Source organism: Mobula hypostoma, chromosome 2 (genome assembly GCF_963921235.1).
Source record: "Mobula hypostoma chromosome 2, sMobHyp1.1, whole genome shotgun sequence".
In the NCBI taxonomy this organism is placed as follows: Eukaryota; Metazoa; Chordata; class Chondrichthyes; order Myliobatiformes; family Myliobatidae; genus Mobula; species Mobula hypostoma.
The window spans coordinates 143,993,477-144,281,834 of NC_086098.1; the positions used below are offsets into that span (position 1 = coordinate 143,993,477).

Below are 288,358 nucleotides of genomic sequence, written 5' to 3' on the forward strand. Positions count from 1 at the left end.
TCTGACCTAATGCAAATTACAGGTTCTGTGATGTAATGTTATCTTGCCAGGCTATTTTAATCTTTACAACTGGGATGGTAACTCCAGCCTAGTTTTAAGCGATGCACTGCTGTATCTTTATATCTGTGCAATTTACAAATACATTTGAGCATTCTTGCCAACATTATGTGGAAATGCCATCTAAATGGCAGTTCAAAGGACCGACCTCCATCCCAATCCCATTAACTATTACGAGATGCTAAGGTCATATTAGGTCCTGACCTCAGTTTGTTGCACATTCATGCCCTCTTTGCACAGAAATACATCTAATGATATTAGTGGCTTGATTAATAGTGGGAAGTGAAAAGTGAACTTTTAAACAAAGCTCTACATTTAGCATAACTAAGAAAGGATTGAAAAGGACCACGTACATTTGTATAATTTCCTTTCAACAAAACTGATTGAACTTGCATAGTGAAGTCAATGAATTTCTAATGCCCTCAGCTATGGTGACTCCAGTGAGTCCAGTCAGCAACTTAATAAAAAGTTACAAGTGTACTCCCAGTCTCATTTACTTTCCCTTTTGTAAAGTACCAGCAAGTTGCCTACTGGAAGAATTAACTGCCGGGTGCAATACATATTGCTCATTGAAGGGCCAGCAAAATTTCAGATAACATCTGCCTGATATTAATGACAGGCACAATTCAAATACAGGATCAAAAATGGGGTAATCATTGCATTACACGTAAATAAGAGCTGGTGAGGGGAAAATTCATAACAGAATGGATTATTTTTTTCAACTCAATGGTCCTGAATCTAAGAAGCTACTTTTTTTTATTCATTTATTTAAGGGATGTGGGCGTCGACAACTAAGCCAGCATTTCTTGCCCATCCCTAATTGTTGAGCCTTTTCTGTTTGTTGGTAATTATAGTAATAGATAACAGCCCTGGAACTCTTTCCCTAACTTTTGTAGCTTTGATGCACCCTTAAAATCCATATTTTGAAGGTGCTTCCTTCTAGCATTCCTGGATACGTAGGTTTAGTTATCTTCAACATGGGATTTTTAAGTACATTCAAGACACAATGCAGCCGTCTCACCTTTGGGAAGTCTATTTGTAGGGCTGTGGGGAAACAGCTCAGGAGTTCCACAGGTTGGGCAAATGTTTCAAAGCTATCAATATGCGTGGTGATCCAAATAGGTTTTTTGTAAGACTCTATGGTTTCAAAACACTATTTGATATGTAGGCTTAATTAAGTTGTAAACATCCCTTCTAAGTAAGTGCAAGTGTTTCATGTTTTGTTCGGTACATATCTCAAATCGAATCAAACAACTTCAGACACAATAGCATCTTCCAGTTAAAATACAGTTAAAAGGTGAAGAGATTAATTAACTATAATGGAATTTCCTATAAAGCAATTCTGAATCAAAGTCATGCTTAATATCATGACTTTGCAAGATCATCTGTGTTGCCTCTGTTTTTCCACCAGAGACCAGTCCGCTCATGCAGAGCAGCCAATAGCTGAACATCCTAAATCAAAAAAAGACTTTATATCGTCCACAGGATGGGATCTCCATCGATCTGCATCAAGGGATAGAAAACCTAGTTAAAGCTTCATGAAGTTTCCAGAGCAAGAACTTCCAAATAGGATTTCTTGTGCGACTTTTTCCCCCCAGTAACATTTAAGATTTAAAGAACTTCTCAATAGTTTAATTTCAGATTACCATTGGTATTAAAAGGAATGATTTCCACATAGGCAAGTTCTTTGTCGACCTCTCTGGGCTTCTTCCTTTTCAGAGAATACATTGATGAAATGCACTGACCACATTTCCCTTACATTCTCCAATTCTAAGTCTGGTTTAATTACTGAAATACAAGAGGGTGATGCATATTTCATGGACTGCAGGAGGGGGTATATCATGTCATGATTTAAGGACATGTCTAAACCTCACTTGAAAGTATTCACTATAAACTTTGGTAACTGGGTACCTGAAAACAACCCATGACAGTCAGGTTAAAATTTTTCCCAGATCTTAGGCAAAATCCCTGCCTTTGCACCTGTGGCCGTATTTTCATTTGAGCGTTAACTTTGTGCAGGATGACTTCCAAATTAAATTTCAAATCATTGTATTGACTGCGGATGAAGCAACTTACTGACCCTGGAAGTATCTGACCTTAGGTGAACCTTTTCTTTTGATGCACAGAATTTAACACTGCATCTCTTGTACCTGGGCTTAGAAACAACATCAACTGCTGCTGAGGTGTTTACTGCAGAACATCAGCAGAAATGGCATGACATTCAAATCTTAAGGACTCTATTTTTAATCTTTTTTATATGTAGAGCTATATATATCTGTACATTATATATATTTATTTGAAAGTATACCTCAGTGTTCACAGATTTGAGTTTAAGACACAATTAACAAAAAAAAAACAAAAAGCACTTGCAACATAAAGACACAAACACATTCACATTATCTGTAGTTTCAACTCCCCAATGTTAAGGTCCACGGCAGAGGCATGTACCTCAGTAGTGGTCTTGCTTACAGAAGTAAGATGCACTGTTGTGTTATTTATTATATATAATTAGCAGACATCTAGCCAGATACTTGCTGATTTCCCTGGTACCCCAACTCTGGTAGCATCCACATCTTGGTTTCCTTTGGTATTCAATGTGTATAAACAGCTTTGCTTCGAATCAGACGGAGCCTCTGCAGTAAAGCTCCAGCGTTGATCAGAGTGTCGTGTATTGCTCTGCAGTCTCCGGGAGGACACCTAATGGATTGTGAACAGTATTCATTATAAAAGGTTAGAAAAGTCAAGGAAAGAAAACACGGCATTAGACAATGAAACACGTGGGCCATGTTTCATTGGGAAGTTTCTGCATATTTAGGTAAAAGTAGGGCACACTGGATGTGCACTAATTTAATCCAAAGATAACACTTTGCAAAGATTGAATTAACCAGTTGAAAATCTCAGTTGATTCAATAGATCCTTTGTTTTCAAAGAAAGGAGCAGCAGTATGTGAGTTTACTTCCCCTTTACTTTTGCAAGTATGAGGTAGTTGAAGATCCTGTTTGTTTCTTCAAAAAAAAACACTTCAAACGTGGTTATTTGCTTTCTGTTTTTTTCCTTTTCTGAACGGAAGAGCCCTTTCTTCTTTGTTCTTCTGGGCATGCAGAACTCTCGTGAGATGATTTGCCAGAGTTCTCCATCTCAGGCTTTTCCTCCTGGAGGTGAGCTGGAGCTGGGTGGCCTTGAGCCCCTCCCACTTCCCTAGGGAAAGCAGCATACGAGGAGGTGGAAGGTTGAGGATCTGCTTCGTATTTTCCCTGAGGAATAAAGGACTGTGGTGGGACATTTTTGAGAGGACAGTTGGCTACCATGTGCATGATGCTCTGGCAGTAATGGCACTTCTTTGGCTGAGGAGGTAGATTACATTCCTTAGCATGGTGATCAAGGCCTCCACAGTTGTAACATCTGCAGAAAAACAAAATGAGAGTCATAACAATAGCTGCAGCAACACTTAGAGGTAGCTGAATATAAAATCAGTGGTCCTCTGCCTGTTGCAATACTGAATATTGAGGAATTCACAAGGGCTTTTAATGCTGTAATCATGACAACATAGGAAAAGATATCAATGGACAGTACTGCTCATGAATGTATTCACTGTAATCCAAATATTATCGCTGGAAATATCTGTGAGAGCAACTATGGGGAAAAAAAGAATCACTGCAAGCTTAGATAGCCTTCCTCGCTGTCCGCTCTACCCCCAATCCTGGCTTCATTGCAAATTTTCTACATTATCATCGAAAGCGTTGATCCAGATGATGGACCCAGGACCGATTCCTGCAGCACACCATTAGCCACAGACCTCCAGCCCAACAACCAGCTACGACCAATCTCTGTCTTCCCCCACTAAACCAATACTGAATCCAAGTGACTTAACCTTCTGGACCAGTGTCCCATGAATCACACGGTCAAAGTCCAGGTAGATGAAATCCATTGCAGCCACGTCTCACTAATGACCACAACATCATAATTCCAAGTGATTATCCATGCTCTGAGTTTACCTGCCTTACCTACACTTGAAATATACAATCAGTGGCCACTTTATTCGGCACCTCCTGTACCTACTGAGTGGCAACTGACTGTAATGTTCGTGGTCTTCTGCTGCTGTAGCCCATCCACTTCAGGGTTCAATGTGATGTGCATTCAGAGATGCTCTTCTGCACACCAGTGCTGTAACGCCTGGTTATCTGACTTACTGTTGTTTTCCTGTCACCTTGAACAAGTCTTCCCATTCTCCTCTGACCTCTCTCATTAACAAGGTGCTTTTGCCCCCAGAACTGCTGCTCATTTATCGTTACTTTTTTTTTCCTCACACCATCCTCTGTAAACTCTAGAGACTGTTGTGCATGAAAATCCCAGGAGTTCAGCAGTTTCTGAGACACTCAAACCACCCTGTCTGGCACCCACAATCATTCCATGGTCAAAGTCACTTAGATCACATTTCTCCCCCATTCTGATGTTTGGTTTGAACAATGACTGAACCTCTTGACCATTAGATGCTTTTATGCATTGTGATGCTGCCACATAATTAGCTAATTAGATATTTGCATTAACAAGCAGGTGTACAGGTTTTCCTAATAAAGTGGTCAGTGACTGTATGTTCTGGAACACCAGAATACATTTAAAAGGAGCATGGAGAGGTTACTCGACCTCTCAGGCCTGTCCTGGTATTCAATATGATCATGGCTGATCTGCCCCAGGTCTCATGGCATTTTCTGTTCCATTATCGCATGGTCCTCAATTCCCTGACCAATGAAAAATGTATCTTCTTCCACTTTCAATACCTCAAGCTATCCAACCTTCAACTCACTTGAGGTGGAAAACAGCACATAATAAGCATCCTCCTCACTCATGGCTGGCCCAGAGCTGCAGCCTCATAGCTTCAGAGACGTGGGTTCGGTCCTGACTTTGGCTGCTGTTAGCATGGTGTTTGCACAATGAGGTGATGGTCTCGTATGCATGCCTTTATTCCTTCTACCAAAGTGCATAACCAAAGCTTTCCATATACAGGCTGACCACCAATTAACTTGAATGAAATTACAAGGTGTGGTTTACTGGGTGGCCACCAGATGGCACCAAGTGTGGCGAGACTCTTTCTGACAAAAGCACGCTATTTTTTACTATTTACATTGCACTTGGTGGTAGTCCCAATTATTTTGTGCTTGTTTTTGCTTATTTTATGTAAATTTATCTCAGAAGCCATAGCTAGGGTTAAGTGCAAGTACCAGTGGTGGTGCCAAACACAAATGTCAGACCATATCAATCCAAGAAAAGGTAGAAATGTTGAAAAAACTGGACCATGGTGTTTCTGTGCATAAGCTGTGTGACTTATATGGCACTGGTTCATTAACTGTGTATGATATAAAGCATCAAAGAGAAAACATTTTGCAATTCTATGCAAACAGTGATTCGCTAAAGCAAATGTGCATTAGAAATAGTATGAAAATTTGTAAGAACACTGGGGGTGATCAAGTGATGATTGAATAGTTTTGCCAGCATCGGAGTGATAGAGTTCAATTGTCAGGCAGTATGATAATGGACTGGCCAGCTCGTGGTGTTGTGGCATCAGCACTGGACATCAAGGCAGATGGTCCTGAGTTCAAACCCAGCTGGGTCCCAACCTGGGCAGCAGCGGTATCTGTGTGGAAGAAAGTCCTGGCAATCTACTTCCATATCTTGCCATGAAAACCCTATGGTCACCCATGAGGTCACAAGGAGTTGGACTAGACCAAACGACAAATGATAATGAACCAAGCTAAGTTGTTCCATGATGGCTTCAAAGCTTTAAGAAGCATAAAGTGTGTACAGAAAAATGGTCTGCAAACCATGGAGGAACTACCGAGTACATTACGTGGACAAATTTGAGAAACTCATAGCTGATAAAAATCTCAGTCCTAAGCTGGGTGTATAATGCAGTTTCATCTAGGAATGCACACCTAGGAAAACAAAGAAGATCCCACAGGATTCAAACAATCTAAGGACAGCGTTACCATTTTATGGTGCTCCAATGCAGCAGGTACTCACAGATGTAAACCACTGGTGATTAGAATAAGTATATGCCCTAGGACCTTGAAAGATGTTAAAATTTACCCAGTAACATATTGTGCAAATAAAAAATGTCTAGGTTACCATCGATGGAGAAAAATATTTTGAGCCCAAGGCCAGCACATATTGCACATCTGTAGGGCTGCCCAAAGGTTGCAAAGTCCTTCTCACTTTGGATAACTGTTCAGCTCACCCCAAAGCTCAACTCCTGTGTAACAATAATGTTTTGACAGTGAATTTATCACCAAACTGTACAGCGTTTATCCAACCCCAAGACCAAGGAATACAGTGCTCTCTAAAGGTCAAGTATCACTCACTTTTTGTGAAACGTCTGTTAAATGAGGTGAATGCTGGAAACTCTGTACAGACATTTATTAAAGAATTATAACATGAAGGATGTTCTTTGGTTCATTGCTCGAGGGTGGGAAAAGGTAGAACCCTCAGCACCAGAGAACGGCTGGCATAAATTGTGGCCTGCCTTGATTCCATCTGCCAATTCTTTGCCCATTCTCGCAATTTGTCCAAGTCCTTCTTAAACTCTCCACTTCCTCAAAGCCACCTGCCTCTCCAACAATCTTTATATCATCCGCAACTATGGCCACAAAGCCATCAATTCCATTATCCAAATCATTGACATATAATGTAAAAATCTCCTTTCAGTAAGATGGAGGCACACTCATATGCATCAGCCTTTCAGGGGCAACCAAAGCTAATCTTGTCCTTTCTAAAACTCTTATTTCTGATTGCGTGGCATTACAGGACATTAAGAACTCCAAGTAGTGTCGGTCTACCCCATCAGCCAGCTGCTCACTTGTGGAGGAGTGGAACTTGGTGTGAACTGTGTTGCCCCCTGCTACAGAAGGGTGTTGAGTTAATGTGTCAACACAGTATGCACTCCAACTGTGAGTGATGTTCTTGGACGTTTTCTTTGTGATCTCAAGACCCTGTTGGACACTGGTAATGTAAAACACTGCAGGTCCGGTTCACTGGTTTATTGGTGAGACTGACAGTGGGGGCGCTGCGTGGACTAGGCTGTAGCGAGGACCAGGCCTCATGTCTTGTGTTGCAGCCATCCAGGGTGGGAAACGCCGGAGCTGGTGTGGCGCAAAGTACATCCTGGATTGGGCGTTGGCCCCTCCCATTGGTGCAGCTCTCCAGTGTTCGCTCGATGGAAAAACAAGGTGGATTGTGTGCATGCATACGTACATTTGTCTGCGGGCTGCTTTTTCTTGCTGACAACACCCATGCACCATCAATTTACAGGACAGTCACTGAGGAACTTGGGCTACATTTTTTTTGTGTGTGACTGCATGCTTACTGCTACCATATATGTGCTCTATGTGCCTTGTGCTGTGTAAGACTGTTGGTACTGTGTCTAGTACCTTGGCCCTGGAGGAATGCTGTTTTGTTTGACTGTATTCATGGATATCAATAGGTTGAATAGGGTGAATAGGTACATTTAATATCAGAGAAATGTATACAATATACTTCCTGAAATTCTTTTTCATGTAAACTTGAATGACAATTAAACTTGGACTTGAAAAGAAATGATCCCAACACCAACCCCTGCGGAACACCACCAGTCACAGGCAGCCAAACGGTAAAAGCCCCCTTTATTCCCACTCCTTGCCTCCTGCCAATCAGACAAACTTCTATCCATGCTAATATTTTTCCTGCAATATCACAGACTCTTGTTTAGCAGCATCATGTGTGGCACCTTGTCAAAGGCCTTCTGAAAACCCAAATAAACAACATCCACTGATGTTCTTTTGTCTATCCTGCCTGTTATTTCCTCAAAGAATTCCGACAGATTTCCTTTAAGGAAATTCTCCTGACTTTGGCCTACTTTATCATGTGCCTCCAAGTACCCCAAAACCACATCCTTAATAATGGACTCCAACATCTTCCCTACCACTGAAATCAGGCTCACTGACTATAATTTCCCTTCTTCAGCCTCCATCCCTTCTTAAAGTGTGGAATGACATTTGCAATTTTTCCTTAGTAATAACAATTACACTCTCTCATCTGGCCCCTGACACTCTCGAATTTCCGACACACTGCTATTGTCTTCCACAGTGAATACTGATGCAAAATACTTGTTAACTTTGTCCATCATTTCTTTGTCCCCAAATACCACCTCTCCAGCATCATTTTCTAGTGGACTGATATCCACTATTGTCTCTCTTTTACTCTTTATATATCTGAAGACGTTTTTTGTAGTCTCTTATTTTACAGGCTGGTTTTCCTTCATCTTTCATCATTTCTCTCGAATAGCTTTTTTACTTGCCTTCTGGTGGTTTTTAAAAACTTTCCAATCCTCTAACTACCCAATAATTTTTGCTATATTTTATGCCCTCTCTTTTGCTTTTGCACTGTCCTTGACTTCCCTCGTCAGCCATGGTCGCCTCATCCTCCCTTTGGAATACTTCTTCATCTTTGGAATGTATCTATCCTGTGCCTTCCGAAATGCCCCCCAAAAACTCCAGACATTGCTATTCTTTGATTTGATTTCATTTTTTTTACCAAAAAAGCCACCCCACCCCCACCATCTGCTTGTATATCATCAACTGGCCTCTCCTCAACTCCGGCACTCTGGTTCCCATCCTCCTGCCAAATTAGTTCAAACCATTCCCCTACGGCTCCAGCAAGCGTGTCCACAAGGACGTTGGTCCCCCCTCAGGTTCAGGTGCAGCCCGCCCTTTTTGTACAAGTCACACCGTCCCCAGAAGAGGTCCCAATGATCGGGAAATCTGAAACCCTAACCTGCTCTCTGCACCGACTTCGCAGACACACATTCATCTGCTGTATTATCCTATTCTTGCCCTCGGTGGCACGTGGCACAAGCAGCATTCCGGAGAAATCCTGGAGATCCTGCTCTTCAGCCTTCTGTCATGCTCCCTCTATTCTCTCTTCAGGACCAATTTCGTCCCACAACCCAAATATGTACTAGTTAGCAGGCTGATTGTCCATTGTAAATTGTCGCGTGATTAGGTTAGGGTTAACTCAAGGTTGTGGAGGTTGCTGGACAAAGTGGCTCAAAGGACCATTTGCCAGAATGTATCTCTAAATATGTAAAAACTTAAAAAGTAAATGACTGAAATCCAGCAGACACACCCAAAAGGTGTGCACGTATTAGATAAAGCTGATAATGTGCAGTGGGTTAGAACACGGGCGGCTAATGGAAATGAGGAGAGCTATCGGAACTTTGAGGAAGAGGTTGAGGCAGTGACTCGGAGTAGGTGAGATAATGTCAGTTGATCAAAGACTGACGAGCCCACCATGCAGAGTGAAAATACGGTTCTATGGGGAATACTCAGGGCTGGGGTGTCCAAAACTCAAGGAAGGGCTGTGTTCAGACCACCCGGAGGTTTCAGATTGGGGAAAGCAGTAGGACTGACTTACCTTGCAGTAGTATCCTGGGCCAGGGAGACAGACCAAAGGAAGGGGAAGGAAGTCATAAAGTGGCTGTCTGGATACAAGGACACAGAAGACCTGTTTGGTACCCTGGTTTCAGGCACGTTGCCAGAACAGACATAGAGGGTAAAGGAGATGGTCTGCTTCAGCTTTGGCCTCTCAGGCTATGCTCAGAGGCGTGTAGCAAGAAGGAAAGAAGATGAGAGAGTCACACCTCAAGGCAGGCAGAAATCATAGCAGAATCTTCTCTACCCACACTGACCACTGACCGGATAACAGAACTAGTAAAGGCAGCATGCAGGTCAGACAAACAACTATCGGCAGCAGCCTTTGCTAGTACTGGTCACCCACAAATCTACACAAGAGCTTTAACAGGGGCCAGCAACGCAATAGGAGGAGGATAATAAGGATAATAAGGCACAGGAGCTTCAGCGTCCAGCACTGACCTACCCTTGTTTGTGTCAAGATATTACAAGTCTGTGTGTGTGTGGTGGGGGGGGGGGGACAATGAAGGCAGATAAAAGGTGAACCTCAGGTATCTGGGTTTGTAGGAGTGTGCTTCTCAATGGATTTCTGGATATGCCCCAACAATGAGGGCACAGTCCTGGGGTGGATGCGCTTAGTAAGGCTGGGGCTGTCGTAGACTCAGAGAAGCAAAATATTCCACGGGGGCAGGATCAGCAAACAAGTACATTCACAGAGTCAACAACATGGCCATAGCTTCAATCAGCAGCGACTGCAGCTAGGATGGTGTATATACTGTAGATTATGTCAAGGGATCCCAGATACACAGCATTAACATGAAGGGGATTGTGAACCAGTCAGAAAAGACCAAATAGAGGAACCATACAAACCCATGTATACATACCCCAGACACAATTGGAAGCAAAGGTCTACACTAAAAGATGGCCCTAGACAGACAGGTTATTCTAAATTAGGATACATTGTCCAAAATTGTAAGACAAGTAAGTCATATATAGTTCAGAGACTAGAATGTGAGAAAACTCAGAAAATGTTGGAATTTTGGTTGATTTGGGGATACTGGAATTTTTACTTCTCCAAGAACAATAATTTTCACCATTCTTTGTTCCAAAGCCTTAAAGTCTAAAAGATTATGTAAGGGGGTTGTGAATGTGTTTTAAGATATGTTGTTCAATGCTTACCCTTTGAGAGTAATTGGTGAGTAGTGTTACTCGAATTAGGAATTTGAAATTTGTTCTTGGAGTGAGATTAGAAAACTTGGGGAGTGAATGGGAACATTGTTTTTCTCAGTGATAATGTTCCAAAAGATTAAAGAAACATATTGGGAATTGTCAATGCACTGATTGAATTTTAGTTCTTTTGTTAAGTTTGTTGTAATGTAGGCCAGCCGGTGGTGTAGTGGCATCAGCACTGGACTCCAAGGCGGATGGTTCTGAGTTCGAATCTGGCCCAGTCCCGGCCTGGGCAGCAGCAGTATCTGTGTGGAAGAGAGGCTGGCAATCTATTTCCATATCTTGCCATAAGGACTAAACTTCCTTAGATATACTATCGCCATGGGTCAACACCAACAAGAACTCACAGAGCGTGTCTCATAAAATGCAAATGAGTAGCCAGGATTCAAGTCACGTACGGTCTCCGAGAATGCAAATATAGTCCACATGTGTCTGGCCAAGAGTTCAGCTAAGATCAGAGACTGAATCAGAATCAGGTTTAATATCACTGACATATGCCTTGAAATGTGTTGTTTTACAGCAGCGGTACACTGCAATACATAATAATAAAACTAGAATTTACAATTCGAAGTATATAGAAACGGCAACTCATTGCTGACCATAGCGGACAGCGTGAGAAGGCAGTCCAAGTGAATCAGCCTACTCGCAGTCTCATTACAGAGAATTATTGGAAAAACAGAGGGGAAGGGATCCGAGTTATGGCATAGAAACCGAATTCCACAACCTTGGGAGCCAGGCAGACAAGCCGAGAGAGGAGAACTGAGCACAGAATGTCAGAAGGCTGTCCATTCAGCCTGGATGGGGGTGAGCACAAAATGAGCTAGGTCCTTTTAGTGACGGGGCCAGCTCATAAAAAGACATGCCAGGAGGGCTGTGGGGTAAGTTCCCTACAGCCAATTGAACATAGACTGCCTCAAACCCTTTTGTACACGATCAAAGCAACCTGCCAAGAGCCTTGTGATTGCTGTGCAAGCAAACAGTACTATCTACAGAGTACAGGCTGCACGCCCGCAGCAGAGGCTGGCTGCCAAAAAAAGAGTTTGCAGAGTCAAGTGACCATGAAGTGATATTCTTGTATGAACCAGCCGAATGTAAGTCAATGACGGGATGGGGTGTTATGTTAATTGGCACCTATAGACCCCAGGCAATAATGGGGTAAGTTATTTTGCACCCATCTCCCAGGGATCAAGGAGGCCTACCAGATCAGACTAAATCTTATCACTTCTGAAACATGGTCAATAGGTTATTGGCATGGGATATTTACGTATTCAGGGAGTCAGCACTCACAACACTTCAGTTAGTCCTGACGAAGGGTCTCGGCCTGAAACGTCGACTGCGCTTCTTCCTATAGATGCTGCCTGGCCTGCTGTGTTCACCAGCAACTTTGATGTATGTTGCTTGAATTTCCAGCATCTGCAGAATTCCTGTTGTTTACTCACAACACTATAACGTCCTCAGAAGCTTTTATAACATCTGTATGAATTAGTGTGTCCCATTGAAGGTGTTTCAATCCCCGGAGGTTTCTTATCAATTACAACATGCTTTCACTGTAAATATATACTTCAAAGCAACCATTCGTCAGGCACAAAATATTGAAGTATGCAAAAGCCTTGTAGCCCCCAGTTGCTGCAGAAACAGCAATATCTGTCTCTCCCTTGTCAGTGAGAGAGCGAGCCTGCGGGAAGTCAAAAATGTTGGAGCGAAGAGTTAGCTTTTCATGTGCTAAAGACCACGGTCTCTCTTTGGGGGCTTTGCTGTTGCTGCCGCTTCTGTGTGACAGGATGCAGGGGGCTTCGGGGCTCTTATGTCATTTTTCAGTAATCTACTGTTTGGGCTTTCTTTTCTTGTTTCAAGGATGTCTGTGAAGAGTAAGAATTTCAGCTCGTATATTGCATACGTTCTCTGATATTAAATGGAGCCACTGAACTATTGCATTGAATCACCTGTTACAATTGTCCTCAAGAGGATAAATCTTGATGACCTTTGAATTTGGATGTCTCTACCAAGGGGGGTTTTCAAGAGGATGTCTATTGTGATGAATAAAGGCTTTCATATCCACCCTCTTCAGTTTCTCCAATGACTTAGTCAAAGTCATAACATCCCTATCTCTCTTCTTGATTGAATATTGGAATAGCATTAGCTACATGCTAGTCTTCTAGGACCTTGCCTGTGGTTAGAGATGACACAATATCAAAGCCTCAGCAAACTCATCTCTTGCCCTTTTCAATTACCTTGGGTACCCCCGAGGATTTACCCATCTTAATTTTCTTTTAAGATACTCATTACTACCTCTGCTACCTCTTTATCTCGAAATGCTCTCGGAAATTAGCAAGCTCCACAAGCTCCATACTAATGTCTACACACTCCACATCTTTCTTCCTGGTAAACGCTAATGAAAGGTATTAATTTGGGACCTCGCCCACATCCGCAGTCTCCAAGGACATGTTCCTTCTTTATCCATGAGTGGTCCTACCAGCTCCCTAGTTATCCTCTTGCTTTTGATGTATGTGTAGAATGCCTTGCGACTCTCTTTAATCCTACTTCAACGTCAAAGTAAATTTATTTCCAAAGTACTCTATGTCACATATATCAATTCATATACTGATCACCTTATTCAGATTGAGATTCATTTTCATGCTGGCATTTACAGTAAAATAAAGAAATATAAAAGAATTTATGAAAAACATACATAAACAAAGATTGACAAAAATGTGGAAAAAAGACAAATCATGTAAATAATAACAACAAAGCAAGTAAATACAGTTGAGAACATTTATACTACTGAGAACATGTGATGCAGCGTCCTTGAAAGTGATTCTATAGGTTGTGGATTCAGTTCAGCATGGAGGTGAGAAGTTATCCACACTGGTTCAGAAGCCTGATGGTTGAAGGGTAATAACTGCGGCTGAACCTGGTGGTGTGGGACTTAAGGCCCCCCACCCCCGTACCTCCTGCCTGTTGGTTGAAGGGTAATAACTGTGGCTGAACCTGGTGGTGTGGGACTTAAGGCCCCCCCCTGCCCCCCCGTACCTCCTGCCTGATGGTTGAAGGGTAATACCTGTGGCTGAACCTGGTGGCGTGGGACTTAAGGCCCCACCCTGCCCCCCCCCATACCTCCTGCCTGATGGTTGAAGAGTAATAACTGTGGCTGAACCTGGTGGCGTGGGACTTAAGGCCCCACCCTGCCCCCCCCCCATACCTCCTGCCTGATGGTTGAAGAGTAATAACTGTGGCTGAACCTGGTGGTGTGGGACTTAAGGCCCTACCCTGCCCCCCCCGTACCTCCTGCCTGATGGTTGAAGAGTAATAACTGTGGCTGAACCTGGTGGTGTGGGACTTAAGGCCCTACCCTGCCCCCCCCGTACCTCCTGCCTGATGGTGGCAGCACAAAGAGAGCATGGCCTGGATGATGGCAGTCCTTAACGATGGACGCTGCTTTCTTGTGGCAGCTTTGTTTGCTAAGGACTTTTCATGGACCCTCCTGGCTTTCCGAATTTCCTTCTTGAGTTCTTTACTGGCTTCTTAACATCCTCAAAGGCTCGGATTGATCAAAGCTTACATACATTTCCTTTTACTTTTTGATACAATTCACTACTTTTCTCAACACCCAAGGTTTCCTTACCCTACCATCCTTGTCCTTCCTTCTGACTGGAACGTAACCATCCAGTACACTGTGCAAGTAAAATGTGGACTTGCCCAAAAACAACTCTTCCTAATTAACTCTCCATAGTTCATATCTGATACTCTTGCCAGAAGGTCCCAGTCTATATTAGGGAAGTGGAAGTTACCCACTACAACATAACCTTCTCTAATCTTCCTGTATATCTATCCACCAGTGTCCAGGTGGCTACTGAGGGGTGGTCTGTATATAATCCAATCAGACTGATTACAACTTTCTTGAATTCTATCCATATAGACATGATAGGCGAGCATTACATATGTCCCCTCTGGGTCGCTCTCCCTGATTAATAACACAACGCCACACTCCCCCACAACATTTTTAAGCCTACTCTATCATTCCTAAAGCATTCAAACCCTAGAACATCAAGCATCCTTTCCAGTTCCCCTCTCAAACAAGTATCTGTAATATCAAAGTTACTGACTTATGATGGCGAATGTGCCAGAAGCTCTCTATGACCCTATCTACCTGAGACACCAATTCTAAGGAACTATGGATTGCATTCCCAGATCCCCCTGTTCTACTGCGCTCCTCAATGCCCTACGGTTCAATATGTAAGTCCGACCCTCGTTTGCCCTCCCAAAGGAGCAACACTTCACACTTGTCTGCATTAAATTCCATCTGCCACTTTCCAGTCCATTTTTCCAGCTGTTCTATATCCGTCCTTCTTTGCCAACCCAATCTTGGTGTCATCCACAAATTTACTGATCTAGTTTACCACATTACCGTCCAGAGCGTTGATATAGAAGAGAATCAACCACTGACCCAGTGCCGATTCCTGCCTCTAAGTTACAGGCCCCCAAGGTCAAGTTCAACTGTACACAGGCATACAGCTAATCGAAACAATGCTCTCCGGCACCAAGGCACAAAACACAATACATATGTCACATTTGGCATATATAAAAAACATTACCACAGTAAGGTATTCTGTAGATACTAGTTGGGGAGATGAAGTGAGAATCTGGGAGGTGAAAGGTCAAAAAGGTAAAGGGCTGGAGAAGAAGGAATCTGATAGAAGGGAGAGTGGATGATGGGAGAAAGGGAAGGAGGAGGGGCAGCAGGGGAAGGTGAGAAGAAGAGGTAAGAGGTCAGAGTGGGGAACTGAAGAAGAGAGAAGGAGGGGAGAAAATTAGCAAAAGTCGGAGAAGTCAGGTTGTAGCCTACCTAGATGGAATATAAGGTGTTGCTACTCCAATCTGAGAGTGGCTTCATGGTGGCAGAAAGGGAGGCCAAGGACCAACATGTCCGAATGGGAATGGGGATGGGATTTAAAATGGTTGGCCACCATAAAATCCTGCTTCTTGTGGATGGAACAGAGGTCCTCAACAAAGAAGTCTCCCAGTCTAAGTTGGGTCTCACCAATGTAGGGGAGGCTGCATCGGGAGCACCAGATATAGTGGGCAACTCCAACAGAGTCGCAGGTGAAGTGTTGTCCCACCTGGAAGGGCTATTTTAGATGAGGTCTTCTGTGATGAGGGGGGATAAGTAGGAGACATTGCACTTAAAAGATCCTCTAGGGAACGGCTCCCCAACCATTTTTATGCCATGGACCACTGCCATTAACCGAGGGGATTTGTGAACCCAAGTTGGAAAGCCCTATTCTATGGGTAGTGATCGCAATAGTATAGAATCCCAAATGCAGCCTGCAGGTAACACCATGTCTTCAATTTAAATAAGGGCAATTATAAAGGTTGGAGGGAGGAGTTGTCCAGGGCTGGTAGATCAGTAGATGAACAGTGGCAGGTACTCAGATAGCTGGCCTTTAATGTTCAGCAAGAGTTTACCCTGTTTATTCAAAACAAAGAGAAAGGCAGCGATGGGGTGGAGGGAGGGGGGATCAACAGGCCAGATATTATTAGCAAGATGCTTAAGTCATTAAACAATAGCTAATCATTTAGGAAAGCTGTACATACCTTAAACCTAGTCAATGTTCTTTTATGAAAGGTAAACCACTAGGCTAATTCTTGGGGTGAGAAGGCTGTCTAAATGAGAGACACTAAACAGTTTGTGCCCATATTCCTTGGAATTTGGAAGAATGAGGAGTGAGCTAATTCAAACATGTGAGATCCGAAGGAGGTTAAAAAGAGTAGGCATTGGGATGTTTACACGAGCGAAAAATTATCAAACAAGATGACACAACTACAAGATGAGAGGCCAGTCATTTAAAACTGCAGTACATAGAAATTTCTCCTTTCCTGACCTCAATCACTCCGCCCACAGCTTTTGAATTTTGCCATCTATCAGAGTTTGCAGCTGATCACTGCATCAGGAAGTTATTGAAATCCTCTGATCCAAAAGATCAGACCTTATCTTCTTTTCCATTAGCCCTCACCAGCAGGTTGACCTGCAAAGGGCATTTTCTGCTGTTGCTAACTTCCATAAAGTGCAGACAGTCCTGGGAGAGACCTTGTCGACAGCTTCTGACGGGAATATTTGCATCCCCATTGAACCCGAACCTTTTCTGCAGGTGATGTGATCCGTGCCGCCTTCTCACTGCTGCCATCAAGAAGGAGGTAGAGGATGTAGGAGCCTTTGGTCCCACACCAGCCAGGTTCAGGTACAGTTATTCCCTTTCAACCATCAAGCTCCTGAACCAGTACAGATGAGCTCACTCACCTCATCTCTGAACTGATTCCACAACCTGTGAGTTCACTTTCAACACTCTACAATTCATGTTCTCAATATTATTTACTTACTTAATCATTTTTTTATTTGCACAGTTGGTCTTCTTTTGCACATTGTTTGACAGTCTTTCTGTGTTTAGTTTTTCACTGATTCTATTGTTATAGAGTCACAGAAAAGTACAACACAGACAGGCCCCCTGGCCTATCTAGTCTGTGCCGAACCATTTAAGTTGCCTACTCCCATCAATCTGCACCTGGTCCATAGCTCTCCATATCCCTACCATTCAGGTACCTATCCAAACTTTACTTAAACGTCGTAATCAAGCTCACACGTACCAGTTGTGCTGGCAGCTCGTTCCACACTCTCGTGGCCCTCTGAGTGAAGAAGATTCCCCTCATGCTCTCCTTAAACTTTTCATCTTTCACCTTTCACACATAACCCCTAGCTATAGTCCCACCCAACCTCAGTGAAGAGAGGCTGCTTGCATTTACCCTATCTATACCCCTTATTATGTTTCTTTGTTGTATTTTGAATGCCTGCAAGAAAATGAATCTCAAGGTAGTGAATGATGACATATTTTGATAATACATTTACTTTTAGCTTGGATAGAGCTGCAAACTCTTTTTAACCTCAGGAATGTTTGAAGCAGACATGGAAAGGAAACACCATTTACCAGTAGCTGGGAGAGTGTTGGTGGAATTGTGCACATGCCTATAAGGTTGGCTGATGAATGTTCAGCTGCATGTCTAAATGCTGGCAGTTATGAGAAATTTGTTGAGAAAAGTGCTCTTTAGTAATGTAGACCGTTTCTGAAACAGCGAACATCATGATGTTACATGAAGGAGTATGATATCACTGTCACGTTTTGCAATTTTAAAAGTTCTTGAATCACATAATGTACCCTCAACCTTCAGGCTCTTAAGTCAAAGACGATAACTTCATTTGCCCCATCGTTGAAATGTTCCCACAGCCTATGGACTCACTTTCAAGCACTCTTCATCTCATGTCCTTGATATATATTACTTATTTATTGAAATCAAAATCAGGCTTAATATCACTGGCATATATTGTGGAATTAGTTAACTTTGTGGCAGCAATACAATGCAATACATGATTTAGAAAAATAACTGAATTACACTAAGTATATATGCATATTAAATAGTGAAGTTAAACTAAGTAGTGCAAAAAAAAAGGAATACGTTTTTAAAAAGTAGTGAGGTAGTGTTCATGGGTTCAATGTCCATTTAGGAGTCGGATGGCAAGGGGAAGAACTGTCCCTGAATTGCAAGTGTGTGCCTTCAGGCTTCTGTACCTCTTTCCTGGCAGCAACAATGAGAAGAGGGCATGTCCTGGGTGATGGAGGTCCTTAATGATGGGCACTGCCATTCTGAGGCACCGCTCCTTGAAGATGTCTTGGACACTACAGAGGCTAGTACCTATGATGGAGCTGATTAATTTTACAACTTCCTGCAACTTACTCCGATCCTGTACAGTTGCCCCTCCCCGACCATACCAGACAGTGATGCAGCCAGTCAGAGTGCTCAGAACGCTCTCCATGGTACATCTACAGAAGTTCTGAGTGTTTCAGGTGACAAACCAAATCTCCTCAGTCTCCTAATGAAATATAGCCATTGTCTTGCCTTCTTTATAGCTGCAACCAGGTTTCTTTTTGTATTTGCAGTTTGTTCTCTTTTGCACACTGTGGCGTGGTCTTTCGTTCATCCTGTTATTGTTATTATTCTATTACGGATTTATTGAGTATGTCTGTAAGAAAGTGGATCTCAGGGTTGTATATGGTGACATACACGCACCTTGATAATAAATTTACTTTGAACTTTAGATGTAGTGGCAGAGGAACAGAGCAGAGAATTTTCTACGCCAACATGTTTTCTTTTTGTACCCATCACTAATCCATTATTATTTTAAAATAGCAATTAAATCAAATGTTTAAGAAATATTCATTTAGTCATGATCCATTTTTAATCATTTTACAGTGATGCTATGGTGCGAAAAATGAAAATGTAATACTCTGTTACGTTGTAATGTTGCAAAATTAACTATGAACAGCAAAAATAATAAATGTATTTTGACGAATTTCAGTTTATTCAACAGTTTGTGTTTTTAACCATAATTTATAATTATATTATGAAAATTGCTTTTAAAATTGCAGCTTTTAAAAGTGGCACATGGCCAAGTGGTTAGGGCGTTCGACTAGTGATCTGAAGGTCGCGAGGTCAAGCCTCAGCTGAGGCAGCGTGTTGTGTCTTTGAGCAAGGCACTTAACCACACATTGCTCCTGCACGTTCATAGCCCAGCGGCAGTGGTTGGTGCAGTATGGACAGGACAGGACAGCGTTGAACTAAGATAAGAAATTGCTCCTGAAGACTATAAAAGTCTGGTGTACAAGTTTGCCTGAGAAAGGGTTTGACAGGTATGTATGCATATAAATAGTTGTTTGTAATCAATTTATGATGTAAATTAATGAAATAAGAGTTGTTTTATTCACTGCATGCTCATGGCTTCTTGCCATTCACCTTCAGGTTTCTGAACAGTCCATGTATCTATGAACACTACCTTGTTATTCCACTTTTATGCACTATTTATTTATTTTGGTAATTTATGCCTTTGTGCCTTTGCACTGTACTGCTGGTATGACATAATCTCACGTAATTCAGGTCAGTGATTGTGTTCAAATTTTATTCTGATTCTGAAGAAATTTGTGTTCCATCACAGTTATGCAACTTTTACAATGTTTGGAACAACTGCAGAAAGCACCAAGCTCTTGAAAAATCATAACAACAGAAAGACAAAAAGTCAACAGCTAACAATTGAGCAGTGGGTGATTCCTGTACTTCTTTGACTAGCAGTGGGTACTTCCTACTGCTTAACACATGCTTAGCCACAGGAGGGCGCCAATTGCAGTACTGAGCTCCAAAGTAGCAGAGCTCAGGTCAAGCCAGAAAGCGGATTGGTCTTACGATCCATCTATTCAGCAAGCACTCATGTTGCTCATTTGGAGCTTTAACAGCATTAGCAGCAAGCAAAAAAAAATGGTAACAGCCTGAGTTTTGCGACTGCAGTACTCTGTTAATAGAAGAACTAAAAGTTCACAGATACTATTAAATTTTCCTTTCAAAAAAGGTGTCTGGTACGAGCACTCACTTCAAATTGCCACTATGATCAGTACTGGTGCCCCCAGGGATGTGTGCTCTCCCCACTGCTCTTCTCCCTTTACACTAATGATCGCACCTCACAGGATCCATCTGTTAAACCCCTGAAGTTTGCAGACGACACAACTGTCATTGGCCTTATCCGAGACGGTGATGAGTCTGCATACAGACGGGTGGTGAAATGGCTGGCCCTCTGGTGTGGTCAGAACAATCTGGAGCTAAATACGCTCAAGACTGTGGATCTGACAGTGGACTTCAGGAGGAGCCCCCCAATACTCCCCCGACTCACTATACTCAACAGTATTGTGTCTGCTGTGGAGACCTTTAGGTTTCTGTGTGTCACAATCTCCCAGGACCTGAAGTGGACACCCAACATGGACAGTCTTATCAAAAAGGCTCAGCAGAGGTTGTATCTCCTACGTCAACTCAGAAAGTACAACCTGCCTCAGGAGCTGCTGATTCAATTCTATTCAGGAATAATCCAGTCTGTTCTCTGATCGTCCATCACTGTCTGGTTTGGATCAGCTACCAAACAAGACAAGACTAGACTCCAAAGAACCGTCAGGGCTGCGGAAAGGATTATTGGCGTGAAGCTGCCCTCGATCCAGGACTTATATACATCTAGAGTCAGGAAGTGAGCAAGCAGCATCACTGTAGACCCATCACACCCTGGACATCACCTGTTCCAACTCCTTCCTTCTGGTAGGCGCTTTAGATCACTGTATGCCAGGAAAAATAGGTACAAGAACAGTTTCTTTCCGTATGCCATCAGTCTTATGAACATTTGAATTTTAGTCTATTATAAACCAAATCCACCTGTACATACACAGGTATACCTCATTGTATATAGTTCACAATTATTTGCACTATTGTTTTGTTTGCTTTTTGATTCCGTACAGCCAGAGCTCAGGGAAACCGGCATCAAATTCCCTGTATGTGTCCCCATACTTGGTGATAATAAAGGATTCTGATTCTGATAGGCATATTAAGTTAACACACCAATAATAAGTAATAATAAAGGAACTCCCTACACCCACTGGCTTTACTGGTGCTGTTACTGTCAGTAAAGTCTAATTCTGGGATGGCAAGGTTATATTGGCCATTTCTATTAGGTGGAATATTTTGTTAGGGAATCATTGGGACAAAATCAGTGTCTGAATTGGGGGTTGAACAGTGTCACAGAACAAAGAAACAGGCCTCGAAGCCCAGTATGTCCATGCAGCCTGCTGTATCCATCTACACTAATTCCATTTGTACATATTACATTCATAGTCTTACATACAGTGGCAACCTAAGTGCTGGTATTGATTAATGGCACTGGCTTCACCTCCAAATATTTACAGAATTACAAAGATGCCCAGTACAGAAACAGATTCCAAGGACCCTAGGGGTACATGGACCTAATACTGCTCAGCTTTCATCCATCCCTATTGACCAACCATTCTATTCCCTTTTCCCTGAAGTGTTTGCCTAGATTCTACTTTGGTACATTTACGGTGTTGCATTTAGATTCTAAACACTCCCTGGGTAAAAAAGTTCGTGCAGCCTTCGCAGGTAGATTTACTAGGCACAGGAGAATCTTACAGTACAAAATTAATGACTGAATGTGGGAAAACCATCCTATCTATGGATATTATATCAAAACTTTTCATGAATTCAACTTCCTTGCATAAGCTCATAAGACCATAAGACATTGGAGCAGAATTAGGCCTTTCGGCCTATCGAGTCTGCTCCGACATTTCATCATGGCCAATCCATTTCCCTCTCAACCCCATTCTCTTGCCTTCGCCTGGTAAACTTTCACACCCTGACTTATCAAAGATCTATCAAACTCCACTTTAAATATACTCAAAGACCTGGCTTATCAATAGGTTTCAATAGGTACATTTAATGTCAGAGAAATGAACACAATATACATCTTGAAATTCTTTTTCTTCACAAACATCCATAAAAACAAAGGAGTCCCCAAAGAATGAATGACAGTTGAACGTTAGAACCCCAAAGCACCCACCCCAACTGCCCCCCCAACACATAAGCAGCAGCAAAGCAACGACCCCCCCCCCACCGGCAAAAAAAAAGCATCGGCACCCACCACCGAGCACCCAAGCGTGCAGCAAAGCATCAGCAAAGACACAGGCTTGTAGTACCCCAAAGACTACTCGTTCACCCGGTATTCGACACACCACAGGCTCTCTCTCTCCCTAATAATGGAAAAAGAGGTGTCCCTGTTTCACAGTGAGAGGGGAGACATAACAAAACAACTTGTTGATTTACGGTATTAAAAGTCTGTTGCGTTGCTCTTTCCGAGCTCTGTGCCCAAAGAACTCGGGGTCCCCGGGTACACAGCCAGCTCGCTGCTTTCGATCTTCCATGTACTCCCACGACACATCACAAGTCTTTGACATGGATGTACTTACTACTGGGCAGTTATGATTTTCGTTAATGGTTTTGCATCAAACTCCTGTTTGCTTTGGTAGTACTAGCCTCAATGATGTAGTACCAGTCTCTGGCCAATAGGTGCTGCTGCACAGCAAGTTTCTGAAGTTTCCATAGTAAACTCAAATTTTGATAATTTCACTATCAGGAATTGGCATTTCCCTAATTAAATATTACAGTATTTTGCTTAGTATTAAACAGCAAGTGTGGGATTACCACACATGCATAGTTAAAACACAGAAGTCGAGGATGTAATTGTTGGGGTTCTTGGAAACAAGACTGCCCTTGCTGTTTTCCAGTGGTGCAAGAGTTTGCTGGGAAACACAAAATACTCTGCAGGTGCTGGTGTCAAAGCATCACTCACAACACGCTGGAGGACCTCAGCAGGTCGGGCAGCATCCGTGGAAACGATCAGTCAACATTTTGGGCCGGAACCCTTCATCAGGACTGAAGAGGGAAGGGGCAGAGGCCCTATAAAGAAGGTGGGGGGAGGGTGGGAAGGAGAAGGCTGGTAGGTTCCAGGTAAAAAACCAGTAAGGGGAAAGATAAAGGGGTGGGGGAGGGGAAGCAGGGAGGTGATAGGCAGGAAAGGTGAAGAAGGAATAAGGGAAAGCACAATGGGTAGTAGAAGGAGGCATGAGGGAGGTGATAGGCAGCTGGTGGAGGGGGGCAGTGTGAAACTGGGATAGGGGAAGGGAAGGGGAGGGAATTACTGGAAGTTGGAGAATTCTATGTTCATACCAAGGGGCTGGAGACTACCTAGACGGTATATGAGGTGTTGCTCCTCCAACCTGAGTTTAGCCTCATCATGGCAGTAGAGGAGGCCACGTATGGACATATCCAAATAGGAATGTGAAGCACAGTTGAAGTGGGTGGCAACCGGGAGATCCTGTCTGTTGTGGCGGACGGAGCGGAGGTGCTCAACGAAGCGGTCCCCCAATCTGCGTCCGGTTTCACTGATGTAGAGGAGGCCACACCGGGAGCACCGGATGCAATAGGTGACCCCAACAGACTCACAAGTGAAGTGTTGCCTCACCTGGAAGGACTGTTTTTCCAGTTCTTTTGAAGGTCCCAGCCCGAAACATCGACTGTACTCTTTTCCATAGATGCTGCCTAGCCTGCTGAGTTTCTCCAGCATTTTGGGTGTGTTGTCTACAATTTTTTCAATGCCTGAAGGAATTATACGAGTTTAGGGAACTGGTTCAGGGGAAATGGGGTTTCCAAGTGTTTGAATAGTATTATTTGTTTTTATTACTGCTGTTGTAGAGCCGTAGAATCATAAAGTCTACAGAATGGAAACGGGCCTTTCAAAACGCCCATCTAAGCTCATCCCAGTGCCTGTATTTGACCCATATCTCTGTAAATATTTCCTATTCTGTACTTATCTAAGTACCTCTGAAAGACTGTTGTTATTAAAAGTTATTGTGACAAGGGTTAAGATAAGCAGTGTTTGATGGCTCTGGGCCCGTACTCACTGAGGTTTAGAAGAACGAGGGGGGAAATTTCAATGAAACCTATTGAATATTGAAAGGCTTGGATAGAGTGGACGTGCAGAGGATTTTTCCTATAGTGGTGGGAGTCTAGGACCTGAGGGCACAGCCTCAGAATAGAGGGACGTCCATTTAGAACAGAGATGAGGAGGAATTTCTCTTGCCAGAGAATGGTGAATCTGTGATGAATCATTGCCACAGACAGCTGTGGTGGCCAAGTCGTTGAGTGTTTTTAAAGCAGAGGTTGAAGGTTCTTGATTAGTCGGGGCATTAAAGGTTTCCAGAAGAAGGCAGGAGATAGGAGTTGAGAGGGATAATAAATCAGAAATGATAAAATGGCACAGCACGCTCAATGGCCAAGTGGTCTAATTCTGTTCCTATGTCTTATGGTTATATTTATCATAATGATCTATGATTCATTATAACTACCTCTTATACGGACAGTAACCAACTTATTTTAAGTTGCTTGTTAGCCTTGTAACATCAAAGCATCCAGGGATTCACCACAAAGTATTGCAGTACACTCACACAAAAAGGTCCTGTAGGAACTCAGCAACACTCACAACACGCTGGAGGAACTCAGCAGGTCGGGCAGCATCCGTGGAAACGATCAGTCAATGTTTCAGGCCGGAACCCTTCATCAGGACTGAAGAGGGAAGGGGCAGAGGCCCTATAAAGAAGGTGGGGGGAGGGTGGGAAGGAGAAGGCTGGTAGGTTCCAGGTGAAAAACCAGTAAGGGGAAAGATAAAGGGGTGGGGGAGGGGAAGCAGGGAGGTGATAGGCAGGAAAGGTGAAGAAGGAATAGGGGAAAACATAGTGGGTAGTAGAAGGAGGCGGAACCATGAGGGAGCTGATAGGCAGCTGGGGCAGGGAGCAGGGTGACATAGGGGTAGGGTAAGGGAGCGGGAGGGAATTACTGGAAGTTGGAGAATTCTATGTTCATACCAAGGGGCTGGAGACTACCTAGACGGTATATGAGGTGTTCTCTTCCAACCTGAGTTTAGCCTCATCATGGCAGTATGAGAGGCCATGTATGAACATATCCGAATGGGAATGTGAAGCAGAGTTGAAGTAGGTGGCAACCAGGAAATCCTGTCTGTTGTGGCGGACGGAGCGGAGGTGCTTGACGAAGCGGTCCCCCAATCTGCGTCAGGCAGCATCTATGGAGGCGAACAGTTAACATTTCAGGCCAAGGTTCTTCATCAGGCCTCCATCCCAGCAAATTGAGAGGGGGAACAGTACTGTCAGGTGACATGTTGGGGAGGGAACGACCAGCAGCAGCCCTGCATGGATGCTGGAGAGACACTTCTGCTTCTCAACAAGAACTAGAGTTTCTATTAGTTTGATTGCACAACAAATGAAAATGATTGTATTATATGCCTTTATATTTTGTTGAACAACTACAGATTTGAAATTTAAAAAACACTCTGGATCAGATCAGGAGATTAAATAAATACAGTTCAGTTCAAGTAGGCAAAGGTATATTAAAAGCATCAGTTCTAGCTGCTTTTATCTGATTTGACAAGCTGGTGATTCTACAACCAGTTTATGACTTTAATTTTCATGTTAATGGATTGTCATATTTATCCTGGATGATTACTCTGGCTGTTTAAAAGTTGCCCAAGGCATCACTTTGTCAGTTGTACATCAGATCACTGTAAATTTTGGTGTAGAGTGTGCCATGGAACTAAAAGCCAACTTAATTTAACACTATCATTCAAAATAAATCACTCCTATTCCCCAGAATAGGAATGTCTGCAGTATATTCGTCTGTCTCTTTCTATACTGACTGTTTGGCTAAATCTTAGAAACATAGAAAACCTACAGCACAATACAGGCCCTGTGCCAAACATGTCCTTACCTTAGAAATTATCTCAGGTTACCAGGGTCCTCTACAGCTGCAACATTACCTCTCGGTTCCTAAACTCAATCCCATGATTGATGAAGGCCAATGCACCATATGCCTTCTTAACCACAGAGTCAACCTGCGTAGCAGCTTTGTGTGTCCTATGGACTCAGTCCCCAAGATCCCTCTGATCCTCCACACGGCCAAGAGTCTTACCATTAATACTATTTTCTGCCATCATATTTGACCTACCAAAATGAACCACCTCACACTTATCTGGATTGAACTCCATCTGCCACTTCTCAGCCCAGTCTTGCATCCTATCAATGTTCCGCTGTAACCTTTGACAGCCCTCCACACTATCCACAACACCCCCAACATTTGTGTCATCAGCAAATTTACTAACCCATCCCTCCACTTCCTCATCCAGGTCATTTATAAAAATCACAAAGAGTAGGGGTCCCAGAACAGATCCCTGAGGCACACAATTGGTCACCAACCTCCATGCAGAAAATGACCCATCTACAACCACTTGCCTTCTGTGGGCAAGCCAGTTCTGAATCCACAAAGCAATGTCCCCTTGGATCCCATGCCTCCTTACTTTCTCAATAAGCCTTGCATGGGGTATCTTATCAAATGCCTTGCTGAAATCCATATACACTACATCTACTGCTCTACCTTCATCAATCTGTTTAGTCACATCCTCAAAAAATTCAATCAGGCTCGTAAGGCACGACCTGCCTTTCACAAAGCCATGCTGACTATTCCTAATCATATCATGCCTCTCCAAATGTTCATAAATCCTGCCTCTCAGGATCGGCTTCATCAACTTACCAACCACTAAAGTAAGACTGACTGGTCTACAATTTCCTGTGCTATCTCTACTCCCTTTCTTGAATAATGGAACAACACCTGCAACCCTTCAGTCCTCTGGAACCTCCCCCATCCCCATTGATGATGGAAAGATCATCGCCAGAGGCTCAGCAATCTCCTCCCTCGCCTCCCACAGTAGCCTGGGTACATCTCATGGGTCCTGGTGACTTATCCCACTTGATGTTTTCCAAAAGCTCCAGCACATCCTCCTCCTTAATAACTACATGTTCAAGCTTTTCAGTCCTCTGTAAGTCATCCCTACATTTCCAAGATCCTATTCCATAGTGAATACTGAAGCAAAGTATTCATTAACACAACACACATCAAAGTTGCTGGTGAACGCAGCAGGCCAGGCAGCATCTCTCGGAAGAGGTACAGTCGATGTTTCAGGCTGAGACCCTTCGTCTGGACTAACTGAAGGAAGAGTTAGTAAGAGATTTGAAAATGGGAGGGGGAGGGGGAGATCCAAAATGATAGGAGAAGACAGGAGGGGGAGGGATGGAGCCAAGAGCTGGACAGGTGATTGGCAAAGGGGATATGAGAGGATCATGGGACAGGAGGTCCATAAGTACCACTGCTATCTTCTCCAGTTCCATACACACTTTTCCACTGTCACAATTGATTGGTCCTATTCACTCACATCTCATCCTTTTGCTCTTCACATAATTGTAGAATGCCTTGGGGTTTTCCTTAATTCTGTCCACCAAGGCGTTCTCATGGCCCCCTCTGGCTCTCCTGATTTCTTTCTTAAGTTCCTTCCTGCAAGCCTTATAACCATATAACAATTACAGCATGGAAACAGGCCATTTCGGCCCTTCTAGTCCGTGCCGAACTCTTACTCTCACCTAGTCCCACCGACCTGCACTCAGCCCATAACCCTCCATTCCTTTCCTGTCCATATAGCTGTCCAATTTAACTTTAAATGACAACATTAAACCTACCTCAACCACTTCTGCTGGAAGCTCGTTCCACACAGCTACCACTCTCTGAGTAAAGAAGTTCCCCCTCATGTTACCCCTAAACTTTTGCCCTTTAACTCTCAACTCATGTCCTCTTGTTTGAATCTCCTCCACTCTCAATGGAATAAGCCAATCCATGTCAACTCTATCTATCCCCCTCATAATTTTAAATACCTCTATCAAGTCCCCCCTCAACATTCTACGTTCCAAAGAATAAAGACCCAACTTGTTCAACCTTTTTCAGTAACTTAGGTGATGAAACCCAGGTAACATTAATCTTCAAGATCTCTATCATTACCTACCTTTTTAAACTTTCTGTAAGCTCTTCTTTTCTTCTTGACTAGATTTACAACAGCTTCTGTACACCATGTTTCCTGTACCCTACCATCCTTTCCCTGTCTCATTGGAACATACCTATGCAGAACTCCACACAAATGTCTTCTGAACAATTGTCACATCTCTTCCGTACGTTTCCCTGAGAACATCTGTTTCCAATTTATGCTTCCAAGTTCCTGCCTGATAGCATCATATTTCCCCTTACTCCAATTAAACACTTTCCTAATTGTCTGTTCCTTTCCCTCTCCAATGCTATGGTAAAGGAGATAGAATTGTGATCACTATCCCCAAAATGCTCTCCCACTGAGAAACCTGACACCTGACCCCAGGTTCATTTCCCAATACCAGATCAAGTACAGCCTCTCTTCTTGTAGGCTTATCTATATATTGTGTCAAGAAACCTTCCTTAACACACCCAACAAACTCCACCCCATCTAAACCTCTTGCTCTAGGGACATGCCAATCGATATTTGGGAAATTAAAATCTTGCACCACAACAACCCTGTCTCCCTGTCTGCTCTTCTATGTCCCTGTTACTATGCAAAAGCTTGGTGGAACTCCGTTTTGCAGAGCTCTGTGTTGTTCAGCCTTAAGAAATAATGTTTGATTCCTGGGATTTTTTACATTAGGAAATATTAAAATGAATGAATTTTCTGATAGGATCCTGATTCTGACACTGCACCTGCCTTTAATCTTTATCCCTTCCCCTTGCACCTGCCCTCGCTCGACATGTTGGCACTTATCTCTTTCTTTGCTTCTATTGGCAAACATGTTGCATTCCTTTAACTTACTGTATTGCCTATCTCACCCAGCCTGCTCAAAGTATCCCCCGCCTCTGTTTGCTTGCCCTTCTGGCCGCTTGTCAGGCAGGCTGTGTTTCTTGCAGCAGGAGAGAACAGGGTCAGTATTGAGAGGAGGGTTATCCCGGCTCCCACAGCATTTGTAAAAGGTATCTTTTATATACCAGCCCACTTTGGAAAGCTCCACCCAGCTGTCCTGGCAAACAGGAAAGCAGATGTATGAAGTGGTCAAGACTACCTGCCCGCTCTGACACCTCATCTTTTTCTTCCTGATGAAGGTTCTCGGGCTGAAACATCAACTGTACTCCTTTCCATAGATACTGCCTGGCCTGCTGAGTTCTTGTGTGTGTTGCTTGGATTTCCAGCACCTGCAGATTCTCTCTTGCTTGTGATTAGACTACCTGCCCTGTCAGCCATGTGCTTCAAAAGCATTCATGTGCTGACAAAGACTAACTGGCTCTTGCCAGCATAATGTCCATTTAAGTCGAAGAACAATAAAATTAGATGTGATGCATAAGATAAAGATTAATGGTCTCCTGTAACTATAGCAACCATATAATTTCCACCACACCCCTTACTGATTACACGACAATCTTCTCACACACGTCGTCCAGCTTCTACCTACAATTTGCTCCACACATTGACTATCTAAGTCCAGAAGAGAGGTGCATTAAACAAGGAAAGCATGGTGACTTTTACTAGAAGGATTACCTCCCAGTGATGAGGTCAACTGGTACAAAGGGAAGAGTGAGCAGCAGAAGAGCCCGAAAACAAGAAAATATGCATTTCTACATTTACGAATTTCATGATATTTCACAATAACTGGCGGAATTTTTGCATACATCAATATGGCACATGGATAAATGTGGCATATGCATCAGCTGTAAATTAAATTTTACACTTGTTCAGTGAAGATCCAACTTTTGACACAATCTGAGTGACTCATTTATTCTAGGAAAGACATAAAACTTCCGCCATGCACAATTTAGTCAGTATATGTTAAAATTGTACTGGGCATCAAATCTTTTTTAGCAAGTCAGCGGCTACTACCATTTGCTTCTTATCGTCTCCTTGTTGGTGACTAACATTCTTTCAATGATTGTGACTCCGAGATGTCTGAACCTTGTGAAACCTACCTTTGTGACAAGGATTTGCTGATCGTACTCACAGACAATACCATTTTGGTGAGCAGCAATTGAATGCAGAGCCTCTGATCAGCAATATTCACGTACAAGAGACTAGTGTAGCAGCACCGTATGCCTGCCTGCACTGATATTAAACATACGCATTTATTAACTTATTTTAAATGGGGTGCTTCTATCAATGCACAGAGTTCAGTACAAATATGTTGTGCTCATTACAGACTTTGGCAAATTAGGATTTCTACCTTCACCTCTGCAAATATTTTAACTTCAGATTTTGATTTGGATCATATTGGAAGCAAAAATATTACTACAGAATAATGGGGCTTTGAGTAAACAACCTGGTCTTATGAACATGCAAGTTATGAAAGCAAATAGGATGCAAAAATGTTACCACCACAGCAAGGTCACGATTATTTGTTTTTTTTTTAAATTAAATTAACAGACAAAGATCCATAAAATATTAAGGCAGAGGTTCTGTGATCTGTTCTTGGAAAATTAATTGGAAAATTTGAAATCACAGAATCTCCTTCACGGTTTTGGGATCAAAGAAAAATCAATCTCAAAATATTTTTGGTTAGCAAATAATTGCTCTTTTGCACTCTTATGATATAGTCATTAGAAGGTATTCCTTCGACAAATATAAAGCAATGGCGTAACCCCTCGTACACACCTAAATTCCATACTGTTGTGTCTGACATTTTTGAAATGAGGTGAAAGTAAAAGCCACATGAGTACTTGTGCTATCATTCATAACAGCAAAGCTGCCGTCTCCCCTGTAGATACATTTGTGTGTATTTTTTAAGATACAACAAAAAAGTGAAAGAAACCTCTTTGGAATGCACACTGATCTTTCACCACCATCCATCTGCTGCCGAATTCACTTCGGTTGACATGACTTGATGAAGTGTCCTATGAGCAGCAGCAAAACTGTGGCAGACCGACTATAATTGGACCATCAGCAACACTTCAATCGATAGAACCGTGCCTCATAAACGTCACAAACTCCGCATTACCCCCCAACTTAACCTCCATGAAGACAAATTTTAAAAATGGAATGTCGTCATCACGAGCAATATTATTTTTTGTACTAAACGAGAGCATGCTCATATTAATCAAAGTAATGTTTTAAATGGGTGGAAATTAAAAGGGGAAATGGAATTGAATTCTCTATGGCATTAAGTGAACTGACACAATCCTGACCTCAGCCTGTTTGCCCTGAGAAAAATAAAACCTTAACAAATAAAAGCAGTAACTGGGATTAAACGGGTCAGCTTGTTGGGTGAAGAACTCTGGAAAGCAAAAACCGAGGAAATGATGGGAATTTTTGAAAGAGAGTGGAATGTTATATTTTTTAGTGATGTAGTGACTGTTTATTATGCCATGGGTGAGTATTTGCAATCAAATCCCACAGTATAGAATTGTCAAAAGAAAATACTCAGGCTATTGTTTTAGCCCAGTATTGGTTGAATACAGGATTTCAATTTGTAGAAACAAACTGTCTCGTTCAATAGAAAGTACCCTCTTTTTGTATTTTATCACCTTACATATTCCTTCACTTTTGCAATATTTTGAAGGAAGCACAGTGGATTGAAATAGTATTGTTTTCAGCAAAATACCACTTTTAAACCAACTCTCATCTGAATGTGGAGCAAGCTACCCCTGATGCTCATGAATGTTTAAAAGCTCGCTCACAAAGTTGGAAGTTATTTATTTCTAATTGGCCTTAAATCCACAAAAAGCTGTATTTTTTTTAAGAGTTCAGAAGCAGGTTAAAGAGCCTCACTATCAGTGTGGCCACAGACAGATCAATTTAATCAGTCACTCTGGTATGCAGAGTGTTATTGGATTCACTCAACCATTTCACCTCACCAATTGACCATCAACCTGCTGTCAAAGCTCCCACTTCCATACGGTATCATTCACATACCACTGTATACATTTGACTTGTGCTTTAAATTAGTATCGCTGATATACCTAGTTTCACTGTCTGGGAATGCTAAACCCATAAATCACCAACAATGGGAAGTAAGAATCTTCAAGATAAACTTTTCACCAACATTCTGATCTCTGCATTTTTCACATAATATGCACATTAGGTATAAATGGCAAATAAAAACTTCAGTGCAAATAGTTTCAATGGAGAATTAATCTTTTGCTCGAGTATAACTCATATCTCGCCTACATAAGTTTAATGTTCAAACCAGATCTGTTTACTAAAGCGTCTGTTTCTCCAGAGGAAGCATTTAACAATGCAAGTAATTGAACAATCCTGAAGACTGAGTGATTTGCTTTAGACTGAATGTGCCGTTTACTGCATTTCCAATTAATCCTGAATCCAAAATTATCCAAAAGGATTGTCAACAAAATTTCAGAAATAAAAAATCCACCTTACTGAAATTAATGTTAATCAAGAGTGATGCTTATCGACAGACAATGCTAGTGTGCCTGCCTTAGAAAGGGATTTATTTTTGTTTTGGGGTTAATTTGCAATGGATGTCAGTGTGTCACTATAAATCTGCACATCAAATTTTCTGTTTGTGCCAGTTGCTAAAAATGAATGACTATGGTGCATTTATTGGAAGTCTTAACAGGATATTCAGGGTATTCGGGCCACAGGTTATCCAGGTAATGTTTACATTAAGGAAAACTCTCCTCCAAACACAGATTATCAATAATCTGTATATAGATGGCAGTTTTTACAGTGCAGAACGTCTGTCCCAAACCTTTCAAACAAACGTGATGCCAAGCCACAGGGGTAGATAAGAGAATTGATAACCAAAAGCTTAATCAAAGGGGTATGTTGAAAAGAGTGTATGAAAAGGAGAAGGAGTTGTTGAGGGGGAGAGTTCTTAAGCTTACAGCCTTATTATCCGAAGACATGGTCATCTATGCGGGATGAAATTCAGAGTTTCATTAAAGGCCAGCTTTGAAACAAGAAATGTCAAGAGCATGGTAGAATGTGAAAGCAAGGTTGGAAATTTTGGGTGATAATTTTTAGCATATGACAAACTAGGAATCTGATTCCTTTAAATTAAGAGAAGCAGAGAAAATCAGATTTGCTATTAATGGTTCTTGAACTTACCTCAATAGGTACATTTAATGTCAGAGAAATGTATACAATATACATCCTGAAATTCTTTTTCTTTGCAAACATCCACGAAAACAGAGGAGTACCCCAAAGAGCATCTTATATGAAAATAGTTCAAAGAATTATGTGGTGATTAGCTGTAAAGCTGCAAAGACAATTACATAAGTGCAGTAATAAAGATTTGAGCTTCGAAATCCTGCTTGTAATTGAAATCTTTTCAGAGTTCTTTCAAATTTTCAGAACTACTTTTTACAAGTTCACTTTGCGTGACACTGACACGCCAAGGAATTTAAATCTGGATTGGAACATTGTTATAATATAAAAATTGCCACAAAAGATAACAGAAAAGTCATGGAAGAAATGAAAAACCTGAAATCAGATACCATAATTTATTTGCTATGACAACATAAAAATATTGCTTCCTATCACACCTCACAGTGATATGAGCCTCTTGTACTGCTTTAAAATTAAATGGTTGATTAAATCAATATTTAATATTCATCCATGGACTGAGAATAAATGCATGTCTCACCTCAGCAGCAAGCTTCCATTATTTTTGATACTTCTTTAATTCAGTGCCAGTTCATTGCACCAAACTGAATAAAATATAACTTTAATTTAAAAAAAGTAAAAAAGTAGGAAGCAACAACTTTGTGAATTGCACAATTCATCTGCGGGGCTCATGATTACAGCTTCAAATTTTATTTGATGCACATGCTCTGGATTCCATTCTCGAGAGGTGACTGAGGAGAAATTCCAAAAATGTTGTGTGCATCCACCTGGGCTAACTTTTCCAAGATTCAAGATTCAAGATTATTTAATGTCATTTTCCTGAACAGAATTAAGTAATTGCTACTCTGAATCTGATGCAGCACAAAGAAAAACACAAAAGATAGAGAATAAAATGACAATAATAAAAAGATAAATATAAATACATAAGATACCTCAGATACATATAGAATCTATGTCCATAAAATGATGCTTGGCTCAGGAGAGTCTATACATAAGGTGACTGACAGGAAATGATGAAGTAGTGGTGGTTGGGGGTGTGGAGGGGTGGAGGAGTTGATTAGCCTTATTGCTTGGGGAAGGTAACTGTTCTTGAGTCTGGTGGTGCTGGCAGGGATGCTACGTAGCCTCCTCCTTGACAGAAGGGGGACAAGCAGTCCTGAGCAGGGTGGGTGGGATCCTTTATGATATCGCTGGCATTTTCCTGGCACCTTTCTGTATATATGTCCTTGATAGCAGGTAGGCAGGTACCAGTGATGCATTGACTACCCATTGTAGATCATGCCTATCTTACCTGCTGCAGTGCAGTTTCCGTACCAAGCAGTATTGCAACATGTTAGGATGCTCTCTATCGCTCGTATGGAGAAGCATGTTGAGTGTAGATGCGCATTGTCCAGCTGTCTTCTGCCTCCTCAGTAAGTAGAGGTATCCTGATTGTGTAGGATGTGATCTGGGACCATGACAGGTTGTGTGAGATGCGCACTCCCAGGAGTCTGAAACTGCTGTTTCCACTGATGTGCCGCTGATATAAAGAGGGATGTGACAGAGCGAGTTCTCCTGAAGTCAAAAACCATAAGAACAGAAGAAGTAGGAGCAGGAGTAGGCCATTTGGCTCATCGAGCCTGCTCTGCCATTCAATAAGATCATGTCTGATCTGACCATGGACTCATCTCCATCTACCTGCCTTTTCCCCGCAACCTTTAATTCCTCTACTATACAAAAATCTATCCAACCTTGTCTTAAATATATTTACTGAGGTATCCTCCACTGCTTCATTGGGCAGAGAATTCCACAGATTCACCACTCTCTGGGAAAAGCTGTTCTTCCTCACCTCTGTTCTAAATCTACTCCCCCGAATCTTGAGACCATGTCCCTTAGTTCTAGTCTAACCTACCAGTGGTAACAACTTTCCTGCCTCTATCTTATCTGTCCCTTTCATAATTTTATATGTTTCTATAAGATCTCCTCTCATTCTTCTAAATTCCAGCGACTTAATCTCTCCTCATAGTCTAACCCCATTATCCCTGGAATCAGCCGGGTGAACCTCTTCTGCATCGCTTCCAAAGCCAGTTTATCCTTCCTTGAGTATAGAAACCAGAACTGCGCACAGTACTCCAGGTGTGGCCTCACCAGCACCCTGTACAGTTGCAGCATAACCTCCCTGCTCTTAAATTCAATCCCTCTAGCAATGAAGGCCAGCATTCCATTTGTCTTCTTGATGGCCTGCTGCACCGGCAAACCAACCTTTTGTGATTCATGCACAAGCCCTCCCAAGTCCCTCTGCACAGCAGTGTGCTGCAATTCTTTACCATTTAAATATTAATGACCTTGCATTTACCAACATTGTACTCCATCTACCACACCCTTGCCCGCTCACTTAACCTATCTATAGCTCTCTGTAGACACTCCATATCTTCTACACAATTAGCTTTTCCACTCAATTTAGTATCATCAGCAAACTTAGATAAACTACACTCGGTCCCCTCTTCCAGATCGTTAATGTACATCGTGAACAGTTGCTCCAACCCCTGCAGCACACTGCTCACCACTGATTGCCAACCAGAGTAACATCCACGTATCCCAACTCACTGCTTTCGATTAGTTAACCAATTCTCTATCTATGCTAATACGTCACCTCCAACTCTATGCATCCTAATCGTATGGATAAGTCTTTTACGTGGCACCTTATTGAACGCCTTCTGGAAATCCAAGTAAATAACATCCATCTGTTCCCCTCTATCCACTGCACTTGTTATATGCTCAAAGAACTCCAGTAAGTTTGTCAAACAGGACCTGCCTTTGCTGAATCCATGCTGCGTCTGCCTGATGGATCCATTTCTTTCCAGATGCTTTGTTGTTTCTTCTTTAATGTAGCTTCAAGCATTTTCCCAACTACAGATGTTAAACTAACTGGCTTGTAGTTACCTGCCTTTTGCCTACATCCTTTTTTGAACAGTGCCGTGACATTCGCCATCTTCCAATCTGCTGGGACCTGCCCAGAGCCCAGAGAATTTTGGTAAATTATCACCAAAGCATCTGCTATAACTTCTGCCATTTCTTTCAGTACCCTGGGATGTAGGATCAGGACCAGGGGATTTATCTATCTTCAGGTGCCCAAGTTTGCTCAGCACTACCTCTTTAGTGAAAGAGATTGTATTGAGGTCCTCACCTCCTATTGCATCCATAACATCTCTCTTTGGCATGTTAGATGTGTCCTCCTCCATGAAGACTGACAAAAAATAGTCATTCCAAGCCTCAGCCATCTACTCAGTACCCGATATCAGTTTCCCCTTCTCGTCCTTCAAGGGACCTATATTCACTTTAGCTACCCTTTTCCGCTTTATATAATTATAAATACTTTTACTATCCATTTTTATATCTTGCGCTAGCTTATTTTCACAATCTAGCTTCCCTTTCTTTATTGTTCACTTAGTGGTTCTTTGTTGCTTTTTAAAGTTTCCTAGTCTTCCAGTTCCCCAGTACTCTTGGCAAATTTATATGTACTAACTTTTAGGTTGATGCCTTCTTTTATTTCCTTAGTTATCCAAGGCTGGCTCTCTCCACCCTTACTGTCCTTGCTTTTAACTGAGATATACTTTTGTTGAGCACCGAGAAAAATCTCTTTGAAATTCTTCCACTGTTTCTCAACTGTCTCACCATATAGACTGTGTTCCCAGTCTATAGTCAAATCCTCTCTCATCCCACTGCAGTCTCCATTCTGCATTGGTTTCAGATCAAACTATTGCACCCTCCAATTGCATGAGAAATTCAGTCATACCGTGATCATTCTTTCCAAGAGGATCTCCAATTACAAGATCACTAATTTTACCTGTCTCATTGCACAGGACCAGGTCTAAGATAGTGTGTTCCCTTGTAGGTTCAGTGACATGCTGTAACCATCTCCTTTGTCTTGTTGACATTAAGGAGGAGATTATTTGCCTCAAGCTCTTCCACCTCCTCTTCTCTGAGCTGTCTCATCGGTGTTGGTGATGAGCCCCACCACTGTTGTGTCTTTGGTGAACTTGACAATGTGATTAATATCAGTGAAAAAAAAATTAGATTTGCACCATTTTCACTGGAGACTCTTTGATAGAGTTTTAACTTCGTGAAAGTATACAAAGTTTCAAAACTCCTCAGTGTTGAGCATTTACAGTGAAAAATATGCCCATCAAATAAGGTAAAGCAGGTGTTCTGGGCGTGACATGGTTGGTAAGGCACCATACATTTCATGTTGTTTAAAGAAGGCTTGTCCATTTTCCAATGCAGAGCCAATTATTCAAATCACAGGGACAAATCTAAACCTGTACTCTTCATATCCTGGATGTCTTCATAGCTGAGAGTCAATTATCACATCCTTTTTTGGCAGGATTTTAAATTTAGCATTCAGTTTTAAATGAAAACTGCATAAGGTCTAAACCCTTCTCGGGCTTCAAGCCAGGTACAGGTATCAATTAGGAATAGATCAATAGATACTTTATTGATCCCAAAGGAAATCACAGTGTCACAGTAGCATTACAAGTGCACAGATATAAATATTAGAAGGGAAGTAGAAAGAATAAAAATAAGTTACCACAAAGAATCTAACAGGAGGGGGTCATCACTTCCCTGGCTCATTATAGAGCTTAATGGCCGAGGGCAAGCATAACCTCAAATAGCGCTCTTTGGAGCAGCACAGTTGTCTTAGTCTATTACTAAAAGTGCTCCTCTGTTCAGTCAAGGTGACAAGCAGAGAATGAGAGACATTGTCCAGAATTCCTATGATTTTCCATTGGATCCTTTTCTGGTTGGCTGCCGGTGACTAGCGGTCTTCCACAGAGGTCAGTGTTGGGACTGCTTCTTTTTATGCTGTATATAAATGATTTAGATTATGGAATAGATGGCTTTGTTGTCAAGTTTGCAGATGATATGAATATTGGTGGAGGGGCAGGTAGTGTTAAGGAAACAGGTAGGATGCAGAAGGACTTGGACAGATTAGGAGAATGGGCAAGAAAGTGGCAAATGAAATACAATGTTGGAAGACGTATGGTCATGCACTTTGGTAGTAGAAGTGAATGTGCGGACTATTTTCTAAACGGGGTGAAATTCCAGGAATCTGAGATGCAGAGGGACTTTGGAGTCCTTGTGCAGAACACCCTGAAGGTTAACTTGCAGGTTGAGTCAGTGGTGAGGAAGGCAAATGCCACGTTAGCATTCATTTCAGGAGGTCTAGAATGCAAGAGCAGGGATGTGATGCTGAGGCTTTATAAGGCACTGGTGAGGCCTCACCTTGAGTATTGTGAACAGTTTTGGGCCCCTCATCTTAGAAAAGATTTGTGGGCATTGGAGAGGGTCCAGAGGAGGTTCACAAGGATGATTCCAGGAATGAAAGGTTTATCATACGAGAATTTAGAAGGATGGGGCGGGGGGATCTCATTGAAACCTTTCAAATGTTGAAAGTCCTAGACAGAGTAGATGTGGAAAGGATGTTTCCCATGGTGGGGGAGTCTAGGACAAGAGAGCACATCCTTAGGATGGAGAGGCATCTATTTAAAACAGAGATACGGAGAAATTTCTTTAGCCAAAGGGTGGTGAATTTGTGGAATTTGTTGCCACATGCAGCTGAGGAGGCCAGGTCATCAGGTGTATTTAAGGCAGTAATTGATAGGTTTTTAACTGGACATGGCATCAAAGGTTACAGGGAGAAGGCTAGGAACTGGAGTTGAGGAGGGAAAAAGAAAGAGATCAGCCATGATTGAATGGCGGAGCAGACTCGATGGGCCAGATGGCCTAATTCTGCTCCTATGTCCTATGGCCTTATGACCTTTGGTCTACCACAGCCTCCAGTGGGTCCAGTTTGACTCCTATAACAGAGTCAGCCTTTCTAATCAGCTTATTGAGCTTTTTTGGCATCATTCGTGTTTTTGCCATTGGCCCACACATCACCTCATGGAAGGTTGTACTGGCGACAAAAGACTGCTACAACATGTGAATAAGAGGCCTGCATACTCCAAAGGACCTCAGTCTCCTCAGGAAGTAGAAGTGACTCTGGCCCTTCTTATAACCAACATTTCAATGACAATTATCGAAACATTGGTTATAATTGATAATTGTACCTGGCTTGAAGCCTAAGAAGACTTTATTCGTCATCTACGCCAGGAAAGCACTAGATCCTTTTTTCAACATAAGATCTGTTTGCATTTGATATTAATTTTCTCATCTGTTGTAAAATGTGTATAACAATACTTTTGCCAAATATTGAAATAAATATGCAACACCATTTCACTCTCTTCCCCATGTCTCCCTAATGTCGACACAACCACACCTTTCATGTCTTGCAACATGAATCACAACAGACTGAAGCTAAAAATCTAAAGGCTAGCAAGTAGTCAAATCAAAGTATTGTCAGAACCAAAAGCATAAAAGCTATTCACCAATTACATCCCTAAATTTCTAAGTATGGAGAACTAAAACCACAAAACTAAATTGATTCCTATGTGTTTTTTCCTCTCTGTGATGTTTGCTTGTAACTTCAATACTCAACTTGATTACTCAGTCTGTGAAATGAGATCCTGCAAATTATTATGTAAAGGCTAAAAATCCCTACCAAGATATTGTCATTACAGTTAATGGTGTGGTCTAGTACCTCAACAACAAAAAACAAGCAATCTTTGTTTCCATGCATTTTAAAAATGAAGTAACCACAAGTACCTGAAAGTATAACATTGTAAGGAAAAGAAAGAGAGTTCTATTTGGCAGTGTTTGAAATTGTTCTAGGGTTCTTAATGCTTCAAGAAAGACTTCACCACAGATCAGTACAAAGGTTTTCCCAAGACTGTTAAAGAGGAGCCCATGCAACATTCAGCCAGATAGGCAAAGTGAGCAAAGTCAATTCAGTGAAACAGGATGGGGAAAGCAATGCCGGATTCCAGGGAAATAAAAGGTAGACACCACGACAAGCAATTTACAAAATCAGAGAAGTGGGTTGGTGACTGTGAGATCAGTGAACTGAACACAATGAAGGAAATGGGGATGGCACTCACATGTTACCAATAGCTAGAGTCCATACTCAATTGATATTGGGGAGATTCACCACTGATTTGTGCTTTCTGTTTCCATCTCGTGTTGGAATAGCTCTTCATCAAGTGTCATTTATTCCGCTTGACAGCAAGTAAGGCAGATTTTCAACCCAGTCCTGGCCCTGAGGCAACTGATCCTCTCACTGTAGATTTGCTTCATGCAAAGCAACCCCTGAGTACATTAGACTGTCGGACACTGATCAGAAGTGGAGACCATGGCTAATTTTTCACACAGAAGACTAAAACAGCAGGAGCCTTACCACTTTCCAAATTCAATTAACAGAGACTCCCAAAATTGGAATGGTGGGTTGAATTGGGAATGATGTCAAATTCCCCAAGTGAAGGTCAAAACAGCTCCCCCAAATGTAATACTGTAAAATCCTCCAATATACCCATGGGAAACTTATTGGAAGACAGACACTTCTGGCAATTGATTCAAAGGAATGTTTGTATGAATTTTGGATTTTTGAATAATGTTATGAATTTTAAACAGTTATGGTACAGAAAAGACCACCTGGCCTTTTGTTCTAAGATGGCTGGATCATGATGATGATGGAATATTTGCAAACCTCCCTCAAAGATTCAACCACAGAACCATGAAACCTCCTGGGACAGATATAAATAACAGTAACCAGAGAGAACAATGATGCCACTTGAAAAGAGTAGAAAAAGAAACTGGAAAATTTCCTTCTGAACTCATTGTGCAATCAAATTATCATGCCAAGAATTTCTCACTACTATGTTTCTCAAGAATTTTATATAAGCTGCAGTTTTTGGTTACAGCATCTGGTTGGAATTGCAAGCACCACAGAATGCCACTGACATCTCCACTGACCAGCTGGACAAGTTCCCTTGTGCTGATGGCTTGAGATGGTGGACTCAATCTGCAGAAGTTCTCTTGATTCACAAATTCATATCCCTGCTTTGGTAGTTAATGTACATTCTTTCAAGACTGGCTGTCGTTGTTCAGGGAATCATGTCAGTAAGTTCACAGAGGACTTGAGCCCATAATTTAGGCTGACACTTCAGTGCAGTGCTATAGGAATGCCGGCCTTAAAACATGGAGGAGCCATCACGAACCCCCACAGCCCCCCGATGATTCTGTCATTTCAAGACATGCAAGCAGCCTTCAGGAGGATGAACCCACCAGAAGCATCTGGCCCAGATGGGGTCCCTGGCCAAGTACTGAACACCTGTGCTAATCAACGAGCTGAAGTGTTCACTGAGATCCTTAAATTCTCACTTCATCTGAGGTCCCTACCTGCTTCAAGCAGGATTCCAATTACATCGATGCCTAAAAACCATGGCAACCTGCCTCAATAACTATCATCTAGCAGCACTTACATCCACTGTGATGAAGTGCTTGGAGATGCTGGTGATGAAACATTCAACTCCTGCCCGAGAAATAACTTGGATCCACCCCAATTTGCCTACTGTCACAACAAGTCAACAATATGTTTTATTTCATTGGCTCTTCACTCAACCCTGGAACATCTGGACAGCAAAGATTCACACACCAGGATGCTCTTCATTGGCCACAGTTTGGCATTCAATACTCTCGTCCCCCCAAAAGAAATCAATAAGCTCCAAGACCTTGACCTCAATATCTCCTTTTGCAATTGGATGCTCAATTTCCTCACTTGCAGCCCCCAGTCAGTTCAGATTGGCAACAACATCTCTTCCATGACCTCCATCAGTACAGGGGTACCACAAGTCTGTGTGCTTAACACCCTGCTCTACTCACTTTATACTTATAACTGTGTTGCTAAGCACAGCTCCAGTACATATTCAAGTTTATTGACAACACCACTGTTGCAGTCTGAATCAAAGTTAGGAATCAGCGGATAGGAAGGAGATTTAAAATTTGGCTGAGTGGTGTCATAACAACAACACTTCTCATTCAATGTCAATTTTAATAACACCAAGGCACATTAACTTTCTTAATGTTATTATTTCGGAGGAGCAAAGTGAAGTGATGATGGCGCTAAATGGCCACTTCTTTGCTCGCATCTTCAGAAACAGCTCTATTTCTATCTTTCGTATCTTTTTTTTCCCTTTTCAAGGTTCTTTTGAAGACCCTGACCTGGAGTTACACGCTGGCTTCGGTTCTTTGCAGGAATGAGACCCGCTCTCAGGACCTCACAACTGGCCGCTTTACGATATCTCAAGGACAAGGCTTGGAAAACTAGCACACCTTTAGGGTGCTGGATTTTTGTGGCTTTGGAGACGGGCTGATTCAATGCTGGTGCCCCAGACTGAGTCATCGAGGGAGAACACGCAACATCGGGAGCAGTAGGTTAGCTGCCGTGGGCTGTGTGTCCAGAGACCTGAGCTCTCCGGGTGCAGAGCTCGGAAAAAGCGATGCAACAGACTTTAAACATCATAAGTCAGCGAGTTGTTCATTGTGTCTCCCCTCTTGCTGTGAAACAGGGACACACCCCTTTTTCTGTTATCTGGAGAGAAGAAGCCTGTTGTATGTAGAATTACCAGATGAAAGAGTAGCCTTTGAGGTACTGCAAGTCTATGTCCTATTGATGCTTTGCTGCATGCTTGAGTGCTCGGTGGGGGGTGCCAATGCTTTTTTGATGGTGGGGGAGAGGGGTCGTTGTCTTACTGCTGCTTCTGCGTGGGAGGGGGGAGCTGGGGAGGGCTTTGGGGTTCTAATGTTTAACTGTCATTCATTCTTTGTGGCACTCCTCTGTTTTCATGGATGTTTGCGAAGAAAAAGAATTTCAGGATGTATATTGTATACGTTTCTCTGACACTAAATGTACCTATTGAGCTGTAAGTGCAATTATGAACATAGCACGACAGCACCTCTACTTCATTTGGATTTTGCAAAGCTTTGGCATGACATCTAAAACTTTGACTAACTTCTATAGATGTGTGATAGAGAGTATATTGACTGGCTGCATCAAGTCTGGTAAGGAAACACCAATGTCCTTGAATGGAAAATCCTACAAAAAGTAGTGCCTAGTCCATTCCGGGCAAAGCCCTCCACACCATCGACATGAAACACTGTTGCAGGAAAGCAGCATCCATCATCAGAGACCTCCACCATCCAGTCCATACTCTCTTCTCGCTGCTGCCATCTGGAGGAAGGTGTAGGAGCCTCAGAACGCAGACCATCAGGTTCAGGAACAGTTCTCCCCCTCAACCATCAGGCTCTTAGTTACCCCTTTGGGGGGGGGGGGTAACTTCATTGAACTTTACTTGCCCCAACATTGAAATGTTCCTACAACCTATGGCCTCTTCATCTCTTGTTCTCAATATTTATTGCATATTTATTTACTAATATTATTTCTTTCTGTTTGTATTGGCACAGTTTGTTGTCTTTTGCACACTGGTGCGGTGTTTCATTTACTCTGTTATGGGTTATTATTCTGTGAATTTACTGAGTATACCAGCAAGTAAAGGAATCTCAGAGTTGTATATGGTGACGTATATGTACTTTGATATTAAAGTTACTTTGAACTTCAGCTAACTTACTGTTCCCTAAGACTGCTTGAGTGTGTTATAGTTGTTGAAAAGCAATGTGACGCTTCTGTATTTGACCTATCATGAGAAACCTGGACTGAAGAAATCATGTTGTTTCTGGGGCCAGCCAGCGCATTATTGCCATTCACTACTGTAGTACAGCATTAGCTGAAGTTCAAAGTAACTTTAATATCAAAGTACATATACATCACCATATACAACTCTGAGATTCCTTTTCTTGCTGGTATACTCAGTAAATTCACAGAATAATAACCCATAACAGAGTAAATAAAACACCGCACCAGTGTGCAAAAGACAACGAACTGTGCCAATACAAACAGAAAGAAATAATATTAGTAAATAAAGATGCAATAAATATTGAGAACAAGAGATGAAGAGGCCATAGGTTGTAGGAACATTTCAATGGCAAGTAAAGTTCAATGAAGTTACCCCCCCCCCACAAAGGGGTAACTAAGAGCCTGATAGTTGAGGAACAAATGCTTATAATAAGTAAATCATTTCTTAAATTAAGTCCTTGTGAGCACTATGCCAAATTATTCACAAGGTAATAATTCAACTTTAATTCAGTTTGACTGATCTAGCATGTAAATAAAAGACAGATTCAAGGAGTGGAGCCTTAGGAAGGAGGCACCCATCATTCAGGACCGCCAGCATCCAGGACATACCCTCTTCTCCTTGTTATCATCGGGAAGGAGGTTTAGGAGCCCGAAGGCAAACACTCAGCGATGCAGTAGTAGCTTCTTCCAATCTGCCACCCAATTCCCAAATGGACATTGAACCCATGAACACTACCTCACTACTTTGTTTTTGCACTACTTTTATAACTTAACTATTATATATATTTACTGTAATTCAGTTTTTTCTCTGTATTTATTTATCATGTATTTCATGGTACTGCTGCCATAAAATTAAAGACTTTCATGACGTATGCAGGAGATATTAAACTTGATTCTGATTGTTTTGAATGTCTACCACACACATTAATTAGGATGGTAGCACAGCGGTTAATGCATTGCTTTACAGAACTAGAATCTGCCAATCAGGGTCCAACGCCCATCTTTGCGTGTAAGGATATTTTACATTCTCACTGTGACCGCATGGGTTTCCTCTGGGTGCTTCAGGCTCCTCCTACGTTACAAAGAGTACGGTTAGTGTTGTTGAGTTGTGGGAATGCTATGTTGGCACCTGAAGCATGGCAACACTTGCAGGCTGCCTAACACCATCCACACTGATTTGATACAATCAATGTATTTCACTGTATGTTTCAATAGCCATCTGTTAGTCTCGTGAGACGATGGATTTGCGCCTTGGAAGGTTTCCAGGGCGCAGGCCTGGGCAAGGTTGTATGGAAGACCGGCAGTTGCCCATGCTGCAAGTCTCCCCTCTCCACGCCACCAATGTTGTCCAAGGGAAGGGCACTAGGGCCGATACAGCTTGGCACCGGTGTCGTCGCAGAGCGATCTGTGGTTAAGTGCCTTGCTCAAGGACACAACACGCTGCCTCAGCTGAGGCTCGAATTAGCAACCTTCAGATCACTAGACCAATGCCTTAACCACTTGGACACGCGTCAACATGTGTGTTTCAATGTACATGAGAAAAAATAAGGATAATCTTTCATCTTTTAAATTCCTTTCTCTCTATCTCTAGGTGCTGATGTCTAATCCTATTTACAATTTATAATCCAGTATAATGTGCAAGAAGGCAGATGCACCTACAGATAAACAGAATTATCAGCAGGAACAATTTGCGCAGATGAAGCATTTGCGGCAGCTCACCTACAAACTGAAGAAATTTCTTCAGCTGCCATCAGGGAGAAGAAGGTATGGGAGCCTCCAAGATCCACACCACCAGGTTCTGGAACACCTATTACTCCGCAACCATCATGCTCTTGAACAGAGGGGACAACTTCAATCAACTTCACTCGCCCCATCACTGAACTGTTCCCACCACATTTGGACTCATTTTCAAGGATTATTCATCTCATGTTCTCGAATATTTATCACTTATCTATCCATATATCTATTTATTTGTTTGTCATTGTCATTATTTACTTATTTCCTTTCTTTTTGCATTTACACAATTTGTTGTCTTTTCCACATTGGTTGACTGCCCATCCAGTTAAGTGCAACCTTTCATTGATTCTGTTGTGATTCATGTATTTACTGTTTGCCTGCAAGCAAATGAATGTCATGGTTGTATATGGTGATATATATGTACCTTGATAATAACTTTAAACTTTGAACTGTTTTAATGTATCCCAGAGTCATGACATAAACACATCTTTCTTTCACAGTAGAGAGTAAATCACATTTTCCTCTTCTGCATACATTCTTCCAATTCACTTACTTTTCCCAGGTGCTCCATTAGGCTAAAGAAAGCCCAATTTACCTTGGTATTGGTTGTCCCTCAAAGGGAGGCAGGCAATGGGACAGAGGTAAGTTAACTGAAGAAGCAAGGACGACACAAATAGAGTTTAATGTGGGAAAGTGCCAGGTTGTGCACCTTGGAAAGAAGTACCTCAAGACAGGCTGTTATCTGAATGGAGGTGGTCTACAGATGAGATCACACTATCCAGGTATTCAAATCACAGAAAATTAGCAGGTAGCCAGGAAGGCACATTGGCCTTTTTGGTGAGAGGGTTAGAGTTGAGGTACTGGGAAGTATTATTATACAGGTGAGGGCATAATCAGAGTACTGTGCACAGTACTCCCCTGGCATTGGAGGTAGTTCAAAAGAGATTCACCATGGGAAAAGGAGGAAGAAGGTGGAGGCAGAGTGGAGTGATGATGGCGCTCTACGGCGACTCCTTTCCTTGCATCTTCGGAAACAGCTCTATTTCCATCTTTAATATCTCTATTTTTCCCTTTCAGGGTTCTTTTGAAGACCCTGACCTGGAGTTACATGCTGACTATGGTTCTTTGTGGGAACGGGACCCGCTCTTGGGGTTTCATAACTGGCCATTGTTCAGCATGCCAAGGGCTCGGCCAAAGAGTCCAGCTCAGTTTTGGAGGCCGAGGATCTCGTGGCTCTGGAGATGGGCGGATCGAGGATCAGTGTCACAGCAGGAGACCCGTGTATCATCGGGGGAGTTGGATTATCTATGGCTGTGCAGCTCAGAGACTCGAGATCTTTGGGCACAGAGCTCGAAAAAAGCGACATAACGGACTTACAACATCATAAACCAGCAGGTTGTTCGTTATGTCTCCCTGCTCGCTGTGAAAATGGAGGCATCTCTTTCTCCTTTATTAGGGAGAGAGAGAGCCTGTGGTATGTCGAGTGCTGAGTGAACAATGTAACCTTTGGGGTAACTGCAAATCTGTGTCTTTACTGTTGCTTGAGTGCTCGGTGGCGGGAGCCAATGCTTTTTTTTGCTGGAGGGGGAAGGGGGGATCGTTGCTTTGCTGCTGCTTACGCGTGGGAGGGAGGGGAGTTGGGGGGGACTTTGGGGTTCTAACATTTAACTGTTGTTCATTCTTTGGGGGCACTCCTCTGTTTTCATGGATGGTTGCGAAGAAAAAGCATTTCAGGATGTATATTGTCTACATTTCTCAACATTAAATGTACCTTTGAAACCTTTGGTGTTAGGGTACATTTCTGATTGGAAATCTGAATACACTGGTGGTGTATTGCAGGGATGGGTGCTGTTGTCTCTAACTTATATTGACAACTTGGATATGAATGCAGGAGATATGATTAATACATTACAGGTGACACAAAAAATTGGTGGCATTACGAACAGCTAGACATACATCAGACAAAAAATTGGGCAGGTTGATTGTCAATGGAATGTAGTTTCATAAATGTGAGGACGTCTGACAGGGATAGGACACATACGATAGTGGAAGGGCATTGCAGCAATGAGGAATAAGGTGGTGAAGGAAGCATATGTCATGCTTGCATTCATAAGTTGGGGAATATAAGTACAGGGACATTATGTTTGCAACCTTAAAAAGCATTTGCTTGACTACACTTGGAGTACTGCTTGCAGTTCTCATGACCACACTATAGGAAGGAGAGGGCAGAGGAGATTCACCAGAATATTGCTTGAGCTTATAGGGATGGACTGGATAGACTGGACTCAATTTCTCTGATATTCTCTAACCTGATATATGTACACACAAACACAGGAGACATGGATAGGGCAGATAGATTCTATTTTCCCCTGTGTACAGGAATCAAAAGCAACAGGGCATAAGTTTAAGGTGACGGAAAGGAACTTGAAGAAGATTTAAGAATTTTTTTTACACAGAGTGTGATTAGTACCTGGAATGCGCTGTCAGAGGAGATGATCATGACATGGCTTCTTCTATAATGGTGAAAACAACGGTATATTTCATACCTATGCTCTGTCTACAACAGTCAACTTAATTTCTGACTGTTGTTCTAATTCTCTTCCCCACACCAACTTGAATGTCAGAGCACTATAGCACAGAACCAGACCCTTTGGCCCATCTTGTCTGTGTCAGCTTGGTTTTCTGCTAGTTCCACCTCCCTATACCTGGACCATAGCTCTCGGTAACCCAGTTGTCGATGTACTTTTATTCACCATTGTTATGAAAAAGCCAATGCAAGCTGGAAGAATGTCATCTCATATTCTGCTTGGCTAGTGGTTCAAAGTTCAAAGTAAATTTATTATCGAAGTATGTATATGTCACTATATACTATCCTGAGATTTGTTTTCTTGCAGACGTTCATAGGAAAAATCAAGAAATACAATAGAACTTGTGACAATCCATAGATAACTATGAGTGACAAACAACCAATGTGCAAAGGAAGTCAAATAGCACAAATAATAGAAAATAAATAAATAATAGTGAGAACATGAGTTTGAGTCCTTCCAAGTGAGTTTATAGGTTGTGGAGTCAGTTTAGTGCTGAGGTGAGTGATCTATCCATTCTGGTTCAGGAGCCTGATGGTTGTTGGGTAGTAACTGTTCCTGAATCTGATGGTGCGGAACCTAAGGCTCCTGTACCTTCTGCCTGATGGTAGTAGCATGAAGAGAGCAAGGCCTGCTTGATGACGATGGATGCTGCTTTCTTGTGGCAGCTCCCCTTGTGATGTGCCCAATGATGGGGAGGACTTTGTCTTTGATGGACTGGGCGGTATCCAGCACGTTTTGGAGACCTTTCCATTCCTGGGCATTGGTGTTTCCATTTTAGGCTGTGACGTAACCAGTCAGGATGCTCTTCACTGACTGTCTATAGAAATCTATGAAATGTTAGATTACGTGACACATCTACACAAACTTGACAGATCCTCTGATCTGGCAGCACCAAGGAGTTTAAAGTTACTGATTCTTTGCCTTGTTTTCTTGACCCCTTGATCAATAGGATCAATTCTATCTACCTACTCTGCCTCAGCCCCTCATGATTTTAAACACCACCATCAGACCTTCTTCAATCTGTTCCAAGAATGTTTCTGCTTTTCCAGCAGTTTGAACGGATCTTTGATTATTCTGCTGGCAGGAAACCCTCATATTAACTGGACAAATATTCCCTTACCTCAGCAAATGCAAATTTCAGCTGGTCCAGCATTCCAACACAAACCACAATACTTTCATGTAAGCCTCTGAAATCAGTAATATCAAGCAACAAAGCATATAATTAATAGCCATTAAACTGCAGGAAAACGTATTGTAGATCAGCTATCTTTTCAACACACACAAAATGCTGGAGGAACTCAGCAGGCCAGACAGCATCTATGGAAAAGAGTACAGTCGACATTTCAGGCCGAGACCCTTCACCACCCAGTTAGTTTAAAGCTGGCATGTTATATCAGCACGCTTAGTTCCACATAAATCAGGTCTTTTACCAAAATAGACCAGTTCCATTTTATATATATTTTCCATGTAGAAGCACCTGTTTGGATCTGTGTGTATATGAGGTGCAAGGGGGTGGTGGTAACATGGTGGTCTGCAACACAAGCCCTCCTGGTTTTAATGTCCCATTGCAGACAAGCCCAAAATTGTTAGGTCTGATATAATAGACTACAAATATAATTTTTTTCTCTTCTTCTCTGTGATCTCAATCCATCACGGAAAGTGGGAATCCCATAAAGGAATTCTATAAAGTTGCACAAGTAGAGGGTGGGACAAGGACAATCGGAACATCCAGAATTGTGGTGAGAGGAACAAAAGGATACAAAATGTCAAAAAACAATGGCGGGGGGGCACATAAAGGAAATATTTGACAGGGGTAGGGCAGGGATAGAGGGTGCAGGGAGCTGATAGGAATTTGTGGAGTGCGAGTTCATTGGTAAGTCAAGATTATTAATGGATCAGAGAGAAATGGAGTCAACGCGATTAATATCAATGGGAAGGGTAAGTGGACACTGGCAAAAATAATAGGTATTCAAAACAAAAATTCAAGGACAGCAGGTCATCTTGTGTTCTGATTATGGTTAGAAAAGTTTAAGGCTTCACAGTTGTGGTCTGTGTTGTCAGCTAAATTTCTCAATGAGGTCATTACATTCTTAATCAGTCCCAGATTTCTATTATTCTTGCAGTATTTAGGAGACATCAGATACGATGCTATTGAACTGGCAATTATTTTTCAATAACCATCAGTAATGACTTCCTAATAGTTGATGCCTTGATGATAACCTCTGCAACATTGTTGGTACATGTTGAAGCTGCACTGGCAGTGGGACTTGCTACCATCTGAATCCTGTAGTGAAGACCCGAAATCTCAAACTGAACAGAGACAAACAACTTCTATTTATGCGGTGTCCTTAAAACTTCCAAATGTTCCAAGGAGCTTTATCAATGACTTTAAAATATGATAGCACACTTACAGCACTAAGGGGTACCATTTAACCCTTCGAATGCACGCTGAATCATAATCCAGAACCTAACAATCCCATTCCTCCACTTTTAAGTCAAGTGGAGTTTATAGTCATAGTCATAGTCATACTTTATTGATCCCGGGGGAAATTGGTTTTTGTTACAGAAAACCAGTTTATGGCCACTTGCACGAGTAGAAGTGGAATAAAAACCTTGCTTGCAGCAGCATCACAGGCAAGAAGATTCAGACATTTCACAGACTATAAATCCGGAGAAATCATTTCTTCTCTAGTGCTTATTCAATTCCCTTTGCAACGCACTGATTACTTCTGTTTCCATTAAATTCTTTACACATTTTCCCCACACTTCCCCTTATACCTTTTATATTTTAAATTTGTAAACAATCTGTTAATGAGATTGCCTTCTTACTGTGATGGTGTGGGATTCTTTTCTACGTTCTACGGACAATTGAGTGGGTGATCAATTAGCCACTGTAAACTGCCCCTAGAATGTAGGTGAATGTGGAATCTGGGGCTGGGTGTGGGTCTGGGAATGAGGAAAGAGGGTCAAATAAAATGGGATTACTGTATGAGAAGTCAATGTTGGCATTTATTTGTCTATTGAATGGTCTATTTCCCTACTATAGGATTCAGAAAAAGAGCAGACAGCAGTGGAAACATTAAAGGACTGACTGTAAGAGGCTTGATGTTATGAAAGATCAAAACAGTAAAAGCAGTTTTAGCACAAGAGAAGTGGTAGTAGGACACGTCAACAAACAGGTCAGTATGACAGAGACATAAACAAGAGATGCAGGATCATTATCGGAAGGAAAGTACTGTAGATGATAGAAAGCAGAAATAAAAGATGAAAATGCAGGAAATGCTAATTTCCTGAAATTGGTCAACAACATTGAATCCAGAGGACGAGATGGTTTCTCTTTCTGGAGCTGGGATTCATTAGAATGATGTAAGTGATCAAGGGTTCGGAAAGATCAAGTTGGGAGCAAGATAGAGAATCAAAGTGACAGGAAACTGAAACTTCTGAGTCACCCTTGCTGACTAATGAAGATGTCCCACTAAGTGGTCACCCACTACTGAGGTGAGCTCAGGCAGAACACCTATACAGCACATTACACTGGAAAGAAATATAAATACTTGGGACCCTGGTCACCTGGAAAGAAGGGGCTAAAAAAGCATGGGAAGACAATGTGGGAAGTGAATCAGTGGGGGAGTGAACTTGATGAAATAGTGAGAAGGCTGAGAGAAGAAGATGCATTTAGAGGTATCGGGAACTGCAGAGATCGATCAATGGGATGTGGATGCTGGTAGAGCGGGAAGCAGGAGCAAAGGGGATGTTAACCTGGTTTTGGGAAGAGGAGCACATGGTAACAGGAGGGGTGCAGGAAAAGTTATAGATATATTCAAGCAATTTCTCAATAATGGTAGATGGAATTCTCTGTTGATGAAACATCCAGACATCATAAACACTAAATGATAGACAAATTAAGGTCTTATTAATCAAGGAACTTATTGATTCACATTTCCTTTGGCTCCTGAGTCCTACTCTTACGGAATTATCTTGCTTCACACCTGTAAAGTAGAAAATCAAGTTCAATTTTAGTTAACCTTCACAATCTTAAGTTTTGCAAAAGCAAGATATAAAACCATCACTTTGGCTAACTAAATGCTCTGTGGTTTACTGAAGAAATTTAAAGTATGCATGCAATTAAGGGAAAAAGTTTTGAATAAGGGATGATTCATCCCTTGTGCAGACTGTGTATAATTCACTGGAACCACAGAGAATGCTTCATGAAATCAGAGGTCTGCTGACATTCCTGGTCATTTCACATAATCCTGCAAATACTGTGCTGGTTATCTATACTCTGATAATATAATATTAAGTTCTCCATCCAAAGATCTTAAGTATATAATATTATAGTCTGATAATATAATATTAAGTTCTCCATCCAAAGATCTTAAATATATATCATACTCTGATAATATATTAAGTTCTCCATCCAAAGATCTTAAGTAGTTAGCACATAGTCTAAAGGCAAGATTGCTGAAGAAAAATGCAAAAAACTTCTCTTTGGTCATGTATGCAGAACAAATTTCTTCTTAGGCAATGTTTTGGGGCTGATAATGATGTTTCCACTCAGGTTTTCTGGGTTGAGAGATGACTGTGGGAACTGCAGACTACTGGATCATTCAGCTGTTGATTCCCTTAATATCCAAAACCCTATCAATCTCTTCTTGGATACACTCAGCACCTAATTCCAAAGATTCACTGACCTCTGGATGAGACAATTTCTTCTTAAGAACGCCAACATTTGCAGAATCCTTTCTGTCCACACTCAATGCGTTCCCACCTTGAAGCAAACTCAGCCAGAAATTCAGCACAAAATGACATGCTAAAAGCAATCGGCATTTCAAACAAGTGATCTACATCAGCATTCTGTTCATTGATTACAGCTCAGTGTTCGACACCATCATACCCCCAACACTAATCAGCAAACTTTAAAACCTGGGCCTCGGTACCTCCCCCTGCAAGTGGATCCTTGACTTCCTCACCGAGAGACCATAATGAGTCCAGATCAGAAATAATATCCCCTCTTCTCTGACAGTCAATACTGATGCACCTCAATGGATGTATCCTTAGCCCAGTGTTATACCCTTTACACCCTCAAGACTGTATAGCTAGGCACACCTCAAATGTCAGCTATAAATTCACCAATGATGCAACTATTGTTGGCAGAATCTCAGATGGCAAAGAGGAGGTACACGACAGTGAGACAGATCAGCTGGTTGAGTGGTGCCACAACAACAACCTTGCACTCAACGTCAGCAAGACCCAAAGAACTCTTGGTGGTCTTCAGGAAGGGGGAGTCTGGTGAAAACATGCCAGTCCACATTAAGGGGTCAGCAAGGGAAAGTGTGAGAAGCTTCAAGTTCTAGGACGTCAACATCTCTGAAGATCTATCCTCTGAAGATGCAATTATTTCATTAGGAGCTTGAAATTTGGTATGTCACCAAAGATGCTAGCAAATTCCTACACATGTACCATGGAGAACATTCTGACTGGTTGCATCACCGTCTGGGTACAGAGCGGCCAGTGCACATGATTGATAAAAGCTGAAAAGGGTTGTAAATGCAGCCGACTCCGTCATGGGAACTAGCCTCCCTGCTATTGAGGACATCTTCAAAAGGCAATGCCTCAAGAAGGCGGCACCAATAAATAAGGACCCTCACTATCCAAAACATGCCCTCTTCTCATTACTACCACCAGGGATGAGGTAAAATACACTCAATGTTTTAGAAACAGCTTCTTCCACTCCACCATCACGTATCTGAATGGATCATGAAAACCCACTTCACTATTCTTTTTCTTTAGCTCTTTTTTGCACTATTTATTTAATTTAACTATATTTATGTATATAGTTCTTTTTGTAATTTATAGGTTTTTTATCATGTATTGCAATGTACTGATGTAAGGGGTTTCTTCTTTTATGTTACTGCGTAGGCTAATCAAAATGGCTCCTTTGTTATGTTAACGGCTGAGAAAGTTCTCTCTCTAGCAGCTTGTTTGGGTTATAAAGAGAGTTGTATTCATTTGCTAACCAATTGGGATAGATGTTATTCTTTCCTGTGTGTCTGTAAGCTATTGTGATGTGCGGGCTTTGGCGCAGAAGGCGAAGGGGGACAGAGAGAGGAGACACAATGCTGTGAAGCTGGCTGATGGGACGGACCCCGGGCGGGAGTCCAAGGCCCAGGGTCTTCGGCGAGGAGAGGAGACGAAGACAGACTCGTGTGGAGTGCCTGGTCGACCACCATGGTTGGTCACAAGTGGCGAGTTGAGGAGGTCGGAGGGGATCGAATGGTGGAAAGAGGACCCCGTTACTTGAGCTCCAACTGTTGTGAACGAAGTGGTTGAACTTTGATAAGTTTGGCACCTTTTACTTTCCTTTTATATCTATTAATTACATAATTCCAGTAATATCTGTAAATTGTAATCATTTAATCGCAGATGGTGTATTGTCTGTTATTTGGCGGGGTGCGGTACATCACAGCATCCACACAAACTTGATTACCCAGTTTGGTGGGGCAGAAGGCTGCTTCCCCTAGACAATAGCGAGTTGAGTGAGCCTGAGGCTTACCAGGGGGCTACACTGATATACCAAGTCTCCTCAAACTCGTAATGACACATAGCTGCTCTGATGCTTTCTTTGTAATTGCATCAGTAGATCTTCAGATAGATCTCCAGAGATGTTGACACACAGGAACTTGAAACTGCTCACCCTTTCCACTGCCAATCCCTTCATGAGGACTAGTGTGTGTTCCCTCGACTTCCCCTTCCTGAAGTCCACAATCAATTCCTTGGTCTTACTGACAATGAACGACAGGTAGCTGCTGCAACGCCACTCAACCAGCTGATCTATCTCACTCCTGTACGCCTTCTCGTCATCATCTGAAATTCAGCCAACAACAGTTGTGTCATTGGCAAATTTATAGATGGAGTTTATGATGTGCCTAGCCACACAGTCACCGAGTGCAGAGAGAGTACAGCAGTGTGCTAAACACATGTCCTTGAAGCGCACCGATGTTGATTGTCAGCGAGGAAGAGATGTATTTCTGATCTTCACTGATTGTGGTCTTCTAATGAGGAAGTTATGGATCCAGTTGCAAAGGGAGGTACAGAGGCCCAAGTTTTGGAGCTTGTTGATTAGTAATGTGTGTATGATAATGTTGAACTCTCAGCAGTAATCAGTAAGTGTTGAAATATCTTTAAACTATCCCTAATGATCTAGCCCTTACAACCCTCCAGGCTATCTGAAATTTATCACACTGTTCAACATGAAATTTTGATGCACCTTAGTTTTAAGCAACTGTCCCCTTATCTTGTAGGTACAGTATGTCCTGTTGTTTGAGACTCCCACTTGTGAAAACATCTCAGATCTTTCATGTTCTCTTAAAATTATATGTATTTCAGTAAAACAATCCCTTGTCCTATTAAACTCCGAAGAATACAAATCCAGCTGTTTTTGCCATTCATAATTGCACAGTTGTCTTGCCCCAGTAATTAGCCAAGTGAATCCCTTTTAGACAGGCTCCAAAATTACTCTAAACATGATCTACCAAAACCATGTACTGTTTCCAAGTTAACCAATACTGCTCCTAAGCTCCCCATCCTTTGCGAAAATGCTAATATACTATGCATCACACTGCCTGCTATTGATTCATGCAAGAGAATAGCTTTATATTACATTCACTTGCATTTTCTACTAATTTGGACAGCGGTTCACCTTGTGAGTACCTTTACAATAGTACATGGCTGCATTAAACTCTTTTTCCAAGTTTTCATTCAAATATTCTCATCCAACGTACCTTCCCTCCTATTTTTATATTATTGACAAACTTAACTTCCTGCTCCTTCTTCAATTTCTCATCATCCTGAAGCACTGGGAAAAAATTAGCTCTATTCCTTTACTTTTCAAGCCTAATACCAACTATATACGCAATTGTCAAAAACTGAAGGCTTTCATGACAAGCAGCCCTTCCCTTTTATAAACCTCACGCTCCTTCGGAAGGGCCCACTGAAGAATACTTGCAGTCAAGTGCAATGATCAATATTAGGAATCAGAAGAATGCAAAGGACCGGGGCTTCTCAGTGAAGTCAAGATATCACTTCATAGTCCTGATTCAACAGAATACAGGCACTAGCTCAAGATTGACATTTTTCACTTGATTAAGAAATAATACCCAACGAACTATGTGCCTCCAGCGTTGCAGTTCACTTGGCATAACAGTCTGTACAACTTTAATCCAAACACTACGCACTTTGACAGCTGCACTAGGGTCTCACTGATCCTACAAGGAAAAAACCACAGCATGCTTTAGCCAGATATGCCCATCCCTGTCCTTCTCCGACCATCCAATTATATTTACTCCACAAAGGGGAGGACCTGAAACATGGGTTGCTCTTCTGTCATTCAGCATCTTGCAGTGCCATTGCAACATCCATAAACTGACAGATTCAACCATTGATCTGATGGGAGGAACTCAGTGGCTCAAGCAACATCTGTAGGAGGTAAGGAATTGTTGATGCTTTGTGTTGAAACCCTGCATCGGAACTGATGTGTACCACCTTTCCTCCACAGACGCTGCTTGGCCATCTGAGATCCCCCTGCTAATTGTTTGTTGTTCCAGATTCCAGAATCTGCACTCTATCGCGTCGCTTCTGGTCACTGGCTTCTACCTCTGCCTCTGAGAGTGGACTCACTGTGATATAGCCCTGCACTATTGCAGAGTTTCTGCAGAATTTCATCTGTGTTATAAGTCAGCAATAACAATCTATTCACAGATTCATGGACACATACAGCAGAGAAATTCACCCTCGTCAATGCCATCCATGATTTCATAATTTTGTACACCTCTATCAAGTCCTGTCTTTACCTTCCCTGCTCCACAGAAAATACACCCAGCCCAGTTCAATCTGTACTCTTAGCAGAAATGCTGAAGCAAAAAGAAGATAACTTATAAAAGTCACATCCACCAATCCTGGAATGTAGTGAAACCCTTTGGGACACTGACCACAACTGTGAGCAATGGTGTATATCTTGGCAAACAATCTGATCCTTCCAGTGTGCTAACCCACAGAAAGGCTCCGTAGCTCCCAAGTGCAATTAATCACCCTACTATAAATGTTATGTTTCATGAACCTCTCCAGTTGTCTCTTAGTGAACCTGTGAGCACACTCCTGTTCCTGAGGAATGACTAGACCAGCCATTTGCCAAGATATGGCATACTTCAGTCATGGACAATTTTGCGAGCGTGCCTTTGTGGACTGTCTGATATTCTCAGTCATATGGCTAAGTACAGGCAACAATGAGATTTACAACAGTACTGTCTATGTCTCTCACTTTACATCTGAAAATGACTGAGCAGCAGGCTATTTAGGGTCCCTGTTAGCTCGCAGGGGGAGCAAACCCCTTACCTCCATTCACACTCTCCTTATTTCCCAGTACCTTTGCAACTTATTCTCTCTCACACATGCCCATCAACTCCGCTGGTGATGTGATGTAAATAACAGAGTTGCTTAAGCAGCATAACTTAATTCTGAAATTCTTTACAGCAGGCGTTCCCAACCTGGGATACAAGGCCTCCTCAGCTAATGGTAGGGGGTCCATGGCATAAAAAGGTTGGGAACCTCTGCTTTAGAGGTTTTAAATAAACAGCATTAGAAAGGGATTCACATAGTATCCATTGCTCCCATAAGCGATGTGTTTCATAAACCTCTGTAGTTACTTTTTAATACACCTGTGAGCACTGGGAGAACACATTTGAGAACTCCTAGTGGAAGTCATAAGAATGGTGCATTTCACCAAACACCAATCCAATATTGGAGTAACAATTCCACCACCTTCAGCTGTATGCCCTGCTCACCTACACAACAGACTGAGCTGTGAAGGCAAGTTCAGAGGAGGTAAGTCACAATGACCATTTTAACTACTGACCAGGTCTATTCAACCATAAAGAATGTCCACGTCTTCTGCTAATTCCACTTTCTTTGAACAACACAGCAAAATGATTGTTTCTTTAGACCTCATTCAAGTTATACTCTAACAGCACTCTGTCATAATACTTTCTCATTTAGCAGATTCACATCATTATTATGGAAGGCTAATTTCTATGGAAAAAAACAGGTTATCTACTGAAGCCGAAGTAATTCCAAAACTGCCAAACGTAACTGAAACAAAAAAACTGAAGGCACAAAGACAAGTTAAGAGGGTGATGGGGTTATGACAGATTTGGAAACGGAGATACAAAGGTAATGAGTATGAAAGTTATGAACAAGGTGGCAGAGTGACGAGATAAAGTGCCAATCATTTAAAAATCTGATCCTTAGGAATTGCTTTTTGCAGGGAGTGGAAGTGAGTCTCTGAATCTGTCGGTCCTGAAGAGTCAAAGAGGCTAGATTATTATGGGTGCTGTACCTTCGCTGAGCACCTATGCTCCGTCCACCAGAAAAAAAACGGGATCTCCCAGCGGCCACCCATTTTAACTCTACTTCCTATTCCCATTCCTAGCCTCCAACCTGTTGGTATGAACATTGATTTCTTGAATTTCTGGTAACTGACCACCACTGCCCCCTTCACCATTCCCCATTCTCATTTCCCTCTCTCACCCTATCTCCTTACCTGCCCATCACCTCACCCTGGTGCTCCTCCCCACTTTTCTTTCTTTCATGGTCTTCCGTCCTCTCTTATCAGAGTCCCCTTTCTCTAGCCCTTGATCTCTTTCACTAATCGACTTTCCAGCTCTTTACTTCACTCCTCCCGCCCCCCCCCGCCGGTTTCATCTATCATCTTGTATTTCTTCCTCCCCACTCCCCCCACCTTCTCACTCAGATTCTTTGTGGATATGAGTCTACTTCTAACCACTTCAGATAAAATTTGAAATCATCCTCATAAACACCATGTAATTATATGGGTACAGTGGTTTTATCATGAGGTCTATCACATTGCTAACCCAACAATCCTGTGGGTCTTTCTACTTCATTCTTCACTTCATGACACCATCTTAATCTGATGCTCTTGTTTCTGTTTGCTAGTCCCTCTTCCTGTAGTGGTTGACCTCAAAGTGTATCATTTCTCAGAGAGTACCACCCAGAGGATACAGTACAGGGAGTCAGGCCTTTCTCTGACAGGTCTTATCCCTGGAGAAGTAATAGAACATACAACATAGAAATCTACAGCACATTACAGGCCCTTTGGCCTACAATGTTGTGCTGACCATGTAAACTACTCTAGAAAATGCCTAGAGTTACCCTACTGCATAGCCCTCTATTTTTCGAAGCTCCATGTACCTATCTAAGAGTCTCCTAAAAGACCCTATTGTATCTGCTTCCGCCACCGTCACCAGCAGTGCATTCCATGCCCCCACCACTTTCTGTGTGAAAAACTTACCTCTGACATCCCCTCGGTACCTATTTCCAAGCACCTTAAAACTATGCCCCCTTGTGTTAGCCATTTCAGCCCTGGGAGAAAGCCTCTGGCTATCCACACCATCAACGCCTCTCATCATCAAGTACACCTAAGATGATGAGGGGCATTGATCGTGTGGATAGTCATAACTCTGTGCACATTTCAGCTATTTTACCCCAACAGTGACAAGGTTCCAGATGCAGTCTCAACATGGACCCTAATATTTGGAGCAAAGCATATCTGTGTGTCAACTCAGATCCACTTGCAGTAAAAGCCAGTGTGCAGGCTGTTTTTTTAAACACTTACTAGACCTGAGTACTGTGTTAGCTTTCAGCAATCTGTGGTGTGGTAGAACAATGCTCCCTGTGCCAAAAACACCTTTCAGTCTCTCTTCATTTAAAAAAAAAACACCCTGCTATTCTATTTCTACTACCAAGGTAAATGACTTCACACTATATTTCACCTGCCTGTTCATTCACTTAACCTGTCAATACACCCTCCTGCCCCCTCCAAAGCCTCTCTGTATTTGTTTTACAGTCCATACTGCTGTGTATTATCAGTAAAGTACATTGCATATTGATCACCTCATCCAAATCATTGATATGGAATAAATGGTGCATCAGTGCTGATTTTAATGAATATTACACGCTAATTATTGAATCATTAATTATTGTGTGGGCATGCGGCCAAGTGGTTAAGGCCTTGGACTAGCGATCTGAAGGTCGTGAGTTCGAGCCCCAGCCGAAGCAGCGTGTTGTGTCCTTGAGCAAGGCACTTAACCACACAGTGCTCTGCGACGACACTGGTGCCAAGCTGTATCGGCTCTAGTGCCCTTCCCTTGGACAACACTGGTGTCGTGGGGAGGGGAGACTTGCAGCAAGAGCAACTGCCGGTCTTCCATACAACCTTGCCCAGGCCTGCACCCTGGAGAGTGAAGACTTTCCAGGCCCAGATCCATGGTCTCGCAAGACTAACGGATGCCTTATATTTTATAATTATTGAATCTCTTTCTGCCTTCATATTCTCCCCATCCTAATTGCTTACCCTCTCCTGAACCTCTTTCTTCCATGAATTGAGCTTCATTTTGAGGCGGCACGGTAGCGTAGTGGTTAGCACAACGCTTTACAGTACCAGTGACGCGGGTTCAATTCCCGCCGCTGCCTGCAAGGAGTACATCCTCCCTGTGATCGTGTGAGTTTCCTCCGGGTGCTCTGGTTTCCTCCCACAGTCCAAAGACCCACGGGCTGGTAGGCTAATTGGTCATTGTAAACTGCCCTGTGATTAGGCTAGGGTTAAATCGGGGGTTGCTGAGTGGTGAGGCTCCAAGGGCCAGAAGGGCCTATTCCGTGGTCTATCTCAATAAAAATAAAATTCATTTTGGAGCAAGGTTAATTAGAGCCATTGAGTCTTAGAGTGGTACAGCAGATAAAAAGCCCCATCAGTCTACCATGTTGCTACCAACCATCATGCCTATCCATACTAATCCCACTTGCCTGCATTAGTACAACATCCCTCTGTGTTTTAGTCATTCAATTACCTGTCAAATTGCTGATTAAATGTTGCTGGTGTTCCTGCCTCCAGCAACTCCTGTCACACCTAATTCCATAGATCAGCTACTCTTAGTGTGGAAGATTTATCTCTCACCTGAAACCTAACTTTAACTAGACACACATGACATGGGGAACAGACTCTGATCATCTATCCTCTCCGTGCCTCTCATAGTTTTATATGTATAGCTTTACCATGTCACTTCTTAACCTCACTTACTCCAGAAAAGGAAGGATCCAGCCAATCCAATCTCTCCTAATAACTCAAGCCCCCCAGTCCAGCGTTCCAGATACTGTATATCAAGCCCTCCAATCCATTTGCCTTGATTCAAGTTGATTTGATTCTCAGTGTCCTCACAGGAGAACAGTGATTTGCCCCTGTATTCCTGTTCAACACAATCCCTTTGTACTTCCCACTGACCGGTGTGAAATCTATCACTTTTCCCCTACCTGCTTTTTGTCTCTAAATGGGGAACTTCATTCTCAAATTCTTGTGATAGCAATCTCTCTTCCCTGCCCCAATTTATCTGAATAGCTTCATGCCCACCTCCACTTGCAAATGCTTGAGCTCAAGTTAGCTCCGTCAGTCACTTCCTGCGCATGCTTGTCTTGGTTTAACATCTGTGCTTCAATCCATCGTATGCTGTTGAGCTGCACATCACCATCCCTTCTCGCTTTCAGTCCTTACTTTAAATGGTGGATGCGTTTATCTCTCTGTCAATTTGAATGGCATTGAAACCATTTCCTCATTCACCCACTGCCCTGAATTTCTCTACCTCTTGCTTTTGCCTCAGTTCTAATCTCACTACCACACTCACTCAGTGGAGTGGATAGCTCCAGGGAGGGGTAGCTCCTCTGGTGAAAGGGCTTGTCGTGTCCATTCTGGGACAGCTCACTCACCTTTGGGCCCCAGCAGACACACAGCTCTCACCTGTGCCTCCAAGCAGCTGTTTGCAAGCGACCGCTTCGACGGGTGGGCTGAACCAGGTGAGGGGAGCTGGCAAGCAAGATACCCCGGTGAGACAGGGATGTGCCCGCCCTAGCACGTGATCCAGCTCCAGCGGTTTGGGTGGATGAGATCCACAGTGAGAAGCAACGGCCAGGAAGGCAATTCTGCAACGCTTTGTGCAGAGTGAAGGGAATGCAAGGGACAGAAGAAGTCATGATCATCCACTGCAACGAAAGAAGGCCCCAGTTGTAACAACTACCGTACCACCAGGCCTGGATCTGCAAGGTCGAGAGAGTGGAACTGTCCCATTGCAATGGCTCCTCCACTTTAAAAACCTACCAGCACACGTCTCCTGTCTTTGTTGGATATATCAGCCAACCAACACTTACTCAATGTATGTGCTAGGAAAGCCAAAACCACATGGATGATCAGAAGAGACTTCATAGGTTTAACGGCACTGTTTTCATGAGGAATCTGATAGTACATGTGCATAAATCACTCAATGTTTGAGACAGAGAAGAGTAAAGTATGCAGGATTCAGAACGGGGATATAAACTACAAAAGCAGAACAAAGACAACAGAAATACTGCGGCCAGTTCTGATCTTTACACTTTTAGGAAGAATAGTAGTGAGGTAATGGAAGAACATGCTGGAGGAACTCAGAAGGCCTGCAGCATCCACTGCTGTGGAAGCGATTCACTGGAATGGCTCTGAAGGTGAGGGAGTTCAGCTCCAAGATTCGACTGGGAATCTGGCATTTCTTCCCTTGAAGCAAAGGGACGTTGGGATAACCAAGACCATGAATGATTTTGATTGGTGATATTTCAGTAAGCTGTTCCAACTAGTAGAAGCTTCAGATTGCAGATTTGAACAGGCAGAATTTAAAAATTTTAGAAATTATGACATGGGAGGAGCAACATTTGGATCAACATATTACTGCCAGCCAAAAATATTAACATCTATTCCTAGATCTCATTCCATAGCTCTGCATTTTATGGTTTATCCAGACACTTTTTAAATAGGCTGAGGGTTTCCAACAACAAGCTCCAGGCCCTCAGTAGCTGCTGAGTGAAATAACTTTTTTCTAAACTTTGCTCTAATCCTTCTACTACTCATCTTAGTTCCATGATCCCTACTACAAACCTCTCTTAACTGAAATAAAACCTTTCTGTTTAATCTGCCAAGGTTTGTACATATGGTGTCAAAATGGTTGTTGTAATGCATCTAGTGTGGCAGTGTAGTGGGTAGTGCTTGTCGCTCTCACTTTTAGCTTCCACGACTGGCTAGCAGTCTTGCAAAAACAAGAGCTGAATGTGCAAGTCTCTCCCTGCCAGTACATAGCCTCTCCAGCAGCAAGCCTTATGTCGTGCCTCCTCGCTGGCGACACACCGTAACTGAACTTTTGTCGGACTCAGGCTGAACTACAGAAGACGCGGAGGAGGTCTGACCCCTGCACACATAACATGCAGGCCCGCCAGTGTGTGGACACACCCTGGTGCTCACGAACCAGATCCCCAGCTATGGGTAAATAGTCCCACTGCCTCGTGGGCAGCCTCGGGAGAGACAAAGTCTACGGGAGCAAACCCAGACAGCAAATCCAGAGTGGAGTCCCTAAGGTAGCTGGACATCATCGAACATCCTTCCGGCAACTCCTGCAAGCCAAGCTGGTCTGAAACATATTGCTTCATAAGCTTTCCTTTGGACTAAGCTGGTGAGGCTGAGAAGGGGATCTTGACAACTGGGCATCTCAAAATCGAAGAGAAGTGAGGTTATGTCTTAACTATTAAAGGAGTAGTTAGGTCACAGCTAGATGTTAGACTATCTTGGTCGTTACAAAACAGCAAAGATGTGATAGCATTGAAGAGGGTGCAGAGTCGCCCAAAGAGGAGAAATTCTGCAGATGCTGGAAATCCAAACAACACAGACAAAATGCTGGAGGAACTCAGCAGGCCAGACAGCATCTATGGAAGAGAGTAAACAGTGGACGTTTCAGGCTGAGACCCTGCATCAAGACACAGTAGATCCATGTGGACATTGCCACATTTCTGACAAGAGGTTTTCAGGTATCTATATATATGGTAGGTGGCATCCATCTGTCTCAAAGAACAATGGATGATGGAAACCAACAGAGAGCAAGACGTCATCTGAGAAAAAAAAATTGTGATCACTGTGGGTGACAGCACCGACCAAAAAACTGTCCAGCGTATCGGAATATGTGCAATAACTGCAGTAAGCATAATCATCTTTCACGCTGTTGCAGAAGTGGAAAGGAAATAAAACTCGTAAATGCAGTGCTTGAAAATGAACGTGAGGAGTGTTATATAGATGTGCTTTGTGAAAACAAAGCAAGTAAGAATGACTGGATTATTCCATTGCAAGTGAATCAAAACAATATTCTGTTCAAACTTGATACTGGAGCACAAGTAAATGTTCTTGCAGTATCTGAGTTTAATGCATTAAAGCTAAAACCAAAGTTACATAAGATAAATATAAAAGTGACTGGGTATTTAGGTGCAGACATTCCAGTTAAAGGAACTTGTGTGGCAAAAGTATCACACAAAAATATTGTGCACACGCTTTCATTTGTGGTCGTGCCAAAGAATGTACAGTCAATACTGGGTTTATCTGCCTGTGAGAGACTGAATTTGGTAAAAAGAGTCTTAGTCCTGGACAGTGATACAGTGGACAGAGGCCAAACTTGCCGGTACAGTACAATACAGATCTGAAGCCAAAGAGTGACAAGAATCAGGATCCAATTGAAGAAGTGAAAGCACAAGTGAAGGAATTGAGAAGTTTTATTGAAATGATGAAGTCCCAGCATAAAAAATGATAACAGTTAATGAATGAATTGTGATTTATTCTCAAAGACCTCAAGAAAGAGCCACCTTCAGAGTTTCAGTTAACTGACACAGACCAGATGAAACATGAAAATAACAACGAAACACAAGAACTGTGTGAACCACTTAGAAGGTCTACTCGTGTTCGTAAACCCCCAGAGAGACTGAAAGAGACATGTTAAATTATGCATTTGTTCTGGTTAATGTTGCTAATTGTTTTTCTTTTTAAGGAAAGGATGATGTGGTGATATCACGTGGCACATGTAAGAACATGATTGGACAGAGTTCGGAGCATGCGCAGAAATGACAGAATGATCGAGAAACTTGTGTGTTAAAAACATGGTTGCTGTCGCTGTTATAAATAAAAGTTCTAGTTTTAATGCTTCCAGAATATAGTTTGTTCTTAGTAACCCACGGTACATACAAAGAACACAACAGTGGCTGCCTATAAGGAGGTGAATATCAAGGTTGTATATAGTATACATACTTTGATAATAAATGTACTTTGAAGTTTTTGTTCAGTTTAGGAAGATAACAACCAGGGGATAAGCAATAAATATTGAATTTGCCCGCGATACTGATGCAATATCCAAATTCCAAGTTTCCCTTAAATATTTCATTTTAAAGAGATACCTTAATATAAGGCAGTCAAGTGACTGATAGGCAATCTTAGTGATAAGAGAACTCACTTTTATATGTTAACATTTTTAAGATGTGAGCGAATTACAACAACTTTGCTACAGTCTTCAGTGCATATTGCAACTCTTCACTGTATGCTTTTGCAAACGGACAGAATTTTTTTTTGTTCCTGTGGTTCTTACCGCCTGTGGCTTGGAAGACAGTGTCCTGACTCTACACATGCAGGCAGCACACTCTGCACGTGTGCGTCTATTGTGTCCTTCTGGCTATTATTTTGTTTCTGTGCATGCTCGGCCATTATGTGGTTTAGTGCATGCGTAGCATTGCCATGGTGACAGCAACGTATGAGGGCAGCACTGCCTGTCAGCAGTGATCATTACAGAGCCGAAGGACAGCTGCAAGCTGCCCATCCATCTGTGGGACTCAGCGGACTTGCCCCTCTATGGGTGTTCACTCATGACCTGCTGGGCGAGGGCAGCCTCAATTAGAAACCAATATTAACCTCAAGATTAATTGTAACTCATTTTCTTAAAGTCTTGCCCGCCCCAGGAAACAATCAAGTTAATTGTGTCTCCATAATGAATTGTATGTGCATTTTGCTCTGAGAAACTTATTTTTCTCATGCTTTCTTACAATGCAGGCAAGGGTTGTTCTGCCAATCAGCCCTGACAGCCGGCTGAACAATCCTATTCCCTACCAATTTTCCTCCAAAAAACACTCTGTCCTCTCACTCACCTACGTTGAGGACAGCTCATAAAGACTATCTGGGAGGTGGGAGGAAAGTGGAGCACCAGGAGGAACCCAGGACAATCAGCGGTATGGAAGCAGGCACTTGGGCTCAATTCCTCCATGCCGACCAAAATGCCTAAAAGAGCTAACCCAATTCACTTGTGTTTGGCCCACATCCCTCTAAAATTTAGAGAGATACCTGGTTTAAAGTCTAAACTTTTCCCATCAGCATACCTGTCCAAATTTCTTTTAAATGTTGTAATTGTACCTACCTATACCATTTCCTCTGACACCTTGCTCCAAATATTTATCACCCACTCTGTTAAAAGTTGCCCCTCAGGAACCTTTCAAAATATTGCCTCTCTCACAGTAAATCCATTCCCTCTAATCTTGGCCTCCCCTGCCCAAGGGAACTCTGGCAATTCACCTTGTCTATGCCCCTCATGAATTTTTAAACCTCTGTAAAGTCAACCTTCCTCATACTACGCTGCAAGGCAAAATGTTTTAGCCTATCTAGCCTCCCCTACAGCTTCCCAGTAACTGCTCATAAATTTTATTTGCACCCTCTCCAGTTCAAACACATCCTTCCCATGGTATTGTGACCAAAATTGTATGCAGTACTCCAAATGTAGTCTTACCACCATCAAGTGCACAGGCAGAACATGTGAAATCCACATATTCTTGAGTGCCAGCGGACAAAAGCATCTCTAATATTTGCACCAATGTGCCTCAGAAAGAAAAGATGACAAGTGAACAGCATTGCTATAGTTTATACTTTTACGTATAACATTATAAGATTTGAAATAAAATCAATGGCAAATCTCATGGCTGATATTGTCAATCCTTTTAGTTTGTGATAATTAAATTAATAGACTGATATTTTAATCTGGTTATTGGTTTGCCTTCTCAGCAAAGTGAGACTAAACAGCAGTCTTGGAATCATAGACATGGGAACAGGCCCTTCAGCCCACAATGTTGTGCTGAGCCAAATAAATTAGAAATCAAGTGCAGTGGTCCCCAACCACCGGGCCACGGATCGGTACCAGGCTGCAAAGCATGTGCTACCGGGCCGTGATGAAACAATATGGTTTGGTGATATGAAATGATACGGTCAGCTGCACATTTCCTCATTCTCTGTCACACCCACTGTTGAACTTGAATGCACGCGAGGTCATCAGTTGGTCATTAACCTACAACTATTCGAAGAGTAATAAACAAGCGTCGCTTGAGAGTTTCTTTGGAAGAGGTGGTAGGGGACCTAAAAGTCCTAACGATGATGATAACGCAGACACAGCTGAGGCCGAGACTGCAAAAAATAAGAAAGCTTCCTTCAACAGAAAATACGAGTCGTACATAAAATATGGCTTTATTGCAACCGGTGACTCACACGCTCCTAGCCCCCTGTGTGTGATATGTGGAGACAAGTTGTCTAATGAGGCAATGAATATATCACTATATTCATGTGAGGAAAATGTGTGCTGTGTTTAATATTAAATTTGTTAGATAAACCCTTTTAGAAACGAAATTGAGTGTATTAGCCACTTATAAGTGACTTATAGTTGACTTATCACCTATATTCTGGTCGTGATTAACACCCCCCCGCCCCCCCACCGTCGGCCAGTCTGCAAGCATATTGTCAATATTAAACCGGTGCATGGTGCGAAAAAGGTTGGGGACCCCTGATCAAGTGGATAACTGAACTAATCACCAATAGATATCCGTCCCTGAACTCACTATTATGTCCTTCCAGTTGGTGAATACAAATGAAAAGTAATTTGTTGAGGCTCCCATTTCCTCTGGCTCTACAAGGGAACTTACTACTCCCTGGTCAAGCTATTGCTCCTAATAGGATGTCTTAGAATTCTCCTTAATCTTACTTATTAAGGATATATCATGGCCATATTTTGCCCTAATTCATTTGCTAAGTTCTTTTCCACACCCTCTATATTCCTCGAGAGACTCACTTGATTCCAGTTGCCTATTTCCTGATCACACCTTCAATATACTAAGAACTAATATACTTGTCATCTTTACCTTTCACTCTAGTGGAACATGCTAGCCCTGAGCATTTACTAACACACACAAAATGCTGGAGAAAATCAACAAGTCAAGCAACATCTATAGTGGGGAATAAACAGTGGATGTTTCGGGCCAAAACCCTTCATCAGGTCCTAATAGAACTGGGAATGTGTTACAGGGAGCCAAAAGAACCAACACCTTATTGGACAGCTGACAACCAATCCCAGGCTGATTTGATTAGGTCGTTGTACCAATCAAAATTTCAAATGTTCCTGAGTTTTGAGATTTTTGTAGTTGCATGGTTTTACTGAAGAAAGTTTTATTTTGAATTCTGGCTTTGTTTTATCTCCTGCCTTCAGGAATCATCAGTAGTTATAGACGAGAGATGACAACAACCTGACGATGGGGTGTTATGTCAACATGGCAATTTCAGCAGAAGACTTATGCACAACTCTGCAACAGCAGCAAGTTCAACTTAAGTGGCCCAGCTTAAGTTAATTGAAACTTTGATAAGCAGGGTATCAGTGAGTCTAACGACATCAGTATCAAACACTGAACAGATTTCACGTGAATCAGTTGTTGCTTACATTACCATCTTCCAGTTTGAAGCTACTTTCAGAGTTATGTTTGAATCCTGGTTTGACGACTACAAAAATATCTTCCAGGTCAAGTTCACCAGTAAAGACAACTCATGAAAGACATAATTTGCTCTGAAAATTGAGTTCTGCTGAACATAAACAACAGCATTACTTCAACCTCATTCTGCCTAAGAACCCACGTGACCTATCGTTTGACAAAACTGTCTGACAGCTAACAAGCATCTTTGGAGAACAATCATCTTGCTTTGGTGTTTGCTACCATTGCCTAAAACATGTTAAACACAACGCCAATGACTTCCATCACATATGCCGCTGACCCCAGTCTTGAATAACAGAAGTTCAAGCTAGTTAACACGACAGAATCACAGTTTAAATGTTCGTTTTTATTTGCGGATTTCAGGCCCTGCCAATGCAGACATTTGCAAATGGCACCTGGCCAGACTGCAACAAGATCCTGATATGACTCTACAAGCTTTCATTCAAGAACGGCGGCGTCTGATGAACTTGAAGTATGATTCCAACCCAGTCTGACAGAACCTTTGGCAATGGCACAGATACCATCACTCAGCAGGTCTCAAAATGGCCAAACACAGATTGTTGGATCTGTGGTGCTTGGCATTATGCAAGAAACACATTTGCAGCAAATGCTAACACTGTGGCCACAAAGAAGGATTTTGATGTCCCTCACTGACTTCTAGGCCAGTGAAACACAAGGCCATCAAAAGCCATCAAAATCTACAAGGAGTTTAATGGTCACATACAAAGTCAACTTTGCCCCCAGGAGATGGTACGTCAACATATTTATGGACAATCAGTTGGTCAGGCTACACCTCGATAAGGTGCCAAATATCAGCATTATCTCCAAACGCATGTGGTGGGCACTTGATTGCCCACCAGTCTAATCAACTCATCACTCCATCTGTAGTGAATGGTAACCAAGCCAAAGGTGTGTTACCTAACAGACCAGTCAGATCTGAATGTCCTTGGCAATGACTGGATGGGCAAGCTTGATCTCTAGAGCATCCCTCTGGATGACATCTGTATGAAGACACTGGCCATTCAAATCATGTCAGTCGACGCCATACCATCATCTGTATGTGAGTGAGGATCACTAGCAGACTCAAAGTGCAGGAATCACAGAGACTTTGGCAATTCAAACAAAACTAAAGATTTATTACAAAAACTAACCTGGAAAACTAACAAGAGCTCAGGCAAATAATACAGAATCGTGACAAACTAAAATTACTCATGATACACAGAAGAGCTCGCTCTGAGTTTCAACCAACAAGGAACCACAATGACCCAACCAAGAGGGGTGGGCATGTCCCCCTGAAATACACGCTGGAGCACATAGGAATCCCAGACATTGACATTATTGTGCGAATTAAATTATCCCAAATTGAATACAAGTGATAAAAACAAAGTTTAACAATGCCCATGCTCCCGAATGAGATATCTGCAAAGCAGTGAAAAACCAGAGTGAGTGTAAAGACCATCAATTGGACATAAAAGGGAAACAATCCAAGGAAAAGCACATGCACGAGGTGACACTGAGAAAGAGAAAAAATGCAGTCCACATACTAACTGACAAAAAAAAAACTCTTTCTAAAAACGACCCCTGGTTGTGACAACGTGAGACCATACGACAACTGCAACAATGCCACACAGCAGTGTTTCAAAAGGCTTAGATTGCTGCAGCAAGCTGCAAGCAGAAATCCATCACCAACCGGATGCAAAGACAGTCTTCTATTCCAAAAGACTAGTACCATGTGCAGTCTTACCAATCGCAGAGCAAGAGCAAGATCCCTACAACAAGCTGGTGAGATCTACACTGTCAACTACACACATTGAGCAGCTCCAGTAGTCAATATCAAAAAAGCCAATGGTACGGAGAGGTTGTGTGTAGACTTCTTCGCTAGTCTCATTGCAGATCTGGAAACATACTAGTATCCATTACTGGTACCAGCAGATCTCTTTGGAAAATTGAACAGTGGGCGCTTCTTTGTGAAGTTAGACTTGGCTGAAGCTTAACTCCAGGTAGAAGTGGCAGAAAATTCACAGGAGCTTCTCACTATTACAATACATACGGGGTTATTTTCCTTCCTCTGTCTGCCTTCGGGGTAAAGGCGGCTTCTTCAATTTTCCAACAGTATTTGGACACAATGATGAGTGGTATTGATGGTGTTGCCATTTACCTTGGCAACATCACTGTGATGGGCATGGATCAGACAGAATGCCTGGACCACATTTAGAACAAACTATAACACTTTGGGCAGAAAAGTGCAGCCTCTGATGTCTTCAATCAAGTATCTGAGATTTGTCATAGATGAGTACGGTCATTGCCCAGATCCTGGAAACATCACTGCTGTCTTAAAGATGCCTCCACCATCAGATGATTAGTCATTACTCAACATTCCTCCCAGCAATGCACCAGCTGAGGGGCCACTCGATTCCCTGCTCAACACGGGTGCCACATGGAAATGGTCCAAACGATGCCAAGGGGCTTTTGATCAGGTTTAAGAACATGCTGTCGTCTGACATTCTCTTGACACTTTTCAATGCAGCATCCAAATATGGGGTGGGTTCTGTTGTACCCCATATATTCCATTTTGGAACTTCATGGTTCCAAAATAGCTGTCATACATGTAGCCAGATCACTGATTGTAGCAGAAAGGATCTATGGACAAATTGAGAAGGAGGCCTTGGGAACCATCTTTGCTGTAAAGAAATTCCCCAAGATGCTTCTGGCAGATGCTTCGCTCTCCTTACTGATCACAAGCCACTGTTTTCCAACTTTGAGTCTAAGAAAGGCATCCTGGTGAATAAAGCAAAACATCTACAAAGGTGGACAACCATGTTATTAGCCAAGGATTTTGAAATCACGTCCTTATCAACCCAGGAATGAGGTCAGGCAGATGTCCTCACCAGACTTGTGAGTCAGCAGGTCACTGAGAACAAAAACACCATTCCAATTGATGGCGAATTCCTTCAGTTTGGAACAGGTACTGCTGAAGGTCTTCCAGTCACAATCAACAAGATCAGACAGAAATGGCTACAGATCCTCTTCTTCAGCAGATCTCCAGATACAAGGTTGAGGAAGATGTCATATCCTCCTACAGACGTCATAGATCGCTCTCAACTGTGGACTCATGCCTAATATTTGGAGTCAGAATAGTGATTCCACGAACATTTCAACCAAAAGTATCGGCAAGAAGCTTTGTGTACTGGCTGGGTATAAATGAAAATAGCACATTTGTGTGCAAGTAGTGTACTCAGTGGTCTATGGTGGCAAAGAATCCAAGTGGAGCAGATCCACAGCCATGGTCTGGGCTACCAGACCTTGGAGTCAAATCCATATTGAGTTGGGTGGCCCAATGAACAGATGTTCTTGCCTTGTCCTGGTTGACACCTATTCCAAATGGCCAGAAGTATTATCTGTGAAGTCAACAATGACAGAGTTTACCACTGAACAGCTGCTGCAGATCTTCAGCTTCTTAGTGATGCCAGAAATGCTCGTTCCTGACAATGGGACTCAATCCAGTTCACAGCAGCTTGCTGTGAAGGGTGGAATTATCCACATCCGCTCACCCCCATTTCATCCACAGTCCAACGGCCAAGCAGAGAGGTTTGTGGATACATTCAAACAGTTGCATCCGAAATCAAGAGGGGGAGGAGCGTCGGCAGAGGCTCCAAACGCACTTTTGCTGACACGTCAGATTACACCGCATCCAGGCCTGGAGGGGAAGTCTCCAGCATTAGCGCTTTTGGGAAGTTGGTCAGCCATACAGACCTTGGTTGACAGGTGAAGTCATTCAAGCCTGGAGCTGTAGTGTGGACCAGACAGTATTGAAATGGGCAAGAACGCTGGGTACCAGATCAGATTGTCAAACGAATGTGGAAAGTTTTCTACAAACTTATCGGAGACAGACATCGCTGACGCCGCCATATCCACCAGCTGCGGCCACGTACTCCCGAAGGCAAACACTTTTGTTGGGTCATCAAACACGGAGCTGAACTTTCACCTCCTCCTGGAAGGTTTGATTAAACCTGACCAAAAAAATCCATCGGCAAGCAATCTTGTGAGCAGAAAATAACAGTCTGTAACCACTAAGAAGAACTGATCAGCAGCCTAAGCCGGCTAATCCAATCCAAATCAACCCTCAGCACAAATCCTACAGGTAATCATCTTCAAGGAGGTGTTAAGTCAAGTCGAAACAACCAATGCCCATTGGTCAGCTGACAACAAATCCCAGGCTGACTTTCACTGATCATTGTTCCTCTCAGCATCTCGAATGTTCTTGGGCAAGCCATTTAAATAGCTATGCTTTGGGGTGTAATTTTGAGTTTTGAGATTTTTGTAGTTGCGTGATTTTAAGGAACAAAAGTTTATTCTGAGTTCCAGCTTAAGGCTGATTTATACTTGTGCATACGGGCTACGCCATGGGCCTGATTTATACTTTTGCGTAGCCCTACGCCATAGCGAGCATGCGTAGTTGTGTCTGTGTCGCTCTGCAATTCACCGCCAAAATGCTAGTTGGCGGTGGGGTTTCCATGCCACTGTGTTGAGTTTCTTCATGAGAGACATGGATGAGGAAATGCATTTCAAACATTTTCGGATGTCGGCAGGTAGATTTGACGATTTTGTTCATCATCTCCAACCATTTATTTCACATCAGTGTACAGACATGGCGGAGAAAAGCAACCAGAAATGCGTAGGAGGAAATGCGATGCTACCAGGCGGACCAATCACAATTGTTGCGGTCTGCGTCACCGTGACGCGAGTTACATTTTTGGGGAGGTTCACTTCACCCTATGGCGTAGGGTACGCAGTACCTATGGCGTATATTTGACGCACAAGTATAAATCAGCCTTTAGTTCTGACACCTGGGTTTGGGTATCATCAGTAGTTATAGGGTGGACAAACAGAACAGAATGTATACAAGTTAACCCCTATCAATTGCAGGAAGGTTCAAGATATTCCTAGTCATTCGTGCTTGGCAACCTCAAGTACATGCAAAATTCATCATGCTACTTCGTCAAGTAGTCCAATTTGATGACTTTCCTGACTGCTATTTTGATTGGTGGGTCATATTTAATAGCTTGTTAACTTCCAGTATGCTTTCTGCATCATCCCATGATTTTTAGAACTTGGGTGTTAGTAATTCTACTTTAACATGAAGAAGCATTTTATACCTTCCTCATGTCAATGTGGGAGCTCTGGGAGATCTCCAGTCTCCCTGACAACTACATCTGCATGAAGTGCATCCTGCTTGTTAGGGAACATGTGCCAGTGAGGGTAAGAATAGGATGATCTAGCAGGTGAATTTGCAGCTGAGGAATTGATGCAGGGAGCAGCGTTCCAGATTTCTGGGTCATTGGGGTCTCTTCTGGGGAATGACCTGTACAAAAAGGACAGGTTACGCCTGAACTTGAGGGGGACCAATATCCTTAGGGGCAGGTTTACTGGAACTCTTTGGTCAGGTTGAACTAGTCAGGGGGATGGAAACCAGAGTGATGAGTCTAAGAAAGGGGCAGTTGGTATACAGTTAGATTCCCCATATTGAGGGAGTGTGAGGAAGGATAGGCAGTTGAAAGGGCAGGTTTTGGAAAGGTGCAACTATAACAGGGTTGTTGTCATGGGTGACTTCAACTTCCCTAACATCGACTGGCATCTCCTTAGTGCAAATTGTTTAAATAGAGTGGAATTTGTTAGGTGTCTCCAAAAGGATTCCCGACACAACTTGCAGAAGCTGACAAGAGGAGAGGCCATACTGGATCTCATGAAAGGCAATGATCCAGGTCAGGGGTCCGATCACTTGGTGGGTGAGGATTGTGGAGACACTTAACCACAACTACCTGACATTTGCCTCAGAGACAGACAGCAGCAGACAGTATGGGAAAGTATTTAATTGGAGGAGAGGAATTATGATGGTCTTAGGCAGGAACTTGGAGCACAAGTTCAGAACAAAAATATGCAGATTGCTTAGGAAGCACTTGCATGCGGTTCTAGATAGATTTGTCCCATCGAGGCTGGGAAAGGATGGTTGGCTGATGGAACCATGGTTGACAAGAAATGCTGAACATACAGTCAAGAAAAAAAAAGGCATACTTAAAGTTTTGCAAGCAAGGATCAGACAAGGCTCCAGAGAATTACAAGGGGTCAGGAAGGGTCCTAAGAATGGACCCTTAGTTAAGCTGGAAGAGGGCATGAGAAGGCTTTGGTGAGTAGGATTAAGGAAAACTGCAAGGCATTCTACACTTACGTTAAGGACAACAGGATGACTAGAGTGAGGGTAGGACAGATCAGGGATAGAAGGAACATGTGCTTGGAGTTGGAAGGAGGTCCTTAATGAATATTTTGCTTCAGTATTCACTGGTGAGAGAGGCCTTGGCATTAGTAAAGATTCAAAAGATTCGAAGGTTAATTTATTACCAAAGTATACAACTCTGAAATAATTCTTCTCTGGGTAGCCATGAAACCAAGAAAGAAAAGAAAAGCAGCACGATCGTCAACCCCAAATCCCCCCTCCCCACACAAAAAACAAACAAAAATGGAAAAGGCACATTGACCCCCAAATCCCCTCTCCCCACACAAAAAACAAACAAAAATGGAAAAGGCACATTGACCCCCAAATCCCCCCCTCCCCACACAAAAAACAAACAAAAATGGAAAAGGCACATTGACCCCCAAATCCCCCCTCCCCACACAAAAAACAAACAAAAATGGAAAAGGCACATTGACCCCCAAATCCCCCCCTCCCCACACAAAAAACAAACAAAAATGGAAAAGGCACATTGACCCCCAAATCCCCCCCTCCCCACACAAAAAACAAACAAAAATGGAAAAGGCACATTGATCCCCAAATCCCCCTCTCCCCACACAAAAAACAAACAAAAATGGAAAAGGCACATTGATCCCCAAATCACCTCTCCCCACAAAAAAAACAAACAAAAATGGAAAAGGCACATTGACCCCCAAATCCCCCCCTCCCCACACAAAAAACAAACAAAAATGGAAAAGGCACATTGACCCCCAAATCCCCCCTCCCCACACAAAAAACAAACAAAAATGGAAAAGGCACATTGATCCCCAAATCCCCCTCTCCCCACACAAAAAACAAACAAAAATGGAAAAGGCACATTGATCCCCAAATCACCTCTCCCCACAAAAAAAACAAACAAAAATGGAAAAGGCACATTGACCCCCAAATCCCCCCCTCCCCACACAAAAAACAAACAAAAATGGAAAAGGCACATTGACCCCCAAATCCCCCCTCCCCACACAAAAAACAAACAAAAATGGAAAAGGCACATTGACCCCCAAATCCCCCCTCCCCACACAAAAAACAAACAAAAATGGAAAAGGCACATTGATCCCCAAATCACCTCTCCCCACAAAAAAAAACAAAAACAGAACTGGCACACCGAGCTCGAAACCCCTTTCCTCGCACAAAAAAAACCGAACAAAACGGATCAGGCACATCGACCCACAAATCCTCCTCCCCCCGCACAAAAAAAACCGAGAAAGCTCGGGTGAAAAACACAGAATATAAAAAACTGTAAGACAGGAAAGAAAACTCTATAGTCCAAGTCCATAGGTAAAATGCAGAAAACCTGGGTAGCATTCTGCAGACACACAGCCATCAAAAGACAGGCAGCCAGCGCTCACCTTCCACATTCGCCCCGATGTTTCCAATCTCCTTCGTTGCTGTAATCGGGGCACAATGGAGATTTAATTGGTGAAATAGAGTCAAGCACCACAGCCTGCTCACCACGAGGTTTGCGCACACTGCCTCTGTCCCCCAGAATCCCTTCAGAGCATTGAAGTACCCAATCAACCTCCAAATTTCTGCCTTCGCCTCGATATTTCAGCCTCCCTTGTTGCTTTAATTGGCAAACAACGGAAGGTTTAATCAGTGAAATGGAGTCCAACATCAGCTCGGACCCTGCCCTGCAGTCTGCCCGCCACAAGGTTCGCTCACACTCGCTCTGTCTCCTGAATCCCCTCGGAGACTCCGGACCGCTGGAATACCCAAACAATCTCCAAGCAGCAAATCACAGGCTCCAACAATTTCAGAACCACATCCAAGATGAAAAACAAACATAACAGACATAAAAGAAGTGAAATATATGGTTTCACCGTCTACCAGAAGATGTCGGCCAAAGGAGTTTTGTACGCAGGTGCCATCTTGACTGGAAGAGCAGTGTTAAACAGGCTGGTATGCTAGAACATATCAGTTTTGAAAGAGGATGTGCTGGAACTTTAAAAACATTGGGGTTGCTAAATCCCTGGGGCTAGGCATTATAGATAGATAGACAGACATACTTTATTGAACCCGAGGGAAATGATGTACCCCAGGTTGCTACAGCAAGTGAGGAAAGGGATTGCTGCATTTTTGGTGATGTTCCTTGCATTCACACTGGCCATGAAATTAGCATCAGATGATTAGAGGGCAGTAAATGATATTCCTTCGTTCAAGAACAGGACTGGAATACCCCTGGGAGTTATAGACCAGTGAGTCTTACTTCACTGATGCACAAATTATTGGAACGTTCTTAGAGGCAGAATTTACAAGCCTTTGGAGAGTGATAGTCTGATAAGAGATAGTCAACATGGCTTTGTGGGGTTCAGGTCATACCTCGTGACCCTGACAAATTTTCTGAGGATGTGACAAATTACACTGGTGAATTTATGCTGTTGCAGTTGTAATGGTGTGTTATCAATTTTATTAAGGTATTTTATAAAGTTCCCGTTGGTAGGCTCACTCAGAAAGCAGGAAGCATGAGATCTAGGGAAACATGACTAGATGGAGATTCAGAATTAGTTTGTTCATAGAAGACAGAAGGTGATTGAAAACGGATTATATTCTGCTGGAGGTCGGTGACCAGTGGTGTTCAACGAGGATCTGTTCTGGGAGCTCTGCTTTTTGTGATTTTTATAAATGACTTGGAAGGGTGGGTTAGTAGGTTGGCAGATGATCCAAAGGTTGGTGGTTTTGTGGATAGTGTAGAAGGTTGTCGTAGGATAGAATATGACACAGACAGGATGCAGAGCTGGGCTGAAGAGTAGCAGATGCAGTTCAACCTGGAAAAGTGTGAAGTAATTCACTTTGAAGGTCGAATCTGAAGGGAGTGTACAGAGTTAAGGCAGGATTCTTAGCAGTGTGGAGGCATGGAGAGATCTAGGGGAACACATCCATAGATTGCTCAAAGTTGCTGTACAAGTTTGAGATGTTTGTCGAGAACACCTAGTTTGTTGGCCTTCATTAGCCAGGGGATTGAGTTCAAGAACCCCAAGGTAATGTGGCAGCTCTATAAAAGCCTGGTTAAACCTCTTTTGGAATATTGTGTTCATTTCCGGTTGCTTCGTTATTAGAATGATGTACCATCTTTAGAGAAGGTGCAGAAGAGATTTACCAGGAAGCTGCCTGGATCAAGGAGCCCATAATTGACTCCATTGTTTCTCCCCAAATGAGGTTTTGAGGGCTTGAGCCCATTATCGACTCCACTGCTTCTCTCCGATTGAGACGTCGGGCAAGTTGACGAGGACGAAAGCAGCAATCGAGCGGGTGTGTTCAGCGCAGTCTGCCTGCATTTCACAGGCCTTCCACTCCCTGTCAGTAACTGTGGCTGGAGGAAAGCGTAGGAGTCTTAGATTCCACATTGCAAGGATTGATCGGTGACGTTGGACTCGTTTTGAGAGACTTTGAGGCTCATGTTGCATGTGTTCCTGGATTCTGGTCACTCTTTTTTTTGCTGTTTTTGAGCGGTTTGATCAGGGCAATTGATGTGGGCTTCGGCGCTTTGGCGAAGATCGGCCCTGCGGTCTGCAGTGGGCTAGCGGCGCGGTGCTGGACTGAACTAAACTGAATACTCCTGGGCTCCTGGTTTGATGTTTGACATTCTACGTGTATCTGATAAGAGGCATGCATCGAGTGGAAAGCCAGACTTTTCTTCCCCCAGAGCAGAAGTAGCTGAAACGAAGGGGAATAATTTCAAAGTGATTGGAGGAAAGTATAGGGGGTGATGTCAGAAGTGATTTAGTTATTTATTTGTTTGTTTGTTTATTTATTTACACAGAGAATAGTGAGTGCAAGGGACACACTGCCTGGGTGGTGGTAGAGGCAGACACATTAGGGACATTTATGAAACTGTTAGGTAGGCACATGGATGAGAGAAAAGTGAAGGACTATGTAGGAGGGAAGTTTTGGGCTGATCGTAGTGTAATTAAAATGGTCAGCACATCTATGTACTATGCTGTAATATTCTATGTACACCGCCTGCATTACTTTTTGTTCAATCTACCTACATATATTGTCTAACATCCATCTATTATTACAGTATAGGGTGCATCTTATTTTTGCACAAGCTCTGCTATTTTGCTGTCTTTCTGAGGTCCCTCTGCCAGGAATGCTATGGTTTCCATTTTCAGTATTTTCTGTGTTTTTTTACAATTATATGAGAATTTGGAGAGGGTTTAGTGGAGGTTCACGAGATTGATTCCGGGAATGAAAGGGTTACCGTATGAGGACTGATTGATGATTCTGGACCAGTACTCACTGGAACTCAGAGGAATGGGACGGGGGTTGGGGAGGGGGAATCTCATTGGAACCTATCGAACATTGAAAGGCCTAGATAGAGTGGACGTGGAGAGTCGAGGACCAGGGGACACAGCCTTAGAACAGCAAAATGTCCTTTTAAAACAGAGATGAGGAGGAATTTCTTTAGCCAGAGAGTGGTAAATCTGTGGAATTCCTTGCATCAGGCATCTGTGGAGGCCAAGTCATTTGGTATATTTAAGGCAGAGGTTGATAGATTCTTGATTAATCAGGGCATGAAGTGATATGGGTAGAAGGCAGGACATTAGGGCTGAGAGGGAAATGCATCAGGCATGATGAAATGGCAAAGCACACTCGATGGGCCAGATGGCCTAATTCTGCCCCTATATCTCGGTCTTCTGTGGCATCCTCGGCTCTCCTAGTCAAGGAACTACCATGAACCTTCTGACACTATACCACTTGGGATTTGCCATGTAGTATTATTTTCACTGAAATCTCTCCTTAAAATAATCACAGTGTTTTCTTATCTCCTCTTTGATTGCTGGTGTCTTTCTTATAGAAGCAATATTCATCTGTGTTAAGATAGGATTTATTCAGTATTAAACATACAGGCAGAGTAATTCACTGGGGCAACCTGCCAATCAGATCAAGTATTCATAAATATTATATTCAGAATATTTATTGTTAGTTTAAGCACTTGAACTCCTAAGAATTACTTTCCGTTATCCTCTACATTTATATTGTCATATCCAGTTCCATTTATGGCATGTGACTGCGAACCTTTCCAGCTTTACTGTAAATTCACCCTCTCTTATGCGAGAGAAATGAGAAGGCCGCTGAGGTAGAGAAGAGGTGAGAATGACCATTGACTAGGTCTTATACGATGTTTCTTTATCATCATGGATTCTATTTCTTTTATATTATATGCAGTGGATTCTGGTTCATTGGGACACATTGGGAGCAGTACATTTTGGTTCAATTACGTGGCTGTTCCAATTAACCAAAGATTCAGGGAAATAGTTTCTAAAAAGTAGAAAAAAGACAAACTATCATTTAACTGAGCAACAAATCATCCCGTTAAATGAAATACCAAACAAATTAGAATTCTAACTATATTACTAAAGTACTATAAAACTCTTGTATTGGTTCCTAATAGTTATCGACGCAGGAATTCATTCAGTGTACGCTGTGTTCCTTTGATTAACTGTAAAAAAAATCAGTACAGACACCAAGCGCAAACAATGTACACTACCTTCAACAACTGCAACTTCCAAATATTTACTTTCATTGTGACATTCAAGATGATCGTCGATACCTTCAAATTCTTTGCAGTTCCTAAATCATTGAAGTAGTGAAATCACTTCATTTTCACTCCTGGCAGTTTCTAACATCTCCAAGCCTAAATCTTTAAAACTGCAGTTGTCCCAATTAAGTGGTATAGTGTCCCAAATAAATGAAGGGAATCCCAGGTTTTCTGGAATTAGTTTTTGTTCTTTTTTTTGCTCAGCATAACAAAACTTTCAATTTCTAGGTATACTTGCATTTCTTCCCCTCAAGGATATCAACTATCAGTACACTTCCATCAAAGTATAGACATCATCACCACATCCTATACAAAGCAGACAGGTTTACATCTACATATTGTAGAAAAGGTTGCCATGTTTTATGAAAACTGTTTTTGAGTACCATACATGTTAAAAAGTTCAAAGGAATGTATTCCATGATTAATTTACGCCAACCAGAAAGTCCAGGGGCCTTATCGGATATCCAACAAAGTAAAATGTTCTTCCTTGTACAAAAAGTAAGGATATTAAAAAGTTTTTTTTTGATGTGCATTAATAATACGACTGTTGGGTAGGCCTAAGAGAAAAGACACTGGGTCCAGTTCAAGCTCCATCTTCAGAATCTTTTCCATTTCACCCAAAATATCACTCCAGTATGCCTGAAGTTTGGGGCAAGTCCAAAAACAATGGGTGAGAGTTCCAGTATTTCCTTTACATTTAGAACACATTGGAGAAACGCCAGTCTTAAATTTCGAGAGATGATCTGGAGTCAGATGGGCTCTATGTAGAATTTTGAGTTGCAATGCTTTAGTTCTATTACAAACTGAAATTTTCTTTGCATTATCACAGATGTCTTCCCATGTTTCAGCTGTAATATCTACTCCCAGACCCTTCCCAGCTGCTCAGCCTCTCCACAAGAACACTCCCTCAGGATGCAGTAAAAAGTACGAATGGAGACATCACCCTTAGAACAAAACACCCTCTTTTCTATGTCAGAACTATAGAAATCAGTTAACAATGATGTTTCTTTCTGAATATAATCTCTTATCTGAAGGAAATGAGAAAGATCCTTGCTGGGTATGTTGAATTTCTGTACTATTTGACTAAAACACATCATTGTTCCTTCATCAAACAAGTTTCCTAGATGAAAAATATTCTTAGAAATCCAAAGTTTAAATCCAGAATCCATTATGCCAGGCTGAAAATCTGGACTGCCGGTTGTTGGTGTGAAGGGTGATATTTTCGCTGCGTTGCCCTCAATTTGTCGCACTGCCCTCCAAGTCCTGACTGTATTAATTGTTATTAGATTGCGACAATATTCCTTAACTAATTTCATCTTATTGAGGAAAAGCAAATTAATAAGAGGGCAACACACATCAAAGTTGCTGGTGAACGCAGCAGGCCAGGCAGCATCTCTAGGAAAAGGTAGAGTCGACGTTTCAGGCCGAGACCCTTCGTCAGGACTAACACGAAGGGTCTCGGCCTGAAACGTCGACTCTACCTCTTCCTAGAGATGCTGCCTGACCTGCTGCGTTCACCAGCAACTTTGATGTGTGTTGCTTGAATTTCCAGCATCTGCAGAATTCCTGTTGTTTGCGTTAATAAGAGGGCATTTTGTTTGTGAAGCTTCAATGTCCAGCCAGATTGAGGAGGGATCCCTGCAAACCCAGTCAACCACATAAGATAAAATGGAACTTAATTGATATTTTTTGATGTCTGGAAAATCCAGACCCCCTGGACTACTGGGAAGCTGTAACTTAAGACATTTTAATACAGGGTCTTTTTTTGTTCCAAATGAAAGAACCAAACCAGCCATTTATTTTTTTTTTAAGTGTTTGTTGGGTAAAAATGACTGGAATCATTCGTATTGGGTAGAGGAGATGAGGAAGAATGTTCATTTTGAGCAAGGATATTTTGAGCCTAGGTAAACAAAACATGTCTGAGCACTTAAAGGGGAAACAGTATTTGTTCTCTAAGAGTTGTCCCAAAAGGGCAGCTGCTCCGAGTAACTGAAGGTCCAATTAACAGGAACCCACTGTATATGAAATATTCCTTCTTTCTTTTAAGACTCTTGAATGACAAAAACGAACTCTTGGTTTCTCATTCTGCCTCATTATGGGCCTTGCACTTTATCTATCACACCGCACTTTCTCTGTAACTGTAACACCAAATTCTGCATTCCCTTTTTGTACAACCTCAGAATATTTAAGTATGGAATAAATCTACTTGGGTGGCATAACAACACAAAGCATTTTACTGTTTTTTGGCATATGGTGATAAGAAGAAAAAAACTACAATTACAATGAGTCCCTGTTAAGAGTACATAAACCTGAGTCTTCAGCCACTAAAGCATACTTCAAAAGAATCACTGTAAAGTATTTTAATTTTTGAGTCCTGTTTCTGAAGAAATACTTTTTGGCTTACAATTTTGGTTCAATGTATACCCTTCATTGTTGGGCTCCTGGTAGGTGAACTCTCCCTGATTACACAAAACTAAAAAATATTGTCCAGATCCTTTTCCCCCAATTTCCTCTTTGAAACTTGTGAGATGGGGAATTGAAAACACAGCCATGCTCCCTGAAGCCACGTGAAGTGTGCTCCTCTGTTTGGTTGCCACATTTGGGGGGTGGGCGTAATGATGATGAGAACTGTATGAATTCTAATTGTTTCAGAAGAGGTGCACTTGTAAGCCTGGGAGTGAAAAGCTCAGGGGAGAAGGCAGGAGAATGGACTTAAGAGGGAAACGGATTAGCCATCATCAAATGGCTCTGTAGACTCAACAGCTCAAATGCTCCCATGTCTTATAGTCTTATGATGAAAGTATATTGTCCAGAAATAGCAAAAAAGAAGTCTTGCTTCACATGATAGATAGATAGATAGATAGATAGATAGATAGATATATGTACCTGACTAGACAGCAAGCTTGGATTCCACATGCAGGAAATGCTGCAACATTCCTCATATTGATGTCTCTCACTTTGACGGACGCAAGTAAATCAATAAAATTTCAATCAGAGTAGCCGAACAGTCTTTTTAATGATGTATTGTCAAGCAATCGATCTTCTTCAAGCAAATTAAAAAATCCTCAGGAAAGGTCACACAATCAATGTGTTACACAACTGAAAACCCATTCTGAATGGGCAGCTGATATCACAACATTCTACTTTATTGCAGCATTCAGACCACCTTCCGTGTGATCTTGCTGAACCTGCTCACGGGCAAAGTGCGCATCAGAACTCAATAAACTAATACAAAGAGCAAAGCTGTGCTTGTAAACAAACTGAACAATTACGCTGCTGATGTTTCTTGTAAGGTACTATTTTTAGCACTTCCAGGAATTATCTGATTAATAAGTTTTGCAATGAAATGCCCTTTTGATGATGCTTATAATAAGAAGACTAGATATTAAAGCTAGACGTTAACTCTGTATAGTGAAAGGGAGAATTCTTGTATTGCTGGTGAACTTCCAAATTGTTCTTTAAACATAAGCAGATCCATTACACCACTGAATCTATCAAGGTATGATTAACACAAATAATTATCACTTTAGGGATAACTAAATTCAGAGTTAAAAGTTGGACTTTAATGGGTTGACTTTCAAACACAAATATTGTTGTTGGAGGCATCTTATCAGATGGATTTCTCTACAGGAGAAGGAAGTGAGATAGTTCATTGAGAAAACAACAGAACAGGTTAGAAGGCACATGAAAACTCGTCAGTACTCTGGAAATGACTACACAGACCAGGATGAGAAATGCCACAGCACATTGCACTGGTCACAACCAGTTCCCAAGTAAACTCAAACATTATCTGAGGACTCAAGTCCAACAGCCTTTTTCATCTCTTGAGTTTTGCTTCAAATCACCGTTTGTCAGTTTCACCTTCTCTTATTTGCTCAGACTGACAAAGCTCATTCATCCTTTTTATTTTATGCATATAACCTATCACACCATTTTTCTGACAAATGGAAGAAATGTGAGACATTAGATAAAACCTTAACCCAGGTTTTTTCCCCTATGATAAGGGCAGTTCAATATATATTCATAAACAAAAAGGAAGAATGTTCTATTTCTGTACCAATGATCAAATAGACTAAACCCATATGCCAAGATCACAATACCTGCTTGAGTTTAAGCAGTGCAAATTCTTTAAAGTCTAGAGGTTGAAATAAGCTTGGAGAAAACCAGCTCCAGCTCCCATGTGGTTTGAAGGCATCCTTCATAAATTAGGACACCTAGGGAATGTTCCGTCATTATCATCAAAGCCAGAGGCAACAACATGAACTGATGTCCAACAGTTTCTTATAGGAGTTACTTGCAGATCTTGTCCAATAGGGTAAAGTAATGATAGCTGACATTGACAGTGACCTGTATTTTACAAACATACTTTCAGAGCAGTTTAAAAGCAACAGCATTACCATCTAACTATTAATGCTGAGGTTGAAATAAAATTCTGGCAATGTCAAAAAGTGGAAGTCTTTGGGTTAAGACTTGATCCTTGTTGGGAGTGTACAAATAACTATGCCTCTAAAAGTTGTGAATGAAGACAAATTTCTATCCCTTCCCCTCTGCCGTGGGAGTCCCTTATTGCACCAGGCAATCGAAGGGAAATTGTGTTTTGCTTAACGAGAACAAAACTTTGCTTCAGTGCAAGTCTGCAGATTCACAGAGTTCTATGTGAAGTGCACAGAAGTGCATTCTATGAATAAAATTGGTAGCATAAGTATTGAACTTGACCGCTAAATTAAAAAGGAGCAGAACCACTGTGTGACCATTACAACTCTATGTTGTCAATAACGCTTTAGAAATTGTAACCTAATTTGAGGTTAGAGCAGAATACAGTACAGTTCAACATTTGAGGTGAAATTCATTCCATCACAAAATGAAGGGTAGGTTCAGTATATTGCTGCCATTTCTAGATATTTCCCTTTGCCAACAACGGACAGAAATTCATCTTGTGATGGGTTGTTTAATTGTGGTGCCAGTTATTTGTAAGTGGACCTTTGTCAAATCTCTGAAGTATTTGAACAGGAGTCTATAATGTTTGGTGATATTGGAGATTCTTAAGTGGCATTCAAAAGCACACGGAAACTTGTCAGTACTCTAGAAACTACTGCACAGACCAGGATGAGAATTGCCACAGAATGTTGCAGCTTATTGGTTACAACCAGTTCCCAAATTTCAAAAATTCATTGACCTAATCAATGGCCACTGTATTTGTTGATCCCAGGTTTCCATGTTCAACAAATTGTATTTAATTTTAAATAATATTGCATATTCACATTTTCCCAAATACCTCCTACCTTGTGGATATTTCCAAGGCCAGCTCTCCATTACTTCTTTTCAAAGCTGAAAAGTTTGGGTTTCAGCAGCCTTTCACTGAAGAGTCAATCCTGGCTCTTACACTGGATCATCGCCACAATAGCCCAGAAATAAACACCGTCGTCTGACTACAGTATTGGTTTAATCACATATTTCTCTGACTTGAACTCAGATTGTTTAAGGTACATAGAATAGCAATTTATTTGCTTTTCTGATTGCTGCTCTTTGGCGATGATTGGAGATGGTGACTTTTGATTTCGGTTTACTTTCATATTGATTACTACAACCTCATTCAAGCAGTTTCATGACACCTATTTGTTTCTTTCAATCAGTGATGCTCTTACATTTGGGGAAAAAAGGATCAGCCATGATTGAATGGTGGAGCAGACTCAACGGACTAAATGGCCTGATTTTGTTCGTATGTCTTATGGTCTTGCAAATTTAACTGATTTTATAATTTTCAGTCCAAACTATAGGTCAACTACCCCTCAAATACTGCTTCTGAAATCTTCCCTGCAAAAGAAAATTCTCTATTCAGCATCAGGCTGCCTGTGAGTGTTAAGTCAGCGGTGGTAAGTTCTTGGGAAAAACTCAGTTGGGATTCATCTTCAACTGAAAAGTCAAAGACTGAAATATGGTTTTGTTGCAGTGGAGGAGGGGGATCCTGTCTAAACAATTTCAGATTTTTTTTTGATGAGATAACAAATTGTATTGATAATGGCAATGCAGTTAATGTAATCTCCATGAACTTCAATAAAGCTTTTGACAAAGTCGTCCCAATGGGAGACTGATCCAAAAGAATAGAAGCAAGAAGTTTCAGGGTAAATTGGCAAACTGGATCCAGAATTGGCGTTTTGGGTCATGACCCTGTATCAGGACAGTTCCAAAAACCCAAATGACAGTCCAATAGCAGCACAGTAGCAAATTTACAGACACAAACTAGTCTGCAAACTCGGATGATAAAGTGCTCCATAACAATCAAACTCAGATTCAATCCTAAGGGCAGACACTGCCATTAAACAATTGCACGTTGGTCAGAATTGGGCACCAGGTGGATTCCCAGTGACCAAACCCAGACAACAGCCCAATGCCCAATCAATAATCCTAAATACCAGACCAATCCTCAGTGACTGTCACCTGTCCGGTATGCCATCAACAGACCTTGACATCATAACAACACACATTGACTAAACTCAGACAATAAACAGTCCACAATGATTAAACCCAGATACCAAACCAACCCTTAGATCCAAACCGAGATACCAGTTCAGTAGTTGATGGAAAAATCTGACCACTTTTCAATCGATAGACCATGACTTCAGACCAAACCCCAATGGGAAGACCCTGATGTTGGACTGATCCCTAATACTGAGTGATCCTAACATCAGTCAGATCCCCAATAGTCAGACAAGAACATCACATCAATTTCCAACGAGCAGACTCTGACATCAGACAAATCCACAATGAGCAGACCCTAACATTAGGCCCTTTCCTAATGGGCAGATGCAGATACTAGGCTGATTTGGAGTCCCAGTGCAAGATAGTGCAGTGGGATAGAGATAAATTGCTACCAAAGGAGATGAAAGGTGATCTTTCCCTCCATAACCTGCAAGTCACCCTTGGGCAAGGTGGAACACCTGCTTAGCCCCCTGATCAGGGTCACGTGAAACCATGGGAGCTGGTGATGGATATCACAAGTCCTGGTTACGTGACCACTGATGACAGGCAGACAATCACTGAAGAGAATTGATAATGGCCGGGTCACCCATCTTGTAAAGACATTGCTCTGGAGAAGGCAATGACAAACCACTTCTGTAGAAAAAATTGCCAAGAAGAATCCTGGTCATAGACCAGGATCATCCACCCCTTATGGCACGGTATATAATGATGATGATGATGATGATGATGATGATGATGAGTGCAGGGTTCTCTGTCTAAAAGTTAACATACAGGTTGAGTCTGCAGTGAGGAAAGCAAATGCAATGTTAGCATTGCAAAGACTAGAATGTAAAAGCAAGGGTATAATGCTGAGGACTTTATAAGACATTGGTCACACTGGATCTGGAGTACTGTGAGCAGCTTTAGCACCCGTAGGAGGTGTGTGGTGGCACTAGAGAGGGTCCACAGGAATGATCCCAATAATGAAAGGGTTAACATATGAGGAGTGTTTGACGGTTCCGGGCCTGTACTCGCTGGAGTTTAGAAGAATCTCATTGAAACCTATCAAATATTGAAAGGCCTCCATGGAGTGGATGTGGAAAGATGTTTCCTATAGTGGAGGAGTCTAGGGCCAGCGGGACTTCCCTTTAGAACAGAGATGAGCAGGAACTTCTTTAGCAAGAGGGTGGTCAATCTGTGCAATTCATTGCCACAGATGACTATGGTGGGGGGTGGGCCAAGTCATTGGGTATATTTGAAGCTAAAACTGATAGGTTCTTTGATTGGGAAGGCCATCAATGTTTATAGGTAAAAAGAGGGATACCTTATCAGCCATAACTGAATGGTGGAGCAGATTCGCTTTATCTATTTGTTTTTATTTACTGAGACAGCATGGAGTAGGCACCTCACCTTCAAACTATGTTGCCCCAGCAACCCCACAACCCTGATTGTCAAGGGACAATTTACAATGACCAATAACCTATGCAGTACATCTTTGGACTGTGGGAGGAAACTGGAACACCCGGAGAAAACCCATGCATTCCACAGGGAGATGTACAGAGACTCCTTACAGAGCAGTGTCAGAATTAACTCTGAACTCTGAAAAGCTCTGGGTTGTAATAACATCGTGCCAACCACTACACTACCATGGTGAATGTGCCAAATGATCTAATTCTACTCCTTTGTTTTATGGTTTATCAACAATGAGAAAGTCCTGATGTCAGATTAATCCACAATGGACAAACCTTGACTTTTGACTCATCCCCAATGGATTTGTTCTCCTACAAGCAGATCCTAACATCAGATTAAGACCATAAGGTATAGGAGCAGAATTAGGCCATTTTGGCCCATCGAGTCTGTTCCGCCATTTCATCATGGTTGATCCATTTTTCCTCTCAGCCCAAATCTCCTGCCTTCATGCCCTGTCCAATCAAGAATCTTTCAACCTTTACATAAAGACTTGGCCTCCACAGCTTCCTGTGGCAAGTAATTCTATAATTGACCTCAATTGGCAGACCCCTACAGTGGAATCATCTCTAGTGGGGAGATCCTAACATTACTCCGATCATTAGAAGCTCAGACAAGGCCAATAGTAAATGGCTGTGCATTAACAAGTACGACCAAAATCCAACTCAAATTCACAAGAAAATACAGGGATCATTCATAAGAGTGAAGCAAATGTGCTTGGTATCACTTAAGTTAAAATCTTCCATATTCCCATGTAATTAGGTACTGGACTCTTAAAATATTCTTTCGTTAGTGAGACTTAAGGTAGGTCAATGGCATGGATCAAACAGTGCAATTACACTGCTGTAAAACAAGATCTAATTATTCCAGTGGAAATATATTCCCATTAAGAATATTTCATTCTTCTTATAAAACAATTTGAGGACAAAATTTATTTTGCCATAAAATGTGCAAAGAGCATGCAGTTAAACAGCTCTTTATGCTAACGGGTCCTGGAGACTGATCCAGACAAGTAGATATTGAGAGTTTAAACTCAGTTTCAGTTCAATTCCAGTGAACTTGCTCTGGAATGCAGTCACCATTCTGCAGGCACACCTTGCAGTCAGGTCACATGAGTTGAAACTCTTGCAAATTGTCTAAAAGAGCTTGGTGTCAAGCTGTGATTCAGCTGAAAGCACTCCTTGTCTTAGTCATAAGACTTTAGTTCCCAGAAAACAGAAAAGGCTGGCAACATGAGCAGCAGAGACAAGGCTGAAGCATTTGCAATTACGTTTCGCCAGATGTACCAAACAGATAATTCAATTCAGCTTCCTCCTGACATTCCCCATCATCACAGGTCGGTCTTCAGCCAGTTCAATCCACTCCATTTGATGTCAAGAAATGGCTGAGAGCACAGGCTTCCGCAAATGTTTTTTTTTGTGCAGACGACATCTTACCTGTAGTCATGAAGACCTATATATGGGAATCTTGATCTGGGCTTCTTACTGGCCTGCCAAATAATGTAACTCCAGTGCTATCAATGCCATTAATACTGTATTATGCAACATTTCAGGCATAGCTATTCATTTAAACAGTAGAAGTGCCATTTTAAAAGACTCTCTAATAAAGCAACAGATGATAGAATTGTAGGGCTGCACAGCACCGAAAGAGGCCCTTTGGCCCATCATGCCCATACTAACCATTTACATTACTCCCATTTACCAGGGCCTAGTCCAAGGCATTCATTACCTTTGTGGTTCCAGTGCTCCCCCAGATATCCCCTGAAAGCTGAGAGTTCAACTGGGGTAACTGACACTATTGCTCAGTGAAACTAAAGTAAACAGGTGCAGTTTTTTTTTAGGACAGATAAACAATTAGAAATATCATACGTGAACGCTGTGAGGAAGGATGATCTGAAAAGCATAAATACATTATTATTTTTCATTCAGGACCTTGGTTGTCAGCTGATTATCTATCGAATTCTGGGACAATTGCTGACATTTAAAAGTCATTATCTATTCCACCAAAGGGTCACCTTCTGATATGCTAATCTTGCCTGAGTTAGCAGCGCCACCACCTCAAAAGCCAAGTAGCATTAGCAGTTAACTTAAATACAAAAGTAAAAAAGGGGAAAATCATACCAGGATAATTGTGAATTCTAAATTAAGTTCATTAAAGATAAGACAAAAAATGTATACAGTCGGCCCTCCTTATCCACGGGTTCCACATGCGCGGATTCAACCAACTGCAGATTGGGAAAACCCAGAAGTTCTCTCTCCAGCACTCGTTGTTTGAGCATTTTTTCTTGTCATTATTCCCTAAATAACACAGTATAACAACTATTTACATAGCATTTACAATGTATTAGGTATTATAAGTAATCTAGAGATGAATTAAAGTATATAGGAGGATGTGTGTAGGTTATATGCAAATACTACTCCATTTTATATAACGGACTTGAGCATCCACGTTTTCTTGGTATCCGCAGGGGGTCCCGGAACCAATCCCCCACGGATAAGAAGGGCCGACTGTATTTAGAAATTATGCAATGGCGCAGAGCAATCTAGAGTTGCACAATGGAATACAGGAACTAGGAGAAGGAGTAGGTTGTTTAACCCCTCGCACTTACTCCATCGTTTGGTAGGATGGTGTTGATGTCAATCTTGGTTGTTGCTCCATGTTCCTGCTTGTTAATTTACTTCTTTCCACTTACCAGTAAATTTAAGAATCTCTTAGCTAATCATTACAATTAACAGAGATTAAGTACACAGAGCTGGGTACCCGTGACTGGAAAATAAAAGGTTATTGTTGGAACTCTTTGCATTTGCTGCCTGTGTTGCCCAGCTTTTTTCTTTAGATGTACAAATTCTCTGAACAATCAAGTTATTTGTCCACCATAAAACACTACCATGTCTCTAATTGCATAAATAAACCATGAAACATTTACTAATGTGGAATAATTATCTTTGCTGAAATGTTAGCAAGCAGGTGTCTGCACTGGCAGAGTCTTAATCATCCTGTTCCAGTTGCGGCACAGTGGTACAGATAGTAAAGCTGCTGCCTCACGGCGTCAGAGAATCGAGTTCAACCCTGACCTCTGTCTGCCTGGATTCTGCACACTCCCCCCGTGACGAGGTGCATTTCCTCCGGGTGCTCCAGTCTCCTTCCACATTCCAAAGGTCTGCAGGCTGGCCCCTGTAAATTGCACCACATGCGGATGCGAGTCTGGGGGAAGTTGATGGGAACATGGGAGAATAAAATATAGGATTAGTGCCAATCAGGGGTTCCCAACCTTTTTTATGCCACGGACCCCCACCATTAACCAAGGAGTCCCTAGAACCCAGGCTGGGAACCCCTGGTGTAAATTGCGATGGTCAGCACAGATTCAATGGGCAGAAGGGCCTGTTTTGGTACTATATCTCAATATGACTCCATATCCTTCGGAAAGTTTCCTGAATGTGTTTGGAGCAAGAAAGCAACACAATCTGAGGTAATTAGTAATAATTAGTAGTTTGTTTCTTTTTGTTATTGATACTGAGATACAATGGAAAACTTTGTTTTGCATGCCACCTGTGTAGGTCAATTCATCAGATCAGTACAAGGAAAAAGGAATAACAGAATGCAGAATAAAGTGTTGCAGTTAAAGAAATTACAATGCAGGCAGACAACAAAGTGCAAGGCCATAATGAGGTAGAATGTGAGGTCAGTCTTAAGACATAATATACTGTGTTGCATTTTACGACTATGAAAGCTGGGTTACGTACTTAAATTAAGAGTGGAGGTTTGCAAGTTAAGTCTTTGCCATCACAGGAGGTTCGGGGGTAACATGAGAGCAATTTATCATCAACACACAAACGGTGAATCACTGTCCTACAGATTCAGTGTTCAGTAGAGTGGTTTCAGTGGTTGGGGCACGCTAGGCAGATGCCTCAAACTGTGCTCTAAAGGAACAGCCTTGGCTTGACAGAAGGTCAAAGCTTTGCTCCAATGAAAAGACCTACAGATGTTCAATATCCCTCTTGATGGCCAGGATAAATTTAACCAGAGCATCTGGACTTAAGAAGCAGGGGAAGAGTCAAACCTGGTGCACTCAGTGTGGAGAACGAGCAGAAGACACAGGTTCACCTGGAAGCATCCTGCGTTCCCATTCTGCTTCAGCCAAAGGCCATTCCAAGCCAGAGCCTGGTGTCCACGTAGGATTATTACTGTGCCCCACGTACATGTCAAGACGCAGTGCAGCAGTGAGCCACTTGGCCTCTCAGGTCTGCTTTGCAATTCTGTTGGAACATGATTGACCAAACTGAAGATTCAACTCCTCGCTACCCTTAAAACCTTTCACCCCCTTGCTGATCAAAAATCTGCCCTCCACCTTAGAATCTCTTCAGACTCTGCTTCCACCATTCCTGAGAGAGAGAGAAAAAAATCATCTTGTCCCTGACTTCTATTTTAAAACAGTGACTCCTTCCTCTACATCAGCTGCTGGGTTTTCTCCAGGTGCTCCGGTTTCCTCCCACAGTCCAAAGATGTGCTGATTGGTAGGTTAAGTGGTCATTGTAACTTCTCCTGTGATTAGGCTAGGGTTAAAGGGGGGTTGCTGCGCAATGTGGCTCAAAGGGCTGGAAATGCCTACTCCATGCTGTACTTCAACAAAATAAAATAAAAAGTATGTCAAATTCCTCCTTTATGTTTCTACGGGATGAGATTTCGTGGTAGCGTCGTGGTTAGCACAACACTTTACAGTTCCAGCGACCCAGGTTCAATTCCCGTTGCAGCCCGTAAAGGGTTTGTACGTTCTCCCCGTGACCACATGGGCTTCCTGCCACAGTGCAAGGACGTACCAATTGGTAGGTTAATTGTTCATTGCAAATTGTCCTGTGGTTAGGCTAGGGTTAAATCGGGGGATTGCTGGGCGGTGTGGCTCGAAGGGAGAGAAGGGCCCATTCCATGCTTTATCGCCAAATAAGTAAATAAATAAATAAATAAAATTCCTTTGTATACAAGACCAACCCTTCCTTATAAAAACAATCTCCCTGAAGAAAGAAGACCAATACAATATACAATACTCCTGCTATGATCTCACCACTTCCAAACAAAGAATAGCATCCTACTGTAACATTTCGTTAACTTTCCTATTGCCGGCTGACAATGAACATCTCAGTGGATCGCCAGACGGAGGATCCAGGTACAAGAAGTGTGAAAGGAAATCAAATGCAAAAGATGATGGAACAACAGCTGTCGTACAAGGAGGATGAAGTTAATGGGGTTGAATTTTGTCCATAAGCATTTGATCAAAATCTACTATATTGTTGCAGGTTCATGACTTGCGTAAAATGTCAGAAGCTACAGCAACTTCTCCAACTGAAATCAAGGTAATTTTTTCAGAAAAATGTCATTTGCGGTAGCTGGTCAGATATACACTACAGTTGTAAAATAGATCTGTCACTGTCAGGTGAGGGGTGAGGGGTGAGGGGGGAGGTGGGTGTGTGGAGGAGCTGAGATGAATAAGAAGCTGTGAGCTGATAAGCAGAAGTAGTAGAAGGTTGAAGGAGAAGGACTCTAATCAGAGAGAACAGTGGACTATGGAAGGAAAGGGGGAAGGATAGCAAAGGGAAGTGATGGGTGGATAGGTGAGGTGAAGAGAAGAAGAGAGGCATAATTGGAATAGGGAATGGAAAAAGTGAAAAAAATCATAATGTAGTAGCAACTACCAGAAATTAGATAAACCAATCTTCGCACCATCAGGTTGGTGGTTACGCAGATATAAAATGAGATGTTGATTGGCCTCATTGTGGCAGGCATGTTGGAATGGGAATGGAAAGTCAAATTGAAAAAGGCAGCCACTGGGAGGCCCTGCCTTTTGCGGACAGAGTGAAGGCTTGCAACAAAGTGCTCCCCCCATCTGCATCGGGTCTCCCTGATGTACAGAAGGCCACACCAGGCGCACATTAGATGATCATAACAGACTCACGGGTGAAGCGTCGCCTCATCTGGAAGGACTGTTTCATTCGATGTTTTAGGAGACTTGCTATGACCTCCTTGGGTGGCGGGGTGGAGATATGTCTCTACCCATAGGAGGTGTAAGGTGCTCCTTCCCTCCGCTAGGCTGCAGGTCACCCTTGGGCAAGGAGTAGCACCTGCTTAGCCACCCGCCCTGGATCAGGGTCACATGGAGCCATGGGAACATGCTCATATGAGTGGCCGGTACATATCACAGCTCCTGGTTATGCGACTACTGACGCCAGGCAGATATTCTCTGAAATGTACTGATAGAGGCTGGGGTCACGTGCCTTGTAAAGACACTGCCCAGAAGGTGGCAATGGGAAACTACTTCTGTAGAAAAATTTGCCAGGAACATAGACCACGATCGTCCACCCCTTATGACATGGCACATAATGATAATGATGATAAGTGCAAGATTCCCTGAAGGTTGCGTTGGTACTAAGGAAAGCAAATGCAGTGTTAGCATTCATTTCAAGAAAGGGCCATCCATTATAAGGACCCTCACCATCCAGAACATGACCTCTTCTATTGCTACCATCAGGGAGGAGCTACAGGACATTGAAGACTCGCATTCAATGTTTTATGAACATCTTCATCCTTTCACATCAGATTTCTGAATATTCTATGATCACTATCTTGCTATTCCTCCTTTGCACTATTTGTTTGCTTTTTCAATGTGACTTACAGTACATTTTTAATGTCTTGCACTGTTCTGCTGCCAGAAAACAATAACTTTCACACGGTGATCATAAACTTGGCCTTGGTATTCTGGATTCTAATATCTCTGCAGCGGAGGTAAACGCTTACCTGACCACGATTGTACGTCTCCAACTTAATCAAGGAATAGGGGGGAAATCAAAGCACATGCAAACAATACAAATTATTGCTTTACCGGTCTCCCTTTGGCTTCCGTTTTTGCACTATCTTCCCTTTTGGACGCCTCTCGCTGCCTGAACACGGTGTCCCTCCAGGGCCTGTTACCCGTATCGATTCCAGGCCTTTGCAAGATTTTTTGAAGGTGAATTCCACAGGCTCTCCTTCTTTCAAACTCCTGAATCCATCCATGTAAAGTTTGCTCTGAAGAATGAAATTAAAAAGAAAGAGGAAATACTCAATGGGAATATCTTCAGATTGTCACAATATGCATAAGTAACTTTTGGTAATAGTTTAACAAAGCAAAGCATTAATTGATTTTTAAAGTTGAGCATTTCTTTTGGGATTTAAAGCCATATAGACATTGAGCAGCACAGTACAGAAATCGGCCCTTCAGCTCATCTAAGTTCTGGTCTTATGCCTACCCATGCAGCTCCCTCACTGTCCACCAATAAATCAGTGAATCAGACTTGCAGCATCCCACATTAACAAAGTTCAACAGGGTCTTGCAATCACAAGAAAAACAACTAAGATGATCACTCACTGTTAGACTACACACTGCTTTACACAACTTCAACATTACATCCCTACTCCTGTAGTTAGTGTCCTGATTTATGAAGGCCAATTTGCAAAAATCTCTCTTCATGACATATCTATCTCTGATGCCACTTTCAAGGAATTAATGATCTGTATTTTCAGGTTGGTTTGTTTTATCTCAGTTCTATCATTCACTGTGTACGTCTTACCCTGGTTTGTCCTCCGAAATTGCAACACCTCACATTTCACAGGCATGTTAAAGCATATAAATTAACATCCCAGAAGGATCCAACAATAAAACAAAACACCACAACATCAGAGACTACCCTTTGGTGTTAAGTATCAGATGCAACCCAGTTGGTAGTACAGTTGCTTGAGACAAAATGTTGTTGGTTCAAGTCTTACTGCAGACACACTTCTTCTTAAATAGTCCATCAGATGCGGGAACACTTACTTCTACTCTGGTTTTGTAGGTGATAGAGGCGCCAAAATAGGAAATGGAGACTGGTCCACAGATAGGGCAGGAGGTGCCTGATAGGGCGTATGGAGAGTATTTTGGAATATTACCACTTACACTTGGCTTCCATGTGCACCTGATGCATGTACCTGAGGTTCTCAGTGCCTTCTCCACTTTGATTGGTCATGGGCCAACATTTCCTGTTGAAGTGTTACATGTTTCAAAGTATTTTGAGATTGTACTTGAAATCTTTTCCTATCAAGCTCTCTCTGTGGTAGTGCTTTCAACAGGATCTCTGCTTCACAGGTTTGGTGGAGGGGGGAGAGATCAGGATCTCTTCAGTGCAACACAAAGGGGGCTGTCTTTCCGATAAGACTTTAAGAGATTTTTAACATCAAAGGTACATTAAACAATCCTTAACACATTTCTACATGCTCGTGAGCTGCTTTATTTCCTACATTACAAAGCTAACCAAAAGAACACATGAAGAGGAAGAGGCATTGGCCAAATGGCTTCTAATCCCATTCCACCATTCTGGTTTCTTGCCTGATCTACAAGTTCACCATCTGCCAAAATTCAAAGATTTACGAATATGTACACCCAAGTCCTTCTGTTCCAACATACACTTCAGAGTGTAAGTTCATCTATAATCTCTCCCATAATTATTTCTGACAAATTCTATCACTTCATACTTCTGTGTTAAATTTAATCTGGTAGCCTTTCTAGTCCTGTGTCCTTATGAATCATCATCCCCTGCATTACCTCTACCACCCTGCCTTCCGCTGACATTTTAGCAGCACCCATCCTTTTGGGAAACCCCAATACAAAATACTCAATTAATATTCCAGTTTGTCAACCACCTCTGGGACAGGTTAGCTTTATTACTTCTAAATGGCTTCATCCCTTTACATCCAAGGTCTATATTTCCTGCCATTCTCTTCTCGCGCTCGGTCATCAGGCCATTCAGCCCATCCATATCCCAACTTATTCCTCTTTTCAATTGAATAATAGCTCAGCTCAATCTTAGCACTGTCTTTCTGCGTTGCTAACAGATTTCTATTAGACTGTAATTAATGGTGATGAAAGTAAGCACTTGCACATCCAGTTAGTCTGGCCTTATGAATTTTTGAAAGAGTAATTTCCAGATTAATGCTTTTTTATGTGAAAGTTGCTGCTTGGCATCATCACAGAAGGGCTCTGCTTTGGCTTGGAAGTCATCACTGAAGAACATAAGCCAGGAAGTCCGCTTCACGTACACTGTACTCTGGATAACCTCCCGAAATCTAAAGATTGAGCACTGAAAGCGCACCAGGTGATCATTGAATCTCACTGCATTATGAAATTCAGGCAAAGTCCAAGAAATCTAGGTGCTTTTATGTTAGAGGAAGTCTCACTCAAAGTGGATATCTTTGTGTCTGCACGCAGAAGATGGATGACAGACTTGAGTGGAGCGCCAACACAGAGGCTGGCTACAAGAAGTGCTCTTGTAATGTTACTGTGACACTGTAATTTCCTTTGGGATCAATAAAGTATCTGTCCATCTATTGAAGGGATGTGACAATGTGGACTAAGGAAAGGGAGTCATCAATCCAAATATACAACTGACACTTGGGAAGCACAAATTAATTCTATGGATTGCAAAGGCCGAGGATCCGAATATACTCATTTCATTCTGTGGATAAGTGTATTTTCAATCATGTAGCTTTGAAATACGCAGCGTTTGTGATTTAAGTTTTAGCTGAGAACACCGAACATGCCAGATAAATACACAGAAGAGTCTAGCAAACTCAGCTTGAAAAGGCATGACCTCTAATTGGATTTCCAAGTCAGAAACAAATTAAAGGGGAGAGGCAATGACCTCAGCAATTATCTGGAGGAAGAAAGCGGATGGGGTTTATTGAATGGAAAGAAACAAAAGGCAGCAACCTTTAAAAGGATGGTGATATAAGAAATCAGCAGTGCTTCAGATGTAAAACATCATTAACAAATTGTCATAGTATTTGACAATAAGAGCTTAATCAAATACCAAGCAAAATCATATATGATGTAAAAAGAATTGTAAGAGAGGGCAAGCAGAAGATAATGAAAATTCTGAATGAGTATTTCCTTCAAGTAATCACAACGGGAAATACAAGTACTATGCCTTTCCCAAAGGGAGTCATTTTAGACAAAATTAATGACTTTGATAAAAATGAGATAGAAATGCTTGAGGCTAAAAGGGCTCAAAAAATAATATATCGCTAAAGAATTGACATAAAAGAACAGGAAAAGTCCTAATGGGCACCTGGGAGGGACCAGAAGATTGGAAGGGAGTCAAAATATTGCCGATGTTTGAATAAAGGCTACAAATCAGATGCAGGAATATCCGATCTATTTTTACTTCAGTTCTTTGTAAAATAATGGAATTGAACCTCAAATGGAAAATTGAAGATATCATTGCACTGTAGGAAATTCACTGATAATCCATCGGGAGATTGAGGATCCACCTGGAATGGATCCTGAAATAGTCTGTCAGAGGGAGGGATTGAGGAGAGGAGCTTTGATGCATTTAAGGACAAGTTAGATAAAGAACATAAGGAGAGAGAAGGACAGAGACGGATGTAATGGCAGGGACAGACGCTTTTGTGTTGAATCCCATTAGGCCAAGTGATTTGTTTCTGAGTAGTAAATACTTTGTGACAGACTAAGCTTGCAATGAGTTCCATCGTTCCATCATTTGGGAGAATACATGTAAATTCACACAGTTAAAAGGGTATATTTTATACTCAGTGGCCACTTTATTAGGTACCTCCTGTATGTTCATGGTCTTCTACTACTGTAGCCCATCCACTTCAAAGTTCAACATGTTGTGCATTCAGAGATGCTCTTCTGCGCACTACTTTGTAAAGCATGGTTATTTGAGTTACTGACTCCTTCCTGTCAGCTTGAACCAGTCTGGTCATTCTCCTCTGACCTCTCTCATTAACAGGGCATTACCACTTATTAGATGTGTTTTTCTTTTGTTTCTCACACCATTCTCTGTAAACTCTAGAGACTATTGCGCATTAAAATCCCAGGAGATCGGCAGTTTCTGAAATACTCAAACCACCCTGTCTGGCACCAACAATCTGTCATGGTCAAAGTCACTTAGAGCACATTTCTTCTCCATTCTTATGTTTGGTATGAATGACAAGTGAACCTCTTGACCATGTCTGTATGTTTCTATGCATTCACTTGCTGCCACATGTTTGGCTGATCAGCTATTCACATTAACCTGCAGGTGTACCGGTGGCCAGTGAGTGCAGATTTATTTATAACAGGTAAAGTAGGCAGCTAACACTGCTGCTCAAGGAAATAATATAAACTTTCTTTTCACTCTTGTGGAAACAGCTTATCGAATAAATTGGATAAGAACACAGGTGATGGTATTAGGACGTTTGCAGGTGGTACCAAAACTTTGAAGAAGGGCTCCAGTCAACAAGGAAATTGACCAAAGAATGGCAGATGGTATTTAACTTAGACAACTTTGTAGTGATGCACATTAGAAATTAAACCAGGGCAGGTCACGCATGGGGATGACATGAGCACGTGTGGTGTAGCAAAATACAGGTACTTAGGGGTACAAGTGCACAGTTCCCTGAAAATGGTGACACGGGTGGATAAGTTATGAAGAAAGCATACAGCTTGCTCACCTTCAATGGACCAGGCACTGAACACCAGAGCTGGTATGTCATGTTACGACTTGGTGAAACCACAACTGGAACATTGTGAGCAATTCTGGTTGCTATACCAAAGAAAGGATGGAATTAAGCTGGAGAGGATACAGCAAAGGTTCCCAAGGATATTAACATAGAATTTAGAACATAGAACACTACAGCATTGCACAGAACCTTCAGCTCACAATGTTGTTCCAACCTTTTAACCTACTCTAAGATCAATCTAACCCTTCCCTCCCACATAGCCCTGCATCTTCCCATCATCCATGTGCCTATCCAAGAGTTTCTTAAATGTCCATAATGTATGTGCCTCTGCCAGCCTCCTGGCAGGGTGCTGCATGCACCCCCCACTCTCCATGTAAAAAACTTACCTCTGGCATCGCTCTGTAATTTCTGCCAATCAACTTAAAATAATGCTTCCTCATATTGGCCATTTCCACCCTGGGAAAAAGTCTCAGGCTATCCACTCGATCCCTAAAGCTTCCACATTCTTCCAATAGTCAGATGCTCAGAACTGAACACAATATTCCATGTGTGGTCAAACCAAGGTTTTATACACCTGCAACATTACCTCACAACTCTTGAACTCAATCTCTTGGCAAATGAAGGCCAAGTCACCATACACCTTCTTACCAATCCAATGACTTTCATGACAACTTTGAATGATTTATGAATGTGGACCTCAAGATCCCTCTGTCCCACCACACCACTAAGAATTCTATCACTAACCTTGTACTCTGTCTTCAAGTTTGATCTTCCAAACTGAATCGCTCCACACTTTTCCGGGTTGAACTCCATCTGCCACTTCCCAGCCCAGGTCTGCATCTTGTCAATGGCCAGTTGTAACCTACGACAACCTTCTACACCATCCACAACACCACCAACCGTTATGTCATCTGCAAGTTTACTAACCTATCCTTCTGAGTCATTTATAAAAAATCACAAAGAGCAGGGGTCTATGGAATTAAGGGAAACAAGTAGTGAGATCATGGAAACTGTACAGATCGAAAAGGAGGAGGTCCTTGCTGTCTTGAGGAAAATTAAAGTGGATAAATCCCCGGGACCTGACAGGGTGTTCCCTCGGACCTTGAAGGAGACTAGTGTTGAAATTGCAGGGGCCCTGGCAGAAATATTTAAAATGTTGCTGTCTGCAGGTGAGGTGCCGGAGGATTGGAGAGTGGCTCATGTTGTTCCATTGTTTAAAAAAGGATCGAAAAGCAATCCGGGAAATTATAGGCCAGTAAGTTTAATGTCGATAGTAGGTAAGTTATTGGAGGGAGTACTAAGAGACAGAATCTACAAGCATTTGGATAGACAGGGACTTATTAGGGAGAGTCAACATGGCTTTGTGCGTGGTAGGTCATGTTTGACCAATCTATTGGAGTTTTTTGAGGAGGTTACCAGGAAAGTGGATGAAGGGAAGGCAGTGGATATTGTCTACATGGACTTCAGTAAGGCCTTTGACAAGGTCCTGCATGGGAGGTTAGTTAGGAAAATTCAGTTGCTAGGTATACATGGAGAGGTGGTAAATTGGATTAGACACTGGCTCAATGGAAGAAGCCAAAGAGTGGTAGTAGAGAATTGTTTCTCCGAGTGGAGGCCTGTGACTAGTGGTGTGCCACAAGGATCAGTGCTGGGTCCATTGTTATTTTTCATCTATATCAATGATCTGGATGATAATGTGGTAAATTGGATCAGCAAATTTGCTGATGATACAAAGATTGGAGGTGTAGTAGACAGTGAGAAAGGTTTTCAGAGCCTGCAGAGGGACTTGGACCAGCTGGAAAAATGGGCTGAAAAATGGCAGATGGAGTTTAATACAGACAAGTGTGAGGTATTGCACGTTGGAAGGACAAACCAAGGTAGAACATACAGGGTTAATGGTAAGGCACTGAGGAGTGCAGTGGAACAGAGTGATCTGGGATTGCAGATACAAAATTCCCTACAAGTGGCGTCACAGGTAGATAGGGTCGTAAAGAGAGCTTTTGGTACATTGGCCTTTATTAATCAAAGTATTGAGTATAAGAGCTGGAATGTTATGATGAGGTTGTATAAGGCATTGGTGAGGCCGAATCTGGAGTATTTTGTTCAGTTTTGGTCACCAAATTACAGGAAGGATATAAATAAGGTTGAAAGAGTGCAGAGAAGGTTTACAAGGATGTTGCCAGGACTTGAGAAACTCGGTTACAGAGAAAGGTTGAATAGGTTAGGACTTTATTCCCTGGAGCATAGAAGAATGAGGGGAGATTTGATAGAGGTATATAAAATTATGATGGGTATTGATGGAGTGAATGCAAGCAGGCTTTATCCACTGAGGCAAGGGGAGAAAAAAAAACAGAGGACATGGGTTACGAGTGAGGGGGGAAAAGTTTAAAGGGAACATTAGTGGGGGCTTCTGCACACAGAGAGTGGTGGGAGTGTGGAATGAGCTGCCAGGCGAGGTGGTAAATGCGGGTTCTTTTTTAACATTTAAGAATAAATTGGACAGATACATGGATGGGAGGTGTATGGAGGGATATGGTCCGTGTGCAGGTCAGTGGGACCGGGCAGAAAATGGTTCGGCACAGCCAAGAAGGGCCAAAAAGCCTGTTTCTGTGCTGTAGTTTCTATGGTTTCTATGGTTCTATGGGTCACAGAATAAATCCTTGTGGAACACTACTGGTTATTGACCTGCGGGTTGAAAATGTTCCAGCCACAATCACGATCTGATCCCTAAGCCTTAGCAAGCTTCTTTCTTCCCCTAGACTAGATGTTCCAAATCTCTCATCAACCATGGTTCCTCTACCCTACCATATTTTACCTGCCTCATTGGGACAAACCTACCCAGAACCCCATAATAGGCTGGACGGCTTGAGTTAAAGTCTGGATCGGCAGGGACTGTGTCTTATGGAGCAAAAGAGGCTAAGGGGTGACATTTTGGAGGATCATATAATCATGTGGGGCATAGATAAGATGTATTGTTACAGTTGTTTACCCAAAAGAGGAGTCCAAAGCTGGAGGGTATAGATTTATGGTAAGAGGAGAAAGGTTGAAAGAGGTTGGTTGCTATAGGAACAAGCTGCCAAAAGGAGGTAATGGAGATGGATACAATTACAATGTGTAGAAAACATGGGAAAATTTCAGACGGGCCAAATGCAGGCATTTGGCATTGGCTCAGGAGTACACCTTGGTTAGCATGGATGTCTTTCAAGAGGGCGAAACCCTCACAAGGCGACAGGCCCCAATGTTGTACCAGGCAGGGTTCTGAAAATCTGTGCCAAGCAACTTCAGGGTGTCTTCAAAGACATTTTCAATCTCTCATTGCTACAGTCAGATGTTCCTGTCTGTTTCAAAACAGCAACAATGATACCAGTGCCCAAGGAGAGCAGCGTGAGCTGCTTAACGACTATTGTTCAGTAGGACTCACATCTTCGATGATGAAGTGCTTTGAGAGGTTGGTTATGGCTAGGATCAACTCCTGTCTAAGTAAGGACCTGGACCCACTGCAATTTGCCTATTGTCACAATAGGACTACAGCGGATGCAATCTCATGTGGCTTTGGATCACTTGGACAATACTAATACTTACATCGGGCTTCTATTTATTAACCACAGCTCAGCACTTAACACAATCACTCCTGCAGTTCTCATCAAAAAGCTCCAAAACCTGGGCCTTTGGACCTCCCTCTGCAGCTTCCTCACCGGAAGACCACAGTCTGTGCAGATTGGAAACAACATCTCCACCTCACTGATAATCAACAAGGATGCGTACTTAGCCTATTGTTCAACTCACTCTACACCCATGACTGTGTGGCTCAAATGTCATCTAAAAATTTGCTGATGACACAACTACTGTTGGCAGAATTTCAGATGGTGACGAGAAGGCATACAGGAGCCAGACAGATGGGTTGGTTGTGTGGTGTCACAGCAACAACCTCACAATCAACATCAGTAAGACCAACACACCAGTTCTCATCGAGGGATCAGCAGTGGAATGGGTAAGCAATTTCAATTTTCTGGGTATCAACATCTCTGAGGATCTCTCCTGGGCCCAATATATCGATGAAGTTACAAAGAAGGCACGAGAGTGGCTATAGTTCATTAAGAGTTTGAGGAGATATTGTATGTCAACAAAGTCACTTGCAAATTTCTACAGATAGACCATAGAAAACACTCGAACTGGCTGCATCACCGTCTGGTATGTGGGAGAAACTGCACAGATTGAAATTAGCTGCAGAAAGTTGTGAATTCAGTCAGCTCCATCATGGACACCAGCCTCCCCAGCATCCTGGACATCGTCACAGAGCAATGCCTCAAAAAGGTGGCGTCCATTGTTAAGAACCCCCATCACCCAGGACATGTTCTCTTTGCATGACTACCATCAGGAAGGAGGTACAAGAGCCTGAAGGCACACACTCAAAGATGCAAGAATAGATTCTTCTCCTTTCCCATCTGATTTCTGAACAGACATTGAACACTACCTCACTATTTTTTCTACTTATTTAATTTAACTTTTCATATATAAACATGCATGCTTCTTACAGTAATTTAACGTTTTTATTATTACGTATTGCAAGGTATTGCTGCCGCACAACAAATTTCACAACATATTAAACCTGATTCTGATGCATCTCTTTCCATGCTATGTAACTCTATGTTGGGAAGACCATAGTTAAAGCAATGTATTTGAATTGGGAAGAATAAAATTCAAACGGAAAAGAAAGCGCTCATGGATCACATCATCTCTAGCTTAATCATAAAGAGGAAGGGTGTGTTCTCCTTAGCACAGAGGGCAATGATTAGGGAACAAAAAAATTAATAGAAGGATTGGGCAGCCCTGAAGGGTTGTTTTCAACAAGGTTTGGTAACATCAGCCAAGAAGTGGATTATGTATTAAATATGCTGAAATAACAGAGCATGACTGAGATCTAGCAGGCCTGATGTTAGATCATTTAAACTTGTTCCTGCCAATCTAATGACAGACAATGTAGAGTAAAGATAACATTTTGAAAGATGTGCAGGAACAGAGATACTGGCACGTGTAGAGCCAATGAGAAACAGACCCTTCAGTCCATCGAGTCCCATTTAAACTAACCATACACAAATCCCATTTCTAATTCTCTCCATGTATGTACATATCATTGATAGTGGAAGTTCATGTCAAAAGATTGCTTGGTAAACCTATGGGATTCTGGGCTTCGTGCACAGAGAGATAAAGAACAAGCATACAGTGGATTTGTTGGACCTGTACAAATGACTAATTAGGTCACAACTGGAGTACTCTATCCATTCAACTCTAAGAAGGCTGTAAAGACCCTGAAGAGGTAAGAAAGGATTTAGCAGAATGGTTCCAGAGAAGAAGCTATTTTACTAGACAGGGACAACTGCTGTTGTACTCCTTGAGAAAAAAAAATCAATCAGAAATCAGATTCAGATTTATTGTCACCAACTTATATCACATGAAAATTGTTGTTTGCTGGAGGAGATTTGACAGGAGTGTTTATGATCATGACTAGTTTAGATAGTTAGTAGAGAGGAAGATAAGGAGAGGTAGAAAGTTTGGCCTAAATATATGTGGGGAAAAATGAGCAAAAAAAAAAATTAATCGGAAAGTAGAGATGATCCAGAATTCACTGTCTGTAGGAATGATGGAAACATGATTCAACAGGCATAATAGAATAATTTGCAGGGCTAGTGATGTGCTCGCTCCACTAAAAGGCAGTATGTTATGGGAATGATTTTCTACCAATAATTCCAAGTAACAGTTCAATAATTTCTTTCCTTAAAAGAGAGCATTGGTGGGATTGAACACTGTGCAAAAGGGGCTTATGGAACAACGTATCATGGCATCTTGTATTCCTGCTAGTAATCTGGACAGAGTAAAAAGTAAAGCATGTCTTGCTGAATCTCTCCTTCTCCAGCTCCTGCAAGCTAATGTGAATACATTTCACAACTGCTTCCAACTTGAACAAGAATTATGCGGCCAAAGTAAATGTGGAACTGTAATACAGCATGATTCACTGACAAACAGATGTCTTTATTACCTTAGTCATTTACTGGTGACAATTACTTACAGCTTTGAAAGAACACATTTTGCGCAGAGTTGTGGTGTGTTGACTAGAGCTGAGGATGGAAAACAAGGCAGATATCCATTATCACACCCAGAGTATGGCCTTCAGACAGCAGATGGGTGACCACCAGAAGAGGCAAGGGGATTCTGAGGTCAGTGCAAAGTTCCCTGTGGCCATTCCCCTCAGCAACAAGTACATGTCTTTGGATACTGGCGGTGGGAAGGATTGATAGATCAGATCATGGAAGGCTGGTGGCACTGTGGCTGGCTCTGAGCCTCGTCAGGGAAGGGTGAAGTCAGGCAGTGCAGTAGTTATAGGGGACCCAGTCGTTAGAGGGACAGAAAGGAGATTCTATGGCCACAAAAGAGACACCAGGCTGATGTGTTACCTCCTGGGTGCTGGGGTCCAGGGTGTATCAGAGCAGCTGCAGGATATTCTCAAGGGGGAGCGTGAACAGTCAAGAGGTCGTGGTGCATATTGGCACCAATGACACAGGCAGAAAAAGGGAAGAGGTCCTTAACAGTGAGTTTATAGAGTTAGGGAAGAGGCTGAAGAAATGGATATCCAAGGCAATAATCTCCAGATTTCTCCCAGTACCATGGGCTTAGTGTGAGTGGGAATGAGGAGATAGCATGGATGAATGAGTGGCTGAGGAGATGGTGCAGTGGAGAGGGCCTCAAGTTCTTAGGTCACTGGAACCTTTTCTGGGGAAGGGGTGACCTGGACAAGAGGGGTGGGTTGCACCTGAACTGGAGGGGAATCAATATCCAGGCTGGGAGGTTTGCTGATACCATTCAGGAGAGTTTAAACTAGTTTTGCAGGGAGCTCAGAATCAGAGCCCCAGGTCAGAAAGGGAAGAAGCAGACCAAAAAGTAGATGACAGGGGAAGTACTGAAAGGCAAAAATCGAAATAACAGGTATGATGGCTCAGATAGTTTGAAGTGTGTATATTTTAATGCCGTGGGTATTATGGGCAAAGGTGATGAACCTAGAGCTTGGATCAGTACATGGAACTCTGATGTTGTAGCCATTACTGAAACTTGGTTGAGAGAGGGGTAGGAATGGGTGATTATTACACCAGGTTTTCGATGTTTTAGAAAAGATAGAGAGGGAGGTAAGGGGAGGGGGAGTTGCCCTATTAATCAGGGACAATATCACAGCTGCACTCAAGGGAGACACAATGGAGGGGTATTTGGGTAGAACTCAGGAATAGGCAGTGTGCAATGTCACTGATGGGATTGTACTACAGACAGAGCCCCCCCCCCCCACAATTGCCACAGGGACACTGAGTTTCAGATATGTAATCAGATTAGGGAAATATGTAAAAATACTAGGGCTGTTGTCATGGGAGATTTCAACTTCCCTAATATAAACTGGGATCTTCTCAGTGTAAGGAGTTTAAATGGGGCATGATTTGTTAAGTATATCAAGGAAGGTTTCTTAAATCAGTATGTGGGTGGCCTAACAAGAGGAGGGGCCATACTGGACCTGGTAACGAGTAATGAATCTGGTCAGGTGAATGGTCTTTCAGTGGGTGAACAGTTTAGGAACCGTAACCACAACTCCTTAAATTTCAGGATAGCTATAGATAAGGATAGGTATGTTCCTTGTGGGAGAGTTTTAAATTGGAGTAGTGTAAATTATGAGGTTATTAGACAGGAATTAAGAAGCATTTATTGGGAACACATATTTTCTGGGAAGTCCACATTAGACATGAGGAGAGTGTTCAATGATCAATTGTATAAAGTTCGTGTGAGGAGGGGGAACAGGGATGGAAAGATAAGAGAACATTGAATGTCCCAAGAGGTGATGAATATAGTCAAGAAGAGAAAGGAAAACTATGTAAAACTTTGGAAGTTAGGATCAAACAAAGCACATGAGGAGTATAAAAAAGCCAGAAAAGAACTAAAGAGAATTCAGAAAGCAAGGAGGAGCCATGAAAAGTCCTAGACAAATAGGATTAAGGTGAATCCAACACATTCTATACATACACCAAGAGCAAGAGGATAACTCCGGAAATGGTGAGACCACTTAAGGATAAATGGGGGGACATTTGCTTGGATGCAGAGAATGTGAGTGAGGTACTTGATGAATACCTTGCTTCAGTATTTACCAAGGAAAAGGATATGGAGGACCAGGCGATCAGTACTGAGTGTATAAATACATTATGGCATTTCGAGGTCAAGGTGGAGGAAGTGCTGGGCCTCCTAAGGAGTATTAAACTGGATAAGTCCCCAGACCCTGGTGGGATTTACTCCAGGTTATTGAAGTAGGCAAGAGACAAGATTGCTGGGCTCTTGGCCAGTATCTCTGTGTCCTCTCTAGCCATAGGCAAGGACCTGCAGGACTGGAAAGTGGCTAATGTTGTACCTCTATTTAAGAAGGGAACAAGAGAAAATCCTGGGAACTACAGACCGGCGAGTCTCACGTCAGTTGTCGGGAAATTGCTGGAGAAAATTCGTAGGGATAGGATATATCAGCTTTTGGATATCCATGGCCTGATTAAGGAGAGCCTGGGTTTGTGCGTGTCTGGTCATGTCTTACAAAGTTGATTGAATTTTTTGACAAGGTGATGAGAGAGATTGATGAGTATAGGGCAGTGGATGTTGACTACATGAATTTTAGTAAGGTTTTTGACAAAGTCCCTCATGGGAGGCTAATCCAGTAGATTAAGAAGCATGGGGTCCGTGGCGAATTGGCTGTTTGGATTCCGAACTGGCTTGCACATAGAAGACAGAGGGTAGTGGTTGAAGGGACATATTCGAGCTGAAGGTCTGTATTTAGGGGAGTTCCTTAGGGATCTGTGCTGGGACCTCTGCTGTTTGTGATGTACATAAAAGACCTGGATGCAAACGTCGATGGATGGGTTAGTAAGTTTCTGGATGATATCAAGATTGGTGGAGTTGTGGATAGTGTTGAAAGCTGGCAGAGAATACAGAACAATGTAGATCAGTTGCAGATATGGGGCAGAGAAATGGCAGATGGAGTTTAACCCAGAAAAATGTGGGGTGTTGCCCCTTAGTAGGGCAAATACAAGGAGACAGTACACTGTTGCGGGCAAGATCCTCAACAGTGTTGCTGAACAGAGAGATCTTGGGATCCAAGTTCATAGCTTCTTCAAAATGGCTACGCAGGTTGTTAAGGTGGTTAAGAAGGCTTATGGAATGCTTGCTTTTATTTGTCGAGGCATTGAGTTCAGAAGTCCAGAGGTGATATTGCAACTTTATAAAGCTCTGGTGGGGCCACATCTGGAGTATTGTGTACAGTTCTGGTCCGCCACACTATAGGGAGGATGTTGACGGTTTGGAGAGGCTGTTGAAGAGATTTAACAGGATGCTGCCTGGTTTAGAAGGCATGTGCTATCACGAGAGGCTAGTTTTCTCTGGAGAGCCAGAAGCTGAGGGGAGATCTGATAGAGATCTACAAGATTATGAGAGGCATAGATAGAGTGGACATAGTATCTGTTTCCCAGGGTTGAAATGCCTCACACCAGAGGGAATGCATGGAAGGTGAGAAGAGGTAGGTTCAAAGGGGATGTGACGGGCAAGTTCTTAACTCAGAGAATGGTGGATGCTTGGAATGTGCTGCCTGGTATAGTGGTAGAGGCAAATACATTATAGGCTTTTAAGAGACATTTAGATAGGCATGAGGATGTAAAGAAGATGAAGGGATATGGACATGGTGTAGGTAGGAGGAATTAGTGTCTAGGTGTTTTTGATTACATTTTTAGCTCGTTCAGCACAACATTGTGGGCTGAATGGCCTATTCCTGTGCTTGTACTGTTCTATTACAAACATTGCCTCAGTAGTAGAAAATCATATAGCCTTGTCATCCAATGAATCCATATTAGGAAGGAATATGTTATTAATGGATAACACAATGAATGAGCATTAATTCAGCTAGCAGAAAACACCCATGATTTCATTGTGGATTTAAGAATTACTGTTTGATAAAGTGGTCTGAATCAGAGGCAACTATCGGGACCTATTGCCATAATTGCCAGGGTGGGTAACGCTTACCCTTTCTTACATATTGAATGGTATTCGTGACCAATCTTGGTCTGTGGTGAAAGGATACTCAAATCTTCCAAACTTCAAAGTACTGATGACCATTTGTGGATTGTTATGAGCTTGAATTGTGTCCCCAGCTTCACGGTCATCAAACTAGTTATAAACTTAAGTCTTGTTTATAGAGGCAGCCTTGTACCATGAACCAAAGACAAGAACAGAAATACTGCTTTATTGGAGTAAACTATCATTAGGTTAAACAATGACCTAGTGTGACGTATCCTTTAAAAATTAATCAACTGTGAACGACTAGTTACTATCAGTTTCACTACTTACGGTTATCAATCACTAGTAGTGCCACAAACTGAAAGTATTGGATTCAATATTCATTACATTTTGTGGATGTTTGTTTATATCTAAGATCCAGTGATTGATATTGCAATGCGACATTACACATGAAAAAGGCTTTATTTAGAATTTACAGTTTAAAAAACAAACAAGAGAAAGTATTACAACACCACATCAGGAGAAAGAGCACTGTTTCTTCCTGCCAGTTGGGAGTGTCCTGGTATAATATTTCTCTCATGTAGTCCTAGAATCAGTTTTAAATCCACATTAATAATGTCCCAAATGTAAGCATCTGGGACTTTTGTACTCCACCCCTGTCAGAATCCTGTTCAGATATTTAGATACAGTAGCAGTTGGTACCAGCTCACAAATCTCAGTCCTGCTCCATCTCAGTCAATACTTCTTGTTCTGTCAAAATACTAACATCTAGTTCTCTCTACTTGTAAACCAGCTTCACTTGCATTTTAATTGATGGGTGATTGGAGTGTGGAACACGTAAACAAGTGGAGAGAATGCATGTGTTTCAGCATTTCTAAGTTCAAATGTCCAACTTCCCTGACAACAGAAAATGAGGTTGTTCAACCCACTGGATCTACACCATTCCCCTACAACTTTTCCACAGTCATAGAACACACACAGACACAGGCTCTTTGGCCCAATCTAGTCTGTGTCGAATCATTAATCTGCCTTGACCCATCAACCTGCAGCCAAACCCTTTAGTCTTCAATACCACTCTCTTCTATATAACTATCCAAATTTCTCTTAAATGTCTGTCCTCAGAGCACTGCCATGACATTTTCCCTGACTATTAATGCCACTTCTCCTCCTTTAATCCCTCCCACTCTGTCTCGTCAAAAACAACGGAACCCTGCAATATTGAGCTGCCAGTCCAGCTCCTCCTGAAACCAAATCTCACTGATGGCTACAACATCATCATTCCAGGTGTTGATCCGTGATTACTGTAATTGTGTGAATTATCTTCCTATTAAAAAGGAAACGGCTTAGTTTTTGTACATCAGAAATTATTGCCAATACTCAGCAAGTCAGGCAGCATCTGTGAAGAGAAGACATATTACCACTTCTGATTGACAGCCACTGCCTTTTCACTCCTCATCAGTATACATCCAATGACGTACAGCTCCAAAGCTAAGCACAGCAATTCTTTAATTATATGGTGATCCCGCTTTCAAAACAGATAGGGAGATACGGGTAGTGCTAAGCATTGCATAGGTGCATTGAAGGGCTATGTGCTTAGAACCCTACTCGACTCACTTTATACGTATGATTGTGTGACTAAGCGTAGCTCCAGTGCTGTATTTAAGTTTGCTGATGAGACCACTGTGTTGGCCGAATCAAAGATGATGATGAATTGGCAGAGAGTGGGGAGACTGAAAAATCTGGTTGAGTGGTACAACAACAACAACCTCACACTCAACATCAGCAAAACTAAAGAGCTGATTATCGACTACGGGAGAAATAAACAGAAACCCATGAGCCAGTCCTCAGGGGAATTAAGGTAGAGCTTAGGACCACAAAACATAGGAGCAGAATTAGCCTTTTTGGTCCATCGGGTCTGCTCTATCACTCAATCCTGGCTCATTTATTTTCTGTCAACTCCATTTGCCGCCCTTCTCCCAGTAAGCTATTGACATCCTTACTGATCAAGAAGCTATCAACCTCCACAGCCATCTGAGGCAATGTGTTCCATAGATTCACCACCTGCTAGCTAAAGAAATTCCTCCTCATCTCTGTTCGAAGGGTATACCCTTCTATTCGGAGGCTGTGCCCTCTCGTCCTAGACTCTTCCACTGTTGGAAGCAACCTCTCTATGCTCACACTGTCTGAGCTTTTCGCTACTCTATAGGCTTCAATGTGAACAGCTCCCCACCCCACCTTCTTCTAAACTCTAGTGAGTTCAGGCCCAGAACAATCAATCACTCATGTGTTTATCCTTTCGTTCTGGTTTAAGATGGTGCTGCCAAACGTGTGAGATGTCACTAAAACACCCTTTCTGAGGTAAATTGTGTTAAATTATCACTGCAAACAGTGAACGGGTAAGTTCTGGGGATGAGCCAAGACGGTGTGTTGCAGATGGAGTTCCGATGTGCGTGCAGCTGGTCCAGGAGTGAGGTTTCATTGCTCTATGCACCAAAAGGGGAAGTCAGGGGCTGGGCGGAGAAGTTCTGATGCTTGTTCAACCGGCCCTGGTGCAAAGTTGGATCGTTCTGTGGTCCGAAAGTAGAAGTTGGAGCCCAGACAGAGAGGTTCCGATGCTTGCTCGACTGGCCTGGGGCATGAGGTTGTATCACTCTGGGTGCCAAGCTGATTTGAAGATCCTGAGAGCAGCTTCGGGCCTGGCAATGAAATCTGGGCCTGGAGCAAGTCGCTGGGTGTGGCCTAGGCCAGGAGCCTTTCACAGCAGCAGTGCCTGGGTCCTAGTGTGAGGTATGATACGCTGTGTAGACCATTTAAAAGCCAGCCTAGATTGGAGGCATGAGTTGATTTCACTCGCTCTCCAGGATCTTCACTCCTCTCTCCAGGGGACTGGAACCTTTCACTTTTCTGTTGTTTGGTCAATTTTAATGCAGGCCCAGATAGACTGAAAAGACAGCGTGTTTTTCAGAGTGTTTTCCTGTAAATGCTTGCAAGAAAATGACATAAAATGATATAAAAAGAAAATGGTAACATATACCTAGATAATAAACGTACACTGAATTTTGAAAAACAAGCCTGCACCCATGAAAATGTCATTTGCAGGTTGAAAGACTGAAACAGAGAATCGACAATCTGCTCCTCCAGTCAGCCATTGTTAGCCCTTATTGTACCAACCATCTCACACACACAGACACACAAGCAAGCAAAGGCACACATACTCACACATACACAGGCATACACACACACACACACACACACACACACACACACACACACACACGCGCACACACGCGCGCACACGCACACACACACACACGCGTACACACACACACACACACACGCGCACACGCGCACACACACGCGCACACACACACACACGCGTGCACACACACACACGCGCACACACGCGCGCACACGCACACGCACACACACGCGTACACACACACACACACACGCGCGCACACACACCCGCACACACACACACACGCGTGCACACACACACACGCGTGCACACACACACACACGTTAATCTGCCTTTTCTGTTTCTGTTTCTCACTTCAATTGCCGAACAAGGTGAGGAGGCTGAATAGTGGTAAATATGCAACTCCGACAATTGAAAAAAAGTTTTTATTGAGCAAGATCACCTGCCTCCTCTGCCATTCATGTTTTCAGTTTTACTCATCAGGGAAATTATAATCATATTTATTGGTGTCCTGAGCTTGAGATCTACTTAATACAGAGGAGAGGAGTCAGCCAAAGCATTTTTGATAGCCTAACTAAATGAAACATGTCTTCTGAGAATTCAATCCGAATCCAGATGATACCAAAAGTTAAAACCAATAGCAACCTGCTCAAGATCAGACTGATTTCTTTGATCTACCTGCTCGAGCTCAGTCTGATTTCTTTGTAACCATTGAAATAACACATACCTGCTTTAGCACAGTACACAGCAGTCTGAATTCTCCCTCTCCTTACCTTTCCCAATTTATTTGCACAAATATAATGTGCATAATATTTTGGCAAATACAGTTTTAACTCCAGGCTTTGTGAAAGCAGGGAATACTGCACTAAATTTTTTAAAGAAACATAGCAAGAATCAGTACAAGGTGCAGATTTTCATTTTAAAAAGAGCTTATTGTCTCTGCGCCCTAGGCACTTCACGGCTTTGTAGAAAAGCCAATTCCTTCGAGATGTCCTTCAAGATGTGAACCCTTCCCCCAGCTTTAAATTCCACGGGCCATGTGGCACTGGCCTGCTAATGAAAATTTTCACCCCAAGACCTTTTTTTAAACAGGCGACTTGACAGGAAGTAATCTGCACAGCTATAACTAAATCGAGGTCTATATGCATGAATAAATATACAGATAGGTAATTGGCAGCATACTGCAAACTTAATAAGCAACTCCAGAATCATACTGCAGATTCTATTGATTTTTCAGCAGATTCAGTGTTTGCAATGTCTTGATGTGTATTTTCCTCATTGAATTTACTTGTGCCCTTATCTGTTTAGTGTGAGAGAGCTACATGATCTTTCATCATTCACTGTTCAAATACTTCTCTATAATTGGCACTGCCTGAGCTTCGCAACCCTGCTTTGCCTTTATTGCTAAAGTTGTTTTAAACCTCCTGGTAATGATTACTTGTATGTTACAGTTTCCTGCTTTCATTTGCAGGAATTCAGTGAATCTACCAGGTGATATGCAAAAAATTGTTGCACTGTCTCCTCCGGTCTCATGAGATTGTTATTTATTGATTTATTGATTGATTGAGATACACAGACATCCCACCTCTCCTGGAACTTCCGGGAGTCTCCCGCATATTAATAGTGGCTCCCTGATGCCCGCAAATTATATACAATATCACGGAAATCAAATTTTTTTGAGAGCGAGTGAGAGAAAAGCAAGAGAGAGCGCAAGAGCGACCACGAGAGACAGTGTGCGCGCTAGAGAGAGCGAGAGAGAAAACGAGAGCGCTTGAGAGCGCGCGTGCGACCACGAGAGAGAGAGAGAGAGAGTGCACGAGTGAGAGCGTGCCATTGCAGAGTGTTCCAAAAAAAATATAAATCGTACGTCACCCCAGACTACACTAAAGTATACCCCTGCCTACTAGGGGTCAAAATAATGACAGTGTTGCTCGCTGCACTGTTTGCAACAGTGACTTTTCTATTGCCCATGGTGGGTTAAGACTGTAAAGGACATGTTGAGGTGAGTTTAACAGGTGTCATTCGTTCATTAGCATGGCTAACGTTATTTAAACTAGCTGGCCAGCTGCTAAGGATTTACTCTATTGCAGACATCCGACCTCTCTCGGAAGTCTCCCGCAAATTGATGGTGCTACCTCCCTGAAGTGAGTTTTTGCAGGGGGGGATGTCTGGATACAGCATGGCTCTTCAAGCCACACCACCCAGCAATCCCCCGATTCAATCCTAGCCCCTAATCACAGAATAATTTACAATGACCAATTAACTTACCAACCAGTCCATCGTTGGGCTGAGAGAGGAAACTGGAGCACCCAGAGGAAACCCAAATGGTCACGGAGAGAATGCACAAACTCCTTAGTGAGAGCGGCGGGAATTGAACCTGGGTCACCTGTACTGTAAGGTGTTGTGCTAACCACTGCACTACCGTGTTGCTTCACTATGCTACTATGCTGTCTGAATGAAGCAAATCTCTGTCAACCTCTTTTCAGATCCTGAACCTATTTCCATACACCCAAACCTTGTCAAGCCAAGGAACATTTTGTATTTTTCTAGTCTCGGGAGAGTACAAAGCTAGTCAGTTCAATCTCTCCTCACACGATAACCCACCATCACAGGTATCCCTCTGGTCAATCTTTATTGCACTCTCCCTGTCACAAGTACACCCTTCCTTAGGTAGGAAGACCAGACCTGTACTTATATTCCAGGGCTCTAAACAACTTCAGCCAAAGTGTCACAGATAGCTAGGTTTGTAAAGAGAGCTTCTAGCCTTCATAAATCAAAGTATTGAGTACAGGAGTTGGGAGAACGAGGTAGAACAATAGCTTGGCATGGATAGATGTACCGAAGGGCATGTTTATGTTCTGTAGTTCTTGATGAATCTCTAATAAAGGATTCTGCTCAACAAACAGTGCAGAGCATGAGGACATTCAGATGTGGATACACAGATCGATCACTGAAAGTGGTAAACAGTACAAGGGATTGGGCTAGCCTCAGTTCACTTTTAGTTGTCTCATTATAGGAAGGGTGTGGATGGAGGCAGTGGTGAGGGTCCAGAGGTTTGAAACAATGACTCCAGAGGTAAGGGCTAACTAACAGTTAAAGGGATAGATTGGAAAGGCTGGCACTGTTTACTCTGGAGAAAGTTAAGGATGAAGGCATGTTTGACAGAATTCTATAAAATGATGACTCTATACTATAGCACATTGTTGTGTGTGTGTGTGTGGGAGAGGGAGAGGGAGAGAGGGAGAGGGAGAGGGGGAGAGGGAGAGGGGGAGAGGGAGAGGGGGAGAGGGAGAGGGGGAGAGGGAGAGGGGGAGAGGGAGGGGGGAGAGGGAGGGGGGAGAGGGAGGGGGGAGAGGGAGGGGGGAGAGAGAGAGAGGGGGGAGAGAGAGAGAGAGAGAGAGTTTGAACTTGGAATGCATTGCCTGCACAAGTGGTAATATATGGTCAAAGTAAATTTGCAAGGCTACAAAGAGGAGGCCAGGATGCTGAGGGAAGAAGACTATTTTCTAACTACTTGCTGTACCCAAATTCTATCCTTTTGTGCTTCATGTATTGGGAGCCCCAGATCTTTTACTAAACTAACATTTTGTAAACTCATTCCATTTACATAACAATTATTTTTTTCATTCTTCTTTCCACCCGTCACTTATTTCTTTATTACTCCAACTCTTTGTTCTACTCAGTTATCCAGTCTTCATCATATCGCAGGCTCTCTGTATTTTCTCCTCACCCTGGCAATCCATTTATTCTTGTACCATCAGGAATTAAGTTTACAAAATCCTTCATCCCAGTAGTTGATGTAGATTATAAATAGTTAATCTCTCTAGCCTGAGCAGATTCGATGGGTGAAATAGCCCAATTCTGCTGTTACACCATATTCTTTTGCCTATATTCTTTCAGTTAACTGCTTCCATTCACTCACGGATATACATAACAAAATTCGGGTGATATTTTTGCCTCCTATCACTACAGGTCACTACAGGCAAGTCTATTGTTCTTGCATGTGGCCACCCACAGGGCTCATTACCCCTGCAACTGGCCAAAGTGCTACACCTGCCGACTCGCCTCCAGTCATGGCCCCCCACACACCTTCAAGGTGAGGCAACACTTCACCTGCGAGTCTGCTGGGGCCACCTATGGCGTCTCGGTGCTCCTGATGCGGCCTCCTCTCCCCCAGACCCCTCGGAAACTGGGGGACTGCTTCGCCGACCACCTCCACTCCATCCCTCAAAAGGGGAACTTTGCGGTGGCCAAACATTTTAATGTCGATTCTCATTCCCGTTCTGACATGTCAGTCCGTGGCCTCCTCCTGTGCCAAGATGAGGCCAACCTCGGGATGGAGGAGCAACACCTTATATTCCGTCTGGGTAGCCTCCAACCTGATGACATGAGTATCCATTTCTCCTGCTAGTAAAAACAAATTCCCTCCCCCTCCCCTCTTCTTCCATTCCCCACTCTGGCCTCTTAGCCTCTTCTCATTTGCCTATCACTTTCCCCATGGATCCCTTCCGCATTCCCTTTCTCCTATGGTCCACTCTCCTCTCCTTTCAGATTCCTTCCTTTCCCGCCCTTTATCAATCCTACCTACCTGGCTTCACCCATCAGCTCTAGCTATCCTCCTCCCCCTCCCCCCACCCTTTTTATTCTAGTGTCTTCCCCCACTCCTTTCCAGTCCTGAAGAAGGGCCTCAGGCTGAAATTTCGACTATTTAAGGATGTTACCTCACTTGCTGAGTTCCTCCAGCATTTTGTGTGTGTTTTATTGATCTTGGTGTTATTTCAGGCATTGAAGGCTACTTTTTTACCATGTGATGTGTCGCGTGGTTAGGGAAACTGAGAAAAATACTTTTACTCATGCTAGGGAGAAAAATCACAGCATGAAGGATGTAATCAACACTAAAGCAGAAGAATTGTCTTGATTCAGGGTTCTGACCTGAAACTTTAACAATTCTTTTCCCCCCAACCAATGCTAGTCTATCTCCTGAGTTCCTCCAGCATTCTTCATTGCAGATTCCAGGATTGTGTCTCCCAACAACCTTTGATGTTTAGCAAAGGTAATGACCTGAAGGAGAAAGGGCAAGACGAGGGAACACACACCAGATCAGAAGTGGAAAGGGTGAGCAATTTCTATTTCTTGAGTGTCAACATCTCTGAGGATCTACTCTGGGCCCAACATATTGATGTAGGTACAAAGAAGGCATGATAGTGGCTACGTTTCATTCGGAGTTTGTTAAGATTTGGTATGTCACCAAAGACACTCAGAACTTTCCACAGATGTAGCATTCTATTTGGCTGCATCACTGTCTGGTATGGGGGAGCTACTGCACAGCATTGAAAGAAGCTACAGAGAGTTGTAAGTTCAGCCAGCTCCATCATGGGCAGTAGCCTCTGTGGTACCCAGGACATCTTCATGGAGCGGTGCCTCAAAAAGGCGATATTCATCGGTAATGACCCCCATCACCCAGGGCAGACCCTCTTCGCAATGCTACCATCAGGAAGGAAGTACAGGAGCCTGAAGGCACACACTCAATGATTCAGAACCAGCTTCTTCCCCTCTGCCATCCAATTTCTGAATGGACATTGAACCCATGAACACTACCTCACTACTTAGTAATTTTTATTTTTGCACTAGTTTAATTTAACTATTGCAATTTACATTTTGTCTCTATTGTTATGTATTGCAAAGTACTACTGCTATGAAGACAACAAATTTCACAACTCATGCCAGTGATATTAAACCTGATTTTGATTCTGATCCTAAAGGACTTGAAAGGCCTGCCAGATGTGACCAGTCAAGAATGATATTGTTTCCACGGCAAGTGAGCCAGGCGCCAACAGTGCTAATATTGAAGGGCTCTGACGTTTTTATGCAAACTGAGGATATTCAAGAACTAATGAATGGCGGGCTGAGGCAGAGGAAAGTCAGGAGCTTTCAATGATTCTTAATGCAAAGGTGCTAAAAGTTTACATCTCTAAAATTAGAAGTCTATCATTTACAAGAAAAAAAATTTCAAACTGGACTGTAATATAACGACGGAGCAAAGCATTCATTGTTATATGTATGAAGAGTGGTGAAAAATTTGACAGTCTTTTCTTGACTCTTTCCTTTAACTGTCAGTATCTGACTCCAGCCTGACACATTATTACAGCCTGCTGCCTCACTGTTCAACTCATTTGCCCCCAGTCCCCAGTCCCACCACCGCAAGGTTCAAAGGTTCAATTATCAAAGTATACGACTCTGAAATTCTTCTTCTCCAGATAGCCACGAAACCAAGAAAAGAACTGCAGCACGATTCATCAACCCCCCTCCAAATCCCCCTTCCTGCACAAAACAATGAACAAAAACAGAATAGATGCATCAACCCCCTCCCCGACACAAAAAAAGAGATCCTGTTTGTGCAGAAAGTTGTTCTGTTGCCTTCTGAATGCAGTGTTTTATTTCAATAAAATCGACATTTTTATGTTGATATGGTTAAATATATTTTTAGCTTCAGCTTGCCAAAAATATTTGTGGTAGTCAAACTGAGCTCCTTTTCTTAATTCTGAATTTTCTTATGACACAGAAAGAGGACATTCAGCCCAATGAGTTACTGGCCAGGCCACCATGTAGTTCCATTCTTCACTTTCCCTGTAACCTATTTTCCCAATTTTCCCATCAATTCCCTCCAGATTCAATTACACATGCATCTACTAGGGCAATTTAAAGTGGCCTATTAGTTTATCGGCCTGTGTGTCTTTGGGACATGGGAGGAAACTGGAATAACTAGAAGAAATCAGCATGTATACAGGAAGAAGATGCAAATTCTACACAGACAGCCCCCAAGGACAGGATTGACCTCGGGTTGTTGGAGTGGGAGGCAGCAGCTTTATTAGCTGTACCACTCCGATGCCCATTGGAAATGATAGAAAACTGCCTCCTGCTTAATATAACAAAAGGGTTCCTTAGGAACACAGCCCTTTTATTAATAGTGGAAACTTTCAGTCCCAGCTCTCCGAGATTCAAAATTCTACAGATTTATACTTCTCTGAGGGAATAAAACTCTCCGTATTTCAGTCCTCAGTTTACATAAGTTTCCTTGTCTTAGACATAGCAGCAATGGGAAAGAACATCTTATTATCTGCCCTGTTAGCCTCCCCCAGCTGAATTTTTCCTGAAAAACTAGTGCACACTTTGCAGGAATTCATGAAGTACCCTTTGTTGCATCTATTTATAAAATATTACGTAGTACAGCAAAAAAAAACATACTTCCTTGAGTAAGGAGAATGCTCCAGGAGTATTCCCACTAAATAAACTGTGCGGCCGTAGCAAAGTCTTCTTATTCCTAAAATGCAACTATTTAAAATAATGCCTGGGGTGCCACTGCCTCCTGTGATTCACGTGCCTAAACTTCTCCTAATCCCAAAATTTCCAGTCTCAGAATATTTTTCCAATCTACAGTAAGTGAATAACTAGGCGTCTCACTGCATGATTCTCCATCTGCATCTTATTATCCAAACACAATCTATATGCCTTTAGAATCCCTTTGCAGCTTTATCCTTCTCAGTGGTTTTGTACCATGAGCATCAAATGATCCCCTGAATGTACACAGATGTCTCCATTCTAAAGACTCCCACCTTGAAAACAAACAGCTGACCTCTACTCTGTTCAACTACCTATGGAAGTCAAAGCCACATTTATTTAATGACTCTCTCTTGCCTAGGGGATATCACAATTTAGGAGTCAGTTAAGTGATTTTTGAGTCATTGGCATCTTTACTATAGGAAACGCAACAGGTAAGGACCCCCCCCCACCCCCACAATACGCTCTCGTAACCACCCAGGCTCACCTTTATTACGTGTCTTCCATTTTCCAATCTACACTTTATCTAACAGTATGATTACTGTAAAGAAATACCAGTGGTTCCTGCCCTTGGCTACTCATTCTAATTTTATGACCTAATCTTCTGGGCTGAGAATCTTTCCTGATCCTGACTTCTTCTTATTTTTAATTAGTATTCCACATCTCCTTTCACTTCTGCCTATCATTTCTAAAAGTCAAATGTGTTTAATTTTTTATGGTTATTAAAACAGAATATGGTGAAAACCTTAGCAAGTCAGCAGCATCTGTGGAAAGAGGGACCGGCAATGTTTTTGGCCCACAGTCCTTAGCCTGACTCTCACTGTTTTTTGTTCTACAAATGCTGCCTTGGCAGCTGAGTTTTTCCACCATTTTTCTTTGTATTTCAAATTTCTGGCACCTCCAGTTTTCATTTGCTGGAAATTTAGTTTGTAACTTTGACAATCGTGATAACTTGAATTAGTTAAGGCTATAATTCCTTGTTTTAGTCATGCTAACCATGGGAAAGGGCATCTCATTATCTGCCCTTATAAGCCTCTAGGCAAAATGTCTCTAAAATTCATTCCAATGAAGTCACTGAGATTCAGCAGCACTGACTGGAGTCGAATGTTTTTGGAATGCCTATTGGGAACTTCAAGGTAAAGAAGTGACGCACCAGTGAGAATAGGATGGAATGTATTGTAGATGTAGCTTGCATGCAAGCTGATGCATTTTAAATTGAATAACATACACACAAGGTGGGGTGCAGAAAATTACCTTACTGGAAATTAACACTGAAACAGTTATCAATCATTAAAGTGCCTACTAACAGAGTTCACAAGACCTGAGGGATAATTTTTGACCAAGTCAAAGTTTGAAAGAAAAATTTGAGGCTCCATATAGCAGAAATGGAGAACATTGGTAAGAATTGCAGGGTGGTAGAATGGTTCAAGATTATAATTAAAGATTTGTGTATGATTTATTAATGCGAAGGGACTTGATGCAGGTATTAGAATGCTAAATATGGGAAAGTTGTAAAATCATTCAGCTCCGTCATCAGCTTGAGCTTCCATAATATCTAAGGCATCTTTAAGAGCGGCACCTCAGGAAGGCACCGTCCATTATCAAGGATCCCCCATCACCCAGGACATGCCCTCTTCTCACTGTTACCATCAGGGAGGAGGAACAGAAGCCTGAAAGCACACACTCAGCGATTCAGGAACAGTTTCTTTCCCTCTGCCATCCGATTCCTAAATAGACATTGAACCCTTGAACACTACCTCACTTTGCCTTTATGCACCATGCAAAAAATGCTGGAGGAACTCAGCAGGGTAGGAAGCATCTATGGAAAAGAGTACAGTTGATGTTTTGGGCCAAGACCCTTCAGCAGTACTGGAGAAAAAAAGATGAGGATTCAGAGTTAGGAGGTGGGGAGAGGGAAGGGAGAAACACAAGGTGATAGGTGAAACCTGGGAGGGGAGGGTCGGAGGGGTGAAGTAAAGAGCCGGGAAGTTGATTGGTGAAAGAGATACAGGGCTGGAGAAGGGGGGATCTAATAGAAGAGGACAGAAGGCCATGGAAGAAAGAAAAGAGGGAGGAGCAACAGAGGTAGGCAATGGGCAGGCAAGGAGATAAGGTGAGAGAGGAAAATGGGAAAGGGGAAAGGTTAAGGGAGGGGGGCATTACCAGAAGTTCGAGAAATCGATGTTCATGCCATCAGGTTGGAGGCTACCCAGACAGAATATAAAGTGCTGCTCCCCCAACCTGAGTGTGGCCTCAACGCAACAGTAGAGGCGGCCATTGATTGACATGTCAGAATGGGAAGTGGAATTAAAATGGGTGGCCACTGGGAGATCCAACTTTTTCTGGCAGACAGAGTGTAGGCATTTACATTTTTATATTTATTTTTGCACTACTTATTTAATTTAACTACTTCTAAAAATTTATCAGGAAGTATATGTATTGTATTATTCTGGGGGCTTCTTAGGCATTGCATTATCTGCATAGGGGCTACCCTATAAGATAACTCTTATCTATAAAATTTAAATGGAATGTCTGTTATCTATGGAAATTCAGTGGAATTTGAAATAAGAAGAGCAGAGCACTTAGGCTTGGGCCCTGTTACTTTGTTCTTTCCTGCTGACACTTTTAAGCTTTTGCTCCTGTCCGTTCCTAATTCCTTTGTTCTCATAGTGCTTACTAAACAATCATGAGCAACAAGTTTTCTGCCTCATTCTTGACTTTTTAAGAATCTCGGATCAAGAGCATCAGAAATCGACAGATGGCGATTCATCTCATCAGGGTAAGTGGCCATTTCACTTCTACCCATTTTTAAAAAAACTTTGTCAAAGGCGAATTTCATTCTTGAAAAGTTAGAATTTGAAGGAATAGTTTGCATTGTAGAAGCAAGCATGGGATAAAGGACAAGTGTAATTTTGGGTGCTCTGGTTTATAGAGACTTGGAAGCCAGCTGTGAAAACACAGCAGAGTAATTGAATCTGGTAGACACAAAAGACTGAGCAGAATTTAAGCACAGGGGTTGAAAGTAGAAGCACAGGCCAGTGAGAATGAAATGAATGGTCTTTGTGGTGGACAGGAAATGGGGTCAAAGCTCAGCTCAGGGTCAAACAGGATGCCAAGGCACTGAACTGCCTGATACTGCGGTTGGTTGGGGAAGGGAAATTGCTTGAGAGAGAGAACATTTTGTAGCAAGGTCTAAAGGTGTGAGTTTTGCTCTCACGGCATTTAAATGGAAGAAGTTAACCTAAACCAGGCCTGAGAAAGGGGTGGGGTTGAGGGGAAAGGGTATAGCAGATCATCTTCAATCCTTGCATTGAATCTGAACTCCGTGCCTGCAGGTGCTGTCACTGACTAGGGGTGTGGGTAGGCAAGGGAGCAGAAAAGGCGGTAAGATGAAGGCACATTAATGAGGAAGCAGCAACACTGAGAATTTTGAATTCTGATCAGGAGGAGAACTTACTGCTGTTCTCTGTAATTAAGTGTGCAAGAATTAAACAACCATATGACTAGGACTAGACTGTAAAGGGGTACATTTGAGGAGGTTCAATGTGTGAATTTCTCGTAAGAGGTCAAGGGGAAACGATGCAGGAATCTTGGTTACAGTTTTTCTTTAACGTTGTAGGCGACTGTGAACACCTCACTGAAGATCACTATACAAACATACCCAACAAATTAGAGGCAGCCATTAAGACTAATCTGCAGTGATTCCATTTAATAGCTTGACTTCCCTCCACTTGATTCTGATGGCAGGACTCTGAGATCCGGTAAAGATTTATCACAGACAAGGAGCCTTTGAGCTTTCTGCTAAATTTTCATGATCACAGAGAAGGAATGTCCACACTTCGTGCTGCCTTGGAAAGGCAGCTAACTGAAACCTAACCTGAGCATTCTCTCTTCTTCCCCCTTCCATAGGGCAGAAGATACAAAAGCTTGAAAACATGTGCCAACAAGGACAGCTTCTATCCCACTGTTATAAGACCCCAGAATGGACCATTTTGACATTAAAAGTGAACTCTCAACCTCAGATCTGATCTCGTTATGGCGCTTGCACCTTCTTGTCTACCAGCACTGCACTTTCACTGCGACTGTAACTCTAAATTCTGGACTCCATCATTGCTTTTCCCTTGAACTGCCTCGATGTTTTCAATGGATCTCTATGGATGCCTTGGCACTGCGTCTTGGTAATGTGACAATAATACACCAACTGCAAAGTCAGAAACATTCAAGCATACCTAATTCAAGACATCTGTTGCTCAGTAGCCACTAAGATGGTGTGACAGATATGGCGCCAGTTTATTGGAAGCTGCAGGAAAAACGAGGTTGCAGTAGTGTGCATGTGACATTAGAATCCCCGATATTGTGACTTTCTTAATATTGGAAGATAAGATGATGTCAGAATCGTTGTTGCGATGTGCGTAGTGTGGTAGTGTAGTGGGCAGTGCTTGTCACTCGCACTTTCAGCTTCCACCGCTGGCTAGCAGTCTCGGGAAAAGGACAGATGAATGTATACGTCTCTTCCTGCCAGTACGTAGCCTCTCTAACAGCAAGCCTCATGCTGGCGACACGTGGAAACTGAACTCCTTTCGGACTCGGGCTGAACTACAGAGAATGGGGAGGAGGTCTGGCCCCTGATCACGTAGCACACAGCCCCACCGGTGTGTGGATATGCCCTGGTGCTCGTGAACTACACATCCCCAGCTATGGGTAAACAGCCCCACTGCATTGTTGGGCAGCCTCGGAAGAGATGAGGGCTACCCAGACAGCAGATCCAGAGTGGAGCCCCTGAGGAGGCTGGATGTTATTGAAAATACTTACAGCAGCTCCTGAAGCCAAGCTGGTGCCAGATATATTGCTTCATAAACTTCCCTTTGGAATACACTGGTGAGGCCGAGAGGGAGATCTTGATGACTGGGCATCTCAGGACCTCCATACCATCCACCTAGGCTTGTGACAATGATCACCGTCATCCATTGTCCTTCGAAAGACCAGATGGGGCAGGATTTCTTCAGTGTGTGCAAAGGGGTTCATTAAATATTATGTAGAAAATTCAACCAGAAGACATAATAGGACTGGTTTTGGGAGATGAGCCTGGCTGCATTACACACCTAATAGTAAGTGAACATATTGGGAATAGGGACCATATTCATTATATTTTAAACTAGTTATGAGTTGAGATAAAATCCAATCTTGAAGGTAATTGCAAAGTTGGGAAGGGCAATCTACGACAGGATAAGGCAGGAGCTAAGGGGCAATGAATGGGAGTAACAGCTGTCTAGCATGTGGGAGATCTTTAAAGACCAATTGATCAGAATTCAGGATCACTATCTTCTGGGAAGGAGTAAGGACAAGACTGGTACGGTAAGGAAATCTTGGATGACTCGAGGGATCCTAAATTTATTCAGGAAAAAAAATTCAGCATACACAAGCTTTCAGAAACTAAAATCAGACTGGGCCCTTCTAGAATATAAAGGTATCAGGAAAGTGCACAAGCAGAAGATTTGGAAGGCCAATGGAGGCCATGAAAAGCTCTAGAATCCCAGGGCACTTTATATTTACATTAAGAGAAAGAAGATAACTATGGAGAGGGTAGATCCACCAAAGGACAAAGGAGGGAAACGGTGCTTAGAGTGAGAACAGGTGGCTGAGGTATTAAGTAAGTGTGCTGTCATTAACTGAGAAAGGTTTTGAAGGAGAGTGAAGGCAGAGTAGGGCACACTGATCTGCTGGGACATTTTGAGATCAAGGATGAAGTCTCTCTTCCCACCATTACAGACATTTACACCACACGCTGCACCCGTAAAGCCAACAGCATTGTGAAGGACCCCACGCACCCCTCATACAAACTCTTCTCCCTCCTGCCATCTGGCAAAAGGTACCAAAGCATTCGGGCACTCACGACCAGACTGTGCAGCATTTCTTCCCCCAAGCCATTAGATTCCTTAATACCCAGAGTCTAGACTGATATCTACATCATTTATTATTATATTGTAATTTGTCCTCCACTGTGCCTATTGTCCTGTTTATTATTTATTGTACTGCCCTGCACTGTTTTGTGCACTTTATGTAGTCCTGTGTAGGTCTGTAGTCCAGTGTAGTTTTTGTGTTGACTTACATAGTTACTGTAGCCTTGTGTTGTCTCACTTAGTCTAGTGTAGTTTTGTGTTGTTTCATGTAGCACCATGGTCCCGGAGGAACATTGTCTCATTTTTACAGTGTACTGTACCAGCAGTTTATGGTCGAAATCACAATAAAAAGAGACTTGACTTGAAGTCCTGGCTCTTCTGAAAAGTATTAGTAGGGATGTAGCCAGTACAGATGGCATAGACTATATCACAAAATATTGAAAGAAGCAAGTGAGGAGATTGCTGGGGCTTTAAGAAGGATAATTGTGGCCTCACTTGCAGGAGAGTTGGAGACAACTGGAGAGTAGCAAATGCTGTGCCTTTGTTGAAGAAAGAAAATAAAGCCAAACCAGCAAGTCTCACATCAGTGTTTGGGAAGCTATTGGACAGAATCATTTCCTGTCTTTTGTCTCCCTCCCTTATTAAAGAGTGGAACGACATTTGCAATTTTCTAGTCCTCCAGAATCAAGTGATTCCTGAAAGATCATTACTAATGCCTCCACAATCTCTTCAGTTATCTCTATCAGAATCCTGGAGTGTGATCTATCTGCTCCAGGTGACTTTATCCACCTTCAGACCTTTTAACTTCCCAAGCACCTTATGCTTATTAACAGCAGCTACACTCACTTCTCCCTCTAACACTCTCGAATTTCTGGCATACTACTGGTGTCTTCTACAGTGAAGACTGATGCAAAATACCTTGTGTGCTGTTTCTTTGTTCACACCCACCACCACCCCCCACCCTTCACTACCGATCCAGCATTATTTTCCAGTGGTCTCAAATCCACTCTCACTTCTCTTTTACTATTTATCTACTTAAAATAATTAACTTGATGGTGGGGAGATTAGAGTCCCTGATGGAGCTGGAGAGTCAACGACCCTGTGTGGCTTTTGTTTTCAATCCTGTACATTGGAGCCTTCATAAAAGGTGGTGATGCAACCAGTGAGAATGCTCTCCACAGTACATCTGTAAAAATTTGCTGGAGTCTTTGGTGACGTACCAAATCTCCTCAGACTCCTCATGAAGTGTGCCTTCTTTGTGATTGCATCAATATGTTTCACCCAGGATAGATTCTCTTACTGAGAGATTTGGGCAGAGAACATATAGTACCTCTTCGGAATCATCTTGGCCACTGATTTATGAGTCAGAGGGCTAATCATCAGTGTAGCTATGGGTTTGGTTGTAGTATACTTTGATAGGAAAAGATGATTTGGCACTAAGACCCTGAATCACTATCTAATTTTATCTGTCATCTGGTAGATTGAGAAACAGCAAGGACCGGGAGAAGAAATTGAATAACTTAATTGCTTGATAGGCAACAGCAACAAAGTGACAATCTATCTCTGCAGTCAGTTCAAATTGCCTACAGCTTCACCGCACAAGTTTAATTCTGCCATCTATTACCAAAATGTCTGTTGACCTCTGAAACTACTCCCACCAACTCCTGGAAATATGACGCTGTGGCCATAAGTGAGACATGGTTGCAGGAGGGGCAGGACTGGAAGCTCAATATTCCAGTGTTTTATATGCGACAGAGTGGGAGGGATTAAACGAAGAGGGGTGGTGCTACTAATCAGGGAAAATGTCACAGTAATGCTTTGTCAGGTCGGACTGGGGAACTTGACTAGTGAGGCATTATGGATGGAACTGAGAAATAAGAAAGTTATGGCTATATGAATGGGGCTATATTACAGACCACCCAACAGTCCGAGGGATTTAGAGGAACAAATTTTTCGTGAGATCGCAGACTGTTGCAAGAAACATAAGGCTGTTAAAGTAGGTGATTTTAACTTTCCACATATTGACTGAGACTCCCATACTGTAAAAGGACTAGTTTGTCAAATGTGTTCGGGAAAGTTTCCTTCATCAGTACACAGAAGCTCCAACAAGAGAGTGTGCAATACTGGATCTGCAATTAGCAAATGAGACAGGACAGAACTGAAATTTGTGTAGGGGAACTCTTTGCATCCAGCGACCACAATGCTATTAGTTTCAAAGTAAATATGGAAAGAGATACATAGGTTTGGTCTGCGGTTTGAGATTCTAAATTGGAGAAGGTCCAGTTTTAATATTATCATAAATGATCTGGCAAATATGGATTGGGACAGACTGTTTTCTGGCAAAGATGTACTTAGAAAGTGGGAGGCCTTCAAAAATGAAAGTTTGAGAGTACAAAGGTTGTATGCGCCTGTCCGAATAAAAGGTAAAGATAACAAGTGTAGGGAACGTTGGTTTTTAAGCGATATTGAGGCCCTGATTAAGAGAAAAAAAAGGAGGTGCATAGCACATATAGGCAAGTAAGAACAATTGAAGTGCTTATAGAGTACAAGAAATGCAAGACAATACTTAAGAAAGAGATAAAGAAGGCTAAAAGAAGGTATGAATTTGCTCTAGCAGACAAGGTGAAGGAGAATCCTAAGGAGAGGTACCAGAAGATTGGAGGATAGCCAAAGTTGCTCCGCTGTTTAAAAAAGGCTCTAAACAGAAACCAGGAAATTGTAGGCTGGTGTGTCTGACATCAGTTGTATAAAACTTATTGGAAGGATGTTCTAAGAGACTAGATATGTAAGTATTTAGCTAGCCATCCACTGATTAAGGATAGTCAACATGGCTTTGTGCATACAACAGGAATAGTGCAGATGCTGGAAATTCAAGCAACACACATCAAAGTTGCTGGTGAACGCAGCAGGCCAGGCAGCATCTCTAGGAAGAGGTACAGTCGACGTTTCAGGCCGAAACCCTTCATCAGGACTAACTCTTACAGGACAAATCTCTTACTAACTCTTCCTTCAGTTAGTCCTGACGAAGTGTCTCGGCCTGAAACATCGAATGTACCTCTTCCTAGAGATGCTGCCTGGCCTGCTGCGTTCACCAGCAACTTTGATGTGTGTGGCTTTTTGCATGGTAGGTTACATCTAACTAACCTTATAGAGTTTTTTGAGGAAACTACCAGGAAAGTACATGAAGGCAAGGTGGTGAATGGCGTCTATATGGACTTTGGTAATGCATTTGACAAGGTCCCACATGGGCAGCTGGCCAAGAAGGTTCAGTCACTTGGTATCCAGTCACTGGATGAGGTAGTAAACTGGATCTTCTTTCAGTTAGTCCTGACGAAGGGTCGCGGCCCGAAATGTCGACTGTACCTCTTCCTAGAGATGCTGCCTAGCCTTCTGTGTTCACCAGCAACTTTTATGTGCGTTGCTTGAAACTGTATTAGACATTGGCTTTGTGGGAGAAGCCAGAGAATGGTAGTAGATGCTTGCTTCTCTGACTGGAGGCCTGTGACTAGTGGTGTGCCGCAGGGATCAGTGTTGGGTCCCTTACTGTTTGTCATCTCTATCAATGATCTGGATGATAATGTGGTCGACTGGATTTGCAAGTTTGCAGATGACACCAAGACTGGGGGTGTAGTGGGCAGTGAGGATTGCTATCATGGGTTGCAGAGTGATCTGCATCACCTGGAAAAATGGGCTGAAAAATAGCAGATGGAATGTAATGTAGACAAGTGTGAGATTTTGCACTTCAGTCGGACCAATCAGGGTAGGTCTTACTCAGTGAACAGTAGGGCCCTGAGGAGTGCGGTAGAACAAAGGGACAAGAATGCAGGTACATAATTCATTGGGAGTGGTGTCATTAAAAAAAGCTTTTGGCACATTGGCCTTCATAAATCAATGTATTGAGGACAGGAGATGAGATGTTATTTTGAAGTTGTTCAAGACATTTGTGAGGTCATAATTTGGAATATTGTGTGCAGTTTTAGTCATGTACCGACAGGAAAGATGTAAACAAGGTTGAAAGAGTGTAGAGAAAATTTACAAGGGACTTTAGGTGGGACTACAAGCAAAGGTCATGGCTTTAGGGTGAAAGATGAGAAATTTAAGGAGAACATGAGGGGAAACTTCTTCACTCAGAGGGTCATGAGAGTGTGGAATGAGCTACTAGCACAAGTGGTCCATGGGAGCTTAATTTCAACATTTCAGAGAAGTTTGGATAGATACATGGATGGTAGGATTATGGAGGGCTAAGGTCCTGGTGCAGGTCAATGGAAGTTGGCAGTTTAAATGGCGTTGGCATGGACTAGATGGGCCGAAAGGCTTGTTTCTGTGCTGTACTTCTCTCTTACTCAATTGTTATCACTGAGTTTATTTTGCGCAAGTGCTCCGCTTATTGCTTCAGGGCCAGAGAGCCATGAAGGCTATCTGTTTATATTACGGAAGAGTTTTTGCAGCAATCTAGACATACACATATGTTAAAAAGTTCAAAGTTCAAATAAAAATTTATGAGCAGAGTACACACGTCACCACATACAATCCTGAGATGCTTTTTCCTGTGGGCATACTTAGTAAATCCATGAAACAAACAGTCACTGTAAACAAACTGTGCAAATGCAAATATAAATAAATAATGAGAGCATGACATTACAAGATAAGGAGTCCTTAAAGTGAGACCATTTGTTGTGCGATCACCAGAAATAGAAAGAGCGTAGTTATCCCATTTTATGCAAGAGCTTGATGGTTGAGGGGTAGTAACTATTCTTGAACCCGGTAGTGCGAGTTCTGAGCCACCTGTACCTTCTACCTGATGGCAGCAGTGAGAAAAGAGCATGGCTTGGGTGGTGAGGATCTTTGATGATGGATGCTGCTTTTCTACAGCATCATTTCATTAGATGTGCTCAATGGTTAGGAGGGTTTTACCTGAGATACACTGGGTGGAATCCACTACCTTTTGCAATATTTTCTGCTCAAGGGCACTGGTGTTCCCATACCAGGCCTTAATGCAGTCAGTCAGAACACTTTCCACTACACATCTATAGAAGTTTCCCAAGGATTTTGAAGACATGCCAAATCTCCACAGACTCCAGAGGAAGTAGAGGCACTGTCGTGTTTTCTTTCCAATTATATTTATATGATGGGTCCAGGACAGGTACTCTAAGAGACGGTGATACCCAGGAATTTAGCTACTGACCCTCTCTGACTCTGATCCCCCAATGAGTACTGGCTTATGAACCTGTGGTTTCCCTCTCCTGAAGTCTACAATCAGTTCCTCAATCTTATTGTAACAATCATGGAACAGTACAGCACTGGAGAGTCCATTTGACCCATACGTTATGCTGATCTGGATGCCAGTTTATACTAAATGTCCTCAATATCACTCCATTCCATTCACACCTATGTGTCTATCTGAAAGCCTTTTAAATTCCTCCAAACTGCCTGCTTCCACTCCTACCCGAGTAACAAATTCCAGGCACCTGTCACTGCATTAAAAAACTTGCCCCTTTCATCACCTTCTAACTCCCCCTCTTTAAACATAAAAGAGTGTCCTGTGGTGTTTAACATTTATACCCTGGGGGAAAAATTCTACCTACTTATCCAGACGTCTATGCCTCGCATAATTTTAAAAAACCTCTTGCAGGTCTCCCCTCTGACATTTTAGAGACAGCAACCCAACTTTGTCCTTATAGCTCATGCCTTCTAACCGTCTGCCGTACAGTCTCCATGGTCTCAACATCCTTCCAATCACAGAGTGATTAGAATTGCATTTTAGTCAATAGTTAGATTTCAGGAAACATATGCAATATGCATAATATTTAAATATTAACAACAGAAATCACATGCTGTAATTATTTTACAAAAGACATCTTTTTGGGGCAGTATTCTCCAGTGAGAGGGCCATTGATGAATGTGAGGACAGCACAAAACGTGCTAATATGCTTGAACATGTCAACATTATGAAAGAGGGTGTGCTGGAACTTTTGAGAAACATTCAAATTGGTAACTCCTTGGGGCCAGCCTGGATATATATCCCAGGTTACTGCAGGAGGCAAAGGAAGAGATTGCTGCTCTTTCAGCAATGACCTTTGCGTCCTCAGTGGCGACAGGAGTAGTACTATGTGATTGGAGGGTGGTAATTGTTATTTCTTTGTGTGAAATGAGGAACTGCTGCAGGTTGTACTTGCGGAAGCATGGCTCCAGAACAACATCCATGTTCCAACATAACACTCTGGGACTTGGGCTATACTATTATGATTTTTAATATATTTTTGTAACTGTATGCTTTTCTGCTATCATAATTTTATGTGCTACAGTATATGTGCTGTGTGTGACTGTTGGTAATGTGTTTTACACCTTGGCCCCAGAGGACCACTGTTTCATTTAGCTGTGTTCATGTGTATGGTTGATTGACAATTAAACTTGAACATGAAGTTGATAGTCTTAAGGTGATTAGAGGAAAGTATAGACCAGATGCAGACATCCCATCTCTCCCGGAAGTTCCGGGAGTCTCACGCATATTAATAGTGGCTCCCTGATGCCCGCAAATTATATACAATGTCCTGGAAATCAATTTCTTTTGAGAGCGAGCGAGCGCGAGAGAGTGCAAGCACGAGAGCGACCGAGAGAGAGAGAGCGCGAGAGAGCACGCCATAGCAGAGTGTTCCAAAAAAATATATAAAACATACGTCACCCCAGACTACCCTAAAGTGTACCCCTGCCTAATAGGGGTAAAAAATAATGACAGTGTTGCTCGCTGCACTGTTTGCAACAGTGACTTTTCAATTGCCCAAATGACTGTAAAAGACATGTTTAGGTGAGTTTAACAGGTGTCATTCGTTCATTAGCATAGCTAACGTGATTTAAACTAGCTGGCTAGCTGCTAAGGAGCTACTCTATTGCAGACATCCCACCTCTCCCGGAAGTTCCGGGAGTCTCCCGCAAATTGATGGTGCTACCTCCCTGAAATGAGTTTATGCAGGGTGGGATGTCTGCAGATGAATGATTAGGATTTTTAAACAGAGAGTAGTGCCTGCGTGGAGCATGCTGCCAGTGGCAGTGTTGATAAAGGCAGATAAATTAAGGACATTTAAGGAACTCTTAGATAGGAACATGGATGAAAGAAAAAGTATTTGCTGTGTGGGAGGGAAGCACTATATGACCTTGGAGTAGGTTAAACAGTTGGCACAGCATCATGAGCTGAGGGGCCTGTTCTGTGCTGTACTCTATATTCTACATTTACATGAGCAGCCATTCTATATTGATATTCTTTCTTCATATTTCTATATCGATACTCTTCCTATTTTTCCTCTCAACTTATTAAATTTAGCTTGGTCCGTACATGAAGAATTCATCTGACATAAATCATACATTCAAATGAACAATTTAGGAGCAGAAGGAGCCTCTCATCCTCTCAGGTCGGCTTTAGTATTTAATAAAATTGGGGCTGATTTGATTTTAACCTCAACTTTGTATGCACAAAAATTCACAGCAATCATTCGATTTTTTAAATCCAGTATCTTTCTAACTCTCTTTACACTTCTTTTTGTAGAAGAGTGCTACTTTCTGAGAGGTAAGAATTCACATCATCCCTGTCCTAAATAGGCCACCCTTTATTTTTTAAATGACCTCATTTCAATACTTTTTCATACGAGGAAACATCTTCTCCACATCCATTCCATTAAAGCCCCCTCATGATCTTTCAATTTAGCTGACATGTCCAAACATTCATCACAAGACGACGAGCCTATTTCAGTTGCTCCTTTTCTATTCCCCACTCTGGCCTCTTACCTCATCTCACCTGCTTATCACTCCCCCCCCCACCCCCCGCCGGGTCCCTTCCTCTTCCCTTTCTCCTGTGGTCACTCTCCTCCTACCGATTTCTTCCCCTCCAGCCCTTTACCTTTCCCACCCACCTGGCTTCACCTATCACTTTCTAGCTATCCTCTTTCTTTACCCCCAACCTTCTTATTCTGGCATCTTCCCCCTTCCTTTCCGGTCCTGAAGAAGGATCTCAGCCCGAAACATCGACAGTTTATTCATTTCCATGGATGCTGCCTGATTTGCTAAGTTCCTCCGGCAATTTTTGTGTGTTGCTTTTTATTTCAGTTACCAGTCTAGTAAGTTCTCTCTCATTTGCTTCCAATGCACCAATATTCTTCCTTAAATAAGGACGCCACTACAGTACCCAAGCTGTGGTCTCACCAATGCCCTGTATGAATGAAGCATGATATATATTATTTACACTTAGTTCACCTGGCTGTAAAATTACAACATTCTGTTAGCTTTCCTAATTACTTGCAGTTTTTCAAAAAGAGCCCTTGGTGAATCAACCCAAATTCCGCTGTACTTCAGAGCTCTACAACTTGTCACCACTTGGATAATGTGCTTCCTATTTACATCTCCTGTCAAATGGACAATTTCACATTTGCTTACTCATTTAGCCTATCTCTATCCCTTGGGATCTCCATACGTCCTCCTCACAGTTTTATTTCCTGCCTCTCTTTGTGTCATCAACAAATTTAGAGATGACATTTTCAGTGTCTTCATCCCTGAACTTCCTATAAATTGCAAAAAATATTGTTACAGCGTGTTGTTGAGGCTGCACTTGGATCACCATGTGGAATTCTGACCTCTTAATCAAGAAAAGAAAGACCAGTACTGGAGGCAGTCCAACAGAGAGTCACTCAGCTATTCTCTGGGAAGAGTGTGTTATCTATCATGAACTGCTAAAGAGGTTTGGTATGTTTTTTTTGGAATTTAGAAGAATGAGCAGTGATCATTTGACAGGGTAGGTGTTTCAATTTTGGCAGTAGTGGGAGAGTCTTCAAAAGGCAACATTTTTACAAAATAGGAAGATGGTGCACAGAGATGCATTGAAGATTCTTTTCACGGTGTGGTGAATATCTGGAATTCTCCATCATAGGGGGTTGAGGAGGCTAGAATCTGACAACAGAACATAGAACTCTATAGCCCATGATGTGTGCCAACTCTTTAACCTTCTGCAGGATCAATCTAACCTTTCCCTCCCACAAACACCTTCATTTTTATTTCATCCATATGCCAATCTAAGAACGTCCCTAATATCTACCTGTCACCATCTCTGGCAGTGTTTCATGCAATCATGACTCTCCGTGTTAAAAAGTTACCTCTGACATCTCCCCTAATACTTTTCTCCAATCATCTTAAAATTATGTCCCCTCCTATTAGCTGTTTCTGCCCTGGGAAAGAGTTTCTTGCTATTTACTCAACCTGTGCATCGATCAAGTCACCTCTCCTCTTCCAATCTCTCCAAAGAAAACAAGCACTGAATCATTCAACCTTTCCTCATTAGACATTTTCTCTAATCCAGGCAGCATCCTGGTAAATTTCCTCTGCACCCTCTCTAAAGCTTCCAAATCCTTTCTATATCCACTCGTCTTGCGAGACCATGGATCTTCGCCTGGAAAGTCTTCACTCTCCAGGGCGCAGGCCTGGGCAAGGTTGTATGGAAGACCAGCAGTTGCCCATGCTGCAAGTCTCCACTCTCCACGACACCGATGTTGTCCAAGGGAAGGGCATTAGGACCCATACAGCTTGGCACCAGTGTCGTCGCAGAACAATGTGTGATTAAGTGCCTTGCTCAAGGACACAACACGTTCCCTCAGCTGGAGCTCGAACTCATGACCTTCAGGTCGCTAGTCCAATGCCTTAACCACTTGGCCACCTGCCCATACTTTTCTATATCAAGTGACCAGAAATGAACACAATATTCCAAGTGTCTTATAACCAGGACTTTTTTAGCATTGCAACATGGCTCTTGAGCTCATTCCCCTGACTGATGAAAACCATACACCATGTGCCTTCTTAATAACATCCCTATTAACTTTGAGGGCTCTGTGGAAATGGAACCCAAGATCCCCTGTTCCTCTACAATGCTACAGATGATGCATTTAACACAGCATTTTGACTTCAAACTCGACCTTCCAAAGGGAATCACTTCACAATTTTCCGGTTGAACTGCATCTGCCACTTCTCAGCCCAATTCTGCAACCTGTCAATCTCCCACTGTAACTTTCGTCAACCTTCTACACTACTCATTTGACAAACTAACTAACCCACTATTCCATTTCTTCATCCAAGTCATTTATAAAACTCACAAAGAGCAGGTGTCCCTGCAGAAAGCCACTGGTCATTGACCTCCCGGCAGAATACATCAGTGAACAGGATCCAATTGGAGAGGATACTACAGGATAGGATTTATGTGCTTTTGGATAGGCACAGGCTGCTTAACAAGTCAGCAGATCACATCTTACAAACTTTATTTTATTTAGAGATGGAACATGATTAACGAGCCCGCACCACTCAATTTCATCCATGTGACCAATTGTCTTTGGGATGTGGCAGGAGACCAGAGCACTTGGAGGAAACCATCACAGTCACGGGAAGAATGCACAAACTCCTTACAGACTGCAGAAGGAATTGAACCGGGATTGCTGGCACTGTGAAGTTTTACACTAAACACTATGTTACCATGCTGCCCCTAAGCTTGATCGAGATTTTTGAGGAGGTGACAAAGGAGTTTTATTAGTTTAAGACAGTTGATGTTATTTACATGGACTTTAGAAAGGCACTTGATAAGGTCCTTCATAGTACGTTGATCCAGAAGATAATTATACATGGGATCAAGAGTGATTTACAAGACTGGATTCAGAACTGACTTGCCCATAGAAGACAGAGATTAGTGGTGGAAGACTGTTTTTCTGGCTAATGGTCTGTGAATAGTTGCGATCTGCAAGGATTGGTGCCAAGATCTCTGTTGTTTCTGATGTATATCACTGATTTGGATGAAAATAATGATGTGTGGATTAGCAAATTTGCAGATGGCATGAAGATTGGTGGAGTTGTGGATGGTGAAAACGACCATCAAAAATACAGTGGGATAGAGATCAGTTACAGATATGGACAGAAAAGTTGTAGTTGGAGTTTAGTCCATGTAAATGTGAGGTTTTGCAATTTGATAAGGCAAATGAAAAGAGAAAGTAAACAGTTTATGGTGGACCTCTTTAATGGCACTGAGGGATCTCAAGAGAGGTACAGTTTACTGAAAGTGGCAGCACAGTGATAACATGGTAAAGAAGACGCAAAGCTTACCTTCATTGGTAAGTGTGTTGGGTATAAGAATAAGGAGATCATGCTTCAGCCATTTGAAACCTTAGTCCAGTGTCACTTGGAGTTTTCCGTGCTGTTCACATAACCCAATTGTAGGAAAGGTGTGAAGACAGTGAAGAGGGTGCAGAAGAGGTTTACTAGATGCCGCCAATATCAGGGGGTATGAGGTAGAATGAATGGATGATCAGGCAGTCAGAATCTTTTCCCTAGGGTAGCAATGTCAAACACCAGAGGACATGCTTTTTAGGTTACAGTGGGGGAAGTTTATAGGCAATGTGAGGGGTAACACTTTTAACGTAGAGTGTGGTAGATGTGTGCAGTAGGTTGGTAAAAGTAGGCTCTTTGCTGGAGTTGAAGAGGTTTTTAGGTGGAACGTGAATATTAAGTGAATGGAAGGATATGGATGATACACAGGAGGAGGAGATTCAGTATAAATTGTCATCAAGATTGTCACCACATTGTGTGTTGAATAGAATGTGTTTTGCTGTACTATGTTCCATGATACCTGTCTCATGCCACCTCTTTGAGTTAACATTGGCTATAAATCCATCCTCTGTCTGTAACCTTACACTCCCCTTCATTCTTTAAGTTATCATTATCATTTACCACTGATCAAATCTGAGCACATCCTAAGTTTTCTTATGTTAATATTGGCCCTTTCCATTATTTCTGCGTTAATATTTGCCAGGTATCCACACCAGAACACACCTTCGCTCTGAATCTGAATCAGAATCAGGCTTATTATCACCGGCATGTGACGTGAAACTTGTTAATTTAGCAGCAGCAGTTCAATGCAATACATAACCTAGCAGAGAGAAAAAAAAAGGTAATTTTTCAACATGACTCCTAACTCAGTGCTTTGTATAATGATTGGCTTTGAATCAAACTTCATTACTTCTAGTCATTTCTTTAGTGAATATCAGCTGCAAATTCCAGGACAGTATTTTGCTTCATTCCTTGACACTGACCATGAATCTAATTATGCCTCGCCCAAAACTCTAAGAAGTAAAATCTGCTGTGAAACTAACGCCAGCAAAACCTCCCATTCCCTGAGTCAATACTGGCCATTTATCAGGTCTCAGCACATCACTTCATAAGTCAGGACTGCAATAGCTGGAAATCTAACTTCAGAATTTGTTGCATTTCCATCAATCCAACTCAAAATTTTCCATCATTTCTTGCCATGAGCCACAAATTCCCAGATCAGAACTAGCCACCATTCCCTGTGCTAATGGCAGCCATCTATCTGACCTCACCATCCTTAGATTCATATTGGCCATAATCCCAGGTGCGCCACTCTGCAGACTCCAATTGCATCCAATTTCAACACATCCTATTATTCTCAAATTTAACACTGACCACAACTTCAACATCAATGTTTCCCAACATGTTTTGTATTAACATTGGCTATGATTGCTGTTTTACTTGGTGTGGGTATCTTTATTCTTCTCTTCATCTCACAATAGCCTTAAACGCTACCTTATAAATATAAATTACTCATTTCATTAATGTCTGTCCTGAACCCAATTTGGTAACTGTTAGTTAAGAATCAAACTTTTAGCACTTCCGAACTTTCCATGAGATCACATTGGCAATGAATGTGGTCTCACTATTCCCTTGACTCTTACAGATAACATTGGCCATGAATTCAACTTCAGAACATCACATCATTCCTTTATTAAAACAGGGTCAAGAATACATCTTCAGCACTTTGGACCATTTTCAAGGTAATACTGACCATGTATGGTGGCCCAACACTTCCTACCATTCTGCAAATAAATATTAGCCATGAATTAACCTTCTAGATTTTTTGTCATTCCTGGAGTCAAGATCTTGGATGAATCAAACAGAGCTACTTCCTGTCATTGTTCAAAATAATGTTATCCAAATTCACCACTTCCATTATTCTCTTCGATAAAATTGACCAAGCATCCTGACTCGGGATTCCTGCCATTCCTTGAGTTAACACTGGTAATGGGTCCGAATACCACAGTTCCCGTCATTCACTGTCATCATTGGCCAGGAATCCAACCTCAGGACTTAGTTCTGTTAACAATAAATCTATAAATCCAACGTCAAGAAGAGTCCTGGGGTTATAGGGCATTATAGCACAGAAACAGGCTCATTGACCCATCTAGTCTGTGCCCGCCAGCTTTTCTGCCTAGTTCCATATATCCACACCTGTATCATAGCCCTCCATGCTTCTCCCACCCATGTACTTATCCAAACTTCTCTTAAACACTAATTGAATCTGCATCCATCACTTGTGCTGGCAGCACAGTCTGACAACCCTCTGAGTGAAGAAATTCGCCCTCAGTTTCCCCTGAAATATTCCACCTTTCTAGGGAAAAGCCTGCACGTTTTTACCCTATCTGTAGCTCTCATAATTTTGTTTTACCTCTATCTCCTACACTCTGGGGAATAAAGTCCTACTCTATTCAATTTTTCCCTATATTTCAGGTCCTCAAGTCCAGGCAACATCCTTCTAAATTTTCTCAGCACTATTTTAACCTTATTGACATCTTTCCTGTAGGTAGGTAACCAAAACTGCACACAGTACTCCAAATTAGGCCTCACCAACATCTTATGCAATTTCAACATAGCATCCTAACTCCTGTACTTAATGCTCTGAAGGCTAATATCTAAAAGCTCTCTTTAAGATCCTATCTTCCTGTGATGCCACTTCCAAGGAATTATTGATCTGTATTCCCAGATCCCTCTGTTCTACTGTACTCCCTGGCGCACTACATGTCTTCCCACCATGTCTTGAATTAACATCAAATGTGAATCCAATTTCAACTCTTCAATTACAAACAAGAGAGAATCTGCAGATGCTGGAAATCCAAGCAACACACACAAGATGCTGGAGGAACTCAGCAGGCCAGGCAGCATCTATGGAAAAAGGTATAGTCGATGTTTCGGGCCGAGACCCTTCAGTAGGACTGGAGAAAAAAGGATGAGGAGTAGATTTAAAAGGTGGGAGGAGGGGAGGAAGAAAAACACAAGGTGATAGGTGAAGCCAGGAGAGGGAAGGATGAAATGAAGGGCTGGGAAGTTGATTGGTGAAAGAGATACAGGGCTGGAGAAAGGGGACTCTCAGAAGAGGACAGAAGGCCATGGAAGAAAGAAAAGAGGGAGCCAATGGGCAGGCAAGGAGATAAAGTGAGAGAGGGAAAAAGGGAAAAAGGGGATGGGAAACAAGTGCTACACCTGCCCCTAGACCTCCTTACTGTGTTCAGCCTCCTGTATATCAATGAGACCCAGCATAGATTGGGAGACTGTTTCGCCAGGCACCTATGCTCTATCCGCCAGGAGAAGCGGGATCTCCCGGTGGCCAACCATTTTAACTCCATTTCCCATTCTGATATGTCAATCCATGGCCTCCTCTACTGCTGTGATGAGGCCACACTCAGTCTAGGGGAAGAACACCTTCTTTTCCATCTGGGTAGCCTCCAACCTGATGCCACGAACATCAATTTCTCAAACATCCAGTAATGTACCCCCCCCACCCCTTCACCATTCCCCGTCCCCTTTTCCCTCTCTCACCTTATCTCCTTGCCTGCACATCACCTCCCTCTGGTTCCCCTCCCCACCCTTCCTTTTTTCCATGGCATTCTGTCCTCCCCCTTCTCCAGCCCTGTATCTCTTTCACCAATCAACTTCCCAGCTCTTCATTTCATCCATCCCTCTCCCAGTTTCACCTATCATCTTGTGTTTCTCTCTCCCCTCCCCTCCCCACATTTTAACTCTACTCTTCATCTTATTTTCTCCAGTCCTGCCGAAGGGTCTCGGCCCGAAAGGTCAACTGTACTTTTTTTCCGTAGATTCTGTCTGGCCTGCTAAGTTCCTCCAGCACCTTGTGTGTGTTGCTCAACTCTTCAATTTGTTCCTTTTTTAAAAAAAATCACTATGCTTTTCATTTCTTGAGTTGCTAATTCAAACATATTACCAAATGTGGCTGATGTATAGACTGTAACACAGTTCCAAGAGTTACAGTCAGCTATCAATGTATCTTCAACAGCTCCCAACATTCCTATACTTAACATCAGTCAGGAATCCAACCACACAACATTCTTTCATTGCAAGAGATAAATATGGTCAACAAATCCCACCTCAGCACTCAGCTTCATTCCTTCAATTAACATAGACCATAAATCCTCAGTACACATTGCCATTTCTTGAGTGAAGTTCACCATTTAATCCGACATCAGCACTTCTTGACATTTTCTTGAGCTAACATTAACCATGAGTCCAACCACATCTCTTTGCCATATTCCTCGAATTATTCTCAGCCATGAATAATATATCAGTTCTAACCATCATTCCTTGAGCGTCAGCCATAAAATTAACCTCAGTACTTCCGCAGTACATTAGTCATGAGTCAAATCTCAGTGTTAACCACCTTTGTTAGTTGACATCAGTATTGTCTTTCATTTTCTGAGCCACTATCAGCCAGGAATCAAATCACAGTATGTCAATCATTCTTTAAGTGTATATCAGCCACATCTGGTTATTGCTGAGCAAACTCAAAATAAGAATCAAACCTGAACCTTCTGTCATTCCCTGAGTTAACATAAGCCAAGAATCCACTCACACCACTAAATATCATTCCGAGAGAGCATGATTCCAAGTTCTCCAAATTCTGTCATTACTTGAGAAAGACTGGCTATGAAACTTATACTCATTCCTTGAGTTTATGTCACTTATGAATCTAACTTCAGCACTTCTTGTTATTCCCAGGAGTCAATATCAGCCTTTAAACCAACGTTATTTCACTTCATTCCTTCAGTTGTGAATTTAATCCCTGTGCTTTCCATCATTCAGTGGCCACAATTCCCAAGTTGTCTTTTCCCGTCATTCCTTGAATTGGCCATTGATCCAACTTAAGCATTTCCCTTCATATCCTGAGTTTGCATCCATCATTATTCAAGCACCATCCCCTCAGTTCATACCATGTACAAGCATTGGCCATGAATCCAGCTTCAGTATTTCCTATCATTCCTTCATTTTACAACTCCCATGAGTTGAGCCTCGGCACTCCTGCCATCCCTGGAGTAATGATTGGCTTTGAATCCAACTGCAACACATTGGATCTTTAACTAAGTTAATACTGTCCATAAGATATGGCTTAACACTTCCCACATTCCTTAAACTAACACTGGTCATGAATCCAACCTCATCATTTCCAGTCAATCTTAGAAGTAAATCAACTAACAATCAACCCTTGGTACTTCCTGTCATTTCTTGAGTTAATGTCTATGAATCTGACCATACCACTGTCCCAAAACATATCATCAGCAATGAGTCCAAATTCATCAATTGCTGTCATTCCTTGAGTAAGATTAACTATGGACCTTATTTCAGTATGACTGTTCATTCCTTGAAAATAGTGGCCAGGAATCCCAACACTTCACATCATTCCTGGAATTAACACTAAGCATAACTTGTAATTTTGCATTTTCTTCACTGTGTGGCTTAATTTTGAATAAACATCCGATGACAGCACTTCCCTTCATTCATTTAGCTAATATTAGTCATGGTAGCGCAACGGCTATTGCAGCCCTATTACAGCTTGGGGAGTTCGGAGTTCACTTCCAGTGCCGTCAGTAAGGAGTTTGTATGTTCTCCCTGTGAACGGTGTGGGTTTCCTCGGGGTGCTCCGGTTTCCAAAGACATACTGGATAGTAGGTTAATTGTTCATTTTAAATTTTCCTATGATCAGACTAGTGCTAAATAGCTGGGTTGCTGGGTGCTGTGTCTCATTGGGTCGGAAGGACCTGCTCCGTGTTGTATCTCTAAATAATTGAATAAATAAATAAGCCAAGAGATCTGTTGCATCAGCATCGGTATTCCTGTTATTCCTTGTGTTAATTTCAGCCAAGAATTCAGCCTCATTACTGACTATTATTCCTGGAATTAACATTGGCTGCAAACACTGCGCTTCCCATCAACAATTTTTTTTGTATTGGTCATGATTCCAATCACAACACAGTGCACCTTTCCCCAAATTAACATCAGCCACGAATACTGCTCATCAACCCTCCCTTCATTCCCTGAGCTACCACAGATCATGAATCTGATCACTCTACTCTTCCTTATTCCAAGAGAGAATGTTGCCATAAATCCGTTTCCTACTGGTCCTGGAGATCATATTGGCTTCCAGTCTAATGGCACTAGTTTGCATTGTTCCTCAAGTTAACAACACATATGAACATAACCTCAGCAAGCCACAGTAGTCCTGCCCAAGTTCTCCTACTCATTCCTTGAGTTAACAATATCCATGAGCCTGCCTCAACACCTTCGGGCACTGCCTGCATTAACATTTGCGTGAATCCAATCACCGGACCACCAGTTAGTCCTTGAGTTATCATTGCTGCTGGGTTCTAGATCAGCATTGCAGTTATGCCTTGTGTTGCCATCAGTTTCTCCTCTTTGTGACCTTCTCATCCTTCCCAGTTTTAACAGTGGCTTTCAGCACTTCTTCAGCACTTCCTGTCATTTCTCGAGTTAACCAAAGACACGACTCCTGCCTTAGAAACTTATTTCACTTCCTCAGCTAACACCAGCGTGAATTTGATCTCAGTAGTTACTGCTATTCTCGGATATAATGTAAGCCCCAAATCCATATTCATCAAAGTTGCCGGTGAACGCAGCAGGCCAGGCAGCATCTCTAGGAAGAGGTACAGTCGATGTTTCAGGCCGAGACCCTTCGTCAGGACTAACTGAAGGAAGAACTACTAAGAGATTTGAAAGCGCTGCGTTCACCAGCAACTTTGATGTGTGTTGCTTGAATTTCCAGCATCTGCAGAATTCCTCGTGAGTCCATATTCAGTGCTTTCTGTCAATCCTAGAGTAAATATCGGCCCTGGATCCAACCTCAGCACTCTCCTTCACTCCTGGGGCCAGTGTCAGCTATGAACCTTGACAGGAACTTCCTTGAGTTAAGATAGGGCAAGAATCTAAGCTCAGCACTGCCCTTCATTTCTTAAAATAATATCAGCTAATGAATATCAACTATGAAATCAATCTTAGCACAGCTAGATAATTTTTGGGACAACAGACAAAAAGCTGGAGAAACATATCGGGTTGGGCAGCATCTATGGAGGGAAATAGATTTTAGAAAAATAGAGAACCTGATTCTGATTCTGACTATGTGGAAGGAGAGGCCTATACTGATCTTAGAGTAGGTTAATAGATCGGCACAACATCATGGACCAAAGGCCTGTACTGTACTGTAACGTTCTATGTTCTATCACCGTATCAGCCTTGGTCACACCCAATCAGATATTCCTTTTGTCCTTTCTATTCCTCCTCATGCTCTCTGCAATTTAAAATTGACATTTTCTCTCTTTTTCAGCCCTGAAGAAATATCATCAACTGAAGCTTTAACTTTATTCTACTGATGCTGCTTGACATGCTGAGTGTTTTCACATTTTCTATTTATATATGCAGTTTATATTAAAAAAATCTTTATTCCTGGGATAATTTCAGCCATGTACCCTAACTGACCATTTCCATGAATCCTTGACCAAACATCTGTCACAGATCAATTCTCAACTCATTCTGTCATTTTTACTACTGGATGTCAAAACTGAATACAATTTCAGAGTTTCCCATTACTACTTGAGTTAACATCATATACCCATCCATCGACAACACTCCCTATTATATCTTCAATTAACTTTGGTAATTAATCCAACTTCTGCGTTTTTTATCATTCGTAAAGTCATAGGACACTATAGCTCGGAAACAGGCCCTTTGGCCCATCTAGTTCTGCAACTATTAATCTGCCTAGTCCCACCGATCTGCACATGGACCATAGCCCTCCATACCCCTCCCATCCATGTACCTATCCCTGGACAGCAAAGATGCATACAACAGGATGCTCTTTATCAACTACAGCTCAGCATTCAATACCATCATCCTCTCAAAACTAATCGATAAGCTCCAGTACCTTGACCTCAATACCTCCTTGTGCAATTGGATACATCTCCTCCACAATCTCCATCAGCACAGGTGCACCTACTGCTTTACACCTATGGCTGTATGGTTAAACACAGCTCCAAAACCATATTCATGTTTTCTGATGACACCACTGTCATAGGGGGTCATCAAAGGTGGTGATGAATCAGCATTTCAGAGGGGGGTTGAAAATATGGCTAAGTGGTGTCATGACAACAACCTCTTACTCAACATCAGCAAGACCAAGAGCTGATTATGGACTTTGGAGAAGAAAACCAGAAGTCTGTGAGCCAGTTCTCACCGGAGGATCAGAGGTAGAGAGGGTCAGCAACTTTAAATTCCTCGGTGTTATTATTTCAAAGGATCTGTCCTGGGCCCAGAATGTAAGTGCAATTACAAAGAAAGCACAGCAGCACCTCTGCCTCCTTAGGAGTTTGCAGAGATTTGGCATAACATCTAAAACTGTGACAAACTTCTATAGATGTGTAGTAGAGAATATATTGACTGGCTGCATCACAGCCTGGAATGGAAACACCCTTGAACAGAAAATCCCGTGAAAAGTAGTGGATACAGTCCAGTCCATCCTGGGTAAAGCCCTCCCAACTATTGAGCACATCTATGTGAAACACTACTGCAGGAAAGCAGCATCAATCGTTAGGGATTCCCACCATCCAGGACATGTTCTCCTCTCACTGCTGCCATCAGGAACAGGAACCTCAGGACTCACACCACTAGGTTTAGGAACAGTTACTACCCCTCAACCATCCAGGCTTTTGAGGCAAAGGGAATAACTTCACTCACCTTCACTTGATCTGTTATTGGAATGTTCTCACAATCAGTAGACTCACTTTCATCGTCTCTTCACCTCACATTCTCAATATTTATTACTATTACTTTGTTCTTTTTGTAGTTGCACAGTTTCTGCACTGTGGTTGAACACCAATGTTGGGTTGTCTTTCATTGATTCTGTTATGGTCATTATTCTATAGATTTATTGAGTAACCCTACAAGTAAACAAATCTTAGGGTTGTATAGAGTGACATATATGTACTTTGATAATAAACTTACTTTGAACATTGAACTTTCAACCCATCCAAATTTCTCTTAAATGGTGAAACTGAACCCAAATTAAACACTTCCACACCCTTTTCACCCTCTGTGAAGAAGTCCCCTCATGTTGTCCTTAAATATTTCACGTTGCATCCTTAACCAGTTACCTCTAGTTCTAGTCTCACCCAACCGCAGCAGCAAAAGCCTAATTACATTTACCCTTATAATTTTGTATACCTCCATCAAATCTCCCCTCATTCTCCTACACTCTAGGGAATAAAGTGCTATCCTTTTCAACCTTTTCCTATAGCTCAGGTATTCAAGTCCAGGCTACATCCTTGCACATGTTTTCCTGCACTCTTTCAATCTTATTGATATCTTTCCTATAGGAAGGTGACCTAAACTGCACACAGTACTCCAAATTAGGACTCACCAACATCTTGTACACCTTCAATATGACATTGCAACTCCTGTAATCAGTGCTCTAATATATGAAGGTCCATCTTCCAAAAGCTTTCTTTGCAATCGGATCTACAAGGAATTGTGGATCTTTATTCCCAGAGCCCTCTGTTCCACCGCACTTCTTCTACCACTCACCATTTAAGTCCAGCTGTGGTTTGTCCTCCCAATAAGCAACACCTCACACTTGCCTGTCATTTTTCAGCCCATTTTTCCAGCTAGTCCAGATCCCACCGCAAGCTTTGATGGTCTTCCTCACTGTCCACTTCACTCCCAACCATGGTGTCATCTGCAAATTTGCTGATCCGGTCTACCACATTATTATCTAGAACACTGATAGAGATGACAAAAAAAATGGGCCCAGCACCGATGTCCCTGTGGCACATCACTAATCATAGGCTCCAGTCAGAGAGGCAACCATTTCTGGCTTCTCTCTTGAAGTGAATATCTAATCGAATTTGCTACCTCATCTTGAACGCCCAGCAACTGACCCTACTTGTCCAACCTCCAATGGAGGACCTTGTAAAATCCCTTGCTAAAGTCCACGTAGACAACATCCGCTGCCTTGCCTTCATCAACTTTCTTGGTAACTTCCTTGAAAACCTCTACAACATTATTTAGTCACCATCTAGCAAACACAAACCCATGTTGACTATCTGTAACCAGTCCCTATCAATCCAAATACTTACATATATGGTCCCTTAAAATACCTTCAAATAACTTCCCCACTTCTGATATCAGGCTCACTGGCCTATATTCTCCTGGCATACTCGTAGATCTTTTCTTAAACAATGGAACAATATTAGCTATCCTCCAATCCTCTGGCACCTTAAACACAGCAAAGGATATTTTCAATATCTCTGTTAGGGCCCCTGCAATTCCTGCACTAGCCTACCACAGGGTCCAGAGAAACAACTTGTCAGGCCCTGGGGATTTATCCACCTTAATTTACCTCAAGACAGCAAACACCTCCTCCTCTGTAATCTCTGCATGGTCTGTAACCTCAATGCTGATTTGTCTGACTTCTATAGACCCTGTGTCCATCTCCTGAGTAAATATAGATGCAAAAAATCCATTCCAAGGTCTCCACACATTTCTTTTAACTCCATGCTCAGATGACCACTCTGATCTTCCAGGGGACAATGTTGTCCTTTGCTATCCTTTTGCTCTTAATATATCTGTAGAAACCTTTAGGATTCTCCTTCACCCTTGTCTGCTAGGCCTTCTTTGAGCCCTCCTGATTTCCTTCTCAAATGTTCTCTTACACTTCTTATACTGCTCAAGTACCTCATATGATCCATCTTGCCTATACCTGCTCTGCACCTCTTTCTTCTACTTAACCAGCGCCTCAATATCTCTCGAAAACCAGGTTCCCTACGCCTGTAATCCATACCTTTTATTCTGACATGAACATACAAACTCTCTACTCTCAAAACTCCACTTTTGAAGGTCTCTCAATTATCAAATACACTTTGCCAGAAGACAAGCTGGCCCAAACCACACTTGCTAGATCCTTTCTGATACCATCAAAATTGGCCTTTCTTCAATTTAGAATTTAATCCGAGGACAAGACATATACTTCTCCATAATTATCATGAAACAAGTGGCATTATGATTCCTAGCTTAAAATCAGTCATGAATCCAGTCTCAGGATTTCACATCATTCTCTGAGATAACATTGACTAAGATTCCAAACTCAATACCTCCTGTCATTCCTTTTGTTACGATAGATTAATAATCCAACCTTAGTATTCGCATATCAGCATACTCTGTTATTGCTTCTGTTAATATTGGCCATGCAGCATTTCTATCATCTCTCGAGTTGATTTGGCATTTGTCAGATAGCTAACTTGAAAACGGATAGTCGTGCTTCATGCTAATATCTGCCATTAACCTTAATCCTTGATTTGACATCAGTTTAACAGTTTTTGACAATCCATGACTGAAAATCAACCATGAATTTTGCCACAACACTATTATTCTTTGAATTAATAAAATATGTCCAAGATACTTTTCTAGAACAATATTTCAGATCTAATGAAAATAGGCATTACTGATACAGATTCTGACAACTAAGATTGGCCAAGTTGCAACTGGGGTACATCCTGAATCAAGTTTCAAGTTTAATTATTGTAATGCCCTGGTTCATATTTTTTATTGTTATGCTGTATGTGTTTCATTTTGGCAGTTCTGTAAGAGCTGCTTGTTTTCAGCTTATTTGGGTTACTGCTGAAGATAAGGGATGATGTGGAATGTGTGCCATCCAATTAACAGAAGGTTTTCCTTGGTGACGGACAATAAGGTTGATGTTGGGTTTTTATTTTGGTTAGGTGGGGCATAAAGAGAAAAGATGCTCGGGAGGAACAGTCATAGCATACGATCTGGTGGGAGACCCGTTTGTTCGAGGTGGATTGCGAGCGACGTTCGGAAGGTGGTGCGGACATTCACGTTGATGAGGGCCCAGCTCGTGAGTGACAGAAGTTCAAGATGAGCTCCAACTTGTGCACCTTTGACTGTTTAATTAGAATAGGTCCTTTTCCTTTTGTTATTCTTTACTAACCCTTGAGGTAAGTTAAGATTCATAAATATAATTCCTTTAATCGTACACAGTCTGTTATTTTGTGGCGTTAATTTATAACAGAGTAGCGAATTACACAGCATCCACACAAACAGGGAAGTGCCTCAATCTTAGAAGTTTGGCGGGGCTGAAGGTTGTCTTCCCTAGACTTATGAAGCTGAGGAAACTATACATGAACAGAGCCAAACAAAACAGCATTCATCTGGGGCCAAGGTGCAAAATACATTACCAACAGCACACAGCACACTGCAAATTGCACATAGCATGAATAGCACATTTGGTTACAACTTTAGAAACAGAAAAAGAAAAATAGCCCAGACCCCTGAGTGACCTGCAAATTGTCGTGGTCCAGCTTGTTCTTCCACTGAGCAAACACTGAAGAACAGCACCGAGTGAACACCAGAGGGCAGCACCGAGTGAATACAAGTGTGCAGCACTGAGCAAACTACCGACAGAAGGGACCAATCGCCAACCCAACCCAGCACAGTTCTAGTGCGCCCAGCAGAGGCCCCTGTTCTCTCCCCTGGGTGGCTGCAACAGACTGCTGTGTCATTGTTAATAGGCCAACCAGAGTTGTGACATCAGAGAACCTGATGATTAATGTTTTAATTGGATCTGGCAGTGCAGTCATGCACAAGCAATGTGGCGAGCATCGGGCTCAGTGCACAACCCTGAGGACCGCCGGTGCTTAGCGTGATGGAGCTGGAGATGTTGATGCCCATACAAAGATCCAGTTACAGGGACAGGTATTGTGGTCTAATGAGGACAGTTAACCCACCGGCTTCTGAGGGATGAATATATTAAATGCAAAGCTGAAGTCGATAAACAGCATCCTGGAGTATGAGGCAGCATTTCCTGGAGGGACACAATGGAGTGGAATGCAGAGTTGTGGCCTCACCAGTGGACTGATCTGAGTGATAAGCAAACTGCGAAGAGTCCAATGTAGCAGGAAGATGGGATTGAATGTGATCCATAACCAGCCACTCAAAGCACGTCATTATTGTTAAGGTTAGTGCCACTGGACGGTAGTCATTAAGGCAGATTACTGTCACTCTTTTGGGTACCAGAATGATGGTGTCTGCCTTGAAGCCTGGGGGAGAGAGTGGACTGTTTCAGATATATGCTGAGATGCCTATTATAACCTCTGTTAACTGGGTTGCACAGTCACCCAACACCTGACCAGGTATATTATCAGGCTCTGCATCCTTACATAGGTTTGACCCTAGCTAGGGTCTTCCTCACATTAACTGCAGCTAGACAAAGTGCCAGCTCCTTCAGGGAGCAAAGAGAGAGCCCTTCCTCACCAGCACATCATCAATCTGTGCATCAAACCACGTGTAAGAGACATTCAGCCTATCAGGAAGAGAGGCGTCACTGTCATTGATGTGCAAGGTGGACTTGTAGTCCACTATGGTCTAAATGCCCTGCCACATGTACCTCGTGTCCCCTGTGTTACGGAAATGGCTGTATATTTTCTGTGAATAATCCTGCTTTGCCGTCCTGACGGGGAGGTAAAACGCAACTCTTGCTGACCTGAGCGTTGTTTTATCCCCCGGTCTGAAGACAACATCCCAACTTCTCTATCCACTTCAAGTTAACATGGATCCACACTTGCCATCCTTTTTGAGCTATTGCCTGCTGTAATTCCACCTTCGGAGTATCCTGTCACTCCTGGAGAAAGAATCAGTTACAAATCTAACCTCAGTATTTCCCATTATTTCTTGAGTAAACACAAGTCATGAATCTAATCTCAGCAATTCACTCTATTCCTTGAGAAAATATTGGGCATGAATCTATTCTCTGCATTTCTCAACATTGCCGGTGTTAATCTCAAACATGAAGCTAGATCTGACACTCCACAACTTACCAGCCACTGATGTAACTTTAACACTTTTTGTCATTCCTGGACTTAAATTTAGCTACGGATCCAACCTCTGCCCTATCCATCATTCGCTGAATTAACACCTGACATGAATCAACTAAAATAACTGATCAATCTTTAAACAACATTGAACTCTGAATCAAACCTCTGAAGACCTTGCTATACCTTTAGCCGAGATTTGCCACAAACCCTTCAATTCTCCAAATAGCATTAAACACAATCCAAACTTCACAATTCTTATTACTACAGCTAATGTTGCTAATGAATCCAATCTCTACACTTATCATCCTTGAGCTAATATCCACCATGAATCTAGCCTCTGCTCTTCCTTCCATTAACATGAGCCATGAAGCCAGGCCTTAGCATTTCCATCGAAAAGAGGGAGGATATTAATTATAGACTAATTAATTCACTTGGTTATTTCTTGATCAATCATTGACTTTATATCAATTGCAGCAAAGACCTTCAATCTTTCAGTTAACACTTCTCATTACTCGATGTGTTTGCAACATCCATTATTCAACTTAAGCACTTTCCTTCAAGCCTGGAGATGACTTCAGCCCTGAAACTAACAGGAGCACTTTCCAATACTGGTTGAATCCAAACTCAGTACTTTCTGTCATACTGTCAACCAACAGAGGCCATATATCCAATCTTAGTATACTGTGCTATTCCTGGTAATTGTACTTCCCTCAATCGTAGGACTCTACAGAGAGTGGTGCAGACACCCAGTAGACGTGAACTTCCCACTATTCAGGATATTTACAAAGACAGGTGTGTAAAAAGGGCACGAAGGATCATTGGAGACCCAAGTCACCCCAACCACAAGCTATTCCAGCTGCTAGCATCTGGGAAACAGTACCGCAACATAAAAACCAGGACCAACAGGCTCTGGGACAGCTTCTTCCACCTGGCATCAAGCTACTTAATTCATGCGGACACAACTGTATTTCTATGCTATCCTGTTGTATGTAATATTTATTATAAATTACTATAATTGTACATTGCACATTTGAATGGAGCCGTATCGTAAAGATTTTTACTCCTCATATCTCTGAAGGATGTAAGTAATAAAGTCAATTCAATTCAATTCATTCCATGAGCTAATCTAAGCTAAGACGTCCTGAAATAATATTGTCAGCAAAACCCATTGAAGGATCCTTCAGCTGGTATTAGTCATGAATCCAGGCTCAGCATTTCCTGGCATCAGTAAGGATTACAACAGAACTGAATCCAACTGCAGCAATTTTCCATAAATCCATTAGACTATGAACTTAACCGCAGCACTTCCCCTCATACATTCAGTTAACACTGGCTATGTATCCACCCTCAAAGCTTCCTTACATTACTTGAGGCAACATTGCCCATGAATCTAATCTTAGGAATTCACATCATTCAAATCCTCTAATTTATTGATTTAACTCAGTGTTAGCCCAATGACCCCTTAAAGCACCTTCATACTTGCCCACACCCCTCCTAGGCGCAATATGCTTTCCAGCACCCCCCATATTGTAAAAACATACCTACCATATATTAACATGAAAAAAATTAGGCCGCTTTAAATTTTCATTTGTCTTTAAACCTAGCTTATACAGTATCCATGCACTGTACAGCAGCTTTGATATCAATGTGATCCTTGAGCTTGATGGTCTTTAGCAAGAGTTGAAATATCTTGTTCAACCTGTGACAGTAAAAGCCTTACATCCCCACGTGTAACAATGTCCAAGCAGTTTTCTGTGAGTATGTGGTTGACTACACTGAAGCCTCTTTCAAGGTAGGTGGATTGAAATGCAATGATGAGCATTTTGGTTCTTCTCCAAAGACAGAAAACTTCATATGACAGTGTAGCCAGATACCACAAAAGCCAACATTTTCAAAAACCATTTTTTCTTATCATTCTGAATTTTGATCATTTCTTTCTGCAAGCTCTTTTCCTGTTCTTCCACTTTGCAAAGAAATGGGTGGACTAGCCAGTCTGGAATTTCCAGATTGTTCAAATCCTTGAATTGATTATGAAAATCCTTCTTCAGTGACTGCAGTAAGCAGTACTCTTGCAAATCACTGTCTGTGAAAGAGAGTGCCCTACCTTCCATTCAGGGAAACTGTGAGAACATTCTTCTCCCAATGTTTTGCTTACATTTGCAATTTTCCGATAAAAGTGAACACTGCGCTTTTTGACTAGATTAAATTGAAATTCTCACCCTGCAGTTTCATATTTAGAATGTTGATTTTGTCATACAGATGCCACATCTCCATGTAGAAGTTCAATCTTATTTCCCAAGCTCTTGTCGACTTTGAACACAAATTCATCTACAGTGTCAAAAAGATCAAAGAAACGTTTTAAGCAGCAGACTTTTAATAGCCAATGCACTTCAGTGTGAAGAAGCATGCGTTCAAACGCTTCATCATTATCTTAGCATTTCTGGTGAAATAGTCTGCTATTTAATGAATGGGAATCAATTTGTTGATAGCAGATAATAGAAGAGTCATGCTTGAAGAAAGTCACTGGCTGAGGTTACTGGCTGTGAGATGTTGATGATGAATTACACAACGGATTGCAGACAGACTTGGTATTTCTTTTTCCATAAGTGCCATTAAACCAGCATAGTGACCTGTCATATATGTTGCTCCATCTGTTGCACAAGAAATCATGTCCCTAATTGGAATACTTTTATCCTCAAAGTACTTTGAGCTCCTCATAATTTGATTTCTCCATTGATATTTGTTTTTAAACTTTTTTACAAAAGATAATCTCTTCATAAAATTTTTAATTTTTGGTAAATCATACATACGCCACTAGCAATGCCCCATTGTCTCGCTCAGTTGTATCCCAAATTCTTTATTTTATAGCTCTGTGCGTAGTTGATACTCAAAGTCTTCACTCATTTCGTCAATACAACAAGCTACCGAGTTATTACTCAGAGGAATTGATTTTAAAATACTGGTATCCATTTTGAGAACAGTGGTGAGCGCTTCTGATACAGCAGACCATTATTAATCTTTCACCAATTGTATATTTTCCACACTTTGCTATCATTCTGGAAATGTTATAAGAAGCAATGAGACCACTATCAAGGTCATTTTTAGCTTTCTTGGCAAATGACTTGAGTATGCAATGCTTTTCAAATACTTCGTCCATCTCCTGGAGCTGAGTAAAACCATAAGTAACCTATTCAGGTTGTCTTTGATGGGAGTGTTCCTGCAACCTTGATGGTTTCACGACTTTATTAGGCAGTACAGTATTACAATTAAAACACATGGGGCATCGCTGATTTGACGGGAATGGAATAAAACCATATTCCAGGTTCGTAACATTGTATTGATGCACTTTCTGTTTCTTAGCAGGATTAGAATTCAAGGCTTCACCACCCTCAGCCTCATAAAGATTGCACCATACATATTTATCCATTTTATTTCCCTGTAACTTATTTATTTATTCATTCATTCATTCACTCTCTCTCTCTCTCTCTCTCTCTCTAACACATGCTACCATTACTTTCTGATTCTCTTGCCACCAACCTACACTGAATATCGCAATCAGATTCAGAATCAGGTTTAATATTTTTGGCATACATTGTGAAGTTTATTGTCGGGGACAGCAGTACATTGCAATACATAATAATATAAAATATAAATTACCTAGCCGGAAGACCACAACTTGTGCGGATTGGTGATAATCTCTCTTCCTCGCTGACGATCGACACTGGTGCACCTCAGGGGTGTGTGCTTAGCCCACTGCTCTACTCTCTCTATACCCATGACTGTGTGGCTAGGCTTAGCTCAAATACCATCTATAAATTTGCTGATGATACAACCATTGTTGGTAGAATCTCAGGTGGTGATGAGAGGGCGTACAGGAGTGAGATATGCCAACTAGTGGAATGGTGCCACAACAACAACCTGGCACTCAACATCAGTGAGAAGAAAGAGCTGGTTGTGGACTTCAGGAAGGGTAAACCAAAGGAACACATACCAATGCTCACAGAGAGATCCCAAGTGGAGAGAGTGAGCAGTTTCAAGTTCCTGGGTGTCACGAACTCTGAGGACATAACCTGGTCCCAACATATCGATGCAGTTATAAAGAAGGCAAGACGGCAACTATACTTCATTAGGAGTTTGAAGAGATTTGGTATGTGAAAAAATCCACTCAAAAACATCTATAGATGTACCGTTGAGAGCATTCTAACAGGCTGCATCACTGACTGGTATGGAGGGGCTATTGCATGGGACCGAAACAGGCTGCAGAGGGTTGTAAATTTAGTCCGCTTCACCTTGAATACTAGCCTACAAAGTAACCAGGACATCTTTAGGGAGTGGTGTCTCAGAAAGGCAGCCTCCATTATTAAGGATGTCCAGCACCCAGGGCATGCCCTTTTCTCACTGTTATCATCAAGTAGGCGGTACAGAAGCCTGAAGGCGCACACTCAGCGATTCAGGAACAGCTTCTTTCCCTCAGCCATCCAATTCCTAAATGGACATTGAACCCTTAACACTACCTTACTTTTTTTAATATGCAGTATTTCTGTTTTTTTGCATGTTTTTTAATCTATTCAATATACGTATACTCTAATCGATTTACCGATTTTTTTTTCTTCTTCTGTATTAGGTATTGCATTGAACTGCTGCTGCTAAGTTAACAAATTTCACGACACATGCCAGTGATAATAAACCTGATTCTGATTCTGAATATGCTGAGTTGCTGGTGTTTCTCTCTGGGAGTGCTTGCATTTATATAGTCCCCGTTTACCTGCCTCCGTCCATATTGGCTACCACTTCAGTTGACCTATGAATTCTATTGCCTCATGTTTCCTTGGCTCTTAGGGGTCATTAATCTTTGTGAATAATTCTGGCAAATAAGCAATGTCATGCTGAATATTCTTGAGTTGGTTACTGAAAGAAGCATTTGAGTCTTCAGATAATTTTATCACAGATTCAAAAAGTGCACAGAAGAGTCTTAGGCAGTATTACTTTGAGAGCCATCTGATTTCTGTATGCAAAAGCAAGCGTTCAAACTGTTCATCATTCTCAATTCAAAGCTCTTGAAACAGTCAAGAATTCAGAACATGGGACTTGATTTTATTTACCACTGTGATAGCAGTATTTAATGATCTGTGCAGCCAATCATTTGTTTTTTTTTTGCAACAAGGTGTCTGTGAATTACACAACGAATAGTAAATATGATAAGATACAGATTTTTTCAAGAAAGTAATAACCCTATGGTGGTGTCCTATCATTGATGGTGCCCCATCTATTGTACAAGCAAGAATGTTGGTGAGTGGAATGTTTGAAAAATTGATCAACAACCCAGAATATTGACTGCCCCTTCCTATTAGTTTCTAGTCCCCTCACAAATAACAACAGCCTTTTATGAAGTGAACACTACCAAGAAGCAAAGATTCATTGCCTGGCAAAGTTGACTCATCCAACTGCAGAGAAAATTCTATTGCCCTAAGTATGCTGCATTTTGTGTCTTCCACATTCTAAGAGATTTCATCTATTCATCTTTGAACGGAGTTGCCCCTGAGCAGAATCGCTTTTATTATTTGGTCTGGTGACATTTGCAATCCATATTCAACATCACTTACTTCTGGTAGAATCAGTTCTTCTCCAATTGTATGGGGCTTTCCAGATTTAACAATGAGCAACGAAATGTTATATGAAGCACACAAACCACTACTGTTTTGTTGTGAAGGGCTGGCAAACATGTTTTGAAATGTTTTACATTTCTTAAAATTTACATGAATTGACTAAAGATGAGCCAAGGTCTTCATTGCTTTATCAGAGTATATTCTCTTCAAATGCAGTCAAGACCATTTGAAAGGGCAGTTTCTGAACTTTACCCCATTGAATGCCTTACCCTAATTCACAGGAATTGTGGCACTGTATCACTGAGTATGAGAATCGTGCTAGATGACACTGTACTACAGTAGTGAATGAAAATTATGTACGGGTCAGGCCTAGAAATAACGTGATTCCTTCAATCCAGATTTCTCATGATATGCCAAATAGAAAAGTGTCACATTGCTTTGTAATAACTAAAACCCACTTTGAGTAAAGTCTAAGAGAATGGTGGGCTAGTGGTAATTATGTGATCATTGTAATCAATTATGAGGATCAACACAGCTGGGCAATGGAGTTAATACAGAAATGTTGACATAGATGGTTCACCCTCAGCATTCCCCTTCATTCCTGCAGCTAGCATCAGGTATGTTCTTGTGCTAACATCAACACTTCTTGTTTTCTATGAGTTATCACAAGCCATGGATTTAACAATATTTTTCATCAAACCATGGGTTGACATCATTTAGCCCTTCCCACAGTTCATCATATCAGACAAGAATCCAAGGCCAGCACCTCCGACATTTCTGGAATTAACATTGGTCAACAAGGTAACTGTAGCAGTATTCCACTCGATTTAATATCTAACTTCAGTCCATCATTGCCACCACCACCATTCCCAGAGTTAACACCAGACATCTATTCACTATAAAATAAATTATTTCCTTGCTAGCGTCAGCCATAAATCCTACCACTGTTGTGGTCATTTCAAGAGACAACATAGGTCACAAATCTGTTCTCAGCACATTCTGTCATTCCTTGAGGTCAAATTAACTTTGGCCATGAACCCCATTATTCCTTGAGTTAATGTTGCCTATCCACCCACAAAGACTGCAACCCATTTCATTTCTTCAGTTAACACTGGACATGAATCTAATCTCTGCTCTACCTTCAAGTTATTTCCTTTCATTGGCCAGGGAACTAACCTCAAAACATCCTGTCATATATGAATTACTATCAGCCGTGTACCACAATGTAATACTTACCATCATTGCTAGACTTAACATTAGACATAAATCCATCTTGAACACTTCCTGTCATTTCTTGAGGTAACTATCACCCATGATTCCAACCTCAGCATCCAATGTTATTACATTAATAAACATCAGCCATGAATCCAACCTCTGAAATTCCCTTCATTCTTGATGACAGCATTAGCATTGGATCCAACCTCAACTTTTCTTGACATTCTTTTAATATCAGACATGAAATGAGAGTCAGCACTCACATCATTTCCTGACTTAACATTGAACAGGAACCATGAAGAATCATAGTTATACAGCACAGATATAGGCACTTTGGCCCACCATGTTCATGCCAACCATCAAATACCAATCCCATTTCCCAGTTCTTAACCCTAAGCCTTCTAAGCCACTGTGATTCAAGTGGTCAGCTAAATATTATGAGAGTATCTTTCTCCCCAGACACCCCCCGCCCGCCTCTAGACGTGCACCCTCTGATTAAAACAATTCTACCTCAAAATCTATTTACATCTCCTAATACTTCCTTAAACCAATGCCACTTGGTCACACATATCTCTGGTAAAGAGGAAAGATTTCTCACTATATATCCAGGCCTCTCATTATGTTATGAATGTCAAGAAGGAACTTCAGTCTTCCAAAGGAAACATAAATAACCTGCCTAAACTCCCCTCATAAAATAAGCCTTAAAATCCTTAAGTAAGTCAAAAGAAACTGCAGATGCTGGAAATGTAAAACAGAAGAGAAAATACTGAGATTACTTCGCAGTTCATGCCACAGCTGAAGAGAGAGAAACAGGGTTAACTAAAATAATCCCTTCCCGCAGATACAGTTTGACCTGTTGAGTATTTCCAACATTATCTGATTTTATTTTAAATGTCCAGATGAATCTTCTCTGCATTTTCTCATGTGGAATCACATCCTTTTGACAGCATGGTGACATAAATGCAAATAGTATTCCAGCTGTGGCTAAACAATGTTCTATAAAGTTTTATTGTAACCTCTTTGTGCTTATATTCCAAAGTTCCAGCTAATGAAGGCACGTATCCGTTATCTACCTCTGCTGCTGCCTTCAGAGATCCTCAGATATACACACCAAGATAATGTTGTTCCTATTCCTTGGGTCCCGCAATTTACTATGCATCTGCTTGCAATATGAGTACTTCAAAACAGTTCCTCTTTTTCAGAATTGAATTCCATGTGCCATTTCTATGTTGACCTTCGCAACAGAAATTATTGCTTCACATCCTCTTCACTATGTGTATCACCACTCTTCATGTTACCTGCAAAACTTACTAATCAGAGCTCCTACATTGACATCTAAAAGGAGGGGAAGAGAAGATGGCGACACGACGCAGCACGCGCAGCTGCTCTGAAACGATATCGTATTTGTTAAATAGTGCATAATCCTGATTTGATGGAGACAGAGGTGAGAAGCACGGAGGAACATCTGGAGAAACTTCTGAAATGCCTGCTTCGCTGCCGCTGCTACTGTGCGATCGAGAATCTCCGGAGGGGAAGGCCCTAAATCCTCGGGCTTTGCCTATTGCCTGGTGCCGGGGCCGGGGTCGAAGCCCTCGGCAGAGATGGTGCTCGGTGCTCAGTGTTGGAGGGCTGGTCAGAGGCTCAAAGTTTTAGGATGGACTCAGACGTCAGACTGTGGTCGGGTGCTTCCAGGATGCTGCATCGGCAAGTTTGCGGCGCTGGAGGCTCATGGCAGGCAGAGTTTTCTTCCTTCTACCGACTGCGTGAGATGATGGGATTTTCGAGAAACTTTGAGACTTTTTTTTTTACCATCCCCATGGTCTGTTCTTCATCAAATTCAGGTATTGCTTTGCACTGTTGTAACTATATGTTATAATTATGTTTTTTGTCAGGTTTTTTTAGTCTTGGTTTGTCTTGTGTTTCTGTGATATCATTCTGGAGGAACAAACTGTATCATTTCTTAATGCAGGCATTACTAAATGACAATAAAAGAGGACTGTGTGTCCTCATAATCTAATCTAATCTAAGATTGTTCATGTATAACTGCAAAGCTCCCTGTACCAGACACTGGTTGCAGGCCTCGATTACAAAATTACCTTCTTCCTCTTGCCACCAAGGCAATTTTGCCACATTGCTCTGGAGCCCTTGAGTTCTTACTCTTTTGAGCAGGCTCCCCAAGGGGACGTTGTCATAGAGATCCACATAGATTTAAACACTGCCCTACCCTCATCATCACACTCAATTTTTTTTTCAAGGAATTAACTATCAAATTAGTCATAAAGGCATCTTTAACAAAGTCACGCTGACTATTCTTTTTCAAACTCTGCATCCCCAATTGCAGATTAATCCTGCCCCTCAGAAATGTTTCCAATAGTTTCTCAACAAGTAATTTAGAGTCGCTGGCCTATAATTACTTTGCTTATCCCAACTTTCCTTCGTTCACCGTGATAACAATAACTATGGAAGTAAAATGAACATCTCATGACATTGTCTTAGCTAACAATCCAACTTCAATGCTGCCCAACATTTGAATAGGTAAGAATGACTATAAAACTAAACTTTGTAAGATTTTTTTCCTGAGTTAACATTGACCAGGAATCCAAGCAAAATTCCTTGCATTAATATTCAAGCTGCATGGTCCCAGAACACATCTGACACAGTCAGCAAAGCTCATCAATGCCTCTGCTTTCTGAGGAGGTGGAGGAGCACTGGACTGTCTACATCTATACTCATGTCTTTCTACAGATGTGGAGTAGAGAGCATCCTAACAAGCTGCATCACTGCTCGGTGCAGAAACTGCACTGTGCTGAACAGAACAGGTAGTCAAAACTGCTCAACACATCACCAGCACCAGCCTATCCACCATCAAGGACATCTATTCAGTAAAGAGCCAATAACATCATGAATGATCCCACGCACCCTGCCTGTGGACCATTTGTCCCACTCCCATCAGGGAGGAGGCTACGTAGCATCCATGCTATAATCACTAGACTTAAAAACAGTTACTTTCCCCAAGCAGTAAGGCTGATCAACACCTCCACCCACTAATCCACCCCTCCAACCACCGCTGCTTTATTATTTCTTGTCAGAGTCACCTTATGTACAGACACTCCTGTGCCCATCATCACTTTATGGACATATAATAAATCTATGTTTATAAGCTATCATGTATTTATATTAATTGCTTTTTAAATTATTGTGTTCTTTATCTTGAGTCTGGTATTTTTCCATTCTCCTTTACACTTCTGTAAGGAAATGACATTAAACAATCTTCAATCTTAAATTCTTTGAATTGGCATCTTGCAGGATTTTAACAACACACTTCCAGTCATTTTGTGAGTTAACATCGGCTGCGAATCCAGCTGCAGTATTTTGCGTTATGCTGTGAGTGAACATCCGTGGTGAATCCGTCTTTACACTTCCCATCATTCTTTCAGTTAACACAGAATGCGAATCTCACCTTTCCTCTTCCCTTTGTCTTTCACACATGTTGCTCAGGAAACTAAGTCTCACACTTCTCAATATTGTATGAATCAAGAATCCCGCCTCAGAACTTCTAGCCTTATATGAATTAATTCAGTCATCAATCACTGATTTAGCACAAGCCATTACAATATTACAATCTCAACACTTTGTGTCAATACTTGAGATAACATCAGTTTGAGTTCAGTTTCAACCCTTCCCAACACACTTCAAGCTCACCCTGGTGATGACCCCAACCTCAGCATATCCCCGACAACTTCAATCATAAACACAAATTCATTACTTCTCATCACACCTGATTCAACATTGGTGATGAATCTCCTCTTTCATTCAAAACTTCACCTAACATTGACCATAAAACAAACATTAGCTCTCCTCTGAATTCAGAATCATATTTATCATCACTGATTTAGATGACGGGCAACTTGTTCTTTTGCAGCAGTAAATTCCCTGATTTAGCACCGACAACAATTCCAGCCTGAGCATTTCTTATCGTTCCTTGAATTATCATCAGCCATGAAACTATTATCAGCACTTCCTTATGTTCCTTGGGTTAACTACCCAAGGGGTAGTCAGCATGGCTTTGTTAGGGGAAGCTCATGACTCACAAGCTTGGCTGTAGTCTTTAAGGATGCACAAAATAAAGGTAGAGTAGTAGATGTGGTGTATATGGATTTTAGAAAGACATTTGACTTAGAGAAAGACACCTCCATGGTAAGCTCAAAGTCAGGAAGCATGGGATCCAGGGAAACTTGGCTTTCCGGATTCAGAATAACTGGCCCATAAAAGGCAGAAAATGGTTATAGATGGAACACAATTCGGGCTGGAGGTCAGTGACCAGTGTTGTTCTGCAGGGAATCCATTATCAACACTAACTCTCATTCCCCAAGTTAGCATCAGCCATTTTGAGGCATCCCTCAATTTAATAATATTCCTGAATGAAGTATCTCAATTTCCCATCATGCTCCAGATTTCCTACTATTGATTGTATAATTGTCAGCCATGACTCTAAACTCAGCACTTACGTCATTCCTTGAGTTAAGGTTGGCTGCAAATCCAATCTGAGCAAGGGGCATCATTCCTTCAGATAACATCAGGTAGGAAAGTTACATCACCTGCGGCCACCATTCCTTGGCTCATCAGAGGCTATGAATTCACCCTGAACATGACCAATCATTTGTTGAGTTTAAATCAACCTTGAAACCTACCCCAGCACTTCCTGTCATTCCTTGGGTTAACACTGGACATACCTAATCATGCTTGAGCTAACATCAGACATTGCTCACAGAACTTCCCTTTAGGGGTAACATCAGCCAGGATAAATGACACTGGCACTCCCTGACATTCTTTCAATTAGCATTCGAAATGAATCAGTCCTCAAACTTCTGTCATTCCTGAGTTCAAAGTTCAAAATAGATGTACTATATCTCACCAGATTCATTTTCTTGCAGGTGTACTCAATAAATCTGTATTAGAATCAATGAAAGACTGCACCAACTTGGGCACTCAACCAGTGTGCAAAAAACACAAATTGTGCAAATACAATAAGAAATCACAATAATTAATAAATAAATAAACAAACAAACAAACAAACAAACAAGCAAGCAAGCAATAAATATCGAGAACCTGAGATGAAGAGGCCTTGAAAGCTGGTTGTGGGAACACTTCAATGATGAAGTGAAGTTGATTCAAGTTATCCCCTTTTGACTCAAAAGCCTGATGGTCAAGGGGTACATTACATGATTCAAGAAATTTTATAAGTCCAAAACTTGACAGCGATTATCATACTCCTTCACATAACATCATGATGTCTGCTAGTTCAGAAACAGTCGACATTAATGAAAAGCACTCAACAAATTTCTCCTGGTTGGTGTCTGATGGTTGAGAGGTGATAATTCTACTGAACCTGGTGGTGTGAATCCTGAGGCTCCTGTATCTCCTTCCTGATAGCAGCAGTGAAATGAGAGCAAGACCTGGGTGGCGGGGAACCCTGATGGCCAATGCCTCTTTTCTGTGACAACATTTCTTGTAGATGTGTTCAACGATGCGGAGGACTTTACCCATGATGGACTGGGCAGTAGCCACTCATCTAACATCATTGTTTGAATTAACTCTGGCTATGAATTAAATCTCAGTACTTACTGTCTTCATTTAAGTTACCTCGTGCCAACAATGGGTATGAAACCAACACTAAAACCTTGAGTTTATATAGGTCATAAATCATTCCTCCACAGTTCCATCATTTGAGTTAACATAAACTTCAGAACTTACAATCTTTCACTGGGATAACACAGGCTATTATTCTAATGTCAACACTTCCCATCAATTCTTGAGTGATTATCGGCCATAAGATCCCCATCAGCAATCCATACTATTTCTTCAGTTAACATCACATAATAATAGAACCTCAGTATCTGCTGTTAACCTCTGAGATAATATCAGCCATGAACCCAATGTCAAGACTACTCTTTATACGTTGAGTTAACTTCAGACGCTAACCCATAATTAGCTCTTTCCCTCCTTACTTCGTTTAACTTTGGTTTGAATCTAAGCCCAGCATTTCACATCATTCCTCAAGTTAACATCAGCCACATCTTAAATCTCAACTCGTTCGGCTAATTCTTTCACTCCAACCTCCGAATTTCCCACAAAATTCCTTGGGTTAACCAGCTTTAAATATGACATCAGCAGTTGCTTTTACTGTTGTGTTAACATTGACCATGAATTCAAACCTAGTACTTGCCAATGAACTTGGAGTTAACATCCTACTTCAGATATTATTCTGGAGACATCTGATCTGCATATTTTGTCTTTTATTTCTCTTATAGCTAGGAGGACGCTATTGCTTAAATGGAAGGATGTCATCCCACCTACTCACGTTCAATGGTTACGTGATGTTATGTCATGTTTAAATTTAGAAGAGATCCGTTGTTCAATTTCTGAACTTAGCCAAGACTTTCACACATTGTGGGGACCACTTCTGAACTATTTTCAAAATCTTTGATTTGTTGTTAAAGTACAAATTTTGGTTTATAACATATCTCACTATATGATAAGAATTTTTTTCCCTTCTTCCTTTCTTTACCAAGCAGCTTCGATCTTGGTAGTGGGTTTAGATTTTTTGCTATATAATAATAAAATTATCATATTTCAATATTATGATTTAATTTAATTTACATGAATATAGAGTAATGAGGTTGCAAGTGTGATTCAAATATGTATTGGTATTATTTTATCTTCTTTTTACTTATATACTTCTAGTACTCAGTATTCTTTATGGAGAAATTAATAAAAATATTTCAAAAGATATTACTGCCATTTCTTGAGGTGACAATAGCAGTACTCTAACTTCAGCACTTCCCTTCTTTCCTCTAGTTAACATTCGCTATGACATAAACCTCTGTATTTTCATCATTCATTGAGTCAATATTGACTGAGTCTCCCACCTCGGAACTTCTCTTTGCTCCTTGAGTTTAAATTGGTTATAAACTAACCACTATTTGCACCACAGATTGCGAGAAGCCATTGGATTGTGTGTTGTGGGAATGAAATTTGAGAAAGCTAGCAGGGACAGTAGGGACAGTCTGCGCAGCATAGATCAAGGGTTAAATAGGAACTTGGCATGGGCCAATCAAAAGAAGTTAGGTTTAAGTGAAGTGGCCATTGTTGGGGTGGGACAGTGTAAGAGTGGGGAGCCTGCAGCTTTACCTCAGAAATTTTTGATGAAAAGAGGCAGATACTGTAGGTCGATTTTCGGGTAACTTTCTTTATTCTTTCCTTCTCTCTTATTGCACAGTTAGACAAGTGGGGATGCCAAGCAGGATTGCACAATGCTCCTCTAGCGGTATGTGGGAAGGCAGGGATACCGCCAGTGTTCCCGAGGACGACACCTGCAGGAAATGCATCCAGCTGCAGTTTCTAGCAGGCCGTGAAACGGACGCTGGAGCTGGATGAACTCCGGATCATTTGGAGGCTTAGGGGTTAATTGATAGGCAATGCAAGGAGGAAGTGACACCCAAGATGCAGAACACAAGCAACTTGGTAACAGTCAAGAAGGGAAAAGGGGATTGGCAGCCAGTGCAGGCGCCCCTGTGGCCATCCTCCTCAATAACAAGTACACCACTTTGGATACTGCCAGAGGGGATAACCTAGCAGAGAAATCAGAATCAGATTTAATATCGCTGGCATATTTCATTGTTTGTTTCGTGGCAGCAGTACATTGCAATGAATAATAATGAAAAACCATAAATTACAATAAGAAATATATATTTAAAACTTAAGTTAAAGAAGTAGTGCAAAAGAGAAAAAAAGAGCGAGGTAGTATGCATAGGTTCATTGTCCATTCAGAAATCTGATGGTGGAGGGGAAGAAGCTGTTGCAGAAATGTTGAGTGTGTGCCTTCAGGCTCCTATAACTCTTCCTGGATGGTAGAAATGAGAAGAAGGCATGTCCTGAGTGATGGGGTCATTAATGATGAATGCCACCTTTTTGAAGCATCACCTTTTTGAAGGTGTCCTGGCTGAGCCTGCAGCTTTCTGTAGCTTTTTTCCAATCTTGTGCAGTGCCCCCCACCCCATACCAGACAGAATGCATCTGTAGACATTTGAGAGTCTTTAGTAACATACCAAGTCTCATCAAACTCTTAATGAAAAATGGCACCTGTCATTCTTTCTTTGTAATTGCATCAAAATGTTGGGTCCAAGATAAGTCTTTGAAGATGTTAACACCCAGGAATTTGGAAAGTTCACCCTTTCCACTTCTGACTGTCAACGATGACTGGTATGTGATCTCTCGACTTTCCTTTCCTGAAGTCCGCAACCAATTCCTTGGTCTTACTGATGTTCAGTGCAAAGTTGTTGTTGCCACACCACTCAACCAGCTGATCTATCTCACTCCTGTACGTCTACTCATCCTTATCTGAAATTCTGCCACAATAGTTGTGACCATGGCAAATTTATAGATGCCATTTGAGCAATGGGCTAAGCACACATCCTCGAGTTAGGCCAATGTTGATTGTCAGCGAGGGGGAGATGTAATATCCAATGCATGCTGAGTGTGGTCTTCTAGTGAGGAAGCCAAGGATCCATTTGAAGTGGGAGGTACAGAGGCCCAGGTATAATAGAATCATGCAACACTACAGCACAGAAACAGGCCCTTTGGCCCATTTAGTCCATGCCGTACCATTAACCTGCCTAGTCCCACTGACTTGCACCTGGACCATAGCCCTCCATAACACTCTCATTCATGTACTGACCCAAGTATCTCAGAAATATTGAAATCGAACCGGCATCCACCACTTGCACTGTCAGCTCATTGCACCCTCTCACCACCCTCTGATTGAAGAAGTTCCCCTCATGTTCCTCTTAAACTTTTCACCTTTCATTTTAACCCATGAACTCCAGTTGTAGTCTCACCCAACCTCAGTGGAAAAAGCCTGCTTCATTTACCTTATCTATATGGAAACAATAGGGTCTTTTAACAGACACCTGGATGGCTACATGCAGCTTAGAAAAATAGAGGGCTCTAGGTAATGCCTAGGTAGTTCTGAGGTAGAGACATGTTCAGCACAGCTTTGTGAGCTGAAGGGCCTGTATTGTATTGTGTTGTAGGTTTTCTGTGTTTCTCTACCCCTCATAATGTTATATACCTCTATCTCCCCTCAATCTTCTAAGTTCTAAGGAATGCAGTCCTAATCTACACAGAACATAGAAAACCCACAGCACAATACAGGCCCTTCGGCCTACAATGCTGTGCCAGACATGTACTTACTAATGGAACATGTACTAATCTATTCAGTCTTTCCCCATAACTCAGTTCTTCAAGTCCCGGCAACATCCTTGTAAATTTTCTCTGTATTTCTTTCAACCTCATTTACATTTTCCCGTTAGGTAGGTGACCAAGACTGCACACAATACTGCAAATCAAGTCTCACCAACATCTTACACAACATCCCAACTCCTGTACTCAGTACATTGATTTATGAAGGCCAACAGGCCAAAAGCTTTCTTAATGATGCTAGCTACCTGTGATGCCACTTTCAAGGAATTACAGATCTATATCCCTATATTCTACCACACTCCCCAGTGCTCCACCAGTCACCATATAAGACTGGGATGCTGGTCCTCCCAAAGTGCAACCCCATACACTTGTCTTCATTAAATTCCTTCTGCTATTTTTCAGCCCATTTTTTCAGCTGCTCCAGATCTCGCTGCAAGCTTTGCTAGTCTTCCTCACTGTCCATTACATCCCCAATCTTCTAGTCACCCACAAATTTGCTGATCCAGCTTACCACATTATCATCCAGATGGTTGATATAGATGACAAACAACAATGGACCCAGCACTGATCCCCGTGGCACACCACTAGTCACAGGCCTCCAGTTAGAGAAACAACAATCTACTACCACACTCTGGCTTCTCCTGTGAAGACAACGTCTAATCCAATTTACTACCTCATCTTGAATGTTGAGCGACTGAACCTTCTTGACCAATCTTTTATGCGAGGCTTTGTCAAATACCTTGCTAAAGTCCATGTAGACAACATCCACTGCCTCGCCTTCATCTTATTTTCCTGGAAACTTCCTCGGAAAAATTCTACAGGATTGCTTAGACACGACCTACCTCGCACACAAAGCCATGTTCACTATTCTTAATCAGTCCCTGTCTATCCAAATACTTATAAATCCAGTCCTTTAGAATACCTTCCAATAACTTTCCCACTACTTATGTCAGGCTCACTGGCCTGTAATTTCTTGACTTATTCTTAGAGCCTAAGAATTTTAACTATCCTCCCACTATCCCGGATTTTAACTATCCAGCGGCCACTCCGGTGGTAATGTCTGTTATCTGTCAAGTAGGGTGCCGTGCACAATTCTGATTTGATGGAGACAGACGTGAGAGCACGGAGGAACATCTGGTGAAACTTCTGAAATGCCTGCTTCACTGCTGCTGTTACTGTGTGATACAGAATCTCCAGAGGGGAAGGCCCCAAATCCTCGGCTTTGCTTGTTGCTCGGCGGCCGGGGCGGGGTCAAAGTGCTCGGCAGAGATGGTGCTCGGTGTTGGAGGGCTAGTCGGAGGCTCGAAGTTTTCGGACGGACTGAGAGTCGGCTGAGGTCGGGTGCTTCCAATGCATTGGCAAGTTTGCGGCACTTGGAGTTCATGGCAGGGAGAGTTTCTCCCTTCTACCTTCTGCGTGAGATGATAGGGCTATCGAGACTTGAGACTTTTTTTTTACCGTGCCCATGGTCTGCTCTTTATCAAATTACGGTATTGATTTGCACTGTTGTAACTGTATGTTATAATTATGTGGTTTTTGTCAGTTTTAGTCTTGGTTTGTCCTGTGTTTCTGTGATATCATTCTGGAGGAACATTGTATCATTTTTTAATGCATGTATTTCTAAATGACAATAAACACGGACTGAGTGTCCTCATAAGCTAATCTAATCCTCCAGCATCTCATCCATGGGTAAGGAAGTTTTAAATACCTCTGTAAGGGCCCCTGCAATTTCCGCACTTGCCTCTCACGAGGTCTGAAGAACACTTTGTCAGTCCCTGGGGATTTGTCTACCCTAATTTGCCTCAAGACGCAAACACCTTCTCCTCTGCCATGACCTTGCTACTGCTTTGCCTCACTTCTATAGGATCTGTGTCCGTCTCCTGAGTAAATACAGATGCAAAAATATCATTTAGGATCTCTCCCATCTCTTTCAGCTCCACGCATCTGATCTTTTGGAGCTTGCTGATTATTACTGAGAGTGTGACGGCATTGAACACTGAGCTGTAATCAAAGAAATGACTGCCGTGGGTCTTGTTATTATCCAGATGATTTATGGCCAAGTGGAGAGCCAGTGAGGTTGCATCCACTGTGGACCTATTGTGGTAATAGGCAAACTGCAGTGGGTCAATGTCCTTGAAGACACAAGAGTTGATTCTGGCTATGACCAATTTCTCAAAGCACTTCATCATAGTAGATGTGAGTGCAACTGGACGACAGTCATTGGGGAAGTTCACAGTTCTCTTCTTGGGCACTAGCATGATTGTTGCCCTTTTGAAACTGGTGGGGATCTCCAGCTGCAGCAGAGAGAGATTGAAGATGTCCATGAACACTCCCGCCAGTGACCACAGTGGTCAGGTCTTTAGCACTAACTCGGGTGCTGTGGCTCAAAAGGGAAGGGGACGAAAAGAAGCAGGCTGCAGTGACGGGGGATTCACTGGTTAGAGGAACAGACAGGAGGTTCTGTGGATGAGAACGAGATTTTCAGCTAGTATGTTGTTTCCCAGGCACCAGAGTCGGAGACAACTCGGACTGGGTCTAGCGTTCCGACGTGCGAGGGCTAGCAGCCAGACGTTATGGTCCACGTCGGCACCAACCACATAGAAAAGAAGGGTGAAGAGGTCTTGCAAAGTGAGTTAAGGGAGTTGGGTACTATGTTAAAGGACAGGACCTCCAGGTTTGTGATCTCAGGATTGCTACCCGTGCCACACGTTAGTGAGGCCAGAAGTAGGATAATCCAGTTTACCTCATGGCTACGGAGATGGTGCAGGAGAGAGAACTACAGATTTTGAATCATTGGCCCTCTTCCAGGGAAGGTGAAACTGTATAGATGAGACAGTTTGCACCTGAACTGGAAGGAGAACAATATCTTTGAGGGAAGGTTGGCTCGTGATGCACAGTGGGGTGGGAACCAGAGTGTCAGGGCAGATAGTGACAAGGTTCTGAGGAACGGTGTTGTTGAGCGTACATACACAGATGGGAGTCTAAACACTGAGCGTGGTGGGAATTATGTTCTGAGCTGCGTCTATTTCAGAGTGAGCAGTATTGCAGGTAAGGCAGGTGAGCTTACAGCATGGATCAGCATGCTGAATTATTCACTGTAGTCATTATTTACTAGAGATTCCGTGGCCTTTCCGGTCCCAGCAACACTCGATTCAATCCTAGCATGGGACAATTTACATTAACCAATTAACCTACCAACCAGTGCACTTTTGGACTGTGGGAGGAAACCAGCGAACCCAGCGGAAAACCCACACATTCCACAAGGAGAACATGCAGACTCCCTATGGATGACATCGGAATTGAACTCCAAACTCCAACGCCCCCGCTGCAATAGCCTCATGCATACTGCTTGGCTTCTGCGGTGGGCATTAGTGAAACTTGGTTGCAGGAGGGGCAGGACTGGCAGCTGAATGCTCCGAGGTTCCGGTTGTTTTAGACGGGATAGGAGTGGGTGGGATCGAAGGGGAAGAGGGGGCATGGAAACATCACAGCTGTGCTCAGAGAGGACAGACTGGAGAGCTCATCTGCTGAGGCAATGTGGGTGGAACTGATAACCACCCAAAAGCTGTTGGATTATAGTGTAGACCACCCAATAGGTTTAAAGGAGTAAATACAAAGACAGATTGCATACAGTTGTAAGAAAAATAAGGCTGTGATTTTTAAACTTTCCACGTGTTGACTGGGACTCCCATACTGCAAACAGGCTGGATGATGTCAAATGTACTTAGGAAGATTACTTTAATCAATATTGACTGCCATAGCAGCGTAGTGGTTAGGGTGACGCTGTTATGGCTCAGGCTGTTCCGGACTTCAGGGTTCAATCCCAGCACCATTCCGTAAGGAGTCTCTGCATGTTCTCCCTGTGGCAGGGTTTAAGGATCAGCACAACATTGTGGACCGAAGGGCCTGTACTGTTCTATGCTCTAATGCGTGGGTTTTCCCCAAATGCTCTGGTTACCTCCCACAATCCAAAGACATACCAGGTAGGTTACATGAATAGGTTAGGAGCATAGAACAATGAAAAGAAATGTGGAAGATGTATACAAAATTATGAGGGATATAGATAGGGTAACAGATGAGACTACAACTAGAAGTCGTGGTTTAAAGGTGAAAGGGGAAATGTTTAAGGGGAACGTGAGAAAGATCCCCTTCACTCAGAGGGCAGTAAGAGTCTGGAACAAGCTGCCAGTGGAAATGGTGGATGCGAGTGCAATTTGATCATTTAATAGAAGTTGGATAAACACCATGGATGGGAGCGGTATGGAGGGATATGGTCCAGATAGGACTGTACAGAATAATAATTAGGTATCTACTAAATGGGTGAAAGGACCTGCTTCTGTATTGTACTGCTCTATGACTCTATGCCTCACCATACCTTCAATCCTTAAGATAATTTCACTCAGCACTTCAGCTTCCTCCTTGATTTTACAACTGCAATGTAATTAACATCACTGTATTTCTAAGCTATATTGATTGTTCTGTTGTATGTCACTGTATATACTATTTATTACAAATTACTATAATTTGCACATTGCACATTCAGACAGAGACAACGTAACGATTTTTACTCCTCATGTGTGTGAAGGATGTGAGAAATAAAGTCAGTTCAATTTAGTTAATATGAATGGTAACTCCTACATCACCTGTTAAAACCATAAATGCAGTAAATACACAGAGGGTCAATCAGCTATTGTGGGAAGAGAAACCAATAATGTTTCAGGTTGAAGACCTTCTATAAACTGGTTTAGCATCTGCTTCTATCCATGGATGTAGACTGACCTGCAGAATGTTTCCAGCATCTGCTGTGTTTTTATTTTAAATTCTAGCTCAATGTCTCATTATCCTTTGAGTTACCACCAGCCATGAACCTATTCTCAACATTTCCTCTCACTACTTGAGTTCACATCAGCCTTGAATACAAATTCCCTAACGTCCCTGCATTGCTTTAGTTAACATCGACCAAGACTTCTGTCCTTCCTATCATTCACTGAGTTAAATCCACCAAAAGTCACAACCTCTGGACTTCTCGTCAGTCCTTGAGTTAATACAGGCCAATGAGCTTCAGTTCAGCATTCATAATGTTAACCTCAGCACTTGTCTTGATTTTTTGAGCTTATGTGGCCATGAATACAACCTCCATACTTTATTGAATCTAATTCTACAGTTAGAAAGTAAGGCCAAAAAAATCATATTTTAACACATCTGTGAATTTAGAAACCTCTGTGTAAAAGAAGATGACATTCCATTTTGATTTGATTAATAGGAGCTTTTGCGTCAAGGCAAAAGCACAGGAAGTAATTAACTTTCTGGTTGCATAGGCTAACCTACTATTCATCTTTGTTTAACTTTTCAAACCATAATTCTATTCCCCAGCACAGAAGAATAAACACAGGCTCGTTGACAATAAATCCAGCAATGCTTTCTCTACGTCAAATTAACTGCAATTTCTAACGTTTACAGGAACTATTTTTGACATTCACAGTGTCAGATACGAGAGGATATGCATTTAAGGTGAGACGGGGGAAATTGAAAGGAATTTTATTGTAAGCCAAGATTTTTACATGGAGATTAAAAAGGATTTTAGACTGGCACATGAATATGTAAGGGATGGTAGAATAATTGGCCATGTGCAAGCAGAAGAAATTTAGTTTAATTTAGCATAATGTTCAGCGTGGGCATTTTTGGATCTCAAAACAATGGTGTCAGCCAACAAAGTTCTACCTTTTGCAAGATTACAAAGTTAGATACATACCACTATGAAGTTATATTAATGTATTTATATTGGACAGATAATTTGACCTGGATATAAGGTTAGGATTAAGTCTAACATTGACATAATTACTTGCCACCCTCAAAACCCGTTTCACCCAAGGCCTAGAACTGTGAGGACATTTCCTATTGCTTGTACGAGTTCAAAACCCCCTTCTGACACTTGACATGACATTTATTTATGTGTAACTAAAAGCTTGTGTATAATATTGCACAGGATTGGGAACAGTTAACATGATTTTTTTAATCAGGATTTGTTTTTTAACAGTGGTTGGTGCACGGAATACAATGCCTGCGATGGTGGTAGAGGCGGATACAATAGGATCTTTTAAGAGACTTAGATAGGGCTATGCAGTAGGGAAATTCTAGGCAGATTCTAGAGTAGGTTGCATAGTCAGCACAACATTGTGGGCTGAAAGGCCTGTAATGTGCTGCAGATTTCTATGTTTCTATGATCACTATATACAGTATATTTGCTGAAATAGGAATTGGAAAAAGACTATCAAAAAACGTTATTGGTTTACAATACAATAATTTTACACATTCTGGTCAATTTCATTCCTTTCTCAATTTTTTGAAAATTGCTTTGCATTTTTGACTCTACTAAATAAACAGTTATCATAATGAGCAATTAATTCTAAATATTAGCATACCTGTGAACTGTACAAGTGAATATTAGTTCTGAATAAGAAAATAAGGATTGGGAATAGCAGTTTTCACCCTGCTCCAATGGAAGTCCTTATATGAATTCTGCACTCACTTTGCTCCACCATGTTTCAACCAGCCAAAAGCCGTACAAGCAAAGATGCAGAGACTTAGCTTTAAGCAAAAATAAATACGATGGGGTCATTAGCTAAGGGTGTAAGTACAATGAAGGGAGTACAGTGCTTGTACCTTTAAAATCCAATGTGGAAAATGCTACAAAAGCAAAAATGTAAATGATAGATCATCAGCACAATGAAAAAGAAATTAAGTGTTTCTTCAACAAAGGTGGATAAAACATGAGAAATCTGCCTGAGGACTTGCACCTTCTTACATGAGTGAATGTATGCAATTTTTTTCTATAGTTGATTCTGTGATTGTAGTGCTTTAGGCTAACCTGCAGGGCACAAAGTCTTGACTTACACATTAACATTGCGACCGATGATTTATCTACAGGTCCTCCCTGGGTTATGGCAGGGTTATGTTCCTGTGAACTGTTCCTAATCCAGACGGAAATCCAGTTGCGGACTGAGTTCCCAATGGCAGAAAAGCCCTTCAGCCCTACATCAGATGACAAGTTCATCCCTGCGGTCTCTCAAATGATTATTTCTATGTAAGGGCTGTACATAAGTCAGGAGTTTGATAGCTGGAGAGACCATAAGATCATACGACATAGGAGCAGAATTAGGCCATTCAGCCCATCGAGTCCAGCCTGCCATTCGATCATGGCTGATTTATTTTTCTTCTCAAACCCATTCTCCTGCCTTCCCCCATAACCTTTGATTCCTTTGCTAATCAGGAACCTAGCGACCTCTACTTTAAAGATACTTAATGATCTGGCCTCCACTGCAATCTGTGGCAACACATTCCAGACATTCAGATTCGCCACCCTCCGGCTAAAAAAATTCATCCTCTTCTCTGATCTAAAGTGACATCTTTGTATTCTGAGGCATTGTCCTCTGGTCTTCGATTTTCCCATCATTTGAAACATCCTCTCCACATCTACTCTGTCTAGGCCTTTCAGTATTCGAAAGGTTTCAATGAGATCACCTCGTTCTTCTAAACCCCAGTGAGTACAGGCCCAGAGCCAAAAGATGCACCTCATGTGTTAACCCTTTTATTCCCAGGATCACTCTCGTGAACCTCCTCTGGACCCTACCCAGTGTAGCCCATCCGTTCTTAGATAACGATGTTCAACTGCAGATCACTGCAAATGCATGAACTCAGTGTCTTGTTCTGTATTTTTGTGTGCCTGTATGCTTACTGTTATCTTATATGTGCTATATTTGCCTTGTGTTATGTGTGACTGTTGGTACTGTGTTATGCACCCTGGCCCCGGAATAATGCTGTTTCATTTGGCTGTAATCATAGGCTATGGTTGAATGACAATTAAACTGAAATTTGAACTTGAATTTGGCAAGGGGCCCAAAACTGCTCATAATACTCAGAATATTCCCCAATCCAGGAGTTCCCAATCTTTTTAATGCTATCCAATACCATTAAACAAGGGTCCGTGGACCCAAGGTTGGGAACCCCTGATCTAATCAGTGCCTTCAGCATTACAGCCCTGCTTTTATATTCCAGTCCCCTCAAAATAAATGCTAGCATTGCATTTGCTTTCCTTACTACCAGGTAAGCCTGCAAGTGGACCGTTAGGGAATCCTGCACTAGGACTCCCAAGTCCATTTGCACCTCTGCGTTTCCTCCCCTGTTAGAAAATGGTTTTTGCCTTTATTCCTTCTACCACGGCACATGAAAATACACATGCCTACACTGTATTCCATGTGCCACTTCTTTGCTCAGTTTCGTAATCCGTGCAAGACTTTCTGCAGACTTCCTGCTCCCTCAACACTACCTGCCCCTCCACCTATTTTTGTACTGCTTGCAAAGCCATCAATTCCAACACACGGATCACTAACATATAACTTGAAAAGCAGCGAACACAACACTAAACACCAACAGTCACCAGCAGCCATCCAGAAAAGACCCCTTTTATTCCCACTCTCTGCCTATGCCAAACCAGCATCCTTCTGTCCATGCAAGTATCTTTCCTATAATAGAAGTTAATAGCATCCACTGATTCTTCTTTCCCTAACATCTTGCCAACTACTGAAGTTATCCTAACTGGCCAATAATATCCTATATTTTGCCTCCCTCTATTCTTAAAGAGTGGAGTCTCATCTGCAGTTTTCCAGTCCTCTGAAAGGAAGTATCTGCCCAAATATCTACATCAATTTATATGTCTCATAACTTCATTTTCTTCCTTGCCCATTCAAAACATACATTTCAACATCAATTTAATGCAAGAAGCCACATACAAAACACAAGTCTCCTTAAACTGCCTAATTTTTAATGCTTTTTGTCAAAACGTTTGTGGTAGCCGATCATCTGATTATAATGAACTCTTTTCCTAAATATTATCCATAAATTCAGTTAATGCAATGAAATTAACACAATCTTAGAAGGGCAGCTGATTAGCTGATTGCTCTGCCTCCACTCTGGAGGGCATGTCCACTTCTTTGCAAAGGCTCGGCAAAATTCCTGTCACACAGTACTTACTGGCCGAGATTGGGCCTTTATGATGTCTCTCTGCTTCCACACAGCCTCACTCTGGTCCAGCTGGCGGTCTGATTTCCCGAGGGCACATCGTCACCTCCCTCCACAGTCTCTTGTGTTCTCATTCACGGCTCTGCTAGCTCCTCAACTGCTGTTGCTTTGGCTCACGAATCTCCAAAATAACCAGTGGTACTTTCTCAAAGGACCATTAAATGCATTGAAGCAATTTGTTGCCCTGGAGATCAGCGTATTAAAGAAATGACTCAATTGATCTGTGATATACCTGTTCAATGCTAGCTCCGGAGTGAAATATCTTTCAAAACCTCAGGCTAAGATTCAGCCTCAAGTTATTTACTGAGTTATTCCTAAATAGTGCATCCTTTCGATTAGAAGCAATACATTGTTTTTATACTTTCTGGAAATTACATTTCAATTAATTCTTCTGAAAATTAACAATAATTTTATGCAGTGAGCTCAACAGATAATCACTTTATTCATAACAATTGCTGGGGTCACAATTTTTACAGATTACCTGATGAATGATAACTTTACTGCTTTATAAATGTTTTTGCTGCTACTTCAAAAATCTGCCTTAATACCTTTTCGATCTCAACCTATCAGAGAGTTAGGGCCTCACATTAACTTTTAGTCAAAATGGTGTTAAACCACATAATTCGACCATTGATCTGTTTTCTAAAATGCTTGACAAAAGAATAACACTCACTCTAATAGTTAAAACTGCATGTCCAAACCAGCTACAAAGCCAACCCATAGGCAAAAACTTTATTAACAAATACTACAATGGGCCTAAGTCCACTTGACATTTCTAATTAGCATTCCTCACAATTGCAACTTAGAATGGTTAAATTAGACAAATCAAATTTATACAAAGATTATTACTGCTCTCTCAGTGCCATCTCCTATAGGGACATGTTCCAGAACTATTGCAAATAAAAAGTTATGTTTTCATATGACCTTCCTTCTCACTGTTACAATTAAATTTTACACATTCTGCTGAAAATAAGATTGCAGTCTCTTCTATATTATGACCTTGGGCGATATGCCACTATATGAAAGGTGAAAATGAAATAGAAAAGTACTTTGTGTTTTACCTCTGTAAAGACATTGATAGAAAAAGGAATATTACAGATGGATGTATTTATAAAAGTCATTCCTTTCAAAATTATATTTTCTGACTTGATCATTCCATTTGTCAGAAAACAGAAATGTCAGAAGGCAATTTTCAGGACATGCTTTGGGGGAGTACAGTGTCATGTCAGTTAGTGCTGTGGCCTGACAGGACCTGCATTCCATCCTAACCTGCAGTGTTTGCTGAATTTTCACATTCTCTCCATGGCCATGCGGCATTCCTACAGCTTCTCTGGTTTGCTCTCAACTCAACTGATGTATAACAGAATAATTAGCCAGACAAAATTACCCCTTTGTATTGGTTATTAGCAAAAGGACTCAAAGGAGATTTGCTGTGCCTGTGTGAGAGAGTAAATTGCTGGATCCAGAGAAATAAGCAAAGTGGGAATGCGATAAATGAGATTTCTCCCCTGAAAGCCAGCACAGAACTGAAGGACCAAATATTTATTTATTTAGTGATAAAACGTAGAGTGGGCCCTTCGAGCCACACTGCCCCAGTAACCCATGACAACCCAATTAACCCTAACCTAATCACGGGACCAATTAACCTACCTGATACGTCTTTGGATTGTGGGAGGAACCCAGGGCACCCAGGGAAAATCTGTACATTCGCAGGGAGAACATATAGAGAGTGCTTACAGAGGGCACCGGACTTGAACTCCAAACTCTGACGCCCCAAGCTGCAACAGCGTCCCGCTGACTGTTGTGCTACAATAGCTATAGAATAGCCTCATTCTATAAGGTAAAATAATATAGTCAACAGAAGAATGTTAAAAATATCATGGACCACACACACATCAAATGAAGAAGTTCTCAGAAGAGCCCAAGCAGTTCGATCACTCATATCAACAATAAGAGAAAGACAACTCAGATTCCTAGGACACATCATGCAGAAAGGTGAACTAGAAAAACTCATACTCTCTGGACAGATCGAGGGGAGCAAACCTAGAGGAAGTCCTTTGCTTATGTACATCAAACCCTAGACAGGTGGCTACACATCGAGGAAATGGAAGTCATCCAAAGAACGAAGGATAGATCTATGTGAAAGCAACACTCACAACGCACTGGAGGAACTCAGCAGGTCGGGCAGCATCCGTGGAAAAGATCGGTCGACGTTTCAGGCCGGAATCCTTCGTCAGGACTGTAGGGGGAAGGGGCAGAGGCCCTATAAAGAAGGTGGGGGGAGGGTGGGAAGGAGAAGGTTGGTAGATTCCAGGTGAAAAACCAGCAAGGGGAAAGATAAAGCGATCCCAGATCTATATGGAAAACCATGGTCACCAACTTCCACATCGGATATGGTACCTAGACAAGACATAGTCAACTATTTTAAGTTGTGGGTGTTATACAAAAGTAAATTGAGCAAGTCTTTCCAAGTGTTTCAACCAAAGTAAGAGTAAAACTTCCACCACTATAACAACACTTGACACACAGGAAGATTTGTGGAAATGAAGAGAAATCAAGGAATATGAATTTATTTACGATTGTGCTACTAGAAATATTAGCAGAGATAAAATTAATATCATGCTAACTGTTTCCAGTCTAGACATGAAGATGATTGAGCAGTGATGCTGACCCTATTCTTATCCAAAAGTTTGCTCTTTAAGTTTGAACGGAACACAAGTTAAGCTGCACAGGACAACAGGAAAAGAACCAGTTGAAAATGATCTAGATATCTGTGTGTTGAGCAGCCGGAAGTGCAGAAATCAGAACCAGAATCAGGTTTATTATCACGGACATGTCACGAAATTCGTTGTTATGTGGCAGCCGTAGAGTGCAATACATAAAAAGTTTCCTATGTTACATTAAATATAATAAATAAATAAGTCATGCTGAAACAGAGCAAAGTAGTGTGATAGTGTTCATGGATTCAGAATCAGGTTTAATTTCACCGGCATATGTTGTGAAATGTATTGTTAAGCGGCAGCAGTACACTGCAATACATATAATAATCTGTCAGTTACAGCAAGTATAGGTATATTTTTGTGGCTCTGAAGACATGCTGATTCTAGGCCAGTGCCATTGACTGAGTCGTCTCGGGAGAACACGGAATATTGGGAACAGCGGGTTAGCTGCCGTGTGTTGTGAGTCCAGAGACCCGAGCCTCTCTGGGGCCGACCCTCTGGGCACAGAGCTCAGAAAAAGTGACGCAACAGACTTTTAACATCGTAAATCAGCGAGTTGTTTGTTATGTCGCCCCTCTTGCTGTGAAATAGGGACACCTCTTTTTCCCTTATTATGGAGAGAGAGAGAGCCCGTGGTATGTCGAATATGTGAACAAGTAGTCTTTGGGGTACTGCAATTCTGTGTCCATATTGATGCTTTGCTGCACGCTTGAGTGCTCGGTGGAGGGCACTGATGCTTTTTGCTGGTGCGGGTGGAAGAGGGTTGTTGCCTTGCTGTTGCTTCTGCATGGGTGGGGGGAGCTTTGGGGTTCTAACGTTTAACTGTCATTCATTCTTTGGGGAACTGCTCTGGTTTCATGGATGTTTGCGAAGAAAACGAATTTCAGGATGTATATTGTATACGTTTCTCTGACATTTAATATACTTATTGAACCTGTTGATTTAAATAGTTAAAGTAGTGCAAAAAGTGAAAAGGGTAGTGAGGTAATGTTCATGGGTTCAATGTCCATTCAGAAAACGAATGGCAGAGGAAAAGAAGCTATTCCTGAATGGTTGAGGGTGCATCTTCGTGGGAGTGTGTGAGAGTTGGTGGAGCATTCAGGATCTGATGGTGGGGGTGGGGGGGGGGGGGAGTGCTGGTTACTAAAGTGCTGAGTATGCATCTTCAGTCTCCTGTACCCCCTCCCTGATAGAAATAATGAGAATAGGGCTTGCACTGGATGGCGAGGGTCCTTAATGATGGATGCTGTCTTTTATGAGCTGTCACCTTTTGAAGGTGTGGGGGAGGCTGGTGCCCATGATGAAGCTGGCTGAGTCTGCAACACTCTGCGGCTTTCTTTGATCCTGTGCACTGACGCGGAGCAACATTACATAATGTCAGTGAGAAGCACCAGACGTTTTTGTAAAATATACAGAAAATACAGCTATAGTTCTTAATGTACCCTCTCCTAGAATGGAAACAATATGCTCTATACTGTCAAATGGCAATGCTGTTCAGAGACTGATTACTGGGGAGGGGGTTAGAGTGCTGAGGGGAGGACAATTTTCTCTTTCCAATATTTTTATTAGTTTCTACATAGAAGAATACACAGTACAAGAAAGTATATATAAAGGGTCAAAAAAGATTTTTTTAAAACTACCAATTACATTATATCTATCCATAATAACAATCTCATTACCCCATATTCATGTAAGTTAATCAAAAGTTATATTGAAATATATTAATTTATTACAAAAGAAGAATCTAACCCCTACCAAGACCGAAGCTGTTTACTAAGAAGAAAAAAGGTAAAATACCTTCTCATATAATAAAAAATAATAATAGCCAACATCTGAATTTAAACAATGAATTGAAGATTTTGAAAATAGTTCAGAAAAGGTCCCCGCAATGTTTGTAAGTCTTGACGAGATTCAGAAATTGAACAACGAATCTTCTCCAAATCTAAGCATGACATAATGTCGTATAACCATTGAGCATGATTAGGAGGAAAAACATCTTTTCCTTTAAACAAAAGTGCCCTCCTATCTAAAAGAGAGCTAAAGGCCAAAATATGTAAATCAGATATCTTCAGCTTGATATCTTGTCCAGCAACAATACCAAATAGGGCCGTCAGAGGATTAGGCTTAAAATTGACTTTGAAAAGTAAACAAAAAGTTTGAAAAACTTCCTTCCAATATTTTTCAAGACTCGGACAAGTCCAGAACGTATGAATTAATGAAGCATCTCCATTATTACATCTGTCACAATAGGGAGATATATCCGAATAAAAACAAGATAGCTTATCCTTAGTTATATGAGCTCTATGTACCACCTTAAATTGTATGAGGGAATGGCGAGCACACAACAATGAAGTATTAACCAGTTTAAAAATTTCATTCCAAGTTTCCTCAGATATTGATGTCTGTAAATCTTGTTCCCAGAGATTCTTAATTTTATCTAAAGGAACATTCCTCGTCTCCAGTAACATGCCATAAATATTAGATATTGAACCATTATGAAAATGTGTCAAATTGAAAACTACGTCTCGTAAGTTCGTATCTGAGCTTATAGGAAATGTGCATAATTGAGATCTTAGAAAGTCTCTGATTTGTAAGTATCTATAAAAGTGAGTTTTGGGTCAGCTATATTTAGCTGAAAATTGCTCAAATGAAAAAAGATTTCCTCCAACAAACAGATCCCAAAGACATTTAATACCCAACCTGTCCCATTCTTTAAAAACTAAATCAGTCATGGAGGGTTTAAAAAAAAAAATTAGAATAAGTGGGACTTGAAAAGGAAAATCTCAATAAACCAAAGTGTTTTCTAAATTCTATCCAGGTCCTCAGAGTGTGTTTAACTATTAAATTATCAGTTAGTTTACTTACATATAAAGGAAGTAAGGATCCAAGAAGAGAAATAATTGAAAATTTATGAACAGAGTTAGCTTCTAAAGAAACCCATACCAGATGTCTACACGATTAATATAATATAGCCAAAACGTAAGATATCGTATATTAACTGCCCAGTAATAAAACCTAAAATTAGGTAAGGCTAAATCTCCAGACTTTTTAGATTTTTGAAGATGAACTTTATTTAATTGAGGACTTTTATTTTTCCATATATAAGAGTACAAAATAGAATCAAGAGAGTCAAAAATGGATTTAGGAATAAAAATGGGTAAAGCCTGAAAAAGATATATAAATTTAGGTCGAATATTCATTTTAATAGAATTAATTTGTCCAATCAACGATACTGAAAGAGGTGACAAATTTAATGATATCCTTTTTTACATGATTCAATAAAGTAAGAAAGTTTTCTTTAAACAGGTGTTTGTAATTCTTAGTGACTGTTACACCCAAATAAGTAAATTGATTCCTTACAATTTTAAAAGGGAGATTAGTATTAATTGATACCAAATTATTTAAAGGAAATAATTCACTCTTATGTAGGTTCAATTTATATCCTGAAAACTGGCTAAAACGGGAGAGCAAAGAAAGTTCGCAAGGTAACGAGGTCTCAACGTTAGAGATAAAAAGCAATATATCATCAGCGTAAAGCGAGATTTTGTGAGTAATACCTCTCCTCAAAATACCACAGATATCATTAGATTCTTGAAAAGCAATGGCTAGGGGTTTTAAAGCTAAATCAAAGAGCAAAGGACTCAACGGACAACCTTATCTAGTTCCGCGGTGAAGTTTAAATGGTTTAGAATTTTGAAAATTAGTAAGAACCTGAGCATAAGGAGATAGATAAAGTAATTTAATCCATTGAATAAAATCTGGTCCAAACTTAAATTTTTCTAAGGTTTTAAGTAAATAATTCCATTCAACCTGATCAAAGGCCTTCTCAGCATCTAAGGATATCACACATTCTGATATCTCATGAGAAGGAGAGTAAATAACATTTAATACACGGCGTATATTAAAATGGGAATGGCGGTTTTTAATAAATCCAGTCTGGTCGTCGGAGATAATAGAAGGTAAGATATTTTAAATCCTACGAGCCAGAACTTTAGAAAGGATTTTAGTATCAACACTGAGTAATGAAATTGATCTATATGAAGAGCATTCAATTGGGTTTTTTTCTCAGAAGCTATTTTCGAATTTTTAGCCAACTTGCTGCTTGGTTACCATTTCTCAAGGTTTATGGGTTGGTTTTAACTTAGATTTTAACTCTTCCTTTAAATAATATTAAAAATGGACCAAACTATTAATTTACTCAGTTTTAACGTGAAAGGGTTAAATCACCCTGTTAAACGTAATAAGATTTTTGCTTATATTAAGAAATTTAAGGGCCCTAGTATTTTCTTACAAGATACTCACAAATGTGATAATTTATGTTTTTTTAGCCGTTGGAATGGATTTTGTTTTCATTCTTCTTTTCAGAGCAAATCTAGAGGAGTTTCCATTCTTATAGATAACACACTTCCCTTTGTCTAACATAAAGTAGTGTCAGATACCAATTGACATTTTGTTATTGTTATTGTTTCAGCAAAATTTAGATAATAAATTAATAGTAATTGCCAATGTATATGCTCCAAACGTAGATGATCCAAGATTCTTTGAGCATTCTTTTTCGTTTTTACCAGATCTGTGTCTTTATTCTCTGGTGATGGGAGGAGATTTTAACTGTTGGCTAGACCCAATTTTAGACCGATCATCTTCTAAACCAGTGTCTCTTAATAAATCAGCTTTGTTTATTCAGTCTTTTTTATTAAATTGTGGTATTGTTGATGTTTGGCATTTTTTACATCCTTTAGATAGGGAGTACTCGTTTTTATCCCCCATGTCCATCATTCACATTCCAGGATTGATTTTTTTTTAAATCGATAGTCAAATGATTTCATCAGTTCATTCCTGTGAATAAAAAGAGATTGCTGTCTCAGATCATGCTCCTGTATTTCTATCTTTAAATCTTCCTGGTCTTCCTCAAACAAACAAATTTTGGCGTTTTAATATGACTTTGTTATCTGGTAAGGAATTTTTAAAATTTCTAGAGAAGCATATTATTTTGTTTCTTGAAGAGAATAAGAAGGAAGAGACTTCTAATCTCATTGTATGGGATACTTTCAAGGCCTATATTAGAGGACAAATTATTTCTTATACTGCAAGTGTTAAGAGTAAAGCTAATAAAGAAAGAACTGAATTAGCCAATCAATTTAAACAATTAGATCAAAAATATGCTATAGCTCCAGATCCTATTTTATATAAAAGACGTGTGAAGTTAAAACTCAATATGATCTTCTGTTAACATATCCAATTGAAACTTAACTTCTTAAAGATAAAATTCAATTTTACATTCATGGAGATAAATCAGGCAAAGTATTGGCCAACCAGTTAAAAACTGCTGTAGTTAAATGACAAACTAAAGAAATTTGTAAAACTAATGGTGATAGGACAACTGATCACTCTGAAATAAATGATACCTTTCTTTTCTTTCTTTCTTTTTAAATCTTTTTATTGAGTAAGTATACAAAAAAGGTAAGCCATATAAACATTAATACAATGTTAAAGTATAATAAAATTCCAAAAGATAACAATACCAAAAAGAAAATACTACAAACAATGTAATTTAAGCATAAGAAACCAAGATAACATAATAGTATACTAGATTTTATATATATCAATGGAAAAAAAGAGAAAAAAAACCCCCCAAAAAAAAACCCACCGTGCAACTAACTAAAAGCAAAGCAAAGCAATGGGCTAACTTGAAACCAAACAGAGTTAAACTTAAAATCACGTCCTCAATCCCGACCTCCATTAAAACAGTGAAGAAAAAACAAGAAGGGTAAATATTACATTAAATGAAAATATCGAATAAAAGGTCCCCAAATCTGTTCAAATTTAAATGAAGAATCATAAAGGTTACTTCTAATTTTCTCCAGATTCAAACATAAAATCGTCTGAGAAAACCAAAAAAAGGTAGTTGGAGCATTAAGCTCTTTCCAATGTTGTAAAATACATCTTTTCGCCATTAAAGTAAGAAATGCAATCATTCTACGGGCTGAAGGGGAAAGATTACTAGAAATTTTAGGTAGTCCAAAGATAGCAGTAATAGGGTGAGGAGAGATATCTATATTTAATACCTTAGAAATAATATTGAAAATATCTCTCCAAAAAGTTTCCAAAGTAGGGCAAGACCAAAACATATGAGTTAAAGAGGCTATCTGCCCCGAACATCTATCACAGAAAGGATTAATATGCAAGTAAAAACGCGCTAACTTATCTTTGGACATATGTGCTCTATGAACCACTTTAAATTGAATTAGGGAATGTTTAGCACAAATAGAGGAAGTATTAACTAATTGTAAAATCTGCCCCCAATCATCCACAGAAATGGTAAGCCCCAATTCCTGTTCCCAATCTACCCTAATCTTATCAAATGGAGCTTTCCTAAGTTTCATAATAATATTATAAATCATAGCCGATGCACCTTTCTGACATGGATTAAGGTTAATTATCGAATCTAAAATATATATAGGAGGAAGCATTGGAAAGGAAGAAAGTATAGTACTTAGGAAATTTCTAACTTGTAAATATCTAAAAAAATGTATTCTTGATAAGTTATATTTATTAGATAATTGTTCAAAAGACATAAGGGAACCATCTAAAAATAAATCCAAAAACCGTAAAATACCCTTAGTCTTCCAAGTTTGAAAAGCGCGATCCGTAAAAGAGGGAGGAAAAAATATGTTACCTAAAATAGGAATCGCTAACCCGAATTGATTAAGATCAAAAAATTTTCTGAATTGAAACCAAATGCGCAAAGCATATTTAACTATCGGGTTAGAGACCTGCTTAAGGCGTTTCGAATCAAAAGGAAGAGAGGAACCTAAAATAGAACCAAGTGTATAACCCTGAACAGATTGTAATTCCAATGCTACCCATTTAGGAATAGATAGTATGTCCCGGTCAAGTAACCAAAATTTCATATGTCGAATATTAATAGCCCAATAATAAAATCTAAAGTTAGGTAATGCTAAACCTCCATCTCTCTTAGCTTTCTGTAAATGTATTTTACCCAGTCTCGGATTCTTATTCTGCCAAATAAATGAAGAAATTTTAGAGTCAACTTTATCAAAAAAAGATTTAGGAACGAAAATTGGTAATGCCTGAAACACATATAAAAATTTTGGCAAAAAAAACATCTTAACTGCATTAATACGACCAATCAAAGTTAAATATAAGGGAAACCATTTAGATGAAAGTTGAGTAATATGGTCTATTAATGGTAAAAAGTTAGTCTTAAATAAATCTTTATGTTTACAAGTAATTTTAATCCCAAGATATGAAAAGTAATTATTAATCAATTTAAATGGAAATTTATAATATAAGGGAAGATGTTTATTAATCGGAAAAAGTTCACTCTTACTAAGATTTAATTTATAACCTGAGAAAAGACCAAATTGTGCTAATAACTCTAAAACAGCAGGAATGGATCTCTCAGGATTAGAAATATATAAAAGTAAATCATCAGCATAGAGTGATAATTTATGGGACTTTAATCCCCGAGTTATCCCAGTAATATTTGAAGATTCTCGAATAGCAATTGCAAGAGGTTCTAATGCAATATCAAATAATAGGGGACTAAGAGGACAGCCTTGTCGAGTACCACGAAAGAGAGGAAAAAAAGGTGAGTTTAAGGAGTTAGTACGAACCGAGGCTACAGGGGAGTGATATAACAGTTTAATCCAGGATATAAATTTCAAGCTAAAATTAAACATTTCAAGCACCTTAAATAAATAAGGCCATTCTACTCTATCAAAAGCTTTCTCGGCATCTAAAGAAATAACACACTCAGGAACATTTTGTGAGGGAGTATAAACGATATTTAACAATGTACGAATATTATAAAAAGAGTAACGACCTTTAATAAAACCCGTTTGGTCTTCCGAAATAATAGAAGGAAGTACTTTTTCTAGTCTATTTGCTAATAACTTAGAAAAAACTTTAGAATCAACATTTAATAAAGATATTGGTCTATAAGATGCACATTGAGCAGGGTCTTTATCCTTCTTTAGTATTAAAGAAATTGATGCTCTATTAAAAGATTCCGGAAGTTTACCAAGTTTCAAAGAAGCCTCAAAAACCTTATAGAGCCAAGGAATCAATAAAGAAGCAAAACATTTATAAAATTCAACGGTAAACCCATCAGGGCCAGGAGCTTTCCCCAGATTCATAGAAAAAATAACATTCTTAATCTCATCCATTGTAATGGAAGTATCTAATAAAGAAGACATATCCTGTGAAATCTGAGGGAAGTCTAACTTATCTAAAAAATCATTCATATATTTAGAATCTCGAGGAGACTCTGATTGATATAAAGAAGAATAAAAATCACAAAAGGTTTGATTAATCCCCACATGATCTAATATCAATCGATCATTTTGGTTATAAATCTGATTGATTTGAGATTTAACATAATTAGATTTCAATTGATTAGCCAGCAGCTTGCCAATTTTATCACTGTGAACATAAAAATCACTTCTTGTTTTCTTTAATTGGTTTACAATCGAGGACGAGAGTAGTAAACTGTGTTCCATTTGAAGTTCAGTTCTTTGTTTGTATAGCTCCTCAGAAGGAGCCATAACATATTTCTCATCAATTTCTTTAATCTTGTCCACAATTGCCATCTCCTCCTGCTTCTGTTTCTTCCTCAAAGCAACGGAATACGAAATAATCTGACCCCGAATATAGGCTTTAAAAGTGTCCCAAAGAGTGTTAACCGAAATATCTTCTGTATGGTTAATTGTAAAAAAAAGCTCAATCTGTTCATTCATAAAATTAACAAAGTCCGAGTCCTGAAGCAACAGCGAATTAAAACGCCATTGTCTATTGTCTGGTATATTGGCCATAATTTTAATAGAAAGCTTAAGTGGAGCATGATCCGAAATGGTTATAGAATCATAATCACATTTAATCACTGAAGGAATGAGACGAGAATCAATGAAAAAATAATCAATTCTTGAATAGGAATGATGAACATGTGAAAAGAAGGAAAAATCTTTTTCCTGAGGATGCAGAAAACGCCAAATGTCCGTCGACCCAGAATCAGAAAGGAAAAAATTAATCAAATTTGCAGATTTATTAGGTAAAGTCCGTAAAGGAGCCGAACGGTCCAAAGCTGGAGATAAACAGGTATTAAGATCTCCGCCCCAAATCAATGAAAACTCGTTCAAATTCGGAAACTGATCAAACAATGATTTATAAAATTCCGGACAATCCATATTAGGAGCATAAACATTAACCAAAACTACTTTTTTATTAAATAGTAAACCACTAACCAATAAAAATCTACCATTCGGATCAGAGATAATATCCTGTTGTATAAAAGTAACTGAGGAGTCTATAAAAATAGAGACGCCTCGAATCTTAGCATTGGAGTTCGAATGAAATTGTTGTCCCTTCCAGAATTTGAAAAAACGTAGTCTGTCCCCCCTCCGTACATGGGTCTCTTGTAAAAATAAAATTTGTGCTTTAAGTCTCCGGAACACTTTAAAAACTTTTTTCCTTTTAATAGGATGATTAAGACCATTAGTATTCCAGGAGACAAAATTAATAATAGACTCCATAAATCCTAAAGTCAACCCATAACAAGGAGGATTGACAATAGGCGCGACCCACAAACCCGGAGAGGAAACAGAACATACAAAAGATACCGGGGAAAAGGACGCAACCAATACTTCAATAATGTATATAGCCCAAAGAGAAACAAACTAAAACGTGAAGCCCCTCCCACCACCCCCCACCCCAAGACCCCAAGGCGAAATCTAAAGCAGACCCGCCAGAAAGAAGCAAGCGCTAAAACTACCCCCATGACTTCCGGTATACGCTCCCTAAAAAAAAGGTATAAATATGAAAAGGATCAGCTAATTGTAAAACAGTAAAAAAATAAGTAAAAAAAAGTTAGCTCAATTAAAATACACACAGAACAGAACAAAAGCCGGAAAGTATATATTAAAAAAAAACCACAATAAACCTCAAACTCATGAATAGACACAGCAACAAAAAAAATAGGATTATTAACATAAAATGATTATAAAAAGCAAAACAGAATAAAATTTAAAAAAAACTACAAAATTTAAGGCCGCACAGGAAATACGTAAGATGACAAAAGGGAAGTAACCACCCAGAATCCCCTGGGAAAAGAAAGAAATGACGCAGTTAAAAAGAAAGTTTAGCAGCCATATTAAGAAATCGAAAGTAAACTTTTCTGCCCAAATAGGGCACAGAAAAGTTAAAACCAACCAATTCACAGCCTCCGATCAACGGAGAAAATTAAAAAAAGGCAATTAAGATGTTGAAGATGAAAGTTGATCCAGATAACTCTGGGCATCCGATGGAGAATCAAAAAAACGAAGGGCTCCATCTAACATGCGAATCCTTAGACGTGCAGGGTACAGCAGCGCTGGTCTTAAATCCATCTTATAGAATTCCGACATCACGGATCTGTAACGGACCCGTTGGTCCCAGATTGGTTTACTGAAATCTTCCACGAATCGGAACTTAAGATCCGAAAAATCAATGAAACCTTTAGATCGAGCGAATCGAAACAGTCTCTCCTTGTCTTGAAAGTAATGAAAACGTAAGATAACATGCCTAGGTCTATCTGACCTAGACGAGTATGATGGGATTCTGTGAACACGATCCAGTAGCGGTGGTTGGTCAGGAAATACAGTAGGGAATGCATCTTTTAAAAGTTGGGAGAAATATTTCATAGGGTTGTTAGCTTCCACGGCTTCCCTGACGCCAATCATTCGTAAATTCTGCCGTCGCATTCTAGATTCCAAGTCAGAGTTTTTAAAAGTCAAAAAGTCAAGTTTCTTCTTCATTACATTAATTGTTTCTTCGACTTTCCCCATCTTAAGCTCACTTTGTTGCGCGGATTTTTGAAGATCAGATATAGCCGACTGATGTTCCGCAATACATGTTTGCATCTTATCAATTAAATCGGCAATTTTCTGGAACTTAGTTGAGATTTCCGTATGAATCAGGTCTTTAACAAAGCCCATAATTTCTGTACGAATCATCTCCCTAACAGAGGTTGAAATTTCCCTCTGAATTAACTCCGATATCGCTTTCAAAGTCACCGGTGATTCAGTCGGAGGGAGATCCGTAGCTTTCGGTTTAACCGGAGGTTTACCATCCTTGCCGTCTTTCCCGTTCTTAGACATAGCCGATCTCAGTATCATCCAATTGTCAGAGAATTCAGTTTAATTCAAAGTATTGTAAAAATTGATGCCTTAATAGTTAATTAAAGTATAGCTGACCATAGAGAGAAAAAACTCAGAGGTAATGGAGCGAGTCAAGAACGCGACTTCACTCCATGAGCGCTACCGGAAGTCCCCGATACCTTTCGAGAATTCTATTCTAAACTTTATAGTTCTGATTCCCCTAAAGATAGTACTGTAATGAATAATTTTCTAGATCAACTAAATATCCCTGCACTTTCTGCAGATAATTGCAAACAGATGGATCAACTTATTTCTTATGAGGAAATTGCCGAGCCTATACGTTCATTACACTCAGGGAAGGCTCCAGGTCCAGATGGATTTTCTGGAGAATTTTGTAAGGCTTTTTCCTCATTAATTATACCGCAGCTACACTTAGTCTTTTTGGATTCTTTCAAATTGGGTAGCTTGCCTCAGTCTTTCTATGAAGCTTCTATTTCGTTTATCCTAAAAAAGAACAAGGAGAGGATGATTTTAATCCACAGGTTAAAGTGTGGGATACCTAAAGACAAATTTTGGTCTTAACCCAAACTGAGAAGCTGTAAACTTGATTTATCCCATGACACAAGTAAAGAATACGAAGGGCTCAGAAATCCGATACTTCTCGGTATGGAAACTTTTGTCACAATTACATTTATTAGATTACCATGACTGACCTATCTACTGACAATGAAGATCTCCATAACTACAAAGATATAACCATGGTCATCATGGTGGCCAAATGGCTCACTTGACTAATTCTAAATTAGCTTTATCAACATATTGGTGTTTCATAAATAAAGGTATGCTTGGCCCAATCAGGAACTCCTTTTTTTGATCTGGAGATTTTATTTCTCCATCACTGTTGGGAAGGGAGTTCAAGGATTTCAAAACAGGACATGAATATACAAGAACAGATGAGTCCGGAGCAGGGATAGGCCAGTCATTCCATCAAGCTCACACTTCCATTTAAAAAAGATCCTGGTTGATGTGGTTGAAACCTCAGCTCACCTCTACACAGCAATCTCCACCTCCCTGCTTATTAAGGACCTACATTCTAAGGCTCTGCATCCACCACCCTTTAAGAAAGTGAATTCCAAGGACTCACAACTCTCTGAGCGAAAATTTCCCTCACCTTAAGTGGATAATGCTTTTTTTTAAAAATAGTGACACTTGGTTCTGGATTCTGCAAGAGAAATGTTTCTCTCCACATTCATCCTGTCAAGGGCATCCAGGAGCCTAAAAGAAGGTGTCACTTAATTCTATCTTATTCCTACAGAAACAAACCTTCTAAGAAACCCACCCATGCCACATACTGTTACAGTGAACCTCTGAACAGATTCCAGTATAGTTGTATCTTTCCTCAAGTAGGAGACCAATGCTGTACATAAACAATAATATTCATGAGCCCTTCTAGTTACTTGTTATATCTGCATGTTTTCATGAATCTGTTCAGGGAACCAAATCCTATAGAACTCTGCAACCTCTCATCAATTAGATATTGTGCATTTTTTTTTGCCAAAATGGACAATTTTACATTGTCACAAACAAGAGAAAATCTGCAGTTGCTTGAAATCCAAGTAACACACACAAAATGCTGGAGGAACATAGCAGGCCATGCAGCATGTATGGAAAAGAGTACAGTCGATATTTCCGGCCACGATCCTTCAGCAGGACTGGAGAAAAAGACAAGAAGTCAGAGTTAGAACATGGAGGGAGGGGAGGGAGAAACACAAGGTGATAGGTGAAACTGGGAGGGGAGGGGTGAAGTAAAGAGTTGGAAGTTGATTGGCGAAAGAGATACAGGGTTGGAGAAGAGGGACTCTAATAGGAGAGGACAGAAGACCATGGAAGCAAGAAAAAGGGGGAGGAGCACCAGAGGGAGGCAAGGAGATAAGGTGACAGAGGGAAAAGGGGTTGAGGATTAGAGAAGAGAGGAGGAGGCACTACAGGAAGTTCGAGAAATCGATGTTCATGCCATCAGTTTGGAGGCTACACAGAGGCTACACAGATGGAATATCAGGTGTTGCTCTTCCAATCTGCGGGTGGCCTCATCGCAACAGTAGAGAAGGCCAGGGATCGACATGTTGGAATGGGAAGTGGAATTAAAATGTGTGGCCAGTGGGAGATCCCACTTTTTCTAGCGGACAGAGCGTAGGTGCTCAGTGAAGCCGTCCTCCAATCTACTTCGGGTCTTGCAGGGAACACCGGATACAACAGATGCACAAGCGAGGTGTCGCCTCACCTGGAATGATTGTTTGGGGCTCTGAGTGGTAGTGAAGGAGGAGGTGTAGGGGCAGGTGTAGCACTTGTTCCACCTGTAAGGATAAGTACCAGGAGGGAGATCAATGAGGAGGGATGAACAGACAAGTGAGCTGTGTAGGGATCGATCCCTGCAGAAAGCAGGAAGTGGCAGTGGGGGGGGGGGGGAGAAGAGAAAGATGTACTTGGTGGTGGGAATCAGTTGGAGATGCCATTTTACATTATCCTGCATTACACTCTATTGGTCACTAACTTATTAGGTTCTTATTCCTTTGTGGCCTCCATTATGTCAACTTCACAATTTATCTTCCAACGCATCCTGCGTACCAGAGGACATTCTGGGTGTTTCCAAACCCAACACCATGGATGAAAGGGGAGATCCACTTCCTTCTGAAACCTTAGGTCTACAGCATTCCTGACCTTTATAAGAAATCAAGATATGAATTCCATAGAACTGTCAGAGATGCTGAGAGACAGTACCAGTCCTAAATCGACTCTCAGCCTATCAGTCAGCTGTGGCAAGGTTTATATCTTATAATGGCTAACAAAGCAAAGCTGGGCAGCAAAGAGACAACAGCTTATCTCTTCCCAATTAGCTTAATACATTCAGTGCACACTTAGGACAGAAGGGAATGGATAAGTCACCATCCTCCCTGACAGGTCCCCATGCACCTGAATCTACAGTCACCATCATAGTCGTAAGGAGGGCGAACCCACGGAATGCATCAGGCGTGGATGGTGCCCTGTGCAAGGCAGCTGCCAATGAATCAGTCATTGCAGGAAACCCAGCCTCTAACATGTATAGCCAGAATAGTACTATAAATGGTCTAGTTGAATCTCTGCTCAATTGTTCCCCCCCCCCCCCAGTAGAGATCTAGAAAACTAAGTCAGGCATTTTATGTTTCTTGTCACTTATCGGCACATGCCTGAGTTTTTATTGGGTCTTAACGTATGCATGAAGTTCCATTGCTGAGGAGCTCCAACTAGAATCGAACACTCTTATTCCACATAGACAATAATGCATGTTTTGATTGGGAAAAGGAGGAAAAACTTGCCATAACATGTTTTCTGCAGAAAGTGCTTGATATGTAGCTTTATGAGTAATCACCAACAAGGCAATGGCTAATGCTCTGCATTCAGAGGTTGGATGGCATTGACATTCAAAAGGATCCTGTATCAATGTGCACATGTCATTAAGAGCCATATCCTCATTAAAAGCAGTGAACGATTAGAAAGGCATATGGGATTCTGGCTTTTAGTATATAAAGGATTTGAGTGATGCTTTAAAGATACCGTAACAAAATGGAAGAGGGATATGGTGGAACCATATTTAGAATATTATGTCCTGATGAAGAGTTTGAGCATGAAACATCAACTGTGCTCTTTTCCACAGATGCTGCCTGGCCAATGAGTTCCTCCAGCATTTTGTGCGTGTTGCTTGGATTTCCAGCATCTGCAGATTTTCTCCTTTTTGTGTTGAACCCTCCCTTTGTTCAATATTTAGTTGAACTACTTCTCGCAGCTGTTACAGCCAGAAGTCTTTTCGGATAAGTCTCTATTAGCTTTGCACAGCGCAATGGAGCAAGATTTTCTCAATCCACCCTGCAAAAATTGGTCAAGCTGTGCCAGGTTAGTTGGGAGGTGGCAGCAGACAGCAATCTTGAGGTCTTGCCAGAGATGTACGATTGGGTTAAAATCAAGATTCTGACTGGGCCACTTGAGGACATCAATGTTCTTCATTTGAAACCATTCCACGGTTGCTCTGGCAGTGTGCTTTCAGTCACTGTTCGATGTTTTGCAAAGTCTTTACAGGAAAGGATATGCTTTCTTTTAGCCAGGCTTCTACCTCGCCACTCTTCCATAAACGTACCCTTTTGTGCACGACCTTAGAGATTGTGGAACTATGAACTTCATCTCCATTTGCAGCCACTGACTTCAGCAGCTCACTCAGAGTGACTGTTGGTGTCACACAGCCTCTCATACAAGTACCATTCTTCTTCTGTGACTAAGTTTAGGGGTGTGGCCTGACCTAGGCAGTGTGGCTGCGTTTCTTCCATTTTTTCATGATGGACTGCACTGAGCACCAAGGTATTTTCAATGCTTTTGAGATGTTCTTGTACCCTTCCCCAGATCTGCGCTTCTCTATTATCATTTCCCTGACTTGCCTTGAATGCTCTTTTGTCTTCATTTTGATTTGGTCTGTTGAAAACCTACCATACTGTTGGACCTCTCAGAGAGAGGAAATATTTATTCATATGAATTCATTGAAAACAGGTGATCCTCCAATTTCCTACATCATCAAACTGGGTGAGTTGATATGTTAATATTGCACCTGAGGAAAGTTAGTGTAGTAATTACAAAGAGGATTAAAACTTGTTCAGCCTCACAATTTTGGCTTTTAATTTTTGGGAAATTATTGACAGGTTTTGGAATTTTTCTTTTGATTTGACATGATGCACAATGTTTTGTATATTAGCTCAAATAAATCCTACTTCAATATATTTTAAATTTAGAAAATGAAGCAATAAAATACGAAAATAGTTGTGGGGGCTGATACTTATTCAAGGCCTCTATCTCTGGAGCCCTGCTCTTTAGCCTCTGCCCATATGCAGGTAGGAGGAGGGCAGTCAAGTGATCAGATTTCCTGAAATGCAGTCTAGGCATGGAATGGTAGGCATTCCTAATCATCGTATAGCGGTGGTCAAGTTTGTTGGGACCCCTGGTGCTGCAGTTGACATGTTGATAATAATTAGTCAGAAATCTCTTCAAACAAGCCTGATTGAGCTCCCTGACGATGATTTCAAAGGTGACAGGGTGTGCTGTTTCTTGTTTGCTGTTGGTGGCACTCAGAACCTCTGCTTTTGGAAGCATGTAAGCTGTGGTCAGGATCACAGAGAAGAACCTGCTTGGCAAGTGGAACAGTTGGCACTAGCACTTAATCATTAGATGTTTAGGATCGAGGGGGGATCAACAGCACATCAAGACCGCTGTGTCCCAGCACCACAAAGAATGTCTTGAACAGGGTAGCATGATTATAATCACACCCAGTGGTTCTGAACAAAATGAAATCTGGTGCATTTTCCTCTGAGTCTTCATCACTTCTATTTCATTGGCCAACTGCTGTAATGGTTTAAAATGAACCTCACCTGGGAGTTACATAAGGGATTCCACTCCACTGAAAGAGTGAGTGTGCATTTCACTGCAAGTCCTTCAAACAATAAATCGTACGCGACGCTCAGCGGACTTAACTACAAGGATTAACATCCGCTATTGATAAGGAACCAATAAGGAGTCAACCACCTGCAGAGAGATTTACTCAGAAGTAAATTTATTTTAGTGGGCATGCCAGAGTTCATTAAGTGAGGTGCTGTACTTCAGGAAATAGAGTGGTTGTATCAAGTCTACTGTTGGAGAATGTCACTGTCTGGCATTTTTGTGGCGTGAATGTTACTTGACACATATAAGCACATGCCTGAATGGTGTTTATATCTGGCTGCATATAGACATGGACGACTTCATTTACTAAAGAGTTGCGAATAGAATGGGATATCGTGTAATCATTGGTAAACATCGCTGTTGTTGATAGAAAAATGGAGGCAATGCGGGAGGAAGGGTTAAATTGATTTTGAGTAGGTTAAATGGGCTAAAGGCCAGATACAGTGTTGTAACATTCTATGTTTTATTCCTGAACTTTTAATGGCAGGAAGTTCATTGATGAAATGGTTGAGGATGGTAGGGCCTAAGGCACACTCTGCCCTGAGGAGCCCACGCACTGATGTTTTGGGTCTGGGATAACTGACCCTCAGCATATAAAATCATCTTTCTTTTCCCAAGGTATGACCACAGACAGTGGAGGGTTTCATTTGATGGTGCCCTGAGCCTGATGCCACACTCAGTTTCCATTCTGTTGGTCAAACACACACTCTCTCTCCTCAGTCTGCTTTGTATAGGTAAAGGTACCAAAAGTGTGCACAGCGTTCCAGCAGTGGCCTCATCAACACACTGGTCAACTTAACAAGGCTCTAGAAGTTCAACCCCTTTGCAATAAAGCCAACATGCCTTATGCCTTCTAGACTAGTAGGTGGACCTGCCTGCCTGCTACCTTCTTGTGATTCACACACTAGAACACCTCGATCCCTCTGACTTCATTCATTTACAGTCCCTCTCCATTTAGATATTAATCTGCCTGTTGCTTCCTCAGATCTTCTTTTTGACCTCTCGCTTCCCACATTAAACTCCATTTGCCAGCTTTTCAACCAATCAGTCAATCCATATCTTGACACAGAATCACAATGCCTTCATCAAAACATGCTCTTCATCTTATCGTCGTATCATCAGAAAACTTGAAAATGTTACATTTCATTTCTCATTCAGTCATTTACGTATGCAATTAACAACTAATAGCTAAGAACTTTTTTGTGAGGTACTCCACCAGTTACATCATTCCTGCCTGCAAAAGACCCATGTATTCCAACTCTGACAACAGGAACTCTGCAGATGCTGGAAATTCAAGCAACACACATCAAAGTTGCTGGTGAACACAGCAGGCCAGGCAGCATCTCTAGGAAGAGGTGCAGTCGACGTTTCAGGCCGAGACCCTTTGTCAGGACTAACTGAAGGAAGAGTTAGTAAGAGATTTGAAAGTTGGAGGGGGAGGGGGAGATCAAAAATGATAGGAGAAGACAGGAGGGGGAGGGATGGAGCCAAGAGCTGGACAGGTGATAGGCAAAAGGGATATGAGAGGATCATGGGACAGGAGGTCTGGGAAGAAAGACGGGGGGGGGGGGCACCCAGAGGATTCCAACTCTGTGTGACTTCCCCTTTTCAATCCATGCCAATACATTTTATTCGATACCCAGTGCGACCAATTTATGCACCAGCCTCTTATGTGGCGCTGTGTTAAGTGTCTACTGGAAATATAAATACACTACATCTACAGGTTCCGCTCTATCAACTCTTCTTGTCACTTCCTTAAAGGGGGGAGGGGACTTCGACTCAGACCATTATCCATGCATCCGGCATTTTCATGCCTTACAAGGTGCAGACTGGAAGTCTGTGTGGGGCGCCATTCCTCACACAGACACTAGAGCAATGTGTGATTAAGTGCCTTGCTCAAGGGCACAAACACGCTGCCACAGCTGAGGCTCGAACTAGTGACCTTGAGATAACTAGACGAACGCCTTAACCACTTGGCCACGTGCCCAACACACTTCCTCAAAGAATTTGAGCAAATTTGGCAAACATGCCTAACCTTTAATACAACCATGTAGACCAGGTTTAATTATATTCAGCTTTCCTAAGGGATTAGTTATTTCCTCAATTATTGACTCTGTCTGGAACTTTACCAACAATATTGGGGCAACACTGTAGTGTAATGGTAAACACAATGCTCTACAGTACCAGAGACCCGGGTTCAATTTCCACCACTGCCTGTAAAGAGCTTGTACATTCTCCCCATGACCGTGTGGGTTTCCTCCGGGTGCTTCAATCTCCTCCCACAGTCCAAAGACGTACTGGTTGGTAAATTAATTGGCCATTGTAAATCGTCCCATAGGATTAAATTGGGAGAATGCTGGGTGGTGTAGGTTGAAGAGACAAAAGGGCCTATTCTGCACTGTATCTAAATAAATAAATAATGTTAATCTAACTGGCCTAGAGTTCCCCAAATTTTGTCTTCCTCCACTTTTGGAAAAAGGGGATCTCATTGGCTGTTTTCAAATCATCTGGTGCCATCACAGAAATTAGTAATTTTTGTAAAATTTAACTTTGATATTACTATATGCAGCAAGATACAGAGAAAAACTTTTTTTGCATGATATCCATACATATCATTTCACTACAGGAATGCTTTGAGGTAGTATGATCAAAAACAATAACAGAATGTTGAATAAAGTATTATAGTTACAGAGAAAGTGCAGAGCAGGCAGACAAGGTGCAAGATCATAATGAGGTAGATCACGAGATCAAGAATCCATTTTTTTGTACTAAGAGACCAATCAATTGTGTCATAATAGCAGTATAGAAACTGTGCTTGAGCAACACACACACACACACACAAAATCCTGGAGGAACTCAACTGGTCGGGTAGCATCTATGGAGGAAAATAAACAGTCAACGTTTCGGCCAAGACCCTTCATCAGGACATCATCAGCCCGCTTTGGATCTTTTCATCTAACTGCTTACCAGACATTAACCATCTTGACTTTTTAGACCTCAGCTGTCTTTAAGCGTGGTGGTAAGTGATTTCAGGTCTTTGCACCTTTTGCTGATGGCAGGAGAGAGAAGAGAGAATTCCGGGATCCTCTATCTCTGTAGCCATTTCCTTTACAATCCTGAGATGCAGAGTCTTGTGTACTTGTGAATTGTCCATAAATTTCTTTAATAATTTATCCCTTCTGATTGGGATTTTTACAAGTTCCTCCATATTAATTTGAAATTATCCCATCTGTTATCTTAGGAATATTTGCAGTGTCCTTCACAATGAATACTGATGCAAAACTTGATTTAACATATTTGTCATTTTTGTTTCCTATAATGACTTCACTCGCTCTCTAAAGGCTCCCTATCTGCTTTAGTCATTTTCTTCCTATTTGTAGACTGTGTGTGCAGTTATTAGTTGGACTACATTATCCTGGTTTTATGAGCAGGAAATACCTGGACAACCTTTCATCTTGACAAATAGAGACTTGGTGAAATCGCTATTGGAGTATTACCAAGTGAGGACACACAGAGCAGTCTGTACTCTTTATAGTATCAGAGACTGACCAATATCGCTTTGGTGCTTGTGCTGAAAATATTGAATTTATTGAAGACGCAGAAGGACCAGGAATTCTAGGGCTGAGGTCATAGTTTGAGAATAAGGGATAGACTAATTGATTTGGGAATAAGGTGAGAAAAAAATTCCTGTATAGTACAGGTGCTGAACCTTTAGGGCTCTTTACCTGTGCAGGCTCAGTCACTTTGTTCACTCAAATCGAGACATTTCTATATTCCGGGAAATCGAGAAAAATAAATATAGTGCAGGAAAATGGATCTGAGATAAGTGACCAGCATTACCCTGAGGAAATAGGGACCTGTTAAGGAAAATGAGGGGGCATCTCACTGACAGGCCTGGATTTTTTAAACAATATTTTTATTGAATTTTACATATGTTTCATATATATAATTAAACAATAATAATTAAACTAAATAGTGAAACATGTCCTCATGTTTTTCACAATCATCAAAGGAAAAGAAATACAGTATAACATTTCACATACTTCACATATTTAACAAAGAAATTTAAAAAAAACACATCAGAAAAAAAAACCATGGAAGCACTCAACAACACACAGCTATTTCAAAATGACTGTGCACCTTGACGTCTTCAGATCGTATAAATCTTTCGCCTTGAGAGGCCTAGGTAGTGGGGGATGCCAGGACCACAGAGTACAGCCTCAGAATACAAGGACATCCATTTTACACAGAAGAATTTCTTTAGCCAAAGGGTAGTGAATCTGTGGAATTCATTGTCACAAACAGCTGTGGAGGCCAAGTCATTGGTTATATTTAAAGTGGAGGTTGTCTATGTTAGGAAATATTTTGGATAGTCTCTCCTTTGTTAAATAATAATGGTGAACAATTGTAAATTGAATTAAACAGTGATTGGCATGTATCGAAGAAGAATTGATCATTTTCAAAACTCGCAACCAATCTTCATTAACAAAGGTCATATAAAGTTCTCTCTCCCAATTTTGTTTAATCTTTAGTGAGAGGTTATCTTTTTGTAGTAAAAATAAATTATGAATTCTACCAATGGGACCTCTCACTAAAGGATTCATATTCAAAATAGTATCCAACAAATCAATATTTCCTAACTTAGACAACTATTGTGATAGGTGTAAAACTGAAGTAGTCACTTTGTCACATATGTTCTGGTCATGTTCTTCATTAAAATTTTTTTGGAAATCTTTATTTTCTCAATTTCTAAAGCTCTGAAAATTAATTTACAACCTAATACATTGACTGTTCTATTTGGAATAGTTCCGCATTACATTCAGGGCATTTCATCTTCAGACAAACATGTAATTGCATTTGTCACATTGTTGGCAAGAAGGGCTGTTTTGTTGAAATGGAAAGATACCTCTGTCCCTACATTAATTCAATGGTTTTCTCAAGTAATGTTATGTCTTAGCTTGGAAAAAATTATAAGTAGAACTTTTAAAGTGGAGGTTGATAGGTTCTTGATTAGTCAGGGCGTCAAAGGTTATAGGGAGAAGGCAGGAGAATGGGTTGAGAGGGATAATAAATCAGCCGACATGAAATGCTGGAGCAGACCAGTAACTGACAAACAATTGGAAAGAATTCTTAGAGAAATGGTTCTTGATCATTTGGAGAAGCATAATATGATTTGAAATAGTCAATATGGCTTTGTGAGGGCAGGTTGTGCCTCATGAGTCTGAAACAATTGTTTGACAAAACATATCAATGAAGGCAGAGCAGATGTGGCGTATATGGAAATTAGTGAGGCAATTCATCAAGTTTGGACTGGGACAGGTTGTTTTCTGGTAAGTGGGAGGCCTTCAAAGTGAAATTTTGATGGTACAGATTATGAATGTTCCTTTCAGAATAAAAGTTACGGATAACAGATTTAGGGAACCTTGAGACACATCATGGCCATGGTTGCAAAAAAAAGAGGGTACACGGCAGGTTTAGGCAGGCAGGACAAATGAGGCACTTGAGGAATATTAGAAATTGAAGACAACACAAAAAAAATCAGGAGTCTATAAAACTTGAGGTTGCTCTAGCAGACAAGGTGAAGGAGAATCCCAAGGGCTTCAGCAGATATATTAAGAACAAAATGATAGCAAGGGACAAAATTGGTCCTCTGTTTAATCAGAGTAGTAATCTATACGAGGCCAAAAGAGATGGGGGGAAATCTTAAATGGATTTTTTGCATCTGTATTTCTTGGAAGATGGACACACAGTCCAAAGATGTGAGGCAACACCGCAGCAAGGTCATAGACCCCTATAGAGACTACAGAGGAGAAGGTGTTTGCTGTTTTGAGAGAAATTAGGGTGGATAAATCCCCAGGGCCTGACAATGTGTTCCCTCGGACCCAGTGGGAGACTAGTGCAGAAATTGCAGGGGCGCTAGCAAAGATATTTAAAACACCCTTAGCCATGATGCCGGAGGATTGGAGGACAGCTAATATGGTTCTGTTGTTTAAGGAAGGCTCTAAGAATAAAAAAGGTAATTATAGGCCAGTGAGCCAGTGAGTTAGTAGTCGTGGGAAAGTTATTGGAAGGTATCCTAAGGGACTGGATATATAAGTATTTAGATAGACAGAAACTGATTAGCTATAGTCAACATGACTTTGTGCATTGTAGGTCATGTCTACTGTCACACAGAGAGTGCTGAGAATCAGCGCAAGTGGTGGATGCTTGGTCAATTTCAACATTAGATGGGTACATGAATGGTAGGCATATACAGGGCTACGTTCTGGGTGTAGGACAATGGGATTAGGCAGATTAATGGTTTGGCACAAGACTAGAGGGGCCAAAGGACTGTTTCTATGCTGCAGAGTTCTATGACTGTTTGATAAGGATCCCCATGGTAGGCTCACTAAGAAAGTCTGGAGGAATGGGATCCAGAGAAAACTGGATTGAGAAATGGCTTACACACAGAAGACAGAGGATGGAGTGCATTCTGCCTGGAGGTCTGTGACTAGTGGTGTTCTGCAGAGATCTGTTCTGTGACTTCTGTGTCTTATTTATAAATGGCTCGAATTAAGTATAATTGGAGGGGGGGGGTCGAGTATGTTTGCAGATGTCGTGAAGGTTGGTGATGTTGTGGTTGTCATAGGTTACAACAGGACATTGAGAGGAAACAGAGCTGGGCCGAGAAGTGGCAGATGGGGTTCAATCCAAAAATGTGAGAAGTGATTCACTTTGGAAGTTCAAACTTGAAGGCAGAATATAGGGTTAATGGCAATATTTAACTGCGGAGGACCAGAGGGATCTCGGGGTTCACATCCAGAGATCCATCAAAGTAGCAGCAAACATTGATAAGGTAGTTAAGAAGTCACATAGTGTGTGGGCCTTCATTAGGTATGGGGATTGAGTTTTTAAGAGCCACGAAGTAATATTGCAGCTCTATAGAAGTCTGGTTAGACTATACTTCAAATACTGTGTTCAATTCAGTTGCCTCATTGTAGAAAGAATGTTGGAATCTATAGAGAGGGTAAAGAGGATATGCCTGGATTAAAAAGCATGTCTTATGAGGATTGGTTGAGTGAGATAGGGATTTGCTCTTTAGAGAGGAGGATAAGAGTAATAGAGGTATACAAGATGATGAGAGGCATAGATTAAGTGAACAGCCAGAGACATTTCTTTCCCCAGGTGGAAATGGATAATACAAGGAGCCTTAACTTTAAAGTGATTGGAGGAAAGTATGGTGGGGTGTCAAGTTCTTTACACAGTGGTGGGTGCTTGGAGCACCTTGCCAGGAGTGGTGGTAAAGCGGCCTCAGGGACATACAGAAGACTCTTTGGTAGGCATATGGGAGGGCTATGAGTGAGGGAATGGTTAAATTGATATTGTTGTCGGTTAAGGTGCCAATACAACATCGGACCTGTTCTATGTTCCACGACACGCAAATGCATGCAAGTTCCTTCAGGCTTTTGTTCTATTCTCTACACTGCGCCATTTCTCTCCTTCCGGATGATTTTTCTGTTCACACACAACACAAAAACACTTCAAAATCATTAAAACCTTTTCCATTTGCTTAACAAATATCAAGGATTTAATGACAATAAAATGTACTCAGTGAAAAGCAACAATAGTTTTAGAAAATTATTTCCATCATATTTATGAAAGCAAAATAGCTGAAGTGGCTCATGAAGCCTACAATAAGTAAAAACAATGTAATTGGTGAAAACAGATGTTTCACTGGAATGAAATTTCAATTACACGTACTCAGCCTCAGACCCAATATGATAAAAACTGAAGTTTACAAAATCAGTAGGAAAAGAATACTGTGTCATGAAGGCGGTCTCATTAATAAATCACTTGACTTCTATTTAACAATATACAAATTATTGTGCTCTCTCCAAGGATCCAGTGGAGGCTGTTTAGTCTGTATTTAGCATTGATTAGAGGGAGAGAATTAATCAGTGGAGCCACACATTAATGAGCTACAGCTTTGTGTCCATACATTTTGTTCTTCAAAAGAGCCTCCATTTCCACTGATGCAACGTTACCTCTGACTGACCTCAACTCTGTCACGGCAGGGAAAATGTTAAGTTTAAATTTGAAGTTACTCAGAGAGGACACCCTGGAGGACTCATTCATGGAGGCAACTAGGCTGGAGCTCTAAATATGGTACACTGATGAGGTTAAACTACAGGCTTCCCAACAGCCACCAAGAATTGGAGAAAGAAATACACAGACAGATCACTAAAAGTTGCAGAAGCCCAGAGTTGTCATAGTGGGGGACTTTAACTTCCCCAGAATTGATTGGAATTTCCTTCATATAAGAGGTTTAGACTGTGAGTGATTTCTCAGTGAATCCAACACAGGTGGTGGGAGAGGCATTTCCTTGAAAGAGTATGTGTGGAGTCCAACGAGAAGAGAGAACATATTAGACCTGGTTTGGGAAATGAGCCAGGCAATCTGACAGACCCAAGGACAAGTTCAGATCTTGGAGGAAGGTGACTAAGTTGGGAGAGGGAAAATTTATAGCAGGGTGAGGGAGGTGCAAAGGGGCATTGATTGGGAAGAGCTGCTGTCGGATACGTCCACATGTCATACATGGGAGTTGTTTAAAAGACAAGCCGATCAGAATTCAGGACTCACATACTCTGATGAGAAATAAAGACAATGATTGTAAGGTAAGGAAACCTTGGATGATCTGATTAATTCTAAAAAGAAGCAAACTTATGTAAAGTTCAAGAAGCTAAAATCAGACTTGCCCTTGTAGGATTCAAAGGATTCAAAAGACATTTTTTATCAAAGTATGTATGCAGTATACAACACTGAGATTTGTCTTCCTCACAAACAGCCACAAAACAAAGAAAGCAGGAAACTGCTCAAGCTGATGGCTAAGAAGGCAAAAAGGGATCAAGGAGAATCCCAAACCATGTTAAGAGAGAGGATAGGCCCACTGAATGACAAAGGAGGGAATTTGTGCTTGTTGTTGGCAGAGCAAGTCTCTGGAGACAGCTTATCCACTGATGTCTACTATAAGCCTACTGACTCTCACAACTATCTGGACTATTCCTCTTCTCACCCTGTCTCTTGCAAAAACGCCATCCCCTTCTCGCAATTCCTCCGTCTCCGCCGCATCTGCTCTCAGGATGAGGCTTTTCATTCTAGGACGAGGGAGATGTCTTCATTTTTTAAAGAAAGGGGCTTCCCTTCCTCCACTATCAACTCTGCTCTTAAACGCATCTCCCCCATTTCACGTACATCTGCTCTCACTCCATCCTCCCACCACCCCACTAGGAATAGGGTTCCCCTGGTCCTCACCTACCACCCCACCAGCCTCCGGGTCCAACATATTATTCTCCGTAACTTCCGCCACCTCCAACGGGATCCCACCACTAAGCATATCTTTCCCTCCCCGCCTCTCTCTGCATTCCGCAGGGATCGCTCCCTACACAACTCCCTTGTCCATTCGTCCCCCCCATCCCTCCCCACTGATCTCCCTCCTGGCACTTATCCGTGTAAGCGGAACAAGTGCTACACATGCCCTTACACTTCCTCCCTTACCACCATTCAGGGCCCCAAACAGTCCTTCCAGGTGAGGCATCACTTCACCTGTGAGTCGACTGGGGTGATATACTGCGTCCGGTGCTCCCGATGTGGCCTTTTATATATTGGTGAGACCCGACGCAGACTGGGAGACCGCTTTGCTGAACATCTACGCTCTGTCCGCCAGAGAAAGCAGGATCTCCCAGTGGCCACACATTTTAATTCCACATCCCATTCCCATTCTGACATGTCTATCCACGGCCTCCTCTACTGTAAAGATGAAGCCACACTCAGGTTGGAGGAACAACACCTTATATTCCGTCTGGGTAGCCTCCAACCTGATGGCATGAACATTGACTTCTCTAACTTCCGCTAGGCCCCACCTCCCCCTCGTACCCCATCTGTTACTCTTTTTAATGCACACATTCTTTCTCTCACTCTCCTTTTTCTCCCTCTGTCCCTCTGAATATACCTCTTGCCCATCCTCTGGGTCACCCCCCCCCCGTCTTTCTTCCCGGACCTCCTGTCCCATGATCCTCTCGTATCCCCTTCTGCCTATCACCTGTCCAGCTCTCGGCTCCATCCCTCCCCCTCCTGTCTTCTCCTATCATTTTGCATCTCCCCCTCCCCCTCCAGCTTTCAAATCCCTTACTCACTCTTCCTTCAGTTAGTCCTGACGAAGGGTCTCGGCCTGAAACGTCGACTGCGCCTCTTCCTATAGATGCTGCCTGGCCTGCTGCGTTCACCAGCAACTTTGATGTATGTTGCTTGAATTTCCAGCATCTGCAGAATTCCTGTTGTTTGAGGTACTAAGTGAGTACTTTTGTGCAGGTATTTATGGGGACATGATTTGGAGGATAATGAAGGAAGAGTACAGCATGGGACATTTGAGATTAAGGAGAAGATAGTGCTGAGTCTTCTGAAAAACATTAAGATGATTAAGTTCCCAGCGCTGACAACAAATATCCCAGAATATTGAAATAGGGAAGTGAGAAGGCTGTCATAGAGTCATTGAATACTAGAGCATAGAAAAAGGACTTTCAGCACATCTGAATGTTCCTTTCCATGCCTTGTGGCACATTAGGCAGCAACCCTGCCATTTCTTTACTATTTATTAAGATGACAAGTTACTAGCTTGACACTCGACCCAATGGAGAGCGTGCAAGGAGCCGCCCGGATTTGAACCCGGAACCACTTGCCTCGAAATCCAGTGTGAATGCCACTACACTATCAGCCGGCGATTCAGTCCATCTAGTCCACACCAAACCATTAAATCTGTCTAGTCCCATTGACCTGCACCCAGACCATAGCTGTCCGTACCCCTCCCATCCATGTACCAGTCCAAATTTCTCTTAAGTGTTGAAATCGAACCCACATCCACCACTTCCGCTAGCAGCTCATTTTGCACTCTCACCACCCTCTGAGTGAAGAAGATCCCCATTTCACCTTTCACCTTTAACCCTTGACTGCTAGCTGTAGCGCCAACCAACCTCAAAGGAAAAAGCATGCTTGCATTTACCCTATGTTTACCCCTCATAATTTTGTATACCTCTATCAAGTCTCCTCTCAATCTTCTACGTTCCAAGGAATAAAGTCCTAACCTATTAATCTTTCCCTATAACTCTGGTTCTCAGGTCCAGCAACATCCTTTTAAATTTTCTCTGCACTCTTTCAATCTTATTAAAATCTTTCCTGTAGGTAGACATGACCTACCATGCACAAGGCTTTGACTATACCTAATCCAGTCCATTAGAATACTTTGCAATAATTTTCCCCATTACTGATTCACTGGCTCACTGGCCTATAATTTCCTGGCTTATTCTTAGAGACTTTATTAAACAACGGAATAACATTAGCCATTATCCAGCCCTCCAGCACCTTACCAGTGTCTAAGGATGTTTTAAGTATTTCTGCCAGGGCCCCAGCAATTCCTGCATGAGCCTTCCACAGGGCCCAAGGGAACACATTGCCAGGCCCTGGGGATTTATCCACCTAAATTTGCCTCAAGACAGCAAACACCTCCCCCTCTGTCATTTTGCTCTTTCAAAGATCTCGAGAAAGTCATCCATGCCCTTATATCCTCCCGCTTGGACTACTCCAACTCCCTGTATACTGGGATTAGTCCGTCATCCCTGTCCCACATGCAACTGGTCCAGAACGCCGCAGCCAGGCTCCTGACAGGTCCCCGGAAGAGGGACCATATTACTCCTATCCTGGCCTTTCTCCACTGGCTACCAGTATGGTTCAGAATTGATTTTAAGGTTCTCCTGTTTGTTTATAAATCCCTAATGGGCTGGCCCCCTTCTATATCACAGACCTTCTAACTCCTTATTCTACCTCCAGGTCCCTCAAGTCGGCTGACTTGGGGCTCCTGGCTGTCCCGTGATCTAAATTTAAGTTCAGGGGTGACCGCGCCTTTGCTGTTTTAGCCCCTAGACTGTGGAACAGCATTCCCCTCCCTATCAGATCTGCCCCCTCCATTGACTCTTTTAAGTCCAGGCTCAAAACTTACCTTTATTCACTAGCGTTTGAATCTTCCTGATGTGGCTGATTTTTGGCTTGTGCTTAGGCCCTTGTGTTGTTTATTTTGTGCCTATAAGCTGTGTGCCTTGTTGTTTATATCTGTGTTTCTTGTATTTATGATTTTAGCTACTTGTTCTGGTTTGTACAGCACTTTGGTCAATGTGGGTTGTTTTTAAATGTGCTTTATAAATAAATTTGACTTGACTTGACTCTGTACCAGGTCCAGGTCTAAGACCTCACTTCTACAGACTCTGTATCTGTCTCCCAAGTAAATACTGTTGCAAAAAATTCCATTTAAGATTCCCCCCCACCACCAACTCTTTCAGCTCCACAACTAAGTTACCATTCTGATCTTCCAGAAGATCAGTTTGTCCCTTGTTATCATTTTGCTCTTAATTTATCTGTAGGAGCCCTTAGGATCCTCCTTCACCTTGTCTGCTGGAACAACCTTGTGCCTTCTTTCAGCCCTCCCAACTTCCTTCTTAAGTGTTCTCTTGCATTTCTTATCCTCAAGTACCTCATTGGTTCCCGCCTGTCTATACCTGCTATGCACCTCCTCCTCCTTCTTATCTAGTTTAGAATCTCAACCTGAGGGCCAGACCTATCTTCTTCCATAATTACCTTGAAACTAATGGCATTATAATGACTAGATGCAAAGTGCTGCCCTACACAAATTTCTGTCACTTGCCCTGACCTAGTTTCACACTCTCTCCAATTGGGACTACTATGTCCTGATTAAAGAATCTTTCCTGAACACACTTGTCAAATTCTTTCCCATCCAGCCTTACAGGATGGGAGTCTCAGTCAAAATGTGGAAAGTTAAAATCACCTACTATCACAAACTTTACATTTCTAACAACAGTCTGCGATCTTCCTAGAAATTTGATCCTCTAGATTCCAAAGGGACTTTGGTGGGTCTACAATATAATTCCATTAATGTGGTCGTACCTTTCTTATTCCTCAGTTCTACCCATAAAGTCTCACTAGATGAACTCTGCAGTCTGTCCTGTTTGAGCACTGCCATGACATTTTCTCTGACTCTTCATGCAACCCTCCCCTTTTAATCCCTTCCACTCTATCACATCTAAAACAATGGAATACCAGAACATTGAGCTGCCAGTCCTGCTCCTCCTGCAACCAAGTCTCCCTAATGGCTACAATGCTATCTCTAATTCCACATGCTGATCCATCCCCTAAACTTATCTGCCTTTCCTACAATATTGCTTGCATTGCAATATAGGCATCTTGGAATATTAGCATTTCCATGCTCAACAATTTGATTCCTGACTTTGTATGTGGGCTTAGCATCTTTCTCCACAGCCACTGTTCTGTTGCTCTAGCTCCCATGCCCCCACAAATGTAGGTTAACCCCCCACACACCCCATACAACACTAGCAAACCTTCTTGCTAAGATATTAGTCCCCAGCAATTCAGATGCAAACTGTCCCTTCTGTACAGGTTCCACCTTCCCCGGAAGAAAACCCAACGGTCCAAAACTCTGATGCTCTCTCTCCAATTGCTGGTGCTTTGACAAGAATCTTTGCGTCCTGACTAACAACAGGTGAGATCCCACAGGGCTGGAGAGAAGCAGATGTTGTGCTTTTATTCAAGAAAGGAAGTAGGAATAATTTAGGTTGTTATTGGCCAGTGATAGGGAAGTTACAGGACAGGATACAAAGGGATAGGGTTTTAAGAGTTTTTGAAGGTGTGGCCAGCTTGGTACAGTCAGCATAGTTTTGTGCAGGGCAGGTCATGACTTACAAATATGATGGGAGTTTTTTTGAGGAGATGACAATGCAAAGGAACTTCATGAGTGTAAGGTAGTGTAATTTATGCAGATGGACTTTAGTAAGGCATTTGATAAGATCCCCCATGGTAGGTTGATTCAAAAGATAAGGATGCATAGGTGAATTGTAAATTTGGATTCAGAACTGGCTTGCCTATAGAAGACAAAAAGCCGGGCTGGAAGGCTGTTACGTTGGAGGTCCACAACCATTGGCATTCTGCAAGGATCTGTGCTGGGACATTTAGTGTTTGTAAATTGAATTATCAATGATTTGGATGAAACTATAGTTGGGTACATTAGCAAACTTACAGATGACACTAAGATTGGTGCAGTTGTCAACTGATTTATGGGACAAAACAAGATTATAGCAGGATATGGATCGGTTACAGATATGAGCAGGGAAGTGGCAAACGGAGTTTAAGTATTGGACTTTGAGAGGTAAAATAGGTCGCATGGGATTCAGGGGGAGCTAGTGAGATGCAGTCAGAATTTGTTTGCTGATACAAAGCTGAGTGTGATGGTCGTTAATTCTGTGACTGGAGGCCTGTGACTAGTGGGGTGCCCCAGAGGTCAGTGTTGGGTCCCTCTTATTCAGTATTTATGTAAATGATTTGGATATGAACTCACATGACATGATTGGCAGGTTCGCTGATAATATTAAATTAGGGGGATTTGTTGATAGTGAAACAGGTTGTGTGAAACAGTCCTCAGGGCTGTGTACTAAGCCCCCTCCTCTACTCTCTGTATACCCATGACTATGTGGCCACCCACAGCATCAATCTGCTAATTAAATTTGCTGACGACACTACACAGATTGGCCTAATCTCAAATAATAATGAGGCAGCCTACCAAATCTCTTCAACCATCTGAGGTAAAAGAGGCGCTGTTGTGCCTTTTTCACCACACAACCGGTATCTACAGACCACGTGAGATCCTCTGTGATGTTTACAGAGAAGAAGTCATCACCCTGACACGGTGGTGTCATGAAAACAACCTTCCCTCAATGTCGCAAAATCAAAGGAGCTGGTTGTGGACTACAGGAGGAATGGAGACAGGCTAGCCCCTATTGACATCAATGGATCTGGGACTGAGGGGGTGAACAGCTTTAAGTTCCTCGGCATAAACATCACCGAGGACCTCACGTGGTCTGTACATACCGATTGTGTGGTGAAAATGGCACAGCAGCGCCTCTTTTACCTCAGATGGTTGAAGAAATTTGGTATAGGCCCCCAAATCCTAAGAACTTTCTATAAGTGCATAATTGAGAACATCCTCACTGGGTGCCTGGTATGGGAACTGTACTTCCCTCAATCGCAGGACTCTGCAGAGAGTGGTGCGGACAGCCCAGCACATCTGTAGATGTGAACTTCCCACTATTCAGGACATTTACAGAGACAGGTGTGTAAAAAGGGCCCGAAGGGTCATTGGGGACCCAAGTCACCCCAACCACAAACTGTTCCAGCTGCTACCATCGGGGAAATGGTACCCCGGCATAGAAGCCAAGACCAATAGGCTCCGGGACAGCTACGTGCACCAAGCCATCAGGCTGATTAATTCATGCTGATACAATTGTATTTCTATGTTATACTGACTGCCCTGTTGTACATACTATTTATTATAAATTACTATAAATTGCACATTTAGATGGAGATGTAACATAAAGGTTTTTACTCCTCTTGTATATGAAGGATGTAAGTAATAAAGTCAATTCAATGAATCAGAAAGAGATCTTGATCCTTTTAGGAGATGGGGAGGATTTCAACATAGAACATAGAATAGTACAGCACAGTACAGGCCCTTCGGCCCACAATGTTGTTCCGACCCTCAAACCCTGCCTCCCATTTAAGCCCCCACCTTAAATTCCTCCATATACTTGTCTCGTAGACTCTTAAACTTCACTAGTGTATCTGCCTCCACCACTGACTCAGGCAGTGCATTCCACGCACCAACCACTCTCTGAGTAAAAAACCTTCCTCTAATATCCCCCTTGAACTTCCCACCCCTTACCTTAAAGCCATGTCCTCTTGTATTGAGCAGTGGTGCCCTGGGGAAGAGGCGTTGGCTATCCACTCTATCTATTCCTCTTATTATCTTGTACACCTCTACCATGTCTCCTCTCATCCTCCTTCTCTCCAAAGAGTAAAGCCCTAGCTCCCTTAATCTCTGATCATAATGTATACTTTCTAAACCAGGCAGCATCCTGGTAAATCTCCTCTGTACCCTTTCCAATGCTTCCACATCCTTCCGATAGTGAGGATTTCAACTTAGATAAATGTGAGGTGATGCATGTTGGACAGTCAAACCAGAATAGGACCTATACTGTGAATGGCAGGGCACTGATGAATGCTGTGGAACAGCGGGATCTGGGTGTACAAGTTTACAGTTCTCTGAAAGTGGTTGTATAAGTAGACAGTGTGGTGAAGAAGGCATTTAGCATGCTGGCCTTCATCAGTCAGGGCATCAATTTTAGGAGTAGTGACATTATGTTGCATTTATGTAAATCTTGGTAAGCCCACACTTGGAGTATTCTGTACAGTTTTGGTCGCCATGTTATAAGGAAGTATTGGGTGGTAGAGTGGAGATGAGTCTCTAGCAAAGGAGGTGTAAGTCACTCCTTCCCTCCGCTAGCCTGCAGATCACCCTTAGGTGAGGTGTACCATCTACTTAGCCCCACCCATCAGGGTCACATGAAGAACGATGGTCATATGAAGAGTATTCATAATGGCTGGGGTCATCTGTCTTGGAAATTCCCTGCCCAGAAGAAGGCAATGACAAATCACTTCTGTAGAAAAACCTGCCAAGAACAATCATGGTCAAAGACCATGATCGCCCACGTCATATAACACAGCACATGATGATGATGGTAATGTTATAGGAAAGATCTTACTGAGCTAAAGAGGGTAGATATGAGATTTATGAGGATGCTGCCTGAACTAGAGGGTCTGAGTTATGGCGAGAGGTTGATCATGCTTGATCTTGTTCCCTGGAATCATAAATTGATTTTATTATCAGTGAAATACACTCAGTGGCCACCTCCTTACCTGATAAAGTAGCCACTGAGTGCGTTTTGTGGTGTTGTGCTGCTGTAGACCATCCACTTCAAGCTTTGACATCTTGTGCATTCAGAGATTCTCTTCTGCACACCTCTAATGTAATGCGTAGTTATCTGAGTTACTGTCACCCTCCTGTCAGCTTGAACTAGTCTGGTCATTCTTCTCTGACCTCTCTCATTAATAAGGCATGTTCAGCCACAGAACTGTCTCTCACTGGATTTTTGTTTTTCACACCATTCTCTGTAGGCTCTATAGAGACCGTTTCTGTGAAAACCCCAGGCGATCAGCAGTTTCTGAGATACTTAAACCACCCCATATGGCACGAACAATCATTCCACAGACATAGTCACTTTGATCACATTTCTTCCCCATTCTGATGTTTGGTCTGACTAACAATTGAACCTTCTGACCATGCCTGCATGCTTTAATGCATTGAGTTGATTGGCTGAGTAGATATTTGCGTTAACAAGCAGGTGTACAGGTGTAACTAATAAAGCGACCGCAGGGTTTAGGTTCTGACATGTGTTGCTTTGAGACAGCAGTACAATGCAAGACGTAAAGAATAACTGTAAAGACAAACAGCCAGAGAGCCTGGGAATGAGGGGTGACCTCAAAGACGTTCATGTGGGATATGGATAAGGACATAGCACTTTCCGCAAGGTTGGAGAATCCATAGCTAGAGCACACAGGTACATGAAGGGAGAGGATTAAAAGTTAACTTAGAGATAACTTCTTTACACAGAGGGTAGCAAGTTCCCGGACTGGGCATCCAGGGGAAGTGGTCAAGCCAGGCGCAACTGCAATACTTAAGGGGAACCTGGATAGGTATATGTGAGGGAAGGACTTGAAGAGGAAGTGGGCAAGTCAGGTGCAACAGCAATACTTATAGGGAACTTGGATAGGTATATGTAAGGTAAGGACTTGAAGGGGTTAAGAGTCAGACACAGGCACTGGGACTAGGAGGGAGGAAACTGTGGTTGGCATGAACCAATTGGGCCAAAGGGCCTAATGAAAAGAAAAAGTATACAGTCACTGATATACCCCTTAGTAGCACTGAGGTACAGAGGGGTCTTGGGTCCAGGTGCACAGTTCACTGATTGTGGCTACGTAAGTGGATAAGGTGGTAAGGACAGTATATGACATATTTCCTTCCATTGGTCTGATTGTTGAATATAAGAATAAAGACGTCATGCTGCGGCTACATAAAACTTTAGTCAGACCCACTCTTGGAGTATCTTGTGCAGTTCTGGTTAGCCCATTATAGGAAGAATGTTGGGACTGTGAAGAAAGTGCAGAAGAGTTTTAACGAGATGCAACCTGAATTAGTGAGTATGAGCTGTAAGGAAATATTGGACAAGCTTGGGTTGTTCTCTCTCGACCATTGGAGGCTGTGGATTAACACAACAGATTTTTTTTAGGGTAGATAAAAGAACCTTTTCCCCAGGGCAGAGGTACAGTGGGATCTTGGGATCAGAGGAGATGCTTTTAAAGTTAGGGGGCGAAGTTTAAAAGTGACATGAGCAGTGAGTATGTTTTTATGTAGAGAGTGGTAGATGTTTGGAATAGGTAACCAGGGATACCTTTGCAAGCAGGCGGTCTGGTGAAGTTTAAGAGGCTTTTAGATATACACATGAGTAAGAAGAGAATGGAGGGATATGGATGATACACAGGAGGAGGACACTTAAATAAATTGTCATCAAGATGTGCACAATGCTGTTCCTTGTTTAATTCACAAGCATCTCACAAGACAAAAGAAAATTGAGAGGGAGGTCTCTGAACTTTGCGTTCTGGGAGCTTTTCAGATAAATCCAAAATGTTGTATTGCATCTCTTTAGCATCAGCAATGAACTTGGAGGCAAGCCCTGCCCAGGTGCTCTGCAGTAGCTGTGAACAGTGGGAACCCCAAGTATAATGAGTGGTTATCATCCGCATGAGGGGGCACCACGTTGTTTCCTGGGCGGCAGTCCTTTCATTCCAAATAGTCACTTTTGTCATATTCAATCCATTAGTGTGGTAAAAAGACTACAAATTTATGAAGGATTGTGTTATATTGTAAACATAGAAATCTACAACGCATTACAGGCCCTTCGGCCCACAATGTTGTGCCAACCATGTAACTTACTCTAGAAACTGCCTGGAATTTCCCTACCGCCGAACCCTCTATTTTTCTAAGCTCCACGCACCTATCTAAGAATCTCTTAAAAGATTCTATTGTATCTGTCTCTACCACCATCGCTGCCACTGCATTCCATGCACCCATCACTTTCTGTGTGAAAAACTTACCTCTGACGTCCCCTACTTCCTTAAAACTATAACCCCTTCGGTTAGCCATTTCAGCCCTGAGAAAAAGCATCTGGCTATCCACACGATCAATGACTCTCAGCATCTTATACACCAGAGACATAGCTGAGGAACATATATTAACAAGCCCACTTTCCCTTAGCCCACTTTCAGTGAGAATCAAAACCTTAAAAATATCACATATTATTTAATCACAATTATGTTCATATTCATCTTAGCTCACTGATTTAAACAGGTAGATGCTCTCTTCATAACTTAATATTCTGGAAAAATACCATGTACATATGAAGTATCATGGATATATTACAGAAATAATGTATTTAAAGAAGTCTGATGTTCTGTTTGTGCAGAAAGTACTCTTCATTATAAGTACACAAGATTAACATTTTGCAAATGAACAAGTCTTGATAATGTAGATGATGGGAAACCTTTCCATTTAGCAAGAGTGTCCGTAACCATAGGGTATAAGTTTAGTGAATGGAGACAAAGACTTTTCAAGCAGAAAATAGTTAAAACTGGGGAAACACCATCTCAGGGAGTGTACTCACACAACATTTTAAATACTTAAATGAGCATTTCAAAGGCCTTGCATTGGAGACTAAAGGTTATGTACTGGCAGAAGAAATTTTTATGGATTGATGCTTGATGATCAGCAGGGCATGGTGGCTCTATCGCTCTGCCCTCTTGAGGAAAAATTATTCAATTAATACAACTCAGCAAGTGTACCTGGGCCCATCTGAGAGCATTTGGGTACTTCCGGGCAGTGCTGAGGGTGTGCTGTCATACTGCTGCCTTTTGAGGGCAATGTTAAACCAAGCATCAAAGCACCTGTTCAGGTGAATGCAAAACATGCATCAGAACAATTTGTAGAGGAACAAGAACCTTCTCCTGGTGAACAAATCAATATGCATCCTTCAACCAACATCAGCATTATAGGTAACAAAAATATTTATCTTTGTTGCCTTTAGGAAACTATCTCCTGCATTAGGCTATATAATGGTACCAAGAATTCACAAATAACTATTGAGCTGTGAAACAATTTGGACAGACCAAATTGCTCCATATTTCAAGATAATTATAAACACAAAAGATTCTGCAGTTGCTGGCCTGCTGAGTTCCTCTCGCATTTTGTGTGTGTTGCCTCAAGATAATTTTTCCTTTTAGAAAAAATGCATTTGGAAGAAAAGCCTTACACAATTTATTTAGATAATTCAGAATAAACATAAGTCGCATCCATTTATAAAGTGGCCTACATTATTTTCTGCCTGTGAATGAAACAGTGCTATTATTTTAATAAATGAGCAACATTTGTAAATTATGAGCTTTGCAAATGTTTATGATTTAATAAACCTTATAAGGTCAATCTTATCTTTCCAATAACTGGATTTCTATCTGGTAAACTGGCACGCTAAGTTGGTTACTTGGATTTTCAGAAGGCCTTTGACAAAGTGCTGAATATGAGCCTGCTTAACAAGAGCCTATGGCATTACAGGAAAGAAACAAGTGAAGATGGACGATTGGCTGACTGGCAGGAGGCAATGAGTGCGATTAAAGGGGGCCTTTTCTGGTTGGCCATAAATGACTAGTGGTGTTCTGCAGGGCTCAGTGTTGGAACTACTTCCTTTTGTGTTATATGACAACGATTTAGATGATGGAATTGATAGCTTTGTGAACAAGTCTGCAGATGATGGAGGAGCAGGTGGTGCTGAGGAAGCTGGAAATCTGCAGAAGGACTTAGATTAGGGGAATATGCCAAGAGGTGGCAGATGGAACACAGTATGTGGTCCTGAACTTTGACAGAAGGAATAAAGGGGAGAACATTCAGAAATCAGAGGTGGGAAGTAACTTGGGAGTCCTTGTACAGGATTACTTAAAGCAGAGGTTCCCTGCCTTTTTTATACCGTGGATCCCTACCATTAAACGAGGACTTTGACATGGACTCAAGGTTGGGAACCCCTGCCCTAAAGGTTAACTTGCAGGTTGAGTCAGTGGTGAGAAAGGCAAATGCAATGTTAGCATTCATTTCCAGATGACCAAAATATTAAAGGAAGGATGCAAGGCTTCATAAGGCAGCAATCAAACTGTACTCGGAGTATTGTAAGCAGTTTTTGGTCCCTTATATAAGAAAGGTCATGCTGGCATTGGAGAGAGTCCAGAGGAATACAGAGGCCTGTATTCAGTGGAGTTTAGAAAAATGAGAGGGATCTCACTGAAACCTATCAAATATTGAAAGTAACACACATAAAATGCTGGAAGAACTGAGCATGTCAGGCAGCATCTACAGAAGCGAATATACAGTCAATATTTCACGCTAAAATCCTTCTTTACGACTGCAAAGGAAGGACTAAGATACCAGAATAAAAAGGCGGCAGAGGGGAAAGACGATAGCTAGAAGGTGAAGCCAGATGGCTGGGAAAGGTAAAGGGTTGGAGAAGAAATACTCTGATAGGAGGGGAGAGTGGACCATAGGAGAAAGGGAAGGAGCAGGGGCACGAGAGGGAGGTGATAGACATATAAGAAGAGATTAAAGGTCAGAGTGGGGAATAGAAGAAGAGGGGAGGAGGAAGGTAATTTTTTTTTACCAGAAGGAGAAATCTATATTCATGCCATCAGGTTGGAGGCTACCCAGACAGAATATAACGTGTTGCCCCTCCACCCTGAGGATGACCTCATCTTGGCACAGGAGGATCAACATGTCAGAAGAGGAACAGGAATGGGAACTAAAATGTTTGGCCACCAGGAAATTCCGCTTTTGGCAGATGAAGTGGAGATGTTTAATGAAATGAAACCGCCAACAAACGTTGGGTCTCATCAATGTAGAAGATGCCACATTGGGCGCACCGGGCAAAATAGACAACGCCAGCAGATTCCCAGGTGAAGCATTCTGTGTTTCCCTTTTCTATTTATCACTCCCCACTGTTCTCCCTCCTGACACTTATCCCCACAAGCAGCCTAAGTCCAACACCTGCCCATTCACTTCCTCCCTCATCCATTCAGAGCCCCAAAAAGTCCTTTCAGGTGAAACTTGCTAGAAGCGAAAAACAGAAAAGGAAAACAGGGAAGTGGGCGGGGGGGGGGAGGTGAAGATGCAGGATCCCTTTGGAGATGGCAGAAGTCCTAGATAGAGTGGATGTGGAGAAATTTTTTCCTATCGTTGGGGGAGTCTAGGTGCAGAAGGCATAGCCTCAGAATTGAAGGATGATCCTTTGGAACAGAGATGAAGAGGAATTTCTTTAGCTAGAGGATGGTGAATCTGTGGAATTCATTGCTACAGATAGCTGTGGAGGCCAAGTCATTGATATTTAAAGTGGAATTTGATATGTTCTTGGTTAGTCAGGGCATCAAAGGTTACAGGGAGAAGGCAGGGGATTCTCTTATGATCTTATGCCAAAGAATTCACAATCAGTTTTATCACTTCATCATCACAGTTTAGCCATTTAGGGCAAACTAATTATTCAATCACTGTGCCAATTCAAAGCTGATTAAGAAGCGCATCAGCAATTTGACGCCAGAATGTACTTTCCCAAAATAAAGGATTACAGACCATCTGAGCATTTTTCTAAAACTTACTGTATGCCATCTTCTTTCATGTTCCAAGAAACTTGATACTCTGTCTGCACTTTCAAAGCACTCCATTGCTGGCTGACAAGTAGTGCATGCTGGCAGGTAGAATGCAGCCTGCACCAGAACTCACTTACTGTCTTAACTTCTGCAGCTACTAGTTGGTGTGATTCTGATCTAGATACATCCTCAAGTCAGTGAATAACCTGAAACTCTCCATGTAGTTAACCAGATCGATTCACTTCCTGATATCTAGACAACAAAATTTGGTGACTCTGTTGGGATACACCTGGCTCTCATTATTTTTATCTCCTGGAGCCACATCTCACAGTATCAATGCAAACCAAAAAATGTACTTCACGTTTACATATTGAAAGGATAAGTGACATTTAATAAAACTACTTTGTTTATAAGCCTTCGTGCAGTGTGCAGAATGGTACTTTTGAAAAACGTCCCCATCTCCCATAAATATGGCCAGGTAAAAAAAAGTCCATGCTGTGGTACAGTTGGGGAAACGCTCTGAACCCACCAATTCCCGTAACTGAAGTGCTCTGCTGACCAGATAATTCTGCAGCATGTAGCATCAGTAAGGCCAAGGCATTGACTGCGGACTTCAGCAAGGGGAAGTCGAAGGAACACAACTCAGTCCTTATCAAGGGATCAACAGTGGAAAGAGTAAGCAGTTTTAACTTCCTGGGTGTCAACATCTCTGAAGATCTATCATGGGCCTAACATACTGATGCAATTACAAAGAAGGCACGACAACAGCTATATTTTTCATCAGGAAATCGAGGAGGCACCATAAACTACAGATATACCATGAAGAGCATTCTAATTGGTTGCATCACTGTCTGGTATGGAGGGACATCCGCACAGAATTGGAAAAAGCGGCAGAAAGTTGCAAATTCAGCCAGCTCCATCATGGGCACTAGCCTCCCCAGCAGAGGACATCTTCAAACAGTGATACCTCAGATTCCAGCATCCACCTTTAAGGATGCCCATCACCCCTGGCATGTCCACTCCTCATTGATAGCATTGAGGAGGAGGTACAGGAGCCCAAAGACACACCCACAACAGCTTCTTCCCCTCCACTATCAGATTTCTGAATGGACTTCAATTCTGAATGGAAATCAGATTTCTCGTTTTTGGTTTGGAATGCTGTTGTCCACTTCAACTGTTTGTATGATTTTAATTTTTTTTTCTTTCTCTTGCGTATCGAGTGTTGATATTTTATTTTTATTCTGCTTTTTCTTTAATTGGGTTCTTTCAGGTTTCTTGCTTTGTGGTTACCTGTGAGCAAGCAAATCTCAAGGTTGTATGATTTACACATTCTTTGATAATAAATGGATCTTGAAATCTTGGACAATGTACCCATATACACAAGCTCAATCTTTTGTTCTCTTTTTGCAGGACTTTAACTTATTTTTAAAATACATTTCTTACTGTAATTTATAAGTTTTTATTATCGCAATGTACAGCTGCTGCAAAACAACAAATTTCACAACACATGCCAATGGTGTTAAACTTAACTCTGATTCTGACCTCATGAAATAACTAGAGATATTTCAAAGGGAAATGATTCATACATCATAGTGTTCCAAATTTGTAAAGAGATCGCAGACTATTGCAAGAAACATAAGGTTGTTATAACTTTCCACATATTGACTGGGACTCCCATACTGTAAAAAGACTTGATGGGACAGAGTTTGTCAAATGTGTTCAAGAAAGCTTCCTGAATCAGTACATAGAGTCCCAACAAGAGAGTGAGCAATACATGTTCTCTAATGAGGGCACGAGACAGGGTAGATGACAGAAGTTTGTATAGGGAAACACTTTGCATCTTTTGATCATAATATCATTAGTTTCAAAATAAATATGGAAAAAGATAGGTCTGGACACAGGTTGAGATTCTAAAGTGGAAAAAGGACAATTTTGATCATTTCAGAAAGAATCCGGCAAGTGTAGATTGAGAGGGGCTGTTTTACGGTAAGTGGGAGGCCTTCAAAAATGAAATTTTGAGAGTACAAAGCTCATATGTGCCTGTCAGAATAAAAGATAAAGATAACCAATCTCTTGGTTTTCAAGAGATATTGAGGCCCTGTTTAAGAAAAAAATAAGAGATGCATAGCAGGTATAGGCAGGTAGCAACAAATGGGATTTGACATATGTTAAGAGCAAAAGAATTGTAAGGGACTAAATTGGTCCCCTGGAAGATCAGAATGGTGATCTATGTGTGGAGCAAAGAGAGATTGGGGAAGATGTTAAAAGAGTTTTTTGCATCTGTATTTATTCAGGATACGAATACAGACTCCATAGAAATGAGGTAAAGCAGCATCAAGATCATGGACCCTATAGAGATTACAGAGGAGAAGGTGTTTGCTGCCTGGAGCCAAATTAGGGTGGATAAATCCCCAGGACCTGATGAGGTGTTCTCTCAGACCCTTCGAGAGGCAAGTGCAGAAACTGCAGTGGCCCAAGCAGAGATATTTAAATCATCATTAGCAACAGTTGAGGTATCGAGGGATAGCTAATGTTATTCTGCTGTTTAAGAAAAGCTCTAAATATAAACCAGGAAATTATACACCAGTGTGCCTGTCATCTGTACCAGGAAAGTTATTGGAAAGTATTCTAAGGGACTGAATATATAAGTATTTGGATATATAATTATTTGGATTAGGGACTGATTATGGATTATCAGCATGGCTTTATGTGTGGTCGGTCATGCCTAACCAATCTTATAGAGCTTTTCGAGGAAGTTGCCAGAAAAGTTGATGAAGGCAAGGCAGTGGATGGTGTCTATATTGACTTTAGTAAGGCATTTGACAAGGTCCTGCATAGGAGTCTGGTCAAGAAGGTCTGGTCGCTCAGCATTCAAAATGAGGTAGTAAATTGGATTAGACTTTGGCTTTGTGGGAGAAGTCAGAGAGTGGTCGTACAGGGGTGCCTCTCTGACTGGAGACCTGTGACTAGTGGAGTGCCGGAGGGATCAGTGCTGGGTCTGTTGTTGTTTGCCATCTGTGTCAATGGATGATCATGTGGTTAATTGGATCAGCAAATTTGCAGAGCACACTAAGACTGGGGGTGTAGTGCACAGCAAGGAAGACTATCATGGCTTGCAGAGGGATCTGCATCAGCTGGAAAAATGGCTGAAAAAATAGCAGACAGAATTTAACGCAGACAAGTGTAAGGTTTTGCACTTTGGTAAGACCAACCAGGATAGGTCTTACACAATGAATGGTAAGGCACTGAGGAGTGTGATAGAACACGGGGATCTGGGAACAGAGGTGCATAATTCATTGAAAGTGGCATCACAGGTAGATAGGGTCATAAAGAAAGCTTTTGGCACATTGGCCTTCATAAATCAAAGCATTGAGTATTGGTGATGGAATGATATATTGAAGTTGTATATGACATTGGTGAGAAGCTAATTTTGAGTATTGTGTGCAGTTTTGGTCAACTACTACAGGAAAGATTTTAAGAGTACAGAGAAAATTTACAAGGATGTTGCTGGGACTGGAAGACCTGAGTTAGAAGGAAGGATCGATTGGGTTAGGACTTTATTCCTTGTTAAGGGTAAGAGGTGAAAAGTTTAAACTTGAGGGGAAACTTCTTCACTCATAGGGTGTGAGAGTGTGGAACGAGCTGCCAGCATACATGGTGCATGCAAGTTCAATTTCAACATTTAAGAGAAGTTTGATTAGGACATGGGTGGCAGGGGTATGGAGGGCTATGGTTCTGGTACAAGTCAATGGGAGGAGACTGTATAAACTGTTTGGCATGGACTAGATGGGCTGAAGGGCCTGATTCTGTACTGTACTCTTCTATGATTCCAATTAAATCAACAGATAACTTGCAACTCATTTACTATTGTTTTTCACACAATACTGCAACCAGTTCCTATTATGTTTAGCATACATTCGGAATGTGTAACTTTTGGAAATTGTGGTTACCAGTTTATTTTGTTCAACATAAAAGGAAATTGCAGAATGGCAATTCATTCCCTGATTCACCCCCCAACCCATGTGTGACTCAGTAAATGGGAAGTCATGTGATCAGAGCAGTGAATGTGATTGAGAACAGTGTATCTTGCTTTCAAAATCTTCTGCAGAAGAAACAAAAGCCTGGTATTAGCTGTCCACAGCCATTCAAGGGTGGATCTGAATGCCAAATAAAAAAAGCTGTAATGGGCTGAGGTTAATCTTAATGGGGGCCCACTTTAACCTTCTGAATGCATCAAAAATGTGAAACTTGCATTTTATCTCAGCACCATTACACTTCTTGTTACATTTACAGCAAGGACTTATTTTGACAAGAATCAACCCCAGAATGTTTTCCCCCCAGAATGTGAAACAATGGTAAAAGACATTTTTTTAACCAGTAAACTTGCGTGATCTGTAACAGCTTCTCTCCTCCCCCACTCTCAGCTATATTCTACTGCAAGCCTCTTGAATAAATAGGAGTATCGGGTGACCAGGGTGATGGGTGGTCTTAAGGGCAGCAGCCAAAGCTGTGCTATGTTTGGACCAGGAAGATAAGAACAAGTGTTGGCTGGAGTGTGGATTGTGATCAGAGATAAAACAAGCAAGTGGGGAAGGGAAATCCACAAATTTTAAAGAAAAAACTATAATCAATGTTACCCATTAATTTTATCAAAGGAAAAATAAACGAGAGTATACTTAAAATAAATATCAGTTATTGATCATATTTTAGATGCAGATATGAAAGAGAATTTCACCCTATTTGAGTTCTGTTTTCACTCTTCATCAGTTTGTATTTTAGTTTATTTTTTGTCTGCCTATAAATTTTAATAATAATCTCTCTTTGCATAGTACACAGATGCACAAAGGGTAGACAGATTTTTGTTTTAAAAAGTACATTTTCAGAATATATTAAGTCAAACTGCAGCTAAGTACTTGACAATCTTGGTCCTATCTCCTTACTTGAGTTATGGATTAACACTTGGTATATTAGTCTTTCACTGGCTGTCAGTTAATTAAAGTCAAGTAGTTTTAAGTTTTTAATGTGCCAAACTGAGACTATTAACAGGCAAATGAAAGAGAATTGTCCCATTGATGGCAACAAAAAGGAATTAAGCACTGAGCAAGACCACTTTGTATATTTTTAGGGCAGGGTGGGTCGGTTAGTCAGTCTGGATCTCAATAAAGCTGCTGAACGCAATCCCAGAACAATGGTGAAAACCTTGGAAGACTCCAAATTCTAATTATGAACTGCAATGATCTGCTTCTATCAAATTAAAGCAGTGACTTTGTTTTGGCTTCCAACTCCTTGATTTGCCTCAGAAGCTTCTGAATAAGGAGAGGGGCAAGGAAGTTATTCGAGGGCAAGAATTGGAGCTGTCTCCTTATATTTGAATGTCCTTTAGTGGGTCTTAGGGGTGCAGATAGACCTATCTGTGGCTGCAGTCAAAACTGCAGGATGCTGTGTTGCCTGCTAGGCACCAGGTTAACTATGCCTCAGAGCAGGTACAGGTGATTCTGAGTGGGGAGGTTAAGCACTCAGAGGTCATGACCTATGACATAGCCAGGTGCAGGGATGTTGTCCTGCAGAGGAATTTTAGGAAGCTATGTTGAAATTTAAGAAGCAGGACTCTCAGGATTGTAATCTGCTGGTGAAATGTGAAACAGATAAATGGTGCAGTTCAATATGTAGCTAAGGAGCAGGTGTGGGAAGCAGGGCGTCTGATCTGTACTCTCTTCCAGGGCAGGTGGGGCCTGTACAAACAAGCCATTTTGCACCTGAACTCTGAGGGAACAAATACACTTGAAGGGAGGTTTGCTAATGCCACTCGGGATTTTTTAAACGAGGCCAGCAGGAGAATGGAAACACAGCAGCAGGCAGCAGGGTTGAGGGCGATAAAATCGGTATGAAAAGTAAAACTGAGAGGAAGGACAACCTGACCGTACTGATTTTAACACGAGGAGTATTATGGATAAGGGGGATGAACTAAGATCCTGGATCAGTACACAACTTATGGTGTTATTGCCGTTACAGGAAGCTGGTTGTATGAGGGACAGGAGTGGATGCTCTACGTGCCTGGATTTCATTGTTTTCGATGCAAGAGAGGGGGTTTCAAAGAGGTGGAAGGGTTGCACTACCAGTAAGGGAGAATGTCACAGCAGTAAAGGAGAAGACATACTAGAGGGTTCATCCAGAGGCAATTCGGGTAGAACTCCAAAATAAGAAAAGGGTTATCATACAGATGGCATGAGGTGCTCCCTGTTGGCTAATGAGAGGTGGGGGAGCAGATGTATGGACAGATGTAGAAACAACAGGATTGTCATAATGATTAAAATTATCTGGCATTAATTGGAACTTAATTGTGGGCACATGGCCAAGTGGTTAAGGCATTGGACTAGCGACCTGAAAGTCGTGAGTTCGAACCCCAGCCGAGGCAACGTGTTGTGTCCTTGAGTAAGGCACTTAGTCACACAGTGCTGTGCGACGACACTGGAGCCCAGCTGTATGGGTCCTAATGCCCTTCCCTTGGACAACATTGGTGTCGTGGAGAGGGGAGACTTGCAGCATGGGCAACTGCTGGTCTTCCATACAACCTTGCGCAGGCCTGCACCCTGGAGAGCGAAGACTTTCCAGGCGCAGATCCATGGTCTCGCAAGACTGACGGATGCCTTAAAATTGGAACTTGCTCAATACAAGAGGCTTAAATGGGGCAAGATTTCTTCAGTGCATCCAAGAGTCTTTCCTGAAACAGTACGTGGAGAGTCCAACTAGAGGAGAGAAGATACTGGACCTAGTTTAGAAAGTGAGCCAGGCCAGTCCACAAACCTAACAGTGGGTGAACAATTTAGGAATAGCAACCAGAATTCATTGTGTTTTTAGATAGTAATGATTGAAGAATAAAATCAGACTTAGTGGGAAGGTACTAAACTGTGGGGAAGGCAAATGACAATATGTTAAGACAGAAGCTAAAATGCACTGACAAGGAGCAGCTGCAGTCGACCTACTCCACGTCTCACACGTGGGAGTTGTTTAAAGACCAGCTGATCATAGTTCAGATAGGCAAAGTCCGGTTAGGGATAAGGCCAAGAAGGGTAAGGTAAGGGAACTTTGGATGACGAGAGAGGTCCTAAAATTAGTCGGGAAGAAAATGGAAGCATACGTAAAGTTTAGGAAATTAAAATCGGACCTGCATTGTGGAATACATGGAGTGCTCATGCAGGCCATTCGGAAAGTCTAAAGGCAAGCAGGTTCAGACAAAACCCCAAGGCATTTCATATATATTGAGAAAAAAAAGAGAGGTCAGGCAGCATCTGTGGAAATGAATGAGTAGATGTTTTGGGCTGAGACCATTCATCAGGACTGGAAAGGAAGGTGGAAGACAGAGTCATAGAGAAATAAAGCACAGAAACACCCTGCAGCCCATCTACTCCATGCTGATATGATTTAAACTGCTTACACCCAATGTCCCGCCCTAGGACATAGTCCTCCATATCCCTACTATCCATGTACCTGTCCAAATTTCTCTTAAACATTGAAATTGAGCTCACATGCACCACTTGTGCTGGCAACTCATTCCACACTCTCATTGGATGTCAAGCTAGAAGGTGATAGGTGAAACCAGGTAGGTGGGGAATGAAGTAAGAAGCTGGGAGGTGGAAAGGCAAAGGGTTGGGGAAGAAGGAATCTGAGGAGGAGTGTGTGTCATGGGAGAAAGGAAAGGGGGAGGGGCTCCAGGGGGAGGTGATAAGTAGGTGAGGAGAAGAGGTAAGAGGCCAGAGTGGAGAAATGAAGAAGAGGGAATGGGGAGGATGGAAAAATGACCATAAATTCGAGAAACCGATGATCATGTCATCAAATTGGAGGCTACCTAGGCGGATTATGAGGAGTTGTTCCTCCACCCTGAGAATGGCCTCATGGTGGCAAAAGAGGAGGCCATTGACTAACACATCTGCACGGGAATGGGGATAGGGGTAAAAATGATTGTCCACCAGGAAATTCTACTTTTTGCAGATGGAGCTGAGGTGCTCAACAAAGCAGTTATGGCATGCTTGCCTTCATTGGCTGGGGTGCTAAGTATAAAAGTAAAGAAGTCATTTTACAGATTTATAAACCCTATAAAACTTTAGTCCAACCACACTTGGAATATTGTATACATTTCTGGTCACCCCATTATAGAAAGGATGCGGAGACTGGAGAGAATGCAGAAGACATTGACAAGGGTACTGCCTGGATTAGAGGGCATGATCTATAAGGAAAGGTGAAACATATCTGACTTTCATACTTCATCAAGTGGAAGGTACAAGTGCCTCAGGATTTGCACCAGCAGATTCAAGAACAGTTACTACCCCTGTACCATCAGGCTCTTGAACAAAAGAGGATAACTACACTCATTCTATTTCATGTGTTCCCATGACTGATGATCTCACTTTAAGGAATCTTTATCTGGTTACTTCCTGCTTTCATTATTTATTTATATTTGCATTTGAACAGTTTGTTGTTCATTGATCCTGTTTACAGTTACTATTCTATAGATTTGCTGAGTATGCCCGCAGGAAAAAGAATCTCAGAGTTGTATGTGGTGACATATATCTACTCTGTTACTAGACTTTACTTTGAACTTTGGTTGTCCTCACCAGAGCATTGGAGGTTGAGAGGAGACCTGATAAAACTATGAGAGGTATGGAGAGTAGACAGTAGAATCTTTTCCCCAGGGTAGAAATGTCCCAGAGTAGACACACTTCTAAGGGAAAGACAACATGAGCAGCAATTATTTTATTTTTTGTTAAAACACATAGATGGTAGGTGCCTGGAATAGCTTACCAGTGTGGGAGTACCTTCAGGCAGTTTGTTATGGTTTATGAGGCTTTTAGCTAGACATGATTATGAAGGGAAAGGGGAGGTATGGTTGACACACAGAAGCAAGACATTTAGTATAAATTAGCGGCAAGATCAGCACAACAGTGTGGGCCAAATGGCCTGTACTGTGCTCTACTCTCCTATGTTTATTTAAAATGCCTAAGCAGCCAAGACCCATATTTTCCTGTTTTACATATCTAGGCATCTCAAATTAATTTTAATTATGGACGAAAAACCTTTGTGCTTATTAAGGAAGAAAAACTCCTGTTGATTTGGAGGGAGGAAGGTGAGTGCTAGCAGCAGAGATATAATGGGCAGAATGAACTCACACTGTCATAATTTGAGGATACAGTTAACACAGTGCAGTAACCCCTCACTATCACAGTAAGTACGGTTGCAGATATATTTATTTAAAATGCATGATTACTAATGTAGTGGTAAATATCATTCATTATAGAAATTCCATCCTAATAAGAAATATTTAAACCTTCATTCAATATCCTTATGCAAACTTGCCTAATAATACAAAAGGTCTTCAGCCACCAATGCTGGTACGAGAATAGATTGTTCCACATCCCTCAGTACTCCAACCTACCAGTCACGGGCTTTAAAATTTTACTAACATTCATAGTATTCTGCAGAAGGATAGCTACCATTTTTTTGTGAAAAGACTTTCTTTTTGTTATTGATCATGAACGGACCTACCTAGAACTTTAGGATTAAGCCTCACACATCAAAGTTGCTAGTGAACGCAGCAGGCCAGGCAGCATCTCCAGGAAGAGGTACAGACGACGTTTCAGGCCGAGACCCTTCGTCAGGACTAAGGGTCTCGGCCCAAAACGTTGGCTGTACCTCTTCCTAGAGATGCTGCCTGGCCGGCTGCGTTCACTAGCAACTTTGATGTGTGTTGCTTGAATTTCCAGCATCTGCAGATTTCCTCGTGTTTGCATTTTAGGATTAAGCCTTCTTGTTTAGCATTATCTAATTCTTCTCTTTTTTCCACTCTTTTATCACTTTAGCCATATTGATTGAATAAGTTCCTGAAGGAAAAATTGCACCAGAAGAAAATTAAAGGAGTGTCACTATCATTAGCTTCCTTCCTTCCTGTGGAATAGGCCATTCAACCCATTGAATTCATACTTGCTGCAGACAGAGCAAAAACTTCAGTTCTAAGGCCCCTTCACTTATTACCCTGTAACCTTAAAGCTTATTCTCTCATCCATGCCCATCAACACCCCCCACCCCCATTTGATATTTCTTTTAATCACTTAAATATACTAAAGGATAATTTACTACCACTATCGCTTTGGAATGTTGGAGGCAACTGGAGCACCTGACGGAAACCCAAATGGTCACAAAGTCCGCATGGACAAAACCTGAGGTCAGCATCAAACCAAAAATTGTGGGGCAATTAGGCTCCCAGGAACGGACTACAAAATCTAAGGTTAATTCATAATAAATCTCAAAGGGACATCATTGTTAATTTGTTTCAAATTTAATGTGGGAGATCCGCCATGATGTAATGTAAATCATTTTGCAAAGTTACCTCAGAAAAAAATGAACCATGCTTCACTCATCTATATTTTATATATTATGAGTGTTCAGTTACTTTACTTAGGTCTTTTATCCACAGATTTTAAACTGATGCATAAAGACGAATTTAAAATACATTCTATTGTCAATCTGGCTTCTAATATCCAACAGATACAAACACACAATACATGCCAATTTTAACTATCTTCCTCAGTTTCGGGAGGCTGGTTTCTAAACAATCATGATACAATGACTGTACAGCACATCATTGCCTGGCTCAATTCATATGACAAATTGCACTGGAAAAAAGCAGGAGAGAGACAGATATCTCAAAAAGGAAACTTCTATGAAAAAACACAATTTGCAAGCCAAATCCTAATGCATAAAACTTGCAAGCAAATAGTATCAGTCACCAACCTTTACAATACATAAAGCCACTAAACAAATCAATGTTTTTATAAATAAACATAAAATGAATTATTTAAATGGCTTATTCAGCTATAAAATATCTACTTTATCAAGCAGATTTGAAGAACAAAACTACAAATGGAAGAATTTCATGTCCGTGCAAAATTCCATGAAGACACATTAACAAGTTATTTAATTTTCAAGCCGCATCAAGCAATTGCAATTTATTTAAACTTTCTGACTTTAACTGCATTTGTTAACTAATACACAAATAAAGCAGATTTACCTATTTTCCTCAGATCAATTACTCAGATCATAAAAAAAACATCTACTATTAAATATTAAACAACTATTAAATGTTATTTGTAACAATGCATCTTCCAAATTATTTTTACTGTCCTGTATATCATCAATAATAATCATGGACTATTTCCATTCACAATCAAGAAAAAATATTCATATTACTACATTAAAATTATCTCACTAAATTAATTAATTAATTCATTTATTTATTGATATCTATTCATTTATATCTATTGCAGCATGGAATAAGACCTTACGGCCCTTCAAGCCATGCCACCCAGCAATTCCCCAATTTACCCTAGCCTAATCACAGGCTAATTCACAATGACCAGTCAACCTACCGACCACTAAGTCCTTGGACTGTGGGAGGAAACTGGAGCACCCGGAGGAAACCCATGCGGTCACGGGGAGGACATGCAAACATCTTTCAGACAGCGATGGGAATGACTTTGGTGCTCATCATATACTTCAAATACTTGGAGTTTTCCCAAGTATTACCCGAGGAACACTTCGGAAATAACACCTGAAGTAGTTGCTTGCATGACAAAAAAACGTAAATATATTGAACCTTAGAGTCATTTCACACAGGCAAATTTAAGAAATTTAGTAGTCCAAAAAGCAAGAAGTGTACTTCAAAGCTTCATGAAGTGCCTTGTAACAAACAGTGCATGAATTGCTTCTCTTGTTTATAATGAATAAAGATGACAGATTGCTATTCTTTCTAATATACCTTAAGATAGAAGTTAATACTAAAACAGACCAACACTTGGATCTAGTTTTATTTATTTCACCAATAAATCATTATTTCTAATAAAAAGAGTTGCTATTTAAGATATGCATAATGGAGTCTAGTTTAGATAACAAATCTACACAATGAACTATGACCCCTTGAAAGCTGTGGTAATAAGATATCTCAAATGAGTTCTTCATTGAACAAGTGTTGCATGAGTTGAACACTTTTTTTAAAATGTTGCTTAAATCTGTTCAATTTATACATAGGAGATGTGAGGAGCAATGGCCTGTGCTGAATAATAAAGAAAATGATTTTTGTAACATTTTCTCTCTTCTGAAAATGTAATATTAGTGTGAGGTTTTAGTGTTAAAGAATTCAAAACTACCTTGCAAAGCACATTTACAGAGATATGGGATGAACAGGCACACTTGGCAAATCAATCAACACTTTCAAAGGAAGGAGGAGAGAAAGAATATTGTACCAAAAAAGTTAGATTTTATATAAAATAAACACCTTTGAGTTGTTTCTTGCTCAGCTAGCTGAAACCAGGGGAAGCTGAGCTATGAAAGCAGGACCAAAGCTTAGTTAAAGATAGACAAACCGGTCAGTGAATTGGAATTCAGCAATGCCCACTGGAAGCACATTTACATGAGCATGTCAAAAGGACGGTATTAGATATTATCTTCTGAAACTGAAAATTGCCTCGTCACTCATTGCCTGAGCTCACACTTGCAGAAGGCCTCTTTGGAAGAATTCTGCAAAGTATTGAACTTTGGACACCTCTTCCTCTTCCCTACAGGAATCCATGTGACTGCTTTATAGTAGATGTGCTTGGAAAGCAAACAGAACAAGTAAGGTAGGCTGTTTTCTCCTTGCTAATCCAGTGACCGTATGGGCTCAGCATCAATGCGTTACTTCATCACTGACTAAGGATCCACCAAGAATCCTTCTATATAATTTGCTTACTTATTATTTAAAAACTAGAAAACAACCAATAATGCTTTTTTATAGAAAGCTGAGAATCTTTAAGTTTTACAATGAACATTAGACAAAATCTCAAGCAATGTTTAACAACGTTTACTTAAGTGCTTACATTTTGATTCTTATTGACAGAAGAATCTTATTGACAATGTTTCAATAAGGCACTAATACCAGCTATCGGTTTGAACAGAATTACGTGTCTTCGATTTGAAATGTCATAAAGGTTAAAGGCATTTGATATTCAAATTAAAAATAAGAATAAACTGTGCCATTCCAAATCACATTTAAGTACACTGACCGATTATGTTTATTGAAATTCATCACAACTGAGAAAGAAAGTTAGTTTTGCTCGAAGGGTCTTCCATCTGTTTCTCTTTCTATAGATGCTGACTGACCTGCCAAGCAGTTTCTGTCTTTATTTCAGATTTCCAACACCTACAGTCTTTTTACCATGTTTCGAATGTTTAAAGATGTTTATTTTTACAGCATAAAATGAATTTCCTCTCAATTTGAATGTTTTCTTCCTTCAATGACTCTGAATACTCCACAAATTCATTCACCTAACTAATATTATGGTGGACTTAACTCCATTAAACAATTCACTTATATTCATTCTGATCTCCAGTCATAAGATAACATTTTGTATAGCTCTCCTTCCTGAGTGTTTCCTCTTTTGAAATCAAAAATTCTCTTTCAATTCTTAACTTAGAATCTGCACAACACTTTCTCATTTAGCTCTTCCCTTCTCCTTCAAACAGGCTTTTTGACATGCAATCTAGACATTGTTTAATCTCTTTTTATTTAATTTGTCCCTGCAAGTATTATGTACAAGTAATTGGCAATACTTAATTCTCTATGTGATTACAATATATAGGAAAATTTATGTTCAAAATACTAAAATTATTAATTCATTTTAAAACTTTTTATTAATTATTATTGAAAATCAACAAAAAATACATTAATCATCAACATAACAATATGTACAATAAGAATTAAATTATCAAATAACTGATTAACAAAGCTAAATGATATATCAATAATAATAAGAAAAAACAAAATGTTAAAACTACCCTTTTGGAAAAAAGAACCCCTACTAACTAAAACAAAAAAAAAACCCGACTAACAAAAAAAACGAAAAAAAATCCATTGGGAGCACAACCCCGGAGCTATACGCCATACAAGCTTCCATAAAAGAAAAACATCAATCCGCCAACCAAATCCATTTAAACAAGAATCAGAAGAGAACCATCTTAATTAACTCAAATCAAATGATAGTAGCGGGCAAAAGAACCCCACCTTTTCTCAAAGTCAAATCGAGGATCAAAAGTTCGACTTCTGATTTTCTCCAAACTAAGACATAACATCACCTGAGAGAACCATTGTATCAAAGTGGGAGCAGAGGCATCTTTCTATTTCAACAAAATAGCCCTTCTGGCCAATAATGTGACAAATGCAATTACATGTTGGTCTGATATAGAAAGACCATGAATATATTGAGGGATTATACCGAGCAAATCTGTCAAATTATTAGGTTGTAAATTAATTAATTATCACTATGTTGTGCAATAAAATGGGTATCAGTCTTATTACTCCAAAAACTAATCTACCCAGATATAAGTGTTTGGTATTTGTGAACATATCATTTCCATGCAAATTTAACTAGAACTTTCTGTAACCAATCCTACCGGCCAGTACTCAACCCAATCACCAATGTTCACTCATGATCATCATAGCAGGAACAGCTAAGGCCAAGCATGCCCTATTCTATTCTCCAGATATAGCTCTTCACAAACAGGGGTTTGCAAAGTGTAACAGGTCTTTCAGCCCATGTGTCTTTTAGGGCTGATCATTTCATATAAGCAGAGTCTTCTGGTCTCCATTTCTAATGTTCATGAAATTGAACCGTTTGTTGATTTTTCTCTTGCTCTCTCAGCAAACAATGTGCCCCAAATCTGAGACCAGGTATCCCACTAGAAGATGGAAAACAAATCTGCCTCTAGGTTTTTCAGCTGTATATGGACCTGCTAAGCCACTGGTAAGACAGCTTTACCAACATATTTAGATTTTACATTTCATCTTCTTGCAATTCATTCCACATTTGTTTAACAAAATGAACACTCCAGTAACATGGAGCTTCATGTTGGACCCAGATTTAGGGGCAGAGAGCAGGAAGAGGTATTGAATGTTGATATATTTTTGCCCATGATGGAAAATATCACTATGATCGTGATAAAAATCTTTCACAATTGTAATTCTTTCTGGAAGCTAACTTTTTTAATTATTAATAAAATACACATATTAAAGTGAATGACTGAAGCTATCATTCCAATGATTGCTGATCTACAACTGCTCCTGGTTCTACTGTGGTACAAAAGACCATTCTGCTCAATAGGTCAATGCCAGTTTCCAATAGTCCCATCTGTCCCATTCCCCTTCCAAAGTAATGCTGCTACTTATTTGCACTCTCTTTCTCATCAATTCCTCTATGGTTCTTTTGCCACCTATCCACACTAGACATAATTTACAGAAGTCACCTAACCTAAGAGTACATCTTTTAGAATATGGGAAGGAACTGCAGCACTGGATGAAAACCCTACTCATGCTAACTTCCACAGAGCCAGTATCCACAGTCAGAATCAAACCAGAATTCCTGGTGCAGAAGGCACTTTATCTTTGTTTTCAAATTATCTCCATACCCTAACCTTCCTCTGTTTCTATATCTCTTTTAACCTTACAACTCTTGAAAACTTTGTACCCTTGCCATCCATCATTCTCAGTTTTAGCTGCTCTACCACAGATGAGGTACATGTGACAATACTAAACCAATAAGAAACTTCAGCCTTTAGCTTTCATTTCCCCTCTATATAGCTCTCCATTTCACTTCCTCCTCACCCAGCTCAGGCTATTCTTTAAAATCAATCACTTTGACAACGCTTTAGATCACCTGCCATATCATCTCCTAAAGTTACCTTTTCTCAAGGCTTTAAGGTCCTATGAAAACGTTTTGGAGATTTGATCCTATTAAAGATGCTACATGGGTAGAAATCACCATTTGTATATGATGCAAAACAAATTCTTTCCCCAATTTTCATCACAATACGAAATGCTTCGTTAATAATCTTATAGAGGAAATGGGCTGTAATATCAAATTAATTTTAAACCGTGCATATCTCAAGAAGTCAATTACTCATCGGTACATCGTAACCAAGAATATTTTGCTCCATTTGCATACAAAAACTACTCATTATCACCGAAATCTTTAACATTAAGGTGTGATGTATAAGTTGTGTGTCATTCAGTCTTGAGAGAAAAAGTTAACTGAATGGGAAAAGACCCATTGTGAGGAACGGAATAACTCATTTTTAACTATTTTTCTTTTACAAGTCATGCTAACCATTAAATTGCTTTTAATAGGCAATTTATAAACATTACTATTGTGACTAATCTTGTCAAATACTACTGTCAAGCACTTAAGATGTTAAAATGATAATTAAGCATTTTCAACATGAAAATTATTAACATTCTAAATTAACTAAACAATTTTTATTATAAATCAGGTTACCAGTTCAAGAACTAAAGCTACAAACTACATCAATTTAACAGGCATTAATATATTTACGGAAAAAAATAACATGCAAATACTCAATGAAAATGGGCTTTTAAATCACTTTATAACAGAAACAGCTCCAAATGTCTTATCAGCAAGGGAGCTAGCTTTATCCAGTTTATCTCATTAAAGGGGACTGACAATTTAGTTGGATGGGAAGCCAAACGCCTAGATCTTCAAAGAATAATAGTGTCAACCAGATCCAATCCAGGATCAGTTAAACATACTTTCTAAAACAATTGGCATACCCAAATGTTTGAAACCTTAAGAATTAATTTTCTAAGAGGTTGATATACAACATACTTTGTATAAAATACTTTAAATCAAAAGAATTTAGAGCAGCAGCACATTTTTCTGCTGTGTTTTACAATAAAGGTTGCTTCATATTTAAGAATGCATCTACTTTCAAGTCCTTGACCTGTGTCTACATGCAACAAAGTTAATTTCTTTATTGAAGCAGTAATCTCTAAGAAGAACAAGATTTAAATGGAGACAAATTAACTCTAATTTGGATTTTTTTTTAACAATATTGTCAAATAAAAGGTTCTAAAACAGATGAGGCACTTACATGATTTCCTTCAAAAGAGAAAAAAGAACAATTTTGTGGAATAAAACAATGACTAATGTGAACTTTGTACACATCTGTGAGTTATCCACAAACTAAACCTTCTGTCTAGGAAGCTATCCTACTGCATTTTTAGACAGTGACTCAAAACCCTAATTTTAAAGTTGTCAAACTGACCACCAGCTTTATTAGAAATGATGGTGCATCTTGAAAGATTACTTTAATCATGGTCTCCAAGAACATTTAAAATTAAATGTTGCTATTTACATTTTTTTTATTTGGGATGGTACTTTACTCTTTAAATTATTTTTCCATCTATTTTCCCAAAATTTTCAAAAGAATTATTTGTAGATCACACAGACACACACAGACACAGACACAGACACACACACACACAAAATTTCTTTAACCTTATTGCACCAAATATCTTTTGCAGCACTTAAAGCTAAGAATAAGGTATATGAAAGGGACAAAAACATGCTAAGATAAAAATAATTTTGTGCAATTTCCTCCTGCAGTAATCCTCATAAAATTTGTTATCCTATTAACATAAAATGAACACTTTTTGATACCGCTAAATTTATCAATTTACATTTTTAGAACCTCAGCGAATCTCATAGCTTCAAACAATTCACTGGCTGCTCAGACAACAGCTACCAGACTCTTGCTGCAGAACATGGGGCTGTAAAGCCGGCTGTGGAAGGTCTAAATATTAAACTGTGATTTATAGTTTCCCATGGTTTATTTCACACAAACCAGAACAGGATTACCGTTCCCAACAAAATAAAACAAAAACAAAAACAAAAATTGCCCATGATAGTATTTTTACAATACATTCAACCATCTTCTTGAAATATTTAACCCAATTGAAATCAACACTTCAGGCTCACATTCCTAATTCCTCTACATCTTTTTTTTGTTATTCCACCCATAACCGATCTCATAATGCTACATATATGCCATCACAAAATTTTAAAGAAATCAATAATAGTCTGTTCTTCATTTAGGTAAATCAAAAAGATCGAAATGTCATCGTTCCGACTAATTCAACGCAAATCATTTAACTATACAACACAAGACTTAAGATCAACCGTGTTTATTTTAAGAGTGATAGTCTCACACATCTTTTACCTTTTAGAAATTCAAATCATTTCCATATATCTTAGAATCTAAAGTAGTCACATTCAAGATTTCAAATTCAAATAAAATCAAAATCATAATTTGAAGCTAGGAGCTGTGGCCATAAAAAATTAATGATTTCATATTAATTATATTACATTGTGATAATTGTACTATGCAGATCTATATGATCTGAGATGCTTCAATGTAAGACTTCAAAATGGACAAGGTACTTGCATATTCACATTCTCCAAGAGGACCACAATTCTCAAGACTTAATACAACAAATTCAAAACTTCTACAGCAGTGGAAGAAAATTATCGGAAAGGTCTCTCCCCTGACACCTCATAAATCATCTTCAGCAGTCTGAGAGAGATTACAAAAATAAGAAACCATTAAAATCTTTTTTTTTTCCAGTTTAACTACTACACACATTAGGACCATGTTATTTTTAGCCAAATCAAATTTAAACATCTCCCAGGAAATCCTCAGTATTTCACACTTAAATTATCAAGTCCGCATTTCTTCTGGAATAAATATTAGTATTTAATACTTAAGATATCATAGTTCCTCTTGCAACACAAAGAATATAAATAATAAATTTAAAATGTGATAAGCATATGTAAGAGGTTACATAAATACCATCAGGTTATATAAATACTGATGTTAATAAAATGTGTTCATTGTTCAAATTAATAAGAGTCATTATGCTTCATATGTTTGATTATATATTTACAATTAATTGTGCTGTCATTTCTAAATGGGTCTTAATTACCAGTCTTAGCAGCTACCACCAGTGTCAATGAAATACACTTCATAAATTTGAAAGCTCTAAATTTCACTTTCTTGGCCTTACAAAGCGGATTTCTGCTATGACCAAAGTAAGCTGCTGATTGAAAGATTAGGTGGTTGGGCATAGCAGGGAGGTAGAAGGAAAGAAAATTGTTTTAATAGTCCCAATCTTAATCCTGGTTCAATATCCCTGCTGGACTTTGCACTTGTACCATCAAGGGAGAAATGAGTGGATTTGGCTATGATAGTTGGTTGTGATGCCTTGCACATTCAGGTAGTCTGTTATAAGACTCATTGATTACGGTAAGTGAATCCATATCATTGAAAGGACTTCAGGAAGAAGATGTGAATGAGGAAAGGCTGAAAACTTCAGAAGTACATTCACATAATAAATGACATAACTTAAAGTGAAATTTGAATTCTGTTTTGAACTACTCCCTTTTAGATTTTAAACCCCCTTATAGATTACAATACCACTTGCCTTGATTTTTCATGTATTGACTGCAATGTCTCTACTGTTTGGAGATATTTTCATACTCTTTTAGATATTAGCAGCATTCAAAAAATACATTCAAGGATGAAGTGAGTATATATAAATATTTCAAATAACAATAAAAGGGATACTTTGGCAAGTTGCAAATGGACATCACTGAATGTCTGCGTACCTTGGAGGTAGTTTACTTTTAGTTGTGTTTGTGTGAACTTGTTCAACACATATACTTTTGTCAACAAAAAATAAACAAGCCTCCTTAAAAGAAACAAACAAGCCAATAGGTAAGAGACAGCGACCATCAAAATTAACAACTCCAGACCTCAGAAATAAAACAAATACGAACTTTGAACCTTCCTCATTTCATTCACACAACTTTAGGGTAAACAAACGAATGCAAAGCAAATTTACATGAAATAGTTGAAACTAATTTGTGTTTGACTGAGATATATGGAGCCTTTGAAAGAAATGCACATAATATTTGGCAGCAGGTGCTCTGTTGCATCATAATAAGCAGAAATTATAGTTTTCTGGCTGTTTGACTTATTAAATTGTTTATTTCTTTGAAGTTACAACTAACTTGCTGAACATTTGAATATTAAAACATAGATTGGCTTTTAGGTGACTTTTGGTTCAATTTTTGATCTCTTGCTACTATTTAAAGCAGATTACAGAGCAATTAACTCAAATAATCCATGTTTCATTTCCTCCATCAGTTTCAAGAAAGATGAAGCAGTGGTTGTAGGTTTATTGAGTCTTGTGCAAGGCAGCTACACAAAAAAATTGTGAATCCAAGGAATATTTAAATTCCGTGAAGAAACATTGTATTCACCTTTCCAAAATTCAGATTACATTTCTTAAAAGTACATCCTTCATGATTTTTCAAGTGAAGTCAATAAAATACATTCCAGAAAAACATATTTCTTAAACAATCTGATCTTTAAATCTCCACATTGTAGAATAAATTTCAGATGACATACAATGGCAGCTCAATATAACCTTAACGAAAATTAAGAACAAGATGCAAGTTTCCTTTAATTTGTTAAATTGAACCTCTAAATAAATTTATAGGCGACTGTCTTAACTAAAAATTTGAAAATATCATCCAACCAGTGAAGAGGACGAAGTTAACACGACATTTGTAATTTTAGTTTGCTAAAAACGGGTGCAAAAAGCTTCATTTAAATCCTCTACAGGGCAAATGGACCGAAACAAAACGCTCAAAATCACCCTGACAGCTTAACTAAAAGGGGCAATAACCACGTGGAAACCCCATTTCCTCCTTTTTCCTCTACAATCACGATTGCAATTATTACAAGCGCGATTTGTTGTCTTGCAAACCACGGGCGCTTCATTCAAACGTAGGTCAAGCTGTGAAAACACGCTGTGATTCAGTCACACTGGACAAAAGTTCTCCCCCAACACCCCCCCTCAAAAAAACCTAATTTTATGCAATACGATTAGACTGAGGAGGAAATCTTAAACGACGGTGCTCGCCCGAAAACATTTATTTTCTCCCCTCAATGCCTTATGCTTGTTTTATGGACGAATTCTCTGTACTCGTCCATAAAGCAATCTTACGAGGTCGTAAACCCATACTTAACGACCCAAGGAAGGTTTACACACTTACACACAGATGGAAACATGGGGTCATCAATTGTTGAGGATGGAGACCGATGAATTGAATTCAACCATGGAAAAGGGCAATACCGGGGACAGGGCTTAGAGACCCATTCACTTCCAAAATTTATTTCGATCTCTTCCCTGGTTACAATGGGAGGTCGCCGACTCTCCGTGTATGTGCACGTTCTATATGTGCTCATCATTCTGTACAAGCAATTGCGTGCACCATAAAAAAAACAATCGCCGTTGCAACAGTGGGACAGACATTTCACGCAGTGCACATAACGATCTACAATTATCGATAATCCAAGTTCCCTTTCATAAACTAATTGTTCTTCTCAAAGGCAGCCGAGTAGAGACATCGTACAACAAAACGACCAGGAGTAGCAGCAAGGTATCTACAACAATCAAGGATCCGAGAATGGAATAAACATTGGGAAAGTATATAAAGTCGTTCTCAAGTCGACTGCATATAGCTAGCTACCTATCCCGTACAACACATTCACCCAACCATGAGACCAGCATTTCTGCGTTTCACCTTTGACCTCGCCAAGCAGTTCGTTATTTTGATATTTGTACCGGCAGAGAATGCCAATTGGCGTGCGGGTGCGATTTCTTTTAAGCGTAATTCATTCACCAACTGACTCCATCTATCTCATTTAAAGCATAATACCAGTATTCGCAGTGCACAGTGAAAGCCAATTTATGCAAAGGTGTCCTGGCATTCTATCATAAAGGAAGTCTAGATATCTTACTTCCAGAATTAAACCACAATACTGGCGAAAGCAAAAGCAAAATCATTGTACATATCAAAAGAGTACCCGATAGCACCGGCGTTCTAAATCAAACAACTCAACTGCAACTTCGTGTGGAGAAGCATTTTTTTTACAGTTGAGGTTTAACGACCCAACCCCATCCAAAAGTCAAATATTCTTTATGAATGAAACTTGAATTGTGCGAACTTACTTGGTGTACGAAAACATCGACAGGCGTTTCCAAGGGGTTCCCTTCCCGAGATGTCATAGAGATAAATCCGAATCCCATTCTAACGTTGAACCACTTACAGTGGCCTGCTCCCTGATGAACCTGAGTCTCTTCTTTTTCAGCCAATTTTCTTTTTTCGTCTCCACCACCTTTACCCGCCCCTCCTGGACAATTGCAAAGGCACACACACACGCACACAAGGTTGGGGAGGAAAGGGGGTAAATAAACAAAAATTCAATTGATCTGACGGACAAGCGTGGAGATAATTAGCAAAGTGCATTCATTTTTTAAAAAAAATTGTAGGCTTCTGAGAAAAAGGCACCGCGTCAACATGGTCATTGGCTACAGCATATTTGGCAAAGCCAATGTAATATCGATTTTGACCCATGTGCAATGCCAGAATTTCTTTCCCACTACTTCGTGTCTGAGGCCGCGAATTAAGTTAGCAAACCGTACGTAACCGGAATACGGCTGGTTTAAAACCGATCCCATCTCCTGCACAAATCCGTGTCACACAAGCCCGGCTTTTTCTTTCCCTCCTCTCGTTTCGCAAGTCGTGATCAACATTCACCAGCGTCAATCGCAGTGGGTTTTTTTTAAGTGTATAGTGCTCCGCTAGATAAGGCGCGTATTAACCGAAAAGAACTCCCGTAGCATCCGGCATGCGTTAACTGTACTCCTTTCAAACTTAAGGGGCAGGTGTACCACAAACTGAGGAAGGGGAGGAGGCGGAGAGAGACTGTGCTTAATCGGACACAAACAGTCCGCACAAAAGCTCTTAGAGACCCTTTGAAGTTCTGAATAAATGGGAGGGGGCGGGTACATACATTTAGAAGATCTACAACAATAGGTTTGGTAAAGCTCCCTGTGCGATCTCCTAAAAATCTGCAAAAAAAAAAGGTTCTTTTTTCCCTAAACAACAGCAGAGAGAGAGAGAGAGAAAAAGTAACCTTCGGCCATATTGTCACACAGGCCCCAGTGTCCAAACCCGCCCGATAAGTACTTTTTCCTCGGAATGGGAAATCTTCTGCATCAATCTAGCGTCATAGAATTCAGGGATCGAAAATTTAGCAATCACCAATGTTCGCATGGTCTAACGTGCTTTCCCTCGTTAGTTCCCCCCCCCCAACCCCCACCTTCTTCCCTTCCTGGCTCTGGCACACACGTGACTCGTCAATTGCATGCTTTCTTGCCGCTAATTACACATCGCAGTCTTGGAGAAACAGAACAGAGCCAATCGGCCTCTCCTCTAACCTGTCACCGCAATAATCGATGATGAACCCCCCCCCCAAATAAAACCTCCCAGATTTTTTATGCAGCTAATTTGTCCGACATTTTTGATGAACGTGTCAATTCGGTATACTTAATGCGACAGGATCTCTCTTCTGTTTTAGGAAGCATCAACCTTGGCAACATTATAAATAAACCTAGCCACAAATTAACTAATATGACAAACACGATTATTATATCAATCAATAATGCTATGTCAGTTCGCACCGAAACACCACTGGTAAAGATCCTGGACTAAATATAGAAGTTTCGTGAATGTAATACTCTAATGTTTGAATATTGGAAGAGCAGATTTCTAAACTAGGCGAAAGAGCCTCGCACATTTGACTAGGTATTGTTTAATACGTATAAAATCTATATTGCCGATAGTTATCAATAGGCACGATCGGGGAACAACTGGTATGCGTATCCCCTAAGCAAGGTGGGATCATCTGAGACATCATTTGTAAATTATTTTTAAACTATAAAATGGTTTATCAGTCACGCAAACCAAATGTGATACATTTATTTTGGTAAGGGGATGTCTATAATGGGCACAAGAACAAATAACGCGGTGCCTTTTCCAAGCTTTTGTTGATTGTTAAGTGCAAGTGGATAGGGAAACAACTAAGTTTGAAAACATATATTTCAACTCGAAAGATGATTAGTCTTCTCCTACATACGACCTTCCGCCATTTTTTGTTTAAAAAAAAGAAATTCCCTTCAAAACGGTTCAAAGGTCAAAACATTTGCTTCATTACTTCTGTTGTTATTTTGAAATACCTTTACATTGCGAGCTTGAAAGGAAAATGTGCAAAGCTATCCGGGAAAAAAAAGGGGGAAAGGCGTGAAGGCGAAATCCGGTTTCTTTGGAAGGTTAGGGGGTGGGGGCGAGAAAAAGTAACCGATTTACATTGCTTCCACGCATTGTCGATTACCATGCGTTTTGCTTCAAAAACTGGCCTGACGAGTCGGCGCCAACTAGTCTGACCAATTGTAAGGGGCAGTTTGCACTTACGAGGCTTGCTTACTTTTGTAACGGTAATATTCTAACCTCGCCGTGTTAAACATCGCAAAACATCTATTTTGGTATAACATCTACCTTTGTGGCTAAAGTGTGCTGGTCAAGCAGTGAGGGTCATTTTATTTAAAGAATGGGGGGAGGGGTGGAGGTTGAGGGAGAAAGAACTACAACCACCAACTAAAGTGGAAGCTCTCAGTCCTGAAATTCCTTTGAAGTCTTCAACCGTAAATTTCCGATAGGTTATTTCAAAAAAGCGCAAGATGAGGTACAATGCCGACACCAGCCTAAAATGACTGCGCTTGTTGGATCTGTGCACACTCCCGTCACTTGTCTCCCCAATGTCTTCCGAGTCACTTATGCTCCCAGTTCATTGACAAATTTTAAAACAAACAAGTTGTTTGGTAATACATTTCACCACCGCACAGACTTTCGCAAAAACACGTTTCATGTTGCTGTTATTTTCGAAAGAAAAATGCAAAGCCAATAAATTCCCAACAGCCCATTATCTACGACGAGTATATCTACCTGCCCTCTCATTTAAAAAGTGTGCGAGTACTTATTCATACAAAGAATGCAGAAAATAAACGGAAATTTGTCGATTGGCAGGGTAGCCTGCCAATACGAGATAATGCTGTCTCGTACTTTATTTATGCTCCAGCTAAATGAGCTGGTTGAATCGAAATGCGCGCCTCAGACGGGTTAAGAATACTTTCAAATTCTTGAGATTCTTATCGTCCCCGTTTACAGAGTAAATGGAGAGTTTTACTGTGTGCGCAATTCCTGCCAAAAGCATAAATGGACCCTAATCGTCCCTATACAAATCGATGAAGACAACCGTAACAAGCACAACTGATATATTTCGGTTTCTTCTTTAATACTTAATCCACTCCGCCAAAATGACTGTTTCAGGCTATTCCTCATATTAGAAGAATTAAGATTGGGTCAGCAGTGTGGTCAATGGTGTCAGATGTTTTCTGGAGTCATTCATTTCCTGCGAGAGGACACCAGCCTTTTAAGTCAAACGAAGGTAGAGCTTTGGTAATCTGGGAAACGCACTTCCCAGCTTTAGCCCATTCGAAAAAAATCGAGCACGTTGTTCTTTAGAATAAAAATAATCACCCTAAATACGACAGTCTCGTCCTTTAACGAATAAAAACGGTAGCCTAGAGAAGATAATTGACCGCAGCCTTGTTTTTTCTCCCAGTAAGCACCATGGTGTCTGGTCAAACACAGCCTTTTAGAGTCGCTACAGTCCTCTTCCACCTTCGATAACACTGCCCGTTAAAAACCTTACATTCTGAAACCTCATTGTTGCATTTCCCCCCTTTTCTTCCGCAAGAATGCATTCTATTTTCAAGGAAAGTCTAAGAAGGGCCTCGAGATCATGAACACCCGCTGTTTCATTTAACATCATTTTAATGTATAGTTAAACCTAAAAGCAATTCGTGGGATCAATTTCAGATTAAGTCGCAATAAAACAAGACAACTGGCGTTTCATTGCTTGATTACATACGTTTTCTTTTAATTGCAGAAAGTGGCTACTGTTGTAATGTAGTACACGCACGCGTCAGGTCTTTACAAATAGCAAAATTAAATAATGAGCGGATAATCTGTTTTATTGCATCAGTGGAGGGAGAAATGCTGGTCATATCGGGCAAAACTTTCCTTCAAAATCACTCTGCCGCAGAGAGGTGTAGAGATTAAGGTTTCTTCAGAAACAATGAATCTGAGACGGTGCAGTACCACCCTTCCTCACCTCCCCCCCCCCCCCCACTTCCAGTCCGTGCTGGTATCCGGGCTTGAACTGTCGACCTGACTCAACTGCCGCTAAGGCGGCCTGACAGGGTGTACCGTTTCGAAATGAAGCCCGATTACTTCAATAGAAATTAGCATTTACGATGCTAACGATATCCTGCACCCATGAAAACTACTCGCGATTTTTTTTTCTGAATGAAGCAAAACTAGGATCCCGGTTTCCTGTCTAGCCAATCAGAAACTGAGAAACATCAGCGGCTTTTAATTAGATTTGGTATCCGCTATTATTTATTTCTTAAACACTTACTTCACGCATGCATTTCGATAGATTTGTTATGTACGGTTCAACTGAAGCAAATAAGATCAGAAATGGGAAGTGTTTCTATTAAATTTTAAAGATGGTTTAAAATGTATAAAATTTTGAAATACATATGAGTTACAATTAATTGTAATTTACCGTGTTCTATTAGAATGGCTTAATATATTAAAAATAATTTTTAGTGATTCAAGATACATAGACGATGACTGGGCTGAACAATTGTTATGTCTTCGTGTTGTGTTAATGAAGGTGGGTCGATCCCTTTAAATCGGGTTTTCTGAAGACCAGCTGAATGAAAGACGATGCATAGCACTGTACGAACGCTAAATTTCACACTACATCCATTGTCACCGCCAGCCCACTCCCCACTCCGCAAAGTTTACCGTTTTCCTTACACCCCGACCCATTATCTACCCCTGCTGCACTTGAGGTAAAGGGAGTCACCCTTTCGCAGTCGCTTACCGTGCGAGTGATTTGAGTTCCCCTTACCTTCCACTCCCCAATGCAGAGGGCAGTCTTTCCCTGGGAATTCTTTCTATGGGTGGGGGTAGCTGGAATTTACTCTCAGCACTCGGACCTGCCCACAACTCTGCTCTACACGTCGATGATTGCGCGGCTTCCAATAAAGAGAACCGTGATTTTTCCACACACTAAACGCCAATATCTTAGCGGCAATAGATTTTGAAACTGCGCAATAAATCGAAAACATTCATATTAAGCGCAAAAGACACTAATCGGATCTCATTCATAAATTTAATCGGTGGGCCGCACAGGAGGGCATCTGAATCATTATACGCCAGCAATAACTGCAGCAACCGATACGGTGACGCGAGTCGTCTGATCACTGACTTGCAATCCTGCACCAACCTGCGTGCATGTTCGCATATTACCTCTGGGAGGTAAATTTAATTTTCTAGCCAATATCTACAAAATGCATAAGGCTTTCTTTATAAAAAAAACACTTACAACGTATTAACAATGTAGCTTTTGTAGCACGGACCATGGACTTCAGTTACGAACTTGTCGGCACCTTCAATAGCATTGTCTAAAAATAAACACGCAAAATGCTGGAGGAACTCAGCAGGTCAGGCAGATCTATTGAAATGAATAAACACGCGACGTTTCAGGCGAGACCCTTCTTCAGGACCGGAAAGGCAGGGGGAAGGCGCCAGAGTAAAAAAGTCGGGGAGTGCGGTGGGTGGAATGGGAAGGAGGATAGCTGGTACGTGAAGAGTCTCGGCCCGAAACGTCTTCTCCATAGAGGCTGCCTGGTCTGCTGAATTCCTCCAGCATCTTGTCTGTGTTGTATGTGATGGGTGAAGCTTTGTGGGCTGGAAGGATAAAGGGCTGGAGCAGAAGGAATCTGACAGGAAAGCAGAGTGGACCACAGGAGAAAGGGAAGGGAGAGGGGACCGGGGGGGGGGGGGAGGTGATAGGCAGGTGAGAAGAGGTAAGAGACCAGGATGGGGAATAGAAGAAGAGGGGAAGGGGAAGGATTTTTTTTTAACTGGGAGGAGAGATCGATTTTAATGCTATCGGGTTGGAGGCTACCCAGACAGAATATAAAATGTTGCTCCTCCAGCGTGAGGAGGACCTCGTCTTGGCACAAGTGGAGGCCATGGACTGCCTTGTCGGAACGGGAATGGGAATCGGAATTATATGTTTGGCCACGCACCGGGAAGTTCCGCTTTTGGCGGATGGAGCGGAGATGCTCGACAAAGCGGTCCGCCAATTCACGACGGGTCTCACCAATGTGGAGGAGGCACCATCGGGAGCACGGTACACAGTAGAGACCCCAGCAGATTCGGAAGTGAAGTGGACTCTTTGGGGCCTCGAATGGAAATGAGGGTGGTGGTGAATGCGCAGGTGTAGCATTTAGGCCGCTTGCAGGGATGAGGAGCGGGAGGTATTAGTGGGGAGGGATGAGTGGACAAGGGAATCATGGAGGAAGCGAACCCTGCAGAAAGCGGGGGTGGAGGGAAGGAAGTAAAGGTGGTGGTGGAATCCCTTTGGAGATGGTGGAAGTTGCGGAGGATGAAATGTTGGATGCGGAGGCTGATGGTTGTGGTAGGTAAGGACAAGAGGAACCCATCAATGAAGGCAGCGGGAAGATGGGGTGAGCGCGAATGTTCGGGAAATGGAGGAGATGCGGGTGAGGGCAGCATCAATAGTGGAGGAAGGGACACCCCGTTCTTGGAAGAAGGGGAGACATCTCTGATGTCCTGGAATTGGAAGTTGCATCCCGGGAACAGATGGGGCGGAGGCGAAGAAACTGCATTCTTACAGAAGATCGGGTGGGAAAAGGTATAATAAAGAAAGTGCTCATTTAGCTCATTTAGATGTACAGAGGATTCGATACTTAAGACGGAACCAAGTCATGTATCGGGCGACTGACAAAGCAATCGTTTGTCAAAATAAAACGTTAACATTAACTTAATGGCGGTGACAGATTAATTACAGAGGTGTAGAATTAGATTTCCAGGTCCTACTATTCAGTGATTCAGATGATAAAATGTCTAACCATTCCGCTTCAGAACAATGTCAATGGATTTTACACTGTGTGTTTTTAATCTCTAAAAGCAATGCAATAATTAGTGTACAAATCGACGGATTAAGCGAGATATATCGGTGCACCGGGATTTCTGCCTTTTCGGATACCATTTGGACGGGTACATGGATATGGACAAATGCGAAGGGTCGGCATTGAAGTCGGGCTGAAAGGCCTGTTTTCGTGCTATGAAATATTTTCCCAGAAGATTGAGTGGGGCAAAACGCGTTTGGAAATTTCTAAACACGGATCCAGATCCGGCGGGATCAGCTCTGCAGTTGCATTCTTCACCCACGTGGCAAGTCAAACTTGCAAAACCCGACCAGACTTGAAACTTACAAAATGTGGTTTGGCCTTACCAGTTCCAACCAACTTTAAATTTACGTGGTCGAGCTTAACTGAGTAACATTTTGTTACTTCACGAGTAGCCGAAGGGGAAAAGACATGGCTGTAATTTATTTAACGTCCATCACATTTTGTACAAATGGTCCCAGTATTTTTAAATCCAGTGAAATCGTTTTCTAAAGACACAATGCGGGAAACGCTGTAGCCACTTTGGCCTCAGTTGGCTCCAATAAAGAGCTATTCAATAATGTGTAAGAAATATGAATGGAGTTAAGTATTAGCGCGGACAATACTGAAATGTATTCAAAATGGTTAGAGACAATAACAAAATTAACTTTACTTAGCATTTAGTTCCCGTTAAAATTTGTAGTCAGCCAGGGGTGGTTTAGTACTACAGGTAGAAAGACCTTCACTTAAGAGCTGTCGAAGGATCTTCGATGTCTGTAACTCTGATTTTCTTTCTCCAAACATGATGACAGACCCGAATATCTCCAGCATTTCGGGTTTTGTTTCGTATTCCCACCATCTACACCCTTTTCTTGCTTCTCACGGGCGATTTATCATTTGTAACTCTTGGTAAATCTACACACCTGTTTTTCTCGCAGTTTGCGGTTTTAATCACAACTGGGGGTTGACACTTCATTCTCTTTAAAAATTCTACTTCTTAATTATGCTTTCGGACTCTTTCATCACAAAACATCTAGAATCAATATTCTCTATAAGGAGAAAACTTCGGCATGATTACACGCATTGTTCAGATTCGCCTTTCACCTCATTACACAAAGGGTCCACAATCTATTCCCGTTGCTTCTAATGCAGTTGATGCGACCAGCGCCTTTCAGCGAACCCCTTTTACGAATCGTGCTCTGGTGATCTGGGAGGAACACGCCACCCGTGAGCATGGTTCTGAGGATCGGAGGTGAGGTCAGGGGAGCTGCGGAAACGTGTTTGGTTTCGGCGCCAAGGGATATCGCGCTGTTGTGGCCAGCATACCTTATTTGCAGCGCTTCCGACAATAGTGAATACGCGGTGTATCCGTATGTACAATCCACTCAAATTCCCAATATGAACTCGTAGCATTCAACGTTTTTTCTCCTGCGACTTAATAAGGTTTAAATACACATTTGCTTTCGTGCCGTTCGAAGGAACACAGGCTTGAGTATATACATTAACATCAACCTGAGCAATCAACGTGCCAAGGCCGAGATCTCGGGCTCCTCTACGAAACACTCTTCGTTCGTTGCATCTCAACCTGGAGTCCACGGACACCTTGCTCAATGGTATTGGTCTATGGCATAAAAAAGGTTGGAACCCACTGTTCTATATTCAGGGAAGATTGTTAATACGGGGCAGAAGGGCCTTCTCGCACTATGAAAACGAGACAAAAAGTGTCCAGATTGGGGGGAGGTGAGGGCAGAACTTGGTTAGTAAAGAGAGAACGGACCGAATGGAGATCGGAATGAAAGTAGAATACTTATATTCGCACTCCTGTATTTGTTCCCAAACTATTAGTTTTGCAGAAAATTAATTGATGATGTTGAGAAGATGACCTCCAGTGCAGGAACCTGCTGGATTTCCATGGAATATCACAAGAGCAGAAGGAAAACACCGAAGGTATTTTATTGATTTCAGCGGTAGTCACACGTGGATGGCGTGTGCATTCTTTGTTCTTACTGTCTTCCTGCATTTCATTTACAGACATTGCGGCCGCCGTGCGTTCCACAGGCAGCATTATATTTTTTCCGTTTGCATTGTATGAAAATAACTTGAAGCGAATTGACCGGGAAATGCGGCGTTCTCTCAGTTAAGACCCCCCACGCACCCCTAATTTATGTGTTAAAATCTGTACTGAAAAATGCAGCTTCATAGATTTCACCAGGGAAGATGGACGCGAGCACGTTGTGAGGCAAACTCCCGACAAAGTGCCCCAGCCTGGTTGGCAGAACCTGCCCCTAAAGTTGACGCGAGTAAATTGCTGAGACACAAGTAAGAATGCAGACTGGAAATTTGGAGCAATCCACAGAAATGCTGGAGAAGTTCACCAGGCCAGGCAGCGTCTATGAGGGGAAATGGACGTCTGGGGCCCGAGCCCCGACATCAGCACTGTTGGGGAGATTGTAAGTTTGTGCATAGTAGACTTCAATTGCCACTTCAGGCATGCAGTTAGAGAAACAACACCTCATTTACCACCTAGGTAGAATCCAGCCCCTTGGTATGAACACAGAATTCTCCAACTTCTGGTAATTCCCTCCCACTCTCTTCCTCTATCCCTATTTCACTCTGCCCCCTCCCCCAGCTGCCTATCACCTCCCTCATTTTCCACCTCTTTCTACTACCTATTGTGTTTTCCCCTATTCCTTCTTCACCTTTCCTGCCTATCACCTCCCTGCTTCCCCTTCCCCCACCCCTTTATCTTTCCCCTTACTGGTTTTTCACCTGGAACCTACCAGCCTTCTCCTTCCCACCCTCCCCCCACCTTCTTTATAGGGCCTCTGTCCCTTCCCTCTACAGTCCTGATGAAGGGTTCCGGCCCGAAACGTTGACTGATCGTTTCCACGGATGCTGCCCCACCTGCTGAGTTCCTCCAGCGTGTTGTGAGTGTCAGTTCGACCGGGTTCGATTCGAAACTTGGAGGTTGCCCACCCCAGCAAGTGAGGAGGGATCACTTTAAGTCAGGTGAATCAAATGATGTAGCAATGTTCACACATTGGCGGCCAAGCGTCTCACGCAGATCGGAAAAGCACGTAAATGCGGGAATTCACAGGCGCATAACACATGCAAAGGCTGACGGGGTTGGGTGAGGGAAGGGAGGTCTGATGAATTTTCTCTCTTCCTTTTCGACCTTCAGAGACCTCTATATCAGACAATGCTTTATTCAAAGGCATTCCCGAGAGATCGGCCGACCCTTGGGCCCGCGTTCGGGTCCCTGGAGAAATCAGTGACGAGGTGCTCCGTGCGTCGGGAGCTTTCCAGGCAGTTCGTGTTTAGAGCCCGCCATGACCCCTCCGTTCTAGCGTTCTTGAGAGATTTTGTCTTTTCTGGATAGATGGGTTAATTCAAGGGTTAACAAAACCCTCTGTAAACATATAATTCGAAAGTGAGTCGGGCATTGTCACCCGTTATCTTTTTTTTACAAATCCAGTCTCGGTTACAGAGATTAATTTAACTCATTCATTAAAGTAACACATTTGGCAGAAGCCGTCTACGAACGTCAGTCCCAAAAGAAGGTAGCCCCCAATGCCGTATTCAGTAGTTATTTCATGTCTCAAACATTGGATTGATAGTGCTTGAACTTTTTGGGTCGAAGTTCCAATTATTCGCAACCCAATAGTTTTATTGCAACAACTTCGAAATAGCAGGCAAGATAGACAAAGGAGAGTCAGTGGATGTTGTTTACTTGGATTTCCAGAAGCGAAGTGACAAAGTGCCGCACATGAGGCTGCTCAAGAAGGTAAGAGTCCTTGGTACCACAGGAACTATACTGACATGGATAAATGATTGGCTGACTGGCAGGAGGCAAAGAGTGGGGATAAAGGGGGCCTTTTCTGGTTGGCTGCCAGTGACAGTGTTGGGACCGCTTCTTTTCACATACTTCAATGATTTGGATGATGAAATTGATGGCTTTGTGGCCAAGTTTGCAGAAAATACGAAGGTAGATGGAGGAGCAGGTAGTGTTGATGAAGCAGGGAGTTTGCAAAGGGGATTTAGGCAGACTAGGAGAATGAGCAGACAAGTGCATGGTCATGCACGTTAGTAGAAGGAATAAAGGCATAGAGTACTTTTCAAAACAGGCAGAAAATTAAAAAATCAAAGGTGCAAAGGGACTTGCGAGTTTTTGTACAGGGTTTTCAAAGGTTTACCTTGCAGGTTGAATCGGTATTAAGGAAGGTATGTATTTAATATTTCAGTAGTATTTGAGTAATATTGTAATGTTTGATTAAACACTCTTGTTCATATAAAAATGCATTGCGGTTTATCTGTAAATACCATATGTGATGTGTTACATACACGCCTCCCTTAAAGTAAAAACAAAGTTAGACTCATATTCCCAGCTCCGTGTTTTTTTTTTGTTTTTAATTGATTTTATGTTTTGGAGTGACAAAATATAGTCATGGCAATGAGTTATTATAAAAAATGAACTCGAGATGACTACCTACTTGTTGAAGCGCAGCAAGACGTTTGAGTTTTTAAAAAGTGCAGCAAGAAGCGGACAGTAAAAAAAAAGGCAAACCGTCCCAGTATGTGTTCTTCGGAAGGGGCAGACATGGTCGAGTTTTTTAAAAAGGCAGAAAATTGACAAATTCACGGGTTCATAAACCTCTTACCCTTCCTGAAGTCCACAGTCAGTACTTTCATTTTACTTACACTGAGTGCAAGGTTGTTGCTGCGACACCACTCAACCAGCTGGTATAATAATCAAAAGAAAGAGTAGAAATGGCTGGCTACATTGGAAAGATTGATGGGTTCCATTACACAACAGATAATTGTATTGAGAATATTTTAAAGCCAATGAGAAGCAGGTGCCAATTTTGCTGAGCACATTGGGTTTAAAGGCATAGCATTTGCTTAGGAGTTTGACTGCTCCAACAAAACCAGCCTAAATTTGCTGATATCTTGAAAGTAATGCAGGAACATTTAGAATCAAAACCATTACTGATAGCAGGGTGCTTTATGTATCAAAAAGAAGGGGAGTCTATTTCAGGGTACGTGGCTGAATTGAAGGGATTTACCTGAACACTGTCAGTTCAGTGATGGGATTAATGACACACTAGGAAATTATTCAGTTTGTGTAATCTTAAAGAAAGCTTTCAGAAAAGGCTCCTAACTTTAGCAAACTTTATATTTAAATGAGCTGTTGAAATAGCTGTATCAATGGAAACAGCAGCCAGAATCAGAATCAGGTTTACTATCACCGGCATGAGTCGTGAAATTTGTTAACTTAGCAGCAGCAATTCAATGCAATACATAATATAGAGAGAAAGAAGAAAATAAGTAAGTAAATCAATTACAGTATGTATATTGAATAGCTTCAAAATAGTGCAAAAACAATAAAATATATATAGTGAGGTAGTGTTCGTGGGTCCAATGTCCATTTAGGAATCGGATGGCAGAGGAGAAGAAGCTGTTCCTGAATCACCGAGTGTGTGCCTTCAGGCTTCTGCACCACCTTCATGATAGTAATCATGAGATAAGGGCATGCCTGGGTGATGAGGGTCCTTAATAATGGATGTCGCCTTCCTGAGGCACTGAACCTTGATGTCTTTGGCTACAATGGAGGCTAGTACTCAAGACGGACCTGACTAACTTTACAACTTTCTGTAACTGTTTTTGATCCTGTGTAGTAGCCACCAACACCTCCCCCCCCCCCGCCGCCCCACAAGACCAGAGAGTAATACAGCCTGTCAGAATGCTCTCCACATTACATCTATAGATGTTTTCGAGTGTTTCATCGAGAAAGCAAATCTCTTCAAGCTCCTAATGAAACATAGCTGTTGTCTTGCATTCTTTATTATGTTGGGATCAGGTTAGATTCTCAGAGTTAGTGACACTCAGGAATTTGAAATTGCTCATTCTCTACACTTCTGATCCCTCTATGAGGATTGTTTCGTGTTCCTTCATCTTACCTTTCCTGAAGTCCACAATCAGCTCTTTCATGTTACATTGAGTGCAACACCAATAAACTAGCTGGTATATCTCACTCCAATACGCCCCCTCACCTCCATCTGCGATTCTACCAACAATGGTTATGTCATCATCAAATTTATAGATGGTATTTGAGCTATACCTAGCCGCACAGTCATAGGTATAGAGGGAGTAGAGCAGTGGGCTAAGCACACAGCCCTGAGGTGCACCGGTGTTCTTCTACGAGGAGGAGATATCATCACTAATCCGCACAGATTGTGGTTTTGCAGATAGGAAGCCAAGAATCCAATTGCAGAGAGAGGTACAGAAGCCAAGGTTCTGTAGATTATCGATCAAGACTGTGGAAATGATGATGTTAAACGCTGAGCTATAGTCAACAAACAGCATCCTGACGTGGGTGTTTGTATCGTCCTGGTGATCTAAGGCTGTGTGAAGAGCCATTAAAATTGCATCTGCCATAGACCGATTCTGCCAATAGGCAAATTGCAGTGGGTCCAGTTCCTTGCTGAGTCAGGAGTTCATTCTAGCCATGACCAACCTCTCAAAGCATTTTGTCACCATAGTTGTGAGTGCTACCGTGTGGTAGTCATTAAGGTAGCTCACACCCGAGACACAATTGAGTTGCAGTCATGAATGAAAGTGAGCGTGAACAAAATTGCAATGTCCAAATGTGTGTGCCTGGCCAAATAAATTGTGTTATCATTGTGGCAATGCTCACATTAACCAGATCAATGCAGGTCTAATGGTGAAACTTGCAGAAAATCCAACAACATAGGACACAGACAAAGAGTATGTCTGGCAGACAAAAATAAATGGACTGCACCAAGAAGAGAAAAAAAAACTAAAAAGTCAAGCTGCAGTTTCAAAAAGAGCACTAATCTGCATGATGCTGATGAAAAATCTGATGAGTGACATAGGACTGCGTAGTCTTGATATCTACTATGTGAAAACTAACAACATGGCTTACACCAGAAGTGAACAGCAAATTAATTAACATGGAATTGAACACTGGCTCAGCTGTTTCATTCATTCCACAAAATGAGTTTGAATTTAAAGATACTAAACTGAAGCCTTGAGATATCCAACTAAGAACTTGTACTGGAGGAAAGATAACTCCTGTGGGAATGACTTTCTTAACAGTGAAATACAACAACCAACAAGCCACATTGGGCTTGTAATTGTAAAAACAGGAGGGTCAGCATTGTCGGGTCATAACTGGCTGAGATGCCAACAAATTGATTGGAGATCTATCCACAATTTGCATGCCACATCCCCTGAAATAGAGTCAATTGAAAGCAAATTAAGAAATGTACTGGATGATGCTACAACTGTCTCCATGCTGTACACCATCAACCATTGCCAGAAGGATCATGATGCTCAGAGGAATTATAAAAGAGATGATAGAAGTGGTCTGATTACTAAAGTTTTGGTAGGCAATCTATCAGAAAAAGCTTCTGATATGTTAGTCAGTTAGTTACTTGCAGAGTGTGTCTTGGTTTTTAGCTGGAAGAGAGTTCAAGGAGCTTCAAGAAAGTTCCAAGCATTCGGCTTTTGTGAGCAAAAAGAGCCAGAATCTACCCTTTATGCATTAAGGCTACTGCATGAACTTCAAGTAGGAGACAAAATGCTGCTTGTAAAAGTAGATCAGAGAACAAAACCCTGCTGAATGAATGGAAAGTCAAAAAGAAAGGAGTCAATGGAGATATGAAAACAGAGGATTCGCCAGATGATGTTTGGAGAATACTCCAGCGAACTAAATACACCTTCCCAAGATGAACATCCAAGAAAAAAGAAAAAGGAGATGAAAGGTGTCCAGAACTGACAGATCCACTTCTTGCAGTCTCAGAGTGAACTCTTACAACCAGCAGAGAGAATAGCTGTAATGCTGAGACTTTGTAAGGCAATGGTCAGACCGCACTTGGAGTATTGAGAGCAGTTTTGAGCCCTTTATCTAAGAAAAGATAGGCTGGCATTAGAGAGAGCCCAGAGGAGGTTCATGATAATGGTTCCAGGAATTAAAGTGTTAACATATGATAAGCGTTTGATTCTGGATTTGTACTCACTAGAGTTTAGAAAAATAAGTGGGGGGGGGTGGTTCTTGTTGAAACCTATCGAATTATGGAAAGATAGAGTGGATATGGAGAGAATGGTTTCCCAAAGTAGCGGAGTCTTGGACCAGAGGGGTCATCCTCAGAATAGATGGACATCCATTTAGAACAGAGATGAGGAGGAATTTCTTTAGCCAAAGGGTGGTAAATTTATGGAATTCATTGCCACACCATTACAGCTTAACAAATCACACAGCCCAGCAATCGATCTATTTAACCCCAGTCGAATCACAGGATAATTTACAATGGCAAAGTAACCTACTAACCAGAATCTCTTTGGACCATGGGAGGAAACCAGAGCGCTAGGGGGAAACTCACACGTGCACAGGAAAAATGTATCAAGTTCGTTACAGCGGATGCTGGAATTGAACTTCAAACTCTGTAATAGTTTCACACTAGCCACTACACTAGCATCGCGCTACATTATCCCTTTAATGGAACACAAATACCTTCCAAGGAAGTGTCAATGTCATCAAGTAGAATAGGCAATATTACCCAATTACAAATCAATCGCTATAGAGACGATGAAGTAAAGCGATATGGCGGTAAGTCAATTAGAAAGTAGTTTCTGATGCTCCATCTGCAGCTGCAGTCCATTCAGAATGGTCTGGCACAACCAACTCCAGAATCCATTCACTGCAGGAGCTGCAAGTCACGACTGACAATTTGGATCAGCAAATTGATTGCTGTTTATCGTGACCTCCTAATGGTAGAATAAGCTTTGTGTATTCCTATAACCCTTCTGTTATTTGTTACTATGGAAATGGAGGCACTACACTTCACGATGCCTGGAGGTAACATTACCTCAAGTCCTCCTTTGCTCCCACCGATTGCATCAGCTTTCCCATGATGGTCACCATTGGTTGACACTTTATACAAAGTGGCCATTCTCATATCAGACATCGGAAATATTGCAGCACAGCAGGATTGGGGGAAAATAGCTTTATATTTTAATTCAGGGAACCTGAACCTGGATGAGTATGCTGTAGTTGTTACCAACTTCATTAAAACCTGTGTGGATGAGTGTGTACCCACAAAGACTTACTGTACATTCCCAAACTAAAAGCCATGGATGAACCAGGAGGTACGTCAGCTGCTGAAGGCCAGGTCTGTTGCATTCAAGTCTGGCAACCTAGGCCTGCACCAGAAAACCAGGTATGATTTGCGGAGGGCTATTTCAAGGGTGAAGAGACAATTTCGAACAAGGTTGGAGGTGACATCGAATGCACGACAACGCTGACAGAGCTTGCAAGACATTACTTCCTACAAAGCAAAACCCAATAGTATGAATGGTAGCGATGCTTCACTACCGGATGAACTCAACGCCTTCTATGCATGCTTTGAAAGGGAGAACACAGCTATAGCTGTGAAGATGTCTACTGCACCTGACCCTGTGATCTCTGTCTCAGAGGGTGATGTTAGAATGTCTTTAAAGAGAGTGAACCCTCACAAGGCAAAAGGTCCCAATGGAATAATTGGTAGGGCTCTGAAATCCTGCGCCAATCAACTAGCAGGAGTATTCAAGGACATTTCAACCTCTCACTGTTACGGACAGAAGTTCCCACTTGCTTCGAAAAGACAACAATTATACCAGTGCCTAAGAAGAATAATGTGGGCTGCCTTAATGACTATCGGCTGGGTAGCACTCACAACAACAGTGATAAAATGCTTTGAGAGATTGGTCGTGACCAGACTGAACTCCTGCCTCTGCAAGGACCTGCAATTTGCCTATCACCACAATAGGTCAACGGCAGACGCAATCTCGATGGCTCTTCATACGGCTTTAGACCACCTGGACAATAAAAACACCTACGTCAGGATGCTGTTCATCGACTATAGCTCAGCATTTAATACCATCATTCCCACGATTCTGATCGAGAAGTTGCAGAACCCGGGTCTCTGTACCTCCCTCTGCAATTGGATCTTCAACTTCCTAACCGGAAGACCACAATCTGTGTGGATTGGTGATAACATATCGTACTCCCTGATGATCAACACTGGTGCACCTCAGGGGTGTGTGCTTAGCCCACTGCTCTACTCTCTCTATACCCATGACTGTGCGTCTAGGTATATCTGAAATACCATCTAGAAATCTGCTGATGATACAACCATTGTTGGTAGAATTTCAGGTGGTGATGAGAGGGCGTACAGGAGTGAGAAATGCCAACTAGTGGAATGGTGCTGCAGCAACAACCTGGCACTCAACGTCAGTAAGATGAAAGAGCTGATTGTGGACTTCAGGAAGGGTAAGACGAAGGAACACATACGAATCATCATAGAGGGGTCAGAAGTGGAGAGAGTGAGCAGTTTCAAGTTCCTGGGTGTCAAGATCTCTGAGGATCTAACCTGGTCCCAACATATCGATGTAGTTACAAAGAAGGCAAGACAGCAGCTATACGTTATTAGGAGTTTGAAGAGATTTGGTATGTCAACAAATATACTCAAAAACTTCTACAGTTGTACCATGGAGAGCATTCTGACAGACTGCATCACTGTCTGGTATGGAGGGGCTACTGCACAGGACTGAAAGAAGCTGCAGAAGGTTGTAAATCTAGTCAGCTCCATCTTGGGCACTAGCCTACAAAGTGCCCAGGACATCTTTAGGGAGTGATATCTCAGAAAGGCAGCGTCCATTATTAAGGACCTCCAGCATCCAGGGCATGCCCTTTTCTCACTGTTACCATCAGGTAGGAGGTACAGAAGCCTGAAGGCACACACTCAGCAATTCAGGAACAGCTTCTTCCCCTCTACCATCCAATTCCTAAATGAACATTGAAGCTTTGGACACTACCTCACTTTTTTAATATACAGCATTTCTGTTTTTGCACGTTTTTTAAAATCTATTCAATATACGTAATTGATTTACTTGTTTATTATTATTTTTAATTTTTTTTCAATGCTAGATTTTGTATTGCATTGAACTGCTGCTGCTAAGTTAACAAATTTCACATCACATGTCGGTGATAATAAAACTGATTCTGAAATATTTATTTACTGACGACTTTTACTGTCTTTCTGTATCTCCTACAAGTGGTTCATATCCTTGTTACTTAAATGTTTGCCTTACATAATTTCATTTGTGTGCCTAATATTTGGCTTATAGATAGTTGGTAACATTATCCAATAGCAGCTAATCAGCAGCAGGTAATAATGTCTTCTCGTATTAGTAATTCAGTATCACTCCTATTAAGGCAGTGCTCTTAACGCTGTGCGTACGTTACTTCTCAGTAAATTGCTGGAGGAACTCAGCAGGTCAGGCCACATCTATGAAGACGAATGAACAGTTGACATTAATCCTCATACTGAGTCAATGTTCTAACGAGCAACCAGGGAATGTGAAGATGCTTCTGAAAGTGGTGGACGAATACTGAGCTATTGACACTGAAGAGCACTTCAGAGTGTGGAGTCAAAAGGGTGAAAGTGAGGGGAAAGTCCACTCAGAAGATCAGAGAGGAAGGGAGAATGATCAAGCAGAGTTTGCAGATGCATAGACAGGTTTAATTAAATATATTGGGAATTAAGAGAGCAATTTTTGCTAAAATCTTGATTTTTGTCAAGGTTTGATCAACTGATGTCCGATGACAAACATGAGAAAATCTGCAGATGCTGGAAATTCAAACAACACACACAAAATGCTGCAGGAACTCAGCAGGCCAGGCAACATCCATGGAAAAGAGTACAGTTAACATTTCAGGCCCAGACCCTTCAGCAGGATGGGGGGGGGGGGATAAAAGCTGAGGAGTAGATTTAAAAGGTGGGGGGGAGGGGAGAGAGAAACGCCAAGTGGTAGGTGAAACCTGAAGTGGGAGGGATGAAGGAAAGAGCTGGGAAGTTGATTGTCAAAGAAATACAGGGCCGGTGAAGAGGACAGAAAGCCATGGAAGAAAGAAAAGGGGGGAGGAGCACTAGAGGGTGGAGATGGGTACACAAAGAGATAAGATTTTTGTTTCAGGATGTGGACATTGCCGGCAAATTACAGCCCATCTCTAACTGCCATTGAGAAAGTGGTGGCAAGCTACCGGCCTGGGCTGTGGTAATTCTTCCGGTGAAGGTACTTACCAGTGCTGTTGGGAAGGTACTGTAGTTTGAGAGCCAGCAGCAGTTATGTTTTCAAGACCTGATGGCATCTAACTAAATGGGGAACTTCCACTTGAAGGTTATAGACACAAGAAATTCTGCAAATGCTGGAAATCCGAAGCAACAAACAGAAAATGCTAGAGGAACTTTGCAAGTCAGCTGGCATCTGTGGAAATGAACAAACAATCGACGGTTTGGGCCGAGAGCCTTCTCCAAAACCGGAAAGGGAGGGGGAAGATGCTAGAATGAAAAAAATGGGGGGAGGAGAAGGAGGATAGCTAGAAGGTGATTGGTGAAACCAGGTACATGGAAAAGGCAAAAAGGCTGGAGATGAGGGAATCTGATTGGAGAGGAGAGTGGACCGTAGGAGAAAGGGAAGGAGGAGCAGCACCAGGGGGAGGTGACAGGCAGGTGGGAAGAGGTAAGAGGAGCAAGTCTGGGTGAGTACTTGATGGAAGAATCAGAGGGCAGCAGAGATCACAGAGGGGGAGCTGGGGGAAGAGGGTCTCACTGAACTCTCATCAAAGAGAAGGTTTAAACTTCTTCAGCGTAGGCATCCCTTGAAAAGACTTCTTAGCGGAGCTGCAAGTAGTTCATTTGTGACATGTACATTGAAACATGCAATGAAATGCATTGTTTGCATCATATCAAATCAACGAGGGATGTGTTGACCAGCACAACACACTTTTGGCCCCAGCATAGCCTGTCAACAACTCACTGGTACATCTCTGGAACCTGGGACGAACTTCACCAGTCATTGGGAGAAAGCACAAACACCTTGCAGATAGCGGCAGGAGTTGAACCCCGATCTTTGTAAAGAATTGCGCCAACCGCTACACTACTGTACCACTCACATGCCCTGTTGTATTTGTCCTTACAACCTTCCATTATGCTCCATATTTTCAGATGCCTACTATAGGTAGACAAAAGTTACTAAACTGCACATTTAAAACTCAGCTTTATATCAAATGGGGCACTGGTGTTACAGACTGAAGTATTTAATTGAAATAAACAGGCCAGAGGAATGGAGTAGACTTGGAAAGGCAGGTGTAATTTTTGGTCTTACATTGTTGGTACGGTTAAACTGGAAAGACTGCAGAATAAGTTGCCAGGACGAGTGGGACTGTTCTGGGGAGAAGTTGATCAGGCTGAGTCTTTATTCCTTGAAATATAGCAGAATGACAGAGACCTAATACAAGTGTTTAAATTTGAGGCATGGATAAGGTGGACATTGACGGTTTTTTCCCAGAGTTAGGGGGATCCAAAACTAGAGGGCTTAGGTTTAGGGTGGGGGGGGGGTTGATTTAAAAGGGACCTGAGGGACAACTTTTTCCACATGGGGAGTATTGAGTATGTGGAATGAGCTGCCGAAGACTGAGGCAGGTGCAATAATATAAATTAAGAAACAGTTGGAAGAGCTGGAGTTTGGAGGGATGTGGGCCAAACACTTGAAGTTGGGATGAGGTGGGTGGACCACATGGTCGGCATGGACTCATTGGGCCGAAAGGCCTGTATCCGTGCTATAGGCTCTATGACTCCAATACTATAGAAAAGTTCTCTTTTGTTTTTGACTAGTCGGTATCCATCCAATGGCAGTGCAGGACCAATGAGAGTAGACAGTGGTTGACATGATTCAGATTTATTTATCACACGGTACATCAAAGCATGCAGTGAAATGTGTCATTTGCATTAACAACCAACACACGTAGGGATGTGCTGGGGACAACATTTTCCGCCTCCAACATAGCATGCCCACAGTGCTCGGCAGAACAACAGAGAACATGACAAGAAACTAACTTAACCTCTAAATCCCTCTATATCCCTCCGCCTCCAAATCATCCATACAAACTTTTTAAAAAAATCAGTCTTGATGAAGGCTGTACTGGGCACTATCTGTTAAATTGGTAAATGATTTGAGAGAGGTGAGGCTTGGCTGGCTGGTTTATTAGCACTACACACTAGTTTATTTCAGCGTGATAGAAGCTTTTTAAATGGTTCTCTTTTGAAAATGTTAGCCACAGGAAATCACAATGACAATGAAATCTACCGAGGGACGTGTAATATAAAATCTTGCCCATTTGTGTTAACTGCAGCCACATAGAGGGAAAGGGGCAGCTAACTTTGTCCTTATTGTAACCAATGATATCAAGCATGGTCTTTTACTGTGATGGCTATTTGTTGTTTGGATTTAACGAAGCATTATTGTAACTTTGTACACTGGCGACAGGGTGCTGGCGAATCACATAACTGGGTCTCTGGATAGAGCATTAAATATATAGTGAGGGGTGGTTCAACAGTGTGAAAATGTAAGGATAAAGTAAAAGGAAAGGAGAATGCCATAGAGGTTACAGAAGTCTGCAGAATAAAGAAAAAGACAGTAAGTATAGATGGTGATGGTGATAAAAATGGTGATGAATATAGGACTAAAAGTGTTATACCTGAATGTGCACAGTATATAGAATAAGGTAAATGAACTTGTAGCACTGTTAGAAATTGGCAGGTATGACACTGTGGGCATCACTGAGTCATGACTGAAAGAAGTTAACAGTTTAACACCAAAGATGCATATTCTATCAAAATATCAGGCAGGTAGGCAGAGGCTCTGTTGAGAAAAAAATGAAATCAAATCCTTAACAAGAAGCGACATAGGATAGGAAGATGTAGAATTCTTGTGGGTAGCGTTAAGAAACTGCAAGGGTAAAAAGACCTTGATTAGAGTTATATACAGGCCTCTGAACGGTAGCCAGGTTGTGGAGTACAAATTACAAACAAAGGTAGAAAAGGCAAAGTTATGACAGTCAAGAGGGGTTTTAAAACACAGGTACATTGAGAAAATCAGGTGCTGGATCCCAAGAGAAGTTGTTTGTAGAATGCCTACAAGATGGTTTTTTTTATAGCAGCTTGTGGTTGAGTCCACTAAGCAAAAGGTAATTCTGGATTCGGTGTTAGGTACTGAACTGATTTGATTAGGGAGCTTAAGGTAAAGAAACCCTTATGAGGCAGTGATTATAATAGGATTGCAGTTTGATAGGGAGAAGCTATAATCAGATATATCAGTATTATAGTGGAGTAAAAGGAACTACAGAGGCATGAGAGAGGAGTTAGCCAAAGTTGATTGGAAGGGGATCATAGCAGGGACGATGGCAGAGCGGCAATGTCTGGAATGTCTGGGAATAATTTGGAAGGTGCAGGATTGATGCATCCCAAAGAAGAAGCAGCATTCCAAAGGGAGCATGAGGCAATGGTGGACAAGGGAAATCAAAGGCAGCAGAAAAGCGAATGAGGGCTTACAATATTGCTAAAAATAGTGAGAAGCTTTTAAAAACCAACAGAAGGCAACTAAAAAAAGCAATACGGAGAGAAAAGATGAAATGTGAAGGGAAGCCAGACAATGATATAAAAGAGGATACCATAAGTTCCCTGTTTCAGATACATAGAGTAGAAGAGAGACCAGAGTAGGTATCAGACCATGGAAAATGATGCTGGAGAGGCAGTAATAGTGGACAAAAAAATGGCAGATGAACTCGATAAGTATTTTGAATCAGTCTTTAATGTGGAAGGCACTAGCAGTATACCAGAAATTCAAGAGTGTCAGGGCAGCAGTTAATGCAGTTGCTAACAGTAAGGACAAGGCGCCTGGGAAGCTAAAAGCTCTGAAGCTATATACATTACCTGGCCCAGGTGGTCTACAATGCATGGGTTCTGAAAGAGGTTGTGGAGGCATCACTGGTAATCTTTCAAAAACTAGATTCTGGAATGGTTCAGAAGGACTAGAAAATTGTATATGTCATTTCATTTTTAAAAAGACATATTATCGACACATTAGCCTGAATTCTGTGGTTGACAAGATGCAAGTTCATTATTAATATTGAGGTCTTGAGATACTTGGAGGCACGTGAGAAAATAGGCCAAAGTCAGCATAGTTTCCTTAAGGGAGTGTGGCGATACATCCTAGGATGTGCTGGGACACATCATCAGTGATGTCACTGGAGCCCTCGGGTGTTTCAGGTCTTTCAGACATCCTCGTCCTGGTGACCCAGGCAGGCATGATCAGGCCCCAGCTTGTGTCCCAGTAGCATTGGTCCTCTTGATCCATAGCAAGCTGGAGACTCACTCAACAGCCTCTGTGATAGTCCTGATGGCTCTTTTCTCTCCAGCTCATGTAATCCCAAGTGGAGAGCACAGCAAGCAGCCAGCAAAACATCTGCACCCACCTCTACAGGCTCACAACATGTCCTCCACCCTTGTCTCAGGTACTGCTCTACCATCTCCTGGCTTTCTTGCGCTCAAAAGCCTCCTCAATCCAGGCACCGTCAGTTCTACCATGACCGCCTGCTTCAAAGTTTCCGACAGAGTGACCATGTCGGGCCTCAGTGATGATGAAATCTTGCCTGACAAATCTGTTGAAATCCTTTGAGGAAATAACAGGCAAGATAGACGAAGGTGAGACAGTGGATGTTGCTTGCTTCGATTATCAGAAGGCCTTTGATATGCTGATGCGCATGAAGCTTTAAAAAAGATTATGGTATTACAGGGAAGATACTAGCATGGATAGAATATTGGCTGACTGACAGGAGGCAAAGAGTGGGAATAATGGAAGTCTCTTCTGATCGGCTGCCAACGTTCTGCAGGGGTCGGATTTGGGACTCCTTACTTTCAAGTTATACGGCAATGATGGAATTGATGGCATTATAGCTAAGTTTTCAGATGATACAAAGATAGGTGCAGGGACAGGGAGTGTTGGGGGGGGAAAAGAGTCTGCAGAAAGACATGGTCATATTCGGAGAATGGACCAAAAAGTGGCAGATGAAATAGAGTGAAGGGAAATATAAGGTACTGCAGTTTGGTAGAAGCGATAAAGGTGTAGACTATATTCTAAACAGCGAGTAAATTCGGAAATGGGTGATGCAAATTGACGTGGGAGTCCTCTGAAGAATTCCTAAAAGGTTAACGGGCAGGTTGGTAGTAAAGAAAGAAAATGCAATGTTAGCATTTATTTTGAGAGGACTAGAATATAAAAGCAGGAATGTAATTCTGAGGCTTTATAAGGCATTGGTCAGACCACATTTGGAGTATTGTGAGCAGTTTTGAGACCCGTGATATGCTAACATTGGCGTGGGTCCAGAGGAGGTTCACGAGGATGATCCTGGGAATGACGGGGTTAACATGAGTGTGTGACAGCTCTGGAGTTTAGAGCAATGAGGGGATATCTCATTTAAACCTATTGAATATTGAAAGGCCTAAAGGCTGAGATAGAGTTGAAAGGATTTTCTAATAGTGGAGGAGTCAAGGTCCGAAGGACATAGCTTCAGAATACAAGGATGTCCTCTTATCACAGAGGTAAGACTATAGGAGCAAAATTAGGCCCTTTGGCCTATTGAGTCAGTTCCAATATTTCGTCATGGCTGATCCATTTTTCCTCTCAGCCCCAGTCTCCTGACTTCTCCTTATGTCCCTTCATGCCATGACCAATAAAAAATCTATCAGCCTCTGCCTTAAATATACAAACGTTTGTACATAAAGACTTGACCAGCACAGCTGCCTATGACAATGAATTCCACAGATTCACCACTCTCTGGCTAAAGAAATTCCTCCTCATCTCTGTTTTAAAGGGACACCCCTCTATTCTGAGGCTGTGTCCTCTGTTCTTAGTTACTCCCACCATAGAAAACATCCTCTCCACATCGAATCTATTAAGGCCTTTTACCTTTCGATAGGTTTCAATTAGGTCACCGTTCATTCTTCTGAATTCCAGTGAATACAGGCGCAGAGCGATCAAATGCTCCTCATATGACAAGCCATTCAATCCTGGAATCATTTTCGTGAACTTCCTTTAAACCCTCTCCAGTGTCAGCACATCCTTTCTATGATAGGGGACCCAAAACTGCTCACAATACTCCAAGTGAAGCCTCACCAGTACTTTATTAAGCCTCAACATTACATTCTTGCTTTTATATTCTAGTCCCCTCGAAACGAATGCTAACAATGGATTTGGCTTCCTCACCACAGATTCAACCTGAAAATTAACTTTTAGAAAATCCTGCACAGGGATTCCCATTGCCTTACAAAATTTTTGAACTTTCACTCCATTTAGAAAATAGTATACCCTTTTATTTCTTCTACCAACGTGCATGACCATACACTTCCTGACACTGTATTCCATCTGCCACTTCTTTGCCTATTCTCATAATCTGTCTGACTTTATGTAGCCTCCCTACTTCCTCAAAACTACCTGCCCCTCCACCTACGAATCATCCATAAACTTTGCAACAAAGCCATCAATTCCATCATCCAAGTCATTGATATATAAAGTAAAAAGAAGCGATACCAACACAAACCCTCGTGGAACACTACAAGTCACCGGCAGCTGAGCAGAAAAGGTTCCCTTTATTCCCACTCCTGCCAATCAGCCACTGCTTTATCCATGCTAGTATTTTTCCTGTAATACCATGGACTCTTAACTTGTTAAGCAGTTTCATGTGTTGTACCTTGTCAAAGGCCTTCTGAAAATCCAAGTACACAACATCAACTGATTCTCCTTTGCCCAACCTGCTTGTTATTTCATCAAATAATTCCAAGGGATTTGGTAGGCAAGATTTTCCCTTGAGGAAACCATGCTGACTATGACCCATTTTATCATGTGCCTCCAAGTACCCCAAAACCACATACTTAGCAATCAAATCCAACATCTTCCCAACCACTGAGGTCATATTAACTGGTCTATAATTTCCTTTCTTCTGTCTCTCTCCCTTCTGAAGTATGGAATGATGTTTGTAATGTTCCAGCCATCTGGAACCATGCCAGAATCTAGTGATTCATGAAAGATCATTACTAATGCCTCCACAATCTCTTCAGCCACCTCTTTCAGAACCTAGGGGTGTACCCATCTGGTCCAGGTGATTTATCTGCCATCAGACCTTTCAGTATCCCAAGTAATGACTGACCCCTGAAACTCTGGAACTTCCACCATACTGCTGGTGTCTTCCACAGTGAAGCCTGATGCAAAATACTTATTCAGTTTTCCCGCCGTTTCCTTGTCCCCATTGCCACCTCTCCAGCATCATTTTCCGGCTAAAGAAACTTTCGTTATCTTTAATATTATTGGCTAACTTACTTTTGTATTCCATCTTTTCCTTCTTATTGACTTAGTTGTCTTCTGTTGGTTTTTGAAAGCTCCCCAATCCTCTAACTTCCCACTAAATTTTGCTCTATTACGGTATATGCCCTCCCTTTTGCTTTTGTGTTGGCTTTGACTTCTCTTGTTAGCCATGGTTATGTCATCTTGCCTTTAGAATGCTTTTTCCTTTTTGGGATGTACGTACCCTGTGCCTTCCGAATTGCTTCCCAGAATTATAGCCATTGATGCTCTGCTGTTATCCCTGCCAGTGTTCTTTTCCAATTAATTCTGGCCTCTTGCATGCCTCTGTAATTGCCTTTCCTCCACCGTAAAATAGATACATCTGACTTAAGCGTCTCCTTCTAAATTTCAGGGTATATTCGATCATATTCTTTTCAGGATGTATTCTTTTACCTTAAGCTCTTTTATCAATTCTGGTTCACTGCACAATACCCAATCCAGAATAGTTGATCCCCTGGTGGGTTCAATCATGAGCTGCTCTAAAAAGCCATCTTGTAGACTTTCCCCTCTTGGGATCCAGCACCAACCTGATTTTCACAATTTCCCTGCATATTGAAATCCTCCATGAAAATGGTAACATTGCCCTTTTGGTATGCATTTTCTATCTCCCATTGTAATTTGTAGACTACATCCTTACCACTGTTTGGGGGTCTGTATCCAACTCCCATCAGAGTTTTTTTTCCCTTGCAGTTCCTTCGCCTTACCACAACGATTCAACACCTTCTCATCCTATGTCACCTCTTTCTTATTATTTCATTTCATTTTTAATATTAGAGCCACCCCAGTTCCTCTGCCTTCCTGCCTGTCCCTTTGCTACAATATGTATTTTTGGACATTAAGCTCGCACTATTATATGCTTTCAGCCATGATTCAGTGATGCCTACAACATCATACAAGAAAACCTGTAACTGTGCTACAGGTTCATCTACCTTATTCCATATACTCATATCCTTGCCGGAAGGTTTACTGGTGCTGGTTTAAACTAGTTTCAGGGGGATGGGAGCCAAAGCACCAGAACAAATAGTGGAATGGTTGGGAAGGATATCAGGAATCAAAAGGTGGAGGTGTGTATCACATATGTATATTGCAATGCAAGGAATATTGCAGAGAATATTGTTTTATTAACGACCTGGATGTGGGGGTAGAAGGGTGGGTTGGCAAATTTGCAGATGACACAAAGGTTGGTGGTGTTGTGGATAGTGTAGAGGATTGTTGAAGATTGCAGAGAGACCTTGATAAGATGCAGAAGTGGGCTGAGAAGTGGCAGATGGAGTTCGACCCAGAGAAGTGTCAGATGGTACACTTTGGGAGGACAAACTCCAAGGCAGAGTACAAAGTAAATGGCAGGATACTTGGTAGCGTGGAGGAGCAGAGGGATCTGGGGGTACATGTCAACAGATCCCTGAAAGTTGCCTCACAGGTAGGTAGGGTAGTTAAGAAAGCTTATGGGGTGTTAGCTTTCATAAGTCGAGGGACAGAGTTTAAGAGTCGTGAGGTAATGATGCAGCTCTATAAAACTCTGGTTAGGCCACACTTGGAGTACTGTGTCCAGTTCTGGTCGCCTCACTATAGGAAGGATGTGGCAGCATTGGAAAGGGTACAGAGGAGATTTACCAGGATGTTGCCTGGTTTAGAGAGTATACATTATGATCAGAGATTAAGGGAGCTAGGGCTTTACTCTCTGGAGAGGAGGAGGAGGATGAGAGGAGACATGATAGAGGTATACAAGATATTAAGAGGAATAGATAGAGTGGATAGCCAGCGCCTCTTCCCCAGGGCACCACTGCTCAATATAAGGAGACATGGCTTTAAGGTAAGGGGTGGGAAGTTCAAGGGGGATATTAGAGGAAGGTTTTTTACTCAGAGAGTGGTTGGTGCATGGAATGCACTGCCTGAGTCGGTGGTGGAGGCAGATACACTAGTGAAGTTTAAGAGACTGCTAGACAGGTATATGGAGGAATTTAAGGTGGGGGGGGGGAGTTATATTGGAGGCAGGGTTTGAGGGTCAGCACAACATGATGGGCCAAAGGGCCTGTACTGTTCTATGTTCTATAAAAGTGGATGAGGCTTAGGGCATGGATCAGTATGTAGGATTATGACATCTGCATTTTGCTGACAATCAACACCAGTGCACCTCCAGGATGTGTACCAGCCCAGAGATGCTCTACTCTCTCTACACCCGTTACTGTGTGGCTAGGCACAGCTGAAATGCCGTCTGTAAGTTTGCTGATGACACAACTATTGTTGGCAGAGTTTCCGGTATTGATGAGAAGGCCTACGGGAATGAGATAGATCTCACTCCTGGATGAATGGTTTGCAGCAACAACTTTGCAGCCAACGTAAAACCGAGGATCTGATTGAGGATTTCAGGAAGGGTAGGACGAGGGAACACACGCCAATCCTTATAGAGGGATCGGAAGTGGAAAGAATGAGCAATTTTAAGTTCCTGGATGTCAACTTCTCTGAGGATCTATCCTAGACCCAACATTTCAATCCAGTTACAAAGACAGTAGCTATATCTCATTAGGAGATAGAGGAGATTTGGTATATCACCAAAAACATTTGTAAATTTCTAATGATGTACCATGGAGAGCATTCTAACTGGCTGCATCTTTGACAGGTATTGAGGGGGAGCATTGCACAGGATCGAAATAAGCTGCAGAAAGTTGTAAACTCAGTGAGCCCCATTGTGGATACTAGCCTCCCCAGCATCCAGGATATTTTCAAGGAGTGATACCTCAAAGAGGCAGCATCCATCATTAAGGACCACCCCCGCCCCCCATCACCCAAGACATGCTCTCTTCTCATTGCTACCATCAGACAGGAAATACAGGAGGCTGAATGCACACACTCAACAATTCAGGTATAGCTTCATCCCCTGTGCCATCTGATTTATGAATGGACATTGAATCCATGAACATTACATCACTATTTTTCTCTTTTTGCACAATTTATTTAATTTAAGAACATAAGAAATAGGAGCAGGAGTAGGCTATCTGGCCCATCAAGTCTGTCCCGCCATTCAATAAGATCATGGCTGATCTGTCTGTAAACTCAGCTCCACCTACCTGCCTTTTCCCCATAACCCTTAATTCCCCTATGTAAAAATCTGTCTAACTGTATCTTAAATATATTTAGTGAAGAAGCCTCAACTGCTTCCCTGGGCAGAGAATTCCACACATTCACCACTCTGTGGGAAAAATAGTTTCTCCTCATCTCCATCCTAAATCTTCTCCCCTGAATCTTGGTAATGTCCCCTAGTTCTAGTCTCACCAACCAATGGAAACAATTTTCCTACTTCTATCTTATCTATCCCTTCAAAATTTTGTACGTTTCTATAAGATCCTCTCTTGTTCTTCTGAATTCCAGAGAGTATAGTCCCAGGCAACTCAATCTCTCCTCATAGGTTAACCCCTTCATCTCTGGAATCAACCTGGTGAACCTCCTCTGCACTGCCTCCAAAGCCAGTATATCCTTCCTCAAGTATGGAGACCAGAACTGCACACAGTACTCCAGGTACGGCCTCACCAGTACCCTGTATTGTTACAGCATGACCTCCCTGTTCTTGAATTCAATCCCTCTAGCAACAAAGGCCAACATTCTGTTTGCCTTCTTAATAACCTGTTGCACCTGCAAACCAACTTTTTGCGATTCATGCACACGCACTCCTAAGTCTCTCAGCACAACAGCATGCTGCAGTCTTTCACCATTTAAATAATAATCTGCTCTTCAATGACTTCTTCAATAATTCCTTAACATACATAAACATATATATTTAATATCTATAATTAAACCATGGTTGCAGGAGGGGCAGGACTGGCAGTTCAATATTCCAGGGTTCCATTGCTTTAGACATGATACACTGGGAGGGATTAATTGGGGAGGGGTGGCATTACTAGTCAATGAAAACATCATTGCAGTGCTCAAACAGGGCAGACCAGAGAGCTTGTCTAGCGTGGTATTATGGGTGGAATTAAGGAATAAGGATGACCATATTAATCAGATATTATAGACCTCAGTGCAGGCCACATGTCCCCTCAGGGGGCCATGCCAGATTTTGTAGGGTCCACAAGTGAAAAACAGGAAACTGGGGGCCACAGGAGTTTCTGAATGGGCCATAAGTTTACTCTTCTAATTAAATATTACTAAAATATATAAATATAAAATGAATGTATGTAACTTAATTGGAGCCCTGTGAATGAAACAAATGGGAAATATGCTAGATGATGCAAATGAGGCAGCAAAACAGCTTAGACTCTGTGTGTGCATGTGCGTGTGTGTGTGTGTGTGTCTGTCTGTCTGTCTGTCGGGGGGCGGGGGGGCGACACATCAATTGTTATCCCTGCTCCTGCTAGACCATGTAAAAATTGCCATTTGCACCCTGCAGGGCTGCCTACTGAGCCCTGCTCCCCCAAATCCCTGATTATACAGTCAGCAGGCGGGCGTGACCCGACAGGATACCCTGCAACGTGCTCCACCAGCAAGTGATTCTGATTAGTTTGTTATAGCTAATTAGAGTCCAGGTTAGCAGGGATCCTCCCGGATCTAGTTCTAGCTGAAGGACTGTCAGAAGATCCTGGGTTTTCTATATGAAAATCCCTATCAGAAGGGGATTAATATGGAAAGCCTGGCAGGGGCTGTGTTGTAGTAATCAAATTAAAACGGTAATGAGTATCACAAACAAACTGAAGATTGGGTGGGGCTGTCTGCAGCAAGATCCATCTGCGAGTCTGCAGTAGGAGGTGATTCTGTTTGCCTTCAACTGACCTGTGTGTGTCATAATACTTATAAAATGTAACATGAAGGCTGCAGTTACTGCAGAGAGGTCAGAACACGTGAAGTCTACCACTATCACTATCTACCACTCTAACATCTATTAAATCCCTGATACTTGTATTTTGAAAAGAAGCTCAATTGACTTTTCTTGATGAGTACAAGCTCTGTATCACCACATAGAATTTGTGTATCACAATAGCATATTTTAAAATATTTATGACCTGTATCTATCACCTGCCTAAAAAGCTAGCTTTATTTTTTTTTACATGTGAGATTAAATTTATAATAATTCTCCAACGTTTACTGATTTTTCTATAGAGCCTACACACACAATTGTATTGTTACTGTTTTTACATAAAATGTCAGCAATATTCCATGGAGTATGATTTTATTCTATTCCCACAGGAGAACCGGATGCCACTTTGTCTAATTTGTATGACTGCGCTTTCAAATGAAAGTATGCGGCCATGTAGCTGAGGATGCACTTGGAGACAGCGCGCAAGGACAAGAAATACGAGACACTAGATTACTTAAAAACCCTACATGATGATTTTTAATCAAGATCGAAAGTAAAGCAAATGTTTAGTGAAAAAACAGGTAAGCATCCAGTGAGATTTCAAACTTTATTGCAAAAGGGGGCAAGCTGCATAATATTAGTGAATCGTTGATTCTGCTGGCGGTTTCTGTTGTAATTTCCATTGTTATGAATCAGAGTGCTTATGAAACTGTTCAAGCCATCCTTTGAGGCAACTCATCAGTATCAAGGCATATTGATGAAATGTCAGATGATGTGGAAAAGCAACTCATTCACCTAACTTCAACTTCATCAAGTCAAATGCATTTCAAGATCATCTTTTTCAACAACATTGTGAGGAAAACGAAGAAGATTTTGAACAGCTACTAATGCATGCAGGCGGCCGATGGTTATCAAATGGTAACTGCCTTTGTCGCTTTGTTGCACTTCAGGATAGTATTATTGCATTTCTAAGTGATAAACAGCTTGGAGAACAAATTGTTGCTGCTAAGTCTGATACATTTTACCTGTCAGATATCTGAAAAACTGAATTTATTAGACAAGGAAGAAACTGAAATTTCATATCATGCAAAGAGGCTATTGCCATATTCCCTGGATAACATCAAGATTGTGTGATGTAGTGAATAGTGACGAAGACTATCAAAGCTTGCAGTGGGATTTAGATTAGCCGGAAGAATGGGCTGTAAAATGGCTGAATGTATTTAATGCAGACAAGTGTGAGGTGGGAGAACAGACCATGGTAGAACTTACCCAATGAGTGGTACACATTGACGAGTGTGTTAGAACAGAGGGATCTGGAAATACAGACCCATTATTCTTTGGAAGTGGCATCACAGGTAGATAGGGTCATAAAGCTTTGGCACATTGGCCTTCATAAATCAAAGTACTGAGTACAGGGGTTCAGATGTTGTATCACATGTTGGTGAGGCCTTATTTGGAGTATTGTGTGCAGTTTTGGTCACCTACCTTTGGGAATGACGTCAATAAGGTTGAAAGTCTGCTGAGAAAATTTTTAAGGATTTTGCCAGGACTTGAAGGCCTGAGTCAGGGAAAGGTTGAATAAAGTAGGTCTTTGTTCCCTGGGGCGACAGGAATGAATGGAGATTTGATAAGGGCATGCAAAATTACGAAGGTTCTAGATAGGGTCGATGCATGCAGGCAATGTTGGGTGAGGCCTCATGGGTGAAACCTAGAGGTCAAGGTTTAAGGGAAAAAGGTGAAATGTTTAAAGGGAACATGAAGGGGATCCAGTGGAAGTGGTGAATGTGTGTTCGATTTCAACATTTAAGAGAAATTTGGATGGGTACTTGGATGGGTGGGGGATGGAGGGCTATGGTCCTGGTGAAGGTCAATTGGACTAGTAGAAAAATAATGATGGAATAGGACAGTCACGTGTATAAAGCAAGTAGAACAGGGGGCTCAGCACACAACCTTGTGGAGATGTTGTTGCCAGTCCGAACTGACTGGGATTTATATGTGTTGTTATCGAGGATCTAATTGTTGGTCTGAATGGCCTCAACCACGGCTATAAGAAAATACAAACAAAAACTTCACTAACTTGGCATAGTGCTAAGGTAACTTCGGAACTGAATAATATGCTTTGTAATAAAATACATAAGGCAATTATTGACCATCAAGAAAATTAAAGTATTTTAACTTCTCACTTTGACATCAGCTTTTCACTAATTATATGAACTGAACATACTCTGGACACAGACACACTTGAGGAATAGATGTTACAGGGTTTTGTGCCAACAAAGAGCAGTAGATGTAGTGTATATGGATTTCAGCAGGGCATTTGATAAGGTATCCCATGCAAGGCTTATTGAGAAAATAAGGAGGCATGGGATCCAGAACTGGCTTGCCCACAGAAAGCAAAGAGTGGTTGTAGATGGGTCATATTCTGCATGGAGGTTGGTCACCAGTGGAGTGCCTGAGGGATCTGTTCTGGGACCCATACTCTTTGTGATTTTTATAAATGACCTGGATGAGGAAGTGGAGGGATGGGTTAGTAAGATTGCTGATGACACAAAGGTTGGAGGTGTTGTGGATAGTGTGGAGGGCTGTCAGAGGTTACAGCAGGGCATTGATAGGTTGTAAAACTGGGCTGAGAAGTGGCAGATGGAGCTCAACCCAGATAAGTGTGAGGTGGTTCATTTTGGTAGGTCAAATATGATGGCAGAATATAGTATTAATGGTAAAACTCTTGGCAGTGTGGAGGATCAGAGGGATCTTGGGGTATAAGTCCATAGGACACTCAAAGCAGCTGCGCAGGTTGACTCTGTGGTTAAGAAGGTGTACAGTGTATTGGCCTTCGTCAATCGTGGAATTGAATTTAGGAGCCGAGAGGTAATGTTGCAGCTATATAGGACCCTGGTCAATCCACACTTTGAATATTGTGCTCAGTTCTGGTTGCCTCACTACAGGAAGGATGTGGAAACCATAGAAAGTGTGCAGAGGAGACTTACAAGGATGTTGCCCGGATGGGGGAGCAAGCCTTGAGTGAACTCGGTCTTTACTCCTTGGAACAACAGAGGATAGGAGGTGACTTCATAGAGGTGTATAAGATTATGAGAAGCATTGATCATGTGGATAGTCAGAGGCTTTTTCCCAGGGCTGAAATGGTTGCCACAGGAGGACACAGGTTTAAGGTGCTGGCGAGTAGATACAGAGGTGAGGTCGGGGTAAGTTTTTTTTTTACTTAGAGAGCGGTGAGTGCATGGAATGGGCTGCTGGCAACGGTGGTGGAGGCGGATATGATAGGGTCTTTTAAGAGACTTTTAGATAGGTACATGGAGTTTAGTAAAATACAGGGTTATAGGTAAGCCTAGTAATTTCTAAGGTAGAGATATGTTCAGCACAATTCTGTGGGCCAAAGGGCCTGTATTGTGCTGTAAGTTTTCTATGTTTCTAATTCCCTGATCTCTCCAGATTTATGCAAGATAAAACACAAAAGGATGAATTTCATAAAGGCAGCAAGAAAATGAACATAAAAGTGGCAATTCTGACATCCACTTTAAGAACTGGTTACCTCTTCTAAAGGTGCGTTGATACAGAACTGCCGGAGTTGCTTACTCTACCACTTGGTGAAGAAAATGACAATGGACAGCTGAGGCATGAAATTCCAATTTGAGTTATTGTTTATAGAGTAACCAAATATTAAATGCACTAAATAGGCTATTTAACTCATTGATACATTACACACTTCTCTTCAAATATCCCATTAAACATAATCTCACTCTGCTTTGGCTCTCAACACTGTTTATCTAGTAATTATCCAATGTCCTTTTAAAATCCATTGGAAGCTTTATTATAGGAAAGGAATATGAAGGGAGATTATAAATTGCTTCGATCTCTCAAAGTATTTTCAATCTGAAAATATTTTCTTACAGTTTCTTCAATTTTATCTTAAATTTGCATCTTCTTGTTACAGCTTCAGCTGCATGAACAAGTTCAAAAAAATTAGCAGAAAAATAATTGATTTGCTTCCCCTACCCACCCCCTCCTGCCCCACATTGTGTTCACAATTAGGAGAGACAAGGAATGATTCATTTCCTAAGGCACTTATAATTTTGCTTTTAATCTTGTTTCCATAATTCTGTAATATGAAGCTGCATCATCTGCAAAAATGGTGCATAATGCAAGCTGTAAAAAAAATTGTCGATTTGTTTACTTCTTTTCCCACACTAATTCCTTGACATAAAATTGTATTCTATATTTCAAAGTTTTTGGTAGTAATTTGTGAAGTCTTCAAGGGCAAATTTCTATAAGCAAGCAGCTGTAAGGCAGGGTTCCCCTGTACCAGGAAGACTGAGCTGCTTTGGCAGAGATGATGGGGAAAGAGAAATTGTAACAATGTTTTAAGATATAAAATGCCCCCAATTAGAAATACCCCAAGAATGTCACATATACCAAGATAACTGTAAGGGCGGACATTTCTGATCATGGTGTATCCTATTTAGTGCAGGCAGTGTACAGTAGACAGAAATTGGCTGAAATGCCAAGTATAGCATTACAGGTTAGATTTATAAAATAGAGACTGGGGGCATTAGGTGAATGCACAAGTAGACCACTTCATCTTACAAATCTGTTCTACCATTCTTTGCAATCATGGACAAATCTATCTCAAATGTAATTATCTTATCCTTATTTAACAATGACTTCTGTTTAGTAGCGAGTCATATTCCATTTAATGTCTTACTACCAAGCCGAAGTATTTTTGATAATACGGATTTCCCTCAGCATTATGTTGAAAATCAGGGTTTAAACCAAGAAGTTAGCAGTAGTAGCAACTTGTTCATGGTTGCATAAATACCCAAGTGGTTACTTGATACAATTCCATGTCTTAAGAGTGGTCCAAGATTCATTCTTCGACCTCTGCTGAGTTTGATATGAAGGGAAGGGGCAGACAACAGATGGACAAAGGTGAACTGAATCAAGAGGCAAGAGTTCCTATTTCTAATGCAGTAGATAGTTCCTATCCAGTAGACTATGTTTCGAAATGCATATATGTAACAATGGCACAGTCAAGATTAACTGCAACATCTCATATAGTTGAACAGTCCCCTGCCATTTGCTGCTGCATCAACTTACAACGGAGAGCAGCAACCTGGGTATAATAGGGAAGATTTCCTGCAGCTCTAAAATGGTAATTTGGCTGGAAAAACATAGAAAACATAGAAAAACATAGAAAATAGGTGCAGGAGTAGGCCATTCGGCCCTTCTAGCCTGCACCGCCATTTATTATGATCATGGCTGATCATCCAACTCAGAACCCCGCCCCAGCCTTCCCTCCATACCCCCGACCCCTGTAGCCACAAGGGCCATATCTAACTCCCTCTTAAACATAGCCAATGAACTGGCCTCAACAGTTTCCTGTGGCAGAGAATTCCACAGATTCACCACTCTCTGTGTGAAGAAGTTTTTCCTAATCTCGGTCCTAAAAGGCTTCCCCTCTATCCTCAACCTGTGACCCCTCGTTCTGGACTTCCCCAACATCGGGAACAATCTTCCTGCATCTAGCCTGTCCAATCCCTTTAGGATCTTATACGTTTCAATCAGATCCCCCCTCAATCTTCTAAATTCCAACGAGTACAAGCCCAGTTCATCCAGTCTTTCTTCATATGAAAGTCCTGCCATCCCAGGAATCAATCTGGTGAACCTTCTTTGTACTCCCTCTATGGCAAAGATGTCTTTCCTCAGATTAGGGGACCAAAACTGCACACAATACTCCAGGTGTGGTCTCACCAAGGCCTTGTACAACTGCAGTAGTACCTCCCTGCTCCTGTACTCGAATCCTCTCGCTATAAATGCCAGCATACCATTCGCCTTTTTCACCGCCTGCTGTACCTGCATGCCCACTTTCAATGACTGGTGTATAATGACACCCAGGTCTCATTGCACCTCCCCTTTTCCTAATCGGCCACCATTCAGATAATAATCTGTTTTCCGATTTTTGCCACCAAAGTGGATAACTTCACATTTATCCACATTAAATTGCATCTGCCATGAGTTTGCCCACTCACCCAACCTATCCAAGTCACGCTGCATCCTCTTAGCATCCTCCTCACTGCTAACACTGCCACCCAGCTTCGTGTCATCCACAAACTTGGAGATGCTGCATTTAATTCCCTCATCCAAGTCATTAATATATATTGTAAACAACTGGGGACCCAGCACTGAGCCTTGCAGTACCCCACTAGTCACCGCCTGCCATTCTGAAAAGGTCCCGTTTATTCCCACTCTTTGCTTCCTGTCTGCTAACCAATTCTCCACCCACACCAATACCTTACCCCCAATACCGTGTGCTTTAAGTTTGCACACTAATCTCCTGTGTGGGACCTTGTCAAAAGCCTTTTGAAAATCCAAATATACCACATCCACTGGTTCTCCCCTATCCACTCTACTAGTTACATCCTCAAAAAATTCTATGAGGTTCGTCAGACATGATTTTCCTTTCACAAATCCATGCTGACTTTGTCCGATCATTTCACCGCTTTCCAAATGTGCTGTTATCACATCCTTGATAACTGACTCCAGCAGTTTCCCCACCACCGACGTTAGGCTAACCGGTCTATAATTCCCCGGTTTCTCTCTCCCTCCTTTTTTAAAAAGTGGGGTTACATTAGCCACCCTCCAATCCTCAGGAACTAGTCCAGAATCTAACGAGTTTTGAAAAATTATCACTAATGCATCCTGATGGATATGTAGTTTGTTGGGGGGCGGGTAGAATGGGGTGGGGGAATTTGAAAGGAATGAATACAATACAGCCTTTGGATAACCTATGCATTTATTCCTTTATATAGAAGAATACGAGAAGTATGATACAGATCTTGTAACTTACAGAATAAAAGAACAAGAACTGAAGAAAATATATAACTTGTATTAAGACATGAAAGGTGGGGGTATGTTCAAGTGTCCAGAGACAGGTCTTGTTGAAGGAAAATGACCAAGAGAAGAATAAGAGCTGAGGGAACATTAATGTAAAAATCAAGCCTACCAGTACAAGGTATGTCCTGGAAAAAGAGAAATTAATGTGGTGGAGACGAAAATAAAGAAGATTCTGCCCACAGTATGAAATAAAGCAAAAATATTTCATGAACATAATTAGAAATCAGGCATAATGTATTCTTAATCCCTGGTTCACACTATTCTCTTAAACTATCTTGCTCATTTGTGTGGTTCACTTTGCTATGAATTTAGAGTATTTATAGTCTAAAGAGAGCTCTGATTACTTTAATTTACTTGCAATCTCAATGTGCTTAATGAGGTAGATATTAATAAGCAATATTGTTGGTGTTGGATCTCATTTGTGGACCTTAATCAAATATTGTTATGAAGAATCTTAGTGAAAATGTCTTTTGTGACTGTCATGGCTTTTTCTTTTCCTTGTTGTTGATGTTCCATTTGTGCCAAAGCTCTCACTGGCATTGGTCTATTTTTGACACATGTATCAAGATGCGGTCAAAAGCACTACTCCTGCAAGTTGTATGACCAGTGTAGGTACCTATGTGAAGCGAACATTGGTAGTAAATTATCCTTCATTGTGCAAAATTGTACAAGTGCTGCAGCAAACTTGATAACACCTGAGATTACCATTTCTACATCTATTATATCAGTCTTTGAAAACAAATCAATTGCAAATGAAATTAAATGATCACATACCATCTTGCACTGCATGCAAGTCACATCAGTCAGGTTTACTAAATTAAAAAAGCAAATTAATAATAAATGGATGATAATAAAACATGAGGAAATTAAATCCCTAATGACCAGAGATAACCTAATGACACTATATGGTGGTAAGATTGAAGTTATCCAACATTTGGATATATCAGATGGGTTCCAAGTTTGAGAGGACAGATTGATCATTAGTTACCAGCAATGTGTGAATGCTGAAACAGGAGGTCCTTCAATTAATTCACTGTTCTTTAGCTAAGTCATCAATAGGAGGTTCTTCCAAGATGCCAATCGTGCCATTTTCCCTACAAAGGAATCCATATATTTAAATAAAAAAGTAAATCACTACAAACTTTTCTTAGGACTTCCTTTTGCACACTTTATTTACAGCACTGGAAGACAGTTAAGATGGGATACTTAGATTACATTAGATTAGATTCAACTTTATTGTCATTGTGCTGAGTACAGATACAAAGCCAATGAAATGCATTTAGCATCTGACCAGAAATGCAAAGAATAGTGTTATTTACAAAATAACTGTGAATAAAAAAAGTGCTACAGCACACAAATATAAAATCACTGAGACAGTACAATATGGATGCAATACTGCTTAGCGCTGTGATGAGAGGTTCAGCAGTGTCACCACCTCAGGGTAGAAGCTCCTCCTGTGCCTGCTGGTGTGGGAGCAGAGGCTCCTGTAGCGCCTACCAGATGGGAGGAGAGTAAAAAGTCCATGGTTAGGGTGAGATGCATCCCTGATAATGCTTTTTGCCCCGCCTAGGCAGTGTTTATGGTAGATGTTCTCAATGGTGGGCAATTGGGTGCCAATAATCCACTGGTCAGTTTTCACCACACACTGGAGTGCTTTGCGATCCGATACGGGACAATTGCCATACCACACTGAGATGCAGTTGGTGAGTATGCTCTCAATGGCGCAGCGGTAAAAGTCCGTCAGTATCCTGGGACAGAGGTGAGCTTTCTTCATGCTCCGCAGGAAATAAAGGCACTGTTGCGCCTTTTTGATCAGGATGGAGGAGTTTAGGGACCAGGTGAGACTTAGTAATGATAAATACTTTGTAGTATTTATCAATGAAGCAAGGGCACACTGCATTGCCAGATACTGGTAGGTATAAAGTAAAGTGAATACTGTACGTTGCCTGTGCAAAAATACTGACTAGACGTTAGTGAAAAATAGTTTATCACGTGAGACAACTTAGGATCCCTGGAGGTACACCACCTAGTATAGAAGATATTCACGGGTTTAAAATGTTCACCTCATAAATTACTTATCATGCTTTCTCCAAAATGTTTTACATCATTCATCTCAACTTCCCAGTCATCACAAGGACTTTAAGACTCCATTCCTGCCCCAATTCACCAATAATTTACTGTACCAACACCAGTTGCCCAAAGAGATCTGTTTTAAAGTTTGTAAAGTATACATCAAAAAAACATAAACATGAGTGTTATTTACGTGCTGAAATCAACACTGCTGTATTGAACAATGTCCTTCAGTATTCCAGTGACTTTTTTTCCATGTCATTAGTTCAAGCCCTGCAGCATGGTAGTGATTTGAATGCTAGCCTAGCCTGTCCCGTCAAGATAATGGCATAAGGACTCCCAGCGGGCACTGATAATCCTAGGTGCTTGTAAATTCATCTGGTCAATTAGAGAACAGCAAAGCTTCTAAGTTTTAAGGGTCCAAAATGAAAGGATAAGCTTTCATTTTCTTTGGAAAGACTGTTTTGTGCAGGTGTGAACTGGAGTTTCAAAGGTGCAACACACACAAAAAATGCTGGTGAATGCAGCAGGCCAGGCAGCATCTATAGGAACAGGTACACTCGACGTTTTGGGCTGAGACCCTTCGTCAGGACTACTGAAAGAAGAGACAGTAAGAGATTCGAAAGGGGGAGGGGGAGATCCAAGATGATAGGAGAAGACAGGAGGGGAAGGAATGGAGCTAAGAGCTGGACAGGTGATTGGCAAAAGGGTTATGAGGCCGGAGAAGGGAGAGGATCATGGGACGGGAGGCCTATGGAGAGAGAAAGGCGGTGGGGTGGGGGGAGAACCCAGAGGATGGGCAAGTAGTATAGTGAGAGGGTCAGAGGGAGTAAAAAGAGAGGGGAAAAAAGGGGGAAAGAAAGAACAAACAAACAAATAAATAAGGGATGGGGTATGACAGGGAGGTGGGGCATTAATGGAAGTTAGAGAAGTCAACGTTCATGCCACCCTTCTCGAAGGTGCAGTAAGGTTGCGGCAAGGTGGGGATGGTCCAAGTCGAGGCAGCAAGTGTGTCCAAGAGTGAGGAACGAGCCGACGTTTAGCCAATTTAAACACCGGGCCTGATTGAAGAGGCCAGAGGTGTTCAGCTCATTGCTCTGCAAGGTTTACTTATCTCTGTGCTGAAATGAGGCTGTGACCTGCAACTAATGGTCTCCTGGTCCGGCTGCAGCAATGAACTGGCTTTGTGGTTGTGAATTCACTTTTGTGGACTTTAGTCCTGATTGTTAATTCTTTAAATAGTTTTACGTGATTTGTTCTTTCATTGCACATTGGGTGTTTCACTTTTTTTAAAATGGGTTCTATTGGTTTTCTTTGTTTCGTGGCTGCCTATAAGAAAATGAATCTCAAAGTTATATATACAGTAGTATACATACTGTGATGATAATTGTACTTTGAAGTAACATTTTTTGATGTACAACATATAAAGGAAATGCATTAAATCTAAGACAGTAGAATTTAGTATGAAGAACATGGTGACACAGGCAGGTCTTATAACCATAAGACATAGGGTCAGGATTAAGCCATTGAGCCCATCGAGTCTGCCTCACTATTCCGTCATGGCTGATTTATTATTCCCCTTCAACCCTATTCTCCTGTCTTCTCCAAGTAACCTTTGACACCCTTATTGATGAACCTATCAACCTCCACTTTAAATATACCCAATGGCTTGGTCTCCACAGCTGTCTGTGGGAATGAATTCACCACCGTGTGGCTAAAGAAATTCCTCTTTCTCTCTGTGCTGAAGGGATGTTCCTGTATTTTGAGGCTATGACTCACCCACGATAGGAAACACCCTCTCTTACATCTATGCTATCTAGGCCTTACAATATTCAATAGGTTTCAATGATATTCTCCCTTATTCTTCTAAGCTCCAGTGAGTAAAGACCCAGAGCTATCAAAGTCTCCTCATACGTTAACCCTTTCATTCCCAGGATGATTCTCGTGAACCTTCACTGAACCCTGTCCAATACCAGCACATCTTTTCTTAGATAAGGGGCCCAAAACTTCTCACCATATTTCAAGTGCGGTCTGGCCTTATAAAGCCTCAGCATTACATCCTTGCTTTTAATAATGTAGTCTTCTCAAAATTAATGCTAATACTTCATTTGAGTTCCTTACTACCTACTCAACCTGCAAGGTAACAATTAGGGAATCCTGCACGAGGACTCCCAAGTCCCTTTGCACCTCTGATTTCTGAATTTGGTCCATTTAGAAAATAGACTAAGGCTTTATTCCTTCTACCATAGAGCATGACCATACACTTTCCTGCACTGAATTCCAACTGCCACTTCTTTACCCATTCTCCTAAAATGTCCAAGTCCTTCTACAGACCTCGCACTTCCTCAACACTATGTACCCTTCCACTTATCTTCGCATTGTCCACAACCTTGGCCACAAAGCCATCAATTCAGTCATCCAAATCATTGACATATAATGTAAAAAGAAGTGGTCCCAACACTGACCCCTGTGGACCTCCTCTAGTCACCAGCGAGCAACCTCATTTATTCCCACTCTTTACCTTCTGCCAGTCAACCAGTCTTCTATCCATGCTAATATCTTTACTGTAATACCATAATACCACTTTGATTAGCAGCCCCAGGTGTGGCACCTTGTCAAAGGCCTTCTGAAAATCCAAGTAAACAGCATTCACTGACTCTCCTTTATCAATCTTGCCTGTTTTTCCTCAAAGAATTCCAACAGATTTTCAAGCAAGATTTCCCCTTAAGGACTATGCATCCCCAAGTACGCTGAAACCTCATCCTTAATAATAGAGTTCAACTTCTTCCCAACCACTGAAATCAGGCTAACTGGCCTATAGTTTCCTTTCTTCTGCCTCTCTCCCTTCTTAAAGAGTGCAGTGACATTTGCCATTTTCCAGTCCTCTGGAACTATTCCGGAATCTAGTGATTCTTGAAATATCATTGCTAATGCCTTCACATTCTCTTCAGCTACCTCTTTCAGAACACTGGGGTGCAGTCCATCTGGTCCAGGGGACTTATCTACCTTAAGACCTTTCAACATCGCAAGCACCTTCTCCCTTGTAATAGCAACTGCACTCACTTCTGCCCCCTGACACTCTCCAATTCCTGGCATACTGCTGGCGTCTTCCACAGTGAAGAATGACACAAAGTACTTATTAAGATCATCTGCCATTTCTTTGTTTCCTCTCCCCCCGCCCCCACTACTACCTCTCCAGCACACTCCAGCATCATTTTCTGATATCCATTCTTTCCTCTTTGATTATCAGAATCAGGTTGATTGCCATTGACATACTGTACAGTGCAATGCATAAAAATACAATAAATTACTATGAGAAATATATACAAATAATTTAAATTAAATAAGTAGTGCATAAAGAGAGCAAAATACTGAGGTCGTGTTCATAGGTTCATTGTCCAATCAGAAATCTGATAGCAGAGGGGACGGAGCTGTTCCTAAAATGTTTAAGGGTACGTCTACAGGCTCCTGTACCTCCTCTCTAATGGTAGTAATGAGACGAGAGTGTGTCCCGGTGGTGGGGGTCCTTTACAATGGATGCTGCCTCTTTGAAGCATTGGTTTTTGAAGATGTTCTTCAATGGTGGGGAGGCTAGTGCCGATGATGGTGCTCGCTGAGTTTACAACCCTCTGCAGCTTTTTCCAATCCTATGCCATGTCCCTCCATACCAGGAGGTGAGCAACCAGTTAGAATATTGCCCATGGTACATCTGTAGACATTTGTGAGAGTCTTAGGTGACATAGTAAATCTCCTCAGACTCCTAATGACATATAGCTGCTGGCATGCTTCCTTCGTAATTGCATCAATATGTTGGGCCTAGTATAGAGATTGACATCTAGGAACCGGAAACTGCTCAGTGTTCCCACTGCTGAACTCTTGCTGAGGACTGGTCTGTGCTCTCCCAGTTTCTGCTCGTCCACAATCATTCTTGTCAGGCCGGCTGGTGGCACAGTGAGATCAGTGACGGACTCCGGAGCGAAGGTTCCCGAGTTCGAATCCAGGTCGGTCACCCCGGAGCACGCTTCCCAATCCGTGCCGGGTTGAGTGTCGAGCTAGCCACTCTGCCTCTTAAAAAATACAAGGGTCAAGTCAGGAGCATTCATAACATGACCCGGTTAATCCTGACACCACGTGCCAGACAAGAATGGCTGAATGTCTGGTACGACACGCTAAAAAAAAATAAAAGTTCTTTGGTCTTACTGACCTTGAGTGCAAGGTTGTTATTGTAGCATTATTCAACTATCTGATATATCCCACTCTTATGCATGTCCTTGTCACCTTCTGAGATACCGAATTCTTAAATGGCATTTACGCTATGCCTAGCCACACAGTCATTGGGTATAGAGACAGCAGGCTAAGCATGCAACTTTAAGGTGTGCCAGTGTTGATTGTCAGTGAGGAAGAGATGTTATTTCTGATCTGCACTGACTGTAGTTTCCTGGTGACAAAGTCTAGCATCTGGTTGCAGAGGGAGATACAGAGATTCATATTTTAAAACTTGTTGATTACTTCTGTGTGGGTAATGGTATTGAACACTGAGCTGTAGTCAATAAACAGGAACCTAACATAGGCATTGCTATTGTCCAAATGATCCAAGGCTATGTGGAGAGCCAGTGAGATTGTATCCACTGTAGGTCTATTGTGGGGATAGGCAGATTGCAGCGGGTCAAGGTCCTTGCTTAGGTAGGAGTGAATTCTAGCAATGACCAACCTCTCAAAGCACTTCATCACCATCCATATCATTGATATAGTTGGCCAACAACACAGGACCCAGCACCAATTCCTGTAGCACACCACTAGTCTCCAGTCAGAGAGGCAACCATCTACTACCACTCTTACTTCTCCTGTAAAGCCCACATCTAATCCAATTTACTACCTCATCTTGAATGCCAAGCAACTTAACTGCCTTGACCAACCTCCTATGCAGGACGTTGTCAAAGGCCTTGCTAAAGTCTATGAAGACAACATCTATTGCCTTGCCTTCATCAACTTTCCAGGTAACTTCCTCAACAAACTCTAAGATTGGTTAGACATGACCTACCACACACAAAGCCATGCTGATTATCTCTAATCTGTCCCTGTCTATCCTGTCCCTTAGAATACTTTTCAATAACTTTCCCACTACTGATGTCAGGCTCACTAGCCTATAATTTCCTGTCTTATTCTTAGAGCCTTTCTTAAACAATAAAACAACATTAGCAATCCTCCAATCCTCCAGCATCTCACCCGTGGCCAAGGAGGTTTTAAATAGCTCTGCCGTGCCCTTGCAATTTCTACACTAGACTCCCACAGGATCCAAGGGAACACCTTGTCAGACCCTAGGGATTTATCTACACTAATTTGCCTCAGGACCGCAATCATCTCCTCCTCTGTAATCTGTATAGGGTCCATGACCTTGCTGCTGTATTGCTTCACTTCTATAGACCCTGTGTCCATCTCCTGAGTAAATTCAGATGCAAAAATTCCACTTAAGATCGCCTCCATCTCTTTTAGCTCCATGTATATACGATCACTCTGATCTTTCAGAGGACCAATTTCATCCCTTGCTATCCTTTTGCTCTTAATATATTTGTAGAAGCTCTTAGGATTCTGCTTTACTTTGTCTACTAGAGCAACTTCATGCCTTCTTTCACCCTTCCTGATTTTCTTCCTAAGTGTTCTCTTGCATTTCTTATACACCAAGTACCTTATCTGTTCCCACCTGCCTAATCCTGTTATCCTTGCCTTTTATTCTGACAGAAACATACAAACTCTGTACTTTCCAAACTTCATGTTTAAAGGCTTCCCATTTTGCCAGAAAACAACCCGACCCAGTGTGCACTTGACAGATCCTTTCCGTTTCAATTTCACCAGAATTGGCCTTTCTCCAGTGCAGAATCTCAGCCTGAGGACTAGACCTATCCTTTTCCAGAAATACCTTGAAACTAATGGCATTATGCTCACTAGGTGTAACGTGTTTCCCTACACAAACTTGTGTTACCTGCCCTGTTTCATTCCCAAATAGGAGATTTAGTATTGCACTCTCTCTAGATGGGAATTCTATGTATTGATTAAGGAAACCTTCCTGAACATATTTGACAAACTCTTTCCCATCCAGCCCTTTTACAGTATGGGAGTCCCAGTCAATAAGTGGAAAGTCAATATCACCTATCAGAACCTGGTTTCATGCAGCAGTCTGCGATCTCTCGACAAATTGTCTGCTCTAAATCCCATTGACTATTGGGTGGTCTGTTATATAGTCCCTTAACATGGTCATACCTTTCTTATTCCTCATTTCTACCCATAAAGCCTCAGTAGACGAGCTTTCCGGTCTGTCCTGACTGAGCGCTGCTGGGACTGTGTGGGAGGTCCAAACTCAGACGTCAGAGTGGGCTAGAAGGAAGCTTGGCATCACATGTGAAGGGCAGGCGCTCTAATGATCTCTTTGTGTGTTCAAATATTCACGTACGAGGTACAAGTAAACCATTCGGTCCATTCAGAGCAATCTCAACCATCCACTTATTTCCCCATATGCTAATATCACACGCACACTGTCAATGCCATCTTAATTCTCCTGCCACCCGCCTAGACTTGGGGTAAATTACAGTAACCTCTTAATTTACTAACCACATTTTGAGATCTGGGAGGAAACCAGAGCACTCAGAGAAAATTCACATGGTACACCTCCACATAAGGAGCACCAGTGTTCAGGAATGAACCCAGTTCATTGGAACTGTACTTCTCATACGCTGTAAAATCTGCACAATAGAGCAACCATATAAAACGGGAAATTTCTGGGTATCCCTGCTCAGTCCAAGACTTTGATGCACATGAGATCAGAATTGGTGGTAAAGATACAATACCGTTTGAAGAACTTCGCAGAAATTACTTTTGTGTTTTCTGTATTACTGCATTTCAAAATAGAAGTAAAATTAAAATTAATGAGGTAAGTAACCAGATAACTGGGTGTTGGATAAGCATTTTCTATTCAACCAACTCTTAGAGTCAGTATCGTGCAATATAGAAGTAGGCCCCTAGGTCACCAAATTATGCTGACCATTGAGTACTCATCGACAGTAATCACATTTTCTAGCTTTTGGCCAATAGGCATTAGCAGTTCAGATGCTCTTATGAACACTTTTCTTAATGTCATGAGAGTTTGTGATTCCACTACCCGCTCAAGTGATGCTTTCCAGGCTGTAATCACCCACTAGGTGAAAAAAAAATTCCACTGATCCCCTCTAACCTTTGTGCCCTTTTACCTTACACTCATAGCCTCTGGTTTTTAGATACTTCTGCAAATATTGTCTGTCCTATAAATTATAAATCTGTCTACTTCAGTCAGATTCCCTGCTAGCCTATATGCTCCATCCCAGGTAAGATTCTGATGAACCTCCTCCATAACCTTGCCAATGCAATCACGTCCTCC

The 288,358-nt window shown here is 41.6% G+C and overlaps 1 protein-coding gene across 1 annotated transcript; it reads right to left on the bottom strand.

The window, feature by feature from the left end:
• Positions 1-3,089: 3,089 nt before the first annotated feature.
• LOC134357462 (protein lin-28 homolog B-like) lies at positions 3,090-241,913 on the bottom strand. The gene is made up of 4 exons (XM_063069074.1): positions 241,904-241,913; positions 240,936-241,117; positions 95,473-95,657; positions 3,090-3,459 (listed from the first exon to the last, which is right to left on the bottom strand). The coding sequence occupies exons 1-4, from the start codon at positions 241,911-241,913 to the stop codon at positions 3,090-3,092; spliced, it is 747 nt and encodes a 248-aa protein (XP_062925144.1).
• Between the last annotated feature and the right edge of the window lie 46,445 nt (positions 241,914-288,358).

Bases quoted from the DNA above. Each gene is read 5' to 3' on its own strand.
- LOC134357462 (XM_063069074.1), bottom strand. The intron at 95,658-240,935 runs GTAAGTTCGCAC...TTCATTCTTCAG, and splicing joins TCGATGTTTTCGTACACCAA to AGCAAACTTTACATGGATGG. The intron at 3,460-95,472 runs GTAAAGCAATAA...GTTTTTCTGCAG, and splicing joins CGGAAGCCAAAGGGAGACCG to ATGTTACAACTGTGGAGGCC.